Consider the following 278,074-nt stretch of genomic DNA (forward strand, 5'->3'; position numbering starts at 1 on the left):
CATTTCTTATCCCAGGACTGAACATTTGACCTATACTGCAAAGCCAAAACTGCCGATATTTGGGAAGAACTCCAGACCTGGATTTCAATTTCATGACTAACATCTGTCTTTCCAATAAAGTGGATTAAATCAATGCAAACAGTGTAATACATTTTAAATTACTCAAAGTTCAATTCATTTTATATGAGCGTATGCCCCGTATGTTGTGCTGACAAAATAGGTCACTGGGCCAAGAGCTCAAAAATAAATAAATTTAAATAAAGGTTTAAAGAAATTAAAAAGAAAATTACCAAAATTTAGATGAGACCTTGAGACCTTCTTTAATGCTTTGAAGAATAAAACTGCCATGAAGCAATGAGGTCACGAGGAGATTTTGCCACTGGGGATCCCATTTTCAGCAGGGACAGCCAGAGACGATGTTGGCCTGACGCAGCAGAGGGGAGGGATCTGGCAAAGCACAGGAGCAACACAGACAGTGGGGTGGAAGGAAAACACTTTGTAGGCTGCCTTTGCAGATGAAGTGCAACCATGTTTTCAGGCACCCCCAACACCTCAGCAGGCTGCAAAATCTACGTGAGATCAAATATATGGGCAGTATGTCCTCGCTGACCTCTCTCCACCTGTCCCTTTGTCTGACTCACTTTGCTGAAGCTTCAAGAGATGCACTAGAAGTCAGGGAAGCTGGAGATTTTATAGCACCCTGAATAAAAGATGGGCCCTGGCATCCATGCAGATTGCACCCTCTCTTGCCAAGGTCTGACATAAGTCCTAGAAGTCCCCTCTGAGGTGCACAACCCTAATGTCACAGGGAAGCTTTCACCTGGCTGCACATGAGTGTGTCACACTTGGAAAGCCCCAGCTGGAGCAGGTCCCCCACAGCTGAGCCCCGAGCAAGCCCAGCCACAGTCCTGCTCAGCCCCCTGCCTGGGGCTCTGCTTTGGCCACCCAGACCCCCGTGGGACTCACTTGTCACGCTCACAGACAAGCAGTGTGTAGGAAAACCTGCACTAGTCCTCGTAGTGCAGTGGGGGACATGGCTGCCCAGCACAAAGGGCTCTGACAGACCCTGGCCATCCCTCCTGGCACAGGGAATTGCCCTTTCCTCCCACCCACCCTAAGAAGCCCGTGCTGATCAGCAGGCTGAGGTGTCTGCCTTCTATCCACACCCTATAAAAACTTGAAGAGAGGGAAACACGAGGAAGAGAGGGATGGAAGATCTGGAAAAGGGCCTTGGTGTGCAACCCTTTTCCCAGTCAGAGGGGTGGATGTCCACATGGCTTCTGGCAGCATCTGTCCCTGAGCAAGGATGAATTTTTCAGGGGCACTCATATGTTTTCTAATTGTATTTCCCACGAACTCACACTGTCCCATGCTTTCTGAAAGAAGGACAAGCATTTCTGGGGACCTCCTCTGAAGATGATGGAGAGAGGAGCACCCGGTGCTTGTGCTTGGCACGGTGGGATGGGAACGGGGCTTATTTTCCAGTATGGTCATCTGAGATGCCCCCTGGGGACGCAGAGATGCTGCTGCCCAGCCCCACCACCTCACCTGCAGCGTCACCAGACTCCTCGGGGGCAATAAGGTTCTTTCCAACACCCTAAGGGAAGTTTCCCTTGTGGATGCGTGTTCCTTTAGCAATCACATTCCCACAAAAAAAAAACCAAACATCCTGGGCCGAGTGCCCCTGTCCCTGGGCCGGGTTCCTCGGTGCGGCGGGGCAGGGTTCGCTCCCCGGCGGGGAAGCGGCGGAGCCGGGCAGGGCTGCGCGGCCCCCCCCGGCCGCCCATCACCGCTCATTTCCTGGCCGGGGCGATGGCAGGCGGCCGGGCAGCACTTTCCCTTCCTCAGCCAATTGCATCTTCGATCCGTATCGGAGGATCGCGGGGTGTGAGGCGCGGGAGAGCCCGGGGGCCGGTGCGGCGGGGGCTGCCACCAGCGCGGCGGCAGGACGGGGAGGAAGAGGAGGGAGAGGAGCGAGGAAGAGCCCCGGGGCGGGCAGTCCCCGGGGTCGGGCCGCGCTGGCCGACCCAGCCGCTTAAATGCAGCCCCTGGGACACGGGCTCCTCTCTGATGAGACCGCTCCAGGGCTGCCGGGGACGGGGCGTCGTCGTGGGGACCGTCACCCTCTGCCTGGCCGCCGGGTGGGCTCTGCAGAGTAAGTGTCGCTTCCTCCCCCCTGCTTCCTCCCTCGGCCCTTTCCTCTTCCTCCTCTTCATCCTCCTCGGCGCTACCCTCGGTTCAGCCTCCAGCGCCCGGCATCTGCCCGGCCGCTCCCCCGGGGATCCCCACGCTGGGCTGCCAGGCGGGGATGGGGACGGGACCTGGGGGGGGCTCAGGCAGGCTGGCAGTCGCCTGGGAAGGCTCGTCCCCGGTCCTGCTGCTCGGAGGAAGCGGAGGGGCTGAGCGGTGCGAGCCCGGGGCTGCAGCCCGGCCGCCCGGGCGAGGAACCGCGGCCGCGGGGCGACGAGCCCCACGCCCGCTCCCGGAGGGGGCGGCTCCGAGCAAGACGCCTTTACACCCCCGACGCCCCTTCACCCCCCGAATTCCCATCAACGGAGGGGACAAGACAAAGGAGGAGGAAACAATCCCCTGTTACCCAGCCCGACGGGCTTCGGATCAGGCTGGGAAGTGGCGGTGGTGAAGAGGGAAGGTGGATTTCAAGCCAGCACCCCACGGGTGGTGAGTGGGGACGGGGCAGCTCACAGAGACCCCGCCGGTCCCCTCCGAGCGAGAGCTAGAGGAGGCTGCAGCCAGCCCCCACGCCTGGGAAGTGGGGTGGGCAGTGCCACCAGCGGGTTTGGTTTGGACACCTTAGCTGTCTCCTTCATCGTCAAGGTGATGCACAAGCAGGACACTGAAGGGTGGAGGAACTGTCACCGGAGTTTGAGAGCTCTGTTTTAGAGCTCTGTCCCCCCCGTGGAGGCTCCTCGCGGGCAGCCCTTTCCCACCCGCTCCCCGGCACGCTGCAGGCCCAGCTGTGCTGCTACGGCCAGATCTGGGTACACAGAGCCACGCTTCCAGCTTTGACTCTCAGGCAGGCGAATGCTTTGGAGCGCAGCAGCGTGCCAGGGAGAGCAAACTCACCGGAACCCTCTTCTCCTGGGTGCACGTTCTACTGGGCGTGAAGGGTCTGGTTTTGCAGGCAGCAGGGCGCAGTGGCCTTTGACAGGGCGCTGCAGGTGGGTGTGATGTTTGCTCTAAGGGCTGATGCAGCGCTGTTTGGATTAGACCGGTTCGGGTGATCGAGGCGGACTGCATTAAAAATATTTTTGAATGGTTATTGCATTGCCTTTTTTGGCTTTATGTGCTGGGGAGGAAGGGAACAAATATTTTAATGGGAGGTGGTTTTTTTTCTTACATTTACCTTGCATTCACATATTCAAAACAAAGCCATGCCTTTATCAAAACATAAAAGGGTCACCGTGGTGAGACACTCAGCCCCTGTCTAGTCAGAAGCAGAGCAAAAGGCCTTTAAATAAACCCATGGAGCAGAAAACAATTAGAACAATTTGCAGTGATTACCAGAGGTTCCCGTCTGTTCTGTTTCTCTAGCTGGCACAAACCCCTTTTTCACAGCTCTGGTTAGTCTCCCACACACGGGCTGAACGGCAGACCACAGCTTAGCTGAGGATGAGCTGAGCTACCCACAAAGCGTGGTGTCCATGCTGGGACTGGGCAGCACGAGCGTGACAAGATGCCCACGAAGAGGGAATCCCAGGAGCATTATCTTGGAAAAAGCCTAGGTCCTATCTGGTTAAAAAAAAAATAGAGAGTGGCTGGGGCTTTCTCCTGTGCTGGTGCCATAGATGAGGACCTGGGAATCAAACTGGCTTCTCCAGCTTCCCCTGCCTTACCTTGACCTTCTGAATTCTGCTAGAGATCCCAAATAGAGTGAAGTCAGCTTGGAATTCATTTAACCCTCTCTCCCCATTTGTGATTGCTCTGGGGTTTTGCTGGCCATGGCGAGTTCTTATTTTTTGATAGGATTTTTAAGAAGAATTTCTTTCCCTTGGACTTTTTTTTTTTCTTTCTGTTTTTAAACCAGTCTTTTCTCTGACGACTCTGCAGAACCTCCAGGAGCGTCCCCAGGGGTCCTGCTTTGCACTCCTTCAGCGTCGCTGAGGGTCTTGTCCTCCCTCCCTGCTGGGTTACAAACATTTGCAGCTCAGCATTATTTTTTCAGTTCTGCTCTTGCAGCCAGGCTGTTCCCACACTGTGAGAGGAGAATGGGTGAGCTGCTCCAAGCCAAACTAGGAAAAGGCATTCAGCAGCAAGGCTTACCCTGTGCTTCTTTTGCCTTTTGTCTGGTTTGATTTTTTGCAGGTAGATAACAAGATTTCAGTCTCTAGCCAAGTGTCTCAAACATGCCACTAATTATTAAAAAAGTAATGTATGCCAATTGAAACTCAGATATTTGGTGTTTATCCAAATCTTCATGCAGAAATACCCACGCAAGCAGAAATTACTGCAGTTACACATTAAACTAAATGGTCAGTTCAATTTCACAGTGTTATGAGCAGCTCTGTAATCACATCAGTGATGTGATTAAATTAAATATTCTTTCATGTGCATTTTTGCCTGGAAATCATCAAGAACATGAAGTCCCTGACTTCACATGGAACTCTGTACCTTTGATTGCATGCAATTTATCTGCACTGGCATATAACTGGCTGCCTTTACGAAGCTGTTGTCTCAAACGTTGATTACGCATCCTGAAAACACGATGAAGTTCTTGCCAAGTCTTCACATGCTTAAGTTCTTGCTACAATTCTTGCTTTTGGGGGTTGGCAATTAATTAATATAATAGGTTACCTTGGCCACGGCGATTAAACTTTCCATTTAAATGCAAGATTTTAAAGGAAAGCCAGTTACTGATGAATAAAAAACCATTGCTCAGTTTTCAGGAAGCATTATGCTCCCTTACCCAAAAAGACACTCTCCTCTTGGGTATTGAACCACTGAAGCACATGCAATTGCTTGTTCTTTATGGTGGAAACATTTCCCCTGACTATTATTGATTAAAAATGTGTATTTAGTCTTTAATTTAAGTATGGATGTTCCTTTTATGGTCAGCAGAAAGGAAGGGAAACTGCAAAGAATAATCCATCCTCTCTAAAAACAGCCCGCTGTGATGGGTGGGATGAACCACCACCCAGAGGTTCCTTCCTGCCCAGGACAGTTGGTGCAGCATCACCTCCACACTCATCACCCTCCTTTGTCTTTCAGCTCCTGGAGGAGTATCATTAGTTGTCCCACAACCCAACATCAACGCAACAGTGGCACAAAACATCTTGCTCTCCGTTGAATACTCTTGCAGAGGCGTCGCCACCATTGAGTGGAAGCACGTGTCAAGCTGGGGCACCACCAAAATCGCTGAGTGGAAAAGTGGGAATTATGTCAACATATCCACAGTGTACAAGGACAGAGTGACTACTTTTGAAAATGGCTCTATACAGCTTCTGAATGTGGGCATGAGAGATGCCGGCTACTATTTTATCACTGTAACAGAGGAGTATGGAACCAACACCTACGGCACCATCATAGTTAATGTTTACGGTACAAACTAGACAGGAGCTCTTGGCTTTACCCTGCGTTTCAACATTAATCTGCTCATAATCAATTTTATAATATTATTTTTTTTCTGTCCTCCCTGCAGAGATTATCTACGAAGATTTACATTTTGTAGCAGTTGTCTTTGCATTTCTCGCTGCAGTATCTGCCATTTTGATCTGCTTCATGTGGCTGTGTAATAAATCTCTGCATCTATTTCAGAAGAAGACAACAAGCAAACTAACAGGTATCTCTCTCTAAAAATGCAGTCAAAGCATAGGGCTTTCAAGTCTGAATTGTGAACCCAAAATTCACTTGTGATTTGAGCTATATAAGTGCTAAGCAGGGACACTGAGAAACAAGACTGGAGGGGATCAGTTCAGTTAATCTGTTCGACTCTTTACTAGCTGAGGCAACTGAATAATAGGTATTTAGTTGCAGAACAATCCACAGGACACCTACCTTATATATTTTATATCAGAAATCACAAAACACTTCCCAACTTGCTAGCTGCAAAACTTCGGGAGAAAAGGCTAGAGCTGCAATAACCTCCCCATCAGAGGGCATGAGTCAAAGTCATGAGTCAGTCATCAGCAGCAATGTTCTCAGGGTTTGCACCAGAACGTTGCCTCCTGGGGGAAAATACCTAAATGGCCCTTGGGAGTCGCCCCCACCTCACTTCATGGAGGACTGCACCCCTTCCTCTCCCCTCAAACTCCCCTTTCATCTGTCCTCACGTTTGATTCAGTTGTGGACTCCAATGAACACTGAATAATATCAAACCCAGACTCCTAACACGTGCCAAAGACACCAGTCATGACAAGCAGATCAAGGGCTACACTGAAGGGAACATTCACGTATTAGAGAAGACTTCCCAAGCCACAGCCAGGGATATTCAGCCTAGACAGCAAGGCAAGGTGCCACGCTACGGGTCTGGGCTCAAGCTTTGGGCACATCCTTGGAACAGGAGGTTTCTTTTACCACTTCAAAACATCTCAAGCGTTTACCTCCCTTCTTTGGAAGTGCAGATCCACTAGTGGTTTCTTGCCCTGTAGGTAAAAGGTCTGTATTTCTTCTCTAATAAGTGCTGCTTAAGCTGCTACACTACAAAAGACAGTCAAAGTATCAATATTTTACTAGACCAAGGCAGACACTCAAGAACCCTAAGCCTCACAGCCCAGACTTTGTGTCAATTCTGCAAAACCTAGTATGAGAGGAAATTAATTTGGCTCCAGCTATCTCTTCCTTTCTGCTGCTCACCTCCTGCTCTTAGGGCTGCTGCAGTTTCCGTGGTGCACACACCACTCACAAGCTTCTGTAGCTACTGAAAATTTTCCTGTCATGCCAGAATATACAGGCTTTTGTTTGGATAAAGCCTCTCCTTCCTCCAGTTAAAGCCAATCTTCCTACAAAGCCAGAGTTTTTACAAAGTCTGAATCAAATACACGTATTTGGCAGACTTCAGGAAAATCACAGCTCTGGAGACTTGTTCTGTCATCTCCCAGAACATGATCCAAAGCCAGGACCTAACTTCTGCCCCAATTCCACCTTAGAGGAGCCCTCCTTTCAAAAGCCAGGAAGAGAGGTAGAAGGACGGGCCCTGTGGACTTTAAGTTTTCCTAGTGCCTTTAGTCGTGGAAGAAACCAGTGTCACTTTAAAGATTGTGAGGGACTGTCTATGCAATTAAATATTTTGAAAAGATGCATTTAAAACCCAATTGTAGATGAGTAAGGTTGAGCTAATATTAAAAAGTTCAAAATGTCTCGGCTATTCAAAATGTCACAGCGTTGTTAATTTTGGAACGCCGACCTTCCAATCCATTTGCCAATCAATAACAATATCCTTTTATTTGCAGCAAGTACAACTGAAGAGATTGAATTGGAAACCATTGAGTGTTAGCCAAGGACTGTCTCATAACAAAAATAACAATTCTACCTCAGGAGAAAATATTGGCAAGGGAAGCAAGAAGAAACCTAAAAGGTAAACCGTTTGTGACTACTGTAGAAACATCCTGACTGGCAAATTAATCAGACATGAAATCAGCAGTGACTGATGGAGCTGTTTTGACCTGTTAAGAATTTGGCTCTGCGAGCTAAGGTCAAAGTAAAAAAGAATATGCTTTCATGCTGAGCACGAATGCATTTTTGTGGCTAATTAATAAAATCTACAGCCTTTACCGCTCTTAAAAATAACCAACCAACCAAGCCTCTAAGATCAACCCATAAAGGAAATGATCATGGCCTTGAAAGACACCTGTATTTTGGCTATAGCAAGTCTCCTATTACAGACAGAGCAGCCATTAGCATCCTTCAACATAATTAATTTAATGTCTAATTACAGTATTACATTAAAAAATTAATTGCGAGGATTGAATCCTGTTTATTGCACCTACGCTGCTACTTTGGGGCGTAAGGAATTTCCTGAAGCTCTGAAGACAAACTGTAATTCTTTATGAGACAAAACTGAAACAACGCCGAGCTGGTCAAAGTTCCCCCTCTTACGTTTCCAATTGCTTATACTGCCCCAGGATATTAACACACATTTTATGACATTACGAGAGAAGGTTATTAAAACAAGGAACTACACACAGGCACTGAGGAGAACGCTGTCTATAATGATTAGAGTGGTCCAATAAAACACTGGCACATCACGCCAGCAGGGTGGCTAAATACTAAAGAGTTTCATTGTGGAAGACGTCGTGTCCTTTGCAAAATTAGACTATTCGCCAGTGGGCTATCTGGGAAGGAAAAGTTAAAACAGCATTGCTTTGTAATTTAGTATTTACAAGTACAGTTCCAAAATTGCTTGTTGAGAAGCCACCTTTGCTTTCCCACGTTGTAAGGAAACATGAAGAGATCTAACTAGTGTTTCCTTGAATCTCCATATTGCACTTAGATTTTCTACCTACAGATCTGCTGGTGGGAGTAACATTTCCTTTTGTGAGTGAGGAAGCACTGAACTGACCAAGCTTCAAATTATCCTGTTTTGTTTTTGTAAAGAGAAGAATTTTGCAGTGTGAAATAAACTTTGAAAATGTAAGAGACCACGGACTAGTCTGTGTCTGCAGATTGCCACGGGGCTTTTTGAACCGAACTTCTACTGCCTCTCTCACACTTTAGATCACTTGTTGGCAAAAAGCTTTTCCAAGAGAGGCTGCCAGAGCCTCCCCTCTGGTACAATAGGTTAGATTTTGAAAAATAAAGAATTTCTCACCGGGCGCATAAGGATGCAAACAGACTTTCCCCAAGGCATCCTGCCCACAATACCTTTAAAGAGTCATCCCCGGGCTGAACCTGCCATTTCTAGCACAAAGGGCCTCTCCATCACTCTCATATTCGGGTACCAGAATCATCTGGTTGCTCCTTCCTGCATCTAGGACAAGGGGTCAAAAAAGGTGAGAAATTGAAAAAAAATAATCATCCCAGCTACAGCACATCTTGGGAAAGTAACAGTTTTTCCTAATTCTTCACTTTAACTATGATTACCACTCTTCTCATCTTTCAGTGAATTAAACTTTGACGACACAAAAGTTTTAAGTGCATCTTTTAATCACTAAGCTTGAAGTACTCTCTAAAGTATCCATACGGGAGACAGAAAACATCATTAAATGTTTTTTTTCTGTTTATCTATTTCAGATTTGGTGGTGTGTTTTTTTTTTTTTAATCCCTAAATCTTAGAAGTTGAATGAGAAGTTACGCGTTAAGCTGAGCCGAGATAATGGCAGGTGCTCTGCCAGACTTACTTAAAAAGGACAAAAAGCGCCGCTTACATGTAACACCATTATTATCTGCAACCTTGACTTGAATATTGTAATTGGTAAAGTCAGGGAAGGCATGTAGGCGTGAATGACCTTCTGAATGCACTGCTCTAATTGTAGAGCTCACTTACACTTTTAAACTACAATATCTGAAAGCTGGGATGAAAGTAGAAAGTGACCGCTTAAAATTCTTGAATTTAAGATGCACTGTAACAGCAGTAGGAAGTTTCCAACCAACACAGTTGTTCTACCTCAGCTTGGCTAAAGATACAGCAGTTTCAGGCACCCATCCCTGGCTACCGACGCTGGTGCCAGCCTTGCTTTTAGGTAGTAATATCCTAAATTAACAGGGATGCAAAGAATATTCAGTGAGGACCCACAGTACAGTTAGCCTATATACTGCTTTACTTACAGTTCCTTGCCCACCAATTCTATACAGAATTCGATATGCTTACTCTACACTTGTAAAATAGTCACATTTTCTGAAACTGGTGTTTGTCAATACGCATCATTAACGTCAATATCTGATATACAAAAGGTGAGGCTAAGCCGGCTGTAGCAGTTTGCTACACTGGAGGTGACTGAAGCATCTAAAGTCTTCTGGCAAGCTCTTAAAGTGGAAGTTTAGAAATTAATAGCTATTATTACTCCAGTGGTAAACTCCATGCAGAACAGCAGCAAATTTATTATTTAGAGCATTCCAAGCGATCAAAGGAATTAAGGCATTTTCCATTTAAATTTTAATTAAAGAGATGTCCAAGTTCACAAGATCGCTTTGGCAATCAATTGTAAAGGTCTTAATCATCCATTAATGTTGTCATTTCATGTTCAAAGATGCACCACCAAGAATTTCAAGACTGTCCCTGTTAGAAGCCTAATCAATCTGTTTTCCATTATAATTAGGAATCCCCGTGTATTCAACACTAAGAGACAGATTTGCCAGGTCCCTAACCTTTCTTTTTTTTTTAAATTTTTTTTGCAGCTGGGCCTGGAAGTCTTGAGAAACGTCTTCACTGTTAATGGGCAGCGCCTGCACTTCTGCAACACAAGAGAAGTCCTCTTGCATCCGCTGTTTCTTTTCAGGAGGGGACAAACCCTGCAGCTGCGAGACGCTGACACCTCCACGGTGATCCTATTACTTGGTAATGAAGAGCTTATCTGGTGAAAAGGCTGTCACTACACACAGACCTCTAGATTTAGGTTCACAAGAGTGAAGTCTTAAGACACATTCGTTTCACATGCTCATCTTCTAATTACCAGTATGAGAAGACTCATTGTGTGGCCAACACAGTCAAAGCAGCCTCATTATAACAAGATGCAAACAAATGCTGTGCTGTTCAGTAAGGAACAAACCCCCTCTCTGCCTGTAACCGTGGAGTCTCTGCTAGGCCAGCAACAGGCCCTGTCATCACAGGTGTTGCCTAAGATTCAACCATCTTTCAAGAAGATCAAAAGACTATTTTCAACTTCTATTCAGCTTTTTTTTTTTTTTTCATTTTTCTAAGTCGTCTTGGCTAACCCATCAGGAGGTGGAAGGAAAACCCTTTCTCTCTCATAGTTCAGCTGCACAGAAGCAAGTACTTCCAGGGACTGAACTAACAAGATGTTCCACACCGGCAAACACCAAGGGAAGTACAACAGCTGCTGTGGATACACACGGAGCAGCAGCTTCCCACAAGCAGTTGCTTAATATATACTTCCTACAACTATTCTTTATTGCTCAAGAATACAGCAAAATAACAACTGTCACCATACAAGTACGAAGTTAAATTTGAACATGTTCTATGTGCAAGAAGTTCTCATATATATATATATATACACACACACACATTCTCATAACACACAATATGGACAGAAGTCTGAACTAGTTCATACAGACAGCTTTCCAAAAGACCTTTAGCAATTAATCATCAAACAAAAGAAAAGCTTTGTGTGCACCCTGCTAGAAGCTTCAAGAAGGCTACAGTTACAACCAAAAAAGACAAAACCATGACTTTTTTTATTTTAAAAGAACTCAAAAGAGCTGATCTTCAGGAAGATATTATAATTTCCCTGGATGATAATCAGTGCCAGTGAAGGGAAAAAAAAAAAAAAAGAACAGCATAAGCATGTAAGCATGGAGATCCAAGGTCTGCTGCATGAGAGTTACCTGCTCCTAACCAGACGTGAATTTACAGGTCACCCACAAACTCAAATTATCAGGCGAATTTTGCAAGGAGAGTAAGACCCCTTCCTCTACATGCCTGCAAAAAAAAAAAAGACAGAAAACACAAGCAAACGACACCACACAGGCTCCTCTGCAGCCATCAGAGAGAAAAGACGTTTGCCACAAGCTGCAACTTCGTAACACTCTCAAACAAATCACCCAGTGAATACATCTCTCAGAAATGGGTCACCCAGAAGGCATATCAAGCCCCAACTCAAGAACATCACACAGTGAAGGCTGTTGCTTGAAGTTTCGTTTAGCTTTAATTTTTGACAAAGGAGCTCTGCTCCTCCTGTTGTCCCACTTCTAATCAAACAAGTCCATCAGTCTCCACAAGGAGAGCCATTCCCTGGGGTATAAGACACTAAAAGGTGTACCGATAGCACAATTCAATTCCATTCGTTTTCTTCTTTCAGAAATATTTGCAAAGATCTATTGAGAAAAGGTAGGGGCATGGAGGGAAATGCAGTAACTCTGAGCAGACATGTTTCATGCAGGAAAGACTATTGAATTTAGTTTTATCAAAGAAAAATACATTAATTACTCAGCTATGTTACTCTAGATAGAGGAATCTGCAGAGATACGGCTGAAAGGAACTTTTTCAAAAAGTTGTATTTTATGTCATTGAAAAAAGTTTTATTACAAACACTACAATGGACGCATCTGTACAGGAATAAATTTGCTTCTGCCTTCTAGTGTTGCCCCATAGGTTCCATTTTCCTTTGCTGCACGGGCAGGGATGGTTCGCAGCACAGCAACGATTCAAAGCCTCCACGGAGGGGCCGACAGAGTATTAGCACGGAGTCAGGGCGGCCATGAGGAGTTCCATTTTATACACAAAGTTACGTCCTTCCATTTTATTCCACTGAACTTCCTTGAAGGGCCCTCGGAGATGATTCCACTTGTTGTCTTGCAGGACATCGCCTTTGGGGAGATCCTTGCACTGACTCCGTGGAAACTGAACCATAACTTTGCTGCCACTTTCCGGACCGTTACGTACTGCGATGAACAGAGAATTTTATAAGCACTTTTTCACTGTAGGAATTCCTCCTATTAAATATCCTTCCTCACGTATGCTATACATTACTCCTACTCAATTCCAAACACACTGAAAGCAAACAAGGGAAATTACCTAACTATTTTTTTCTCTTTGAATTTTCCCCTCTCTCATCCCCCACTTCTGTATGATTTTATTGCCTTAGCACTGCATGTTCTTGGCTAGAACAAACCAGAGAAACATTTGACAAAAAAACCCCAGGTGTACACTTTACAGATGCATTTCTTTTTCCCTAACGATGCCAGGAAGGGCAAAGGTATTTTTGCCAATTCTTACCCTGGATGTATTCCCCACCATTCTGTTGAAAAAAGCGATTGAAAATCCACTCAAAATGGTATCTTTATCTCAAACAGACAGGAATGAAATCACTCAGGATACCTGTTACTTTTAATCATAAAATTCTGCAAGACTGGTGGAGGGATGGTGGTGTTCCCTTGGCTTGGATGGGAAGTTCTATGTTTTGATGTTAGGGGTGGGGGTGGTGTGTGTTTGTTTTTTAAACATGCAGTTAGGGAGATAACAGCTTTCCCCTCACCTACCAAGCCAGCCTTCTACAAAGAGATGACTATCAGGCTGACCAAACGTAATTTCTCCTTCATAAATTGATGCTGACTATTCCCCATCACCTTCTTGTCATCAACACGTTTGGAAACTTGCTTCTGGGACTGTTTTTTTGCCTTATCTTCCCAATAACTGCAATGAAGCTGAGCAGACAGTAGTTCCCCAGATTCTCCTTCTTGAATGCAGGATGTGACATCTGCCTTCTTCCGGTCCTCAAGAACCCTTCCTGATCACCATGACCTTTCAAAGATGACCAAGAGTGGCCTTACAATGACATCAGCGAGCTCCCTCAGCACTCACGGATGTGTCCCACCTGGTCCTGTGAGCTTCTGTATGTCTGGTTTGTTCAAAGGTTCTCTAACTCAATCCTCCACTACTGAGGGTAAGTCTTCTTTACTCCAAAATTTCCCATGGGTCTCAGGGACCTGGGATTCCTGAAGGCCAATCTTAAGACCAAAGCAGAGAAGGCATTGAGTACCTTAGGTTTCCACATGTCCTGTGCCAACAGGTCCCTTCCCCATTTAAGAGCAGGCCCACATTTTCCCAATTCTTCCTTTTGCTGCTGACATACCTCTTGAAGCTCTTCTTGTTGCCCTGTACATCCCTCACCAGGTACAGCTCCAGATGGGCTGTAGCTATCCTATTCCCATCATGCATGCTTGGACAGTCTCCCTGTCTTCCTCCCAGGTCAACTGATCCTGCTTATAAACCCTTGCAGCTTCATTATGTCGTGAGCTCCCTGTTCATCCACATAGATGATCTGTCACCTTTACACAACTTCCTGCACACAGGAATGACTGTTCTTGAGCTTAAAAGAGGTGATCCTTGAAAAAAAATAATCAGCCAACTCTCTTGGACCCCTCTTCTCTCTGACCCATAGGCCAGTATGCCATAGGATTCTTCCAAGAAGATCCCTGAAGAGACCAAACTGTTCTCATAAGTTCAGAGTTGTGATCCTGTTGTTAGCCTTGTTCCGTTCTCTCAGGATCTTGACGGTTTCTGTAATCTATTTTTTCTGTGCTAATTCTAAAAAATATTTTCAAGCCTCTGTAAATTAAATCGAGTTAATATTAAGTGGTTTACTGGGCAAGGTATTGATTGATTCTATCGAGGTGTCAATTCCATACACAAAAGAGATAGTCTCTAGACTTCTATAGAGTAATGTCAATTTACAGCAAAATATTCTAGAAACAATCTCAGGAAGAGACTTACAAAGCCTGAAGAATTCACTTACGAATTTTAAGGTTTTTTCCATACATTTGCAATAGAAAACACTACCTGAAATGGCATAGTCTCCATTTGGTGATGCTACAGTTATCGCTGAGGCGTTGCCAATACTCTCCACCGGCCCCAGACCAACATGATTACTGAAACTCAGCACATGCCAGCCCATAACCTTCGCAAGCTGCTGAACTGCATGGACTTGGTGCTGTGACATCTGAAAGATAATAAGAAGTTTGTCTTCTGTTTAGTATTTGCACACCACAGAAAGAATTGCATACTGGTTTTAAAAAACCTTTTTCCTTCTGCTGTACAGTAGTTATTTATAAAAGTGACTTTTGTAAGTTCTCGAGTTTCAGAGGAATTTTTTTTTTTAACATATATGCTATATAAGTACCAGGAGATCGTTGTGTTATTTGAATTTAGACTAGTTCCTTTGCAGACAGAGATCACTGCATTAAGCACTCTATGCTGTCAGATGAATTTTTCATAGATATATGGGCTTATGCATTTTATTGTGTTGCTTTCAATTTACCAAAAACCTTTATTTAGGTTTCAAGAACTAAGAGATACAAACAGGATTTTGAAATAATCCTTTCTTTGAATGGAAATAAGACCTCTGCTGTAAAATAAATAAAATCTGTGAGAGTATTATCATAGCAAAGTCAGAAAAAAAAAAAGTCGAGGTTCTCAGATGCATGATTATCTCCATTAATACTCAAGTGTAAGCATCAAGGTTTAACAGCTTAAAAGTTTAAATGCTACTGCTTTTCTGTATCAAGACTTAACACTTGTAACGAGGAAGAATCTAGTACTGTTCAGCAGTTTTCTGTGAACAAGTCTGAAAATACCTGAGCAAAAAGAGATACCATCAGCAGAATCTGTTTCAACTCGTTTTCTGTGTCATGGAGTTTCATGTAACTGCAACAGGCCAACCACTGTTATTAAAGACCTGTATTTTGACTATTTATAATGCATAGTAGGGAGACTGTCACTTCTGACTAAAACCAGCAGCTTGCTCTAAGCAATTAAGAAAACACAGTTCATTCAAATATCAGCCGATTTAGTAATGGCTGATGCAAAGTGAACGTTAACAAGACAATGTTGAAATGACAGTAATTGTGGGCTCATTAAGATCTCTACTCTAGATAGGACTCGGTTACAGTATGTTTCATATATGAAACACCTTGTTGTCTGCTATGACTCTCTCTGACTTGCTCTGAAGTAAGCAAAAATCTTAGCGCTCCTGTAACGAGTAGCATAAAGAAACGTTGTTTTAAATGGAAGGGAAGAAGTTATTATTACTACTACCTTAGTAAAAATTGGCATTATATTTTAGTAACAGGTGCTAAAGCCACTATACAAACACACTGAAAAATTCAGTCATCCACCTTCCTATTTTCACTACCTCTATTTGAAGTTTTCTAACATTTTCTACATAGATAAAGGTGAGATTCTAACTTCTGTTTCCCAAACACTACAAGAAAGGGAAGAATAATGTATACGAGTCTACCTGAGATAAAAGGAAATCCTGCAGTTCTTGCTCTTGATGGGACAACGTAATAACTCTTCCATCTCTATGCACAACTCTGATCTGTTCAACTCCGATGTTCAGCTGTAGCTGAATGGATCTTTGAAGACAAGATGCATATTTATTCACAATGTATTACAACACTTACAGAATCCCTCCCATTCACTTGCAAGATGCAGATGGTGCAAAGCCTATGGGAACACAACAGCAACTCCAAACATTTCAGTTACCACAACAGCTCCCTCCCTACTTCAGGGACATACTCTGTGGCATGTTCCCAGACCTAGTCCACTGCTTGTTCAGGTCAAGGAGCCTCCCGAGGTGCCTCACAGCTCCCTCACTGCCACTGCGCCCAAGCTTCCTTCCAGAGGTGCAGGAGAAAATGTTTGTACTCAGGGCCTGTTCTATCCTACAGCCAAGACTTGGGCAGCGTGTATAACCTGGAACTGAGACTGCAAACGGCACCAGCGACCACCGTTTGCTCCACACTCTGGAGACAGCCAGAGATGACTGCTCAAAATGGAAAAAACAACTGTTTCATCCACTGTCAATACATTTTCTTAGGGTGCCTGTTCCCCCTAGAACTCAGAAAAACACACTCACACGCAAATAACGGGCTCCTACTTGTCTGTCTGAAGAGACTCTAAACCTGTAAAACCCAACTTGAATACAGTTTGCCATTGTTGCATGCTTCTACAACTAGAAAGATACATGTATTTTCACACTTACTTGCATATCTGTTCATATCCTTGAGAAGTTATTAGAACTTTAACACTGGATTCATAAACATCATTTATATTGGACCAGTGGGCCTGAATCTGCGGATCCTCAATGCGACTAGCCAGACTGTCAATGGTTCGAGCGGTTCTAGAAGACAGAGACATATTCCAGCCACAATAATCTAGACAGTTTGTGCTGTTACCTTCTTTAAATGAAATGAGTCAGTTATTAGTTTGGGGTTGGGGATTTTTTTGTGGCACACACAAAAAAATTGCAAGTTTTTACAGAACGATGTAGATCAAAGTTCTGTTTCAGCACCAGTCTGGTGCTAACGAAGCACACTTGTTTACTCTGCGTATTTCACATGCATTCCGCAGAAGTATTAAAGTGACATCACTACTCAGTATCGGCTACTACACAGCAAAGAATAATAAAAAGGATTTACACAGTTTAAGAAAAGTAGGGACAACTATCAGCATCTTACATCACAACTGTCACAGAGATCTCAAAGAAATCTGATTTTTTTTTTACTAGCTGAGTGTTGTTTCCTCATATTTGTGATATGTTATTAGCTCTTAGTACTTAAAAATAAAGACTATTTGAACAATGAAAGAATTAGCTGGTTTTAAGAACGCTGAAAAAAGATCAGTTGTACTCTACATAATGGTACATTTTATTGTAACTTTAACAAGAATAGCCTGTGACCTACCTGCGTCTCAAAAAGATATGTTTTGCCTGCTTTATTATTTTTTCCAGAAGCCCTTCATTCGACTGTAAAGAACTGATATCATTTTTATCAAAAGCCTGGGGTCCTGCAAGTCTCATTCTCTTGTGGCCAAAAGGCGCACTAGCTGGATGCGGCATCACCGTGGAGCTCAGGGTTTGCTTGTGACACTGCAACAAACAACAGATGATATAAAAGGAAGTGACCAAATAATATAGGTGCAAGAAATAATATATATATTACAATATGCTGCTTCACATCAAGTTTTTTAAGTGTACATACTTTCAAAAGTGTAATTTTTTGACTTTATAAACTGGACAGCACTTTAAAGCCAGCTTCACACTCACATATTGCCTTCCCTGTTTACCCAGGTCTTCCAAACCTTATGGAAAGGGACTGTTAAGAAAAGGTGCTACATAACAAAAATTTGGTATGGCAGTAGCTCCTACTAAGAAGTCTGCCTTATATACATCTCTGGAGACAGACAGTGTGGTCAAACAAAAATAACGGAAGCATTTTAGAGATGAAAACTGAGGTACAAAGATTTAGCAACCTGTTTGAAGTCAAGAAAGGAAATTCGTAACAGAGCTGGCACTGAGCCAAAGCTTCACAAAACCCAGTTCAGTGTTTCAAGCACTGGACTATTTCACATGGCTGCATGACTTGCAGAGCCATGCTCTAAGGAGATGAACACTCTCTGGAACACAGTTACAGAATTGCTTTGATGTCTAAAATCATGCTCCTTTCCTGATCAGACACAAGCTCAACCTTCTACCCCAGGTCCTTCTGCTAGATTGTACGAGAATCTAAAAACACTGAAGCAGAAAAGTGCACCTCAAAAGAAGCAAAGTTATTATGGTAACTGGTGGTTCTTTCTTCATGGGAGTACGGTCTGAACAGGTACTCACTTAAAGTATTTGACAAGGACTAATTAGACACAAAGGAAAAAGGGAAACTGATGTGCTCTACTGGAAAAACCTTGCATGGCTTTTCTGGAGTGAGCAGCCGGGCCTGAGGTTAAGCAAAGAACATTCTTTACTCAGTGAGGAACTCCCCAACCACCCACATATACTAAAACTGTGCGGTAGGTTGCCTTACATGAATGAATAGAAATTGCCTGGCCTCTAGTGGCACTCTGTTGTTACAACAGTGCCACGCGCTATGTAGAAGTCTGAACAAAAGCCTCAAAACTCTTCAGTTCTCTACCATAAACACATTACCTCTCTGATAAGTTGATGCAAATTATGTTCCAGAACATAGAGATGATCCTCTGGATTCTGTTTTTCAGAAGCAGACTTTTGTGATTTTTTGTCATTGGAAGAGTGACACAGAGAAATTGACAACTGCAAACCTGTACAAATCAGATTAAATAAAAAATAATAAATGAGGACACTGGCAATTGTCAAGCAGGCTACTGAGCACTTCACTTTTACTTCACATTTTATAGTCAGGAGTTCTACAACCAGTATTCACTCTATCGGAGAAAAATCAAAGAGTGACGTTGAAGAGCACAGCACCAAAGGCAAGTAAGACTTGCTACTCGCTGAAGCGTTGACAGGCCAACCATTCACTCACTAGCTGCATTTCACACCAATTTCTATGACTCAACCCCACACAAAAAGAAGAGTCCCCAGAACCCCATTCCTTCCCAAAAGAAGGAATGATTTACCATCATCCAAAACTTAAGCAATCCAGAAACACAGTTCTTCACAAGATATAATCAGTTGTGTACTCCTTGTAAGAACAGAGGATTCACCAGCCAACTCTGAGCCATCTTTATGCTGTTTAATTATCCTCACTGAAGAGCATTAGCCCTCGTTCCTCTGAAGACCCATTAACTCAAGTCTTAAATTTCACCTGCACGCTATCCAGGAGCAACAAATTATGCACAGCTCCAAACTGCAATGTGCACGTGGCATTACAGTTGACAGCTTTAAGTGCTACTGTCAAAAAACACAAATCACAAACAAAACCAATCCGAAATCCACATAGTAAGAGCAAACTAGAAACTGAAGTGCATTATTTTAATTTTTCTATACTTAGCAAGCAAAATTCAATTTTTTTTTATTTTTTTTTTTTAAGAACAGAGTGTAAGAAAGGCCCTATCAGTCAGAATTTCAGTTCGCGTTCAAGCAAGTAATCGTAGGTTAAGAAGTCTTAAAAAGTTTCCTACCTGGGAAAGGCTGGGAGATTATCTGATTTTTCACAACAATGTGAGGAATTTGTGATTTAATTTGAACGGCTTCCCGTGACAGCTGGGCAAAAATTTCTTTACAGAGAAGAACATTCTGTGCAGCCTCCAACTTTGTCTGCCAGTGTGGAGAACCTGAAAATATAAATCAACGTTTGCAGAAGGAAAGAGCAAAAAGAAGCTACCAAGGTAGCTTCAGATACCAGAAATTGTGCAGTAGCTGTGAGTAATCACTAAGATCAGGTAGGCAGTATCTTCTATCCAAATTGAGCATTTTCAGAACTTTATCTCAGTTAGGCAAGCACTTTAAGATAACACTAGTGCACTTTACTTCAATATTATATATATGCATATTGTGAACTGCAACTCACTCCCTTCTGGAACTGCATACTACGTTCCCAGGCCTTTTGTGAACTCTGCTTATGAACCCCTGCTTCTGAAGGTACAATTTACTTTCAATGACACTTCTAGCTTTATTAAATTCACTCTACAACAAACCTCCAAATAATGTTAAATTCATGTACATGCTTTCACAGGATTTATAGGCCACAAATTCTTGGAAGATTCTGTTCCGAGTAAGAACACGAGCTCCATACTGTACCCTGAATACCCTATGAAATATATACTTACTACAACATCCTGCCTATGATCAAGACAGCACAAGCATCTTGTGTCACAGATCATCGTGAAATAAAATCCTGCCAGTTCTTTTTAATCCTAAGGAGTTAAGGATGAATTTTGAAACCCAAAGGTTTACACTTCCAGACACTGTCACATGTCAAATGAATCAAGCTACTATCTGTCAGGTGAGCTGTTGGTAATAAATGCACATGCTGCCAACACGCTTTCAGATTCAGAGAAAACATACAAGCCACGGAAATAAAGGATGCATTTTGGGCAAAGTTAAGAGTGAATGGATATTTAGTCCAGTTGAGCCACAGTATCTTGGTTTGCTTTTGGTCACGTGCTCAAACTCTTAATGACTAAATAAAAGGTGCTCCAGAATACCAAAAATATAATCCTAGTAATTTTATTTCAGAAATTGATTATACATATGAAAAACTGAAGGACTACACTTTGAAAGCATTACCTTTCCAACACCCAAGCAGCACCTACACAGAAAATTTCAGTTTAAATAAGAATATTCTTGCTCACTCTTCTTTCAGGCTTGAATTTTGAAATAAACATCAGATGCAAACACATTTCTTGAGAATGTTTTCAGAAAACAACATACAGCTAGCTATACCTGGTTTTGATTTTGGCATGGGTCTTTTAAAAAGATTGACTGTCCCAAGGTCACCAATGTCTGGAGCTTGTTTCTGAATAGAAACCTAGGCAAAAAGGGAATATTATTTGATATTTGTTCTCTGTTGAAAGCATACAAATAACAAAACAAACCCCACGCTACATTACTAAAGCTTCTCTGGCAAACCTTTATATAGGCTGATCCTTCTAAATCACTTGGAATTTGAACATCCAAAGGACAGTAATCCTCAGGTATCTTTTTATCCAGGTCAATGTCAGTGTTCTTTATCACCTCAAAAGTGCCATGATGAAGAAACAGGGAACCTAAGAAAGGAAAGGCAAAGACATACATACTATAAAGCATCTTCTGCAGATGATGAAGCTCATTCCTCTATTTTGGAAGAATATGCATTTCTAAGTCTCCAAACCTCCACAGTTGCACTCGACTCAAATGTCTTAATGAATTCTTAAAATAAAACAGGTAAATTCCAAAGCTCATTTCAGCACATCAGCATCTCAGTCCTACAGTCTACCTGTCAAGTGATCAACTACATTGTCAATGCAGAATTGCTTCTGTAAAGGAATCTGTGTTATAATCCCACACAGTCAGCTTTTAAAATCGCTTTCTAGGTTGAGGATGGCAGGATATTTTCCTGATAATCAAACAAGTTTCCTCCTTTTAGAATTATGTCTCATAACTGTAATAACATTTTATTATCTGATATTATTTGTTATTTAAAATATTCCGTTTTCCCAGTCCAAAATGTTATTTGCGAAAGATAAACATCCATTTTTGAGAAAAACAAAAGATCCTACTGTATACCTGCACTTCTGTAGCTCAGATCGCCAAGAATTTTGTCTCCCACTTTCCTCAGCTTCCAGTGCTGTCTCAGTCTTAGCAGTTCAGAGTTGAAGTCTCTTTGTCGCTTATTTTCCTGGTTTTCTGCAACCGATTTGGATAATCTCTCTGCGCCTTTCAACAGAATTTGAGCTGCTCCAGCTAATGACTTCTTTTTGGAAATCAGCTGTAGAAACTGAGGATTCTAGTAACAAAGAGAAAAACTTCTTGTGTCTTAATTCTCCAAATATTATTAGTGCAACTAATTGACAGTCACTGATAACTTAGTTTTGCTGGGTATTCAGTAACTTATTTAGAATAACTTTCATGACATTATTCTATAGCCATAAATAACATTTTGACTTACAGGTTCAGCAAAAAGACTTTTGAAATCAGCTTCACCTCCCATTCTCAGCCTTCCCCCAGCCCATAAAGCACATCACAAGGAACATTTTACTAGATCTTGTATATATGATACACAAAAAATACCAATGAAATAAAACCTTCAGCATCAAGTCTTAAGAACTACACTATTAAGTAGAATATACCTGTTTTGGAGGAAGGGGATCCTGCACAACGGGATCTAGAGTCATGAACTTCTTATCCTTGACAATACTCAGAACATCATACAACACACACATCTCAGTCAGAGCGCTTCTTAAATTGTTCCTCACTGAATCCCAAGGCCAGAGGGATGGCTGAAACTTGACCAACCCTAAACACAAAACAGAAGAAGGGAAAACAAAGGATTGTAAAAAGATACCGTGTGAGGGTCATTCTTAAACCACAAAGTGATCATAACGTCATGAAATACAACATAACAGCACGATATGCGGGTCTATCCTTTTCCACTCTTTCACTGTAACTTGCTGGGACTCGGTCACGAATATCCCGACCGTGGGTACCCACGGGGAAAGGTAGGCCAGGCCCAAGCGCCCGTGGGGCCGCAGGCCGGTCAGCCCACAGCTCGGCAGGCCTCCCTCAGCTGCAGCTCGGGCACAGAGCTCAGGCTTCGGACACACCGCCCCTCACCTTCTTCATCCTCTGCCTCGCTCGGCTCGGCCCAGGCGCGGCCCGCCGAACCCGGCTCGTCCTCCTCGGAGCCGGAGCCCTGGCTGAAGTCGATGCGCTGCGCCAGGCGCGCCAGGTTCTGGGACATGGAGAGGGGCTGGAGGTAGGTCTCGCTGCCATCCAGCCCCACCTCCTGCACCTGCTTCTCGCACGCCGACTCGATGCTGATGCGCACCGCCGGCACGCCCGCCATCTTGGTGCGGCCCCCCCACTGCCGGGCCAGCGCACGACACCCCGCCTCGGCTACGGGCACCGGGAAGGGACAGGGCGAGAGCCGGGCGGGCTCGGCTGTTTCCGGACGACGCTCGGGAGGGGGCGGGGCCAGCGCCGGGCGGGCTCGGCTGTTTCCGGAGGGCGCGAGCGGCGGCCCGGCCTGAGGGGACGGTGGCAGCGGCGGGGCTGCCTCGCGTTGCTGCTGCCACATTTCCACCGCCCATGGCAATACACGGCCGCTTTCCTTCTCCCCCTCACGGCACAGCCAACCCCCAGCCGGGTTCATTCCGTAGGGATGGAAGAGACCGGTTCATAAATTTTGTTTCGGCTATTTTGTATATTTCGGCCAGTATGCGTGTACTGAAAGGGAGCCTCGTGGTAGTAGAGTCTCATAAATTGTACTTACTTACTTAATCTTCAGAAATGTCCTTGTTCTGCAGAATGTTATCTTAAGTAAAGAAAACGTATACTGGAAAGTAACCTTCAAAACAGGAGCTTAAAGGATGGGGGAGTATCGGTGAGGCCGAAGAAACCAGCCTCGGCCGACAAGGCTGTCAAGGGGGCTGTGAAGGCTGCCAAGTGGGCCGGGTTCATCTAGAGGACAACTGATGAAGAGGAGGGGGATACGACCACCTGATGAAGTAAACCACCACCGGAGTGCTTGTAATTACTAACAATGGACAGTAGATGACAGCAAAGACCGTGAAATAACTTGTAGCGCGCTCGACTAATCAAAGGCGTCTTTCGGCTAATGATTTCTTACAGTAGGCGTGCTTGTGGGTCTGTGAAAAGGTGTGAACTGGACCTGCAATAGGTTAGGAGGCCGGGGAGAATGTGAGCTCCAACTTCCCAACCAATGGGAAGAGACACAGAAACCCAGGCGGCCGGGATAGAGTATAAAATACCTAAAAACTGAGAGATTAGCTGTGCCTCTGCTTGGAGGTGCACCCAATTCAGCACTGTTTTGTACGCTTTTTTTAATAAACCTTTTTATACGTTTTTAATCTTTGATTTGATGACTGGGAACTGAGAGCTGGGACTCTTTAGCCTGGAGAAGAGAAGGCTGAGGGGAGACCTTATTAATGCTTACAAGTATCTAAAGGGCAGTCCAGATGGAGCTGGACTCTTTTCAGTGGTTCCCAGTGACAGGACGAGGGGCAACAGGCACAAGCTGGAACATAGGAAGTTCCACTCAAATAGGAGGAAAAACTCCTTTACGGTGAGGGTGAGAGAGCACTGGAACAGGCTGCCCAGGGAGGTCGTGGAGTCCCCTTCTCTGGAGATTTTCAAGACCTGCCTTGATGCAGTCCTGAGTAATGTGCTCTAGGCAATCCTGCTTTGGCAGGGGAGTTGGACTAGATGATCTCTAGAAGGTCCCTTCCAACTCCAACAATTCCATGATTCCGTGACTTTGATCTCTCTTACATTCTACGTGTGAGCTGGCGTTTCTCACAGGGATGTGGCAATTTTTCTTTTACAGCATTATTTTTGACCAGAAGCTGGTTTAATTCCCCATTCTGAATGTAAATTCACTTCTGGTTCCACATCACCAGCTGCGACCACGCAGGGAGCTCAACCAAATGGCAAAAAAAACCCCACAATAATAAATATTGCAATGAAATTGAAATCCAATTCTGGGTTCCCCAGTTCAAGAAAAACAAGGAAATACTGGAGAGAGTCCAGCAGAGGCTACAAAGATGATCAAGGGACTGAAGCACCTCTCTGATGAGGAAAGGCTGAGAGACCTGGGCCTGTTTAGCCTGGAGAAGACTGAGAGGGAACCCCATCAATGCTTATCAATATCTAAAGGGCAGGTGCCAAGGGAATGGGGTCAGGCTCTTCTTGGTGGTGCCCAGTGACAGGACAAGGGGCAATGGGCACAAACTCAAACACAGGAAATTCCATCTCAGCATGTGGAAAAACGTGACAAAGCCCTGGAACAGGCTGCCCAGAGAGGTGGTGGAGTCTCCTTCTCTGGAAATATTCAAAACCCACCTTGAAGCATTCCTGTCCAGCCTGCTCTGGCTGACCCTGCTTTGGCAGGGGGATTGGACTGGACGAAGGTCCCTTCCAGCCTCTACCATTCTGTGACCCTGTGATACTGTTTGACTTCAGCTGTAACAATTTCAATTACATGTACGCTCCGAATTTCTCCCTTTAACACAATTAAGAAGTTGGCAGTTTACTGCTCTCATATTTATTCTTGACTCTGATAAATGTGCATAATTAAAAGCGTTTATAAAAATCAGCATTTGTATTTTAGAAAGATTGAATTGCTGTGCCTGCACCGGAGCCTCCTCCCAGTTTCAGTCTCTCCCGATGAGGTGCGTCTCCTGGGGCCGGTCGATGCGGAAGAGCAGCTCGGCGGGCAGGAGGTACCCCAGGTACTGCACGCTGTCCGGGCTGGTGTCCTGGTGGTAGTGTCCTCCTTCCCCGTGGTGGCTGAAACAGTGGGTGTGCTCCACACGCAGATCGAAGCCCTGTCACCAGAGAAAGGCCCGTGAAAACATGTTCATGTGAGCTGTATTTAAAAGACCTGGGACAATCCCTCCTAGATGAGTATTTCTACACATCTCAGAGCCTGCTGCAACCATTAAGCACTGAAAATTTGCAAGGTGCTTGTGAAACTAATAAGACGAGAAGAGCAGCTCTGCAAGGCTTTACCATAGGATTACAGAGAGAAAGGAATTTAGAAACTCTTGACAGCCCCCAACTTCTGTTGTCAATCTCGCAGAGATTTCCTGGGTTGTTTTTTTCTCCTTTCTTTCCCTTGGGATTAGATAAATCAGTCACACCAAGGAACCCCTACCGGACATCAGAACCTCTTGGCACTGAATGCCTCAGACCCATGCAATAAAGGGACGATCTCTACCTCAATTCTGAGAGCCAGCTTCAACGAAAATGGGAAGAATAGCAAATAAAATGACAACTAGTGCGATCACCCTACCAGCTTTATATGTTACAGAATGATGGAACGGTTTGGGTTGGAAGGGACCATTTAAGATGATCTTGTCCAACCCCCTGCTATGGGTGGGAACATCTTCCACCAGATTAGCTTGCTCAAAACCCCTCCAACCTGGCCTTGAACACTTCCAGGGATGGGGCATCCACAACTTCTCTGGGCAACCTGTTCCAGTGCCTCACCACCCTCATCATTAAAAATATCTTCCTTATGTCCAATCTAAATCTATCCTCTTTCAGTTTAAAACCATTGCCCTTGTCCTGTCACACCTGTTGGTGAAAAGTCTGTCCCCATCTTTCTTACAAGCCTCCTTTGAAGTACTGAAAGGCCACAATAAGTCTTCCTGAAGCCTTCTCTTCTCCAGGCTGAACAAAACCAACTCTCTCAGCCTGTCCTCATAGCAGAGTTGCTCCAGCTCTCTGATCATTTTCACGGCCCTCCTCTGGACCCACTCCAACAGGTCCATGTCTTTCTTGGGGCCCCAGGGCTGCACGCAGCACTCCAATTGGGGGCTCATGAGAAGGTGAATCATCTCCCTCAACCTGCTGGCCACGCTTCTTTTGATGCAGCCCAGGATATGATTTGTTTTCTGGGGTGCAGGAGGATACTGATGAGTAATTCTACAGCATTTGAATGCCATCTTCTACTGCTGTCTCTGTAGCGACACTCAAACGTTTCCAAAAGCAAAGGCTTAGGTAAGTGCTGTTGAGCTGCCAGTGGATACAGATGGGAAAAACCCAGCCGCATCCACTACACAAGTAGCACTGGTTCTGAATGGAGCAGCTGTCCATGGCTGTTTTCCAAGTACTCATCAGTTGGTTCTGAGAAGATGCACGCAATTTAGCCTTAGGCCAAAGGCCGCCACATACCTACAGAATAAAGTCACATCCTTGAACATATCCAAGCCTACAGCATGTCTCATTTTAGTGTGAAAAAAATATTTTTTGCATTACTTATGACTGCATCGTTATTTATAAAACAGTTGTTTTCGTCTATGGTTTCCTGGTTACTTTTAAACAAATAGTCTTCCTAATGATGAACATCTTAATGGCTTTTGAAACCAGATTGGTTTTTATCCTGAATTGTTTGCTGTTGAATTCAGTGCTTGTGAAAGATGCTAGATAACTTCCTAGCATGAGGCTTTGCAGGCTTCAGTTTGCATCAGCCATGAGACACGCGCTTCACATATTTCGACACAGCATTAGCAGAGGCTGTTCTTACGAAAAGGAACTACATGAACATACAGCTGAACAAGCTTCCACGCTCTTGACATTTCTCCTGGTGTGGCCACCAGTGAATGCAATATTGCCGTTGTGTTTGCATCCCAAACACTTGCAATTGGAACTGAACCATTAAGTTCAATCCACTGTGAACAGCCAATAGGTTTCACAACAGATGGATGTAGCCACAACTGAAGCCAGTGACAGAACCGAGAAGCTTCTGTTTTCATTACACCACCTCTGGAAGGGTTAAACACAATATATACACACTCCCGTTCTTAAAAGGAAAATCACATCCAAGACAAAATTCATGACAAGTCTCAGTTTGCACTTAGAAATGAGAAAAAGACTCACAGGATCTCTGGAAACTATTACTGTCTGACAAATCAGTGGAGCCTTCATTTCAAAGAATTTCAGCCAGTTATTCACATCCTCATCGGTGTTCAGAGGACAGGCAGAAAATTCTGGAGGCTACAGCAAAAATAAAAGCTTTATAAGTGAAACGAAGACACTTGTATCAAGACACTTTTCCTCTAGCAACTTTCCTTTGCTTTTCCCCTCCCCACTATTCTGTTCCGTTTCCTTCTTCCCTAAACGCAGCTCACCAGTGCCCGTTACTGTGTTACTGCCGGATAAAGAAGTGACCAGAATATTTCTTCTTTCATTGCACAGGTCGTGGGAGAACTACTGAAGTGAGGATTCTCTTCCTGGTGTATTTTAGAAGCTGTTATTTTTAAAAAGCCTATTGCTTCTTCTAAGTACCATCTCAACTCATGTATTTAATTTCAATTCATTTTACAATAGGTCTACAGTTCTTTGGCTGCCCACAGATTTCAAAAGAAAAGATGAGGGCATTAAGGCCAAGTAATACAGCACCATTAGTTTTGCAATGTCAGTTTTGTAATGTCAGCTCCTTACTTTACTACACTGTTTACCCCAACAGTTTATGCATACATTTAAAAATACAAAGCAAAGTCAAGGCACTTAGATGTTACACCCTGATTTATAGTTGTGTTTTCAGAAGGTTGAAGGAAGTTACATGAATTGAGAAAAACTTACCATAATGTGAATCTTTGCTTTCCCCTTCTGAATGACAAATGTACCACCCATCCCAACTGGCTTTTCTCCATAGTGTTTCTCTAAAATTTGTCTCAGACAAGAAACAAAGTTAAGTTCCCCGGTTCTTCCATTGGCTTTCACTTCAATGACCTAGAGAATAAAGTTAATTTGTCACTGCTGTCTCCTGCTGCAACGGTCCGCAAAGGTCTGTGAAAGCTGCTCTGAAATTCTCCGGAGCTTATAACCCAAGATTACTTTCTGAAAATGTGAGTTTCCCTGTAAGTGCTGCTCCACTTGCCTCCATCCAGTACCTCACCACTCACTTGCATGACTTTCTGATCAGCACTAGTTTTGCCTGTGGAAGGTGCTGGGCAGCAAGTCATTTCACTCACACGAGACAATGGTATAAGCAACCCCTTTCTGCCCACCACCCGGCTTCCACTCCGTTCTAAAGAAACTCTGGGAAACAGAGAATACTGCTCAGTTTCCATGCAGGAGTCAGGTTTTTGACTGCTCTGCCAACACCTCTTTGTGCCAGTTGTGTTGGAGGAAGCACTTCTACAAAAACTAGACAAGTGCCCAGACCTGATTTACACAAGTCAGTCATTGTAAAACCATTATGTTAAATCACTGCTCGTTTGGACTGGATTTGGATGGATGACTTATGATGGAAAATTTTTACTAAACTAATACTTATCCCTCAAAAATTCAAATGCCTGTCTGTCCCCACCAATTCTTCCCCCGCTTACCAGCATCAGTTCCTTATGCTTGGATATTCTTTCATGGAATTACTACTTAAAACTGCTAGGAGAACATCAAAACATGAGTTTCCCTTCAGCCACAAAGCTCTACAAGCAAAGTCACCTTTGATCCAAGTCCGTACCTTACCAGGTTGGCCCTCGCTGGCATAAAGGTTGGCCAACAGCCCAAACTCACAGTCAGTGTATTTGCTGCTGTACTTCTCAAGCAGGCACCCTTTATCTGCAGGATTTATCTGAGCGACGTAGCTCTCGTTTACAGCAGGTTTTTTTTCACTCTTAGTTTGAACAATAGGGATAAGCTGAGAAAACGAACATGTAAGAATAAGCTGAATAAGTTCATAAGAACATGTAAGAGTCAGTCAAATGAACAGAACTCATGTAAATGCAATTTAAGCTTTGGACTGTGATCCCAACAAATAATCTCCTTCATCACACAGCTGTCTCTCTCTGGATGAGGTCTGTACTAGCAAGAAAAGTACACTAATATTGTAATGTAATTGAAAACTGCAGGAAACAGTTTTACTTTCTCTGTTGAGTTAAATTTAATGTTATATGAAGATGAATGCTAGTGTTAAAAAAATAAAGAAGAAAAAAGTCTAACCATTGAGATATGGGGCCTGCATGCAAGTACTGGAATTTCATGTGATACTTTCTCAGCGCACAGTAACACCCACTATTATAGTGGCCCAAATTTAATGCTGAGATGGTCTATCTCATCTGCTAATAAACACATCAAAAGGAATGGTAAGACCAGAGGTTTATGCTTGAAAAGACTCTAACTAACCAAAGCCACCTCAGGCAGTAGTTTTCATCTCCCGCCTCTCCTGCCAGTGATCATTTTATATGTGGCATCTTTAAAATTTACAGTGGTAAAACACAGCCATCCAAGAGGGCAAAAGACAGGGAGTGTTTCAAATGGATTTACCAGTAACTTTGACAAGCCTTTCTAAATCTTGTCTTTAAAACCTCTGGTCAGGTCTTTGTCAATCAGTTTCAAAAAACCGTGTTTCTTGCAGGCTTCAAAGCAATCACATGTTTCCTGGAGAATTACAAGTTAAAAATTAATTTTTATTATCTCAATAGTGTGCACCTCATCGGTGTGGAGGAATGGCTGAGTGAAAAAGGGCATGACTTGATTACAATGAGCAACCCAGTCTTTGATAGGGATGAAAGCCTGGAGGAGGCTGTGAACTCTCCTTGAGAAACAGAAGTATGAAGAAGTAGCTACATGATAAGTAAGTGATAAGCGGTACTGCCTCCGGGAGATAGAGAAACATCTGCTGCGCGTGGACAAGAGGTCTGCACTAATTGTGTGAGCGCTCTAGGCGCGTGAACAGAGACTGTAAGCCAATCGTATAACTGTTGCTAGCGCGTGCTCTGCTTGTCTGTCTTTATATACTCTGTGTGAACTTGAATAAAGTGAGAACGACCATACTCATATTGAGACTCATCGTTACTCCGGGTCCGTCTCCCACTCCGACACATCGGTTGGCCCTCATCTGAATTCCTTCTAATGTGTTTTATGTGCTTTTGGCATGAATGGTGCTTATTAAATGTTTTGTGGTAACTGGGAAATACTCAGCATGATACTGCTCTACTATTATGATACTTCCATGAATTCATTGAAAACCATCATACTTATTTACTGACCTCCGCATTTACTCCAAGAATCTTAGATGAAGCAGCTCCAGCTCCAACAATGAAAGCTCCAGGTAGCTCTATGTCTTTTGCAACTGTATTTAGATCATAAACCTGAAAAAAAGAAAAAATCCTTTGATTTTGGTGTGGTGCTCTGATTTGGAATTGTAATTCTGTTCACTGTAACCTCTGGATGCATTTAATTCACAATGCCCTCATTAGTATTTTGGATAATTAGGTTGGTTTCTGAACACCACAACATTTGGTAGTAACAAATTGGGTACGCGTCCATCTGTTTTATGAAAGGTACAGTCTGCCTGTGTGTTCCCCTGCCATTTTACCCAAAATGAAATTATTGTTCTCATGAAAATTATATTTGTGTAAAATAAAAAATTGAAGGAACTATCATATGGAGACAGATGGGGTGAGGTGTCAGAAAGGAGGCATGATATTCTTGGAAAAGGACAGTAATGTGAATCCAGCATTGGCCTGAAAATACAAATACAGCCAGTTGTCACAAAGAAGCATAGCTGTGACTTGAAATCAGAGGCGTGCAGCAAGCCATATACAAACACACAGACAAGCCCCTTGTTTAGCAGTTCCTTCCATGGCTCCTGTCACAGACGGTTTGTCTCCAAAACCATCCTGTATCTGAGGGCAGGAGAAGATGAACCATCAACCACGATATGCTATTTTTGCTACGATGTGTAAGATTACTTGACGTAGTCTATGTTCAACACACGTCAGAATCAATCTCATAAACCACTGAAAAGTAAGTCTTTTTTACCAGTGGAATCTTACGGTATCCATTAGTCTTTAGTTTTGTGTATATTTCAACAAGATATTGCTTTTCCTTAGACAAATGTATTAAACCTCACAGCTATAGGGAAAGCTCACCTTTTCTTTCTGTACAACGGGTATGAGGTAAGGAACACCTCCCACATCTGCTATTCTAGGCTTTCCGCAGATTCCTGGAAGAATACAGCCAATTAGATTAGTAAAATGTTTTCCTCCTAAAAATCTTAAATGAGCATGCAGTCTAACCCACCACAGAACTGTTTCTTCAAACTTCTAAAACCCTTTGAGAACCCTATTTCCCTAGCATACTTGGATAAAGTGCTGCTCTATTAAGAAGTCCAAGGACAGTAAGCCCTGAAATGATTCACAGTAGGATTTAATGTTGGGCAATCTGTGAAAAATCAATTTTCTCTAAGCACACAAAAATATTACAGTGGGCAACAACTGCCATTTGCCAGTTCCCCAGTAAGATGCCCTCACTACACAGTGGATATCTCCACTGCGACTCCACTTGCAAAATTTCAGCAAAGCTGGATGCCCAAGTCTGAGGACAATTCATCCCACTTATTTGGACATGTATTTTAAGAAGGGATGAATCACCTTCTGGAGGTGATTCTTTCACTACATAGATGACAAAGGGAACTCAGATGAATAGCACAGATTATATGTCTGTCTTCCAGACAGATGATGTCAAAGAAGATGAATCCCACTCAGAATAAGACAAGTTTCACTTCACAAATGGCAGGAATTTAAAAATGAATGGAAGCACAACTCCTTAGGTTCAGAGAGTGATTGGCATGGATCTAAAAAATTTCTCCATCTGGAAGACAACAATTTCATTTCAAAACCTTTTCATTACACTAAATAAAGCTGATGAAATACGTGAGTGCTGCAATCATAGGTTAAGAAAGAAAAATATGACAAGTACTTGGTAATGACTTGTCCTCGTTCATACAGCAACTAGGAAGCAAATCCAGAAATAAAATGTAGCTTTCCTCTCATGCATATTCTTTACCTGAAAAACAATTTAAGCTCTCCCAACATCTTTAGAAGGTCAAAACCAAGCAGGATCAGGTAGAAAGAACCGGACCATTCTTAGTAGAAGACAGGAATGCTAGGTTACCTTTGGCAGGAAAGTTGAAGGGTTCCTGAGTGAGATCAGGACAGTCTACAACAGAGACTTCAGCATCAGCAAAGTTTTCTTTAAGCCCTTTCTGCAAAACTATGAAAAAGAATAATGGCGAAGTTACTGACAATTAAAAAATTACCAAGAGTTTGACAAGTTACTAACAACAATAGATGTATCTGTTTAGGCTTTATTTCAGCAAGATACATTAAAATCCTTGTGCTAAATAACCTAAATAACCCCATTGATTTAAATACTACTGTCTGTAGGCACTTGTTTCCTGAGTCAGAGCTTCAGGGAAGAGCAAAAGCTAGTTCAGATAATTGTTAGCTACCACATTAATTCATTTTAAGAATTTTAAAAACCTTTTAACTGAAATACAATAACTGACTGCTCCTGGTAGCACTAGGAGCAGCCCAACGTGAAGTAATACGGGTAAATTTAAGCCACATTCAGCGGTGGTTTCACTTCCCAAGAGCAGGTGATTGTGATCATGGTCAATATCATACAAGGGCAAAGGAGGAAGAAAGTTTTAGCTGAAGTGACAATCAGTTCTTTAAATATATTAACTATATATCTCAAACTGTCTCTGCTTTCTGGAAACTTCTGCCGTCACAGGATCACAGAATCACAGAATCTTCTTGGTTGGAAGGGACCTTTGAGATCATCGAGTCCAACCACAAAAACCAAAAACCAACAAAAAACAACAACAACAACAAAAACCATAAAAAAAAACCCCAAAAAAACAAAACAAAAAAACCCCACAACACCAAACACCAAAACCAAACCAAAACAAACGCCCACAACCACACCCCACACCCACCCACAACCAGACACAAACCAACAATCTCGGGCACTAGAGCATGCCCTGAAGTGCCATGTCTACACGTTTCTTAAATACCTCCAGGGATGGCGACTCCACCACCTCCCTGGGCAGGCTGTTCCAGTGCCTGACCACTCTCTCAGTAAAGTCATTCTTCCTAATACCTAATCTAATCCTCCCCTGCCACAACTTCAGACCATTTCCTCTGGTCCTGTCATTATTCCCTTGGGAGAAGAGGCCAACACCCACCTCCCTACAACCTCCTTTCAGGTAGTTGTAGAGGGCAATGAGGTCCCCCCTCAGCCTCCTCTTCTCCAAACTAAACATGCCCAGTTCCCTCAGCCTCTCCTCATATGACTTGTTCTCTAGACCCCTCACCAACTTGGTGGCTCTCCTCTGGACACGCTCCAGCAGTTCAATGTGCTTCCTGTAGTGAGGGGCCCAGAACTGAACACAGCACTCGAGGTGAGGCCTCACCAGGGCCGAGTACAGAGGCACCATCACTTCCCTACTCCTGCTGGCCACACTATTCTTGATACAGGCCAGGATGCCATTGGCCTTCTTGGCCACCTGGGCACACTGCTGGCTCATGTTAAGCCGGCTGTCCACCAATACCCCCAGGTCCTTTTCTGCTGGGCAGCTTTCCAGCCACTCTTCCCCAAACCTGTAGCGTTGCCTGGGGTTGTTGTGACCGAAATGCAGGACCCGGCACTTGGCCTTATTAAACCTCATCCTATTGGCCTTGGCCCATTGATCCAACCTGTCCAGATCCCTCTGTAGAGCCTGACGACCCTCAAGCAGATCAACACTCCCACCTAGCTTGGTGTCATCTGCAAACTTACTGAGGGTGCACTCAATCCCCTTATCTAGATCATCAATAAAGATATTAAACAAGACTGGCCCCAAGACTGAGCCCTGAGGGACACCACTGGTGACCGGCCGCCGCCAACTGGATTTCACCCCATTAATTACAACTCTCTGGGCACGGCCATCCAGCCAGTTTTTTACCCAGTGAAGAGTACACTTGTCTATGCCATGATTCGCCAGCTTCTCCAGGAGAACACTGTGGGGGACGGTGTCAAAGGCCTTACCAAAGTCCAGGTAGACAACGTCCACAGCCTTCCCTGCATTGAGAAGGAGGGTCACATGGTCATAGAAAGAGATCAAGTTGGTTAAACAAGGATATTGTCTGTTATGCTTACGTTCATGTGGAGATTTTCTGGCAAGTGCCACTGTCAGTACAGGCCAGATAACGAATGATGCTGATGATAATGAACAGCCCCAAATCTAAGCTTTTGGTTTTGCTTCATATCAATGCTTTTAGGCTCAGAACCTGCAACAGCACTCAAACAACAGGGAGGATTCTGACTTAGACAAATGCACTGTTTGGAAACAACTTCCAAACCTTAATTGAGCATGGGATTGCCTTCACATCCACTGCTTCAAATACCATGATAAAAGGTCTGAGTTCTTTCATGCCTGGGGGTCTGATTTAACAGATGTCTCAAACTAAGGAACAGAAAATCCAGCCTGTGATCTCAAATCAGGCAGTTCCTTATTTACTCAGAAGACTTCCCTGTTCCTTTGTTTCCTCCAATCAGGATTTCAGCTGTACCTTACTTCCTGGGAGCAGTTACCACGCTGTTGACTACCAGAGTCAGTAGAAGGTACTTGGCGGATTTCTAAATACATCTCAGTACCTTTTGGTAAGTGGAAAAGGACAGTAAAAGGGCACTTCTGAAATTAGACTCAAGAGCTGAAAAGCAACAAAATTCACAGCTTACTGAATTTCACTGAATTTTTTTTAGAGTTGGAAGTGACCACATAGATCATCTAGTCCAACTCCCCTGCTGAAGCAGGATTGCTTAGAGAATGCTACTCAGGACTGCATCCAGACGGGTCTTGAAAATCTCCAAAGAAGGGGACTCCACAACCTCCCTGGGCAGCCTGTTCCAGGGCTCTGTCACCCTCACCGTGAAGAAATTCTTCCTCATATTTGAGTGGAACCTCCTATGTTCCAACTTGTGCCTGTTGCCCCTTGTCCTGTCACTGGGAACCACTGAAAAGAGTCTGGCTCCCTCCTCCTTCAACCCACCCTTGAGATACTTATAGGCGTTAATAAGGTCTCCCCTCAGCCTTCTCTTCTCCAGACTAAAGAGTCCCAGCTCTCTTAGCCTCTCCTCATAAGGGAGATGCTCCAATCCCTTAATCATCTTTGTTGCCCTTCACTGGACTCTTTCCAGTAGTTCCCTAAAGAAGTTCCCAGAAGTTCCCAGAAGGTCCTCAGGATGGGGCCGGGAGGGGAGGGGGCGGAAATTCTGCTTCACAATCCATCTTTTTTGCTACTGTTTTAAGCTGTTCTGCTGCAAGTACATGCTGTTCTCTGCTGAGCCCATAGGTCTATGGCAGCCCTGGCCTGTTGCCCCAGCCTGACGGCTACTGAGCGAGAAAAGCACTGAGAACCACATGAGGTGCTGCTGGGACCACACTTCTGAAAGCATGGAAACGTCAAACTGACACGGATTTGGGAGGGTGGCAGACTGAACTTGAAGACCACTCTGAAAAAAAAAAAAACCCTTTAGTACCTCTGCTGTAGGAGACAGACTGCCGGAAGGAATAATGCCTTTCTACGAGGGCAAGGAAAGAAGCTCATGAGCAGGGGGGTTGGAGCAGATCACCTCCAGAGGTCCATTCCAGCCTCAACCATTCTGTTACTCCCAGCACATTTTGTGGGAGCTTTGGAAAAAAAAAGTAAATAAAATGTTTCCTGCAGCCTGGTTCTAAGGCAATCACCAAAGAAGGAGCTAACTAAGCTCAAGCTGCCGTTCTACACTGCATCTTATCAGCTGTGGTTTTAGTAATCTTGAAAAAGAAAGAAATATTGGAGGGTAGAGGAGGACAGATGATCCCATATGTGTAAATAAGTTTGGTCTATCATTGTCAAAATTTCACAATCCCTGCACAAATCTACAAATGCAGCAGGCAGTTTTAACAGATTTGAGAGCCTGTTTGTGTGCTTAAATATCACTCGAGGTTTGGGAGAGGAGTCATTGTTTGTTCTAAAAAAATAATAGCATATAGAAAAATAGTGCTTTTCTTTACACCTCCATGTGCTAAGAGCAGAAACATTCTGCATGTACTAGCTGTAGAAAGGTTTTGATAAGAGATTTAAGAGAAGTTTAAAAAGTACATTATCAGTTTGCAGAAAGTTACACGCTGCATGACTTACCCCCAGCAAGCTCCTCCAGACTTGGGACATGAAAAGCAAACTTTTCGACTTTGGCCATTTCCTAACTGGTGCTGATTTCTTCAGGTAAGAAACTACAATACACCGCGCTGTAGGGGAGACTGATCTGTCAACAAGGATAACAGTTTAACCATTAAAACAGGTTTTTTTCAATATGTTACTTATTTTTCAATTTCACTCAGGAATACATAGACAACAGTAGAACTGTAGTTCCGCCATCAGAGGAAAGACTAACAGCTTTGATATTAATTTTCTTATGCACTTTGGAAGGACATGTGTCTGTCAGCTCCACAGCTGGCTCAGAGCATTACATATTGATGGTCCTCAAGCTTAAAACTGGCTGTAGGCAAAACACATCCCATGCTGAATCCAGTTCAAGGGACAGGTCAGGAGATTTATCTCTCCTTTGTAATCCTGGAGTCACAACTTATTTTCGAAAGAAAACTGGACTTTTCTGAGCACGTGAGCTGCCTCCTCAGGTCTTCCCTACCTTAATGTTTACTTTTCCAGCATTGGCTACGGTGGACTTTCAACTTCAGCAGCGACATGGTCTCTCAATTGATTCTGGGCATGTGTTTCCCCTCCCGGAGGGGAACAGTCTAGAAGCAAAATAGCAAACAACAACAGCGAGTCCTGCAGTATCAGGCTCTGTACAGGTACAGAACCCGCAACAAAAAGTTTTGTTTGAACATCAGTTTAAGAACACCTTTGCAAATGAACTATATTACAGTCAGCCTTGCAACAGCAAAGTCAGCTACTAGGGCAAACCACTAGCTCAGGGCAGAAACAGCTGATTATACACGACCTGTAAATCAGCCACAGCAATCATTAACTCCTTAGGCACATGCCTACTGCACACAGCAGAAAAAGAAAATGGGGCCCAATTATCCAAATCTCAGGCCTTGGAGGAAGCCAAAAACCTAATTACATTCCCAGACCTGACAGAGCTTTTGTTAGGAAGGACTATGATATGAGTTAGCTGTTTAGATATACTTTTAACTTCTATTTTAAAAATACCCTAGCTTTTAAGATTGTTGAAAATCATAACTGTCCTTATACTACAGACCTCTCAAGTCTGCGTAAAGGGAAAAAAAAAGCCAGTGGAAAAAAAGAAATAAAAAGAGTTGGGCGATCGTAGCAGTCACCTAACCGAAGTCTTTGAGCTCAAAGTTCAGCCACCCCAAATTACTGCTGTAGTTTCTTTCTCAACTGCAGTTGAGAAAGGGAGAAAGACAGCTACCTGTGTACAGTAATTCTTAACGTAGCTGGTCTTACCCAACTCCACAGGTGACTCCCTCCCCCCTCTGGCTGTGGAAGAGAAAATAACAGGCTGGATTTGGTGCCTCTAGCAGAAAGCTGCTGTCAGATGGAAAGAATCAGGCTCCAAGACTGTAAGTGTGCACCAAACACAAAAAGGGAGCAATTCAGTCAGAGAAAAAAAGTGAGAAGATGGCTTTGGCAGCATTGTTTTAGATATTTAGGTACTCATCCCCGCAAGAACCCTTTGCCATGTCCAGAAGGAAGCTGTACCAGCAACTCAAGACACCATTTGAAAACAGACTTGAGAAGCCAGGCTAGGACTCCTGTTGAGCAAAAGGCAGCAGCAAGAGACTTGGACACAGTTCAAGTAAGTAGGCTCAGATACAGCACCTAGACCATTGCTTGCTGTTTAAACAGCAATAGTCAGCTCCCCACAATCAAGATAGGAAAAGACTAGGAAAAGCTAGATGTACCATAATAAACCTGGTTGCTAAACAGTAGCACTTACCGGGAAGGACACAGAAGTAGATCCGTCAGTCACCACCGCAAGGAGAGCATTCACAGGGGAGTTTGTCTGGTGTGGGAGAGCCTGAAAGGAGACAACAACACACAATTAGGATCCATCGTGGTGGGGTGGAGTGACATTGAATTACTAACAGAAGACTTTCAAAGAAAGAACACAAGTTCTAAAAGAACAATAAGATTATTAGATCTGGGATGGCGCAACAAGAGTGGAGATAACAAGCATCTAGGAACACTTTAGAAGTCTATCGTTTTGAAGCAGGAAGCAAACATCAGAGACAGTAGTCAAGGGGCAGGAGAATGAAATTAAATGGGAACCACGATATTAATGGGGTGGGGAAAGTTGCCTAGTATCACAAATCTGAATCAAAACTAGTTTGGGGGGTAGAAGCCAGAAAGGAAAGGTTACAGGCAGGCGAGAGATGAGTCAGGGTGAGGGGGGAAAACAAATACATGGGAAAAATTGAAGATGCAGTCAGAGAGAGAAATTTAGCAATGACACCAAGAAGAGGAAAAAAACCCACAACCCAGATGCCTCCTCAGAGACCGTATTCCTCAGCCGGAGCCGTGCAAGGAGCTCCCGTACGCGGCAGAGGAAGGCAGCGGGACAGCAGGGGCGGCGGGGATCTGGGGAAGGGGGGGATCGTGGCAGGGCAGGACCAAGGGGGCCAGCGGAGACTGGGATTCCCAGGGAGAGCACCCAGTCAGCCCAAGGCAGCTGAGCGCGGGAGAAAAGAAACACTAAAGCCGACACTGCGAGGGGAAAGAGGAGGTTATTCAGGCCGGAGCCGCAGCCAGAGGGGAGGAGAGGCAGGACAGCAGCCGCGAGAGCCCGACGGGTCAAGGAGCAGCCCCTCACAGCGAGCGGGAACTGCGCCCTGAGGGGGAGCCGGGACCCCGCGGGCGAGACGGGGAGAGGCCGAAGGCGGGGGGGGACAGCCAGCAGCTGCCCCGCGCTGGCGGGCGATCCCCGGCCCCGCACCCGGTCGCCGTTAGCGCCTTGACCGCACATACCTACCGCACATACCTGCCCCACTCTCCAGGCTGCGCGGCACCGCCCGCTCCCGCCGCCAGCCAGCCAGCCAGCCAGCCAGCCAGCCAGCCAGCCAGCCCCGCGACCGCCCGCCCCGCCACCCCCAGCATGGCGGCGGGAGGAGGCCGGCCGGCCCTTCCCTCCCTCCCGTCAGCCCCCGCACCTCTCGCGATCGCCCGGCGCTATTTAAGCTCTCGGGCGGCCATTTCGCGCCCTTTGGGGCGGCGGTGCGTGAGGCGACGAGGAGGTGGGTGAGCTCGGTATCCGTTGCCATCCGCCGCGCTGGGGCGGCGGGAGCGAGGGAGCCGGGTGAGGGCGGCGGTATCGAGCTGTGCCCTCTCGCCCAGCGCCTCCACCGGGGAGCGCACCCGCGGGGAAGGGCCAGGGGCGAGCTGGAGGGGCGGCCTCGGTTCCCCCCGGGAGCGGGCGGTGCGGCGGCCGCCGGTGAGGCTGTTCTCGGGAGCAGTGCCGGTGGGTGCCCACGTACAAAATGTCCGCCGTGGTGCCGGCTGGGCTGGGGGGTGGGGGCCAGCGAGCGGTGCGTCCCAGCGACTTTCGACCTGAGGTAAATGTTGGCGAATTAATCGATGGCTCCTTTTGGGAGGAGAGAAGATTGTGTGAAGTAATCAGCCGGTTACATGTTGGTTGTTTCTCTTCCTCAAGAGATGTGTCTGGTGTGCCAGCCGTTAGGAGTGGAGCCGCAAGAGAGGCGGTAAATGATGCTGAGCTGTCAACCGTGTAAGTACCAGCCACAGCTCCAGTAGTTAATAGTGCTGTTGTCGTGTGTGTTCGTGCTTTTATTTTAGGTTGTTCCGTTTCTGGGCGCTGTGTTTGTGAAGTCCTGAGTGGACTGACAATAGTGGTTCGTTTGTCCAGGGCACAACACTGCAGGTTTCTGTCAAAAATCACCTTTTCTCACAGCGAAGGGCAGATGTGGGCCCCTGCCCTGCTCTTTTAAGTGTGTTAGAATGAGTTTAAGGTCTAGTGTACATCTAAGCCTGCATTTAATGCAGGTTTGGAATGAAATGTTTTAATTCATTTAAATGAAAAATGCAGTAGGGGAAGTTCTGCCTTGAGCAGTTAAGTGATGCAAAAGTCATCTAAATGTAAACTGCTTGAAATTCGGTCACTGGTCTATGGCTGCAGCAGATCTGTGATGTTATTATCTGCTTTGTTCTGAGAATAAGTTTGAGGTCGCTGTAGCTGTATGGGTTAGAATGGAAATGGAAGTTAATATTGTGAGCAGTCATGGTGGTTCGTGTTCTGTAGCCGTTTGTTCTGGCCTGCTGTTGTTATTCTTTACTGCCAGTCGATTTGTATCTACAGTGCTTTCAGACTTCTCAATTTGCTGGGCAGCCTGCTTCCTGAATCCGTGCAGTAATCTGTAAGCTGAAACATGGAACTGTTATCCAGACAACAGCAGGTTATCTGAGGACGGTATATGAATTTTGCTACAGTGTATTCAGGTGCCAAATTGTGTGTTTGAAATATTAATGGATATGACGTTATGAAGGGGTTATATGAGGTTATAAAGGGTTATTAAGCATTGGAATGGGCTGCCAAGGGAAGTGGTTGAGGCACCATCCCTGGAGGTATTTAAAAGATGGGTTGACATAGTGCTTAGTGACATGGTTTAGTGATGGGTTTTTTTATCAGAGTTAGGTTGATGGTTGGACTAGATGATCATAGAATCATCTGGGCCGGAAGGGACCTTCAAAGGTCATCTAGTGCAACCCCCCCCGCAGTCAGTGGGGACACCCCCAACTAGACCAGGTTGCCCAGGGCCTCGTCGAGCCTTACCTTGAATGTCTCCAGGGAAGGGGCCTCAACCACCTCCCTTGGCAACCTATTCCAGTGCTCCACCACCCTCATGGTAAAGAACTTATTCCTAATGTCTAATCTAAATCTGCTTTTTTCCAGTTTAAAGCCATTACCCCTTGTTCTGTCATTACTGGCCTTTGTAAACAGACTGTCTCCAGCCTTCTTGTAGGTACCATTCAGGTACTGGAAGGTTGCTATTAGGTCTTCCTGGAGCCTCCTCTTCTCCAGGCTGAACAACCCCAGCTCCCTCAGCCTGTCCTCGTAGCAGAGGTGCTCCAACCCCCTGATCATTTTCGTGGCCCTCCTCTGGACCCTCTCTATCAGGTCCATGTCCTTCTTATATTGAGGGCTCCAGACCTGCACACAGTACTCCAGGTGAGGTCTCACCAGAGCAGTGTAAAGTGGCAGAATCACCTCTCTGGATCTGCTGGCAACACTTCTTTTGATGCAGCCCAGGATGTGATTGGCCTTCTGGGCTGCAAGTGCACACTGCCTGCTCATGTCCAGCAATGATCTGGACACTTCATGATCTTAAAGGTCCTTTCCAACCTAGACAATTCTATGATTCTATGATGATGGGTTTGTGAAACTATAAAAAGCACAGTAAAATTACAAAGGTGCATATCTACAGGGCTAGTAGATGACTAACACACAGGTAAAATAACTCGAGGCTGTCACATAGGAAGGGCAGGTTCCTCTGTGGTGTGTTTCAGTCCCTTTTGTATAGACTTGAGGAGCTGAAGGGGTGGATTGGGTTGTTTTGCAGATTCAACTGAAAATGAACATTTTGATTGTGGGGCTAGTCTCCATGTGGATTGATAACCAGCAAACAAAGGGTTGATAGATTGTTAGAGCAGGAGGCTTTAGGTATCACTAGCCAGCAAAACAACAGAGGGAAGATGGCATTGCTTCTGATGATGGTGCTTAGATTAGTTTTAAAAAAGCTGTAAACCCCACAGTAAGTATTTGTGTATGACTTAAAACTACATTATCCTTACAAGTATAAGGCACTGTTGGCTACACGCATGTGTGCTTATATGAGGGAAAACTTATTCTTAGTAAGGAAGGTTAAAACCTTCAGAACTCATCTCTCCAAGTTTCTGATGCAACTCTGAAGTTAGCCTTGCTTTTAGCAGGAGTTGGACCAAAGGAGCTGTAAAAATCCCTTCTGACCTAAATTATGCTATGATTATCTTGAAATAAGTGGTTGCATCTTAACTGTTACTATGAAGGCATTTGCTCGTGGTTCATAGGGAAATCTTTGTTCGCTTGCATATTATTATTGTAAGTTCACCCTGTTAGGTGGAGTGGTGGAAGGCTTGTTACCTAATTAACATAGAATTTTCTTTAATTTCTTGTATTCCCATTGATTTTTAGGGCAAACTGAAACATGACTGATACAGATGAGTCACAGCCTTCTGACTGTGATTACCCTGATGCCCAAGAGCTGATACGCAGTCGGCAGAAAGAACCATATAATAAGGTACATGCGTGTGAAACAAATACACGACTGGAGTGTTCACTTTCAAGGCAGAAGAATGGTGCTCCTGAGGAGTCTTCAGATGAGCTTAACAGTATATGTAGATCTTCAGATGAGATTTTACTGGACAGCAGTGATTCAGAAATGTGAGTTTTTGTCTCTAGTTAATTTTTTTCATGTGAAGAACCTGTGTTGTTTATCATAAAACTATACATTCTTTTGAAAGTAATTATTTTTTCCTCCTTCAGTGATGTCTCTGCTGCTAGTGGCAGTGAGTACCATCCTAGGTGCTCCATTGCACCTTCAAAGCAAAAAAGGAGATCTGAATCTGCAAAGAAACAAGCTGAATCTGTTGGAGTGCCTGACAACGAAAGCTCTTCAGGTTCTTCTCTGTCCCCTCCAAGTCCAGTGAAATCATCTGAAACTTCCACCAAGAAGTCAAAATTCAATTTGAAAGCCATTTTTGCCTATCACTTTAGAGGAAAGAAGTTTAAAGCTGCTGCACACCGAAAATATAAGTGTGGCTCAGGCAAGAAGAAGAAGAGAAAGTATGTGAGCACACAGATGCCTACGGGGAGGCCACCACTGACAGCTTCACCTCAAGAGCAAAAGAGAAGGCTTCTACACAGAGGCTTTCAATTCCCGTTTGTTGAAAAACATTATGGGAAGAAACATATTCCCTTAAAGATGGTTCTTGGCTATGAGGTGAGTCCTCTGTTTGGTGGGATAAATGTAGTAGTATTTTTTTTAGTCTAAAAAGGAAGGGAATTTAAATTGGCTTCTACCTGATAAGCTACAATAAACAGTGAACCAGTTTTAACTTCTGTTAAACAGGATGTTTCATGTTGTCTGTTTAATAACTTTAAGACAAACACAGATAAAATATGGCTGTCAATATAACATTGCAATTCAGTTCATAATATAAATGCTTTATAGTGGTATTTTTAAGATCTTAACCTCATGCATTTTTCTTTAGCAAGCAGCTGCAAAGGGATATTTCCAGTACATTGAAATGCTTAAATACGAAGAACATCTTAGAAAAGCTTTAAAAGCCCTTCAGGCCAGTGAAGACTTAGAAAGAGAATGTCTGGCGGTACGGAAACACAAATACTTAGATGATGAAGGCCCCATTTCCCCTATTCAGGAGATGAAGTAAGTTCATTCTTATATTTTCAGGTGATATAAAACTTGCTCTTCTGTTAACTAAAATATAAGTTTGTGTATACGAATAGATGCATCAAACACACAGACACAACTCTTGGTCACCCCTGGCCTGTTTGCTGGTGTGGGGAGGGCATCAATGCTGCTCTAGTTGCAAACCTAAAACACGGCACCATATGGGCTGCTATGGGGAAAGCTGACTCCATCCCAGACAGACCAGTGCAATCTGCTGCTCTTGCAGTGGAGTTCAGGAGGTAGTACAGTTGCTTGTAGGAGTACGCGAGTTTGTGACAGAGTTGTAGGTATATATCAAGTTGAGTTCCTATGGTGTCCTTTTAGCCTGTATCAGCATTGTGTAACCTAAGTGTGAATATCCACTTATGAAAGCGTTGTTTATTTTTGGGAACAAAGCACTCGGCGGCTTGGGATTCTGTCACTGTAAATGTGACTTGGAACTTCCTTGTAGAATGAGATATTTTTAATCTGAAGACTGATCATTGGTTCAAGTGGTGATTTGTACTGTCTCATTAAAATGACATGGTAGAAATGTTAAAAAAGTATTTCCTGAATTTAGTCCCTCTATAGTTTTCCCAAATAAAGGTGTGGAGTGTGTTATGGCAAAGGTTAAAAGATTTTTTTTTTTATTTTTTACTTAAGTATTGCAGTATCATCTTAGATCTTGCTTTATGGTCAGTTAACTTAAAAATAGTAAAGGGATCAGTAAATCAACGAGGATAATTAATGTTATAAATATACTCAGCACCTAAAACTAACAAGCCTAACAGACAGTATAAAGGTACGAAGCTCTTTGAGCTACTGTTGGCTTTAGTAATGACTTACACTGCTAGTTTATGTGAGTTGAAGTATTAGGGTGAGCCTGTAAAATCAGTAACAATAGTTTGCTTTCTTAAAAAAGCAGAACAAAGAAAGTTCTGTAGAATAAATACAAGCCAGCTCAATTCTTGATATTTTATGAGTACTAGAAGACTTCTGAGGTTTTGGAACCAGTCCTTCTGGTGCCACTTGTTGAAACCATAGTACTAAAATGGCTTCATCTCTTTCTGGGGAGTTCTTTCTATCTTGAGAGAAAAACCTGTGGACAGTAGTGGGATTTGATACTAGTTTTGTGGCAGTCTGGAGATAATAATTCTCAGCTGTGTAGTCTTGTTAGCTGAGGTCTCTTACTTTCTTCATTGTATTATGCTTGTTTTCTGACTTGCTGACTTTCTAGCCTGTTTGCCAGTGTAATCCTAAATATCTCAGTACCACTAATGGTGGCTACTGCTAAGTCTCTGTTCTGCTGCTGAGCACTGCTTCCATCCTGCCAGTATGGCTAGTTGGGATGGAATTCTGCTGTCAGAAACTAGCATTTGAGAACAATGTCATGTAGAAATAGTATTATCTTACACCTACAAGCTGTAGTGCTTCCATATGCATTAAGAGAAATCAGGGCTTGTAGTAGAAAAATAGTTTACACATTGTAGCCTACTGTAAAAATGGAGAGCTTGATCTGAATTTCTGTATTTCAGTGATGATGATGACAGCTTGAATTCTGATAATCCAGAAGACTTTGATGCCAGAGTCGTGGTGAGTAAATGTTCCTTAACTTCAGAAACACTCTAACCTTTTTTCTCTTCTGAGCTTAAAGAATTAGTAAATAATGCTTCCAGTACTTAATTCTTGAGCCTAGTTCCAGAGTTACCTGTATGATACTTGTGAATCTTGATGTGGAATGCAGAAGAATTTTGAGAGTCCACACTCTCGTCTTCGGAAGTAATGCTGGAATGTGTCGGAATTCTAGAGTTCTCTGAAGAGTTCTTAAATCTTCAAAGTTACTACGAAAATTTTACCTCTTAAGTAGCTCAAAACTAGACTTGTGAATACTTCTGTCTTCCGTTTTCGTAGGAGAACAGCTCTTTCATTATAAGCAGCAAAATTCCCAGTAAGAAAAAATCCAAGCCAGAAAGGAAACATGCGAAATCAATTGAAGTGATTGAAATAGAGGAGGAAGACGACTCTGCTTCTGAGAATTCTGTGGTTCTGCAAAGTTCCCCTCAGTGAACAGAAAAACTAACAAATGAGGTGGCAGTGGTCACTCTTCACATTCCTTTCTCATGGCCTACTTGACTTAAACCACTGATCTGAAGGGATTGTTGAGCTGTCAGCCAAGCAACCTAGGCAGATTTGGTTTAAGGTGAGTATATTTGGCTTGTGTCTGAGACAGTTACAAAACAAGTATAATCTGCCTTTTTTGCTAAACTTTTACGTGTCTTCTGTGCTGTCCTGTATCAGGTGTGTAATATCCTTGATTCAGTGGCTGATAGTCTTCCTGAAATGCAGCTTCTGCAACTTGACTTCTGATAATCAATGGATCACAGAATTTATGTAATTAAAAATAGGAAAGAAGTTCCAAATATTGTAACATAGAGGCAGCACAGTATAGAAAAGTGTATGCATTTGCATAATATATATACATGTTCATGTTACAAAGGGCAATTTGGACCCCTTTTCTCTTTCATAGCTGACTTTTTGTGAGTGGTGCTTGAGGGGTTATCTATCTTAAGGAAATGTGGGTTATACTGTGAAATACTTGAAGAGCTGAGTAAGGCTTAAAGACAGAATTGAAACTCAATGCAGATCTTTGCGTCAACAGTAAAAATGCAAAATTGTTAGCTTGGACAAAAGTCTGTAGTGAAACATGGTTAATGCATTCTAATGATGATAAAAGCAATTTGTTTGAGGTTGGCTATTCCATGTGGAATAACTTTCAGAAAACTAATTCTCTGCTCCTGATGCAGTACAATTATCTGAAGTTCTAAGTTATTTAAATAACTGCAGCAGCACAGTGAATCTTAAAGATTCTTTTCCCCCTCCTGCCATCCTCTGTCTGGAAAGGGGCCTGCTGTGAATGTGACTAAGCAGAAGATGAAAGCTCTTTATAAATAAAAGTACTTGACAAGCATTGCCCCAGTTGCAAATGCCTTTCTCAAAGGTGTTTTGGACAGCTGGGAATATGACTTGTGAATGTGCGGAAATGGTCTGAACGTGGCTAACTCCTAGACGACAAGGCTATCTTGGTAGCAGTAGAAATAAAGTGTTTGAGAAGTTGACTTGTGGATCAACAAGATGCATTCACTCAAATACTCGACTCTTTCAGCAACAAACTTAACAGCTGTTCAGCAGCTAAAAGTAGTTTGTGCTGAACAGGGATGTTGTCAGAAGAAGACAGTATCTACTGGCTTAATTTCCTTCAAAATGTAATTGATGGTCTGAGGAAATTTACAGTAGGTGCTCATACTGAGAGCAGGTCAAATTGCATTCCTCATAGGCTGAAATTAAGATCCCAAATCTTCATAAAGGAAGTTTGGGGTTTCCCAATTGCAACTTGGTAGCTCTAGGGAGTAAGGCTGCAAAAATTACTTTTCACTAGTTAAAGATCCCATTTACTATTGGTCCAAAATTAATGGCAAAATGTAACTCTTTCAGGCATCTACCTGAGAAATACTCTGTATGGCTTGAAAGACTCATCCTGGATCTAGGAGTGGGGTTCTTGCTTGGTAAGGCCTAGTGAGGTGGTGTGTGGAGTCTCGCTCATTCTGCAGTTCATGTGATGAATTTTTCTGTTCAACTGCTGAGTGACTCAGAAATGAACTAAATTTCAATTCTGATTAGAACTGGATAAATATACATGAAAATCAAGCTTATTACAACTGTTAAATCAATTGCTGAAACTTAGCTTTTGGCTGTAGGAGTCTTCACTTATTCGACCATATCTGATAGTTCTTATCACTTTGCTTTTTTCCTTCTAGTTTATGTTGCTTTTGGAAGATGAAATACTGCTCAAATTTCTTGGATGTACAAGGTAAGCTCTTACTTGGTTTGCAGTTCCTGTTTTCTTCAGGTAGCTTTTTCGCTTTACTTCATGAAACGTTTTTTAAAAACAGTATTCTGTAGTTCAAGTGAATGCATGCCCGTGTTTCAGAGCAGTGCAGCTTCTGTGTGAAGCTTCTGAGGTCTACAAAATTGAGTTCAGGGTAACATCTCTTTAGTCAGTCTGACCAAAATTAGAGCCTGTAGCCTTTGCTTGAATGAAAACTAAAGCTTCTTGAATACCTGTATATGAAATGCAATTTTGTTAGAAGTTATGTATAGAAATACTTTGGTTTTACCTGATGTTGAATGCTGCAGGGCAGCTTCATCTGTTTTGGTTTGGACAATACCTGGGATCTTATCTGCTTAAGATGTTGGAGAAGTTCTGTAGGTGTAATCTCCTGGTGGTGCCTCACCTACTCTTTCTGTCTTGGGCTGTTGGTACAGCTGCACCTTCTGATTGCTTCTCTCTGGTATAATTTCATCTCAATGTGTGTCACATGCAAGAACAGGAGGGACAGCAGAAAGGAGCTGTTAGTCTTGAAAGTATGTACTGCTAGAGCTGTGGAACTTGTTACCAAGTTTGTGTGGCTTCAGGAGAGTCTAGGATATGGCATGGAAGACAATGCCATGTGAGATTAATGGGCTGGAAAACATCTTTAACATAGAATCATAGAATGGTTTGGGTTGGAAGGGACCTTAAAGATCAAGTTCCAACCCCCCTGCCATGGGCAGGGACACCTCCCACTAGAACAGGTTGCTCAAACATGGGAAGCCATGAGCTAAAGCTGGGCAAGTAATGAAACCTTGCAAGAATGTACTTCAGTAAGAAGATAGGAGCAGGGCATCGTATTTGGCCAGTAAGGCTACTGGCCTAGCTAACATACAGATTTGACACAGCAGAAATTGTTCTTATGACTGTATATCTGATACTGAACTTCTTGCCAGTTACTTTAGTCCAAACTATACCTGTCTTTAAAAACATTAAACATAGTAGCAGAAGGTGACAGTTATTAATGGTAAGTATATAGTAAACTGAGAAATAGCATCAAATGCTGTTTCAAAAATAGTGGGAAAATGAAAATGGATGCATTCAATCTGTTCTAGCACGTGTTCAGTTTTTGTCTGTTGCTGTAGACAAAAACCTGGAACCTAGTGCTTAGAAAAAACCCTTCTTTTGCAACCCACAGCTGATGAACATATTAGTTGTGTTACTTATATGAAGGGACAGTATTTGTATGTATTCAAACAACAATTCATTCAAATACTGGTGAATCTAGGGCATGGGTTTCATGTTGCAGAATTGTAGTGATACCGATTTCTTTCCAGGCTCTGCAGGTGAACACACCAGATCAGCAGCAGTGAGCAGCTGTCACTTTTTTTGCACTGCTTGAATTCTTGACAACTATTTGCTGACCTTCTGATGTACAAACCTGTTACGTTGGATGGACTTCAGTGGAATGTGTTAGTGGAAGAGGTGAGTGAGCTTTGTGTTTCTCCTGAACTTCAGCATAAGAGTGCTAGATTTCTTCAGACAAGTACTATTTCCTGCAGAAAGTAATCAGACTGATTTAATTTGTGCACTGTATGGTATCTGCACCCAGCAGTATCTTCCTGATGGGGTGTTCAAAAAGCAGTGCTACAGTATTTCAGCAGCTGGCATCGTTGGTTTTCATGCAGATGTGCTGGTTAAACTTGGTATTTCTGTTGAAACAAGTAGATTAAAAATTTCTTATTGGGAAGCTTGTCAAATACAACATTGAATAACTGTTACAGGATTTAAGTATAGTTAAATTTATGACCTTGTTCCAAAATATTTCTTCTTAAAGGGGCATTTCTGTGATGCCTGGAACACGGTGGAAAGCCTGTACTTAAGGGTAAGTATCAAGGAAGTAGTTGTTTTTTCCTAGATGGAGGTAGTTGGATGAGAATCATAAAAGCTCAGATCTTAGCTTTTTGGTTGCCTTTTTACAAAAACTATTTTATTTTGAAACAAAAATACCCAGATGGCAGCTAATGGCATGTTTCAAAGTTAACTGTCTAGGCTTTAAAACCAGAAGCTATTCTGCAGACATTGTGAAGAGTTAATTGTTATGCCTCGTTATTCAGCAAATAGACACAATTCACTGTGTGTCTGAATTGAAAAACGTGGCTAGAAAAGTAACAGGTTGTGCTTTCCTCACTGTACAGTTAATTACAGTGGTGACAATGAGACCTGTAACAGGTTTACTTGGTGGGACAATTATGCAAACACAGTTAAAGATGCAGCTATGGTAAAATCCCAAGGATTAGCTTGTTTTGGTGATTTTGAATTCTGCATCCTGCCTACTAAAGGAAGTAGAATTAGCAGATAGAGGAAAAATACTTATTGTAGGTGGCTTATTATGGCATTTTTGTAAGCTGTCTTAAAATAGTATGTTGTTAGTTAAAATAGTATGTTAGTCTTAACATAGTATGTTGTAAGTGTTTTCTTTGCATCACAGAACCAGCTGACTGCTGGGTGACTCCCTTAGTTGTATCTTCTGTGCTGTAGTGCTCCAATTCCTTAAATTGCTGATAAATGTTGTTGATAGTTGTGTGATGAACTGGGCTGTGGTGACAAGAAATGCTTTGTTTTGGCATTAGCATTCAGTGTAACTGGACTGCAGTCTGCCTCTATCCTATTGAGTACAAAAGTATCTAAGTCTTAATGTATTACTTAAAATACTGAAGAAACTTGGAACTGTTACTGACATGCAACAACTTTCTTCTTTTTAGGAAGTCCACACCATGGTCCAGTCTGAACTAGCCTCTTGGTAAGTTAGTGTGACAGATGGTTTTTTAACCCTTGCCTGTTGCAGGTTATCTGCCTTTGGCTTGGTGAGCTGGTTGTATTGCTGGTTTTTTCTTCCTGAGAAGATGCAGTGTTGCTTTAGATAAGAGCTTACCTTCCCCCAAACTTTAGAATGTTGTGAGAAAATTGTTGTGATGATTGGCAAAATGTTCAACTGCTCTGAAAAGAGTGAGTGAGAATAGCCTTTCTGAACAAATTACTACATGAGTGTCCTTTTCATGTTGCTTTATTCTGCGCATCTGAGTAGCATGCAGTGTTTTGTATCACTGAGCAAAGATCGTGACTCTGTGACTTTCTTTTAAAAATAAACAGGAAATAAGAAGACCTGTCAAATTAAAGAGGGTAATATTCAGACATTATAGTAACTTTAGCCTGTATTTGGAATCACACTTTATCAGGAACGCCTATGGAGGTTAAAATCACTTAAGTACTAAGTACTGCTCTAGGTTCTGCTGGTTTGCATGCACATACATGTCAGTTTGTAACCCTGTCCTGCTTTTTCAGGTGATATGTAATTGGGGAAAATGAGAGAAGAAATGGAGGATGCCATTTCACAGAAAACTGAAGCCTCTTCTAGGTTAGTGCAACATCTGAGGTTCTGCATATTCCTTAATGATGAGAGGTCTCTGGTTTTTAGTGGCTGGAAGTCTGTATCGCATGAAGCTTATTGACCTGTGGAGTGTTTCGGGGATTTTTTTCAACGCTGTTTTGATGTATTTTAATGTAGTATTCACTCTGTTAAGTGAAGAATTTCTTTTAACTTTGATTTGTCCAAAGAACACTCATACAAATTTCTCAGTCAAAAAAGGATGTGATCAGCTTAACCACTGGAACTGATAGTTTTACTTCTACAAGTTATGCTTAGCAGGAAAGTTATAAGGAGGGTTCTGTGTGAGTGCAATTTTGTGGTTTGCCTTTCAGTTAACATTAACTTCTAACATTAAAACTGCTGCTAATATGAAGGGGTTACTTCATATTCCCCAAATGTTAGAGTATCATTTACCTTCTTCCTTCCCCCAAATGTCTTGAAACCAGTTAAAAAGACACTTAGTAGGATCTGTGAGATCTTTCCATTTCCAGTCTGCTTGATTTGTATCTATTGTGTTCGTTTATGCTATTGGGAATGCTGAGGTCTATCCCGATAGGATCTCCTCTGTAGGTTCGTGTCGTTGGAAACGCCTCACAGAATAAACTTGTGGTTTCACTTTACCCATTGAACTACCTGTTAGCTCTGTGGGATAAAACTGCAAGACAAATCTCGGCAGAAGCAGCATCCTAGGAACTGTCATAACACATCATGTTCTCCTGTAGGTACTGACGCTTTTGATACAAATGAAAAAGTGATTCAAGTGGAAAAGCTTGGTAAGAGTCAAAAGATGGTGTGTTCTGGAACTTGGAGTGTAACCATGTTGAATTGCACGGGCTGAACTTGCTGTTCAGCCAGGTTTTTTCTGTAGTTACTTGATTTCTAACATTATTTCATGTAGTTTGCGTTTTTTGAATGGCTTGAAAGAATCTGTTCCCCTCTTGATCATGAAGGAGTGATTATTAATTCTTGGTGGCTATAAGTAAGGAGAGACAACACTGTCTGAACTTCATAAACATGCTGCATTCTTGTTCTGTGTTAAGAGATGCTTGATAACTTCATACTGAGCAGCAAATTGGGATTATATCTTTAAGTTTGGGTTTTAAAGAGTTGATTTCTGAGCAGCTCAGCCAGTTTACTACTATACCATTAAAATTCCTGGCTTCTGTTCTATAGAATGCAGGGTTTAAAGTAAAAAAAAGGCAAAATGCCCTGTGGAGGAAGTATAAATCCTTCATGATAGGAATATGTAAAATCTTAAAAGAATTCTGAAGCTGCCCTTCCTGTTAAGAAATTCATGGAGTCTCTTTTCCCTCTTGAGTTGCAGGGCAGCTCTTGTGAAATGAAGAGTCCACCAGTGTAGCTTATCACTAGACACTCACTGGTGCCTACAAAAAGCTGGAGTGTTAAAATGAGCAGTTGTGGATAAAGAGCTGCTGCAGCTCCTGCACTGTGTGGTATCTGCACCCAGCAGCCTTCTCCTGGTGGGATGTTCAAAGAACAGTGCCACAGTAGTTCAGCGTTTGGCATCGTTGGTTTTCGTTCTGCTGTGTCTGTGAAACCTGGTATTTGTGCTGATACACCCTTTGATTTGGGTGTACTTGCTATGTTCCTGTTTCAGTGTGAGAACTGGATACTGGCCACTATCAAGAACTGGAACTCTGCAAGTGCATTCAGTTTGTTTATTTTTTATTTTTTTTTTAAGCAGGTGCTTTAAGATACAGAACAATGTGAATTTTGCTGCGTTAAAAGGATGAGCTGTGGAAGATGGTAACAACCTGTTTGCCGGGTAAGCGCTGAGTTACTTGTCAGTTCAGAAGGTTTCATGCAACTTTACACACAAGTTTGTGTGTTAAGTTGGTGTGACTCGGGAACGTTGAAGCTCCAGTGAACTGTTGTAGGGCTGGTTGTCTGGTAGCAGAGATTGCTGGGCAGTGATGACCCCGGATCTTGGCAGGATCTGAGGAGGTTGTTTGTACACACACAAGAATGACTCGGAGATACACACTTTAAATGGATGTCACCGTTGCGTGGTGATCTGTAGTACTGGTTTCTGCACTAGACTGCTGCTGGGTGTGAGGAATTCCTCTGTACGGAGCTTTTAACGGATTTTTAGGCTTGTTGGTGTACACAGCTTGGCTCATGTATAGGCATGATTGATTGGTCCTTAATGAGAGAGGCTGGGAAACTCAAATATTGATCTAAGCTGGTGGTAACAGCAGTGAGAGGAGAGTACCTGGTCATTACCAAGGCTGCTGGGATGTTGCTGTTTCTGGTGAGCTGTGGACATGACCGTAAAGCAAGTCCATCAGACTCTTGAATTTGCCACATGATGTGGCACCGGGTCTGCTGGGAATAAAGCTTTAGTGCAGGTCCCAGACAGTGCTCCCTCCTGCTGTGAAGGTAAGAGCAAGTTCTTGGTGAGGGGTAGGTGTGTGGCCAAATCCTTGGGCACCTCCAACACTTAAGCTACTGAGGAACCAAAGTTCTAGCTGGAACCTCTGTAACTTGGACTCCAGAAGCTGCTGCTAAGAGGAGGGTTGTCACACAGGCTGAAGCAAAAAGGGGAGACAAAAGGCTGCTCTGTGCAATTTATGTCCAAGTTGAGTTTGTTGTAACTCTTTACTGACACTAAAACCACATCTCTTTAAGCCATAGTGTCTGCTGCTGAGTCACTGCACATCAGAGGAGTGAGAGACACCATCCAGTGCCACCAAGGCAAGTCTGAAGGTAAGAGTGCACAGCAGAATTGCTGGTACTGAAAAGAAATTGAAGGTCACTTCAAAGAGGGTTTGCGTGGCTGAAAAACCAGCAGCTCTTAACGCGGTGACCGCACAGTGAAATCCTCTGCAGGATGCCGTGGACACCCAGTGTGTGCTATGGTCTATTTATGAGGAGATAACACCTCTTGAGGCCTCTTGGAGTGACAAAGGATGTTTATTTTGAGATGCTGATGTAGGGAAGAGGCTGCTCGCTTCCCCTTTGAAACCAGTTGACTTTTGCAGCATGTGCAGTTGGAGAACAACAGGTTGATCCAGTTGTGGTGTGAGCAGGCTTGTAACATAATTGCTGCTTCCTTTTCCCTTGGCAATGATAAATTCCTAGGGCTGCGTGCAAGCCTTACAGAGTGGATAATCCTGGAACAACTAGAACTATGTGAGGGAGAAGTGTGGGGTGGGAATGCTGTGGGCACTGGGAGTAGTTATAGGAAACAGAAAATGATGACACTTGAGGAGCTGACATGGAAATCATGCATTTGCCCCTTAACGTTTTAGTAAGGGGTGTATGTACACATTCCCTGTGTCACTGCTTTTATACCAGCACCACCATGTCCTGAAATTAAATTGCTTCAGGCTAGAGGAAGACATGTTATGCTAAACGTGAAGACAACAGTTCAAATGGCTTTTCTTTGGTGTAAAAGTGCTAATAGATCCTTTTTCTCTCTCAGGTCCTGGTGATGTTGCTGTGAGTCTTCTGCAAAGAACTGCACAGCTCTTCCAAATAGAGAAGGGATCTTGTCCAGAGTGTTTAAACATTCATTTTCCCTTTCCTTACTGCTTTGTAAATTGAAATAGCTCACGTTGTTTGGAACCCAGTTCGGACGCATGAGGGGCCTTTGCCCTTACCCTGGGTTTGCCCCTCTGGGAGATGTGGCAGAGCTGCCTGCCTGGTGGTGCAGAAGAGCTACCTCAACTGAGGTCACTGGAAAAGGTAGTGTCAGCTGTTTTCCCTCACTTCTCTGTTACTGAACTTGACTGTACTACAGCTCTGGAGAGGGGTTTATTCTCTTCAGAATGTCACAGCATTTAAATAAAACTGATGTCTGAAAGCTGCAGCCTGGGATTATTTCCTGTTGCTACACTGTGTGCAGACAAAGATGTAGTGAGTAAATCCTGGCTGATGAGCACCTGAGGCTTGTGGTTTTGGTCTCTTCCCTTCTGACCATAAGACTATTTGTGCAGAAGAGCCAGGAGGGTGGAGATGAGAGGGACCACACCTGCATCTCTTATCTTTGCTGGTTTTGGCTTATGCTCCTCACTTTGTAGGGGGTTAACAAATTGCTTCAGCTACTGCAGTACATGGACCGGAAAAAATGAGTGAAAACAAGCCTAATTTACAGATATTTTGATGAGCAATTAAGTTTCTAAGGCTTTTCTTTGCTGCATTTTAAACAGGACCAGATTTGATAAAACTGCCCTGGTATTCCACCTGCTGACACCACTGCTCAACTTGAGCTTTGGATTTGTCTTAATGATGTAATGACTCAGCTCTTCCATCCATGTTTCCTGAGCTCCAAGTCGGCTACAGTCAGAAGCAGTGACAGTCCTGCCCTCAGCTGCTTAAAGATGTACCTTAAGTTAAATCACATAGTGCAAAGAACAGATGCAAATTTCAGCTTTGTAGGAGAAATTAACATCTTGCATCCTGAGGATTCAGGTCATCTTAAAAAAAACCAACTTTATTTAAAAATGGTTTATACATGTATATCACAAAAATTAAGGCACATCAAGAAAGGCTTTTCACAATATCAGTCTGCTCGGAGACAAGCCAAGCCAAGCAGTCAATCTGCTGCTGGAGCCATCTCGGTAATCAAAGCTGCGTAGTACTCATGTTTTATTAATGGTTCCACAATTAACTTGATGAAGTTAATTTGCATTATTCCAGGGGTCTCTTGGATTGTACCAGCACAGTAGTGTTCCTTATTGCTCCAAGTCTTCAGCCAGTCATGATACTTTCCAAGTCTTCTTGGCTCGTAGTTTTTCCAGCATTTTCTGCAAATAAAACAAACCATGAGACTGCAGCAACAGGATTGGGGCCTGGCCCAGCCCACCAGGATTATGGAGTCTTTTCTTCCTTCCACTTCTCTGGGGCTGGGGAGAACGAACAACTGGAGTGCCCTTGTTCAAGCCCCTACTCTAGAGCCACCACAGGCAAACCCAGAGAGGGTTCCTGTAACCTTAAGCTCAGGTGTGCTCAGCTAGACACAAATTCTGCAAAATACCCCCAAACTGTCTTATAATGGCAATTCAGTCACATTCAAACTAATAAAAGCCCTGCCAGTCTTCTGCCAAGTAGAGTTTCCAGCAGCCGGAGACCCCAACAGCATTTCTGCTCAACCTCAAGTCACCAGGGAAATTCAGCCTGAGGCAGAGACCCTTTTTAGAGAAAATTTCAGCTCAGTCCTAGTGTTGGCAAGGACGTTCTTAAGAGGGATAGGCCAGTTAGCAACAGCATCACTTAAAATCCAGACTGGTTCGATGGTCTCTCTTTCAGCTGCACTCACATCACAGAATTATGTCTCAATTAGTCTGATGAGAAGCTCAACGAATCAGGAGAACTAAGCAGGCAGGACAACGCTGTAGAGCAGACTCACCTTCTGAAACTCTTTAGCCTTTTCTCTGTTTTTAGCATAAGTTTCTTGCCTTGTTTTTTCTTCCTTTCTGCTTTTTACTTCTGCAAGTTGATTATAAAGTCTGTTGAAACAGTAGGGAAAAAAAAAAAAACCACAAATGTGTCTTGTCAGGAAGAAAGTGGCAAAGCTTAAGGGTTTATACAGTCTCAGTTGCTAGAAATTAAGAAATGAAAATCTGGACTCAGCTCTCCGTTGATCTCCAATCACTTCAAATTCCTCTTTGGCTGCATCTAACACACACACCCCCGCACACACACACCCCCATTCAGGAGCTGCATTTGCTGCACATTACGGTTAATGGTGCCCAAGTGCAGTTGTGAACTTTGCTTCGAACTCGGTCTCGTTCCCTGCACCCTCTGGCAGAGCCGCCGTGGCAGGATGAGCCGAGGGGGCGGCCACCAGCCCTGCTTCTCGCTGCAGCTCTGCCGGGAACATCCCAGCAGGTGCCTGTGTCACACACACTTGGCTTCTCCCTCCAAGCCGCTCCCTGTTGAGTGCCGCTGGGTCCAACTGGAAACCACAGACTGACCGGTAGCTTTCACAAGACACAGACTGTGGAATAATTCCTAAAATGAAATTATATTGGAAATATAGCATTGTTCACACATTTAGGAAAAGTATGAAATCGAAACGTTTCCAGGGTATAACACGGCAGCAGCTGGTATGTGAGGAACCCACTCCATCTGCGATTCCCTGAACAATATTGCTTGCGAAGCAACACGGAGGATGGAGTGGAGTGAACATTCCACGGCCAAGTTCTGTGATCCTACAGCAGATACGGGAACAAGATGGTCCTACGGAACCGATAAGCTGCGTATTTGCTACCCTGAGCCAACAGTCTGTCAAATTTTGACAAAACGCTGTCCTTTGTGCAAACTTTGCTTGTTATAATGTCATTATAATACCAAAACACACCTCCAGCCCGAAGGCTACCCGCCTCCAAGGTGCCACCGCTTCTTGAGTCTGCGCCCTGAATTTTTTGTAAACTTTATATGCAAGGCAAGAGAATTTTGCACCAATCATAACAAAGGCATTTATGACTGGAGTCACTCAAATTCCACCTTGAAGGTAAAAAACAGTATAAAAATAGCCCAAAGAAAGGGGGGATGCTAGGGAAGGCACCATCCTGAACAAGTCAAGCAGGACCCCCATCATGGACCGCCTTTGACTCCCGGGACCAGTCGAGGGGCTGAGCCTTTCTTCCCCCCCATAGGGATGCCTGTGGGTAAGACTTAGGCTGTGCCGAGTGCTTCCTCGGGGAACTCGGAAATCTCTCTAGAGGGTTACTTTTCTACATTTATCGCCAGGCTGTATTGTCTCTAACTTTGTCACGCGTTTTGTACCATTAACAATATTTTTACTTGCACGTGCTTTGCAGGACAGTGTATTTATCAGCGGCAAACCATAAGAACCTTTCTATCTGTTGCTTGAATAAACTGCAGTACTTAAGTAGCTAGCCGTTTCGGTTTCTCGTTGAACGCGACCAAACACTTGAGAGAGGCTGTGCTGGTTCATGAGCACGACTAGAGTAGAGGCGCCGTCCGCTAGTAGTGTAGCCGGAATCGTCATAGTTTAATACATGAAACGCGACTGGGCAGATAGCGGTGAATTGGGCATCACTCAGAATTTAAACCCAGCCGCCCCCAGCCTCCCACCTCGGGGAGGAGTGTTAGAACGCAAGGGGGTTTATTTTCTGCCAGAACTACTTTGCCTCTTCACGCAACACAGACGAACCTACTGTATTTTTAAATCCAGACTTCTCCTACTTGTGTTCATGCGATACCTTGAAGTACGTTGGTGCATTTCCATTTCTCCAGACTTCCTGTCCTCTGCAGAAGACACCTTCACTTCTCCCACTTTCTTCAACTGATTGGCAACTGCACCTTGTTTTTCTTTACAAAGAACAAAAAAAAAAAGCCAAGTGTATCTTAAACCACTAGTCCAGCCACCTCAAAAGCACAAGTCACATGAGGAGAGGCTGAGGGAACTGGGCATGTTTAGTTTGGAGAAGAGGAGGCTGAGGGGGGACCTCATTGCCCTCTACAACCACCTGAAAGGAGGTTGTAGAGAGGTGGGTGTTGGCCTCTTCTCCCAAGGGAATAATGACAGGACCAGAGGAAATGGTCTGAAGTTGCGGCAGGGGAGGTTTAGATTAGATATTAGGAAGAATTTCTTTACTGAGAGAGTGGTCAGGCACTGGAACAGCCTGCCCAGGGAGGTGGTGGAGTCGCCATCCCTGGAGGTATTTAAGAAACATGTAGACATGGCACTTCAGGGCATGCTCTAGTGCCCGAGATTGTTGGTTTGTGTCTGTTTGTGGGTGGGGTGGGGTGTGATTGTGGGTGTTTGTTTTGGTTTTGGTGTTTGGTTGTTTTTTGGTTTTGTGGGTTTTTTTGTTGGTTGGACTCGATGATCTCAAAGGTCCCTTCCAACCAAGTAGATTCTGCGATTCTGTGATTTTTAAATGACCCTACAAAAAAAAGAAACGGGCAGAACAGACTCAATGGTGGTGACGTCTCACGTTGAAAAGAAACCTTCACGCTGCTGCCTGAACTTCAGCCAGCCCTGCTTCTTGACAGCCAACTTCCAACGCCCCAGTAGCAGACATTAGAGAGGCATCGGTTCAGTTTGCTTAACGTGGTTGTTTGATAAACAACTATTATTTGCAGAGACCCCTCACGACTACAAACGTGTGGGCGGATTGTCAAGATACAACAGGGACCCATAAGGGCCTTTGTAACACTAAAAAGGAAAAGCCAGCCAGCGGGAAAAACCCTCCCCACATCCCTGAGAAAACAAATGAAACAATTTCCCGAGCTGCAATAGAAAAATAAGCAACAAATGTGAAATCTCTTCTTCAATGTAAAACAGCAACTAAAAGGGTACCTAACGCTATGTCTTTCCCCAGATAAACCTACCAGAGGTAAAAAAAGACCCCTTTTGCCTGCTCAACTTCTCAGATGTTCTTCTTTGAAACTGCCTGGCTTCTGGCTTTTCTTTCTCTCTCTCTTTGCTTTTTATTTCTTCTACTCTTTTCAGAGATTTCTGGATGAAGTCCTTCTTTCTTTTTAAAAAGGATTCTTGCAAACTTCCTGGCGTAGCCACAAACTCCAGCAGCATCACTGTGGAAGAAAGTGAGAAGCCTGAACGTGTCTCACTTTTAGCAACGAGCAATATCGCCTCTAATGAGCCGCACATTTCAATGGATTTCTCCCAAAATGCTGAGCTTGATTATTTCTGTAAATCGCAGGAGGAGAATGACTTTGGGAATGAGGAGAAATCCCGCAAAACAAGCAGCTGTTCCGACCTATGGAATCTAATAACGGTGAGCAGGTCTGCCAAGACAAACTCTGTGATAAATACTGCATTGAGAGCATCTTGATGCCTCGAAACACGTCGAGGACCTGAGAAGTCCCTACCACGTTTGAGTTCTGTCAATTCCTGTCTTTCACGTTTACTCTGTTCGTTTTGGACAAAAGATATCTCCATATTGTACTGCTGTTCCACACTATCAGCAGAACAGGAAAAAAAAAAAAAAAAAAAAATCAACATTCCTTGGCTACGGAGCTTGGGGGACTAACAGGAAATAAGAACCAAGTGAAGGTGCACGAATTATGTGACACCAAACCACAGAATTTTTCAAAATTAAGTAGTTACAACACAAAGAACCCGCAGTGTACTGCAGACATCAGCAACTTCCATGAAAGACAGCCTGGCATAGGAAGAGACGAGCCAATACTTCCTTGTCAGTAAGACACACATTAAACCTGGGTCAAACATACTACAAACCATGCCTGAAGGGCAAGATGCACTTCCCTAAGAGAAGCTCTATGTTTTCTGAAGGAGAGGTGTATTTTATTAATGATTTTAACACTATAAACAAAGACCTTTCTCCATCTCAACTGCAGCATATTGCGGTTACACATAATTACCTGCCGTCTGATGTGATGGAACGTGACTATCATCAGGACTCTGGGCTTCAGAAGAACCATCAGGCCTCCCACACACTGAATAATCTGCATCTGGAGCCAGCAATAAAAATTCTGTCTCCTGTTTCAAAAGGAATTGATGATTGGAAATGCTTAAAATATCCCACAAATTTGAGGGCAGTGGTAACACTGTCCCACTAGCATAGACCCTATGCAAATAAAAGACGATACTCTTTTGCCTTCATAGCAGATGGAAGAAAAACATCAGAAATGGATCTTGGTAATAAGTATTAAAAGCTACTTTCTAAAAAACACTTTAAAACTTAAAAAAAAAAATCCATTAAAGACCCTTTGCCCACCAGACTTCAACTGTTTCTTCTTAATGCAGGGCTGCATAATTTCATCACAACTAACGTGTTTTTCTTTCCCTCTGTTCTCTCTGGTTCTCCCCCATTGCTCTCTCGCTGCTCTGGCTCTTTTCCCCGTTCTCAGCAGGAAGGTGACACCCGCTGCAGAAGTACAGCCTCCTGCTGCTGACCTCCACCTCACCCACATTTCAATTACTGTATAAAGACCCATCCTTAGGCACTTTTAGGATCTTCTCTAGTTACCTCCTGCTATTGAAACATGATTTCATCATCTAATCTGTTCATCTAACAGACACACATTACTTGGTTTTATGTTATTGCTTCAGCACCCAAAACACACTTTCATGACAAACCAGTCCCTCTACAATTTGCGGCCTTTGCTGTATATAAGTAAACAGCAAAAAGCAAAAAGCAAAAATCACACCACAGGCAAATTAAGCACGGCAGTAGGACGAGCCGATCATATTTTCCCCATAAACCTCAAAGGGCTGCGTGGGCCTGGAGCTCCATCCATCAGATGGGGGATTCTTCCTTTTTTCCTGTTTAGTTTGTAGCTTCTGTTTTGTCCCACCTTCTCCTCTCGTTCAAGTCTTCAATTAATGGGATACAACTTAGTCTTGTAAAACCAGCAAGATGGTTCTGTTTCTCAGCAAGTCTTCCCAAACTCTATCTACACTGATATGACAAGGTACTGATTTTAAGGAATAGCACAAATTTAAGATCCATTAGATCTGCCAGAAAACATAACATCAAACCAAGATGATCCAAGCAGTTACTAAGCTCGGATAACCCTAACATTCTCTCATTTTGCAACAGGGGATTAACTGCTACAGTGGGGCCTCTCCTTATTATGATTAAGACTAAGTTAAAATCAGGATTAGATAATAAAGACCCACCACATTTAACTCTGACTGATCCACACACGCTGGGTTATTGATTTTATCATCCTCCATTTTCTCTCGGTTCGGATGTTCAGTGTCTGACTCTGCAATACTGATGTCATTTGAGCTTATCAGAGTGAGCTCAGGTTCTTCCATAATACCACAGCCTGACTCAGTCTCCTACAAAATAAATTATACAAGACATCAGTGCAAAACAGGCAAAATTTAAAAAAAAAATAAAAATAAAAAAAAAATCACTATTTCCAGCACTAGGAAGAGCTGTTATCCTGTCAGAAAGAGGAGGCTCATTCAACACGTACAAGAAAGAAAATCTGCCCCCAAGCAATAAATGAAATACAGAGAGACCGCTTTGCCTGAGGATTTGATGTCTGCAAACCCTGGAACCTAAATTCAATGCAAAGTCTTTTATATAGCAGTGTTTTAAGAAAACAACAAATAACCCAAAGCAACCGAGCAACAACAAAATCTCCACCTCTGCTCCACTCACCTCAAGTTTAAACTACTCAGTTCCAGGACAAACTTTTTTTGTTGAAGCTACAACAAAGCTATTTCCTTAAGTTTGCTTATGCTTTGGTTAAATTATTTACCTCCTTCAGGCTTCTAACCAGGGCCAGAGGCTCCTCAGTTCAGTAGCCATGCCCTGTAACGCAGAGGCAGGTGCTACACCAGCTGGTGCTGAGAGAGGGAGACGCTATAGCTCCTCCAACCACCACGGGAACTCCAGCTCGTTTTAGCTACTGACAGTTATTTCAGTGCTATGATCTGAAAGTAGTAGCAAGGCAGAAGTCCAGGAAACATGCAAGTCAAACTAGAACTGTAAAATCAACACTTGCCAAGCTTTCAGATATTAAAGATCTAAAATAACTCGGTGCGACAACAGAAACCCCAAACGAAAAGCCTGCCCAAATCACTGCTTTTGGAAATCTGTTGTACTCACCCAGACCGGGATATGAAATGAGCTGCTGGGCACAGAATCAGAGTGTTTTTCACGTCTTTCCAGGGAAGAATCGTTCTGTTGTACAACAGCCTGTAAATGGATGTCTGAGTCTTCCAAGATGGTTTCTCTGGGAACCCTGGAAGGTTTCTGTACTTCTGGAAAGCCTTGGCCTGGCTCCTTTATATTTGTATTGCACTGAGAATCCAGCTCCACAGCTTTATCTGCTTCATGTACGTGAACTGTTTTTTCAGGAAGCTTCATATGCTTCTTATCAAATGCCTCCACAGGTGATTTTTCAGAGGATAGTGCCTCTTTTAGTAAGTGTGGAGAGAAAGGTTCATCCACTGTAACTGGTCTGGTATTTAGTGGATAAAATGCTTTTTGCTCTTCCAGTGGATTCAGACTTCTGCTTCTCAGATCTCCCATTGAACACTGGAGATTAATACATTCCAGATTTCTTGCCAGGTCTTCATATTCTCTGGCAGATGAAATGCAGTTCTCATTGCTCCATTTTTTAATTCCAGGCGTTTCTTCAAAAGATCTCTGTAACACAGCACTGAGGTTCTCTGGCTGATCAGCATTCTGACAGTGATCACTCAGAGTAGACTCTAATTGCAGTGGGTGAAAAGATTCTTCAGATCCTGTTTCAAAAATTATCAAGAGTCAAAATTCTAGTTAACACAACAGAATTTCAACTTTAAGTCCCTCCATAATGAGAGTTTTCAGTAACGTATAATAAGTAGTCTAGTAAATAGGAAGAAACATTGTTTAAAAAATGTCCACTTAAGTTTCTTCAAACATTACATAAAATGATTCCTTCACTGCACTGAAAACAACTTCAAGAAACAACACTTTGTGTTGCTTCTTTTAGAACGTGTTTAGGAACAGAGTCCGTGATGGTGCTGACATAACTACATGGAAAGTCAATGGATTTTACAATTCATACTCTGTAAATGGAAGTTCTTTGAGTCCCTTTTAGGCAGCCAACAAAGCCTCTAGAACAGGAAGAAAACAATCCAAGCCAGAATTACTTGGGCAGAAACTCTTCAAAGTAGAAGAAAACATCCAAATTAGAACAATGGTTGCTCTTCCTACAAGTTACAAGATTGCACCCTAAATTACCTTTCCCTTCAGATCCACGCATACAAATCAACATTTTTTTTTATTTTTTCCAAGAGGCTTGGAAAAGAGAAAGCTCAGGTGTCAATATTTTAATTAGTGGGGAGGCATTTCAGCAGTACTGCACTACACAGCATACGCTGTAGAGAAAGAGAAATAAATTATATACAGAATAGTCACTTGCAGCTTTAAATGTGTTTCCAAAAATTGTATGTATAAATATGCAAATAAGAAAGATAATTGACTAGGAACATTTACATTATAAATACAAATATTACTCAAAATCTTGAGCTGAATTTCTGTTGCTGTTCAGCTTTCTGTTGGAGCACCTTAAAATGCTGCAACACCTGGTTCCTGGTAAATAAGAGCTTCCGGAATATTTAGATTACTACTAGTTGCATTTGGAATTTCAGATTGGTCCTTTCCTTTAGAATACATGAAATATCAAGTTAATTTGAATTCAACTGCAAAACATTAAAAAATACTTCTCCTGCTATGAGCTGCAGTTAACTTAATGCCGCTATAGAAGCATAAACTTTTATTCTACTAAATTAATCACTACATTGTAATTTAAAAGTTTATTCCTTCCTCTCTCTTCCCTCCCCTTTCATTTTGTAGGCAGATAAAGCAATTCCATAATCAGTCCAAATCTCACAGCGTGCAGTGCATAATGACTGTCGGTGTGACTTCACAGAGGGAGAGGAAAATTCAATGGTTTCTTGAAGGATACATTGTATTAAAAAAATAAATAAGTAGAGAGATTCTAACACATACACCACAAAAAGTTTTAATCAACTTATGGAACTTGCTTAATTTCCTCAAACTTACAAAATGATGGATTTGCACGAAAAAATATTTGGAAAAGTCATTAAACTGACAGTCTCGGCCAGAGTTCATATTTCTTCACTAACGTCATAATTACTGCACAACTAACGAGTAAAACAATATCCATTCCAGTGACTTGAATATGCAAGTCTGCTTTTGTATTAAGGTTATAATCGCTGAGAAAACAAAGACCTTCACAAAACGAAATTACCATTAAAGGTAGTGAAGAAGAGCATGTGAGAGAGGAGCAGCAGCAGCAGAATTAAGACATTTCAAAGCAGAGCTGACAGAGCAGTGAAGAGTTCCTGCCCAGTTTCTGCGCAGCAAACCCAGCGCAAGGGCTGGTATTCAGACTGGCAATGGATCGATTTTGAAAGCATCGATCTGACTGCGTTGTACATACCCAGAGTAACGTTTTCATTAACAGACTCTTCTGCTGCTGCAAGGTTGTTTGCCCCGTTTCTTTCAAGACTAGAAGGCAGATTTCTTCCTTGTATATTCAAACTGGAGTTTCCCACTTCTAGAAACATGGACACATCTTGACTTTTTGTTGAAAATTTTGAAGTCTAGTGGTAGAAAAAGAAATAATCTTATTTAAGATTCATTTTCTCAGAAATATGAAGAGTAAAAAGCTAAAGGTACTATTTGATTTTTGGATCACATTGCTGCTACAACCAGCAAAAACACTTCCAGTTCTAAGTATATCAAGGATTATTATTGTGTCTCTTCTAAACAGAAAACAAATAGAGCTTATACATTTAAACCTTCAGAAACCTTAAGCCAAAGTACTTCCTCCATCAGAATTTTTCTGTAGTACCTTGCTAAATTCTCTACTGCCTTGTGAAGTTCTGTATTGAGAAGAGGATGATGAAGTATCATGGTCAAGACTCGGTTCCAAAGGCTGAAAGAGCTGGTGATGGAAGTTTGGAAAATCTATGTCTGTTTCAGGAAAATCAGGTTCAGCTGCTGGAGCTGTAAGAAAAGAGGTTATTTAAAAACAAACACACCCCCCCCTAAAAGAAAACCCCAATGGATATCTCACACCCTCCTTCTATATGCAGTAAATACAGCGTATAGAAATCTGCAAGTATACAAATACTAGCTTTTAAAAAGAAATAAATTAAATCTTTACAGCACCTAATTGTGCTGTTCTGATACAATGCAGGTACAAAAAGCAGCAAGGAAGTGCTACACTCATGCAATATTATTTTTTTTGAATGAAAAGATGACATCCATAAGGTCTCTGTTCAGCACTTGTGGGACTGCATCAGAAGCAGTGTGGGCTTCCCAGTACAAAACACACAGTGGAGCAAGTCCAGTGAAGAACCACAAGGGTGATCAAAGGAAGCACATGATGTTCAAAGAGAAGCTAAAAAACTGAGTTTGTTCAATCTTAAGAAAAGGCTTGGGGGTGTGGGGGAAGAGGCACAAAATCTCTGCTGTCTTCTACATCCTGAGAGCACAGAGAAGATGCAGTCAGTGTTCTTGAACATGCTCAGTGAAAGAAAAAGAGAACCGACACAAGAGGGAACGCAGGAAATTCTCGTTGGATACAATGTTAAAATGTTGCTCAGGGGAGTGTGGAATCTCTGACCTTGGAGATACTCAGAACCTGTCTGGACAAGGCCTGGAGCAACCTGGTCTAAGCTGGTTCTGCTGTGAGCAGTAAGGAGAATTTCGACCACGTAACTAGAAGTCCTTCCTGGTCTAGATTCATCTATAATTCCATGATTCTAGCTTTTCAAACATTCCAGGAGGAAGTGGTTCAAATTAAAATACTGGCACTATCTTCACGACAGCTAATAAAGATGTTCTTATTTTCATGAATCGTTACATTTTTCTAGAGAGCACAGAACTCCCACCAGCCTGTTAATCAGCGTTTCACCAGCTATGTGACCCTACGCGAGTAATGAAGTATTATATATTATTGTCTCTACCTTCCTGAAGGGAAAGCTGTGCGTAAACAAGTGATAAAATTGGCACAGATAACAAACACAGTACCCTAGCCATGGTAGCACGGAGCTGTGCAGAACTAGACTATGATCAGGCAGACAGCTTCTCGTTCTTGTGGATTAGAAGCTTGACATGAGCTGGCAGTGCACGCTGGCAGCCCAGAAAGCCAACTGCATCCTGGGCTGCACCAAAAGCAGTGTGGCCAGGAGGTCGCAGGAGGTGATTCTACCCCTCTGCTCTGCTCATGTGAGACCCCACCCTGGAGTACTGTGTCCAGCTTTGGAGTCCTCAACACAGGAAGGACCATGGACCTGTTGGAACGGGTCCAGCAGAGGGCCATGAAAATGATCAGAGAGGGCTGGAGCACCTCTGCTATGAAGACAAGCTGAGAGAGTTGGGGTTGTTCAGCCTGGAGAAGAGAAGTCTCCGAGGAGACCTTATAATGGCCTTCCAGTACCTGAAGAGAGCCTACAGGAGAGATGAGGAGGAACTCTTTATCAGGAAGTATAGTGACAGGACAAGGGGTAATGGTTTTAAACTGGAAGAGGGGAGATTTAGATTAGATACCAGAAAGAAATTCTTTACTCTGAGGGTGGTGAGGCACTGGAACAGGTTGCCCAGGGAAGCTATGGATGCCCCATCCCTGGAAGTGTTCAAGGCCAGGCTGGATGGGGCTCTGAGCAACCTTGTTTAGTGGGAGGTGTCCCTGCCCATGGCCAGGGAGGTTGGAACTTGATGATCTTTAAGGTCCCTTCCAACCTGAACCATTCTATATCTGATCAGACAATTATTTTTTTTTTTTGCACTACATGAAGAACATCAAACCATCAAAGCTCTCGCATGTACAGTCCTGAGTGCCTTTAAAATGTAGGCTGAATATAAATAATACAGACTAAAACATAACACTGAGTAAACTCCTCCTCATTCCGTATGAGGAGAGTGCAGCACAAAAATGCTTTAACGTGGCAAATACCTTGGAAATGTGTATTGTCCTCCAAGTAAGAGTTCAAGTCTCCAGAACATTTCCTCAGGATCCGCTGTATCTGACTTCCTTTATAAAGGTACCTCTCTCCTTTAGGCCACTGAGTTTCAGAAGCTCCAGACAAATTCTCTTGCCTCTGCTTCAAGGTAAGAGGCAGCGAGGATTTCCAAGGGCAACTTGCTGTTTCTCTCAAAATTCGATCTTCTGTACTATCAGAAGACAATCCTGAAACGGGAAGCTGGATGTTCACAGTTTTGCATATAAACCACTTATATGAAGTCATAAGTCATCTGAAAAGACACTGCTTAATATCCTGAAATATTTGTATAGAGCTTGGGGGGGTTGTTTCTTTAATTGTCTCCTGTCAACACTCCTGCAAACCTTACCACAAATTCAAGTTGATAATATCTAATTAGGTAGTGGTCAGTACAGCTTAGCACTTATAGACTATGTAGACTTAAGAAACACTGAAAAAAAAAAAAGCAGAAAAGAAAAGCTACAAACAAATGATCTTAGGATTTGCTACAGCTTTCTGATGTCAATAAATCCCAGATTTGTCACATGAGTTATGAAGTTTATTAGTCAAAATAACACTTACCAGTTTAGAACATTAGGGTTAAAATGAGCCACTGATACCTCAAGGCTGCAAAAACTGTAGTTTTCAAAAATTGCTTTGGAACCATGGAATAACTCATATACACGTTGTTTATGAGATCAGATGTGCCAGATTAACACAATATTAAGACTTAAATAAATCCATAGGTCACTATGCAATAACTTTCAAACTCACTTTCCATATTCACAAGTGATAATGTCAATATACAGAGGAGAAAATATATGTATATAATAAATGAATTATTTTTCATTTTATGAAAAGCTAACAGGAACAAGAGGCAGACTGCAGGCAAAAAAGGATATGAACACATATTTCCCAGGAAACTATTAAAAGTCAACATGGCATTCAAACAACATTTTCACAAATAAGTTATTAAGAATTGCTACGTTGACAAGCAGATATTGGAACAATTCTCTTAACAGCAAGACAACAATCATGGCTCTGTAAAAACCCATGATTGATTAGAAAACTTTAATCGCTCTATCATTTGGGCATCAGTTTTTTAAAAAAATTTGCCACTTGAAATCTGCTGGTGTGACAGTTGCTTAATAAAATATCCTTTGCCAAAAGTAGACCCATTGTAAGGTTAAATTATTATAAAAGTTAAAAAATCATGAACACATAATGAAACCTTCTAGTTATACTCAACTTTGTAAGACATATGAATCATTCTTAAGTGAAGTTCCACATTAGCCTACTTCAGAAGACCTCATGCCCAGATGCCCAGTGAGTTAGACCCATTCTGCTATAAAATAAAGAGAAGACACAATTTTTCTTTTGCAAGAACATCAACAAAACCCAACACTTACCAGTGTCCGCAGGGCTTGCATCCAACGTTTCACTGGTCAAAAAGCTTCCAGTGGAAATTGTTGAAGATATGTCACAGGGTGTTCTTTGAACGAAAGCCTCTGAACCTACGTTCGTGGATACGACTTTAGAAAGTACTTCCTAGGATGAAATCACACCTATTACCATGTATTCCGATGGCCATAACGGAAGCTTTAAAACCACACTTCTAATTCTGAGCTCAGTTCAAGTGTAGAAGCCTTCATGCTCCGCGCAGTCAGGCAAATACAGACTCATCATTGCTCAGTACAAAACATTCACACCCAATGTCCCAGACACATCACTCCCCAACAGCCCCCTCCCCTCAACACACACACACGTGCAAACACACACACACACACAAAATTATAAAGCCTCTCAGAACTGCATACAAATCATGACACCTGGAAGATAAAATTATCTTCTGGTGGTCAGATTTGGCTATTTCTCATCACAGACCTACTCCAGTAGAATTGTAGATCTCAGAGGGACATATATGCAATACACGAAAAACTCAGGAATTTTACAAGTACTTGCAATATTCAGCCTTTTGCAGACAGGAGACCGACTTAAAAATGTAATTCCATTAAATTAAACTAAAAATATACAAAATATTCTAAAATATCTTCTTAATTTGAGGTAAGCTCTACAAAGTCAGGAAACAATGAGGATTCTTGTACTTCCAAATTTTGAAGAATTAGATGTAAACATTTCTTCCCAAACTCTGAGTTAAAATGAGCACTAAGAAAATCCAAGAAACCCCTTCCCTACGTTTTTCATTATATACTACCTTATATAAATATATTTAACATATACATATAAAACATGTGCATTTGAAAGCAATGTTATATACATGTTATATACAGGATTTTTTTAAATAATGTTTTTAATCGCCTGACAAAATGATAGGACATTTGGGGAAAAGCAGGAGATATCATTGGTGTTGATTTTGGCAAGGCTTTTGACACCATCTCTCACAGTATTCTTATATCCCAGTTTGCATGTCAAAACCTGGATGGATGGATGGATAACAAGATGGGTAAAAAAAACCCGCTGGATAATCAGGCTCAGAGGACAGTGATTAGGTGGGGAACAAGTGGAGTGTCATGGGGCTCCTTCCTAGGACCTGTCCTCTATAACACCTTTGACAATGACCCAGGGGAGGCAAAAATCATGCTTTTATCAAGTCTGCAGATAACACAAAGTTGGGAGGACCATGCGATACACTAAACGGCAGGGCTGACATCTAGAAGGACCCCATGAGGTTGGCCCTACAGGACTGTTATGAAACTCAGCAAGAACAAACGCAAAGTCCAGCACCCAGGAAAGAAGAACCCCATGCATCACTGGGGAGCAGCCCTGTGACAAAGGACACAAGAGTCTCAGCAGAGAGTGAGCTGAGCATCAGCACAAGGTGTGCCCGGGCAGCAAAGAGGGACAGCAGAGTCCTGTGCTGTATGAAGAGGAATACAGCCAGTAGGTCCACCCCAGCGACTAGCTCTCTTTACTTGGTGCTTGTTATACTGCTGCATCTAGAACACTGCACCCAGTCTTAGCCCCCCCAATACGAGAGAGAAAGAATTCATCACAAAATAAAGATTAAGTTATGTTACATAGCTATTTTGATATGACTAACCGTATTATCAAGTCTGAATGACGGTCCAGAACGTGTTGTAACTCCCTCTCCAACTTCAGCAGCAAGAACCGGTGAATCTTGAGCCACTTGAGAATCCTGGGACTGTGCTAAACATAAATGTAACAGAAGCACTAAGGAACAGAAAGCAATTTTTGAGTTCTGTTAGCAATATTTTTTGAACACCAGATGGCAGTAATACTCCGCTGCCGCTGTCTTCAACTATTAGGGCACTGATTTTGTCCATCCTTACCGCTTTCTTCTCACCACAACAGACTTTCTGCTCCAGTGTACCACCAGTTTAATTGGCAATCAGCGGTTCTCCTCGACCAGCCTTCCTAAAACTTCTAACTAGCACGACTGCTCTCTGCAGAGCACACAGGAAGAGCTACAAATTCATACTCTGGTTTTGCAGAATGAAACATGGCTTTGCTGGTGTTACTACAATCGTTTCACTGGGGTGGGGGGAAATCTTTTGCCCTCTACCATTACAATGATTACAAAGAAAAGCAGACATTCTAAGTAGATCAGAGAAACCAGAAACACAGAATTACTTAATTATAGCATGACTACTACCATTGAACAGAATCACCTTCTCCAAAATGCCCTTACACATAAAAATATGTAAGATCAGTAGCTGTGTAAAAGAAGTACCATAGCAGCACCAGAAAAATGCACTTTCTGTATTCAGTGCTGACAAGGACCTTCAAAGTTTGACAGTTCTTCTAAGACTGTAAATTAATTGCCAACAAACAACTCTAAAATAAATATTCTTATTTCCAGTAACAATTTTCAAGTAAGAAGTGCTAAATATCAAACTGAAATTAAACAGTAGAAATTAAGCCGGTATGTTTTCTCTCAATCCTACCAGGGCTGCTGGTGACAGAGACGTTTCAAATCCCCAGCATTTGTAAGGTCTATACTTAGGTAAAAGTCATAACATTTTGTGAATCCTAACACTGGTTTGTACCTTGTACAAACTGAAACTCGATTTTTTACGGGAAGGTGGAGTCCAGTTATTCCGTTCTTCCAACTACACAAAAAAAAAGGGGGATTCCTCTGTGAGGCAACACCAGTGAAGTATCTATCTACATGATGTGATAATTATGCATCTCAATCAATATGAAGTATTTTGAAACTTATTTCAGGTAGGGAAAAAAAATAAATAATCTATGTTTCCTGTCTCCTTGGTTGGATGAGGCAGTGGCGTGGCTGAGTCTGGATACACTGCACATGTGTGATCATCTTCTTTGGAGCAGAATACAGGAGCCAGAGGATCCTAAAAATGAGCAAGGCCTGGAAGAAAATTCCTTCGCCGAGCATGAAAACTGCAATCATATCATCTCTCGGTATTTAAGTATCTCCATAGGAGGAAAAAAGCGCAGCATAAAAAACTTCTGAACTCAAAAGAAAGTCGTAGCAAGAAGCAGTGGCTACAAATGGCTGTAAGATTCAAATAGACTATTTACTTTATAATTGGATAAAAAATTAATGCTGGAACAAGCTACCAAAGAACTCTCCATTTCCCAAAACCTCTACATCAAGATTATATATTTTTCTGAAAGAAATGATTGTATTTTCTAAAGGACGTCAGAGTGACAAGTAGTAATTTAGGATACATTGAAACGAAAATAGAAGGATTAATCATGCCAGGGACGTATATCTCAACCTTGGAAGGGAGGAAAGAAACAAAGGAATTGCTCAATTAGCGGACATGGGCCCCAGCCTTGAAAGAACACTCCGTAGGCAAACAGGAACATCCTGATCGATTACAGGAAGATAGCAAGAAGCTTTATGGCCCCTGTCAGCAAAACAATCGGTGGGAACAGATTCAGGGACTGTGAGACTTCCTGACTTCCTCCCTGAAGACCTCCCCAAAGAAGACCACCAGAAGAAAATACACATGTGCCTGGAGGAGACTTATTATTATGAGGCCCCGGAAATAATTAACATAGTACCACCTATTCTTAGAACTAATTGTATTAGTCCATCCCATAGTTTACGTATGTATGATTTCTATTATAAATAACTACGGGTTCAGCATAAGGGTGTGCAAGTTAGGAGGAGAAATCCCCCTTGCACCCGGCACCGCAATAAACATACCTGCTTTATAACTCTATTCGAGTTGTGAGGTTTGTTTCCATGCATCACATATGAGATGAGATTCAAGCATTTAATACTCCCTTGTATATAAATTCTATGGAGAGTTACGCTACAAATGTTTCATTACTATACTGTAATAACCTGCATTGTTCTTGTGATATTAATACAAGGGATGAACAGCAGCAATTTCATGCTATAAACCAAATTATTTAATCAAAAATGCAACATGCTCATATCTCATTACTTTAGTACATTAGTATCCTTAAAAAAAACCCGGTATTTGGTGACTCATAAAGGCGGGTTTTTGTACTCTTCTCTCTCCCCCCTTCAATAATAGTGCAAGATTCTCGTTCCTCACAACTTCCTGACATTGACATGGGTCTGTCATGTTTTAAGCTCCCGGCCACCACACTGTCACAAAGAATTTGTATTTAAAAATTGAGTCTGTATATCCAGAATGTGTTTTTTTTTTTTTTTCCTCAACAGAAATTTCAGTAAAATAGCAGCAATTACTTTAGGGTGCAATTTGAAAGACAGAAGACTGAACAATAAACCACTCAGTAAAGACAACACAAAAACAGGGATTAGTCCAAATCCAACAAAGTAGAAAAAAAAAGGCATACTCCATAGTTTGCTAGTTGGTGACAGATAAGACAATCTGTCACAATAATGAATTATGAAAAAAATATTCGGGATTACTAAAAATAAATTGCAATCTTAGGTTAGTTGGATCACACAAAAACCATACATGCTTGAAATAACATCCTTGTATAGGGGAGCAATACAGAAAGACAATCACATCTGGAACACTGCTCAAGGGGACCACTGAAGATGGATAAAGAGAGAAAAGCCCGCTGATATCTAATGAAGGAGAACTGTGAAAGAGATGCATGTATCAAATTTAGTTCCTATTTTAAGGCTGACTTCTTAAGGAAATTAGGTTTATGCCATCAAACTGCCTGTCTCATCTGTAGGGTTACTCTGCAATTCCGTATTAACACTTTGCATTTTATTACCCCACTTTAACCAAATTGGATTGGGAAGAAGTATCAAGTGTTCAAAATTCCAAACTCATCCTGTCATACATCAGTACATGGTAAGAGAGAGCAATCCAGATCTGAGCCTCACTGGTGGCACTTACTGCCACATCACTTGAACAGCTACCTGTCCTCTCAGCTAATTGTAGAAATTAAAAATTGCCTGTTACCCAGGAACAAGTGATGTATCAAAGGAAACTCACCTTTGTTGATAAAGCATCCAAGCAGATTTACCAAGTTTATCTTTTTAAGAACCTGTGTAACTTCTACATTTTTATCTTTAATGGTTTATTTTGAAAAAGCACATGAGCAGTGATTAATAGGATTTGTGCACATCTAGTGGTTCCGTAATCATGAAAGCAGTACAACTCATAAGTGTAAAGCTTCACATTATTTGAGTGAAGGCAGAAACCACCAAGAACATAACTTCAAAGAATAAGGTCAAAGATCAAATATACAAAGCACTCATTTGTTATCACCTTTAGAGATACAATTATGTCTTGAAAACATGGGAAAATTGCAAACATGTTCTGGTTAGACTCAAGTGACAAAAAAAAATAAAAAATATATATATATATATATATATATATATAAAAATCCCAGAAATATAAAATAACCAAAGCTACTCTTATAAGTAACAGCTTAAAATCCACCTTAAATTTCTCCTTCAGAAACTTTCTATTAAACACGGACTGCAGATTTCCTTTTGCTGAAGATACCGCTCCAGTTACCAAAAGTACCATAGAGGGCTTCACAGCCTTTAAATTACAAAGATACTGTTGACAGTTTTGGTTGTTGAACTGAGGACAATCCTCTTAAATGCATAATCACAAAAAGCTTAGCTTTTTTTTTTTTAATAAATAGAGATGTTCACATGAAGTTTCCTAATCTTCTTACATAAGCCATTGCACTGCTCATATATAATACTGGCTGATGTAAGAAGACACTACATGAAGATTTTTCATATTAATTTGGTAACGGCTGATCTAACAACGCTTCTACGACTTAGAAAAATACAAGCTGCCTTCTTCAAGTATTGTTAAAAAAAGACAAAATTCCTTAGTTATAATTTAAGTTTAAATATAGGTATATTTCAAAATGAGTATTCTGAGCATTAAAGAAAGCAGTTGAAAGAAAATGAGCTTATATGTACTTATTCACAAACAACTTCAATCCCTAGTAAATACTGATTGAATTGAAAAGGATGTCTCAACCCAAACTAAATGAGAAATTATCTTAAGATTTGGGACAGCAGTGAAATTTCTAGCAAAACCAGGAGGTGCACACTACATTGCTGTATTGCTTGTAAAGATGTACATATAAGGTAGCAAAATTGCTGAAAACTCCTTTGTGGCTCTAGTAATATAGAATCACAGAATGGTTAGAGTTGGAAGGGACCTTAAAGATCATCGAGTTCCAACCCCCCTGCCATGGGCAGGGACATCTCCCATTAGAGCAGGTTGCTCAAAGCCCCATCCAGCCTGGCCTTAAACACTTCCAGGGATGGGGCATCCATAACTTCCCTGGGCAACCTGTTCCAGTGCCTCACCACCCTCACAGTAAAGAATTTCCTCCTAAAATCTAATCTAAATCTCCCCTCTTCCAATTTAAAACCATTACCCCTTGTCCTGTCACTACATTTCCTGACAAAGAGTCCCTCGCCAGCTCTCCTGTAGGCTCCCTTCAGATATTGGAATGTATTTATTTATAAATAAATATATTTATTTTAGATAGACACTGAAAGCTGTACTGGACCACGAGATGTTTCCATCTTGTAATAAGCTTCAAATTGCTTTAGTCCATGTTTTGCAAACTCTGCGTAACAGTCTCCTGGGATGCATTAAAAAGAGCATGGCCAGCAGGTCAAGGGAGGTTATCTTCCCCCTCTACTCTGCCCTGCTGAGGCCCCATCTGGAGTATTGTGTCCAATTCTGGGCTCCTCAGTTCAAGAAGGACAGGGATCTACTGGAAAGAGCTCAGTAGAGGGCTACAAAGATGATCAGGGGACTGGAGCACCTCTCTGATGAGGAAAGGCTAAGAGACCTGGGTTTGTTTGGCTTGGAGAAGACCGAGAGGGGATCTCATCTCATTGGGGGTTGGACTAGATGATCTCCAGAGGTCCCTTTCAACCCCACAGCATTCTGTGATTCTGTGATTCATCAATGCTTATAAATATCTAAAGGACGGGTGTTAAAAGGATGGGGTCAGGCTCTTTTCAGTGGTGCCCAGCGACAGGACAAGGGACAATGGGCACAAACTTGAACACAGGACATTCCATCTCAACGGGCTCCTGCCTGATGAAGCTGCAAAGCTGAACACTCTGCAGTCTGGGAAGAAGACACCCTCCTTGGGAGGAAGACACACATGAGGTTTTCTACAGCAGTTTGCTGCCAATGCAGGCGTAGGATTGTGCTGGTAAGGGCTGGGCAATCAGGTAATACAAAAGAAGTTTCTTCACAGACAATTCTACAAGTACAGACACAAAGCACGTGTCTTGGGTGAGAAACTGTTGGCTCCAATGAAGTTTACTGCAGCGTGGGGCTTCTGTTACTAGAGTGGTAATAGATCACACCAAAAAAAAAGGGATAAGAACTCAGTCATTCTGAGACATACAGTTATTGAAACATTCTACTTTTACTCTTAAAATTAAGCAGTATTTAAATAGCACTGCACGTCCTCTAACAAGTCAGGTCATATGCTACAAATAAATCGCAGCAAAATCAGCAGTGCTGAATGGTGTTCATGTAATTCCTAGAAAGACGATCTCCTCACCTGAATCACCCGAATTTTCAGCAGTCATCATCAGCACCTCTTGTAATAATCTACTTGACTGTTTACTTTGCCTTGGACTTCCATTAGAGATCTGTTCTTCATAGTTTGTTATGCTCAGAGGAAACCTGCCTTCCTCATGAAAAGCACGACTGTAACGTTTCACAGATGCAAACTTCCCAGTGGTCGAAATTGGAGAAAATTCTCCACCAACAGAATCCGTTTTATCTGAATTTAAAACATTTGAATCAGTTTAAATATAGAAACAGTGTTTTGCACTTCATTAAAAACATTAAGATGCACATTCTATTCTACAGAAGTAACCTGCTGAATTTGTACAGTGCCACATCAGGTCACTAAAAACCTTTGTATTACACAGTTTATGGATTATACAGGTTAGAAGATTATACAGGTCACAGACTTCTCAAACAATAACTTCTAACTCAACCAAAATATTTCTTCCAAAAAAATTAAAACAAATTGTTGGATTTGCTATGTGGAAAAAACACCTTTCAGTAATTTTTCCAAATCCAGAGACAATGTAACTTCTCTGCCCTGGCTTAAGACTTCTTTTCTTCCCAACCTGCCCCACAAAACAGCCCTTTTTGGTCACACAATCCAATAAAAACCTCAAGTTCAACTTTTTACTACCTACCATGCCCCATGGTTAGATAATATAGGAATAAATCACCTGTGGATCATAATGGGATTATACAGCAAATGAGTATTCTTTACTCTAGAATTCCACTGCATAATATTTCAGAAAACTTTTTTGCTGTGTATTTTGATTTTTAATATTTTTTTAAAATTAAGATGTGTAACACTAAGTCAAGTACTTTTGAGACTACAAATATATTCTTCAATAAAAACTTTCACCAACAAAATTTGTCATCTAATCAAGATACCAAATTAGCCCAACAAGAATAACCTGCATAAACTGACACTGACTGGCATTAATTACTTTAATTAAAAAATATACATATCAGCTGTGTCATTTTGCTCAAGATGAATGCCAGCCTGACAGGCCTACTCAGATTGTTGTGCTTAGCCCTTTTAAAAATCACTGCTACGATATGAAAACTTTTGTAAAATATGCATTAAATTCTAGCTATGGAGAGAGTTAAATAAATCGAAATGTTTACATTGAGAAAACATCTGTTTGTTGTATCTGTTACTGAATGTTCCTTACAGAGAATTACAAAGCATTGCATGCAGACTGGAACAAAGAGATTTAGAAAATACTTGCTTTGTGTAGTTGCTCTCCAAGATTTTTACAAAAAGAGTGTTTTGTAATAGAAATTTTTTTTTTTTTAAATGGTCTAAAAATTTCTGTAGAAACTTGATACTAACTCCTTATTTAAAAGATTTCACACTCACTTTCTTGGTACGCTCTAAAGGTAAGCCTTTAAAACACCTTCCATCAACTCTGATGCTTCTCTTTACAGTTATTGTACAATTGTCTGCTAACACCAACCTGCCCAGCAGGAAAATCAACAAAGAACTTAAGTCACAGAATTATTGTGAATCTTCTTTTCTTGGTGAATTTTTGTTTCGATTATGTTTTTCTAGACCAACACTGACAGGATAAGCTTTCTCAACTATAACTCACTTTGCTCGTATATGAATTATACCTTAAAATAAGGCAACAGCATCAGCTATTATTTCACGATCAATCATCTCAAAATCTTTTCAGAAAAGACGAATTTCATCCAATCTGTATTTCTCACGAACAGCAGCATTTATTATATATTTTATATCCATACATACATTACCTGCATAAGAAACATTGCAACTCTTCGGTGTGTCTACCTCTGGTATAACACTAAGTTCATGTTGTTCCAAGTCAAGCCCTAACTTAACTTTTGTCACAGGTGGTTTAGAAGACCTCCATTTCTGTTCTTCACACAGAACTTTCTTGGACTGTTCTGTAAAATAAAGTTTTGCAGTTTAAATTCCTCTAGCATGTTACAAAAATACATATATAAAATTAACTTGGGGAGATGGAAGAGAACTCCAGCTTAGCTGCAAAATGAGAAAAATTACAATGAAAAGTACTATAGAGACTTACCAGTTTGCTCAGCTGAACCGATGCGCTGTGAAATCATTTCACTTCCATGACATTTATTCCTGCCACAATTCTCTTGCCAGTACTTTCCTGAGTCTTGTAAAAATTCAGTCCTATTAATCCAGTCAGGCTTTTGTGCCTCTGTCATTTCTTCATTTGTGCGGATATGTCTCACCTTAGTGGAGGGGGGAGTGAAGGGGAGCAACTGTATATAACATTATATTTATACTCATGTATCAAACCAGCATTTTCTTGGGTGTGTATTCCATGCAAGACAGCATTGGGCCCTTTGAGAAAGTAGTTCAAGTACACAAGATACTGGACAGACTTGCTTAGCTTACAAAAACACTTGGACATACAGATATTCTATTTAGCTCTACAAGCCTAATGTGCTAAAACTTAATCATTTACATTTTCAGGGCTTTTGTTAGATTAGATCAGAATACTCAGCATATTGAACAGGAACAACCCTCAAAGTCTGTCCTTAGTTTTTCAACTCCTGAATTCAGGAATTTTAGCTGGACTCTAGGCAGCACCCATTTTTCTAAGATGACTTCTGTTTATATTAAAAAAAAAAAAAAAAAAGGGCAAAAGGAGCTTCTTTAGAAACTCAAAAATAAACTTGGATTTTTCTTCTGTTGCCCAGAAAAAAGCAAAATTACAAGTCAAGAGTGCAGCTGCCAAACCAACTGCTTAACACATACACATGAAAAAACAAACTTTAAAAAATAAATCTATTCAAAATGCTTACGATATCCTTTGAGGTATTGCTTAAATATTTTTAACACAAGAGCCATTTTACATAGAACTGCATTTCTAGAGCTGAAGAAAACCATACCCAGAGATATTTCAGACAACATAACTATTGCAATCAGCATTATGTTCAGAGACCAAGCACAGAAGTTCAGACTATTTCTGTTAGACTGAACAAAACTGCGCTCTTGGGGCTTACAGAAAAGAACTACTCCTTACAAATCACAAGTCCTAATTAAAATTTTCATTATGGCAAATCACCTAAAACTATCAGTACTCCATGGGATACTTTGCTAATTGGTAGGATTCACTCTTAAGTTTGATCACCTACTAGATAGCTCACCATGCAAAGCATTTATAAAGCTTACCTTCTTCTTCAGAAATTCTTTCAAAGCCTCGTGGTGCCTCTGCATCTGTTCCTTCAATTTATCTTGCTTCTCTAACAGTAGTTGTTCTTGTATTTTCTGTCTAGAAAGAAGAGCTTCTCTTTGTGCATCCAGCTGCTCTTGCAGTTCTTTCAAATACTTTTGCTGAGCTTGGATGGTTTCTGATGAGGCCAACACTCTGTCCCTTAAATTCAGTATACCAGAATAATTTAACAAAGATGCATTTCCCGTTTTTGATATCAAGCATTCCTCAATGCCCTGGGCTTTAGATTCTTCATGAGATGAAGTCACAGGTTCGGAGAGTTTGAGAGGTTGTTCAAAGCTTGTTTTGCTGGTGCTCTCTGCAGATCCATGCCGATATGCCAGAGAATCAACCGAGGCTGCCTGAACTATATGAGATCCCTTTGTTGCTGGCACGAGGGGCATCTTATGTGGAGGCTCTTCTCCAGCTTCTGTGTCTCTTTGCTGGTTAGACATCTTCTGAGATGCCTCTTTAAAGCGCACTGTTTCTGAAGGCTCAGAGGAATCTTCTGCAGGCAAAACAAACTTAACGTGTTGTACGTGTGTTTCCGGTTGTGTTCTTACTGCAGTGACATCTTTCATGACTAACCCTGATGGTAACTGGAACTGAGATGGTTCTCTGACATGATTATTGGCGGTTTCCAACATTCCCGTTTGTTCCTGTGAAGGACAGCCACACAGCAAGCAAAACTCTTGATGCTTCACCTTCGACGTTTCTAAAAATCGCACATGTTTGCCAGGACAAATGTGATGCATTTGCTCTTCATGTTTCTGTGAAGATGTTTTTTCCAACATACATGATGTTCCTGAAAACACAGGCACCGACCGTGCATACTCTTGTGCATGAACATGTTCAGATGGCTGGTGGCGTGTTGGTTGCAATCCTTGCCTCTGCATAAGTGGTTCTGAGACAGGCTTTAAATGAATTGATTTTCTTTCCACAAAGCCTGGCAGCGTTGCAGAACTAGACAAGTATCTTTGCTTCAATTTATTCTGATACTCCTGTAGACGGTTTCTAGCTTCTTCAAGGGTCTGTTTGTGCAGCCTGAACAGAACGAAAACATGAATCATTCCAGAGTGGTGCAAAGACAAACACCAACTTCAATAATCAAAGAAATTAAAATTATTTTAAAACAAGCAACTCAGACTTCCTTTTCATAAAGGAATTTACCTGTTTTGCTGTAGAAGGCGCTGTTGATAATTACGAATCATCTGTAAATGGCTGTCTTCTCTAGGACTCTTGGTTTCTGATACGGTAGTATTTCCAGTCTAATCAAAACATAATAAGTTTAAGTGCACATATACAAATAACTCACAGAAAATTATTAAATTATACAACCTTAAGCTCTATGTTCTTTCTCCTAAGTTTACAGCATTTGAAGTCTGAGATTTCAGCCCGAGGCAATGAAGCAGTTTCTCGACCAGATGGCCTTCAGCTACAGTCTCCCTTGGCAAGTGGAGCACACACCCTCAGAGTCAACGGTGCTTACAGCAGCTTCGCTCAGAGGTAAGTGTAACCCAGCAGCAAACTGAGGGAGCAGTGATCCAAGAGAGCTGCATTTTCAAGGCAATCAGATTCTGCGAAGAGCACAGGTTGTGCAAATGATTCCAGATTTTAAGAAAAGATTACTTCCCTTCAACACCCTCAAGAAGTTCCTCTCCTTTAAGTAGCTGTTTGAAATTTAGACAGATAGAGGTGGGTTTTTTGTCTTTTTTTCTCCCCCTGAAGATTATTTTTTCTTTCTTGAAAAAGGATACGTGTATGTGCATAATTCATTATATCACTCTAATCTGATTTCACTAACAGGTATTCTAAACAGGCATGCTGTCTCTGAGACTATGCAATATTCAAAGTCCAGTGATATTATGTGAAATAAAAGGTTCTACATTAGACAAAAGGAAGTTTTTATATGTATGAACATCTGATTCGTCGCCTAAGAAATAAAAACTGATTGTCTTGACTGATATAATTTAAAATTGGCAAAGAGTGCTCTTGATTTTTATAAGGATAATTAAAAAACTGCACACAATTTTCTACAATTCTTCACCTTATGTTCCAGTTTGTTCTGCTGATCTGCAGAAGGAACACTGTGACTTTGTACCAGCTGACCTTGCTCTTCCTCCTCTTTTTTTTTCTTGGCCTCCTCCAAACAGGTTTGCATTTGGATCTTCAGAAAATCAGCCTCCAAGCGTGCTCTCTCTTCTTCAAGTTGTTTAAGCAAGGCCAGCTGTTCCTGTTTCTGTTGCTCTATTTGCTCATTCTATTGAGAAGAAAAATGAGGGTGATTCTCCAGAACTGAGCAACAAAGAAATCAAAGACCCCTCACGCACATGACCACACGCAAAACTGTGTTCCAACTTACAGCAGAAATTTTATTGCTTGTGACAGGCATTTCCGAATTGTAAGAGGCCTTTAAAAATAGTTCCAAAGTTTACAATAATAATTTTGTTTTACTAGCTAGATCCTTCTAATATCCCTGAGTCCGTTTGCTATTGCACTATTATCTGTTCTCAAATTAATAGAATGGATAAAACCAGAATCTAACCATTCAAGATACATTCTCCTTTTCCAGAGACTGCAAAAGAAGTCCTTTTCTTAAATCGAATTCAGACGTCTACTTTGCATTTTATAGAGCTTTTCATTGAGAGTTCAACACATTTAAATGTTAATTCAAGCCTTACAAAACTTCTGAAATAGCTAACATATAACCACTTAAAGAGCACTCCATAAATCACTGAAGTGGTTTGTTTATTTTTTTTTTCTCTTTCCGTGTACCTATCAGCTACAAATCACTTAGATCCACGTGTAGCAACAGCATATATACTTTTAGAATGGAAGCAAAGAAAAATTTCGAAGTATTGGCAACGATGAAGTCAACAACAGTCTTTAATGAGACGGTCTGAATGGGGCTGTCAGGAAGAGCAAGCCAAGAAAAAGCCAGAGCCGAGAACAGTTAATGTGGACATGGCAATATGTACACCTGGGCGCGTGCAAAGTGGGAGAAAAAGAATGTTAAAGAAAGTAACCACGTTTTCACAGAGGACCTGCTGCTCCTTCCCCACCCCCCAAAACAATACCATTTTGTCAAATTTTTGTTTCCTGAATTTCTGAACTTTAACTCTACAATTTAAGGCTGCACCAAGACCCGAATTTCAACTTTTTTTTTTTTAAATTATAAACCACCACATAATAGCTAGTAGGTCTCTAAGGATACAATAAAAATTGAAAATATAATGTAGCATACACACAATACATATAATGAAATAACACACAAAGTTATTATTGTCTGAGTATAATAAATGTAGCATTCCCATAGACACAAAAGACTTCCTGCATTTGTTTCGTTGTTAATTTAAAACAAAAAAACACAAAGCAAAAAACCAAAACACTCAAGGTTTGCAAGTTTTCCCTGTCACTCTAAACACAATCCCACAGACCCTCCTATGTGATTACACAGTTCGCAAAGTTTTCAGTTGTGTATTGTTGTCAACATCCTCCCTAAAGCAAAGGTATTAATCCACAGTTGGGATTCTCATTTAGTCATAGGGTGGCATCCCTCGCCTATAACAGTTGTTAGATTTCAAGAAACTGGGGGTTTTGACTCTATTCTAATTTCCAGCTAGAGCTCAGTCATTTTTAAGAAGTTAATACACAGAGGCTAGGTATAGAAAATGTTACAGGAAAAGTTGAAATGTTACAAGTATGTTAAAAGGGTCTATGTTGCTGCATAACTTGAAACATTTTAGTCTTCTGCAAATTACTTTTTTTTTTTTAACCATAACTGGATAGGAGTAAGTAAACACACACTTACCCACTTTTGTCTCTCCTCTTCCAATCTAATTTTAGCTGCTTGTTCTTGAGGATGGATTAGAACTGAATTTTCAGCTGCAACATTTTCCAACATTTTCACAGAGTCTAAAATACACATTATTTAACTGTAATTGCAGTCAGAAAGAGCCTTGAATCTTCTTTACACCTTGCTTTACAGCTTCCCAACCTCTCTAAACAAAATGCATAAGCTGCTCTTGAAAAGATTACCATCTCCACCCCACTACTCTGCCTGTCTCCATAAGCTGAAAAATAAGTTTCTGTATTATTTAAGCCTTTATCACGTGTCTTTCTTGAATATACAGTAAGGGCCCAGCTCCACCGGGACTGCAAATTGCTTCTACCAAGATTACTTGGTAGCCTAATAGCAAGATCATCCTGAGGAATCAAGAGACACACACATTAACCTCCTGGAACAAAGAGGGTCTAGAACTGGCACTTGCTGGACAAATGATCTAACACTTGGCTATTGCACAAAAAGTAAGTCTTTGTCCTGTACTATCAGCTTCAAAACGCAGCAAGTTTTCCCCAGAGGCATGTTTTCACTCATGCTGCAGTCTCCAATCCCCAGGCATTATGCTGGTGTATCCATGTACACCACTGAATTAAATCACTTAATCTTCAGCACTAGCATAACCAAAAGAGCATGAAGGATAGAAATGGGAAGCAACACCAAAATTATTTGGCTACCAAACAAAATGGAACATGTAATGGCTCTAAATTCCAGTCCTACACAGGGGCTTTTCAGAATGGTGACTAGAAGCAGAAAAAACCCCCCGTGATTTCAGACACATCAGCTCATGCCTGTCTTGTGCATTTCTAGCTGTGAATCTCTGAAACATCTGGCTTTTCCAGTTCAACAGGTACAGAACTTCAATGCCCAATTTTGCACTGAGGATTCTACTCCTGGAGGGAAACACCTATTAAAGCATGGCAACACAAAGTGTGACAACAACTTGGGCAAGATTTAAAAGATACAAAAGTACTTTGGACCTCTTTCCTCCACCAGATCTTAATGGGCAAGTTGGGCATAAGAGCAAAAACCTCTCCTATTTGCCCACAGTGTATTGTGAATTTCTTGAAACCACAAAGATAAGGGAATTGTACTTTCTGGCAACGTGACAAACCACCACCGCTAAAAATCCATTAAACAGTTTTGTTACAGTCCACCCTTACAAGTCTTTTTGTTCCTACACAACAAATTTTGATGCAAGTATGTATTACGTACCTTTGGCTTCACATGCCATATTTTTCTGTTGCTCACAGTTCAGTTCTAAATCACAGAATGGTCTCTCTTCGCTAGCAATTGTGCCTGATTCAATAGTCTCAATTTCACTTTGAATCTCCTTCTCACTTTTTGATGTCCACTCCTCTTTCTGGCTTCTAATCTTGTTCAGCAATTTCTTTAAGGCAAGTTTTGACTGAGGTTGTTGAGTTTTTGCTTCTCCATGATCTATAAAGAATATATACTGTTAAGAGTTTTGAGTAATGAATATCTTCACATCACAAAACAAAAAAAAAAACCAAACCTCCTTTTTTTCTTACTTGCCTACAGTTAGACAGATCTCAGGTATATTACCAAGTTTTAAAAGCTTAACAATATTTTCTCTTATCTGCAAGAGAGAAGCAGTAATTTGTCTCTACGTGCTAAAAAGGAGGGCTAGGCTAGTTGTAGTGTTTCATAGTCAAGACTACTTCTAGACTGCACTGTTGCAAAAATAAGCAGTGCTATCCCCCTGCCTGCCTGCTTTGTATCAGCGCTGGCAACATAATGCATCACAGACTATAAAACAGATTGTGCCAGCAAAGGGATGCAGCAGAAATGCGTGGCCAAGCAGCAAAGTTCACTAACACACTTCTTGTTCACGTCACATTACTTTGTACATGCCGCAAGCAGAGAGTACACACACACACACAACTGTTGCAGCGTGAAGGAAATATAAGTTGACTTTCATACCAAGACAAGCTTTAACTTTCAAATATTTCAAAACACAACATGAAAGATATTTAAGTTCACATACCAGCACCACCCCATAATTTACACTAATTATATATGAATAATTATGGCAACTAACAGTGTAGTTCTTAACTGAAAATTATTCTGAGTATACTACTGAACCGAAGTATATTAGAAATAGAAGTCACATTTTCATATTTAAATTCTTAATCATTAGACTATGATCATCCATGATAAACATCATAAATCACTTGATAATGAAATACTTCATAGGCATTAGGGAATTTTAGTACTTCAGATATTTTAGTTAATACTGAAGTTAATTTGACATATTAAACTAAATCTCATCTCTTCTACTGTAAAACCAAAAAGTTTAAGATAAATGTAAAGTTTAAAAGCTTTACTTTCTGATCCATTGGGGATCTCCTCTTCTGTCATCTGTCTCCACTCTTGCTGAGTATCACAAGCAGATTCTGGTTGAGTGTCACAAGCAGATTCTTGCTCCAAAGAGATATCAAGATCATTATCTCGAGATCTCTCAGAAGGGGCTGGCAAAGGCTGTGGCTCAAAGTGCACAATCAGGTCTTTTTTCATTTCTAATTAAAAGAACACAACCACATAAAATGACCAATTGGAATGAAAATTAAACAACATTGCAAGACTACACTCATTATACAAATCCCTAAGAAGTACAAATATCAATAGCTTGTTTCACAACAGATTTAATCCAACTATTTTTTTTCCCAAAATAGAAGATTCAGGATTGTTTAGATCATTAGCCATCTATTAATTCAGAAATTCTACAGGGTTTCCCACTAGAATATGCTGTGTCTTTCAAAATAAAAGTTTATGTGATAAAAAGGCTCATCTTTACACAAAAATCACAGACAGTGATCCATCACATGGTCCAGGTGTGAAATCCTAGATGAGTCAACCGTTCTCCCAGGATCACCATTACCGACTGAGAGGGTTACTGCCTACAAGGGGTGTGGGACATATGGGAAGATCATATTGGGATTCTATGCTTGTTAAAGATATTTAGGGGAGGAACCAAAGATAGGGAAAGGAAAGGATCAAGTTAGCCTGGGGAGGAACAAGTGTGAGGAAAAATATATGAGTAAGGGGATAAAAGGGGCCAGTCAGTACACTTGTCTGGCTGTGCCTGATAATCTGTCTTGTCTTCTAACCAAATTCCATTTCTAGCTGTTCTCCTGGGTGAGGAACCCTCTATTTTGTATGCATGTGTGCGCATGAATACATAAGGGCCAGCAATCGGAGTGGGGACCAAAAGCCACAAGGGCACCTGTGTCCAGAGTGCTGCTAAAGGCAGAGACCAGAATGAGCACATATTATGTGGCTATGAGGATCAGCATGCAGTGGCTAGCAAATTGCAAGCCAGACTAGACAGCAAGAATGATAGAGGCTTAGGAGGTAGGTATCAAGCAGCCCTTGGGCTGGGCTGGATACTGGAGAGGCCAGGGGATCTGCGAGTTGGCTAGTGGGGGGATCAGGAGATCCAAGCATCCAAGCCAGCTACAGGGGTTGCCATGGGGTCTCAGGGTCAACGCAGAAACCTGCCAGCACACGTGCGCACATCTCAGACACAACTGGAGACCAGAGCATCCAGGATCAGCTACTTGGGTAGACTGAGTATTTAAGGTCAGTGGCCACAGCAATCCATAGCATGTGCATATTTGTGCATACATTCACACACCCAACTGGGTATGTAGCAACAACTGGAGTAGAATCCTGGGGGTTTACATGCCCAGGAGCCAGCAACTGGGGAGACTAAGGATCCAGGGCCAGCTGCTAGGAAGAGTGAGCGTCTAAAGCCACTTACTCAGTGGTAAGCCACTTACTCAGTGGTCCATAGCGCATATTTGAGCATAGCAGTGTGCATGAGGACATGCGAGGTAACTGGAAGGCTACAGGGCCCAGGATGAATTACTGGGCAGACTGGGTGTCTAAGACCTGTTACTGGGGGATCCATGGTGTGACAGGTGGAGACCTGAGATGCAGGGGATGACTACTGGGTAGATGGAGTATCTACCAGTCCCTCCAGCTGCTGGAGGGATCCATACTATCTATACAGATATATATATCCCACTAACAGGCCTTATCCGGATCAGCCAGAGCAGTGAACGGGATGAGGCCATTTGTGCTGTTTGTGTTTAATGCAAGTGCTCTGTGTGTGTGCTGAAAGCCTGCTCCTGTGTGTGCCTACTGTGAACACACACACACCCTGCCACCAGTTGGACCCAGGAACAGGCAGCTGCAGCAGCCTCTCCTCTACTGGGCTACCAGATTCAGCAATCTCCAACAAATTACTTACTCCTGTCTTCACTGTACATATCTTCAAATGCAAACTCCAGTTCTCTCTGCCATTCTTCTTTTATTTCCACGCGTTTGTACGAGGGCACAAAAATTTGAGGTGGCATCTGCGCTACAATCTGTCTTCTGCGCATCCGATCCATATTCTGCATTTGCTCAAGTTCTTTCAGTAGCCTTTCCCTGTCCTTCAAGTATAAAGAAGGGATAACATAAACATTTAGTGTTCACATTCAGACAGCCATATGTCAGGACTTATAAAATACTCCCAGTTAGTTACCAGGAAGTTTGCTTAATCCTTACCGTTTAAAGTTTATTCTAGGAAGAAGGTGCTTCCTTGGGAGAGGGCACTTCCTCAGGAAAAGGCTGCATCTGACCTATCTCAATAGTTCAGTTTTTACTTCTTAAAGGGAACAGTTTCAATATTTCCAGACTCATACACTGACAGAACCTCAGTCTTTAAGGTAAAAACTTTTAAAAGTTTTCCAAAAATAAAAAATGAACTGTTGCCTTCTTAGTAATAAAGTAATCTGACACAAAATAATCAACACCAATTAAAGCTGATGTGAAAAAGTATAGGTCATCAACTATTAAAAAAGTTTATCTTGATTATTACCACTTGGTTAATAGCTGGCCAAACATTAAGATAACAAAAATTAAAGGATGTTCTTCTGAAGGTTGGTCTTAATCTGTGTGCTTTCATTCTCCTTCCTTCCAGATAGCCAAAAAGAAGCAAACGAAGTTTGATGTTTTCTAAACACATTCTGAAAACTCCATTTAGTCCATCAATTTTCCTATTGTAACTATAATTGCTTTACTAATCAGCTACCTACAACTTACTTAACACTGGTCATTTTGACATTAAAACCAGGCCCAGCTGCTTTGCCTACCTGAGCCAAATGGACCTTCTTCAAGGCATGACTTCCCCTGAGATGCGCCTTCTCAAGCTGCTCTCTTCTCTCCCTCTCTGCCTCTCTCTGCAGTTCCTTCAAACGCTTTCCTTCTTCTGCAGCAGCCAACCGAGCATCTGGCTGGTAGTCAATCAACAGTTTAGTCCATGAAGTTCTTTGTGGTAGTTTAAAGCATATGTAACAATAAATAAATGAGTAATTCTGTAGCAAAAGCACTTCAAAAAAAAAAGCATACAATGCCACATGAGCACCCCTGAAGGTTTATAATTCTCGGTTGCAAGCGGGACCAAACTAGATTTTACCTTTGAAAAAACTGTATATTTACACGTTCCGTAAGTGTAGGTGTCAAAGTGTTCTAGTTTCAAGCTGTACTAAGGTCAATCATTTGTATGATTTGTTATAGCAGAGAGGTTATTTTTCCTACAATATAAGGTAAAGTGAATAATACTGTCATATTATAGATTGACTACTTTTATCCTCATGGTTTTCTTTTAAACAAGAGGGAGAAAAAAAAAAAACAGTCCAGAAGCGTTTTCATTCTCATTTGGGAAACCAGGAAAAAAAAAGTCTGCAATTTTTAAATAAGAAAAACCTTATTAACACACGAAAATTAAAAAATACTTAAGTAAAAAAAATTAATATTATTACACATAAACAAGCCTACAAATATTAACATTTTGGAATTTTCCAAGACAAAGCTGAGCAAACCATAGCATCTCCTCTTATTGTTTAGGCCTAGTCCTTCAAATGTTAAGAAAACCTAAAACTTCATGAATTCACTGAAAAAAATATTCACAAAACCAAATGTATTTAGAATGCTTTTCTGGTCTAAAAGAGGCTGATCCAGAACAGGATCTTAGATTGTGGTCTCACATCGTCGATAAACCAAACTATTCTTTGGTTCACTTTTCAACAGCATTACCTTAGTTCAAAAATCACCTCTAAAAGCTCTTGCTCGAACTGACACTTTTCCAGGTCCTCCCATTCTTCTGATCTGATTTTGCCCTTTGTCTGAGCATACTGTAAATGTGAGTAAGCTTTCCCATCTGGCAAAAATCTATTCACCATTCTTTTTCCTCAAAATTAAACTTCTGCCATTTTGGCAAACTGAAGCCATTGACTGCACGAACTGATGAACACAAATATGAGGTAAAGACTGGGAGTACACAACTAAAACAGGGGAAGACAAAAAAAGCAGGGCAACTGCAACTATTAAGCCACAAAGCAGAAGATTTGTCTGTCCTAACATTGTGCCAGTCTTGTGAACTCACCCCTTACAGAGGTCTGTTCACATGGGAAGGACTGTCAGGTGCGATCCCTCAAGTGACTGAGCACGTAACAGGCCTTGCAGGTTTCCCCCAACTCAGAGTCTGATTAGTAAGTTGTGCAATGGCAGCTTTATACAAGTTCATGTTTTTAAACAAGTTCTAGAAAAATGAACTGCTGTTATGCCGACACTGTATGCAATATAAAGAAAGATCTATGGAAGCATGTATCACTAACACTTGGATTTAAATCACCTGCTCTCCATCCAATTCTCTGTCCACATAAGGTTCTGAAATATGGTAACGTGTAACAGAAAAGTTGTCAGCACCATAGGGCTTCACAGCAGGAGTCTTCTTCATTTCAAAATTCTAGGACAAAAATGTACAAGTACAGCTGTATCAGATAACAGTATCTCCAGCAAAGCAACTAAACAGAACATTAAGTGACCTGTACACTTAAATTAGTATTAAAAGAAAGGCAGCCCTCCAAATTATCTCCTGAAAATATTGTTTAAAACTTTACATGCGTTTAATAATTAATAAATCCCAACAGCACAAGGCAGTTCTAGAAGACTTATCAACTGAGAGCATCAAACAGCCTAAGGCAAACTCCTCCACACAAACTGACATTGATCAGAGAACTCATGTTTCAAAAGTATTACCTTAAAAGCACTTGAGGTTAATGTACTAATACAAATCCCACTTAAAACAGCTGTCACGCTCACCTCAAAGCGGGACAACCACAGAACCACAATATAATTATACATAACAGCAAAGTAACACTTCTCAAGTACAGACTTTCTTTACGAAACTCAGAACCCATTATGTCCAATTTATTAGTTGACCAGATTAAAAAGCATTTTCTATAACTTCAATGAAAACTGTCTATTCATATATATTCATATATTCATCCCTGGAAGTGTTCAAGCCCAGGCTGGATGGGGCTTTGAGCAACCTGGTCTAGTGGGAGGTGTCTCTGCCCATGCCAGGGGAGTTGGAACTCGATCTTTAAGGTCCCTTCCAACTCTAACCATTCTGTGATTCTATGAAATAATACACAGGGGTTTGTGGTTTGTTTTGTTTTGTTTTTTTAAAGTTTTGGGTGCACGACCACGTTTCAACTTCTGTCTGAAAGAGTTTGAACACTGAGTAACCAGACCCTCCCTCTTCTTTGGCTCAGGCTGATGTTGTCAGTAGGGAGGTAGGCACATCAGGTAACCAAGTGCTCTGTAGGACCTGCCTTTGTACTTCTAACATCTCCTCCATTAAATTTCTCTCAGCTTCCTTTTCCCTAGACTCTCTCCTAAAAAAGGATTCTTACCCACATTAACTAAAACATCAAGTTTCATAGCCCGAGTGGTTTAAAAATAACATGACCGTAAACAAATGCACGTACACAAAGAGCAGCATTAAGTCTCAGGAATATCTTAAACTTATTTCTATTAATATCTAAGATTTAAGATATCTAAGACGAGGCATACAAAATTTCAGTATTGATTATCTCTTGCTATTTTATCAGGTTTGTAGAAAGTTTAGTCTTTAAATTAAAATCTCATGATATGCAACTAGTTTTTACCTTACCAACAGAACTTCAGTAACTTATTCTTAAGCAAGTGCATGTTATTCTAGTAGGAAGGAAAAAAAAGATACACACAAATAAAAGCACACCATCAAGAATTTCACATTTATTTGTACATAACACTGTTTTAAAACTTTCTTAATCAAAATAATAGTAACCAATCAACATTAACCAAAACACTTGCAGATACTGATTATAGCTCTGATAACAGTCCCATGCCTAAACATCATTAGCCAGATCACCGACTGCTTGACCTATACTGTGTTACTTTGAGAATGTATAATTAAACCTCAGTCTTCTGAATTATTAAAAAAAAAAGTAAATGCAACAAATCAGTAATTAATAATTTTATTTAATCAATCAAATCTCCAGAATTCTACTCAAAAGCTACGAAGATACGAAGCTACGAAGGGCAACGAAGCTGGTGAGGGGTCTGGAGCACAAGTCTTACGAGGAGAGGCTGAGGGAGCTGGGGTTGTTCAGTCTGGGGAAGAGGAGACTGAGGGGAGACCTTATTGTTCTGTACAAGTACCTGAAAGGAGGCTGTAGAGAGACGGGGGTCGGTCTCTTCTCCCAAGTCACAGATGATAGGACAAGGGGTAATGGCTTCAAGTTGCGCCAGGGGAAGTTCAGGTTGGATATTAGGAAACATTTCTTTACTGAAAGGGTTATCAGGCATTGGAATGGGCTGCCCAGGGAGGTGGTGGAGTCACCATCCCTGGAGGTATTTAAGAAACGTGTAGACATGGTTCTTCAGGGCATGCTCTAGTGTCCAAGATTACTGGTTTGTGGTGGGGTACTGTGTGGGTGGGTGATGGTTTTTGGTTTGGTTGTTGTTGTTGTGTGTTCAGGTGGTGGTTTTGTTTGTGGTGTGTTTTTTTGTTGTTGGTTTTTTTTTTTTTTTTTTTTTTTTTTTTTACTGTTGGTTGGACTCGATGATCTCTGAGGTCCCTTCCAACCACTACGATTCTGATTCTGAAGATGTGAGAATTATGTTGGAGGCTACAGTTTTCCAACTAATGTCAACAGCGTTTTAGGTTGAAATAAAATAATACTTGTAACATTATTACACCTCATGGTGTAACCACTGCAGGTAAGAATCTGTCCATATTTCCATCTAAAGGTTTGTAACTCCCCCTTCCTTTTTTTCCCCTAAAAAAGTAAATAATTCTACACTGAAATCTGGCAAAACTCAAGCAGCAATCTATCATGAAATGGGAAAAAAAACATAAGACAACCCAACTCTAAAAACGTTATGAATACTCAGGAAGAGTACAGTAACATTTTTAGGTTGTATTTCCATTACATAAAAATCTTACAGATCATATAAAAAAAAAAGTTCACAAGAACTCTCTCAAGATACCTGTCAACAAAATGGTGTTTACAGTTTAACTTCAATTAAGTAACTTAACAGTTGGTCTAACTTAATGAGACCTCAATTCCTAAAAGCCGTCCTTCTGAGAATTAAACTTGATTATGATGATATATCTAGAATAAAACCACTTCTTTTGTAACTGGGTAAAGTAACAATAATGCGAGTGTCTTCAGAAAATGTTTCTTATATTCTAAGTAACCCTGCAAAGAACAACACTGCCCTAGCTCCATTTTATGAAATTTTATTCAATTGTTATTGCAACAGAGCATCAGATTATGATTATAGTTATGTTTAATAAGCTCTTTATGTAAATTGAGTCAAGAAAATACGCTTATGCAGATGACCTTGTAATTTGCTGCAATTCAAAGGATTTAGAGTTAAGCAGTTCAAATTCACTGCCTTTTAAGTAATGCATTTGCAAGACAAAGCCCCAGATTTCCTCCCCGCCCTTGAAATTGACAGTTAACATCTTTTGTTTTCTCCCTCTACACAGATGTAGGAATAAACCACAGCTCTAACCATGTCTGATCTGTCAATTAGAATCATAGAATCACAGCATGGTTAGAGTTGGAAGGGACCTTAAAGATCATCGAGTTCCAACCTCCCTGGCCATGGGCAGGGACACCTCCTACCAGACCAGGTTGCTCAAAGCCCCATCCAGCCTGGCCTTAAACACTTCCAGGGATGGGGCAGCCACAGCTTCCCTGGGCATTTATTTGGCATTTACCTCATGCAGTACATGGCACCCAGTCACTCTTCCAATAAAATAACTTTATTCTTCACCCTGTGCCCTCCCAGCAACATAGGCCTATGACAAAAGGCTTAAAACTCATACAGATATGAAAACTAGGAAAAAGGTTCAAAGTCAGCTAGTCTTTACATGGATCAAACTGACACACTTTGCTATATTTTAAACAATGCAATGAAATCTCTTTCATCAACAAAAATCCAACATGTTCGCAGTACTGTTGATTCAATTCGCCATTATCGGAGCATGAATTTATTAAAAAAAATAAACCCCACTTTACTGTAGAAAATCCAGATGTTTGAAAACTCTGCTAAAAACAGCTAAAATCATGTTTGCTGAAAAGGTAAGTAAAGGGCATCTGCATTTTTTGATGGGTGAAAATGCATTAAATTGTATGATTTCAGGAAAGGAAGTTATGATTCTGCAATACTTAAACAGGGCACTGACCCAGACCTGTCATCCAACGCAATCGCAAATGCAATTGTACCAGAACCTGGGGAAACCTGAACAAAGTTTTCTTGCTTGCTCGGGTGAAAGAAGGCTACAGAATATGAAGAAAATTCTGCATTTGTAAAATTGAAAGAGAGATGCATTATTGAGGCTTAGATGAAAATTATTATATAGTACTGTGTCTTTTTAGATGTTATATCATCTCCAAATCATCAAGTTAACTGCAGCTGACTTACGGTCACCAATTAGAAACTAGTTTGGATTTTCAGTTGGGTTTTTTTGTTTGGTTGGTTGGTTTTTTTTTATAGAAAACATAAAACATATCCATAAAACAAAATGCTACTACTGCATCATTATGACAGAAGACTGAGGTTGTGTGTACATGCTGAGAAAGATCATTGTAGAGTTTAATACCACTGTGGCTATTAAATGGAAAAGAGATCATGATAACTTTAGAAGACACATTTACCACCAAAAAAAAAATAATCTCAGATGACAAGAAATAAAATCCACACATAAGAGACCAGAAATAATCAAATACCAAAGCTCAGTAGTAAGAAGTCTGTTAATACATAATTCATTCATTTTCTTGATTTTTGATGAAGCACTATCCTTACTGTATGCAAATAGCAATTTTGGATATCCTGCTGTGAGGAGTCAGACCAATAAATAAATCATTACATTACATGGTACCCTGAAATTGTGACCGCAACAGCATCAGGGATATGTACCTCAAGAGGATGTGGCGGAGGAGGCGGCAGGCTCGCAACTTTGGCTGCTCTTTGTCTTTCCACTTCCAAAGCGTGTTTACGTGCATTTGTTCGTCTTAGCAAAAAAAAAAAAAAAAACCACAACAAAAACAAACACAAAAAAGAAGAAGGAAAATTATTGAAGCAGCAATGACAACACTGTGCAAAATAAAAGGCAGACTTAAAAATAAACAGCTTCAGTGGTACCTGAATTGAATGCTTGGGAGATGGGGATAGACAAGCACACTGAAAAGTCAACAGAACTTATGCTGGAAGGCAGCACTGGAAAATTAATTTCTTGAAGTAATGCAAAAATATTAATATACACAAGCTTCTAAAGAACAATGCAAAATCCCTGCTTTTCACTTAAGCTTTCATAAAAGCGCTGCATCACTTCAACACATTGTAATTGCTCAAGTGTGGACAAAACTAAGTATTTAATCAATTGGTCTCTCAGATCTACTCAAGCACAACTATCTCCAAGAGTACACCGTTCATTTTTCATGCCACCTCAAGTTTGGCCCGATCTACTTAAAAAAAAAACAAACAACCAACCAAACACAAAACCCAAAAAGCCAAACAAAAAAAACCCAGCCCAAAACAGAACAACCACCAAAACCAAAAGCCACTAAGAAGGAAGACCATGGCTGTTGAGGGACATTGTTTAGCATAAATAAGTAAATTTTAAGTAAATTACTTAAATTTTTAAGTAAATTACTGCAGATAATAATTTGGTGTGATTTGTGCTGCTTGCTTAGTGCTACTTAGCCTGAATAGGTAGATTTGCTGAAACCTTTAGGCCATAAGAAAGATCTTCTTTCTTAGTACTTTTCCTAGCAGATGGTACAGTGTTGTTTAATCTTTTAGCATGGGAAAGTACTGGATATCACACTGATGTTTTGGCAGTGTTTTTCTCAAGTCCAGGACCTTTCAGTTCTCCATGCTCTGCCAACAAGGACAGGTGCACAAGGAACATAAACCAGAAGATACAGAGGCTCCAGTCCTTGATGTAAACTGCAAATCTACAAGGTAAGAGTCTGCCTGCCTGGACACAGAAAAAGAATCCAATTAGATATTAGAGGACCCCAGACCAAAAATCACCATTGGACTAAAAGACACGTGGACAGCGCATGAAGGGTGTGTGAGGGGTAGGTGTAGAGATCACAAGGGTATAATTGCCCAGGGACTCCTTTGTTCAGGGTCCTTCTCTTTGGAGGCACCCAACCCGGGCTGTTCTTGCTGCTATACCTTCCAATTAAATTATTTTAATTAAATCTGACGCCTGAGACTCTGCTGCAAGAAACCTAGGGTAGAGCCCGAAGAAGGAGGGAGCGACACCATGAACGGTGTGTGACTGCTCAGGCAGCAGCTTCTCCTTTAATAACAGCTTTTCATGTAGGTAACTCTCCCTCAGGAACTGGCCTGAGCACGTCATTTCCTGCATCACTGAATAGCTGTCAGTCAACAATCAAGACTCAAAATAGCAATACAGAGGTGAATGGCTCCCCGCTCACTGAGAGTCTGTAAGGCCAGCTCGTATAGTTAACATTTTTGTCTTGGCTTTAAAACTACAATTCTTATCAAAATCCACAAGATCTGTCCACAAGCAGTAATTCTTTAACCCATAAAATTTCAAAGATTAAAAAAGTTCCAAGCAAGAAGCATCAAGATTTTTGCCTTTCACCTTGTGACGTTGTAAAATGCATTCTGTGCTTAATAAAACTAGATAACTATTGCATACCGGGCTTGCTCACGAAGCAATTTTTCTTTTTGGTACTTCTGCTCTTTCAGGGCTTTCCTATGTCTCTTCTCTGCTCTTTGTTTCCTTTCCTCTGCTTGCTTTGCCAGAGCTTCTAAATCAGGTTCCTTAACAACAAAATATTGCAAGCACTTAATACAGGGTCATTTACTCACTTCTTATACTATTAGTGGGATATTTCAAATTAAGTACTGCTGGTAACAATCACAAGCTCAAAATTACTTTCTACTATAACAGAGCAAAAATACTCTAAAGAATAATTTTTCCTTTTCTGCTGTCTTCTTAACTCTCTTCTCTATCACCAACAACAGCACATTCTTTGGCCTGTGTAACCAAATATCGATGTGGAAACCTTAGATTCTTTCTGCATCTCTCTGATAAAGAGTAATATAAATACACTTAAACATTTTAGCAAACACTGATTAGACAGTACAGAGAAAGCAAGTTACTACCTTTCAGTAATTAATTACAACAATCACGTATCCACAGAAACATTTCTTTATAATTAGTTCACTGCTCCTATGGCACTGGTAACACAGTTTTCCACAAATTCATCCATCCTAGCATCATAAAGGACTTTACAAAGAAGTTAATTTAGAGACACTGAAATATGGAAAAGTATAACTCTACAAAAGGTTAAAAAGCCTGACTGATTCAGGAAGTAAGCTACTCTGCAAAACTCATGCAAGAAATCTGTGGCATCACTGATTTCTATAAACTTGTTTCAGAATCAAATCTACGGAAAATTTTCACCCAACAACTGCAATGATCTCTCAAGAGAGCCTAGACAAGTTATAGGCTTTTACAGAAAGTGAAAATAGTTTATAGGTGCAGAATTAAGAAGTGACACCAGCCTGCAATCCAGGCAAAGGCCTCTGAAGCCCTTACCAAGACTTTCAATGTCACTTGAGCACTGAAGAAAAAAAAAAGTGCATTTTCTTAATGACAGAAAAGCTACTGTTACATGCTAGAGAAAAAAAAGTTACTATATTACTGGCATACTTGAGACAATAATTCACCATGTATAATTCAGTCAGGTACAAACATACACCATCACACATGCGTACAATCTAAAATAAACAATATAACTTTAAGAATTTGCACAGCAAAAATCTTAGCATATGGTCTAGCTTGCTAGACTTTTTAATCCTGGTTTTGTGGAAAGATACCCACAAAAAGTACATAAACATTTCTAAGAAGTTACTGTTCTTAAAAAAACCTGTCATTTTGGATATTAGGACTAAAAGATCAAGAATATAAAAGAACCAAACAGCAATCTTGGTATTTCTAGAACATCGAGAATTTCCCTGACAATAATATTCAGCTGTTTCACTTACATTCTCCTTGGCTTGTCGGTGACCCTCACCGATTGCTCTTAAGCTTGACAAATACAGTTCTTCTAAGGCTTTCATCTTTTGATCCTGTGCTTTCTGCCATTCAGCTCTCAGCGCCTCCTCTAACTTATGTAGTTGTTCTTCTCTCCTCTGCTTTACTTTCTGTCTTATCTGCAAGGCGATATACTTCTGTTGCTCTCTAACCTGCAAAAGTAGCATTTACGTTTTGTCAGCAACTTAAAAAAAGCACAGTATTTTTTGCAGCAAGTCTTCCCACAACATACTCTACCCTCCTTTCAGCTTTCCATCTCATCTACTATTCCATTAATAATCTGTCCAGAAAATACTTTGAAGTTGCAATTCCTTTTTTTTTCAAAATTAATATATTAAATAATCAATTTAATCTTACTTAAATGCTTCAGGTAAAGTCCAAAGAGCAACATACAAAACAAAATGCAAAAACTGCTTGGAATATCCTTCCCTCAAAAAATACAACACAATAATTTATTAAAGACTCCTATTACAATGCAACACAGTTTAAAGAAAGTCAGCAACTGTACTGATAAATTAAAGGCTGTTTAATAAATAAAGTCTGTTTAATAAATAAAAAATAAATAAAAAATAAACTTTATTTTCCACTTTGTCAGTAAAATTCTCTTCACTAAAGAGAAAAATGTATCAAGAAGCCCAAGAGGGGTGAAAGATTAGTACACAGCAGATGTCTTGAAGACATACGTTTTTGGAAGATGTGAAAGACCTGAACAATTTGTGTAGGACGAAGCAGAGGAAGGCTAAGAAAAGAGTATGAAAAAAAATGGAGAAATAACCCTGTGTCCTAGCAGCAGGTCAGGAGAAGAGAAACAGACAAAAGATGAGACAATCAACTGACATGTTCTGAAGGACATGGAGGTTCTCTGCTCAGACACTCTAAAAGGAGCAGTACTTAATGCACTTAGAGCTACGACACACTGGAGCAATTCAGTTCGTCTAGTGGAAAGCTGTGAAGTTCTGTGTTAGCAACAGATGTCTTATTTCTTCTGCATGATCACTATGAAAACACCTGGAACAGTCTAAGAGGTTTCGATCCTTACACACGGGACACATCAGTAGTAGACAGACAACTGCATGTTCACGGCCAGATAAGAATGGTAGATACTGCGAAGCTGGCAGGTAGGAAGAGATTCTGGAACAGATGCCAAAGTGAATCTAACAGAGAAGGTATCACAAGCAAAACATGCACTTAGTAGTAAATAAACATGAGAAAAGGAAAATAATTCACAAAATAGAAGCCTAACATACAGTATTACGAGCCTGAAATTTAGTTTACATTAAATAAATTTTTCAGTTAGTTTTCCTAAATTAGTTGTTACATCGTGCAAAAATAGAGGCATACTTGCTGTAGCCTCAGTTTTCTTCTTCTTTCATATTCTTCTTTCAGAAGCATGGTTTCTTCATTAGGACTAAGCCTCAATTTCCCAACTTTTGCAACTTTCCTCTTCATCTTTGGAAACGCTGAATAATCAACTTCTATAAGAAAAATATGAAAAACAGGAATTGTGCATAAATTATATAGGTAAATCAGCTATGAAAAAAAAAGAGATACTGCCATAATCTTACAAATCTATCATGGTATCTAGGAGTGTGAGCTACAACTGTTCATGTGTGTTCAAACTGTACTCAACAACATTGGCACTGCCTTTGTCACAGTCACAAAGTGTTGTGCTTTTGAATTACTATGATATCTAGCAAACTCTGCAACAGTATTACATTTGTCTTTTACACTGTGGACCAGACAGGCACATCTGCAAAGGGAATAGCGAACAACATTCCACTCCTGGGAAGATAAAAAAACCAAACACAACACACTACTGGTCACTTAGGTGATTTGTACTGAAATATTCTCATAATAGTTATAAGATATTGAGTTTGTTAACATTTTTGACTGCAGTCCAAGGTTTTGTGCCTTGAAGCCTGTGAAACTCTGGCAACAGTCTGCATGCCAAGCATTTCACTAGAACATCAAAATTGCTCACTGACAATTTTTAATTCGAGTTTTTTTAAGCAGCCATTTCAAATGAGGCTTCCCTGTAGATTTTACTGTGGAACCAGGATCTGCTGGTTCTGCAGATCACTTCCCAGTTTGCTTGCAATTATAATTCTCACCTGCACAGCAAACAGACTTTTTCAGCATGATTTGCAGCCTAATCCAAAACTTCCCCCTCTAAATATTTATTTGATCTTTGAACATTTATATTCCTGAAAATACTGTCCCAAAACAAATCAACAAAGATTTTAAAGAGCCACTATTTAGTTCTAAAAACCTAAAGCTTATTACTAGTGAACAATCCATGTAGCACTAACAATTTAAAGAACACGTTACACCTGGAAAGATTTCAGTATCATAAATTAAAAAAAAAAAAAAAGGAACTAAAGAAAACATGGGAGGTGTAAAACCAAAATAATTATCCATAAGATACTTTTGATACAGGGTGATTAAGCCAATGAATCCCAGGTTCATTACAGGATAAATAGGGACAGAATATGTTCCTGCTAGGCTTCCCTTACTCAGCTCATGAGGCACAAAACAAGTTTATCGACACACATAATTACGGAGCAAATAACTACATTCCTCTCTCTCCCCCTAGGAAGGAAAATTTAGAGGATGAACAACAGAAAACCAAAAAAACTAACACTTAAAACGGTAACAGCAAAAGCAGATAATGCAAACACAACCGTAAAGTAGTCAACGTTTGCACAGATTTCAGTAAATACACGAGAGTTAAAAACCTAAGCCAGCCTTCCTCGGGAACACTGCACTAGAGGCTCCTCTAAGGAACATTAACACCTTTTACCACCGTGCCCGGGAGAGCTAAGCCAAAAGCACCTCTCCAGAGCCGGGAAGGGGAGCAGCAGTTCAAACGTAAAGACGAGCGCAGCGCACCGGCCGGGGGCTGAGGCCTGAGGCGGGCGGCGCGGCTGCTGCGGGGGCGGTGAGGAGGATGGGGCAGGCCGGAGCAGCCCCACCGCCAGCCAGCTCAGCCTAGGAGGCCCTAAGCCCGCTCAGGCTGCATCGGTAGCCACCACCGGGGCCGCGGCAACCCGACCAGCCCGAGCTGAGCGGAGAAGGGAAGGGAAAGTGCACCCTAGCCCTGTCCCAGGAGCCTGAAGGCGGGAAAGGAACGACCCCGCGGCGGGGCTGCCCGCACCTACCTGCCGCCAACCGGACCCGCCCGCCTCCAACGGCTGCCGCCTCCTGCGTCACCCCCACGCTCGCCCCGAGCAGCCAATCGCTGCAGACGCAGCGGGAAACCGAGAGCCGCAGCGGGCCTGACCCTCTGCACAAGCGGAGCGCTCCCCCCACTCCACCACAGCGCACATGCGCCAGCCGGCAACCCTGCCCCGCCCTCGCCTCCTGGTGACCAATGGAAGGCGCGGAAAGCTGTGACTGGCCGGTGAGGCCGCACGCGGCCAGTACAAAAAGGGCGCTGGGGAGGGGTTTGCCTTCCCGTCTCTCAGGCTCCGTGTTCTCGGTCAAGCCCTTTTAGAGGACTCGTTTAAACAGTTTATTGTTTTGCCCGCTCAATCAGGCGATCCCGGTATGTATCTGAATGGGTTTATTACCACGGCTTTCTCACAGCACTGCATTAGCAGGCCTCAGTCAGGGTTTCCAAGCCCCAAAGCTACTTTTACCTCACTAGTTTTACCTCAGTGTAACTTCGTTGTTTAACACTCTCTTTAGATTCACTGTATGAGCAAAAGGAGTAAATTTGGACTCAGAGTAGCTCTGGACCGGTCGTGCTGCTCTGCCTGTCTCCTAGCCTTGCATGCAGCTGGCTGGGTGGCTTCTACAAGGAGCAGGTCTGTGGTGCTGCCTCAACCTCATAACTTTTATAAACCTTTTTTTAACTCATGTCTGCTCCTTGTAAGTCTGATGTAATGCTTGCTTCTTTGCTTTCATCCTCATGTTTTAGTCATCTTTCTAAAAGGGACCGTTTATCAGATCTGTGAGACTTGCAGCAGTTGGGATCTGAAAGGGGAGTCCTCTGATAGCCTTGGTTTATGAGGAACATAAAACTGAGAAAAAAACTTGTTATTCATGTTGAGAGAAACAGTTCAGCTGTGCACAGGGACGAAGCAAGAGAGGCTGTGCCAGGCTGTTTCTTTTCTTTGCACTGAGTATGTTCCCAGGGCCTGAGCTGCTGCTGTGCAAATGGGAGAAGTGCTTGGGACTTACAACTGGTCAGGGCACAAAGGAGACAGTCGGTTGTCTCGCGCTGAAAGGTGACTGCACAATATTGCTACTTTCTGTGCCAGTTCCTTCTAGAAAATGGAAAAAAACAACCAATTTTGTACCAGGAGCTAACTGCCATAGTAATCTACCACATTGTGCCCTACAGGACTGAAAGTTTTACTTGGTAAAACTTCGTGGTTTGGTGCATGCAGATGCACGGCCACACAGGAAATACGGGGTTGTATTTCCTAAAAAAAAATACAGGATTGCAAAACAAAAGACATGAGCATAGGAAGAAGAGGTAACAGAGCAGCTGAAGGCATTTTCTTCCCTGTCTTCTGCGTTGTACAGCTAAACTGCCCTCTTATTCACAGACTTCTGTGTTATGGGAGATAATTTGCTTTCTGTCAAGTGCTTGCAACTTGCTGCAAACTGCTGACTGTAATAGCTGGTACCAAGTTAATACCTGATTGTACGTTAAAGACACCCAGATGCTTCGCGGTATGCATACTGAATAAATTAAATGTGAGCACTGTGCTTCCAAATGTGTTTTCCAGTCTCCTTATTGGATTCTTTTTGTCCTTCAGCATTTTCATTATGGCAGTGCTCTCCACAATAACATCTCTTCTAAATAGCTTTATCCCACAGGTCAACAAGTAAAAAAAAAAATTGAAGGCAGTCTATTAAGAGAGTAATTGAGATTATAGATTTTAGAATCCTCTACTTATAAAATGTGAAAGAGGTCAAATATATGCTCCTCAATTATACTACTGGGAAAAAGGGATATTATGAAACCTACATGTGCTGGGTAAGAATTTTGTTTCAAGGGTATTTCCTATTCAATGTATTGCAGAATTATTTCTGCTACCACTTAATTTACATACATGTACTGAAAAACAGGGATGTAGCAGTCATTTTAATACTGTAATGTGTTCTACTTTTTACTATGCCTGTTAGAATCACAGTATTACAGGCCCGCATTAATTCTTTCCCCTTGTGAAGTAGATGGTGTTCTTTTTATAAAAGGTGAACAGTCATGCAGCAATATCGGTACATCTAGCCAGGCATATATAAAACTGGAGATAACGGCTCCCCTGTGCTTCAATTACTGGTCACATTTCTCCTGGGGGAAAAGAATGATACTTGGAGGAGTTATCTACAAATTCCCAAGATAGTTGGGGGAAAAATCTGAATTATTTATTTTCAGGAACAGAATGCTTTCCATACATAAAAAATATCTAGCAGTGTGATCTACATGAAAACACAGATTTAAAAGAAACCATTTTTATTTCATGTGTTTGGAGAGGGGCTGTTTGACCATGAAGTCTGCTGCTGAGGTGGCCTGCAGCGCATGGTGAGAAGCTCAAATCACAATGTGGGCCTTCTACTGTCCCAGAAAATAGCTTCTGAGAGTGGGACTGTCCGTACTCCCCTGTCACAGAGGATGTGGATTCCATCAGCAGATGAACCACTGCAAGAGCTGCTGGTGCAGGCAGGGTGCCATGGTGTGCTCTGTGGGACTGTGAAATCTGGACAGACAATTAGTGAGACCAGAGTTGCCTTTGTGTGCCCTGAGAGAACAGATTCCCTGCCTCGTAGGCAGGTCGAGTAGACCAGCGTACGCAACCTATACCTCTTACTGCCACACAGGAGCACTTGCTTCTTTCTTCATTAGAAATTCTTATCTGGTTGCTTCTTTCTCTCCCTCTCACAGGGGAAGGATGACCTTGCAGGCTTTTCTGCATCTTCAGCAGGGAAGCACTGGTTTTATAGGTTTTCTCAGATCCAGTAATGGAACTGTACAACCACCTGACAGCTCACCCTTGTGCAGAACTTGGCACCCTGCAAGAATTAAGTATTCTCCTTGAAAACCTCTGAAGGAAGAGCTTTAAAGAAAGCATCATATTCAGACACTAAAGCTCCAGTCCTCTAGCACCTCATTAGACAGTAATGCAGTTTCCTGTTTCTTGTCTCCTCCTTGCTGATTACTGAAGTACCTGACTGAAATGAGAACTTCTCTCAGGTTGAATTGGCCTTTCTCCTCGTTCAGTATTCCTCAATGTCACCTATCACATTATCAGATGGTCTTAAATGTTTCCCTGTGGTTCTTTTTGTTTTGATCTGTGATTACACCTGACACCAGATCCTGACCACCAGGAACTAACAGGATGTCGTTTTACAAAGGTTTGTAATCCTCCAGTTCATACAGCCTGAAAACTGCAAAGTAATTTTGTTAAATAGTTTGCGTTAATTGTGTTTTTTACACGTAAGCTTTGCAAACATAGATGAAGTTTCCTAACAAGGAGAAAGGGCTAATCTTTATTTTTGAGACTGACTCATCTATTGTGGTCAGCCCATGCAAGCACAGCCTGTAATAGTCTCTGCCTGAGCCTGCTTTGGAGATAAATTTTCTTGACGGATGTGGAAGGGTAGCTTTTGTTATTATACTCCATCAGACATAATAGAAGGCTGCAAAGCTACACTTTCCAGTACCAAGGCAACTGTATCCAGAGCTGTGCCTGTATAAATACTCAACTTGCAGATTCTAGTCCTAAAAAAGATGCTACAGTAAAAAAAAATGGAGCAAAATACAAGGCATAAAAAGCTAAGTAGCTGGTAAAAGGATAATTACATGTAATTAAATGAAATACAAAGTATATCCTAAAATTATTGTCATGGAAAGACAAAGAAATGGCTGTAAATTCAGATCTGGTTTTAGATATAAATGGTGCTGTCTTACTGGAAAAAAAAAAAGTATGTTTTTTTATGATATTACTCCAGAAGCTCTTATTACGGAACCAACAGCAACCTTAAGGAATGCCCATTCTCTGTTACGAATGTCCCTGGGACTTCACCCAGTGTCCTCAGCCCAGCTTAATGGTTTGGGTCTCCGGAAAACAACCGGCCTCGGGATGGTAAGAGCAGCACCATGTTCTTAAGAGCTTATTATTCATGTATGAACCATGATGCTGGACAAGGTCATTTTAAAATGGGCTCTCAAGCTCTCTCCCAAAGGTTGAAGCCAACAGAAGTGAGTCAGATTCAGGTTTTTACAGACTAAAAGGAGCCTTGTGCAGCTACACTGCTGCGTGTCCTCAGACCTGATCCACCCAACTACTCAGTGATGCCAGCGCATGCAGAATTCCACAGGACAAACTTGGTACGTGCGCAGCCATTTACTAAAATTCTTGTAACATGTGTTCAGCCTTCTAAAATAAATTGGAACCATACATAGAATTTTCTCCAGTTGTTCTAATACTCATAGTAACTATGCGCACAAATAGGCCAATTATGCTCAGTCCAGTAATTTTACAGCTGGTCTTTGCCAGCTTTTCTCAATTACTGTGCCATATCTTGTTTGGCTAACCTTCCTTTGTTTCTTCTTGTAAGATCTACTTTTATTGAATTTCAGAAACTACACTGAACATTACTTGCTTTATTGCAGGTAGTTTCAAGCAGAAAATAGAATGGTGCTGAGTTGTCTGGTGTTTCCTTTAAATAATGGATTCAACTCCAGCAAGATCTCTTAAATGGCTTAAAATTTTACCTTGTAGAAAACCACCACCTTATGTGATTAAAAATACTTTTTTAGTTTAGTCTAATTAGTAGTAAGCACCACATTTTCAGCACGTAGTACAGATGAAAATATTTTTTTTCCTAATTTTAAAATGATTACTTTTTCTCCAACCTAAGTTGGCTTGTTTCATATTGTTTGCCTCCTTTTGATTGCTTATGTTTATTACATTGCATACAGGAGGCGTTGGAGTTTTCACAAGCTTCAGTTTCTCTCAGATGTGCATCCAAATGCTGTGCTGTAAGAAATAAAGTTACTATAAGAACATCTTGAAGAATAGCTTAAGGCTTTAAGGCTACAAATCACCAAAGAAGAGGTTAAAGGTTCTGGATGAAATAATAAAGACCAAATAAATGGTCAGGTCCTACCAATTTAATGACTAAGTCAATCAGAAACCCTTTTGATATCTTAATAGTCATTTATACATAAAGCAACCAAAAATGTATACGAGATACTCCCTTTCCTTACTGCTGGCTTCTACCGCCTCTGCCAACTTCTACAGTGAGTGACATAAAGGATAAGATAGAGAATGCAGGTCTCCTCCCAGGAAAGTACATGTCATTATCCTTGGGTATCTGTTATAATATCTTAATATTGCTTATGAAATACGAGCAAAATATTCACAGTGTAAAAGAATGGATCCTGGTTTAAACAGGACCTTCACAGTCTAAATCAAACAGACTATATGATCAGACAGACCTGTGATATACCAGATTACATTTCTACAGCAAATTAGCTTTGATGTTTCTTTAGTAGAAAGAAAATGATTGTATAGATGGAGTCATTAAAAGACTTTATGGAGGAAATATGTTTCAAAGGAACGGATGGTGAAGAAAAATTTACAAGGAGTGAGAATGAATTTGCATCAAGAGGAGGAATGTGGAAAAAGCTGCAGAGTGAAAAAACTTGTGTTTAGAAGAAAGCAGTGAACATGGGCAGTGATATATTGGTTCTTATTACTCCCATTTTACTGTTTTTAACAGAAACCAATCTCTCTACAGACATGGAGACGTTTTCTGTCACAGTTTTGCTAAATTTTACAGAAACCAAGGAGGGATGAAAGAACAAAGAGTCTTTAGTGATTGGAAAGAGGTAAATTTAAAGTCAAGTCTGAGAAAAGAAAATGTGGAAGGGAAGCTGATTGATGAGTTAGATACTAGGTTGGTAAACTGGAGTCTAAGCTTCATTTTTCTGCAAGACCATAGGTTTTTGTGTGTGTGATCTTGGCTTAGTTTTTTGGGGATTGATCTGATAAATGGAGCTAAGTCCCAGACTCCTGATCCTGAAAAGCCTTGCTAAATCTAGGAGAAGTTAGCGTTTTTTAATCCTAAAGATCCCTGAGCTTTCAGGTTTGCTGACCTCTACATGCACAAGTTCTTCTAACGTTGACAGGACTAAGTAGCTTAGAATCTAAATCTGAACAAGATTCAGCAATTATACTTTTTTTATATATATATGTCAACATCTAGTGTACTCAAAGTACGTGCAACACAACAACTGCACAGGGTTCTGCACAAAACACTACCATTTTCTTTTGTGATCGGAAAGAAGAGGCAATTGGAGACCAAGTCTCCAGTTTTCCATGGTTTTGTCTGAACAGCCTGATTAGAATCATCTGCTCACTCTCTCTATGGCCAAATTACTAGTCAACAACATTTTGCACATCAGCGTGGCTTCACTGGAATAGGCAGATGATCCCGTCTTCCTAGAAAGAGCTATGCCTGGTGGTTAGAACATCTCTGTGGGAGGTGACTCTGACTTGTATGAAAAAAATTGAATCTTTCCCACTTCCTCCACAAGTGCCGTGACCACCAAACTGCTGTTAAGTCGATGCAGCTCCTACCACCTGCTCCTGTTGGGGGAAAAAAAAAGAAAAGCTTTGCCCAGCTTTTTTTGGAAAATGTGAGTTCCTATATTTAGTAGTGGTTTAAGCCTAAAGATACATTTTCTGAAAAGCATATCCCTACAGGTCTGAGAGGTAGAATTTAAGATATATTTCTTTTCTCAGTATTTCCTACAAGCTAGTGCTAGATAGCTGCACCTTTGGCTTTAAGTGGTTCCCTACGGGTGTGCTCACATCCTTAGATCGCACCTCGAGGTTCCAGTAATACCCAGGTGATGTACCCAGCAGTATGAGCCTACAGCAGCCCTAAAATCAGAGACACCTATTGAATCTGGCCCTTCGTTTCAGATATTAAAGTAAAACTGAAGTCAATAAAGGGGTCAGCAGTGGCAGAGGAGAAAGACATGGACAGCAGTATCCTTTGCCCCAATAACGTCCTTGGTAAAGCAAAAACATTTTTTCCCACTGGCCCAATAAAATTGCCTCAATCTGCTTCCTTGGGTGATCAATGCTCATCTGGAATTTTATCACTGTCCTTTTTAAAGGATAATTTAATTGTTTTATATTTATAGAGGCAAGGTAATAACCTTAGATTTACATAGAGCTAATTTCTTTCTTTGTGAGTGGGTTCTGTGAGATGTGAGCAATTAAGCTTCTGTGGGAGGATACAGGAAACATGATTAATGGATCAAAGAGACACCATCTAAGGGAAATGGGTATAATACCAAGGGAGATAATGCTCCATTTTGTAATAGTTATGCAAATATGCCAAATGTTAGAGAATTCAATTAATATTTGACAAATGGATTTTCTGTGATGCAGAGTAAACACATACTGGGGAAAAAATAAAGCTCTATTGCACTTTTTCTGTTCCCTTCCTCTTACGCAGGCTGGGTTGGCTGGTCAGGCACCTCATTCCACTGCAGGTGGCAAAGAACAGCTAGGCACGGATCAGTGCCAGACAGCAATATTGTTTGGATGAAAACGATTGACCAAGGTTAAATTTCATGCACACAAGGCCAATCGGTGCTTGTTAGCGTGCTTAGGTCTATTGCTCAGTCCTCTGCTAAAAGTTACATTTTATTGCACGTGAATGAAAAGTGGTTTAAGAAGGAGACAGACTTAGACAACGTTTATGCTCTTGATTTTCTTTTTGCACTTCTCTTTTCTTATCTGTAAAAGCAACATTAGTAGAAAAAAAACATAATCAAGTAAGAACGGAATGCCTGAACTAGCGGAAGACACTGGGCTGGTACTCAAAAAATCTGAGACTCAGTTACTGAAGTACAAAATGAGGTTAATACTAATGATATATATAAAGGCGATGACTCATTCTGATATTGTAATGATATGAGATGCACAAGTATCTAGATTTACTGAAAACATACGTTTCTTGTTTGTTTGCTAGCTTCCATACTGGATATGCTATTCTAATCTCTGTTCTAAAATACTCTGTTCCCTTACTAAAGATGTAATATGAAGTTTTGTTCTGAGAAATCCTGATCCAGAGAAGGAAGCCGTTTGAGAAGCATATTGAAGCAACTGAAGAGTTTCTGACCGTATAGACTGGGCCCTGAGGTAATGAAACATGGCAAGAGTTATGGAACTGAAGCTGTAACTACAAAACCCAAGTTTGTCCTTTAGTTGCAGCTGTGCTATAGGGCTATCAGGGCTATGCGCACCCAGAGCCCCTAAGTCATGAATCCCCTGGATGGTCTAGGAGCTCCCCGGCTACCCACCTGCATTGATGATTTAGATTGATTTGAAACAATGGACGGACATGAGACAAAGCGATTGACTGGACTTCCAACCACCTTCACAATTAAAAATTATAACTTTCACAGAAGCTCTCTGGGTAGGAATTTTGGACAGTTCTAGAGATTTCGCCAAACAGCCCCTGCTGTCCCTATATCAATTTATATGCTTAAGTGTGTTGATTAACATTCTGGGTGGATAATCTCCCTTACGTGGTTCTTGCTGCAGAATTGACCAAACTTTATACAGACATTTGTAAATAGGCAGTAGAAACTGTTCCTACATATGCAAAACCAGTCACATAGGACCTTTGTATGTACTTCTGACAGTCAGGAGATGTTTTGTATGGAGTTCAAAACAATCTCTAGGGATGGATCATATACGTGCTGGAGTGGCTGCAGAGCACCACAGGCCACTTAGATCTAAGAATTGAGCAAAACGGTGGTTTAAGAGGCTGGATCACATGATCCAGTTAAGATACCAGTGCAAGGACCCCTTGCAAAGGTGACTCCCATTGCCGTCTCGATAACAACCAACTATCCTGTTTGAGAGATATAACTTGCCATGCGAGCATTCCCTGTGCCAAGACCTCAAGAAGCTGTTTCTTTTTAGCCAACACTCTTGAGTGTCTGCAAAACAAATCCTGGGCTGTTAGGACATCCCATGCCTTGCAGTCAGGAGGAGTTCTAGGGACGTTCCTTCGGTGCCTAGAGACAAGAAGTTAGGAAAAACTTAAGAAATTAATCTTCAAGATCCTGTGTTCCTCAGAAAACCTACTCTTGGAGATGGCATGCTCCTACGTGAATTGGAAGCTCTCAATGTCCCAAATGAGGCTTCTGTTTATTGCTTTTTTCTGTGAAAGTAGGTGACTGTGAAAAAAGAAGTCTACCATGATGCAACAAGGAATGACTGGGTGAGCTATAAACTTAGATATCTATCACACAAGGATTGTGTCTTCTTCAGGGGGGGGCATGACAGCCAAGTTACCCTACTTAAAAGTGATACTACTGTTGTATTTTCAGTGGGGTTGCTTAGTGGTCAAAGCAGTTATCCCGGGCAGTGGAGATTTGGGGTTGATCCTTAGCCTGCAAATGACCTATCTCAGGCTAGGAAGGTCTCTTTGGAGCATGCCCTGTGCCAACTGGGCTGCTGTGCATCCAGGAATGAGACTGGAAAGAAAGCAGATAGGGCGGTACCAGGCTCTGGAGGCATGGAGAGAAAGATGAGGGGACCTGGAAACCAGGCAAAGATTGAATTCTTCTCTGCTGTGGTCTGAACTATCAATGCATTTTACTTTAGGTAATCACGAGATGAACGTTCAAAGCTAATGAAGGAGTTGAGAGACCAGGTTCGTCTTGTCCTTCAGCCATTGCATTCCTCTAGAAAGAATGAGCCATGCTCAGTTGGCCACTACGGTGAGGGGAAGGCTCTGTGCTGTGTATCCTGAGCGGGCAGAAGATCCAAAGTCCAGGAAAAGAGAAGTGCTCAAGACACGTGTTATCCTCAGGATTTTATACTGGCTGGCCACCAAGGCCTTGTGTGGCATTCTGGGCTACCCTGGAAAGTGTATAATTCTCTTCTTTGAGAATATGGACCTTACACGTGTAATTTCACTTCTTTGATTCACCCTGCTGAGACCAGACTTTGTGGTGCCTGTAAATAGTACATAAAAAGGCACTTTGGATCTCATCCTTGCATCATTTAAGTGTGCATTTTCCCTTTGCTTTTGACTGCAGGGGAGGATATGAGCCCTATTTTCTACTCGCAAGGCAGGCGTTCATTCATTTTGATTCACTACGGTCAAGTTACAAGAGCTTAAGAAAATCCTCATATCTTCTACTAAGCCATCAATTTAAATCAGAGATAATATATTTTAATAAACATTGATATTTTCCTGAGTTTATTATTTCTTTTAACAAGCAATTTTACTGTGATTTTTGAGTTATTGCCGCTAATAGATGACTTCCCTGTTGTCAGGGCTGATTCTATCTCAAAACGTATTAATCTAACCCACGTGTACGCTTTAGTTAAATGTATTTTGGCAGACATCCACCACTGTGGATGAACATCACCGAGTATTTTTCAAATTGGAAATAAAATTCCTAGTTTTATCATATGATTCTTTGCTATACAGTGTGCCCAATTAGATTTAATGAGCTCATTTTCAGGACAAGTTGACCAAACCAGTGCTATTGCTAATTTATAGAGGTTATAGTAAAAGTTACTTGATTCATTTCTTTCCTAAATTAAAACTTTCTAGGACATATTGTTGCTTCTTTTCCTTTTAGCATGTGAACATACAAAAGCCTGACTTTGGAAATGAAATATTTTCCCAGTGTGTAATATCCCGTGATTGTTGTAATATCTTCGTTTTTCCTTGCAAGTGTTTTGGCAACAAAGATAGGTCTAGCATATTCTTCTATCATGTTGATAAAACTAAGCTAAGGAGCATGACGACTGGGAACCAGTAGCAATGCAGCTATCATAGCATGCACTGAACAAGCCAGCTGGCAATCCTGTGTAAATACTTGGTAGCTGGTGCCCAAGCTCCTCCAGCTACGCTGCCAGCTGAAGAGTTCAGCGCAAAAACAGTCTTGGTTAATACAGAACTGGTTTAACAACGTTTTTCTGTGGAAAAATTATCTTACTGGACACAATCACGCTGGCTAGGGCAGAAAGAAGCTTCAGCCATTACTGTCTGAATTCCCTCGACCTTGTGAGGTGCACAAACCTGAGCTGGTCCACGCTGGAAAGCTGTGTACTGCAGACCTCATTCAAGAGATCATAATGGAACCCCCGGAAAGCTTAGAGCATGGAAAACAACACAGAGGAAGGACTTCCTTTGGCCTGCTTGTCACGGCAGCACTAGCGGAGTGGGTAACAAAGCAGAGTGGTAAGTTGTTAGTTGAAGATACAATGCAAAACGTCAGTGTTAACACACAGCCGAAGAGTGGTATTTGGAAAAAAAAAAGGAGTTCCAAACACACAAGACATTCATTCACAAGGAAGGGTTCTCTAACAAGCTGATGTTATTTTATGTGGTACTCTTCTGCCTTCCACCTTCCATCTAATGCCAGTGGAGAGATGATGGGAGCTGGTAGGCCAAAGTTCTCTTTCCAGTTGCGAGAGCAGGATGGGAGCAGCTCCGTGGGATGGATGCTGCTGGAAATGGCAGCCCCACTCCCGCCCTTCTCTTCCCTGCGCTCAGCCGCGTGGCTTCCTCCCACCTCATTCACCAGCCCATTTGTTTAGACAAGGCACTTGTCCGAGTGGGATCACTTTCCACAGCTGCAAAATGGGAATAATATACCCATTTTTGAAAAATGCATTGAGAACTAACAGCATGAACCTCAGAACAGGAGTGGAAATTACTGTTATTGCAGTTTTACTGGCCCCGACTTGCTTTGTGACAGTGTCCCAGGCCATGATTGCTTCATAAATTGCTAGTTCTGGGTTATTAAGAATTAAACAGCTACATTCCTGGTTACATTGGATAGACATATACTAAGGCTTTCATGCCTGGTATCCTTGCTACTTCTTGCAAAGACATTTCTCATTTATATACAGAAATAATGAGACAGACAAATATTAAAAGGATTGCCTGAAAGCTGCAGATCACTTCTGGCAATAACTATTTATCTGTCCACCATTTTGTTTGTGCATATTTTATTGTCTCTCAGTGTATGTATAACAACATATTACCTAACACAATCAAAGGTGCTTATTTTAAACTTGCAGCGCTCTCTGCACGAAACCAAGCAGCACAGTGGAGGACATATGCACATTTTACACTTAGTGATCTTTTGGTGTTAATTTATTTACATGCACCTGGTTGCTTTCCTAATAGAACAGACCACTCTTCCTTCCCTAATGAAAGCAGTCATGGGAAAAGTGCTTGAGGTGCTCTAATGAAAGTCAATATATTACAATGTGTCTTCAGCAGAGTGGGTTAAGCATGAATACCTTGTGTATTAACTGTTTCTTTCACCTGTACAGTACAAATTTTGCTCTAACAATGACAATGTGTTAGCATTTTACACAGTGAAGAGTCAACATTAACTAAATATCCTTGCCGTATCCCCTGAGAGAGGAGAATGTCATTAACCTCTTTTACAGATGAGGAAACAACATGGGATTAGCATTGTAACTCCATTGACTTCTGTGTCGTTATTCCAGATTTACCCCCGTAGAAGTAAGACTAACATTAGTCCTCAAAAGAATAAGCCATTTGCTCGTGGTTATCTAGTCACAAAGCTGCACACTCAGGATTAGAAACTGAAGACATCCACATTTCCTTTGCTGCTATAATAAGACTTCCTACTGAAACAGCATCTATAAACGTTTAGCTAGGATAATTTAAAAAAAAAATCCCACACCACCACAGAATCTTACATCGCTCTCCGATTTGTGTCTAGAAATAATTGCCCAGTGTCTAGAAAGGTCTGCATCCTATGGAAATAAATGAACAAGAATAAATTATTTTTGATGAACTTCCACTTGCCCAGAAATGTGGATGTTTTTCTGGGTAGATTTAATAGCAGCAAAGAATAATGGGCTTCCAAAGATTGCCAATGAGCAAAGAATGTAAGTTAAAAGCCTTTTTATATGCAAATACTTCATTATGTTTTGGGTTTTTCATCTTTCTTTTTTTTTATCTCTTTTTTTTTTTTTTTTTTTGAAAGCAAAAGCACAATGGGACATCAGTTATTTCAATTTACATATGAATACCCAGAATTCACTTTCCACTTGCAGTTATTCCAGAGTCCTGGTGGTACCTGTCAGCCTTTGAGGACTGGAGTAAAGTGGGAGTCTGCTGACTTCTCTAGACAGAGAACTCTGCGGAAATTAGGGGTCTACGCTATTTCTGCAAAAACAGAAAATCTTTTTGCAAGGTATGTGTTCCCTCCCAAGTAAGTGGTGGCAACAGCATTATTTCTGAGGAAATATGACTTGAAAACACAAATACAACTGTCATGTCTCCTAGTTAAACTATTTCTAATGTACCCGTTACAAAAATGCTTAGCTGTCGGTTATTCGCGCCGCAAGTCTGGGAACTAGAGCTGGAATTCAACCTTGCACAGAGGATTAGCACTGAGCTTCATGCGTGAACCCCACTCAGAACAAGGTTAAGTCCCACTCATTAGTCTCCATGCTCTGAGTGCCCCTTATGGGTTGAATAAATTCTTTACTGTGAGGGTGGTGAGGCACTGGAACAGGTTGCCCAGGGAAGTTGTGGATGCCCCATCCCTGGAAGTGTTCAAGACCAGGCTGGATGGGGCTTTGAGCAACCTGCTCTAGTGGGAGGTGTCCCTGCCCATGGCAGGGGGGTTGGAACTCGACGATCTTTGAGGTTCTTTCCATTCTAGGATTCTATGAAATATTTAAATACTTAAAATCTGAAAATCTAAATAGGAAATAAAACATTTGTTTCTTCCAAAATTGTTTTTCACACTGAAGTCATTCTGAAGGTAAGTGTATAAGAAAAACAATTATGTAAAATTCTGTGCAAGACCAATTTTGAGCCAGAAAATTAAATCCATTCAGATTTTAGCAGAACTCCAGAGACTGTAGTCCATTCCTAAAAATTTGCAGAGACAAGAATCAGAGGTTGAGAAAACCCTACTAATCTCAAAAATCAAAGGCAGCATTTTAAAAAGTATGGATTAATTACTTATAGTATTGTGTAAGTAACCATCACCGTTAAGATGCTAAAATATTCATTAATAATTGATATTCAAAATGGCAGGTCAATTTGCAAAGGGAATTTGGAAAATATTTATCACTGTTTTGTTACTTCCATTATCCATGAGTGCTGCTTTCTTTCTCAGAGATGCCTTTTTCTAATACAGCTTATCATCAGGTGCGATTTTCATCTGTCTCACACGGCAGCACTCGAATGCAGGAGAGATGCTGGCAAGTCCAACAGATTTTGTGTGGAAAACTTTTCCTTTGTAAACAGTAATAACAACCTTCCTGAACAATAAATTAGAAAGCCCGTGGATTTCACAGTTCTTGGACTGTATTAGCAAATAGTTGTGAAGGTTAATTCTATTTCATTGGCTGATGTTTCCTTATTTAAGGTAAGACATATTCACCTTTATTTTTAATTAACTGCACTAGTAAAACACATTGGGGTTTAGATGCTAAAAGCTGAGATACAGATAATGAGATACATTCCCCTTAGGGAAAATCTATGATTTACATATGGATCTGCAGTCTTATGTGGTGAGGATGTGTCCCCATCCCACTCTGTCCCTTCTCTGCCTTCTCCCCAACACTGGTCACAGAGCCACAGGGTGAAAGACTATTCTTTCTTAGGGTCGGTTTATCACTAGATCTGCAGTGTGAATAACTTACCCCGGAGTTACGTTCACCCACATTTCAAGCACTCAGCCTCCTGCTCAGCTTGCTTCCTTGCACAGGCTTGTCATAACATAAAACGGCAAGTCAGTCTGGGATATGACAGGATCAGACCAGTGCTTAACCAAGAGTACAGGCTTTTGATTCCTTCAGAATTGCACTCCCTTTGTTGTCCCTGTGGCTTTCAAAAGCACGGAGCAGGAACAGGGGAAAGTGCGTGCTGCCAAGGTGAGCTTACAAGATACACCTTACGGGTTCCTCACAAAACACAATGTAAAAGAGCACTTTACTTTGTAAAACGGCCACAAAAGTAGTTTGCACAACTACTACAGTAGCGGCCACATGAAAGCGCACAGTTATATGACTGCAAATGTGGTCCCAATCTCCTATCCCTCACCATTTATGCAAAATTTATTTGAGGACAAAAGATGGCTAGGAGTCTGAAACACTTCTAGGAATAAAGTAACGCTCCCAGTTCAGAAACAAGGATTTTCATGTTCCCTCTCTTCAGAGAGTTTTGTGGCCGCTGTGCCTCAAACCTTTGTGTCTCTGCCAGAAACCTTTTTTTCTGGGGACTTGAACCAACCAAACAAGGACTGCTCCAACTCCTTCTGCAGTCAATAGGAACAGCTCCAGTTGACTTCCGTCAGATTGGCTCAGGCCCTTAATCTCCTGGAACGTATTTCCATTCGAACAAGCAGCAGAAAAAGAGGGTGACATGAATCTATTTCCAAACAAAAGAGATTTACGGGCCAGTTGGAATTACAGCACATTTATTTTCTTTAAAGTTAATGAGCGGCATGATCCAATAATAATTGTATCTTATGCTTTTCATAAAGCTCTTAAGGCATTTCATAATCAATTAACAGCTCAAGCACGTCATCATTACAGAACATTTTGCAATAATCCATTAGGAATTAATGTAGAGTGAGCTTTCCATCATCACTGAACAAACCGCTACACAGCTAGGATCCACGCCAAGCAGACAGGCTTTGAATTTTCTAATGAAGATTATACATTCCCTGCAAGCATATTGCCAGGACTTTCTATCCGCCTCCTCCTCACCACCTGCGAATTTTTTTATGTTTAGCCATTTCTCTGTACCCTGGTAAGATTAATAAAACCCAGTGCCTCTGTGCTGCACTACCGTTAATTCAGACATTTAGGATAAGATGGATCACAGAAAGTGCAACATGGAGTAGTTATACTCCTGGATTGAGAACCAGTCCCTAGAGTGACTTCATGTATTTCTGAAGTTCTTCTTACTCTGATGTGAGTAAGACTGCCAAATAAACTTCTGCTGCCTCTTCTTAAATCTTGCTACTCCTCTATTTTTTCCAGTTAATAGTTCCGGACGTATCCCTTCCTCCTCAGATCAAACACAGCAAAGGGGGAGAAAGGGCCTCTGTAGGTTTCTCCCAGCAGCTGTCAGACCCAGCAATGAAGTGCCTGGTTCTCACAGGTGTTTTAGGGCAGCAGTAATTCAATCAGCCTCCTTAAAATTCCAGAGATAATGTCTGGGTCTGAAATCCAAGCTTGCACCTAAACAGCTCCCTCGCCTGGCAATAGCAGGCTATTCCCTCTCCACCGAAGGTGTTTGTGGCTTTCCACGATCATCATCTGCCCAGCAACAGTTCGTCCCTTCCCATCTGCAGCAACACTCTCATGTAAGCATCTTGCCCTGAGATCAGCAGCAGGAACTTACAGTACGATTTGCAAAGCAAAAAAAAAAAAAAAAAGAAAAAAAAAAGAAAAGAAAAAAAGCAAGCTGCTTCTTCAAAGCTTAAAACTCCTTTAGATGTCTGACATTGGGGCCCCCACACTGACAGCATCACACAGGATGTAACTTTTAAGCCGTTTAAGCCAGCCGTGGTTTTGCTTTACAAAGACAGCGCACAGTCTATTATTAATCTTTTGCATGAGAGACATGGCAGTTTCCCCACTGTTATGCCAGACAATATGGTTTGATTGCTTCTGCCTCCTGTCACGTCTCCAACTGGAAATGTGTAATACTAAATGAAGTGCGGCAAAACAGATAGGGACGTGCTGAGGTAGTTAAAACAATACTGGGGTAATTAAGGGTCAGTATCTACACTAGAAATAAAATAAGCCCACTGTTTGGATGGTTGGATTAACACTGCAGGATTGTAAGGCTACCCATGACACATACTCTCTACAAAGCAGAAGGAGAAAAATCATCTTAAAACTGGAAAGTTTGACACTAAATGTTGCTTACTGGGAACATTTAATTTATTTAAAGGTTTTCAGGAAAGATCTCCTCCAAGCGGAAAGAGGAATAGGAAATGGTTCTTGCAGCAGCCATAGCAGCAAGTTATATAGTGAGAGGCCACTCTGATTTTTTGCTAACATGTACTGCATCATTATTATGCGCTTAGACCTGTGGCAAACATAGCAATAACAAAGGAGACTGAATGCCAGTGGCAGGAAAAAACTAGAAAAAACTGACTACATAAAACATGAGGAATTCCTCCTGTGCGTGCCACATTTTTTTTTTTAAAGCCAAAAGCTCCTTCTTTCCCTGCACCAAAAAACGATGAAGTGCTGCCTAGAAGAGCGGTGCTGAGCCGGGAATTGCTCTTATTAATGCTATATCATGCAACTTCAAAAAACAACCTGCTTTGCTCCAGAAGGCACCAGAATCCAAGCAATGGAGAGAAGCTTACTGCTGGGTGTCTGATCCATAAGTCCCCCTCTTTTGCATCTCTTTTAGAGATTACATTTGCCCTCGGTACCCTGTAACCTTACAAGGATCCTTCCCCTCTGTGTCCAGCTGCACTTCTTTGACTATCAAAGAGAGTCATTAATTCCTGTCTTTAATTCTATATTTACAAAGTAACGATCCCTCTCCTTTCAGGAAGAAATACAGTCCATGCACAACTGTTAAGTTACACCCATAGCTGTGCAGTCTATGCAGTGAATGTGGGAAAAGGACAGAACCATAGAATCATAGAATCATCCAGGTTGGAAGAGACCCTTGGGATCATCGAGTCCAGCCATCTACCCTACACTACAAAGTTCTCCCCTATATCATATCCCCCAACACCACATCTAAACGTCTCTTAAACACATCCAGGGATGGTGACTCAACCACCTCCCTGGGCAGCCTATTCCAATGCCCGACCACTCTTTCTGTGAAAAATTCTTTCCTAATGTTCAGTCTAAACCTACCCTGCTGGAAGCCATTCCCTCTCGTTCTGTCATTAGTTACCTGTGCGAAGAGACCAGCATCAACCTCTCTACAGTGTCCTTTCAAGTAGTTGTAGAGAGTGATGAGGTCTCCCCTCAGCCTCCTCTTCCTCATACTAAACAGTCCCAGCTCCTTCAACCGCTCTTCATAAGATTTATTCTCCAGGCCCTTCACCAGCTCCATTGCCCTCCTCTGCACTCGCTCCAGCACCTCGGTATCTCTCTTGTATTGAGGTGCCCAAAACTGGACACAATACTCGAAGTGTGGCCTCACCAGTGCTGAGTACAGGGGCACAATCACCTCCCTACTTCTGCTGGGAAACATACATTCCCATTGGCTTCAGATGGGATATATAACCAATAAGGAAACAAAATCTCCTTCAAAAAGATCATGGAAAAATGAATTAAACAATTCCAAAAGATACATTGCCTCCTTTCTTTTCCTTCCTGCTAATCATGCCTTGTCTTGTATGCAGTTATCATCTCTTTTCAACGAGGGAGATATTCTCGCAGTGCAGCCTCACTCAAACTGAGAAACTTTATTTCCCAAAGTGAATGTATCAATTGAACCAACTCGTCAGCTGGAAATTACTGTGCATGAGCCAACCCCAGCTTTCAGTGTTGTCAACTGAATGATGCACATTGCTGACAAGCTCGACAAAACAGGCCATTTCACAGTTGTGAGCTGCAAAGTGATTGAGCCGATACAGATTTCCAGCAGTATCCTTCCCTAAGGAGCTACTGCTTCCCATTCCCCCCGTGACACAGCAAGTGTTAGGGATGCTCGACCCTCATTCCTTCTGCACGAAAGAAAAAATAATACAAAAAATACTGCAGTGATTATCTCTAAATAATGATTAACAACAGAGGAAGGCATATTAATATCAGCAGTGGTCTTGTGACTAGTGTACTACTCGGAGGCTGCTGAGATCAGGTTCAAGGCTCAGCTCCGCTGGGCCTGCTGGATGCTCCTGATAAGTATATAACCTAACAGCTCGCTGATAAGGATGCGAGTTTGAATGCAGCCCAGGACACAAGTGGCCCAGTTGCTTCTTTTGCCTTAAAGGTTTAAGCTTGTTTTCCCATTAAAGTGCTAGAATATCCAAGTTACAGAGCACTCGGAATGTCTCTCTGGGCCACCTCTGCTGAAGCTGTTCCACTCTGTGTAGAATAATTAATATTTCACAGGGTCCTGAGAAAGTATGGCCTGTAACTGAGTGATTAAGGTAGGAATCTGGAAAGGGGATGGGGTTACTTGTCTGTTTTCCAGTGAGTAGATGAGTTTTAATTTACTAAGTATGTGATTGAAAATTAAAGATGAATGCCAGGCAGGCAATGCACAAAGACTTAAATTTGGTCCTGACAGTGCTCAGAGACGAACTGCTGTGGTAACGGAGCATCTTTACCACTCACTTCTCCAAAGTCTATCACAATTGGATTCTGGTACCCTCTGAAGTGACTTCAAACTGTGACCAAGTGCATTACTCCAGGGTAATCCATATTTTTGTAGGATTAAATGCAAGCACACAGGTGTAGTGCAGTGGAGTGACTTCTAACTACAACTAAAGGAGAAGAGCCAGGCTACACGCTCCTTGGACGCAGAGGGTTGTGCAATCATTTAAATCAGCTCCCACTACATTGCTGGGCAACCAAGTCAGGATATGCCAAGTTTCAGTAGGTCCCTAAGATGAAGTGAAGCCTAATTCCAGTTGTTGTGTGGGTTTTTTTTAATGATCTTGACACATAACAGCAAAAATGATTCAATCTTCAGAAATTAGTAGAAGATTCCCATTGATTTCAGAGGGTCACAGAAATTACTCACTCCAAAGCAGCAGTCTTCACCTTTAAGAATCAGTGACAAACTAGACCAGTCACACTTTGCAATCTAAATAATTTTCTTTGGAAAGCTCCATTTCTACAGAAGTAGGGATTTGATGTGAAACTATGCATTTCAAAACAATTTCTATTAGGAAATAGTGAAAATCTTCCTCTTTCAGTATTCCCCAAATAAGAAATTATTAACTTCAAAAACTGTTTGCCATTTAGTGATGAAGGTCACATAAAAGAAATTTAAACTGAAAGAAAATATTTGGAACAGATTAAGGTAAAACATGAGAACTCATCTAAAATTAATTTATTTTTATTTAACAATTTAACAGAGACAATTCTCATCCCACTCATCTCCCTGCCCCTCAAAAAAAAAGGTGAAGAAGCTTTTCTCCCACTTGGAATAAGGAAAACTTCTTCCCACTGGGAATAAGAAGAGCTTATTTCAAGATTTTCACAGACTGAAAAAAACATTTCCCAGCCACCTCCACCAAATAGACTACTGTGTCTCAGAGCTGTAAATACAGTTTGCAGATCTTGTATCTGTTTTTTGTTTACAATGATGGTAAGATATCTGTATAGGTAAGTCAGGTTTTCCATGACAACAGTGTGTACTTCCACATTTCTAGCTAGTGGTGGTTCTTGAAAACACAAGAATAAGAGAATACAGAAAAAGAACCTTAGAGAAAAAAACAGCAAGAATCTAAAGAGGCAGAATTAGGTAATGCATAGAGTAGCTGAGCTTGTTCAAGGAGGTAATTTTATTAGTATTGACTCAGTGTAACCATCTCTCTTTCATAAATGAATGCTTTGCATGACTGGTTTTCTGTGAGTACAAATGCATTGGATTTTTTCTTGTTATTGAATTTTGTAGGAAAAAAACCCAACTACATAGATGGAGGTGAAGAGAACTAATCCCTAATATTTTATATGAGAGGAAGCATGAAACATACACAGCAGTAAATCCAAATGTAACTAGAGATTACTCGAACTACCAGAGTGCATAATCATGCTTATCTCCACTGGAAAAAGATCTGAAACCAGAACTCCCAATCTGAAGCCATCGGGAACGTACTATTTTCAACACCCCCACCCCTGACGGTGAGCTTCCACGTGGGTCCAGTTTCACAACAGAATTTCATGCCCACTTCACCTTTGTGAGATTGCTCCTGTAGTTCCCGCTTGTGCTGAGTGGCACCTGCTCATGCAGGTTATTAGACTGAAGGAGAAGGGGGTAAGAGGATCTCCCCCCTTCACTTCTCGCAAGAAAAGTACAATATGTATCTTTGCATTATAAATATAAAACCCTTGGGGAAAAAAAAAAGAAAGGTTATGAACTTGGCCTCTGGGATACACAGGAATGAAGTGATGAGAACTTCCACAGATATTAGATATTATATACACAGATACAATGTGGAGAAAGACTTTGGAATTGAGCCCAGAAAGAACTGCTGATACAAGACAGAGTTCCTTATGCTTCCCTTAAAATCTCAAAGTCTGATATTAATAAATAAAAAGGTTTTCAGGCTGGAATTAAACTTGCATAGTTTTATGAGGGACAGGTCTTTACTGCCTAGTTCAATTTGCATGAGAATATAACCCTCAGACTCTGTCCAAGCTTTTGAGAAATGTGCTAGTTGGAAAAGTCTTTATGGTCAAATGACAAACTCCTTTTCAGCAGCAGGTAAACAGGAACTGAGAATTCTCTTTTTTATCATGTTATATATGAAGATGTCGTACAGGGATATCATTAGTGATATTATTGCAACCACCTGATCCACAGCCAGAATCTACTCCACTCCTCCACCCAACTGTAAGCACAATCCCGCACAGAATCACAGAATGGTATGGGGTTGGAAGGGACCTCTGGAGATCACCTAGTCCAACCCCCCTGCCAAAGCAGGTCCAGCTAGAGCAGGTTGTGCAGGAACTTGTCCAGGCAGGTTTTGAATGTCTCCAGAGGTGAAGATGCCACCACCTCTCTGGGCTGCCTGTTCCACTGCTCTGTCACCCTCAAAGTAAAGAAGTTCCTCCTCATATTTAGATGGAACTTCCCATGTTCAAGTTTGTGCCCATTTCCTCTTGTCCTGTCACTGGGCACCACTGAAAAAAGACCGGCCCCATCCTCTTGACACCCACCCTTTAAGTATTTATAGGCATTGATCAGATCCCGCCTCAGTCTTCTCTTCTCTAGACTAAAAACACCCAAGTCCCTCAGCCTTTCCTCATTAAGAGTGATGCTCCAGGCCTCTAATCATCTTTGTAGTCCTCTCTAGTCCTCGACCCCTCCCATCTGACACAAACACGTATGTCCACTTTACGGTCCAAGCCTGACTGATCTCTCTTCCTAGGCCCAAAGCTGGCTTGGGAACCAGACAGCCAGTCTGGCATCTTCATCCTCTCTAGCCACCACTCCATGCAATCCAGCATCTCACATGTAATGGTTTTGGTGGAGGAAAAGATAAATAAAAGTACATATGTCCAGTACTGCCCAGGCAAGTGAGGGGGCAAGGAAGAGAAAACTTCCTAAGCAAGGCCACCAACATAACTCTGCTCACTATGCCATGACCCAAGAAGTGAGGAAATGCTTCACAGATTCATAGTTCCTGAGACCAAAAGGAACTGCAATGTCTCCAGCCCATAACCTCAGCACATGGGCTGTAAATTTCTTCCAGATTAATGCATATTTTGTAAAAAAAGATATTAACTCCTACTTTTAAAAAAACCTGTTCTAAGGATCTACCACCTCCTTGTTAAGGCACCCTACTGTTGAATTATTCTCACAGATCGCATTTTTATTTCAAGGTTGAATCTATCCCACTCTGACTTAAAGCTTTTGGATTTTGCAATGTCATCAAATGTGAAGGCCCATTACAAAGAATTATAGTGACATCTATGTCAAAAAAGCACAGGACCCATCTCTTTGCTAAACATGCTAAGCAAAAAGCTGGACAATACTGCTATGTGATCTTCTAATGTTATCTGGAGATAGCTACACTCCCTTTAATGACGTTATTTTACTTCCCCAGTCACTGTAAGGTGACCATCAGGGAAGCAGGAGAAAGCAGAAGGCTCCGTTATGTGCCAGAAAAAATTAAAGGACATGCTGTAAACAATATCTATGTGCCAAATGCCACTGGATCTTTCAACAGATCATTGAGCAGCCAACAGCTCCGGTCTGGAATTAGGATGATTGTTTAGAGAAAAAGCCCTCAACTGAATCAGCTGTTTGGGTATCTGGCTGCTGTGATTTAGGAAAAATAGAAAAGAGCTCACAGCCTTACTATGTTTATATACATAAGGGAGGCACTTGATCTGCTGAAAGTCATGGAACTGCACATTAACCTTTAAAACTAAAAGCTTTTTACACTTAAGTTTCTCCAAAACATTTTGTCCTCTAACACTGAAGATAACAGCAACAGAAGTAGTTGATGGTTGGTGTGAGAATCCCAAAGGAAGTGACAGTAGGTGTTTGCCAGTTAAGTATATCTTTATGTCAAAAAGAAAAAATAGAAAATGTCAAACTATACCTAAAAGTAACTACAAATGTGTAAACTAATAGAATTAATTTCACTTGATTCTTTAAAAGTCTCCACTCTTCCTGTAAATAGTCAGCTTCCTTCAATTCCTAAAAGATCAATAGGAGTCAAAAGCATTTAGTAACTTGCAGGAAGTTGCTCAGCACTACACCGTGGTGTTTGTAGTGCAGATTTTGAAAGTCTGGCTGGTATGACAGCTTCTTCAGAAAGGAAGACATCTTGAAGCAAGGAAAATCTTTTCTCGAGCGCACGTCTTCAGGGATTCACCATCAGTCATGTAACTGTTAATATATTTATGATGATTGAATGTGAAAATCTCATAGGTAGACATCAACTTTCAAAACAGTTGTGATTTAGAGAGCTGCAGGTGCTGCTTTTGTAAATTTCCTATAGTTCAGTGCCAAAAGAGGAGACAGCGTGAAAAATTATAAGCAGATCTACTAAAGCATTTATAGTCTGTACTGAAGAAAGCTTTGTCAATGTCCGTGACTTATCTTTCCACTTCTGTAAAACACGGTACAGATGTAACTGTCTAATCTGATTTTTAGTCACAATATTTAGCTACCTGAATGATAAAGTATAATGTAACACTATACATTTCTCCTCGTTCAGTCTTTTTCAGCTTTGGAACCGTGAGCCTTTGAAAGCAGATGACACGCTCAATTATTTTCAAGTAAATTTTTTATCTGTCATTTGATCACTTGTGACAGCGAATGAAATGTAAAAAGACTAAATGTGCACTACAGAATTAGCCTGCAAAATATAATAGTTATTGTAGTGTACCCAACATACAAAATGTAAATTATCTGTCAGAAGTTTCTGAATAGTATTTTTATGCTTTTCAGATAAGATCAGCCAAAGTTCTGGTGACATCACATTTCTACAATATCTTTCAGAATATTACACAACCTGTCCTGCTGAAAAAGGAAATGTGAAGTCCAAGAATCCTGCTGTAAACTCGAGTTCTAGGGAAACGGGATAGTGTCTGAGTGTGTTTTAGTCTTCGCTTCAAATGTTCATAGATCAGAATTTCTGCTTTTGCAAATCAATATAATTTCACTGACTTTAACGGAGCTGTGCCAAGTCAATAGCAGCAGATGAACCCAGTTCTTTGTTTTCTATCCCAATTCATATTTTCTTCTAAAGTTATTTTAGGCTCTACACCAAGCAAATGGTTGTGATTGTGAAACTGTTATCCAGGGTTCAGAAGAAAAGAATTGTGCAGGATGGTGACCGTCCAAACCCCCTCTTTTACCTTTACAATATGGACCATCTTTCTGTCTGAAAAACTTATCCCATAGTTTGTAAAGTCAGAAGAAAGCACTGTGATGATTTGCTCTGACTTTCTGTATGTACAGATGTCATCCCAATTTCTGGGCTCAATTCTTGTGTGAACTATAGCAATTTTTTTAGAAAAGCATCTTGTTTCAATTTAGACTTTACCAGTATTGACACTTCTTAACTCATACCAGATGTATATTACTCTATTTGCTTGCATGTTTTTTAATCTCATTCTTAGCGCGAATATGTTGAGCTCTAACTTTCACCTGGAATGCTGAAGAGCCTGTTCCCAAAGTCTTGTCCCCCACACAGGTACCTCCAGTTCACAGCCAATGCGCTCCTTAAAGCATTTCTTTGATACACTCATTCTCCCGCAGTTAGCTTGAGCTCCAAAGGTCTCCTCTCCAGAGGAGAAAGATACAACAGTCTCTGGGACAGCTCAGTGAGTGACATCTATCATGAAGTCATCTCTGAGAACACAGATTCAGAAACAGGTGGATTTCTCATTTTTCAGAGACTACCAAACTTCTTTCAGACAGTAATAACTAATGGTCACGTGTTCTGAGGTAGCTGCTGAGCTAGAAGAGGTGGCATTCATTATCCATCACCTCAGGTACCATTGTTACCAGGAGAAAAAAATTCTGGGCCTTATCTTTCAGTACTGAAATTACTCAGAGCTTGTCTTTGACTTCACTGGCAATGGAGAAGTCTCATAAGGTGGAATTCATCTCACCCAGCTTTAAATGCTTAAATTTTATCTACTTCTTAAGTACTTTTTTTAGTCTGTGAACATAAATAGGTACTTCCATGGCACATCCCTCCCATTCAAAACTTGACAGACAAATATCAGCTAGCTTGAGTGTTTCAGGTAACTGTAAGGGAGATTTCCATGTTAAATCTCTTTATTTGACATGAGAGAAAGAATACTCTGTGTCTGGGTTTGAGGTAGAACAAAACCAATTTTCTTCTTGGTAATTTTACTTTGCAGTTAAGTCTCTTCTAACTAACTGCACGCTCTGAAATGAACCTTAACCACACTCTGATGACACGATTCAGGGGACGTCCCACAGGAGTATGGCATCAACAGAGAATAAGGGAAAAAAGAGCCCAGAGTAAATCTGGAGAAAGTGTGGAACCAAAAAGAAATCAGAGAAAGGAAAAGGAGTTCTTGAAAGGTAAAGTCACCCGCAAAACCCAGACGTGGAACTGCACAGCGGTGGGAAAGATTTGCTGTAAGAGCCCTGTGGCTCTGGCACCCTTTGGAGAAGTTCAGAACTGCTGGAGTCTGTGCAAATCACAAATCCTGAGAGCCTTGGAAAGCAACATTTGTTTCTTATTATCAGGAAATATTTTGCCAGTTGGGCAAGATATCGTCTGGAAGGTTTTGCCACAGTAAGTCCTCAGAGAAGGAAAAAATCCTCCAGGGAAAGGCCCTTGTAGCGTATCCATATATGCATCCATACAATTACATTTTGTATTTGAACTTGTAACTACTACCACAGTTACTGCACTTCCATTACTTTTTCTCTTTCTCTCTGTACACACACGTATGTAAAAACATACGTATTTATTAGAAGACTAAGCTGCTACTGTCACAGAAGTAGGATACAACAAAAGGAAAAAATACTAAATTCAGTCATAGCTTTTCCCATCCTTTTTACTACATAAAAAAAATCTATAAATTCTGAGCAGGTTTAAGGGGAGATTACTGCACACTCATAGCTCAACCTGAAAATAATTTTTTCCTAGATTAAAAATAAAATAATAAAGATTATATTATAATCCTGGCAGATTTTTTACATCTACATCCAAAGGACATGCAGGTTTATTGAGGAACTGTGCAATGTCTTAAAATGTGAACCGAACCTTTTTCTGAGTTGCACTGCGGACTCCACTGCTGCAATCAATACTCCAAACAGCCCTATTTTTCTTGGACAACAAAACATACATATATCTGACATCTGAGGAAGCCAGGTGAATAAATCAATAGCTAAACAAAAATGCACTTAATCATATCTATTCTGGACAGAGGAAGACTGGAAAATCCTATATGGTCCAGGTATTGCCTTCTGCTTAAAGCTTAGAAATGAATCTGTGTTTCCTAAATGGCAATGTCCTGTTGCTAGAGCCTAGCTGAAGCTGGAGTGATTACAGCAGCAATTAACTGTGTGCCAGCCAGCATTAGATAGACCTACTGCTCAAACTTAAGTTCAGGTATAGTTTGTTGTTACAGTACTTTACCATAAATACATAAATTAATAACGAACAAATTACGTACTTTATAAGTGTAACAGCTTTACTGGAATATGTAGCAAAGATTCACACATTCACTTTAACCTTAAATCTACTGGGCTGCATTTTCTTACCTAGAATCAGCCCAAGGAGGAATTCAATATAGACACATACTTTATCTTTCCTTAATGGTTTTAAGCAGTGGCCATTATTGCACATCTCTCATGGCGTTGCAGGTGATCATTAAACACACATAATAGCCCTACTAAATGAGTATAGATAACTCTAATGCCAAAAAATTGTATGTTCAAAGGTACTTGTGCACAGAAGAGCTGCTACGCTTAAAGGTGCTCCTTTACTTGACATGACTTCATAAAGCCCTTTGAGATAACCACAGTGCGAGAGATGTTTTAGAAAAACACAATTTTATTTCTTCTCTGCTTTAGCCCTAAGCAGTTCAGCGTTATTTGAACATCAGCAACAGCACTTCTTTACAACTTCAAAGTCAGATTCTAATCTCAAATTGGCAGTGCACCTCGAGATTAAAAATCTGCCCGGCACTGCAAGAAATGAATGTTTTCAGCAGCAAGAAGAGCAATAGGAGGTAACAACACAACAGCCTAATATCACTCAATTAGAAGGTACACTAAGGTTACACTAAGGTGCCTGACATGAATGCTCTTACAGGAAACACTTTAAGAAAGGCACGAGGAAAAGGATGACACAATTAAGCCTGGGAAGAGTTTTGTAGCTGTTATTAACCTGGAAGAAAGGTGAGATTCCTCCCAACTGACCTTTTCAGTGAAAACCTCTGTCAGCCGCTCTGCAACCGTGAAGCCCAGGTGATGTCTTTTATTTTCAAAATGTGTAATCCTGAAAAGAAGAAAATGCAAATAGATGTCTGAGGTCTTTTATTTTTATCAGCTACAGCTATTGAGTGTTGAGGAACATGGTGAGAGGTCTCTTCTCCTCAGTAAGAAAGAAGAGTATCTCTGCGGTAGAGCCAGCCCACACCATGGAGACTGGGAAGCAGATACGGGTGTTTTGGGGTCCTGCTGGTACAGAGGAAACAGCAGTTCAGGCTGGCTGTGATGGGGTTCCTCAGCAAAGTTGGTCCTCCTGCTGTCCCCACTCAGCCCCTGTTCCTGGAGGATGTGGGGACCTCTCTCCACTTTGATTTTAGGCCCATTATTGCAGCACTCCCATCCTGCTGATACACGAGAAGGCAGCTGTTGTTGTGATTCTACCTACTTTGGCATTCTCCTTTTTGACTCACTGATAAAGGCAACATCGCATGGCTGGTGAGTAACGCCTTCTGTGTGGCACCACCTGAGATTTCCACACTCCCTTCTTGTCCTGGTTTGAGCGATACAGGACTAACTTCTGTTCTAATCCTTGGGAAAACTGTACTTTTAGGAGATTCTAGTGTCTGAATTTGTGAAAATATTTACTTGATAGCCAGCTATGGTATGCAGGTTTCAAGGTCTCAGTGCTCCTAAGTTAGCCAGGTGGAGGAACGAGGAAGAGAAAGACCTGGGCCCTTGACCCAAGGTGGCCAACAGGGTTATTTCATACCATGAACGTCACATTCAATATAAATTAGAAAGTTTGCTGAGGATTTATATGCTGGAGCCCTCAATATAGAAAGGACATGGACCTGATGGAGCGGGTCCAGAGGAGGGCCACCAAAATGATCAGGGGGCTGGAGCACCTCTCCTATGAGGACAGACTGAGGGAGCTGGGGTTGTTTAGCTTGGAGAAAAGGAGGCTCCAGGGAGACCTCATAGCGGCCTTCCAGTACCTGAGGGGGGCCTACAGGAAGGCTGGGGAGGGTCTGTTTACAAAGGCCTGCGGTGACAGGACGAGGGGCAATGGTTTTAAGTTGGAGAAGGGGAGATTTAGATTGGATATTAGGAAAAAATTCTTTACCATGAGGGTGGTGGAACACTGGAACAGGTTGCCCAGGGAGGTGGTTGAGGCCCCTTCCCTTGAGATATTCAAGGTGAAGCTCGACGAGGCCCTGGGCAACCTGGTCTAGTTGGGGATGTCCCTGCTGACTGCGGGGAGGTCGGACTAGATGACCTTTGGAGGTCCCTTCCAGCCTGGACCAATCTATGAATCTATGAATCTATGATTTGGACTCTTTTCAGTGGTTTCCAGTGATAGGATGAGGGGCAACGGGCACAAGCTGGAACATAGGAAGTTCCATTTAAATACGAGGCGGAACCTCTTTATGGTGAGGGTGACAGAGCCCTGGAAGAGGCTGCCCAGGGAGGTTGTGGAGTCCCCTTCTCTGGAGGTTTCCAAGACCCGCCTTGATGCAGTCCTGAGTAATGTGCTCTGGGCAATCCTGCTTCAGCAGGGGCATTGGACTAGATGATCTGTAGAGGTCCCTTCCAACTCTGACAATTCCGTGATTTCTCTCTCTTCTGTGATGGCTGCGATCCCGAGAACTCCTTGTCCCGGTGCCAGACCCCTGAGCCCTTCCCTTCCTCCCGAATCCCCAGCGCTGGCAGCGTCCCATTTGCTGTCCCCTCTGGGAGTGCAGCTTCCTGCTGAGAGAATGGGCTGGGCTCGTCTATTTTATACTGGTATCGAGATCAATATTGGCTCTTTAGTATTATTAATGTTAATTATGTAGTCGTATTCTATTAAATCTGTTTATATTTCAACCCTCATGTTTCTTTATGTTTTTCCGATTCCTCTTCCCGGCTGGGGAGGGGTCATCGAGTGACAGAATAACCGTCTGAATGACAATAAATTGTTGCGGGTTTTTCAAACCGCAACACCGCTCTGACCCCCTCCGTCGCACCTGCTCCACACGGCCGGCGGGAGGGCACCCGAGGGGGGGGGATCGGGTGTAACTCACCCACCTTCACGCCCAGACGGGGCTTCCTTTCAGACGGCCGTCGCCCGACCACCCGCCCGCCGGCGCGGGGCTGAGGGGCGGCGGCGACGACTCACTCCTGGCGCCTCGTCCCTCAGCTCCCCGTCCTGGCCGCGGGGGTCCCCTCAGCTCCCCGCCCTCACTGCGGAGCTCCACTCAGCTCCCCGCGCCTCGTCCCTCACGGCGAAGCTCCCCTCAGCTTCCCGCCCTCACGGCGAAGTTCCCCTCAGCGCCCCGCTCTTCCTCCCTCACGGCGAAGCTCCCCTCAGCGCCCCGCTCTTCCTCCCTCACGGCGAAGCTCCCCTCAGCGCCCCGCTCTTCCTCCCTCACGGCGAAGCTCCCCTCAGCGCCCCGCTCCTCCTCCCTCACGGCGGAGCTCCCCTCAGTTTCCCGCCCTCACGGCGAAGCTCCCCTCAGCGTCCCTCGCCACCACGGCAGCGGAGCGGGCCGCGTCCCCTCGGCGGCGGCAGCGCAGCCGCGGCCGGGGGGGGGGGGGAACGGTGGCGAGGCTCGGGGGCAGCGGGTCCCTCGGCGTGCGGCAGAGGGCGCCCCGCGTTCCGCCAGAGCGGGGCCGGGAGGAGCCTCCGGCGCGGCGCGGCGGGGCCGGGGAGAGAGAGAGAGAGAGAGGGAGAGGGAGGGACGGAGCTGCCACGTCCGCCGCGCCGAGCGAAGCCAGCCCGCGCCTCAGCCCCACGTGTGGCGGAGCGGGGAAGTTGCCGGCGGCCGGCTCGGACTCTGCCCCTCTCTCGCCGCCGCCCGTCTTTTACCGGGTGAGCGCAACTCGAAGTCGGGGCATGCGGCGGCCCGCTCCCGCCCGCCGTCCCGGGGGAGGCCGGTGGGGCGGTGGGTGCGGGCGGCTGGGGGCGGCGGGGAGCGCGGAGGGTCGAGCCCGCCGTATCCCCGGGGGAGCCGGGCGGGCCAACTTCCTGCGGACTTTGGCTCCGAGCGCTCCTTCCCGGGGCAGCGGGAGCGGGCCCGGGGCGGGGTGTGTGTGGGGGGGTGTCCGGCGGCCGCGGTTAAAACCGGAAAGTTTTAAAAGCGGGCTGGGTGCCGTGGCGGAGCGCCGGGAAGCGAGCGGGGCCGGGCGGCGGAGAGCCGCCGCCTCAACCTGTGTGGCGAAGGGGAGGGCGGCTCGGGTCGCCCTCCCGGCCTCTCCCGGCGGGGCGGCCCGGTGGCGGTTGGCTCCGAGCCCCGAGAGGAAACCGCCTGGGTCAGGACCCCGCGGTGAGAGGGGGCCGGGGGCGGCGGGGAGCCCAGGTGTGCCGGCGGCTGAGCCGGGCCGCGCCGCCGGGGTGGGATCGCGGCCCCCGAGAAGCACCGCGGAGAGATTCATGAGGAGAATAACTCTTAAAAAGACTAGCTGAAGACCTTCTGGGTTTGTGGGTTTGCTTTTTTTTTTTTATTTCCCCTCCTTTCTTAATTTCGATTCCCCAGTCACTAGTACCGAGAAACGACCGAGACCTGTGTTTAAGCAGCCTGTTGAAAAATATCTCAGGAAAGAGTTAAAAGATGACCCAGGGAAAAAAATCAGGATAATCCGTTCTGAATGTAAAAATGTGCCTTTTGTCTTTTCTTTTCTTTTTTTTTTTTCTTTTTTTTTTTAAGCACCGTGCCTTCATTTGTGCGGTTTCTGTCCCTGCAGTGTGCTGACCTGAGTTCGGTTCATAGCTTTTTGGTTCTCCTTATCGTTGGTTACCTAAAAAAACCTCACCAAACCAAAACCATTATTTTCTCTTATGTTTCTAAACTGGTTACGGTTCAAGCCTTCTTTTAAAGCAGTAGAGAAAATAAATATTCTCGTGCCACAGAGATTTCCATTCCGGGGTCCCAATCCTGCCAGAAAATTGTGTGAGCTTTTTTATCAGTGTGCGTGGTACCACCCTGGGCTGGGACCTCCTGAGGTTTCCATGTTTCTCTCAATTTTGAAAATGTGATTGTCAGTTATTTTTAGCTTTGTTAAAAATTTCCTCCTTTAAATGAACCAGAAGTCTGGTAGGAATTCCCTGATGCCCTGTTAAAAAAAAAGGTGAAATGAGTTTCTCATTAGTACATTTTTAATAACTTTTGCTCTCTCTCTCTTAACTGCCTTTTAGTGACCTATTTATAACGTACAGACCTCCTAGACTGAAGTTAAGAACAAAGCTGATTTCTATACTGTTCTCAACCTTAGTAGGTAGAAATTTCACTGATCTTTGTCAGATAAATGAGCTGTTCCTTGTCACAGCAGTTTTAGCTGCTGCTTTCCCCTTGTGCTCTATGGGAAACTGAGAAGGGACATCTGCCAACAGCAATTTTGGGTTCAGCTGTCAAATACCCCTTATCACATGGGAAACTCTAGGAACTACCTGTTTCTGTAGTGCTTTTTTCCAGCATGGGCTTGCACAGGTCTCTTAATTCTGCTTCTCGAGAGAGTTTTGGCGGAGCTGTTGACCACAAATGCAGGGTGATACAGAAGAGCATGGACAGCACTGGCAGACATACAGAGATAAAGACAAGCCATTTACAGAGCCGGACATCTTCAGATGCTGCCAGGGTGGACATCGGAAAGCCCTCCTTCTAGGGAGTCCTTAGCACGCTTAGCACCCTTTTGGATGTGATTGGTGTTCATAGACCGATGGGACCGCTTTGTGTGAGGCGTAAGATACATAGCAGTGGCCACACACCCATACCTCCTGTCTGGGGAACACCACCGAAGCTTTGAAGCTACCCCAGAGTGTCAGACACACGTGGAAGTTGCCATGTGTGAGGTGACAGCCCTCAGTCACATTCTGTAGCTGACCACTGGTTCGTTGCTGCTTGTTTGGAGGTGTGTACAGCAACAGTGAGAGAGTGGACTGCTTCCTCGTTGGTTGCTGCTATATCCATATGCTAGCAAAATAATCTCCTTTTTTTTTTTTTGTTAATTCTAATCATGTTTTTCCATGCATTAAATAGATAGTGAAATGCTTTTGCATATATATAAGATATACATGCTGATGGGGTGATATGAGCTGGCTTGTGGGACTATAGACAGACTATACGCTAAATCTTTTGGCCGTGGCACTTAGTGTGTAATATTACGCAATTTCCGTGTTCGTTTTTGTTACAAATTTTCCTCCTCCGTGGTTTTTCTCCCTTGCCTGTTACTTTGAAGCACGACAAGGCTTGTCCCAATGGTGTGTGCACTACCAAGAAGCAGTGGTGTAGAGGAGCTGAAACTCAGAAGAGATCTGGCATCTCTTGATTCAACTACTTTGGTCCAGGTGCTCCACAATAAAATGATCTTTGTCTCCATATTAGTCTCTCCATCATGCACTACAAGAAGTGTCAATGGGTGGATTGATGGCCATAATAGAATCATAGAATGGGTAGAGTTGGAAGGGACCTTAAAGATCATCAAGTTCTAGCCTCCCCGCGGTGGCCAGGGACACCTCCCACTAGAGCAGGTTGCACAAAGCCCCATCCAGCCTGGCCTTGAACACTTCCAGGGATGGGGCATCCACAGCTTCTCTGGGCAACCTGTTCCAGTGCCTCACCACCCTCACAGTAAAGAATTTCCTTCTCATATCTAATCTAAATCTCCCCTCTTTCATTTTGAAACGGTTACACCTCATCCTATTGCTACACTCCCTGATAAAGAGTCCCTCCCCATGTTTCCTCTAGGCCCCCTTTAGGTACTGGAAGGCCACTGTAAGCTCTTCCCGGAACCTTCTCTTCTGCAGGCTGAACAATCCCAACTCTCTCAGCCTGTCTTTGTAGGAGAGGTTTTACACTGTCCAATAACAATGTCTGTTGCATGCTAAACTGAATCTCTCTGTTTTTTGACTGATTATGGAAATCCTGTTATGCTTGGATAAGTGTCCAGCAAAGTGATGTTGGCTGTTGTCTTCTCTGGAGACCCCCTAAGGCTGATTATTGTACACGGCCACTGGAGCTACAGGAGGGCGGCTCTGTAAGACCACAAGTTCTGTAACAGGTGGCATTTTTTTCACAAGGTAAGAGATCCTGAGGGGATCTCCACGATTTTTTACTTTTCTGTGTTTGTTTTTGGTTGCTTTTTTTTTTCCCCCTAATTGTTGCAGTATCAGCTTTCCAGTAAATGCTCTATGAAGCTGAGAAGTTACCTTCCTTTTCTGCCCGTAATGGAAGAGAGTTATGTTGACAGATGTGGGCTCTGTGAGGATTTGCTGAGCTCTTAATCCTGTTTGTGGCTAATAGGCCATGCTAATGTGGAAGAGCATCTCTTTCAGTATATAAAGGTCTTAACTGATTGTTACCTTAGGGAAATGTGCTGTTAAAATGCTGTAATTGTCTCAGCAGTAGTGGCAGGCCATGAGGTTGTCGATGTAAAACTCTGCAACAGTGCAGGCCTCCTCCCTCTGCTTTTTTTGTTTGTTGTTTGGGGGGTATTGGTGTTGGTGTTTTGTTTTTTTTTTAAGAGATTTTTACTTGTTAAGACAAACACTAAAATGATTGCCATAGGCAATCAGGAAAGCTGGCTTTGTATGTTGAATGTGGCAAACAGCCAGAGATCAGGTATTTGTGAGCCCTTTAGGCACACGGGTATCTTAAAGGGATGAGAATGTGTGATAATATTATCTTTGTTGTCTTTTGCCCTACCACTAGTGTAGTTTCAGGTTGTTTGTGGGGTTTTTTTGTCTTCTCCATCCTGTTTCTTTTTTTTTTTTCTTGTACGCTGTTTTTAGTAGCGAGTAAGTTAGTCACTTTTTTCTCTTTTAAAAACGTGAGCTCTGTGCTTTTAGGTGTCCGTGTGACTAGATGTTTCTGACCACTTTAGTCATTTCAAGTCTCATTGAATTTCTTGAAGCACAGGGCATGCCCCAATTGAATTAATCCGTATTCAAGTTCTGAAAGTATAAGCATAATTTTAAGTATAAGCATAATATTAGCAGCTTGGCAGAGACTTCTCTGTGTAGTCCATCAGCATGCTGGTCAAAACTTAAGCTAAATAAATAGTGTGCAGTGATAGGACTTTGCCCCGTGGTTTTATATGAGTGTAGAAAACACCACTTTCCACCCCGTACAATTAATGTATGCTAAGCAGCTACTTTATTAAAGATGGGGGCTACGTTCTTGGGATCAAAGGAGTTACGTTGTGTAGTTTGCTACACAACGATTGGTGGGATTCTTTGGGGCTGAAAAGCTTCTGAGCAAAGTAACTGCTTGCATTCCTGTTTGCTAATATGCAACACTAAAGGCATGTGCAAGATACGGACCTTAGTTCCATGTTAACCAAGCATTTGGTGGAGGATGTTTATAAAGCCAGAAACTAGAGCTGGGTTTGCAGATGCAAGACGGAGGGTAAGTGGTTTGTGACACTGAGTCGCCATGTGCGAGACGCTTGATTTTTACGTTTCTCTTGGGGAGAGGTTGCTAACAGCACCAAAATACTTGTATTTTCCCCTTTCACTGAATTTCACTGAATTTTTTTAGAGTTGGAAGGGACCATAGAGATCATCTAGTCCAACTCCCCTGCTGAAGCAGGATTGCCCAGAGCATGTCAGAGCATGTTACTCAGGACTGCATCCAGGCAGGTCTTGAAAATCTCCAAAGAAGGGGACTCCACAACCTCCCTGGGCAGCCTGTTCCAGGGCTCTGTCACCCTCACCATAAAGAAGTTTCTTTATATCACATCCTATCTATAACAGCTGCAGGGGAAGGCTTCTTCTGTGACCATATTATCTAATCGACTTAGAAAAATTAGACACAGTAATGGGGAGATTCAGTGAAAGTGTCAATCTTGAGGAATTCTCTTTTTTCTTTAAACAGGTGGTAACAATAATGCTGGGCTTTTCTCAGTCCTTTACAGGACTGCGGACTTCCTGAGGTGAGGGGACATAGAAAAGGAGCCTGACTGCATGCAGAGTCGGTGGGTTCTGGCCCGCTCAGGTGTGTGTTAACTTTCTGCATTATGGCAGAAGGTCAGAGGAGATGCGTGTACAAGTTTTTGTGAAATGGCCAGATGCGCGGTCGCTGGAATGCTGAAACTCATTATCAGACTTGCCAACGCCTGGTAACCAGGCTAGAACCTGAACTCATCACTGGTGCCTTAAGCCTTAGCGCCAGTTGGCCTCTTATCTGCTCCCTTTCATGATTTTTATTTTATCTTGTTTGTATTGCACATTTTCCATTTTTCTAATGATCCTTTTTTTTGCACTATAGTTATCTGTATTTTTCTTTCCTTTTTACCCCCAGCTGTTGTCAGTTTGATTTTTTTTTTAATTGCATCGTTAGATTTTTCTCCTTCTGTGCACCCCCCTCATGTTGTTTACATTTGTTCTTCCTTTATTCATCTTCTTATATTTTTCCTCTTTTAACTTTTATCCTTAGAGGAACCGGTTTTTACTCTTGGAGACCAGCCCTTTCTTATTGATTGCCAGCTGCTTTTATTGAAACTAATTTGCATTCTCTGCTCTTATTGTGCTAGACAGAGGACTAGTGATTTTGAGTAAAGCTCTTTCCCCAAAGGCTTTGCTCAGAAATTGTCTCTGTATTTCACAAAAAGAGTGGAAAATACAGAGCAGCATCAGTGCAAAAGCTGCTTCTGCCTAAACCAATGTGTTTGTGTCTTTGTCACATGAAGAGTAGAAATGTGGCCTGCCCTGCTGCAGCCACAAAGGACTTCTCCAGGCTGAAATGAGCTGGTGGGGTGGGGGGAGTGCAGAATGCTGGGACCTTATATTTGCTTATATGAGCACCCCTTAGACTCTGGCAGTAACAAACCCAGTCCATTCTGATTGGGACTGTGTATTGCCTTGGTACTTTTGTTTATAAGCAGTTGTGTAGCTGTGATTTTTTGTTTGTTTGTTTGGCCATAGGCAGCTCTAAAAAAATTCATTAAGAGTAAAGATATACTGTGGTTAAAGAGTTGAAGAGCTGTGGCTGCATGATGGTAAACTTGGAAAAAAAATAAATCGGAGCAGGTGGCTGGGGGTGGCTTTAATGCTCGAAGTACTATTTGCCTTTGGATAGGCTCATTGATAAAAGTATTTAATAAGGCTCCTTGAGCCTCATTAATTGCTAAATATAAAAACCTTGTGTTCAGGCCATGTTGATTTTGGGCTTTGTATCATGCTAGAGGTATGGATAATCATGATTTGGATGTCCCAACTCTCAGGGTGTATATCTGTCTCCTTCTCAGACAGCTTTCTGTTTATAAATTGGTCTCACTGCTTTTTCACCCAGTGTCAGTTTGGTTTTGTTTGACACCTTGGCTTTGTTTGTATATTTGGAAAAGAGTTCTCTGACCGTGGTACAGTGCTTAGTATCGGGTCTGGAAAGGAGGTGTGCTGGATAAATCTGTCATTAAACCTCATTGGAGTGCTTTCCCTCTAAAATGTTTGTTCCTAGCATGGCTGCTTACTGGTAGTCAGATGTCAATAGCATTTTACGCTTTATATAGCGTCATTGCATCATCAAAGATCACAGAATCACAGAATATTTTTGGTTGGATGGGACCTTTGAGATCATTGAGTCCAACCAACAACAAAGAAAAAACAACCCCACACCAAAAAAACCCAAAAAACAAACAAACAAACAAAAAACCAAAAAATCCCAGAACACCAACACCAAAACCAAACCAAAACAAACACCCACAACCACACACCACACCCACCCACAAATAGACACAAACCAACAATCTCGGGCACTAGAGCATGCCCTGAAGTGCCATGTCTACACGTTTCTTAAATACCTCCAGGGATGGCGACTCCACCAGCTCCCTGGGCAGGCTGTTCCAGTGCCTGACCGCTCTCTCAGTAAAGTAATTCTTCCTAATATCTAATCTAAACCTCCCCTGCCACAACTTCAGACCATTTCCTCTGGTCCTATCATTATTCCCTTGGGAGAAGAGGCCAACACCCACCTCTCTACAACCTCCTTTCAGGTAGTTGTAGAGGGCAATGAGGTCTCCCCTCAGCCTCCTCTTCTCCAAACTATCCAAACAATCTTGTGCTTGACTTTGACACCCAACTAGATTGGTAAGAAAAATAAGCAATTGTTCAGGTGAAGCTGCAGGATGCAGCTTTTAGTTACAAACGTGCACCCTCAAACATAGCTTAGGTACATGGCTGTCATGATACCAGTAAGATCCCGGGGCCTTTTATTAGACCTTACTGGTGCCAGTATTAAAAAATGGCTCTGAACCTGAAATGCTCAGGGAATTCACCTGTAGTTGTTTGGTTTTGCAAGATTAGATCTGCTTAGAAACCAATACACACACTGTCAACCCACCGCACTCAACATCACGGTGCAGGCCACTGCATACAGGTGAACTCTAGCATAGTTTAGCACTTCACAGAATCACAGAATGGTATGGGGTTGGAAGGGACCTCTGGAGATCATCTAGCCCAACCCCCTGCCAAAGGAGGTCCACCAGAGCAGGTTGCACAGGAACATGTCCAGGCAGTTTTTGAAAGTCTCCAGAGATGGAGACTCCACTGCCTCTCTGGCCAGCCTGTTCCAGTGCTCTGCCACCCTCAAAGTAAAGAAGTTCCTCCTCATGTTTAGGTGGAACTTCCTATGTTCAAGTTTGTGCCCATTTCCTCTTGTCCTGTCCCTGGGCACCACTGAAAAAGGACCGGCCCCATCCTCTTGACACCCACCCTTTAAGTATTTATAGGCACTGATCAGATCCCGCCTCAGTCTTTTCTTCTCCAGACTAAAAAGACCCAAGTCCCTCAGCCTCTCCTTGTAGGAGAGATGTTCCAGGCCCCTAATCATCTTCGTAGCCCTCTGCTGTGCCCTCTCCAGCAGTTGCCTGTCCTTCTTGGACTGGGGAGCCCAGAACTGGACACAGTACGACAGATGGGGCCTCACCAGGGCAGAGTACGAGGGGAGGATGACCTCCCTTGACTTGCTGGCCACGCTCTTCCTGATGCACCCCAGGATGCCATTGGCCTTCTTGGCCACAAGGGCACATTGCTGGCTCATGGTCATCCTATTGTCCACCAGGACTCCTAGGTCTTTCTCCTCAGAGGTGTTCTCCAGCAGGTCAGCCCCCAACCTGTACTGGTGCAGGGGGTTATTTCTCCCCAGGTGCAGCACCCTACACTTGCCTTTGTTGAAGTTCATGAGGTTCCTCTCTGCCCAGCTCTCCAGCCTGTCCAGGTCTCACTGAATGGGCGGCACAGCCTTTTGGTGTGTCAGCCACCCCTCCCAGTTTTGTGTCATCAGTGAACTTGCTGAGGGTACATTCCATCCTTTCATCCAGGTCCTTGATGAATATATTGAAGAGGACTGGACCCAGTACTGACCCCTGGGAAACCCCACTAGTTACGGACCTCCAATTAGATTCTGTGCCACTGATCATGACCCTCTGAGCTCTGTCTTTCAGCCAGTTTTCAATCGACCTCGCTGTCCATTCATTTAACCCACACTTCCTAAGCTTACCTATGAGGAAGCTGTGGGAGACTGTGTCAGAAGCCTTGCTGAAGTCAAGGTAGACAACATCCACCCCCCTCCCCTCATCTGTCCATCCACTCATGCGTCGTACAAACTAAAGGATAAACATCTGTCTTAAATGGCTTTAGGGGTTTAGGTGGCGATGCTGCATAGTATCAGAAAAATTCAAGTTTACTGTATTGATACCATTTAAAGGAGTGTTTGAAGGCTTGGAGACTTGGAGTTACTTGTGGTGAAGGACTTTAGCAGGGAGGAAAGGGGTGCATTTCAGCTTCTTACCTAAATGTTTGGGTTTGATACTCACAGGTCTTGCTGCTGGTTCTTGCTGCTGAATTGAGATTATTTCAGCCTGCAGAGCAAGCTTTGGCCAGCTTCCTTCCGTTGTTTAAGTCTTTCCCACGCTGGTAGAAATATTTACCAGGGTAGAAAACAGTGTCTGTAAAAGTAAGATTTGCTCTGAAATCTGATTGTCTGAACTATTTCTTAAAGTTTTACTTTTCTAAAAGTTGAAGCTGACTGATTTTTCTGTTCCTAATTTATTTAGCATGTTAGCTTATTGCACAGTAATTTCCAGCAAGCAAAATTTTACTTTTCTTTAAATGACATTATAAATTGGGGAAGAGAAACGGAAATATTTGCATACAATCATTTTATTGTTTTTTCCACGTCTTCCAGCTATAGCACTGCTTTCCTGAGCAAGAGAAAGTGAGACTTCTCTGTTCTGTGTCCAAACAGAACAAAATGCAGAAGCCAATAGTAGAAGTAGGAGTGAGATTCAATTTCACTTTTCAAATCCTTGCCTTTGTTAATAACAGGATGGGTTATTACTATTGAACATGATGATTTTTTTTTAAAGAGAAAGTTATTAAATTTAGTGTGTGCTTAAGGGGGAGCAAGGGGAGTTCCAAACACCCAAAGAAACCCATAGGAATAAATCTTTAGAGCAAGTTCAGTAACAAGTAGAAATATTCAAGTTGGTCTGTATGTCTTAACATTGATTTCCTCCTGGACTAATTATGCCCCTCCTAACACAGATAGGGTGTAGCTATACAATGCCTGGCAGACTGACCTACACCCCTCTGCCCACACTCAGGTAATTAGACAGGAGTTGGATCTTCTCTGTAAGCCTCTAGCTTTGTTATTTCAGTGCTGTGCTTGATTTAAAATCCAGTGCTGAGTGGTTGGGATTTTTTAGCTTAGACACAGTACCCATCTAACAAATTGCTGCAGCTTTTCAACTGGAGCTGGTTGGCATCTGATCCTCTCTGAACAGGAGTGGGGAAGGTTGGCTCTGCCTGTGGTGAACCACCCTGTCATGCCCCATAACTATTCTGGTAAATCAAAGCTATTGACAGCTGGCTTAGCCATTTTTTCGTATTCCCTTCCTCGTTCTCTGTGTATGCTCCTGAGATGCCCAACTGCCACTGGGACGTTAGTCTCAGCTGTTCTTTGTGACTGAAAAACTTATGTGGGATTATTTTTTTTTTGGGGGGGGGGGAGGGGGTTGTTGGTGGTTATTTGGGTTTTTTTTTGAGTTTTGTTGTTGTTGTTTTGGTTTGGGGTTTTGAGGATTTTTGGAAGAAGGTACCAGTGCACTTGTTGCTTAAATTTTTAATATCTGGCTGTGTTTTCTTGGCAAATACTGGTTTTCCAGTGCCTCTTGCAACAGTGAAAAGAACCCACTGGCCCCTGAAGCTTTTCTACTTAATGTACTTCTTTGACCTTTTCAACCGCTTTGTGCTTTTGCAAGGATATAATGCTGGATATTTTACATATCCCATGTTGCTGAGCTAAATCACAATTTTAGGGTTTTGAGAGGTATGAGCTTTGATGATAAATGCATATTTTTTTTCTCTGTATAACTTTATCTATATACTCTGTGCTGGGCACTCCTGGAGGAGAAATTCAGTGTGAAGAGAGGTCTTCTGACAGTTTTGGCCTTAGCAACCCTTAGAAGCACAGGAGAGGAAGAATTAAAGAGCTGCAGTGTGCAGAGTCTGAAGAATTAACATCAGGATTTTCAGTCCCTTTATTCGTATAATGTAAGGAAAGGGGTGACTGGAGGCAGAAATCTTTCCCGTGGTACTAGCAGAAAAGCACAGACAGTATTTGAGAGCCAGGTAAGGCCCCACAAGCAGCAGAAGCACATTACACTGCAGAGGCTTTCTGGGCTGTGATCAGCGTTCTAAAATATGGTTTAAGAAACAGTCAACAAAATGTTTTCCAGGGGTTGAAAAGACTTCCAGGTAGTGATGCCTCTTCATCTATAAGCTTCAAATGTATCTGATAATCCCCATATAATGCAATTCAAAAGTATTTTTAAGCTTAACTTTATTTTCATTAAAAAGAGGCATCATGGCGGGATATTCCGCATTGCTTGTTTGCTGAACAACATATAACATCTGGATAAATGACTGAAAAGTTTGCTATATGATGTTTATTTGCCGCAGTCTTCTGTGCTAAATTTTAGTTGTTGCTAGTTTTCTTCTTTTTTGTGAAATGAATGGGTATGAATTTTTCTCTGGATATTTTCTTTCTGTGAATGTTTTTATTCATTGTGTGAAAATAATATGATGCTGTGTTACTAAAAATAAAGAAAATTTAGGTTGTAGGCATATATTGTAATGTTGTCTGCTCTTTTTATTTTCCTTTAAGAATTGCAATAAATGCTGAAGGTTTGTTAAGCTTGGGGAGGGATATGGTTGCTTTCCAAAATAAATATTATTTATGAAAGTTTATTTCAAGTTACCTACAGGAGAGTGGGTATATAATGTTTTCTTTAGAACATACCTTTGCTAAATATATTTCTAAAGGTTTCTAATCTGTTTCCTGCCTAGGAAACCAAGGAAGTCAAAGAGAGAAGGAGTTTATGGACATATCTGTTCCTTCAGTGCTGTGGTGTTTCTATGACTTCCATCTCCTACGCAGTTACAAGCTCTGAAGGAAAGGGATATGCCACTTGTGTTGAAAACTTTCAGGTTTCCTGTTTCTCTGAGCAAGCAGGTTTCTGGCTGAGCCAGTTAACTTTTACTTCTAGGCCACCTCTCCGTATTTTCCATTGCCCTGGAAAATTTGTGGTCTCCCTGTTCCTGACCACCCTGGGTAGGAGGTGATCTCTTCCCTCCAGACTCAATGCCAACACTGTTGCGGCATCAGCTATGTCCAAGTCCCTTTGAATTCTGCTGTCAATTGTATTTCTTGTGAATAAAGTGTTGCTGTTACAGAATTCCAGGGAGCCCTGAATATAAACGTATCAATTATGTGTCAACACAACAGCATCTGTCGTTGAAATTGGGTATCATTTATTTGGCATTGGCATAGCAAAGATTTGGCTGACAGCCAGAGTAAAATATTCCAGCAGAAACTGCTGCAACAGGAGCCATCTCTGGAGTAATTCTCTGAATTCAGGTGCTCTAACATCTTTTAATAAATTCTTAAGACATTAGGGACCTTAAGCAGAAAACCTTTCAGGTTCCATATTCTTGTTAACTTTTATTTCTTTTTCATGTCCAATTTTCTTTTTTTTTTTTTTTTTTTTTTGGTGATGTTCCTGCTCTCCAAAGAGATACATGCAAGGTTTGGGGATGTATATATCCTGTGATTTAATATCCTTTTTTGGCTTTCAATTTCATATTCCAACACTTGTTTACATAAAAATTCAGATGAGTGCAATCAGTGATGGCTTCTTTGGGGAAACTTTGCTTAACTGTGAAAGAGGCAAGGCTTTCAAAATGGGATAGTAATAAGTTATATCCCTTTTCTCATAAAAGATATGTTATTGTTTGTTTGGGGTTTTTCTATTTTTCTTTTTTTTTTTTTTTTTTTTCCCTTCTGATTAACTTAATCTCTCTAATCTTCCTTGCTTTTTCTTAGACCTTATCTAGGTAAGTTTCACATTCCCCGAGATGTGAGTGAGTCAAAACAGTGATTTCAGAAAGTTAGGAAAGCCCTGAGTCTGTAAGACACCCCCTTTGTCGTGGGCATAACTGTGGTTCAATAAATATTTTAGAGCACCTGTGGGAAATTGGAGACTCGGATCACTTTGCTTGTATGGATGATCCTTCTCATACTTGAAGGAAGTAAAGAAGTAACTCTTCTGTTTAATGGTATAGCTAGTAATAGTCAGCTGGTTAATTCTGATGTAAATAACTTTTAAAAAATTAACATGGCAAGATCAGAGTTGGAAAGCAGAAAATACAGCACAAAGACATGGGGTCATGTAATGTATCCAAAATGTTTACCTTGTGTCTTTTCACTGATTAGGCTCCCAGCAGTCCCTGGCCCTTCATCAAATTAAAGTTTTTCACTTGGTTGCTGAAGAAACTCCTTTCTAGGAAAGTGTTAAGAAAAATAGATAGAAGTAGTTGTGAGAAAATATGCATTGGATTGTCAGTGCTAGAAGGAAAGCTTGTAGAATAAAGATGAGCTGGGTTTTTTTTTAAGGTTTTTGGTTTTGTTGGTTTTTTAGGTTTGTGGGGGTTTTTTTCCCTTGGGGTTTGAAGTCCTGTGAAGTTCAGTTTCTCTCAGAGGGGAGAGAACAATGAAAGGGAGGGAGGTCTGTCATATTCTCTGCATTTTAAATGGGTTGGATTCTGTTTGGGTAGAAAAGAAATAGTAAATTTGGATTAACTTCATACTCTCAAAAGAAATCACAAATCTAGAGTTAAGTAATGAAACCTCTTTAGGAAAATCAATAGTACCTTTATCCAAGCTCAATTTATTCAAGAGGTCAGCTTTGCTGCTGCCCTGGCATAGCTTGAATTTAATGATTAACCTCTTTGTGACTGTTCGTGTAACTTCTGGCTTTCCATCTGGTACTTTATATAAGCATAAGCCAAGATGATAACACAATGCTGTAGCAGAGTGGTATGTGCTATTTGAGGAAAAATCTCTTTCTAAATCCTCTATGCAGTATGCATCAGCCCTGGTGAAACTGAGAGAAGCCCATTAAGAAATCCGATTAGCTGTCTGCTCTCTAGATGAGTTAAAATCTCTGTCCAGTGTGGTAATCAGTGATGTCTAACTGGTAGCTTATCTGGTTAATAGTGCTGTCGCCTCTTATAGAGGCACCTTCTCTTGCAGTTCTGCCAGGCGTGTGTATTCATTTCAGCCACGTATAACATTGAGCATTGAAGTGATACCCTGTAATAAATTTTAAAATCCTCTTCAGTGCTGAACCTGGCACTGTCTTGTTCTGCTGTGTCGCCCTTCCATTCAGCAGATTTCCTTGTGAGATCTAAAAGTGTCATGTAAGCAGTAGCGCACAAGAGGAGGGAGAGTATGCGTTGTGTGAAAGCAGCACTGAGAAGTGTGGCATTAGGCTCAAGGTTCAAAGCAAAGTCTTGTCAAGTACTAGACAGTGTGCTTGCTCTAGCAGTAATCATCTCTAATTTTCTGCAGGTTAAAAAAAATGTCCATATAATTCTGGGAAGTAAATATGAAAAAGATTTCAAAAGTAGCTTTAGTTAAATAGCCTGCAAAGTCTAAAGTTTTTTTTCTGTTAAAATGGAGAATGCGAGGAAGAGCAGTTCTAATGCCAGCAGTCTTTGATGTATTTATTTCCATAAAGCACAGATCTACTGTCCATTCCGTATCCATAAATGCTCATGTCCATGGAGAGACGTGGCTGAAACCTGTGGAGCACTGTAGTAGCAACTGAGACAAGGTGCCAGATGGAAACTGAACTTCTCATCAGCTCTTGCTGCATGTACATAGTCCTGTAGCTTTTGAAGGTGTCTTCTGTTGGTTATTATTCCTTCCCATCAGTTCATCTTCCATCTTTCCTTTCACTTGAAGGAGGTGAATTTTGACTGCAGCTGTCCTTATGGTTGTTTTCTTTAAGTGCTGTACACTTTTTGCTCTTGGGTTCCAATAAGTTACTGTGATGTTAGTGCTTTCTACTTTATTTTGTATTTCATTCTAAACTTGCTATTCTGAAATACATTAATATTGTGTCATTTCTGTCTAGAGGTTTATGAACAATTTTGACCTGTTGCTATCATCCCCAGTTGATTGAAACTTTAGCCTGCCCTCAAGGAAAGTGAGATGATACCTAATGGTACAGTACAATAGATAAAAGGCTCTGCTTCTCCTTTTCCCAAAATTCTGCTTTGTGGTTGTAGTTTTAGTTTCAAGGCTTGGTCAATTCACTTAAAAAAACCCCTCACTTCTCTGTTGGACAGAGGGGTAAGCAATGGTTGATGGGGTGTATCATAGGAGGAGTAAGTAGATCTAAATATTTCCTGATACCTCTAGCCCTTTGTAGGAAAGAAATGGTTCTTAGATTCCTGCTGGAGGTGGTGCGTGCTGTCCTCGCCTCCAAATGCACAGAATGTGCTTGTTGAATCTCTTGGGTTTTGGAGAGCACGTGCCTAAGAGTATGGGTTCATTACACTTGGTTTTATTTAGAATAATATTCAGGTTCTGGACTGGTTAGCAAGAGGCTCTGTTAAGCCATTGCCTGGTTTTCTGTCCAGATACTTAGTTTATTTGCCTCTCTGTGGTGAACCTCCATCCCTTTTGTTAGTCTCTTCTTTTCCTCCCAGTTCAAATTAGTGGCAGTTTTTGAGGAAAATAACATTTTCCTTTTCTTTATGCTTGCACTAGAAATTCAAAGGACAAAATGCCCCTTCTTTGCTCTTAAGAGAGAAGTGCTAATTTACAGTATCCTCAGATTAAACATTGGGGTCACTGAATCTACTTCTGGCACCGCAGCTCGTGTGTTGAGGAACAGCCTGTTTGGAGCGGTGTTTGCAAAACCATTTCAGTACATCTTGCCGTTACCAAGTCCGTACTGCAACCTTACATAAACCAGTCTCCCTCCACTTAACTCCAGGACAACTTCGATGATTAATATTTATGTAAAAGCTTTCATGTTTCCACAGTGAAATTATCTCCCTCTCAAAAGAAAAGGTGGCTTTTTCCCTGTTGACTCGGTGTGAAAAAGCTTGCAAAGGCTTTCAGCAGCACCGCATCTGAGACAGGCATCAGCAGAAAAACTAGGGTCGTCTTTAACTCGGTATTTCATTTTGTGAAATTGCCTACTCTGAGAGAAATAAAACATTTACATGTATATTAACCAATGTTTGCCAGCTCTTGGAATAAAGCCAGTTCTCTCAGGGCCAAACAAACGCTCTGAGTGAATGGGTAATAATCTGCTATTGTCACTCCTAATTTATGGATGGGTAGATAGAGCAATGTTTGCCATTTTAAGTTGTCCTATTTGCTTGAAAGACTAAAAATCACGATTAGGTACCGGCTTGGAGTATCTATAGCATATCTGTTTATAGCTGATTTACTCAATATAGCTGTTGCAAAAGTTTGAAACCTCCCCACATGATAAGAAGTAATTGTGGAAGAGGATGAGAACACATGAAGGTTACAGATGTTTTGGGACAGTAATTTGGAAGCTGCAGCCAGAGGCTGAAAAGATATATGGCATCTCATCTTTTTAAATTACATGCAAGGTCCCTGTGCCTTGTTTATTTTCTGAGGAATCTCGTTCATATTAATACCAAGTTAAAAATCTGTGAATTCCAAAAATAATGTCTGTATTGAGCTTTTGCTGTTGGTAGATAAGTAAGAGGAGGGTGTTATACTGCATGCCTTACAATGGTGTTTCCCTGTGTCTCTGAGCCTTTTCATTTGCTTAATTTTTCAACAGATTCAATTAAAAACAGTTTTTAAAACTTCATTTAATGAATTTATGAGCATGCTTTTCTCATGAAGATAACAGGAATCTTGGCAAGAGCGGGCTGAATTAAAACAGCAATGAGACTTTCTTTTGTTGAGAAAAATGTGTGTTTTTAATGGGAGCGCTTAAAATCCCATATTAATTGTTGCAGAGAGGCAAATAGCACAGCATCCATCTGGAGGAGGAGCTTGAGGCATCGAGAGCCACTCTTGAGATGAAATTGTCCTCAGAATGTCCTGTGAGATCTCCTGGCATGTTGTGGAGGAGTGTGCTATATCACACCTAAATACATAGGTAGGGGATGGAGGAGAAGTACAAACCTCGCTTGTCAGCCACTAAGAGTAAATGAACACAGTGCAGTGATGAGAACGATAATTGGTGTCAGTCTTCTCCGATGGACTGACTCTTCCATCGCTTCTTTTAGTCTTTATTTCACTTCCCTGCAGCTTGTCTTCCATGCACTGGTTTCGTTTAGTTTCACTGCTTTTCTTGCACACTAAGGGAGATTTCCTGCTCTTTCTGTCTGGGCTTCACTATCTCACTCACCTACTTGTGCTGCATCACAATCCTCCTCCCCCCCCCCCCCCCCCCCCTTAAACTTGCTATCTGCTCTTGTTAAGTGAAATAATGGCAAAAGCAGCTGGTGTTGATGTTGCAGATACCGGGATGTCCAAAGCCCAGGGTGCAGCCATTAATATTCTGTCCGTAAGCTGTGGAAGGCAGACTCTGAAGAGATGCCTAAGGACATGATTCCTCAGCCCCTCTGAAAGGTCAGACACGGGACTTAACTTCAGTACTGTGCCGCCGTAGCTGTCACTCGGTGTTCACAGGCACTCAGATAAGATTAAAAATATATCCCCGATTTGAGAGAAGGTCGAATAACACATGATCCACACCCTACATCTACTGGATCATGAGCAGGTGCCTTTAAACACCCCCTCCTTTCCCACCCACAGTTCCCAAACCATCCGTGGGCCCCAACGCTGACTTTTCTTCCGTTGTCACGGGTTCAGAGTGCGGCTTGAAGTGGTTTGGTTGTTGAGTGCCTGCTGTTGCGTTGACAAGAGGCACCTACTGAATACTGCAGAAGACCTGCTGCTCAATGTGGCTGATGTGAACAATGAAGCAAATGAGTTGTATTTTTAAGAGCTGGTCAGCAGCATCTTAATAAAAATGGGGAGTGGGGAGAGAACCAACCGCACCACAAAATCAACAGCAAAATCCCTAAAGACCAAAAACCCACCTGAGACCAAAAAACCCCCAAGCAAATCACACAACAGCTTGGAGCAATGTTTCTTGAAATTGCTCTACAATATGAATCTGTTAAAACTAATCTGAATTAATCTACCCAAAGTAAGAAAGATACCTGCTCAGATCTCAGCAGCAGCAGGTGCTTGCAGTATTATAAATAGAAAGCAATACAAATCGAGGTGCTTATTAAATTTGCTTTTATGATGCTTTGAAGAATTGTCGTGGAACAGAAAAGAAAAATTACCAGTGGCTCTGGCTTAGAAGGGCGACTTAAATAGCTGTGCTGCCAAAGGAAATGAAACATAAACTAGAATAAGTGATAACCTTTTCTGAACAAGTCTATCTAACAGTGATTTGTCCCTAGCATGGAGAGATTGGCCAAGAGCTTTGGAGGGATGTGATTGAGCAGGGGAGGGCTTAACTTCTTTGGGCAGTTTTAATATAGTATTGAATTTTAATATATTTACCAGGAGATTACGCTGTAATCCTTTCTAGCACTTACGTTTCTCAAGTTTTTCCTTGTTTCCCTTTTCCCCGACTGACAAAAACTAATTCTGCTGGAAACGTTCATGTTTGGGAAATGGGCTCATTCCGAATTTTAGCTGCCATTTTGGATAAGGCTCTGGTGAGGGTGAGGATCCTGTGTGTCATTCAGCATTTTCTAAAATTCTTGAAACACTGTAGGGCCTCCGCGGAGAAGTGGCTGAGCAGAACACTAACATATCATCGAGTAAATCAGATCAGAGCAGCAGGCTCAACTGGCAGAGAGACTATTAAAAATGAATCAAAATCTGCAATGTTTTTTTTTTCTTTAATGAGATACTCAAATTGATTTCATTTGGCAGGGAACATGCTAGGAAATGGTAGCGTGGGAAAATCGGAGCTTTGGGGAGCAGTGAATTGCTCTGTGTGAGATCCGAGATCCTGCTTTTTAATGTAGTGACACACAGGCTGGTGGAGAGGAGCTCTGCGGTGGCACGGTGTCGCTCCTGCTCCCTTCTCCTCTCAGTTACCCTCTTGGAAAACGCCTGGTGTACAAACAGTGAAGGCATCTAGGTGAGAAATGGTGTTAACCGTGGTCGTTATCGCAGAGTGAAGGGGGAAGGGGAAAGGGAACGCGTGCGGACAACAGGACCCTGGCGTCCGTGCCCAGATCCCCCCGGCACTGCCTGTGTGGGCTTACACAAGCTGAAGTGGCTGGTGTGCCATACCGACTGTTTAATGTATTTCACCAGTGGTTAGGAACTCAGCGGCATCCACGTGCTTAGGAGTTGCATGAAAAAGACGATTCGGTGCACGAGCGTGACTACCCTTGGAAAAGTTTGCGTCTGTTCATCAGGGAATGAAGCTGGTGTCTTGTGCTGAGCTTATTGGGGTTGATGCAGGCTCGTGTGTGATCGGTGGCTCTCTGAGAGCACTCTGAATATAGTGGATTGCTTTAAAAACAAGCCGAGTGGAAAGGGAGGCTGTACAGCAACAAAAGAAGGGAAAATATGAATACTGTTATGTAGGGGGATGAATGGTTTGGTCTTGGTAAGTGCTTGGAAAGAAAGTCACTTGTACTTTATGGCGGTTGAACTGTGGTACTGATCGATAGCTGTTTGCCAAACCTGGGCTTGCTCATAATGGACGTGGTTTCACACATGGCTCCAGAGCGTTTGCTTTTGCTTCTGAGTTTCTGAGCTGGTGGAAAGTCCTGGCAGTAGGACTGTGAATAGGAGTGCATAAGTAAGTGGTGCAAGAACCAGCGTTGCAGAACTGATCAGGCAAAACCAGGCTTGTGTTTAGAGGGTGGCTTTGCTGGGAAGCTCCCTGTGGTTAGACTGTGCAAAACTTTTTTCTTTCAGTCCCTGTAATTTTATTAAGTCTTAATTAAACTTTCTGCATTTAAATTAGTTTACATTAATGTCACACTGTCTTATTATGTGTATATTGACAGACACTAACAGGGATTTGATCAGCCTAATCCAGCTGTATGTAATTATGTGCCTTCTCCTTAAATAATTGCAAACAGAGACTATCAATCATGGCAGGAAAGCCTGCTGCTTTATTATAACGTGGGATTGTTTAGTGAAATGTAATAAGACTTCAGGTTTAAGCTGGGGAGTAAACAGAATGAGATTTTAATGAGACCAGTGATAGGAAGAAAAAACTCTCCCCACCCATCCTGTGTCGCAAATCTCAGTTCTTATCTTCCCTTTCCCCCTCCAAGAAAGGTGCCCTGATTGCATTGTTGTCACGCTGATGTTGAGAACATTTCAGTAATTTGAAAGGAATCTGGGAAAGGCGCAGGTTTCTGGCTGCTGGAGGAAGAACTGTAGCCTAAACCTGTGGTGCTGTTCCAATGTAGGGTGGAGGTTTTTATTTCTTTCATTGATAACTTGATTACCTGGATCAAATGGGAGCGTGCGGAAGGCAACGGAGGTGGGAATGAAATCTGCCAAACGGCAGCGCTGCACAAGCTCTAAAACACCTGTCCTGCTTGGAAAGAAGTCAGTAAGGGAGTAACACAGGCACCCAATTCACCGATTGTGTTTGGGTTGATTTCTATGTGATTTAGTTACTCTCCAGCGTCACGTGGCACGTGTACAAGCAAGGAGAGACAGGCGTGGTGCCAGCAGCCTTTCCTCAGCCTCCTACTGGAAAACCATGCATGCCAAGAAAAGCTTGAAAAACCAGAACTTCAGACAAGCCCTGAAGGGAGTGAGTTTGAGATCCGAACCCCTCGTTCAGCCTGCTCTGCCGTTGCGTCCAGCTCGCTTTAAATCTGTGAATACCTCCAGGTTACTTCATGAAATACAATGGTAAGTGCCACCATCGGTGCAGTGCAGGCTGTTTTCCCCTCCAGGACTGTCTCAGGAGGGTTTCAGGAGACCAGGTACGTGTCCGTCTTGCTTTCTCATGTGGCAGATAGTTCTGTATAGAAGAGGGAAATTTCCCTTAGCGCCTGCTGAAGAAACAAACTGTTTCACAAATAGTTGGAGTCCGGCGTACACAGATTGTCGTGTGGTCAGGAAGTGCAGATGGTGTTTGTCGATGCTGTCCTGTACCTTGGGAGCTGTTCTTCCAGCTTTTCTCTTCTGTTGGTCCGGCTCCATCATTCCCCTCCCCAGTGCACACATGCACCCTCCTGCCCCAAGGCTCAGCCCTTGCCTTTGTGGTTTTTCTGCGTTTAGATTTAACAGTCCGTTCTTGCTGTGGGCATGGATTTTTTTGCCTGCCAAGTTTCAGCCTGGACTGGATTTTCTGTGCCAAACTTTTAATGACAGTAGAATGATAATGAAAAGCGGTGACAGTCCCTCAGCTCTCCTGTTTGCATTACGAAACTGTAACATTGGGCTTCGGCCTCGCTGGCATTCTGCTTACCAGGGATCCCTTTCAAGCACATTTATAGCGATGCTGTCTCATGGAGTGACTGGGTTGGGAACCCGATAGTTTGAGCGGGAGAAGTGCTGGATTGTAGGAAAAGTGTGTTTCCCATCTAGGTCATCATCAGCTCCAAGGATGAGCGCTGCTACCCGCTGGTGACAGTTCCGCTCGCAGTGTGACTCGGCAGGGAGAGTCCAGCTCTTGGTGGGCTTGTGACCCTGATGCAGCTGTACTGGAAACCAGAAATGATATTTTCACACCGGATTCCCGTTGCCGCACGTTCTTACAGATGCCAAACCCTTGGGGTTGGTTTGGGAGAGCAGCACATAAATTTTGAGGAGCTCTGACACCAATGACTCATTTATTTCTATTTATTTATTTAGCGTTGCTATTTAGAAACTGACTGAATTTCTGTAGATACACTGGAAAGATAAATGTTTTGTATCTGAAGGAGCCTTGTCAGGAACAGCTGGGAAAATTACTTTTTAAGAAAACAGCTGAGCAAACACATAATATCAAGTCATATGCTAGGTGTTGTGGTTTTCTGCATTTATGTGCAACATCATCTGTAGCTCTATAGATGGAGAATGGCAAGCTCTTCTCCTACAGCCTCCCCTAGGAATTGAATTCATGGAGTGACAGAAATTACGTGTTTGTTTTTCTCATGTTTTCAGTAAACAATGGTATTTCTTCATTGGACTTGCCTGTTGCAAAAGTTGTCTCAATGCTGGTTCTTTATCTACAAAGGAAAATACGGGTTATTTATCCACCTGTTCATGGAGCAAAAGGACTTGCCTTTTCATTTATTTATTTTTTAATTGAATTCCATTCTGTTTCTTTGCTGCATTCAGGGCGGAGAGGATTGCACTGCGACACCGTATGCGCCAAAAATACCGTCACCTCGTCTGCGTTTAACAATGCCTTCCCAGATGCAGAGATCTGCGGCTTTTTGTTTCTGATACAGATTACTCGCTATTTCCAAGTCTTCAGAATTGTGAAAATCGTATTGAAATAGCTTTCTGCTTTGGTGGCCTTGCTCTCTCTGACTTTCTGGCAGCGTTCAGTGCTGGCTTTCATTTTCCAAGTGCTGCGAGTCGTTTGGAGACTCTCAAAGCTACATTTACAATAAATGTGATGTTGCAGTAATGATGGGTCAATTCAGATTTAGGTCTGTAATTTGGAAAAAAAGCCACCACCCTTCACTAAAAAATAATGTTAAACTGACTTCAAACAGCATCTTAATAGTTCCATATTGTTATGCGTGTAATTAAAGCTTTTACCCTTGAAAACAGGGTTGTTTGGATTTGCTAATCATGTTTCCTTGCTACAGTCAAATAGACTGAGGTAAATTTTTTTATGATATTAATTTTATGATATTATGGTATTTCATGCTGTAACATGAAAACCCGTTTTTCACAGAACAAAAAAAAATTTCTCTTAATGCTTTTCCTCATTCTTAGCACACTCTGAAATCATGAGGGATAGTGTCACCAAAACATGAAGATCACAAATTCAGCGTTGCGAGCATTATCTTCAGCTGTGCATCAGTTCCGCTGGGCAACCTCTGTTTAAACGGAATGAGCTGGGTGGCCCAGAGCGTCTGACAGGGCAGAAGCCAGAGCCGTTTGTGTGGCTGTTCCCTGCAGAGCCCTTGCTCGCTTGGGTTGCTCTTCTTTCATTAGGGGGATGGCTTGTACAAATGAAAAGTTTCTTTTTTTTAAGCAAGTCATAATCATTTCCCCTTGTTAGTGCTCGCACAGAGCTGTGTTTTGGTACCAAAAGGAAAAGGCCAAAAAAGCCAGCAGCATCCTGGCCTGTATCAGGAGCAGCGTAGCCAGCAGGACTAGGGAAGTGATTGTCCCCCTGTACTCGGCACTGGTGAGGCCCCACCTCGAGTACTGTGACCAGTTTGGGGCCCCTTACCACAAAAAAGACATTGAGGTGCTGGAGCGGGTCCAGAGAAGGGCAACGAAGCTGGTGAGGGGTCTGGAGAACAAGTCTTATGAGGAGAGGCTGGGGGAGCTGGGATTGTTCAGCCAGGAGAAAAGGAGGCTGAGGGGAGACCTTATGGCTCTCTACAACTACCTGGAAGAGAGGCGGAGGTCGGTCTCTTCTCCCAAGTCACAGGCAACAGGACAAGAGGAAATGGCCTCAGGTTGCACCAGAGGAGGTTCAGGTTGGATATTAGGAAAAATTTTTTCACTGAAAGGGTTATCAGACATTGGAATGGGCTGCCCAGGGAAGTGGTTGAGGCACCATCCCTGGAGGTATTTAAAAGACGGGTTGACATAGTGCTTAGTGACATGGTTTAGTGATGGTTTTTGTCAGTGTTCAGTTAATGGTTGGACTCAATGATCTTAAAGGTCCCTTCCAACCTAGACAATTCTATGATTCTGTGAACTCTCCTGCAACTGGGATGTTAACTTCATCATGGGGCTGCTGTTGTGTTGCTGAAAGTGGGTTAGCTGGGGAGGTTTGGGGGAAAGAGGGAGGATGTAACTGGGATTAAAGCGTTCGGTTAATCCTCCAGGCTGGCTTGCTCTTTAGGGTTCAGCTCTCCCAGTCAAATTGGCAAATCTCTGCTCTATCCATCTTTGTCACTCACACAAGTGATTACCCGGAACATTTTGCTCCTTTAGAGCCTGTCAAATAATGGAAGATTTTTTTAAACTATTATTTTACATTTAGTGTTTAAAATGGAGAGTAATAATTGTGCTTGAATGTGATGGAAATAGTGCTGGACAATCACTACTGCAGTTGCATAAAAACTGTTACAATCAGGCTTTTTTCTTTTTTAAAAAAAAAAGCCCCCTCCTCAGAGCCAGGCTCTCCAGGCATTAGGTGCCTAACGCTCCTGACACACGCAGAAGCGGATTTAGCTTCTGTCTTGGTGTGGGAGTTGGGAGTGAATTGGTCTAAGTGCTCGTGTAAATCCTACCCTGGTAGCAGCCATCCAAAGGGATGAAGATGTTCTTCATAAAAGATGTGAGGATTGATGTTTTTCTGTCTTTGCACCTGCAAAAAGTGAAACACAAGGAAAAAAAAAGTGTCAGAGTTGGACCTGTGTGGATGGAAAGGCTGCGTGCAGGACGGAGGGAACACAGGTCTCTGGAGACCCCATCTAGAGCTCCAAGCACAAGTATTACTCTTTGTAACTCTTTCCCAAGCTCCTACTGAAATACGTTATAAATTCCCATTTAGCTGCATCTCTAAGCTGGCCAGGTGACCTTGCTGATGCTCCTCTAGCAGTGGCCAGACCTTACACTGCAGGAAAGAAAATTCTCCATCCAAAATCACCTCGAGCTAAAATCAGTTGTGGAGTAATGATAAAAAAAAAAAATCTGTATTGCATGGGGTAGGCTGAAACAAGTCTCGGCCTTTATTAAAAAGTACCCAGGGTTTGTGTGATAGCATTACATGCAGTTCAGTCATCTATTAAAAAAGACCCAAAACATTTGCATGGTTTCAAAGGTAGGAAATAACGTTTATCTGTTCCTTAGGCTCCGCTCTAATTAAGGTTAGCAGCGAGAACAGTATTACTTCAGCCAACTTGTTAGTCCCAGGCTGGGGCAGCAGGTCAAGTTACCTTCTGCTGTGCCAGGAGCTGCCACCTCCTTGCAGTGGCCACCAGCTCTACCACAGTGAAGCTGAGATTGCACAAGGTGAAGGGAGATTAAAGCCTCGTGTGCAGGAGACCCTGCAGAGCCTCTGTGTCTTGTCTGCTGGCACCATGGAAGCAGAGCGCTCCGTGGCCGGGGGCTTTGGCAGCACTGTGAGGGGCAATCCTCTTTCACCGGTGGGGAGAAGGATGGTCTTTATCACGAGGCCAGCAGTGCTCCTGTTTTAATGACCCCTCCGCGCTGAGACCCGGTTCCCTGCTGCCCAGGCTTCCCCTTGCCCCTCGGGTCCTCACCCCCTCCTTGTTCCATCTCTTTGGCTCGACTCTTCTTCCAGCCTCCGTACAGCAGCTCTGGCTGCAGTACCCTAAAGTTATCAGCCCGGTAGCAGAAATAAGTAAGAAGCTGATAAGATTTTTGGGTTTAGTTCTTCTTGACTGATGCTGGTGTGTCCCAGTGTTTGGGAGCTGCTGGCAGTTTGAGTACAGTGTGTCCTGACTGACTGCTGGTCTGTTGCCTGTTTTTCGTTTGGGTATTCTTTTTTTAATGTATGAGTAACATCCATGGCCCTAGGGGAAAATTTAAATGATAAAAATTAATTCTGGTCAGATTGTTTGAATTTCAAGATGATGTGCTGTTCCAGAAGTGTTACAGTATCACTAGCAGGTTAGACCAGGTTAATCCAAATTGGTTTGCAAACACTTGTAATTTGGGATTTGGAGAAAAAATTACTCAGCTTAACATGGCTAATACATTCGTGCTGTAAGGTTGGTGATAGGAAGTTCTTTAGACGTCTAGACGTGCGATTACACTAAATGCAGATAAACGAAATCTTTTGTGCATGTGTTGCATGTAGGAGGAGAGGCAGAACTCAGTACTCAGCAAGCGCTGGTATAGCCGGAGTCAGGGCTGCCGTTCCCGGCTCCCAGGAATAGCCCTGACTAGTGTGAGTAGCTCTTAATTGCTGATTACTAATTGTCAGCGTTAATTTTATAAAACAAAAAAGGAGGTGTCTGGTTGCCATACATTCTGGTTGGAAGATTGTCTTAAGGGATACCAGTCCCCACAAGTTTCCCGACGGCCTTCTGGTACAAAATCACCCCTGCTTAACCGTAGCTGGCTTACTTTAAGAAGCCAGCAAATGCTTCAGCGCTGGTGTGAGGGACTTCAGCAAGCGCACGGATTTATCCTCTGAGGGTTTGAGCTTGGCTTCTCAAAACGGTTCAGAGTAGCTTAACCCAGGAGGTAGAATGAAAAGCACCTTTATATATAAAAAGCAGTTTGGGTGATGGGCAAGAAGGAATGTAATTGCTCTAGACGTCAAGCCAGGGTACTAAATTTGTGAATTTTTATGAGTTGAAGAGTGATGTCTTTAGGTTTGTCTTCAGTAGCTTGAACTTTTTAATGTTTTGTTCTGCTCGAAACCTTAGCTCTCCAGTGTCAGGTTGGAGCACCGCAGTGTCAGAGAGAAGAGTTTTTCTCTGTGAAATGGATGTTCCCAACAACCATACCAAGCCAATGCTCATTTTCTTGACTTGGCAACCGAGGTGGTTTCCTCCTAGCCAGCAGATTCCTGCTCTGGGGAGAAACTGTGCTGTAGTGAATTTAAAAATAATCTCACGACCTCATGCAATTTTATTACCAAATTTTAAATTGTGAAATTCATACAAGGAAGGTGAAGCTACAGCCTCTGGATAGTGCCAGGCTCCTGTCACGCTGTTGTGGACTACGGATATTCCACTTTTGCTAGAGTCTGTTAATCCTTTCTGTGCTGCTACTCTAAATGTCCCAGTGGAGGGAGTCTCTGACTTTCCAGTAAAAGCAGGAGCCGATCTAGTTTGGTGATTGTAGGAGGATGCCGTAGGATGGATGCCGTAGGAGGATGTGTATGGTCTGTGGCAGTAAGCCCTCTCCTGTTCCGGGGAGACTGGGAAAGGAAAGGAGGCTCTCAACTTCCGTTTGAGGAGAAAAAGTGAGTTTCCAGTTGTTCTGCACTGTGAGGTTAGCTGATCGCTGCTGTTGTAGTTCCCAGGAGATTAAAGTGCCCATGGGACATCACTTTTTCATTGCCCTTCTGATAGCTACTCGCTCTGAGGCATTTTAAATGGACAGTGCTAATAGACTGTTAATTGCACCCATCCCAATGCTAAATCATAGCATTGTCTATGGGTTCGAAGGGACCTTTCAGATCATCGGGTCCAACCATCAACCTAACGGGTCCAACCATCAACCTAACGCTCCCAAAGCTACTACTAAACCATGTCCCTCAGCACCACAGCTGCTCGTCTTTTAAATACCTCCAGGCATGGCAACTCAACCACTTCCCTGGGCAGCCCATTCCAATGTCTGATAACCCTTTCCGTGTAAAAATTTTTCCTAATGTTCAATCTAAATCTCCCCTGGTGCAACTTGAGGCCATTTTCTCTTGTCCTGTCGCCTGTGACTTGGGAGAAAAGACCAACTTTCAGGTAGTTGTAGAGAGCAATAAGGTCTCCCCTCAGCCTCCTTTTCTCCTGGCTGAACAATCCCAGCTCCCCCAGCCTCTCCTCATAAGACTTGTTCTCCAGACCCCTCACCAGCTTCGTTGCCCTTCTCTGGACCCGCTCCAGCACCTCAATGTCTTTCTTGTAGTGAGGGGCCCCAAACTGGACACGGTACTCAAGGTGGGGCCTCACCAGTGCCGAGTACAGGGGGTCATATGATTTCCTTCCTCTCTTTGCTTGTGTTTTGCCTTCCCAGTGCCCAGGCAGGGTGATTACTGGCTGGAGGAGGACGCAGCTCAGTAACGTGAGAAAATTTGTTCTCGTGGGCCGTGCACACCACAGGGAACGAGACCCGAACCTTGTAATCCCGGCCTTGGCCCTGACTCGCTGCAGTTTCTGTATCATTTTCTTCCTTCCATGGTGATCAGTAGGCACCAGCTGCCTTCCAGTGAAGCCCATGGGTGGCCGGTAAGAGGCTTGGCTGTGGAAGTGGGTGGCTGTGGCTCTCTTACTCCGCTTGCACAACGTGGGCTGCAGAATTTCATCTCATGCAGCTGAGCACTGGTTTTTAAGTGCTGTTTCGTACCAACATGAGCACAGCGGCACGTGCAACACCCCGGACCTCTCCTGTGGGGGAGCCTTGTCTCTCGCAACAACTGTCTAATACTGGCAGCAGCGTCCGGGCTCCTGGCGGCAGCGGGGGCCTGGCAGCAGCTTCCATTTTCTGGTTCAGTTAAGATGAACCCTAAGGCTCGTCTCTCTGAAAACAGGGGGCCGGTTTCTGTGCAAGTCCATCTCTGCCAGTTGCAAAGCCAAGTAACCCAATCTACTGGAAACGTGTTCGGAGGTGGATGCCAGATTCCCAAACTGGAGAGCATCCGCTCGCAATTCAAGTGGTGCTGACATTTGCGGGAAGGCTTTCTGTTCTAAGCCGTCAGATGTTAGCTAGTGTATGTAATTAACGTGGTATAATTTTGCTTCAGAATGAAATATTCATTCAAAAGAGACTTTGGAAAAAAACATCCTGTTGTTTTTAATGTCTGGGTAGCAAGTGATGCTGCATAGAGCAAGGCATACATTTATTGTTCGAGAGATTGGTTTCATGGCAACTCCTCTTTGTTACTATGGTACACAGAAAGTCCCAAAGGCTTTTACTGTCCATCACTTCTTGGGTCTTGTGAGTAATGGGGATACAAAACCCACTGACGTACGTTAACAGTGGAGACGGAAAACAATAGGAAAATACTGGAGCCTGAAATGCTCTGGTTTGAGCTCAGTAACGCCTCTTTACACCCTTCTTTCAGGTAGTTGTAGAGAGCAACAAGGTCTCCCCTCAGCCTTCTCTTCTCCAGGCTGAATAACCCTAGTTCCCTCAGCCTCTCCTCATAAGACTTGTTCTCCAGACCCCTCACCAGCCTTGTTGCTCTTCTCTGGACCCGCTCCAGCACCTTGATGTCTTTTTTTGTGGTAGGGGGCCCCAAACTGGACACAGTACTCGAGGTGGGAAAAATTGAAATTTGAAAATGAAATGAAATTTGAAATGAAGTTTTGATCTTTATTGAAATGAAGTTTGATGAAGAGACTGGAACTGGGCTCCATCCAGTTCCTATTTACCTCCCTGCTGTGAAGTTCATTGAGCACTTCTGGTTTCTCTACATCTCTTCTAATGCCTCAGCTTTCAGAAGGAATTGGTTCTCTCTAAGACTTGAACTTTATTGTCTGCTCTTTTGAAAGTCATTCCAGTCACCAACAGTTCCCTTTTATGCTTTATCAAAACTGAAATGAAGTGTTTGCCTCAGAGTCCAGGTTGAACTGGCAAAGTTTATGATCAGAAGAAACGACTGCTTGAAAGGTGTGTGCACGTGAGATGCAGAACAGGTGAATCCAGCTGAACCCTGAGATCCTGTCACACTCGGTGGGTTTTGTTGGTGTTGGGTATTTTTTTAGATTGTATCCAGGAAGGACCATGTGAAGACAGAAATACTGACCCGTTGATTTGCTCTTGGTTTCCCAGTATCACATGGTGGCTCTGATGGTCTGGTCACTTCCATAAGTTTGAGTTAGTAGAGTTATTCAACGTTTTGCCCTGAGTGATGCAGTATCTCACCAACTGACTGGGCTGGGGTAGATTGGCAGCAGGTTGGTGCTGTTACGGGAAAGGATGAAAACTCCTCTGTAGTCACATGTAACCTCTAGGTGGGGATTCTTGTTTTGTACGTGAGCATTTTAGTTCAGTTTCACTTCTGTGGCCAGGCTGACAAAGAGGGTTGAGTGCTAGCACCGAGAGAAAGCATCCTACTTTCAGTGAAAACCACTTCTCTCTTTTTTTTTTTTTTTTTTTTTTAAAAAGTAGTCATAAGACAGCGTGTAACATGGACCAGAGGTGACACATCCAGAGGAAATCGTGTCTGTGGTGACCTGAATGAGCTTTGCAGCTTTGCTGGTTGACGCATGCCGCTCACCCACAGCAGCGCGCTAAAATCATCTTATGGTTTGATATCAACACGGAGGAAAGAAAAGAGGCAGTTACATTAACCCACTGATTTCTTCATATGTTTCCTTCCGAGCACATATGGGAAAAACATCCCTTCATGGTTTACTTTCAGTTCAGCTCAGTATCGGGCACCGGTAATTGTTACTCTCCCGGTTTGGGTGTAGGTACATCTGGCCTGTATCCCGCTATTGCGCCGTGGCAGAAATGGGGAATATGGCAAAGAGGAAAACAGCCAGAGAGTCGGCATCCTCCCTTCTGTCCCGCACGGTCGGGGAATTACACAGCGGTGGGCAGCTTGGGGGCAAAAAACTTCAAAGTATGGAAATATTAAGCAGCTGCTGTTGTAAGGATCTCCTTATTTTAGAGTGACTTGCACATCGCGCGGTGTTTTTGTTAATCCGCTGTATAGATACTTCTGCTTTTAAAAATTGGTTTAGTAGGTGCTTCAGAGCAACGACCCCATTAATGACGGCTTGTCTACCCCGCTGCTGTGTCCGCAGGCTGCTTGTCGCTTGGCATCGTTTTGTTACAAAAATGAGAGCTGCGATGAGTGACAGCACTGAGCCCCGGTACCATTTAGAGTTTGTTCGATGGCAGCAGAGCCAGGAGTGTAAATTAAGCAGCTCTTTCCCCACGTTTCTTCCTGTTGGAATTCCCTTTATTCCAATAAATATCCGGTGAGGATGATAAACTCTTGATGCTTCTCCTTATGGCAGGGTGTGTGTTTGCCCGTCCTCAGTCCGTAGGTTTGTGGGGAGCCACAGACCTTTAGCTGGGAGCTGCTGGGGCGGCTGGTGCTCTCTGCTGACACAAGGCCAGGCTAGATGGGGCTTTGGGCAACCTGCTCTAGTGGGAGGTGTCCCTGCCCATGGCAGGGGGGTTGGAAATAGATGATCTTTAAGGCCCCTTCCAACTCTAACCTTCCAGCACTCTAACCAAGGAGGCTGAGGGGAGACCTTCTCACTCTCTACAACTACCTGGAAGGAGGGTGTGGAGAGGCAGGGATCGGTCTCTTCTCCCAAGTCACAGGCAACAGGACAAGAGGAAATGGCCTCAAGTTGTGCCAGGGGAGGTTCAGGTTGGATATTAGGAAGAATTTTTACACTGAAAGGGTTACTAAGCATTGGAATGGGCTGCCCAGGGAAGTGGCTGAGGCACCATCCCTGGAAGTGTTCAAAAGACAGGTTGACATGGAGCTTAGAGACATGGTTTGGTAATGTGGAGGGTTTTTTTTTGTATGGTTTTCTTTTGTTTTTTTATCAGAGTTAGGTTGATGGTTGGACTAGATGATCTTAAAGGTCCCTTCCAACCTAGACGATTCTATGATTCTATTCTGTGATTCTGTGAAGACTCATTCATATTATGTTCATTAAGCCGTTAGCCATGTTGTCTTGGTGGCCTCAGAGGATGAAGTGTGTGGTGCTGGGCTTTGTTTCTGGCTTAGCAGAGTGCAGGATCGGTCTCTCGGGCAAACACACGCACCCTGTTGAACTGCTGGAGTTTTTAGGGGGAAAGCGTTACTGATGAGCCGGACGAGCTCCCTGCCATTCCGTTGCCTTGAAAGAAGCTGCACAGATACTGGTGCCAGCTGGATAAAAAACTTGCCAAGTGGAACTGCAAATGGTTTTAATAACGAGAATACCTGTAGCTCTTGCTCAAAAGAATTGTTTTTTCCCCTTGTCTTGCAGTTCCTTGCACAGCCCACCACTTGAAGGAGAGGGAATTCTTCAACCTTTTGTTTCCAAAGATCTTGAACTGGTTTCCGCTGCTCCACTCCCTTCGCTCCCCTATTTTGGTGAACACAAGATCCGAAGAGGAGGATGAGGCAGCTGAGAGGAAAACCCAAAAAAGAGACCTCTAAAGATAAAAAGGAGAGAAAACAGGCGATGCAAGAGGCCCGGCAACAAATCACCACCGTGGTGCTTCCCACGCTGGCTGTGGTGGTGCTGCTGATCGTCGTGTTCGTTTATGTCGCGACTCGTCCAAATACAACCGAATGATGCAGCTTTTCAGACTTTCTAGCTTTGGGGTATTAATAATTTTATCCCGAGCCAAAAGGAACTCTCTGCCACTCTTTCAGTACTTCACCAAGGAACTTGCTGGTATTTTCAGTCTTTCTCTTGGTTGGGGTCCCGCAGATTCTCGTTAGGAATGTAACATAAAGCCTATTGGTGGACGTGCCAATACGTTTTATGGTCCGGTTCATGTGCCTTTCAGAATTTTCAAATGGTGTTTTTTCTTAAATCTGTTCGAAGCTCTATATTGTAAAAGGAAATGGCGTTCTGCTATAAATTTGTAAAAAAAAAAAATAAAAAAATCAGCTTTCAGCTTTTATCCCTGTTACGGATAATGTTGCTCCCGTGAGCTCTTGTCTGTCTGTTTCAGAACTTCCAAAGAAGTACAGTTCTTCTTTGTACTTAATGTCATATGCAGTGCTTTGATTCAGAAAGGATATATTTATTTTTTGAATAAGAGAGAGAAGTCTTACTTGGAATCTTCAAATTATTTTGCAAAAAATGTGACTTATTGTGAAAGCCTACGTTGTGTAATATTTTTTTTTTCATTAAACACTATCTCGTTCGCTCAAAAGGAGTTGCTTTTTGCGGGGTGATGCCAACATGCAAAGGGAACGCTTCAGGATCCGCCAGAAGGAATCCCACAGAGTTGGAAAGGGAGATTCTACCAGTTTACGGTGAAGTAATAACAAACTGCATAAACACAGGTAGTTGTTTATCTGAATGTTAAATATTTAAATCTGTATAAGTGACAATAAAAAGGTGATTTTGGATACAGCCCTTGATTTTTTTTTTTTGTTTGGTTTTTTTTTGTTCTGTTTTAAAGGCAGGAGAAGTACCATTAGTATAACTTGGGTCTCTGGGCTGTTTGCTGCAGGGAGCTGCTGTCCTCTGACGTCCCCTCTGCTCCCCTCGCTTAACCAAGCTGCGAGCACACCTTAGACAGTTTTGTTCTAGGAAATCAAGCTTATAAATTCTGATCAAAATGCTTCAATAACCCTGTATTCTTCTACAGCCCTTTCTCATCCAAGTATTTTAAGGCACTCAGTAAGCACTAACCTTCAGGAGACCGGGGAGGGAATTGGAGCGCTCGTGGCTGCTGCTTGAACACAGGCCGAGCGAGGGAGCACGTGATGCTGCAGCGCCCTGAAGCGCAGCAGGAAATACCTCTGTGCCGGCAAAGACCCCTGGAATCTTTACTCCCCGTGCTTTTTGGGCACAGGCATCGTCCCAGTGAAGCCAGTGGGACTGTTCTTAACGTGTGCCAGTGAAAGGCCGTGCCTTGCTTCCTGCGTGGACCTGTGCATTGCTGCTGTGCAGAACCCCACTGCCCACCCGAGTCGTGTGTCACAGAACACAACAGCCCCCTGCAGCGCTCCAGGCTTGGGGCAGAGTGGCTGGGGAGCTGCCCGGCAGAAAAGGACCTGGGGGTGTTGGTCGACTGTCAGCTGAACATGAGCCAGCAGTGTGCCCAGGTGGCCAAGAAGGCCAACGGCATCCTGGCCTGTATCAGGAATAGTGTGGTGAGTAGGACTCGGGAGGTGATGGTCCCGCTGTACTCGGCACTGGTGAGGCCCCACCTCGAGTACTGTGACCAGTTTGGGCCCCTTACCACAAAAAAGACATTGAGGTGCTGGAGTGGGTCCAGAGAAGGGCAATGAAGCTGGTGAGGGGTCTGGAGAACAAGTCTTATGAGGAGAGGCTGGGGGAGCTGGGATTGTTCAGCCAGGAGAAAAGGAGGCTGAGGGGAGACCTTATGGCTCTCTACAACTACCTGGAAGGAGGGTGTAGAGAGGTGGGGGTCAGTCTCTTCTCCCAAGTCACAGGCAACAGGACAAGAGGAAATGGCCTCAGGTTGCACCAGAGGAGGTTCAGACTGGATATTAGGAAAAATTTTTATACGGAAAGGGTTATCAAGCGTTGGAATGGGCTGCCCAGGGAGGTGGTTGAGGCACCATCCCTGGAGGTATTTAAAAGACGGGTTGCCATAGTGCTTAGTGACATGGTTTAGTGATGGTTTTTGTCAGTGTTCAGTTAATGGTTGGACTCAATGATCTTAAAGGTCCCTTCCAACGTAAATGGTTGTATGATTCTATGAAAAATACCATAGACGAGCAAATGCAGTTCCCTGCAGTAGCCTTCGCCCTAAGGCACGTGTTCCTGAACGTGTCCTATGGCCAGCTATTGCCTAACCCTGTTCGGAACGGGACGGACGCCCAGTGACGCCGGGAGGATCAGCGGTGCCTCTGCTGTGGGTAGTGCCTAGAATCAAGTTGGCCCGACTGAAAATGAGCTGTGCTTTGGTACGGGGAACCGCTTCCTTCAGCCAGAGAGATCTGAAATGATGCATCTGGAGCAGTAATTGCTCGGTCTGTGTCATCTCCCAGCTGTTTCTCTTCTCCCGGGCACCAAACCCTTTTTGTCCTATTTTTATTTTACCCTGGGTGGGGGATGGCTGTGACGGAGCCCTGATTGCCTTTCTTGGAGAGGAGGTGTTCAGCTTGAATAAAATCTGTGCCTGGGGAAGTGAATAAAATTGTGTGTGTAAATATGTGCGTTCCGCAGGGTGCTTGGCGTCTGGAGTGTCTAGAGTAGAAGCAAACTTCCCCCTAATCTCTTCCACAGATTCCTCTTCCTCGTCTTCCTCTTCCATAGATTCCTGACCAAGGTTTTCCTGCCCCTGTTCGTTCTGTGATCTTTTTGGGTGGCCCTGACAAAGTCCCTGTCACTTTCCCATCATAGCAGGTTTCTTTCCGTCTGTCCCAGCGGCAGCGCTTCTTTATCAGTTTATAAAATTACAATTTTATAATTTGGAAACACATCCCTGAAACTGTTCAGAGTCCTGATGTGATTTTTTTTTTTTTTTCTCCCCCTTTTTTTTTTCTGCAAGGGTTGAGCCAGTGACACGTAAGAGCAATTAAGTGGCTGATGACAACTAAATAGGTAGGAGGCCGGTTGGGTTAGATAATATTGCAGATTACTTCTCTAATGAGATGTTCCATTTCTGCTGCTTTTTCTTACGCTCTCCCCTTGTCTCTTGTCAGCTGCAAATTCTGCAGGTCACAATAATGATCTTTACAGAGCCAAATGTTTATTAATATGAACCTATAGCTTAGTGCTAATAGGAGACGCTCTGTAATTCACTTCCCTGAAATGTGCAATTTTATTGAGCGCTAATTGAGAGGAAAATAGCGCGACACGTTCTGAATTGTTCCTTACGCAGAAGCTACGATTGATTTCACAGTTCGACTCAAAAAAATAAAAAAAGAAGAGAATATATTTTTCTCTAGTAAACAATGACGTTGGATTCTGACATCTTTCTACCAAATTCCCTTTCACTCGTATTCGGATGTGAGAATGCGCAGTTGGAAAGACGGCACGAAGCCTCTGTGGACAGAAACTGTCAAAAATCACTGGGAAATAATCGGGAAGTAAATTAATGGCGGTTGCCCAAATGTCAGCTCCCGTGAAGTTCTCAGCCGAAGGTGTAACGGTGTCTCTGGTTTTTTAACTGTATTACTCCAACTGTCAGTCGCCTTCAAAAATGTTTTAGAAATAGGGTTTCGAATCTTTTCCCAGCACACAGTAGCTTGTGGGCAAAACTGAATGATTTATTACAAGCATTTTACCAGAAAACTCATGCTGAGATCCTTCTTCAGCAGTGTCCGATGGTAGGCTTTCCGAGAGTGCTCGTTATCGGGTGAAGTCATTAAAAACCTGCCATTGCCTTCTGAGAAATCAAGTTATAGAAGCAATTTTTTAAAACCAATTTTTCAAAGCATAAATCAAGACAGAGCCACAGAATCACAGAATGAAATGGGGTTGGAAGGGACCTCTGGAGATCATCTAGTCCAACCCCCTGCCAAAGCAGGTCCACCTAGAGCAGGTTGCGCAGGAATGTGTCCAGGCAGGTTTTGAATGTCTCCAGAGAAGGAGACTCCACCACCTCTCTGGGCAGCCTGTTCCAGTGCTCTGCCACCCTCAAAGTAAAGAAGTTCCTCCTCATGTTTAGGTGGAACTTCCTATGTTCAAGTTTGTGCCCATTTCCTCTTGTCCTGTCCCTGGGCACCACTGAAAAAAGACCGGCCCCATCCTCTTGACACCCACCCTTTAAGTATTTATAAGCATTGATCAGATCCCCCCTCAGCCTTCTCTTCTCCAGACTAAAAAGACCCAAGTCCCTCAGCCTCTCCTCCTAAGGGAGATGCTCCAGGCCCCTAATCATCTATGTAGCCCTCTGCCCCTGCTGTACCTGTCAAATACTTAAAGATCAAGGTTTGAATGGAGTGTTATAAATGTCCTTGAAGTGCTGAGAAAATAAAGGGATGGTGTCGAGCGTTCTCGCGATGGCTAAATAAATGCCCGTCTCTGTTATAAATGTCCCTGGCCCCACAGAACCACGGGTGAGAAGCAGCGGCGCTGCCCGTGCTCTGAAGGAAGAACTACACCTATTTTCAGGACTCGGAGAAACTGGCTCTCGGTCTTCTGTTTCAATCCATCCACAAGAAAATGTTTCCTTATTCACAGCCTGATGTTCAGAAAACAGCAGTTTTAAATACGTGCGGCAGAGAAACCGCACCGTTCTTTTTTCAGACTATTTATGTTCAGTGCCCGGGGGGGCGTCTCCCGGCTTTAACCACAACAAGTCTTGTCACGGTGCTGGGGAGACCTTATAGCGGCCTTCCAGTACCTGAAGGGGACTCGGGAGAGATGGGGAGGGACTCTTCATCAGGGAGTGGAGCGATAGGACGAAGGGTAATGGTTTTAAACTGAAAGCTGGGGGATTTAGATTAGATATTGGGAAGAAATTCTTTCCTGTGAGGGTGGTGAGACACTGGAACAGGTTGCCCAGAGAAGTTGTGGATGCCCCATCCCTGGAAGTGTTCAAGGCCAGGCTGGATGGGGCTTTGAGCAACCTGGTCTGGTGGGAGATGTCCCTGCCCATGGCAGGGGGATTGGAACTCGATGATCTTTAAGGTCCCTTCCAACCCGAACCATTCTATGATTCTAAATAATCCCTACGTCTGTCACAGAAGCGCAGTGAGGGGGTGGCTTAGGGCTGTTCTTTGCAGGCGGACGTGTTCTCACAAGGTTCCTGGGCACACTCGCTCCTGCTCAGTCTGTTCCGAAGCCCGTAGTGGTTTGGGTCAGAGCAGATCAGAGGAACAAGCCCATCGGTGTGTTGGTTTAGGCAGGGCGGCAGGAGCGCAGTGTGTCACTGTCTGGGGACGTTGCTCAATCCACTAGTGAAAATTTAGGTGCAGCACGTTAAATTACAGCCTATTTATGGCTTTGAGGGTGTCTCTGTGATTAAATAGTAACTTGGACACAGTGAACTTTGAGATCTGAACCCTACGGTGAGGGAAAAAGAACACACGGTTCCCACATTGGTTTGGCCAATTCACGCGAGCTCTGCTATGGACAACCTTTAACCAGGTGTTTTCCCAGTAGACTGATGTGTCTGAGGAGAAAACAAACTTCCCTGGCACAAGGCAGATGGTGTAAAATCTAGTGGATAGCTCTTTGCATAGAAAGAAATTTAAAAAAAAGCTGGAAAAAAAGTGACCTTATCGCTCTCTTACAACTACCTGAAAGGAGGGTGTAGCGACGTGGGGGTTGGTCTCTTCTCCCAAGCCACAGGCAACAGGACTAGAGGAAACGGCCTCAAGTTGCACCAGAGGAGGTTTAGATTAGATATGAAGAAAAATTTCTTCACCAAAAGGGTTGTCAAGCATTGGACCAGGCTGCCCAGGGAAGTGGTTGAGTCACCATCCCTGGAGGTATTTAGAAGATGAGTAGATGTGGTGCTTAGAGACATGGCTTAGTGATGGCTTTTCTCAGTGTTAGGTTGATGGACTCGATGATCTGAAAGGTCCCTTCCAGCCTAGACAGTTCTATGATTCTCTGAAAGTGAATGCTCTAACTGGCTGCTGCAGGCTGTAAAGCCAGGCAGGAACATAATCCCACTGTCTGTATGATGCAGGGTAAGGACCTTCCCCCGCTGCCCTTTGCCTCCTTCCAGCCGGCTGGTCTCTGGGAGAGACACGGGCAGGAAGCAGCAGGAGGGACTGGAGTCCAGCACGTACATGAGCTGGCCGTGTAAATAAAACTGCTGACTGCCCTGACATACCGTGGGTGTCCAGTCACCCGGGGCTCATCTCATTAGACAGTCTCTGATGATGACTACAGGAGAGATGGGGAGGGACTCTTTATCGGGGAGTGGAGCGATAGGACGAGAGGTAACAGTTTTCAACTGGAAGAGGGGACATTTAGATGAAATATCAGGAAGAAATTCTTTACTGTGAGGGTGGTGAGACACTGGAACAGGTTGCCCAGGGAAGTTATGGATGCCCCATCCCTGGAAGTGTTCAAGACCAGGCTGGATGGGGCTTTGAGCAACCTGCTCTAGTGGAGGTGTCCCTGCCCATGGCAGGGGGGTTGGAACTCGATGATCTTTAAGGTCCCTTCCAACCTGAACCTTTCTATGACTCTATGACTTCTCATCCCCACTGGTGGTCCTTAGTCTGGTTTTGAATCATTAAGTGGTGGCGGGCTTGATTCTGATGCTATTGGATCACTGCTAAATGAGGAATTATCACCAGTTACACTACGATAAACCCAGAACAGTGAGACTGCAGGGTTGTCTCTGACCAGAGCAGAGACTTATTAGCCTTTGTCTGGGTAAGCTAAAGTCATTGTTTGAGTTAACACATTGGAAACGCAAGAAAGCCCTGCCTGGGATTTTTCATGTTTATCCATTTTTGTGTTCATTTGGCACTGGGTTTTGCTGCTGCTGTTTGCATTCCTCTGGGCATGGATCAGCGTACCCACCGTCCCACACCCTCCCACTCCTGCACTCCTAAATTTCCCATACAAAACAGAAGAGAGAAAGAAATGGTAGGAAGAAAACTGGCTAAACACCCAACTTCCACGGGAGCCACCTTTAAAGATTTCTCTCCAGTTACCGTCGTTTCACCGACATCCCCATCAGAGGAGGTTTGGGCAGTGATTGGTCAGCGATGGTCTGGCACCTCTTTTACCACCAACTATTTCAAAATTATATCTCGATGAAGTGTGTTGGCAGCTGCGTGTACGTGACCTCTGCTTGTCCTTCAGTGAGAAAAGCTGGCTGGTTGTGCTTTTTATTTAAAACAAGTCTTTCAACTGGGAGCCAAAAAAATGCTTTTTGGTAAAGCTTTGAAAAATCATAGAAGTCCAGCAGCTCACACAAATTTTCCATTGCCCGGTTATTCACAAAGTAGAAGAGAATTTTTTTGTATGTTTTGGATAATCCGTAGTTCCCGAACATCGCACCTTGTCCCGTCAAATGAACTTACGATTAGTAATTCTTTTTTTTTTTTTCTTCATTTTCATTGATGCTTTCAGACATTTATAGCCTTGGACCCTCCTGATTATTCCTTTTTTGACAATATACATACATCTCCAATCTCTGTTCATAAGGTGTATCATTCCTCAGTCTTTATTATTTCTGTGTCCATCATTCTTTAAGAAGTTTTCAAAATAACTTGAAACGTGGTACATGTTGTACGCACTATTTTTGGCATGATAACACCAGCAATATCTATTTTCCTTCAGAAACTCTCACCAGTTCAATCAAGTTTCTACCTTTTAGTACAGTTCAAGTGCTGAGACCCAGCAGCTCTGCCCGTACCCTGGCAGCGACGGGCTCTTGTTTAAATCGGGGATCATCAGATGAGGAACCTTTGCGGGTTTGGGCTGGCAGAGAGGAGGCTGACCTTCCAGGGAAGGATGTCTTACAAAACCACCACTTTGATCCATGCTGTCTCAGCACATTTGGGGCATAATTTTCTCGGAGCAGGAAATACCAGTAAACAAGGAGGCTGTTCAGATACAGGTACTTTGCAGTTTTCGGTGCTTTTCACAGGGAGTTTATTACATGGCATCACACAAAAGCCAGGCTGAAAGCCACTCTGTTATTTCATTAGCCAAAGTTAGGAGCTTGGCCAGATCTTCAAAAGCTTTAGAAAAAAACCTCATTAATTTTTTGATAATTTCATTCATTCGTTGTGTATCATCACCCAGATCTGTATCATGACAGGGATCCTCAGGCCTGGACTGGACTTAGACACAACATTTCTTTGAAGAACTGGTGCACACTGTCTTGTATGTTTAAATCTCACCGTGGCAGAAGAACCTGGCTAACTGGCTAATAGCCCGCTTTTTTTTTTTTCTCTTGCCTTCTGAAAGACAATATTTTGCTTTCTGCTTCTACAGATCTTTCCCAGCTTAAAATCTAGCTTCATTTCCAGAGGTTCCTCAATTTCTTCATTACTGCTTTTAAAACTCCCAGATGCATCTCCCCTTAAGCTGAGGATGGTATATTTTTAGTTTGTTCAGATGTCCTTCCATCATCTTCTCATTCAGTGCTCGTCCCTCCAGCTGAGTCTAGTAATTTTCCTGAATTTTCCTGTAAAAGGTTCTTTGATTTCCTCATTTTCATTACTCATTTTATTGCAAACCAAGCCAAACTGGTATTTAAAATCTCGGTATTTTGTGTAAGTGTGATGTAGTGTATTTTGTCTTAATGGCAATATAGCTTCCGAAAACAATTTACATTTTTGCTGTGGTCTTGAATATTAATGAGACTTCATTTACTCACAAACTGGAGCTGTTTTGACAGTCTGGTATTATTTTTATCCAGATTTTTCCAGGAAGTTGGCAGCAGTACATGCTGGAAAGCAGTTCTTCAGTATCTCTTTCACTGAAATTGGTGGTTCATCAACACTGTCTGTAATTTCTGTTTCCCTTGCACAGCAACAGAATTCAGTATGAATTGCAAATAAAAGGAATCTCAACATTATGCAGTTTTTTGGCACATGGAGTTGAATTACCTCTGCTCGGTTTTATAATGTTTTCATATGCTGTAGCAAAAAATAAAGAATTCAGGCCCTTACCTAAAACAAATTGTCTGAAGTTAAAGGTTTTTTTCCCTATTCCAATGTAGTTAAGCAATGAGCCAGCAGAGTATCTAAACATGGGTACCAAAACAGGTGCTTTCGAAGACCGAATTTAGAAGTTGTAAAGTATTAATGTAAAGGATGTAAAGCACCTGAGATCAGGCTCTGCCCCAGGTGAAGTCTATAGGTTTGGCAAAAGAGGCAACACGGGTGGCTTCAAAATCTGTGCTTTGTCTATTTATGTTCCCCTCACGGACCTGCAGGGCTTAAAGCGTAAGAAAGAGCGAACTCAAACTTCTCATTTCAGGAATCCCAAGGGCTATTTCTATAGCCAAGAATAACCAGAGCATAGATAAGCTCTTTATGCTGGGAGCTATGACATGGCTAAAGGCTCCTATTATTCTTGTTCTGTGCAATCTAGAGAATTTCTCTTGGCTGATTATATTTTCAAGGGAATAATTCCAGTTATTAGCCCTCCGTACATCACAGAATTGAAAGTATCTTACTTAATTCACAGTGCTGTTACAGAGTCTCTGCTGCACACTAGTTAACTATGAAAAAACCAACCTGTATATTTTAGAATATGTTTAGAGTACGATCTTTTCTAATATAGTCAATTTACAATATAACAAAATATGTAGGATAGCGATTACCTTACTGAAATCTTGGTGTTAAAAATACACGCGATTGGCAATGTGCCTGAACACATGAAGCAACCATTGCAGATTTCAGTTCTAAGAAACTCATGGGTGATTACTTGGTTTTATTTCCTTAATTGGGGGACTGGCTTTCCTGTACCCTGGCATATCTTTCTAGAGTGTTTTCAGAATGTCTTTGCAGTTCCTCAAGGTGCAAATTTAAACGTTCTTCAAGCTCTCTTGTATGTTTCTCCTCCTCTTGAAGGAACTTCTCTGTTGTTGCAAGGAAGGACATCTCAGGGGGATACTAAGCAATGAACAGAAAATCATAGTTAGTAAAAACCAGCAAGTACTGTGACATGTTTGCATTATCAAATTTTAGGTTTGAAAAACTTCTTAACCTATAGCAGCTGATAGTGCTGTAACACTTTATATCTCTCCAAGAGAACATGAATTTGAGCATACATTTTTAAAGGCATTCAGAAGCCTAAATGACATAATGTGAACATGATGTTTGAATACCTGTGATAGTCGCAACATTAGGATGTAGATTTGCCATTAAAAATTTAAATATCCCATTAGACAGAATTAAGCTGCTTCACAATCTCCAAAGTCTTTGGATCGGCAAAAGGTTATGTTCATCACTTGTATAATTTAGACCAGCACACAGGACAATAATGTGTTTTTTGGCATTACGGAATATAACTAGTTGAGTACTGCTGATTGCCTCCTGTAATTTTAGCTCTCTGCTTCTGTGATGTGATGCTTTCTGAGAAGAAGAAGAAAACCTATGCTCATTTCAGTACTATCAACTTCAAGCCCTGATATTCTGGAAAATATACTAAATTCTATTCTTTGCAAGTAGTTCACCGAAAAATCTTCTTTCCATTTAATGAGCATTTAATAGATTGAGACATAAACCATACCAAAATCGGGCCTAAAATGGTTGTCATGGGATGCAGAGTTGTATAAAGCAAAGGATATGAGTGAGTCTTTGCTGGAACAAGTTCTAAATTTTTAAGCAGCAATTTTTGTTCATTTCTTTTGCTAATACTTAAGATGCATTCACTGTCTTTATCAAAAGAAATATGAAATATTTTTTTTTTGCCTAAAGATATTATGCTTGTTTAAGTAAATTCAATGTTTATTTGTGTAGCTAAATACAATTTTATGACATGAATTTTTAACAGTCGATTGAGAAAAAAATTAGTATAGGAGCTGTAATACTGAAAAAAAGATAATTTTCTCTCTTTATATGACCATGTATTGAGAAAGATGATCGACATTTATTATCTTAATTAAAACATGTTAAATAGTTTTAATAACTGGTTATTAGTCTAGAATCTCTGATTTTGTTTTTCCTAGAATGTAAAAAGGAGAGTTCATCTATCAGCACATCAAATAGGAATGGATTTAAATATTCAAATGTTTTGTGGAAAAGGCCAATTCTATTACACCTGTAAATTTTTATTCTAGGCTCCATTGTATCAGAATGGGGTATTCCCCTTTCCACGGCAACTAGTGGCAGATTTGGTCTTTGCTTGCAGCCTTGTTTAAAACTGCCCTTTGGCAGCTTTTCAGCCCAAAAGATAGTAACTAGAGAAATGTTTTAAAGCACTATTCTATTCAAACTCTTTGCAGCAGACCTTGAGATGAAATTTAGAGAATTCCTATAGGAAACCCCTTTTCTTTTCAAAGTACAGCAAGTAAGCGATAGCTGGAAATAAATTCTGCATGTAATACCATCCTTCTAGAATGAGACAGACTTTCTAGGACAGGGCTCCTAACATGAAATTCACAGATAAAGCAGAATCTTCCTTTTCTCAGTCCCTCCAAATCAGTGTTTTAACAGGGCAGGGAAGAAAAAGTGATGTAATTGGCCATGTAGGAGTAAGGAACCCAAAGGTATTGGATCACTTTGTGGATCACAACACTCTTCTATCAATCACTGCACTAGCAGGGATGAGAAAGAATGTTAATCTTCCAAAGTTTGAGAAACTCTGGAGGGATAGAGATCTATGATCTCTGGAAAAGGGAGTTGATTACTTATGAGCAATATCAAGGTGTAGTGAAGATATGCAGGGGGAAAATTAGAAGGGCAAAAGCCCTAGCAGAACTTAACTTGGCTACCACAGTTAAAGATAACAAGAAGAGTTTTCTTCAGTATATCAATAAAAAAAGGAAGGCTAGGGAAAATGTAGGCCCACCGAAGAATGAGGTGGGTGCCTTGGTGGTGGAAGACACAGAGAAGGCGGAGTTGCTGAATGCCTTCTTTGCTTCGGTCTTCACTGCCAAAGCTGTCCCTCATGAATCCCAGCCCCTGGAGACAAGGGGGAAGGTCTGGAGAGAGGAAGACTTTTCCTCTCTTGGGGAGGACTGGGTTAGAGACCACTTGGCCAAACTAGACATACACAAATCCATGGGCCCTGATGGGATGCACCCACGAGTGCTGAGAGAACTGGCAGATGTTATTGCTGAGCCACTCTCCATCATTTTTGAGAGGTCTTGGAGAACAGGTGAAGTGCCTGAGGACTGGAGGAAGGCAAATATCACACCAGTCTACAAAAAGGGCAAGAAGGAGGACCCAGGGAACTACAGGCCAATTAGTCTCACCTCTGTCCCTGGGAAAATAATGGAGTGACTCCTTCTAGATGTCATCTCCAAACACATTGAAGATCAAGAAGTTATTGGAAGTGGTCAACATGGATTTGCCAAGGGTAAGTCATGCTTGACCACCCTGATAGCCTTCTATGACGTTATAACTGGATGGCTGGATGAGGGCAGAGCAGCAGATGTCATCTACCTTGACTTCAGCAAGGCTTTTGACACTCTCTCCCATAACATCCTCATTAGAAAATTAAGGAAGTATGGGCTAGATGAGAGGGCAGTGAGGTGGACTGAGAGCTGGCTGTGTGACAGAACTCAGAGGGTTGTAATTAATGGAGCAGGGTCAAGTTGGAGGCCTGTAACCAGCGGTGTCCCCCAGGGGTCAATACTCGGCCCAGTCCTGTTCAACATATTCACCAATGACCTGGATGAGGGGACAGAGTGTATCCTCAGCAAGTTCGCTGATGATACCAAACTGGGAGGGCTGGCCGACACTCCAGAGGGCTGTGCCACCATCCAGCATGACCTGAACAGGCTGGAGAGCCGGGCAAAGAACCTAATGAGGTTCAACAAGGGCAAATGTAGGGTCCTGCACCTGGGGAGGAAGAACCCCAGGCACCAATATAGGTTAGGGATGCATCTTCTGGAAAGCACTTCTGAGGAGAAGGATCTGGGAGTCCTGGTGGACAGCAAACTGTCCATGAGCCAGCAATGTGCCCTTGTTGCCAAGAGGGCCAATGGGATCCTGGGCTGCATAGGGAAGAGTGTGGCCGGTAGGTCGAGGGAGGTCATTCTCCCCCTCCACTCTGCACTGGTGAGGCCACAACTGGAATACTGCATCCAGTTCTGGGCTCCCCAGTTCAAGAGAGACAGGGAACTACTGGAAAGAGTCCAGCGAAGGGCAACAAAGATGATTAAGGGATTGGAGCATCTCCCTTATGAGGAAAGGCTGAGAGAGCTGGGATTCTTTAGCCTGGAGAAGAGAAGGCTGAGGGGAGAGAGACCTTATCTATGTTTACAAGTACCTAAAGGGTGCGTTAAAGGATGATGGAGCTGGACTCTTTTCAGTGGTTTCCAGTGACAGGATGAGGGGCAATGGGCACAAGCTGGAACATAGGAAGTTCCATTTAAATACGAGGCGAAACTTCTTTATGGTGAGGGTGAGAGAGCACGGGAACAGGCTGCCCAGGGAGGTTGTGGAGTCCCCTTCTCTGGAGATTTTCAAGACCCGCCTGGATGCAGTCCTGAGTGATGTGCTCTAGGCAATCCTGCTTCAGCAGGGGCGTTGGACTAGATGATCTCTAGAGGTCCCTTCCAACTCTGAGAATTCCGTGATTACATGATCGTTATCCTCATAAACACAGGCATGATTTTCCATCCACAAATCAGCAATTGTTTTCCAATGAATTATAGAATTGTTTGGGTTGGAAGGGACCTTAAAGATCATCTAGTTCCAACCCCTTGCCATGGGCAGGGACACCTCCCACTAGACCAGGTTGCTCAAAGCTCCATCCAACCTGGTCTTGCTGAAAAGTTGTTCCTGAGATTTTGAATGCCATGGTGACAGGCCCATTTATTCCTTCATGGGCCAGGTCACAAAAATAGCACAAAAAAATAGTTTGGATTCAGTGATGGAGTTGGCAGTAGTATTTTGAAGAATTTGAAGATGTCTTTTGTATTATGAAAAAGACATTGGATTTGCAGGCTTTACTTAAAGCATCACCATGTGTTTCACTTACTGAATACCAGCTCCGAAATCACTGATTCAATACTGAGTAAATAAAATACTTCCAGTGAGAAGCATAAGAAAGTGGCAAAATGTGAATCTGAAATATTAATTGAATAGGTGTCATCACCTAGAGAAAAGTCCTGTCAGGCTTTTCCATACAGACAGCAGATTGACATGAGTGCGAGTCTTTGGAAATGTTCTATCAAGTTATGAGAGATTCTCAGAGATTCATTATGACAACGTTTGCAATTGATGACTTCTTACCATTAGAAACATACTGGCCTCATGATCAAGCTATCTTCCTAAAATGCTAGTGTCCTTTGCTTCAGCTGGTACTTACTTTGATGTATTTTTTCTTGAAATACACTGTAAACTGCAAATGAGACATTTCTGAATTTCCTCAGAGTTGAGAGAAGAATGTTTATCGCTTAGAATAAGCAGATCATGGTTCCCTACAGCTCCTTACCCGAGGGTCAGGCATCAGTATCATTTTAGATAGGTCCCTAATGCACTGTTTTTTATGCACTTTGAGAGAAAGTCGTATCTAAACAGGTCTACAAGGCAACATTTCTTGTTAGCAACTAAGCTTTGCTTTCAAGCCTCTGGTCTGTTCTTTGTCTTTACTTTCAGTGCCTGAGGAAGAAAAAACATAAAGAAACTGCTTTAATCCATGTCTCAGATGAGATTCATGGTCCCTAGTTTTGAATTTGTTTTCCTCAGATAACACTTTTATGTCTTTTGGTTTTCTAAGTGGAGCTGGATAGAAATGGGTTCATTGGCAAGCAAACTTTTTTGAGTAGTTAGGCAACAAGAATTCTCCTTCTTAATTTCTACAGTGTCAGCTGATCCTGTATCTCTTCAGGGTAGACCAGTAATGAGAATCACCTTTTTGCCTCATCATTTGCTGGAAATGAAGGAGCACACCTGATAGAGATGCCTATTTCCACATATGAAATCTGTGCTAAATATGTCTTCTCCTTAAGCAAGAACTACCCAAAGTGCTTATGAATTAACTGGGTTGTTGGGGAGAAGCACTTCAGGAAGCTACGTCTGTTCTCTCTAGCAGAGAGCCTAATTAATTTGCCTAGAATTAATCTCTTTCTTGCCCCATGAGTTTTCCCAGCATTCTTGGATGCACCTTCAGCAGGGCAGCAAGAAAGCTTTAACACGTGGGAGATGCTAACATTTAGTGGTCAAATCATGAGTGTTCAAATCCCAGAGTGTTAAAGTCTTCTCATGTTTATCCCTTTCTGCTTTCCAGGAAAGGTCTTGTTAGACCAAGATTAGAAATTGGCCTGGCTAATTTTAGTCTCTCTGTCATTAAATCTGGGGGCTTTTGGGGAGATTTTCCTCTAACCTTACACTGCAATGCATCTCAGGCAGCAGGTACAGAGGCCTGTCTTCAACATGCTTCTGCTCATGTATGACAACCAAAATTGAGAAGCCTAGGAAATTGCCAAACCATGCAGGAAGGGTTTTTAGAGGGCCTAAGCTCCCAACCAGCTAGGAACTCACCTAAGAGTAAGGGGCGTGGACCACAGCATGCCTCAGGGTAGGCTCGAGACTCTCAAAATCATTCCTAATAATGTCCAGTGGTAGAATTCCCACAACTTTCCATTGCAATCTATTTATTAAGCAATTTCCCTTCCTTAGCTTTAGAAAGTTCCCTGATGCTTAATTTAAATCTTCCTTGCTACAGATGAAGTTTTTCTTGTCTTTCCAAGTCTTGAAAGCATGAACAGACAATGTCTGTCCATCACCTGGGGAGAAACCTGAGAAGGTATTTGTGACTACAAGTTAAAGATCCAGATGGGGAAGCACAACATACATAACTGCTTGCTCCAGCTGAAATGGAGAAGTTGTGTAGAAATGTACTATTCTGAAGGGGCAAATCATTATTGCCTGTTTATTTATTTATTTACTTTCTGTGGGAAAGATTAAACTTGAAGCTGGACATTGGGCTGTTCTACAGAATATTCTTCCCAGAGACTGGGAATGGATCAGGCAACTATTTTCTGAAGTTGTTCATTGCAGAAAGAGAGCACATCCCAAAGCACTGTTCAGAGATAAAGTATTTCCCCAGCTTTGGGGAGTCTTGAAACAAGAATTTTTGGGGTTATGGGACTTTCCAGTGAATCCCAGCTGAGCTTTCTAGTTTACTCAAAGGCAGGAGTGATTTCCTCTACACTTGTAGCCTCTAAGTAGGAATGTGAAAGGAACATTTACTAAGGTTGTCTGAAGACTCTCTACTGGCAGAAGAAATGTTAAGTCCTTGTCTAAAGCCCTAGAGACTATTTTCTCTCTTCCCTAAAGAACAACAGAGTTACTTTGGTATGTATCGGGACATCACCTGCAATTCCAATGTTTTCAACTAGTGCTACAAATATTCTTCAGAAAAATGGTCCCTTATAACATCTTCAGAAATTTTGAACTTAATGGAGATTCAACTTAGGTGAAACATATCAGTCCTGAAAACTCTGTCAAAGAACTCTGTCTTACAAGATATCGCATGTTTTTTCCTCTTTCTCCTTGATGGAATGGTTTTCCATTTGAACACGGAGCTCTAGAGCAACAGACTGTTGAATCATCTCTGCATTAAAGTTGTGGTACCCAATGTCAGTCCGAGTGATGATTTAATTTTAGCGATCTTCTGAACTTGTACCTGCTTCAGTGCCACTGATTTGGACTTCGACACTGTATGAGAAATATCCCTTGCTTAATAATTTCATTATGTACTTTGCCCACACACCAGCTGGAAAGTGTTTTCCTTATAATCTAGTCAACTGCCTTGGCATCAACCCTGTCCTGAATGCCAGCTGGGAAATAGTTTCCCTGCAGCTTGCAAGAGTGTCTCAGAATGGACATTTTCCTTGGGCTGGTTGGAAACAGAAGCTTTGTGGTCTGGTGTCTCTGTCTGACACTTCTGACAGAAAAGAGGAGGAGAACTGGTGTTTATCAGACTCTCCTGAAAAAGTCCAAACATTTCTTTTCACAATTAGCAGTTTAAAGAGGAAAACTCTCAAGTCATGAGAACTCCAAAGCCATCTACTTAACATTCCTGTGAAGCCTAAGAATAGAAAAATGTAAGTGAGGTCAAACACCCAGGACTATGTGGTTCTCGCTGTTCTCTGACTCCTGGGGCACAGCTGGTGAAGGTCATGGTCAGTGAAGGGCTGCACTGCAATCCCAGCTTCCCAGACATCAGCACTATGGCACTCCCTTATCAAGAGTGAGATTCTGGACTATGGAGACAGTCTTCCAGCTGCTGTGTTCCCAGCAGGAAAGGATGTGTGCCCATTTCTGAAGCAGACAGCAGAACTGGAGACCACCCCAAACTCCTTGAAGATGATTGTTGGTGTCACGATGCCTCTTCACTTCTACTTAAGGTGACGAATGGCAAGAAAATTCCCTATTGGTTCCCCCCAGTAAATGCTGAAGTCTTCCCTCTTCTTGCTCTACAGGCTCAGGCACACCCTTGCAGTTCAGGGTCTCCTGGGCACAAAGATGCATGGATCACAGCTGGATCACAGCTGGACAGAGGGATGGCTACAGTCCATTCCTCACTATTCTCTTAGTCCCATTATTTAATGATGGCATTGTTGCATGGTTTGAGGTCTGGAAAATAAGTGCTAAGTTTTCAAGTGTAGTGGAGGCCTAAGGAAGAATAGAAGATGCTAAGAAAGAGGGTAAAGCTCAAATTTAAAGGGAGATCTAAAGTCAAAGAAGTATGGAAAGTTTTTCCTAAGAAGTTGCCCGAGGCAAAGTGGGATTTATCCCACTTGTCGTGGAGGTTGGTAATCTCCAGCCTACAAAGACTGAAAGAAAGAATGCTGCACTATTACTCTTTCATTTCAAGAAAAATAAGGATTACAGCAGTTATCGTGTGTTCCTTTTCAAATACAATAGCTCACACGTAGAAAATAGTTGCTGCAATTCCTCTAATTTCACCCATCAAACGAATGCTGTAGAAACTTGATTTGTCTAAGAGCACTTAAGGTAGTAAGTTTGCAGGCATTATAGAAATACATTTAAAGCAGAGTGCCCTTACAGCAGGTAATATGAAGCGGAGTGCCCCAATATAGAAAGTAATGAGCTAAAATGTAGAAATCTCTCTCACAATCACATAATGGCAGGTAATTATCACCATCGTTATTAGAACAGAGGTATGGCCCAGTAGGGGATGTTTAATCTCCAGAAAAACTGCATTTATGTTAGGATAAGGCATTTCCATTTTTGCTGGGCTGGGACTATATAAATAATAATGACAACAGGTGTGATTTAATTTTTGGCTCCTCCAAGGCAGCAGTTGGTCCACAGATGGATCTTTGAGAATATATGTTATAAGGAAATAGTTACTTACTGATAATTTGATTTCTTCTGCACTGTAAGCAGAGCTCAAAAAGCTGCCTCTTCTGCCCTTTTCAGGAAACGGCCCACCAAAGCCCAAAGGATACCCCACTGGGGCTGACTGAGATTTATCATCTATTTTCTTCTCATGACCTCTGTGAAGTGTATAAGAAGGTAAAGTGCTATCACTTTTTGAAAGAGTGGTATTGCCTTGGCCATATAAAACAGGACGACAGTTTCTGTGGTAGCCACTGGCTGGGAACACAGCAGTCTGTTGACATTCAATTTCCCATGCTTCTTTCTTTTGAAAAGTTCTAAGAGAGAAAAAAAAAAACAAAGTATGAAAAACAGCTAAAACTCTAAGCTATCACAGCAAAGCCAAGGGTTTTTTTATCTTACTTGTTTGTGCAATTTTGATTACTTAACAATTTTTTTTAAAATACAATTTTATTAAATTTAAATTTTTAAAATACACGTTTTAAAAAATGGTACAGGAACATGCTTTTGTAACAATAAGTGAACTCTTCAAGCTTACAAAAGAATTTTAAAGTATTTTATTATGATGTTCCGTAGCTCTTGTATCCCACTTACTGTGATCACAATGAATGTGAAAGCATATATTTGTAGTTCTGTAAAGCAAAACCTATAATGGTTAACAGCAACTTAAAAAAAACACAGCTATTTTCTTCCCATTCAAAATATCTTCTTTTCCTGACAGTTAACTGAACAGTTCTGAAACCATATTGATAACAGCAGAGAATTTTGAAATTAGCTTGCCCAGATGTCTGCTGAATTAGACTAATTTTCCAATGCATCTTTACTTGTATTATATACTAAAACATGCAAAAAAATTAAATTATTTCAGATTTTATCCCATTTCTGTTACAATATTTCTGACTGAGGTAAAAATTCCCATTGTACTGAGGTCTGTGCTTATCACAAAATTGAAATTTTAGTCTTGGGAGGTAACTACTGCGCTTAACCATGATAGCTGTTTGAAAAGATCTTACCATTGCAAATATCCTAAAACACTTTACTAATTTGAAATGCAGCTATAAAAGAGCTTTTGAAGATCAAGTTCTCTGCCACTAAAATACAATTACCATAAATATCCAAGAGTATGTGCTGGTAAGATCCAAGGAAAACTGCTGTTTTTTTTTTTCTTTTAAATAAAAAAGAATTTGCCAAGCACAGGGAATGGACAGTGTTTTCTGCAGAAAGATCACACCATTATTTTCAAATCTTAATTTAAATATTTGGTGTTGGGAGAGTGTGGCTGTGCGGTCTTAATGCATCCTGCTTGTACATAAGCCCTGAAACATGAAACTGAGACTCCATAAATGGACTGTGCAGAACAACACAGAGAACTAATGAAGAACATATTTCTCTCTGATTATAAAAGAAGTAGTGATTAAGATACTCTTGAATGCTACAGGAAAGCAAATTATAAGCACGATGCTATAATATTATTATTACTATAATATTGTTATTATACATTCTAACATAAAACTCTCTGAGAATATTCACAAAACCTTCCAGTTTTCTAAATCACCTAAAATGTTTACATTTATGGGGGCAGAGTTTCCTCCTTTCTTTCATGCTTTCCTTTAAATAAATATACTCTGCTCTTTGGGCACAGCAGAATACCTTTTCTCCCCCCCATTTAAAGTCCATTCTATCTATTGTTTGGATGAAGGGCACAGTGAAAAAAACTGCCACAACTGAAGATAGATGGCATGAATAATAAAATCACAGATATTTTTTTTCATCTTGTGTTCTGACCTTTTTGGAAGTAATTTCCTCCATAAACCCACAGTAAAGTCTATGTGATCTGTTTTCTTTTTTTTTTTTTTCCCCAGAACTGCTTCTCTGTGCATTTACTAACAGTTATTACTGTTATGTTATAGCTTACTTCACTAAAACAAGAATTTTCAGACTTGGGTGCCTACAGTTATGGTGGCTTTTAGACAGTAAAAACAGATACACACACCCCCTCTCTCCCCAAAAGGACTGATTTTTTTAAAGGAACTCCAGTTCCTGCTGTAATCCATAGGATTGCTGGGGCTGTTTGCTATCTTGGAAAAACATGACACCTACATTTAGGTGCTTTGATATGGATCCTATGCCTTCACTTCAGACAGATTTCACAGCTGGGGTTTAAATTTCTGCCAGTTCAGTGCAAAATAATATTTAAGAACAGAGTTCTACTTTGAATACAAATGTAAAAGTAGGCAAATATCTGCAAATTTGTAAAAAACTGCCCATTTGTTAACACTGGCAACCCAAATACACAATAACTGCAGTTGAACTTAGGCTTTCAGTGTTTACTGTTCTAGGGTTTCAGGGTTTACTGTCATAGAGTATTTAATATACACACATACTTCAAAAAAATAATATCACTGTTGACATGATGACATCTGGGCCGAGAAATGAAAGTCCTCGCAAAGGGAATTTATATAGACAGGATCGATTTTTCCAGACTGATATGAAATCAGCCTCGTCCTATGCAATCAATGACTTCAGTGGCGCAAAACAACCTCCTTCCCCAGCTTGTGCTGGCTGACATGCCTAGTCCTGAGAAAGAAAACAACAGGTCTTCAATGAACAGAATGTCTTCAGAATTCCTGTTGCTTTTACCTTGCAAGCGTAACTTCCAGCTTGATTTTAAAAATAGTTAAAAAGTGTTTTCCTGATAAGATTTTTTTTTTTCATGCTTCCAGTTTTTCTATTGCAATAAGCGATGCAGTGGTGAGTATGAACAAGAGTGTGTGACCTCCAAAGGGTAATGAAAAACTCCTTAAAACAGATAACGCCACTGTCAGCACAGATCCTTTAAGAGATCCCCAGCCACCTGAAGAGGCATTCAGTCCTAGCCTTTACCCCTCGCTTTTGCCACATGATAAAAGTGCACTTTGGCTTGACCAGTTAACCTATTTTGTGAATATTTTTATGGTAAGTAAGTAGCCTTTCGTTTAGGAACTCACATGACTGTTTTAAATTTTGGAAGAAAGAGGCTAAATACATCAGCTTCATCAGAGAAAGCCCTTTTCAACCATGCCAAAATTAATAACAGCTGTATGTGGCCAAGGCCTAAATAAAGGATTGAAATCTTGAGGGTGGGGAAAGCTTCTGTAAATGGCAATTAGAAGTAAATTATCATATTTGAAAACAGCAACTAATTAAAGTGGTTACAGGTAGGATGTGGCCACAGTCTTTTTCAGCAAAAAGATGCCGCTCCTGCATATCTTACTTTGTAATATTTAGAAATTCACCGTATACTGCAAAAAAGAAGAAATCATGTCTCTTTCTAAATCGCCAATGCAATTTCCTGCAATTTCCTGTATTTTCTCTAGAGGTCTCCCATCTAACTAATGACTGTGCCCATGCTTAGGATTCTAGTACTTATTGTGAGACACGCCTGAAAAATATTATAGAATATACTTGGTTGAAGACATATTTTTTTGCATTGTGCAAACCTGTCCAGGTTTCTGAACGCAAATAGGAGAAACAAAAAGTACAGCTTCTGAAAATTGCTATTTAAAACACAAACACACATCCCTTGTACAAACACTATGTTTTCTATTTTTTTACAACGTAAAAAAAGTCTTTTTGCCCTTTCTCTGGTGCTATAATTACCATGGAAACAGAACTGAAAATTAAAACAGAAATAACATGGTTTATGCTCACAATAAAATAAAACATACCCCAGAGTTTAACTCAACCAACATCAACTGTCTGGTTTATCCGCATACATTTGGTGAGTGAAAATTAAATTTTAGTTTTCTGAGAAAATCTTGAGGTAGTTCCCTGTTTGGGAGCAGAGAACTGACAGCACAGAGAAGGCCCAGGCTTCAAAAGACTGCCTGGCTGATGTGTATATATAGGACACATGGAATTTGCACATTTTTTTGAAATCTGTGTATGTATTTATTTAGCTAAATAGCTTTTCATTTAGGAAATCAAATTTATGTTTTAGATCCTGAAAATCAGGCTCAATGTATCTGTTTGATCAGATTAATTAGAATCATAATTTAAATTGTGTTTGGTAGCGTGGGTGAGATTTGTGTGGTGAGGAAAGTTAGCTCTCCCAGGTTTCTCTCTCCCAGGTTTTTTGGTTTAACATTGGTCTTCAACAGCTGTGAAATCAAAGCCCTGCGTAGTTCTACTGTCTCTTACACTTAAATTCTCATGAATGAAATTTCACAGTTCCTCATGTACAGCAAGTATAATTCCTAAGAAAATGGGGGAAAACACGCTTACTTTTTCTCACTTTTGCAAGAGCAAAAATTGCGCTGACCAATTTTTGGTGAAATTATGAGACCTACAGGCGCAGAACAGTCTGTATCCTGGTTTCTAAATATTTGTTTCAGCAAAACCTTCAACATCATTTGAAACTCCATATCTCTGTGTGTGTGTGTATATATATAAAAATATGTATGTACAACATATAATATTTATATTTACATACACATGAATACTACCTTCAACCCTAAATATCATATCTAAAAGGAAATTTTAGGTGAGAATATAGCTACATACTATAGGACACCTTTCTATTTCACAGAACAAAAAAAATATCTTTAAGTTTTGCCAAAGACTGAATGTATGAGTTTGAAATCTTAACCTGTACAACTTTGGCTCCAATTATTTAAAGTTTACTTCACAGAACTGTTTTACATTAGCGCTATCATGTAAGTTCTTTATTAATTACAAATGATCAAAATATTTAGCTCCCCATTAATTTTTACTCTCCCATACTGTGAAATATTCTTTAGCAGGGAGTTTAATTTTCCTTTTATTACTGCAATGCCATGATTATAACATGTTTCAAGGTAATTCAGTGCTTCACTGAATACAGGGAATGAAGAAGGAAGTCATCACTACAATACATTCTCTAGGAGCCTGAATATTCTTAAGTCTCATTATTTTTCCCTAACAAGGAGTTTATTGTAGTAATGATTTATTCAGGGCATCCGAAATTACGTTTCTTTTAAAAATCAGGTCACCCAAGAACACCAAAACTAGACAAGGCATTAAAATACATTTAATGAAACTTCCAACAAATGAAATTGGCAGGACACAAAGCTTTTCAGCGGGAGTTGTAGTTCAAACTGCTTATTAAGATAACCTCCTGTGGAGAAGTTTACCTCTCATGTTGGTTTTTATGTCCTTTCCTTGTCTTGTTTTTATTTGGCAGTAAAAATACATTCTGTCCTGTTTTGCAAAAACTGGAACTAAGAATAACTTAAGCAGCACATAAAAAGTTTTTTAAGTTGTTCCATGTGACAAATATTAAAATAATGATCAAACATTTCTGGGACTTCATTTATTGCCAAATTCAGTTAGCCACCCAGAAAAATGTAGGAAATTCTTACAAATATACTAGCTAGGTCTGATATTTGTGTTGGTTGGAGTTCTGAATGAACAGAGACAGAAAAAAAAGCTTAACAGCTTGGCCTAGTTAAATGCTTCCAAAGAAATTACAGGTAGTTTCATATATGTGTACAATCTAAATATTACCTCTCTTCCTTTTCTTGCATCTTTGAATGGGTTTGGTAGCTGTGCTCTGTTTCTCCATACGTATCCATGTGACCCAGTATTGATGTTTCGGTGTCATTGTTTAGTTTAACAAGACTATTTTGTAATTTTACATTCTCATGTTCCAGTTTCTTAATGGAAGCTCTGAAATTTCCATGTTCTTTGTTAGATAAATCTATACTCTGTGAAAGCAGATAAAAATATCATTAAATAGTAATTTTTTTCCTCAATAAATGGATGTTAGTGTTTCTAACAAGCAAACACAAAACAATGTTCTACGCTAAAGAAAGACCTAGCCACCATATATAATCATGCAGCACTTAGAGTAAACCAAGAGAATTGCCTCCAGAAAAAACCCCACTAGATAAATGGGAAAGAAGGGATAGCAGCCTCTGTAACACAATAAAACAAATTAAAATTTCTCAACAAACATACATTCAAAATATTATTGTTGTAAATTCATTGCTTGCTTTGTAAAACTTATGACATAAAAGCAGCCATAACAGCTATAGCTGCAGACTGTATTGCTCCCTCCAGTAACAATTCCACCAAAAATAACAAGAAAAATTATATTAGTTCATTACTATACTACATACAGGGTATGTCTACAGGCACAATTTAATATCGTGCCTGTAAGAAGGCTTGTCTATTCCTTGCACTAACTGGTCTGATGTCATCTCTTCCTGTAAACCTTGCCTTGCTTACCTAGTTTTAAGGGAAATTTATGAACCAAGCTGGCACAGAAGTGCCAGAAAGTATAAGAAAATTTAATATTTTGTGCAAGGATAGGGAGAAGAGAGGAAGGAGTGTGCTATGTCACCCTGCCACTAATAGCTCTAGAATGAGCAGTACAGTTATAATGGCATGAACCCCAAAACTGAGCTGGCACAGCTACATTGCTTTTAAAATCTAAAGGGGTAACCCTGCCTGATGATGCCTTACACCACACTGACTTAGCCTGGCACTAGTTTGAGGGCTCTACTGTACTGTACAAACACATCCGTAAAAATCTCTTCAGCCCCTGCAATTTTAATATCCAAATACCTCCCAATCTTTAATGTTTAGATCCTCACAATACACTAGCCAAGCAGGAAATAATTATTAAATCCCCAAAGGCATTGACACGTGTAGTGACCTTGATATATCTAGTATCTGGATTTTACTGTTAAAATTTAACAAACAGGTGATATCTGCAAGGACTCTTGTCATACAGCTCTTCTCAAATTTCATGAAGAATATCACTGTAGAGCTAGATATGGATCCACACATCCATGGATGTTTCCACAATAATATATCATATCTACACATACTTATGGACGAGAGGCAATGGGCACAAGCTGGAACATAGGAGGTTCCACTCAAATATGAGAAAAAAACTTCTTTACAGTGAGGGTGACAGAGCACTGGAACAGGCTGCCCAGGGAGGTTGTGGAGTCCCCTTCTTTGGAGATTTTCAAGACCCGCCTGGATGCAGTCCTGAGTAACATGCTCTAACATGCTCTGGGCAATCCTGCTTCGGCAGGGAGGTGGACTAGATGATCTTTATGGTCCCTTCCAACTCTAAAAAATTCAGTGAAATTCAGTGAAATTCAGTATATCCATAATATTGTATATGTATATATAGGTAATACATCACTTGATAGACATACATGCAATTCTAAGGGTGTGGAAAATGTGACATTCTTTCATGCATTTGTCAGTCTACAGTAAGACAATTAACATGCTACAAATCCCCCGAAGATGTATTTACAGCAGTATTTACAAGTAACATCCCAGTATTTTTTCTAGTGATAGATACAATAACTGCAGATGTTCTGTAAGCACGGGACGTTTTGAAGCTTTTTGTGGAAAGCACCTTATATAATATTTATTATATCCATCTAAACTATAGTTCTACCTGATATTATGGCACACTTTTTATGAATTAAACTTTAAATATCTCCTGTTTGGAGAGAATTAAATACTAAACTCTGAAAATACACTGCGTGGGGACAAAATGTGTCATTTTTTTACACTGTTATGTAAATATCATATGAACAAAGGCGTAAAATAGTAAAAAAGGGACATATTTTTGTATCTGTGAGAATGATGACTGTTTAAAAATAAATATTTTCTGAAAGAAGTGGCATCACTTACAAAAAATAGGTGCCCAGAAACTGTTTAGTGTCTAGACAGTTACTAAAAAATTTAGCTTATTTCTACTTTACTACTATTAAGGTCAAAATTATTCTCAGCTATACCCACCTCCAAGCTGTGTGTGAACACCACTTGCTTTTGATTATGTCATACACCTTCTTTTTATTTATTTTTTTAATGCAAGCCAGAAATATCTAAATCTGCCATGATCTCAGTCTACATTTACAATAAATATAAGTAACTGTTCTGCATATTGCATAGATTAAAAAAAATTACCGTGCAACTTTTACACTCCTGGTTTTCCACCATCTCTTTTAGATGTGTGTTTTCAGATTTGATAACTCTGTACTGGAAATCCAACAACTAGGAAAAGATTAATTTCTTAGTTAAATACAAGAATATTACTGTTAACTGGAAATAACACTGAGTATAGATACATATAAGTTCAATTTTACAAGATATACATAAAAAATTATGAAACTAACTAATAATTTTTTTAAATACAGCAATACTAAAGCAGAAAGAAGACTCAAAACATCTATAAAAGCTATACAAATGTAATGCCTCTGATTTTATTTACCTTTTTGAAAGATGTAATCACTTAGGAAAATAAGGGAGGTCACATGCAGTTATGAGATACAAAGAGGGACAGATTTTGCAGGCCACTGAAACTGGACTCCTAGACATGAAGCCTAGCAATGACATCCCCTCTTTCAGTGACACAACAGGGAACATGGCCTGGCAAAGAGTGCCACAAAGTAGGAGGTGTCTCTCATTTTCCCAAACACTAACTTTCCTATTGTCAAAAGTAAAGTAGTACATTAATTACAATTAATTACATATGCAGTGACCCTCTCGGAAAACCCAGAGACACCCAGAAACTCTAAATAAGAAGGTTCTTTTGGTTTACAGAACTAAGTAATGAAGGTAACATATTTCTTTCTAAAACTGAAATTTGCCATTAAAACACTGGTATCTTACAGTTTTCAGCTTTAAAATTACCAGACTTTTCTACGTAGATTTGTAACGCTCTTCAAAAAGCATTAAAAGAACTTGAAAAATTAGGAAACATTCTAGTAAATGGTTCTAATGATAAAGTTTTCAAGATCTTTTGCATGTTGAAATGATAACTAAGTTTGATGGTCTGAAGGAACAGCAATTTTGATGTACAGTTGACATTTACTGATGTTTTCTTGTTCCAGTATCAATTTGGCTGCTTTAATAATACTTCACAGATATTACAGCACTGCTGATGGAAACTACAGCACGAAATGTAATGTCTTCTTTCACAGATAATGTATGTCATTATCAATAGTGTGGAGTAAAACAATCTAGGCTGGTTTTGCCTGCTTGCATACCTGTTGTTTTGCTAACAATTTGTCTTTTATCTCTAACTCCATTTTTAACTGTCTTTCCAGAAGACTAGCTTTCTCCATGATAGTTGCTATAGTGATCTCCTTCTGATGAAGCTCTTCTGTCAGGTCAGAGATTTCTGTCTTCATTCTTTCCTGCTCAGAGCGATGGGACTGCTCCTCTCGATAAAGATGGTTTCTTATCTGTAGCAAATATGTTTCAAAAAGAAAAAAGGTTGTGCAGTAAATATGACTGCATCGCTTACTACCTACTAGTGGCTTTTTTTGCTGTTGCTTCCAAGATACCAACTCTTCTAACCAAATCAGAGACTTCTGAGATTTTATAGTAAAATGTCTTCATGAGTCAGTGCACACGGCTTTGTGTTCACATCTTTTTTCAATCCTTCTCTTGTGTTTTCATTTGCCTATTTAGTATTAGAACAGTATTTGTCAATTTTAGAACATAATACAAGGCATTTAAATTAAGATTTAAAAAGAATGTAATAAAAATGATGTTAATTTTAAGAATTGGAATTTATGGCAAAGAATATCCAAGGAAATATCCATTCAATAAACCTAAGTATGATTTATTTATATTGCTCCTAAGTTAATTTCGGTTTAAAATAAGTTTAATGCGGCCTAAATTAACTTGGGAGCAATATAAATAAATCAACCTAGAGACTCTTTAATGAGAAACTATGTTAGAAATAAAGAATGTATATGGTAAATTACTTTATGAGGATCTTTCCTGCCATTATATATAAAATTTAAGGTCAAACTTTCTGCACTATCTCCTGTGCAGAGTTCTCCAAAGAATCAACACAAAGGTTGTTCTCATAATCTTCCTACCATAACCAACAATTTAGTACTGATAGATTTTTGTATTATGTAAGAAACAAAACTACAAAAGGCAGCATAACAACCTTTGAACCCATTTTAATAATTCCTCGCAGTACTGTGCACAATTGGTAGCAGATGGCATTTCATTTTTATTTATGCAAACTACACAGAAATTCTAGAATTGTCAACAAATAGACGTAGATGTGAAAAACTTAAGAGCTAGATCATGACCATCATGCCAAAATCGCTGCATCCAAGTCAGCTGCATGCAATTAGAGATATTCCTGCTTACATTGCTACTCAGCAAAACCACAACATGCCTGTGAGATGAGTCCTGAGAATCCTCTACTCCTGAATTGTTTTGGCCTTCCAAGACATAATCCATCCCACAGTGCCATGCCACTACTGGTCACACGCAGCACTTCAGAAATGTGCAATGCAACGGGATGAACAGTTCAAACAAAAGAGCAGTGCCCTAGACCGTGCAGCAGGTGACTGGTTAAGCTCAGCCTTGTGGGGTACCTGCCCCAGTGAGTTGTATCAGTTGATCTGTTGACGTATCTTACATCTGAGACCATGTACAAACTACTACCTACCTCCTATAGCCTACGAACTACTCATAGCCTTGGAGGGTTTACGTCTTGCAAGGTATTATCTGAGTATGCGTAGGCATGGTCTCTTCCATTATTCCAGTGAAGTAGATGGCTGTGCACACAATCAGAATGTCAGCTGTACGGCGATACAACTACCTCCAGAAATGCAACTATATATGAAAACTTTTTCATATAAGAAAACTTCATACTCTCCTGAAGCCACAATTTATCCACCTGATCTCTTCTGTGTATGGACATAGCCAAGGTCAGTAGTCTGCTCTCTTTTTAAAATCACACATTGAACTTAAGATCTGGAAATACTTAACAATATGAAATACCTTGTTTAGCTCTTCTCGTTGGTGTTCTTGACTTTGTGCCAATAGTAATAACTCAGTGTTTTTATTTTCTAGTTGCTCAGCAAGTTGCAAGCAAGATGATTGATGCCTTTAAATAAGAAATAAACAAAACATGAAACAAGCAGAACATTCAATAACCTTTACCTTACAGTATCCTCTCCTCAGTGTAAAACTCTGGAAGACCTGCTCACTGATGGAAAAAAAAACATTGAAAAGATTTGACCTAAATCAGGTTCGATCTTGGAAGATATCTAGAGATTAAGGACAATGCGAGTGCGTGCAGAAAGAATCCTGAAATGTCTTGTAGATTAGTATTTCATATAATCTCAAATAGCTATGGTAGATTAGATAAATCATAAGAAGATGAACATTTTACTCCAAGGAGGTTAGGGAGAATTTTAATCGCAATACTTCCAAAGTGTTTTAATGCCGAGAAAATGAAAGGAGCTGTAAATATATAAATAGAAATAAATGAAATGCACCGATTTGTAAAGATCTAGGCAGCATTAAAGCCTTTTAACAGAGCCTGCATCTATTGCCTGCAATCTTGTCATATATAATTGCTAATGAAAATGTTTATTCCAAAATTGTTTAGAATCTAACATTTGAATCCAGAGTATCTTTTTAAACAGACTTAATTTAAATCAAACGTAAGAAAAGTTATTAGCTCAGAAGTACTTGTTGATTTAAATAGTCTTCAACATACATACTGTATTTGACTTTCCTGCATATCTTTATACTCTCTGATTTTCAATAATTCTGTATGCAGCTGTTGGCATTCCAGTTGTATCCTTCCCCAGTGAGCATCCCGTGACCGCAGCTCATTTCTCATTTCTGAAAAGTCTGCCTCCATGTTCTAAAGAAACAAGCAAATACACAAAGAGTTAAATAAAATGAGACAGTAGTAGCTCAAAATGCTGCATTTTAACACATAATTTTCAATACCTGGATAATTTGTGTGAAAGTACATACATGCTTTTATTTTGAGTTTCATTTCTGAAAAAGGCATTGCTTTCATGTCAGTTCCTTTCTCCAGAAATGTCATCTAAAAAAATATGATGCTGAATATTCTTTAGCTCTTGCAATGTTCCAATGCATCTATCTCTGAAACTATCATAGGAAACATCATTCAGAAGTTCTTTATTGTACTAAATGCATCTAAAATAATATATAGTCTCCTTGTTTCAGCAGGTTCTTCTCTCTAGAACATGCTTCACGTGCAGGAATTAGTGCCGTAAGTAACTTGCATTTTCTGTTTTCCTAACAGCATTTCCAAATTTATAAGCTTGAAAACTACAAGGCTATAGAAAGGCAGGATTAGGTGTATGTCTTCATTAACCATTGCCTGGAAGCTTGGAGCAGACACATCTAGACTTAAGTACTTAGATAAGATGTGTGCTCAATCATCTCCAAAACTAGTTCTATCTACACGGAGCTAATTGCTTATTTAAATGAGCACTACAAAATTTAAAGCAATCACAAAAGGATTTTTCTTAGGGACTCCAAAAATCTTGTCTCTATTTTACCTTTAATTTCTGATTGATAATGTGATAGACAACCTGAAGATACATGTTATATTTGGCATCACAAAATCCTAATTCCCCAAAAAATCAGAATTCCCCCAGCATATACCAAAACCAAAGATAATAACTTGGACATCTAAGCCACAAATAACAAAATTAGCAATAATAATAAAATTATTACAATAATAATATCCAGAGAATACTTATTTCCTCTCACCCAAGATCCAAAAGCAGACAAAAAAAAAAGATTTTCCAAGGATGTTGATCCTTTGCCTTTAAAACTACTGCAATAAAAACAGTAGTATTTTTCATCACTTCTTCATTTTATTTTAATATAGTTTCCATGTTTAAAAGCAAAAATAAAGCCTTTAAACTTTCAAAAGACAACTGGAATCCAAAAATGACACCGCATGCAAGGAACTTCAAAGCTCTATTTCCCTTAGAGCCTCATATGAGAATGACCTTCCTTCCAAGAAGCCTGTGGTTTTCCTCTGGCTGAAAGGGCTGCCGAAGACAGATATGAAGCGCTTTTACGTTTTTTATAGGGACTGCATATACAGATTCATTCATCTTATCCTTTGTTAAATTAAGGCTGAGAGCGCTTTTTTAAACTCAGAAATGCAAGTCAGGGCATATTCAAGTGAAATAAAGCTTAATGAATCGTTAAAATTGTCTGCAAGACTTGCTTGTGATCATCTTCATGATTTCAACATTCAAGAAATAGCCACAACTATTTCATAATATATGAATTTGGGGGTTACCCCTCTGATTTCGTTCTGGGGTAGATAAGGGGAATGAATGCTGCACAATTGCATAGTGAAACTCATATCATCTGTGGCAGACTGCAGTCATCATACATATTTACATAAATTGTATTTTCTTCTGTGAATTATAATAACAGCATGAGCAACAGCAGCCACAGCAGCAGTCACAATAATAATTGAAACAGAACTTCAGGTCAAGAGCTTCACACATCACTTCAAAAAATAATTTAGAGATGTACCACTTATTATTTTAGGAAATATCTATTGCATTTAATTAAAACACCAAAATGAAAACTAATTTTGAACCAGAAAACTTTAGGTTTTGTTTAGAAAATAGCTAATGAAAAACTTTTAAAAATCTTTTTCAAGTTGAAAAATTTACCAAGCCCTCTCTTTTCTTCTGTGAAAAGTTTTGCTTTAACTAGCTTGCTGTGTTTGATACCAAAAGGAAGTTTTGGTATCAAAAAGTTCCTGATCAGCTCATGTTTTACTTCTAGTCAAAGCTGTTCAACCTTTTAAATATAATTATATGCTCTATTTCTATGTAAATTAGTGTCCAGCAGCTGACTTAATGCAGACTTCCAAGAACCAAGCCTCCTGTGTGATGTTTTCAGGCTGCCTCTCATATATGGCTGCAATTAAGTTTGTCCGACCATTCATAAGGTAGAGAAATAGTCTGCAGTCTCAGCTTGGATCTTCTAACGTTCATATTTTCTTTACAGCCAACAAACTGGTCTTCCATACATTTCACTTTATCACTGTTTCCTTGCTAATTAATAGTATAAGAGAAATATTTAGAAGCAGATGGAAAATGGTCATAGGCATAGAAGATATATGAGGCACAATACCAGGCTTGCTGCCATTGCCATCAGCCTTCTCCCCACCAAGATTTCCATTTACTCCTCCCTCCTTTACCCACATCAGCTCCATCTATTCCCATCCTCCACCCAGCACTCCTTCGCACAAACCTCTTACTCCTTCTGGCTGACAACAGGCCTTGCACTTCCTTGTTTCTCATACAGACATTCCGGAAAAATACTTTCTCTGAGCTACACGTTTTCAACATACATTGACTTTACTTCGGTGTTTCCCTTCTGCATTTATTTGCAAATGTGGCCCTTCTAACTAACCCAGTGGTATTCCACACCACCAGCACAGCTACTCTGCAACTTCCTGCCCTTTAGCTGATAATGTTATGCACATCTACCTCCACTTCTACTTAAAATGTCTTCAGTGCTTCCTACAGCTCCTTTATTCTATTGACACGATTCCAAAAGGCCTCTCCCTTGAAGATTTTCTTAAAGGCTACAGCAGAATGACATCTACTCTCTCCATTGTACAGCATCTATCCACCCGCTCCAGCTGCCATGATTTGTTTCACTCCCTATTCTAGTCCCAGTACTTTTGATGTCAGCCCTTTAGCAGGCCCCAAAACGGAGGTTTTTCCTTTCATACCCACAGCTTGTATACATGCACATGATTCTGTGAGCTAATGTGCAAATGATATGTATAAACATCACACACGCTAAACTTGGCAGTTCTGACAACACCTGAAATTAACCTCCACTATATATATGTTAATTCCTGTAAAGTAGATTGCATATGAAATTATAACTCTGCAAGGTTGCCTATAAACAGAAATAGATTATTTTTTTCCAGAAAGAGCTGAAGTTACTATAGGCCACTCAATATATTACTGAACCTTGAAGTGCTTAAATAAATAAACAAAAGCATAATTTATATATGCTACCAGCAAAAAATAGCAACAAGAATCTCATTCCTGATCTGTTTCAAGCATAGCTAGTAAAAAATGCTGTAAAGATCTTGTATTGTCTTAATCTTGTCAGAACTCATATACCACGACCCAAAGAAGTGGCCCAAATGGCTGTCTTCACAGTTCAGTGCTATGTTGAGAAACGGTAAACTAGGGATAAGATAAAAACTGATGGTTCTTCACATGGCTGGCAACTTAAAAATTCATTGACTGCAAAATCTCTCAATAATAAAGTATACCACACACTTTTCCATACACTTATTTATTAGCTATATGGCACAGTGTACAACAAGGTGTAAATCAGATAAAGAGATGTCATAGAAGTCATTTATATTCAAGGAACCAAGTGAACTAGGCTAAATTCCTGTAGATTCTACGGATATGGGAAAGTTATAAACCCCTAGATAAACAGACAAGAATAAAATATACCACTCCATATCAAACATGCTTCTGCTTTCTCTTCAAGCATTACTCAACAAATTGTACTGTTCACAGCTCATTCTGTGTTCCTGCAAAGAATGTACCTAATGTACAGATCTTTTATATAGGCATCTCAGTACAACTTTTTAAAGTATACTCCTAAGTAATTAATTCTCCAACATTAATTCCACAGTCGTCATGAGAAAGAAAAACTATTACTACCTTGCATTGGTTTTGGCACATTTTTAGATCCTCCCGGAGTTTCACATTTTCCTCTTCTAGTTTATTCTTGTTTATTGCTATTTCATTCACAGTTGCCTTTAGCTTTTCAATAATCAACTCTTCCTTTTCACTTTGGGGCTGTCCATAGGTAATTACCTCTTCTTGGTTTTGTCTCTTATTGCTTATCTGGAATTGATAATTCTGGGTCTGCTTCTATAAAACAAGAAAATCTTTTAAATTAAATTCAATAATTATATGCAAATTGTTAGGACCAAACCATTACTACTAAAATCATAAAGCTACTTCCATTTCACCAGTATTTGCTTAGAAAAGTATTTGCTTGGAAGAGTTTGCATTGCTTTCTCTAAAGGATACTTCCTTGTTTTAGTCTGAAGTTCTTTGGCCTCAGTAAGAAAAATGCCTCAGAAACTTTCAAGGGCACAGAATTTTTTCAAGGATTTTTCTCCTCTGCTGTGTATTTCCCTAGCACTCGATGTTAATTAGCCCCAAATGTGAAAAAGGCGATTATGATGACCTTCTCAAAGCAGTTACCTATAAAAAATAATTTGAGCGAAATGTTCCTCTGTGATTCACTGAACTCAGTAGGAGCTGTGTGTGTGAGCGCCTCAGGATAGATATTAACCTTTGACTGGAGGAACAGCGTTACAGAGTTCATGTATAAACAGCTCAGTTACTACAGTAACTGTATTTCTTTGATATCATTATCCTTAAACTTGGGGAAGAATCATTTGCACATCCTGCAGAGTCCCACCGTCCGTTCAGTTTCTTGTACTAATTAAAATCCTAAATCCAATACTTCAGAAAATTGGTATTGCCAGTATTTGTGAATTCACAGGCATCGTGAAGAAGCATAATTACTATGGTAACTGGTTTTACTGTTTAAAAAATTATCCACATGCATCCCTCTACTGGGAGATTAACAAGCAGCAATAATCTTTCAGAAGACTGAGAATTAGCTGAAAAATGACAACAAAATATAACCTGGAAACCGTATTTCATGTGCAGAGATCAAGTTGAGCAAGAAAATGTATATTAAAAATACATAGGGTTCCAGATATCATATTTCATGGATAAGGACTGCAAAAAGGCGTGCGTTAGACAGCTTTTGATGTCATTGACCATGTTCCCATAATTTGTGTTGGATGAACACCTAAGTAGAACTGACCACTGGTATCAAATAAAAAGCCAAAAGAAATTTGCAGGTATGTTACATTTCTATAGATAATAAATTAAGGTCCCCCTGACATCTAAGTTATGTAGTCTGGCATATCATAATGTCAAAGCATCCTGTGAAAAATATAGCGCACGACTCCAGCTGGAAATCAAAGACCTCACAAAAGAGGAATTTGAGCCAAAGACACAGGACCAATCAAAGCTTTTTGATACAGTTAAGGGCTAACAGTTCTTCAGATTTCTGTTTAATAAACCGGTTGGTGGTATGGCACAGTCTTGAAGAAAATTGTCTTCAAAGGAAGTTCACTGATGGCAGCAATGTCAGCCTCAACAGAAAAATGTGGATGATCACCTTGAGTAGTCTATTTTGACTTGTCTAACTTTATCATCAACATGCATCAGTCAGTAGTTTTGTCTAGTCAAAACCTTGCTTTTTAAACACATTTATATAGAAGTTCAATAGTTGCAAACCCAAACCCCAAAACTTAACTGTCACCCTTGGAAACTCTGGATATGGGTAGAGTCTCATAGGAATTGCTAAGAAAGCATTTCACTAGATTAAGATCCAATGAGCTTAGTAACAGTGGAAAAGGGGATTTACCAGTTAGCTACATAATTGGCTTCCCCTTACTTAATTTTCGAGCTGTCTTGTGGCCCAGTTAACTTGTAAGTTATTTTCTAATTTTTTTTTAGAGCAGGATAGGTCATCAAGACATCATTAAATCTATTTTGTTCTGAATTGGAAGGAATTAAAAAAAGAAAAATATGCTAGATCAATAGGCATAAAAAATAGGCAATAAAAAAAGTAGTAAGCAAACTGGTTAGTAAAAAAGAATCACAAAGTCAACCAAGGACTGAATTGTAAATTGAAACTGAAAAATATGATAAAAAAAGGGTTAAGTGATCCGATAAACAACTCCAAGTCTCATTTTGGAGCAGCACATAGAAATTCATTTTTCTGCATAAATAACATTAATGTGTATTTATGATCTTCAAAAAAATGAAGGCTATCTTAGATTTGAGGGAACTTTATATTTGAGTCAACATAGTAATGGCATGTACTACTTACTTGGTAAGATATTTTTCAATAACTTGTCATCACAATTAATTGCCTATTAGTAAAGCATAAAAGTATAGCATACAATATAAAAGTATCTCAACAGTATACTTAAAAAAGTAAAAAGGAACATGTACCACTTTTTGCAGGTTCTTTAACATCAGAAATATTGTAATTTTCATCATGATACTTACTCATTTTCTCACTTTCATGAGAAAAATTAAATTTATATATATATAAATATATATATTAATTAATATATATTATATATATTAATATAATACTGTATGTATCATTAGATCTTTCAGTATGGGTCTGCCTTACCTAAAGCAACGTATTCACTACCAATGTATCCATTTGTTGTCAGATTCACTGTAAGCTCAGTGGTGTTCAGATTTTTAAAATTAAGTTAAAATAACTCTAGCTGAGCTAACAGCTCCTTGTCTCCCTAAAGTAGAAAGGTAAGAATTTTACCTGAAATAAATTACATTTCTTGGACAATGATTTTTGTTGAGCATCTAAATAAACAAGATAATTTTGGCAGATTGTCCCCTTCTTATCCCATTCTCTTAATTTTGCCTTAAATTCCTGAAAGACAGCAAAACAAGGCTAGTAAACACAGGGAAATAACTTTTTTCTTTAATGTAAATAGCTTTGTAATTTGCATAGTTCTAAGAAAAATCTAGTTTTTTAATTAATAAATAGTCTTTGCACAGTTTTTGGAGGAAGAAAAAAAGACCGATGGTATAAACCAGCCATTCAGCCATCCCCACCAGAAAAAATCCAGTCGTAATGGCTGTTCATCTGAAAAAAACAGGTAGTAAACATAATCATTGAATAAAAATGATAAAATATTTAAAATCACTTCCATTGCTGCAGATCCTAGAGTTATGACTATAATACACTCATTTATTTGGAGGGTAGTTCCTGTGACTTTAAAGCTGTATCAATGTCAAGTAGAGTAACCAGCAGAGAATCAAACTCTTGATATTCAGGCAAATGTTTTGAGTGCTTGCTTTTCTTTTTTTTTTTTTTTTTTTTTTAAGAAATGGGACAGCAGCTATTATGGATAAATTTTACTTCTTGCTGTCTTTACAATTGCTGCTTCTGGTTCTGAGTTCACCTAGTTTAAACAAAAACTTGTTAAGCAAATTCTATTATATCAGATTTATCTAATACTATTTTTGTAGTTGCACTTCTATTTCTATTTATAGTGTATTTGAATTTGCTCTTAAATCTTACTAGATCTTTTATGTTCACAACTAGACTTTAAAGGCAGTATCCTACAAAATAAGTAGAACTCCAGTTACTAGAGCTGTTGCTCTTTTAGTTTGAAGAATTAGCAAAATAACAGTATACTATTTTACACAGTGAAAAATATAATACTTATAAGCTGTTATGAGACCTTCCTTTTTCACAATGGAAATGTTTCCAAAAGGACATATGATTTTTTATAATCATCCTAAACTGGTGTATTCCCCATATTTAAAAAAATAAGATTTTATTTGCTACTGAAACAAAATTGAATGCCTTCCAACATAGATTATTAATACAAATCTTCTCTGTTATAGCTTTGCTAATATCTGCTTTGGCATTTTAAACCAATAAACATCTTCCCATTTTACAAAATGTGATACAAATGGAGCTTCAGACTACTTAATGAAGACTGCAGGTTCAAGGCCTAACTAAAGCACTGCTGAGCTCAGTAGATTTTCAACACAGTCATTATTTCCTGAATACTAGAATTTGCTGAATATATTCCAAGCACTCATTTTCCATACTGCATAATTAATCAAATTATTCTTGTGTTACATTATTTTCACATTTTAATCTTGAATAAGGTCATTCTCAAATTAGCTGGATCAGACAGTTTCACAGTAGTGATATATTTAGTCAAGGATAGATGTATAACCCATTTATTATTCTTGTAGCAGCAAATGTTGGCAGCTATGCTGCCAACCAAAGCACAGTAGCTTCTCTGATGGTGAGGACTCTTCCTTGTGAAGAGACAGTAACATTATATAGAGCTAGTGTGCGTCTAGGATGTGTCCTGTTACGTAGATATAGTCACCTGAAGGTCACAGAAGTTATTCCTATATCTTATAGAATAACATAGAAGATAGGCAAGTTCAAAAAGATCTTAAACCCCTGCTTAATTGCAGCTTAAGTATTAAAGTACTTAAAATCTATTAGTTCTCAAATTGTTGATTGTAAAGTTCTCAAAGTCTCTAAATAATCTATATCATAAGTATACATAAATCTACATCATAAGCCTGTACATCTTCACAAGGCTTAGCATCTAGGCAACCAGCTCACACTCTCAACTGGTATTCCTCTGCTTACTTTCCCTACAGGACCCAGATTAGTAAATGCTTGAAGCACACACTACTTTATCATGCTCTTTACAAAGAGTGGTGAGGGAAAAATGTAAATTATTTTTTGTGATCCTCCTATGCTTCATCAGACTAGTGGTTAGACTGTTCTCCCCACATTTGGAAGACAGTTTGATAATCTTCTCTCCAAGCAGAACCTGAACCAGAATCTTTCCATGTTAATTTTCTACCTAACAAACAAATGTTATTTTTCAACAGGTTCTGGAATTCTTCCTTTTGAAGCTGTTTAACTTTGCACAGGATACCAGCAAATTTATTGGGTAAGTGAGAACGAAGAAGCAAAAATTATCACAGCCAGAGATTACATCGCTCAGTTATAAGAAATGAGAGTGGATATCAGTTTCTGCACCAGTGAATGTAGCCAGAAGAGTATTTGGGGAGAAGCCACCACTTGGAGGCACACTCTCGATATGCCAGTTCTCTGTGCTGGCTGACTCTACTGTTGGCCCGATAAATATTTGATTATTCCACAGATCATAAAGTAACTCCTAACTCTGAGAAGTCAAGGCCAGGAATTATGATGGGTCTGGGGCTTTGAGCAACCTGCTCTACTGGGAGGTGTCCCTGCCCACAACAAGGGGTTTGGAACTTGATGATCTTTAAGGTCCCTTCCAACCCAAACCATTCTATGATTCTATGATCAGAACTTAGTGTCTTCCAGTATCCAAGAATGTCGGCTAAAATCCATCCTGCTCCCAGAGGGACAGGGAATATGACGGAATCCTGTCCTCAGCATCTCATATTGTCTAGTCCCCCCCTTAGTATGCTGGATTCTGTGGGATGCATTTTTAAGTGACGAATCCTTTCTAATGCGTTTCCTAGGGAAACTAAGCACGGAGGTCACAGATTGCCTCAGGCACAAGACTGCTGACAAGATATGTGTGTAACAAGCAGTTTTCTAGTCCTAAATCCTTTTTCTATCTAGCCCTACGTGGTCAAAGTTGTCCTGAGGTCTATAAAACTTGAATTAATGGTAGGTATTATGTGACAGTATCCTGTGTACGTAAAAGGTCTCATGCCTCAAGAGATTATATTATCCATATAAATATAAATATCCATGCCCATATAAATCAGGAAAAAAGTCAAATTTATTTATAGTTATAGTTATGAAGAAAATTATCTATATTAACTCATAGAACTACTAAAAACACTGATAAAACTTGCATAAAAGAACAAAACCTGAATATTAAACTATGCACCTTTTCTTGCCAGAGCAAGAAAATTATATAATTTCTGTAGAATTATCAGAAAATTAATGTTTACAACTGTAAACCACAAATTAGTTCTAAAGGCATATTAAAATCAGAATATAGTAACAAAGTATTCTTACCTCCAGTTTCCTGTATAAATTGTTCAGTTCAGATGGTGTCTCTAGGCTTTCTGCATATTCTTCTCTACTTTCAACCTTTTTTTGTTTTAACTGATGTGACTGTAGCTTTTCATAACTATGTGTCAACTTTGAAAACTAAAAATGAAAGCAGAGTTGAACATGCAGAATCCATCAAGGATGATCATATGGACAAAGCTTTCCTTAAACTAGAATCACCAACTGCAGCTTCAGCACTGTAAATATTTAATCGACGTAAGAAAGAATCAATTAATAAAGATAATTTATTAGAGATGAACAAGACTAAACCCCTATAAATGTTAGCTAACTGTTCAAACTGGTTCCTTTGACAGCTACTTAATTTTGCTGAAGTGACGAGATGATCTTTAAAAGTCCCTTCCAACCCAAACTATTCTATGGTTCTATGATTCTTTATGGCACTCTTACCACAGTGTCATTTCCCCTACAATATTTACATGAAATGTTCTATACTTGTTTACTGCCATCTTGTGTTGACATTTTTAAAGGGTATTTCAATAGCCGGAATGAAGGATTATCATTAACATATTTTACACTCGCATGTTTTTTTTTTATCACAAAAATTCTTGAAATGTTATGTGTGTGATGATTGCATTCTTCTGGAATCATTAAGTACCAAAGAATGTCTGTGAGAATTAGACACTAAATACAGTTCTGCCTCTTGATCTTACCAAGAAAGCATGGTCAGAGGCAAAGCAGTCAGAGGCAGAGAAGGGAAGGTACCAGTAGAAGTACCAGCCTCTTCAGAAGATACCAGACTCTTCTGAAAAACGGCTGATCAACATTTTGCTGTACTATACAAGCAAAGGGACTAGCGGCCATTAACAGGCCCGATAAGTAGTGATACTTCACAGATACAAAGTGAAATTGTCTGGTAGAGATACGTACACCTGGTCTGGAACAAAAAAAACAAAAAACAAACCAAGGATATTGGCAAAGGAAACACTAAAAATACTGTCTTGAGAGAAGCTGAGTGAAAGAACTTTGAGAAGAAAGTTGAGTAGAAAAGAAGCTTACAACTATGAACACTGATCCTGTCTCTTGGTTTTTTGTTCCTTTAAATTCCGATATATATGACTTAAAAAATTCTGAATCTAACATAAAGTTCTTTGTTTAGCCAAACAAAATCCATAAAATCTCATATTTTTGTTAACTGCTCAAGTGAACTACTGTTTGGAAAAGAAATTACTTCCAAGGAAGAAATTGGAAATGGAATGGAATCCTATTGAACCAACCTGGAGTGAGCAACTGAGGTCTGTGCAGATAGCAAAGATGGCCAAAGAAGTCCAGAAGTCCAGAAAAGACACAGAACAGAAAGTGGAGTTAAAGAATCATCTGGAAACTTCCTAGAGACATTTGAGATGATTTTGGGAACTCATAATATGGAACAGCAAGAAAGAATTGAAAAGATGACCAGAGAGAGATTGTCCTAGACTTGAAAGTTTCATGAAATTGGGAGGTCCAGGGATAGATTTGACCAACTTGGAATTTCTGAATAGAAATCCTGTAACATGGACTTACAGAGCTGAGATATCACCTTTAAAACAAAATCAAGTGTCTTGCAGAGAAGCTGCTTATGTTTGAAATTGATCTTGCCAGAAAACACAGTTAAGATAAAATATTTAAAATGCGTCAGAGTATCCAGGCTCAAACAACACAGAACTCATTGCCTTTGGAAGAAAGATATCCTTTTATAAATAACAGGAGTTTTGCTCTTGAATATATTATGGCATACATGAACTGCCTGGAAGAGTAAACTCAGATGAAGACAGGTATTAGAGTGTTCTTGCTAAAAAGGCCAGGAGGTACAGGATCCAACACTTCGGCAAATCAGTCTAAAAGGGAACAGAATGGCCAAAATGAGAAAATTTAGTTTGCATATTAGATTTATTTTATGAAAGTAAGATATTTCAGACAGATTATAGACTGGATGTTATCATGACCGGAAACTAGATAAAAGCCAAGAATCTTTCCATTTAATGCTAGATATTTGCTTTAAAAATAAGATCTAAGTTGTTATATTTGCATGTTGTACAAGTGGGAAAAAAAAAAGATGAAGCATTTTCATGAGTTCTGGGGTAGAATCCATCTAAGATTAGATTTCTAAAAGTTAGACATCCAAGCTTGAGCTACTCTGTGTTAGAAAAAGCTGCCTCCAAATGCTTAGTCTTTTCAGCTATCTTAAATTCTCATCATACACTGACATGAATTATATTCCGGGGGTGTCCATTTCCCTGCATTGATTCTAAAGGGAGCCCGAGGTAGCTCAGATGTAGCCATCTAGCTTTTAAATGTCTATGATAGGCAATTAGTTGCTAAAGTGCTTAGAGCAAGAATGGATTCTTGCTCTTTCACTGAGGGATTTCTGTAATTTTCAAAATGAGAATAACTACTAAACATATATATAGGAAAAAAAATGAAGGAAGAAAGTAATGAAGATGAACCCCTAACATTTTTGCTACTTAATTATGGCAAAATGTTGTACATTTGAATGAGAGCAACAGCGTGGCCTAAGAGTTTCAGGTTACACATCAGGAATTATTTTCCTAATACAAGAAAAATACAGGTTTTACAGCATTGGACAGGCACACAATCAATTCAGTGGGAAAGCTGCTCATTAAACAGCTGCTTTTATCAATAGTAAGGGTAAAAAGCACCGAGGACTACAGAGGCAGTATATCAGAGAGAAATTTGACCTGAACAGCCTAGCACTCTCAGAGCTGGAAAAAGTGATCCTTTATATGTCTACCGAGATTAAGAAGGAACAAAACCTGGGAGGGATTTTAAGAATACCTCTGCAGAGAAAGACACAATGCTACTGGCAAATAGTAACACTCACACCATTTGTGCAAAACTAAATTGTAGCTCTTAAGATTATACAGTGTAGAAAGAGGTATAACTTCCAAGTGAGGATAAGAACCAAAAGAAGGGAGACAAAGGAGACAAGGCAAAGATTAATATTGCCAGGGAAGCTCTATATTTGAGATATGAGTCTGTGCAGCTGGGAATTTGGAACATTAAAGTCATTCTATTGTAGACACTGCAGCACTGTAATTTAAGAAAAACTCAATAAGGAGACATAGTAAAAGCCTGAGGAGCAGAGTGGGATAATCCTACCATCTAGCAAAGGTGCTTGGAATTGTTCTGACAGGCAAACTTTCTGTTTATCACCTAGAAAACCCAGGTAAGCCTCCTAACTCAGGCACTTCACAGTTTCCTTCTGAGGTCAACGTGTACTGGATGGGCATTTCATGAAGACATACAGTTTGGTGAAAGGGAAGGAATGGGAATCAGAAAATAAAATGCAAACGGCATCAGTGCTGGAACCTTTGGTAAAATAAACAGGATGGCTAAGAGAGAAGGAAACGCTTGGAGGCATAAAATGGGAAAGTGATGTATATTCTTAAGAGCTAGAAATCAAAACTTCTTGCATAAAGATAAAAGAAGAAGCAATCAGGACACTCAAAGAAAGGTTAGGTGGTCTAAGTGGTAACTAAAAAGGAGAATCTTGGCATGAAGCATAATCAGGTTTACAGAGGGAAGCTTGTAGGTTAGGAATTGTCAGATTCTTTAAAAAAACACAAAGAGAAAACATATGATATTTGCCCCTGCAAAGGACTTTTAGGGTAAATAACAACTTCAAAAGCTTCATGCAAAATGTCGTGGAGTTTCAATTTCAGGAAGTCGAATTTCAGTGAAGATCTTAGCAACAACATGTAACATAATCCCAGTCATTTTTAGCATATGATAAAAAAAAAAAAAAAAAGCGAAAAATATGGCAGGAAATGTGAAAAAGGATGAGAAAAGAGAGATCTGCTGTATTTGGGGGAATAGTTCTGCATTGCTAGAGGTACCTTACAACTTAGAGGCAAAAAGTCATACCTTTTTTCATTGTCTGGTGCTTATCTTCTCAATAATCATGCTAAGATGTTGTTTCTTTTTCTGTAATTAGTGTAAATTATAAAACAGCTTTTGTTTCTAGCTACTTTCCCAAATGTTTAAAAGTGTTAATTACAAAACCAACCAAAACATTATCTGCTTACTCACAGAACTGTTTGCCAAATCAATTTCCATATATAAAAGAAAGAAATAAATTAAAGACAACATAACCTTAAAAATAAGTTATATGTTTATTGGTTTGGGTGATGGATTTGGATGATGTTATCACCTCTAAATGAAATTAATAATATCCAATTTATGCAATCCGATATGATTCTATGATAAGTGTGATGATTGGAAATCTTTAATTATAACACTAAATCTCTGGTAGGACAATCCAATGAAGGAAACAGTACAATAGCAGGAAAAAACTATGTAGGTTTGTGTATGTTAACTTGTTAAAATCTGAGAAACAGAATAGACTGAATTTTGCTAAGAATTTAGATTCATGATTGAAGTGGAAAATAATGAAGAAAGAAAAATACAGGGAGAGCAAACACAACAAAATAGAATCATAGAACCATAGAATGGTTTGGGTTGGAAGGGACCTTAAAAGATCACTTATTCCAACACCCCTGCCATGGGCAGGAACACCTCCGACTAGAGCAGGTTGCTCAAAGCCCCATCCAGCCTGGCCTTGAACACTTCCAGGGATGGGGCATCTCCCACCTCTCTGGGGAACCCGTGCCAGTGTTCCACCACCCTCCCCGTAAAAAAATTTCTTCCTAATATCCAATCTAAATCTACCCTCTTTCAGTTCAAAATCTCTATGGGCCCTGGTAAAAAATCTCTCTTTATCTTTCTTATAAATCCCTTTTAGGTACTGGAAGGCCTATAAGGTCTCCCAGGAGCCTTCTCCTCTTCAGGCTGAACAACCCCAACTCTCTCAGCCTGTCCTCATAGGAGAGGTGCTCCAGCTCTCTGACCATATTTGTGGCCCTCCTCTGGACTCGCTCAAACGGGTCCATGTCTTTCTTGTGCTGGGGACCCCACAGGTGGATGCAGTCGTGCAGGTGGGGTCTCATGAGAACAAAGCAGAGGGCGAAAACACCTCCCCTGAACTGCTGGCCATGTTCCTTTTGATACAGCCCAGGATATGGTTGGCTTTCTGGGCTGTGAGCACACACTGAAATAAATAAAGCCAAAACAAATTCCCAGTGTCAATAATCCAGGTTACTCTAGTTTTGATATTATATTCTCTTACAGAAAGCTATCAGACCACTGTCAATCAGGCACACTGAAACCAGAAAAAATTATAGCAAAAACATGATGAGCAGTTTAAGTCTTAAAATTCCTAATGTGCATCAGTCTTATTAGCATGAATCTAACTATCTATTTTATTCATTCACCAAGGTATTAGTCCAAAGTTAGGAAATCAAATATCTGTCTTCATAACAGATGTCACAATCACATTAAAATCCATCCAAAGAATTTGGACATATCAGTACAGAAATGATAATGGAGCCTGGTAGGAAGCTGTAGTCATCATCATTTATATGACACAATTCATCCTTCCCATATCCACAAAGGTACATCTATATCATTAGCATGTATAAGGTCTTTATACTGCAATCATAAAATAATGAAACAGACATTTTTCTTACTTGAGATTTCAGTGCTTTAAGCTGAGCTTCATAATTCTGAGCCATTTCGTATTTAGTTTTATGCAAGTCTTCCAGTTTCTGTTGAAGTAGTCCTACCTAGAGTTAGAATAAGCATTCAAATTTATCTTTTCTGAAATGTTCCAAAAATATGTCATTTTTGGAATAGTCGTTTGAAACTTTGAAAAAAGACCATTGCTTAAAAGATAGATATTAAAAATATATATTCATTCAGTAACTTAATAATAAAACTGGATACCGCAAACTCATATTATGTCAGCATCGAGGCAGGGATTTTATAGTCAAAAAACTCCTTGTATGCTTATGTTATGATTTAATGATAAAGCTGTATGAGTCTGCCATGAAAGAGCATTTAATGAAAGCATTGCTGACCCAACTACACGAGCGATCTGCTGTGGCCCATTCTGAAAATTTTGCTTAAATGGCTTATATAATCATATAAATGACTTTCAACTACATACGGAAAATTATCGGGAGACACTGTAGACTCATTTCAGCTCCCTAAGCACAGTGCCATTTGAGCTATCTTGAATTACCTGAGAGTTTCCCAGAGGTCTGAGAAATATGACAAAGAGCACACGACACCTACGTTTTTCTGGAGGCGCAGCTGGAAGTTAGGCAGAATATGCTAAAATATTTCAGATAACATCTTTGTACAGGCAAATAAATTGATGCTTTAAGGACTGGCTAGCTGAATTACTCTCTTGGCTCCTCTGACTGCAATGACTAAGGGCAAGTTTCTAATTGCTCATTAGGGAGAGTTATTTCACCTTCAAAACTCCCACTGGCAGTTTGGAGACTCAGCTCACAGAAGGATGCCCACATGTAAACACCTAAATTCAGATGTCTTGAACTGGAACTGAATGCTGTGCTAGGATTTACTGATGCTTCTGAATGAATATTCATCAGACAAGAATGTGAAGTATGGACAACATCACTGGGGCTTTCAGTTTGATACACAAGTCTAAGTGGTAATACAATGCTAATCTTCACTATTAATACTAAAATTATGATACAAAGACAGTATATGATGTAAAATGATAAAAATCAGGTATAAACAGGAATTACAAAGACATAATTTTGTGAAACTTTTGGAACTGTACATTTCCATTTAAAATTTCTGATGAAACGAGAAGTGCTGGCATTTAGAAAAAACATCAAATTATCTTTTTACAGCTAAACTGAGGATATTTGATTTAAACTTTAGGGAAATAGAAGAAATATGAGACTTCCAATGACATTTTTACAATCACTTCAGAACAGAAGCACACTTTAAAACAAAACACTAAGGATAATTAGTGACCTTTAAAGGGTGTTTGGTATTTTTACATGATAGAACAAACAGGTCTCCTTACAGAGCACTTAGAGCATACTATTAACTAACTCCCAGAATAAATACTTTCTTTATAGAATGTGATATTCTTAAATACCTCTTGACCTTTTTGATCCAGTTTGCTTTGGGTACTCGCTAATTCTTGATCCTGGATATCCATCTTTGTTTCTAAAGCTTTCATCTTCTTTTCCCATTCCACTTTCTTGCTGTTTACCATGATGTCAATTTGATGCACTAATTCCTGAAGTTCAGCTTCACATGGAGAACCTCTAATAATACAAAAAAAAGAAAAAGTTATTTTTTTCAAATAAAGAATAAGGGAGAAAACAATTTTTTATTTACATTGCTAAGATTTTATTTTAATTCTGATGGAAAGAACCACTTTCCAACATCAGAAAGAAAGAAACTGGAAAGCTAAATAATGCCTTCAAATATAAGTGGAATCAAAATCAGAGTATTTAGCATGGACTTTTTGCTGAGCTTGAATGTTGGTTTATATCCTCTCACTCTTTCAGGGATCAACTGTCAAATGAGCATAAGCTGAGCTGAAATTATCCAGGCCCAAACCTCAATGGGCAAGAGCAGGAGAAGCTGAATATTAAGTTGCTTATGGGCACAGAATTTCCCACTAATGATGGAAACAGTGCTTATTGGTGGAAGCTATTAAACAGCTGGCTTGAAAGCGAGCCACAATTCTTAATTGCTAGTTCTACTTTTACATTCTGTTTTCCCATTCCGTTTGTGGAAAATGGACTAAAATAACAAAGCAACCTGTATAATAATAGTAAGTTTTTATGCCACTAGGAAGCACAGAAGTGCATTTGAAAAAGAACTTGTCTTTTTGGGGGGACTGTGAGCTTAATTATTTTTATCAACTTCATTTTTTTTTTTTTAAATACCACAACTTCTGTAAAAGAATGGGGCATGTATCCCACTGGAGTGAAGGAAAATCTTTCACTGACCGTTTTTAGCCAGTAGAATAACGTGTTGAATTTTTAAACTTTTGAGGAGTAGCATCTCTTTCATTTCACTTTCCCTAAACATTTACTTTTCACACAATTTTTAGTGGCATCTGTTATCTGCATATCCTGTTCTCATATGAGTTAACTGTTGATAAAATTTTCTACATCTTTCCCACTTCTTTTTCAGAGCTTCTTTTATACCTATATTGTTTCCTCTTCTAATTTTAATTGCTTTACATTTTTTTCTAAATAAGAGATTCTATTTATAACCTAGTACCCAGCTTTATTGCTTTCTTTAGAAGACATACTTTTATCTTATCTTCATCACATATTGGAATATATTGAAATGTGTCTTCTTTAGTCGTTGCAACCTTATCTTGGCATGAAAAAAAATCTCATTTAAAATCTTCAAATTACTCTTTTCAATGGAATGACCTGATAATTGTGAAAACTTCTGCATTTTTCCTTCTGCAATGATTTAGAGATTACTGTATCCAATTACTGCCATATCTAAATGAAGGTACCAATAAAATCAATGTTTCTTCTCCACTGTCAAGCAGTTACACTATTAGTAAACTTTAAGTGGTACAACTCCTTTCTCTTCACTTTTTTCATCTGTCATAGTGACTATTCATTGTACAACAGAAATTTAATCTGCATTTAATTTCCATTTCCTCATACTGTTGCATAGTTTTCAAGTCTCTTCTTTCTTATCATGGTTTTGGTTAGAGGCCTGCATCGAATTTCCTGTTGATAAAACCAGCAATTGTATTCTTTCATAGATTTGTTAATTATCCCTGCTGAAATCTAAATTGATGCAAAAAAGTGTATTGTAATCTGGTACTTTTCATAATAATAAGTTTAGCCTTCTGATAAACAAGTTTCTTCACTTAAAATAATCTAAGAATGCTGTGACATTGTTTTGAGTCATGACATGTTCTATTTTCCTTTAAATAATATTACTTATCTCACTGACATTTTCCCCAAAAGTAAAAGTGATAGCCACTGGTTATAATTTAATTGGTTCTTCAATTTATAAAAATTTAAAAGCTGTGTATTCTCTTGGCTGCTGGTGGTACACACCTCTGTGTGCACATGAAGTGCCTTTAAGATTGCTAATCAGTGTGCAGTCATTTTAATATCTCTATGGCATGATGGTTTGTTAAAATGAGCATAGCTATTTCCTTAAAATCAGCACAGCTATTATTTTATGAAATAATTGCCATAGAGACAGTCACACAGAGACAAAAGACGGTGCAGCATCTGAATAATGTAGCAGCAACCTACAAAAGGGTTAATGATTCCATCCTAGGAAGTAGTGGAGAGGATTTCAATACTAAAATTAGCAGAGAATGTCATTTTGTATCACAAACATTACAATCTGGCATATGTTTTTGGGGGACATTGCAGCCGAGAATGTGCCAAGCAATTAGGAACTCTACTTCAGCAGAACTGCACTTAACCAAACACAAACTGAGCCATGCGCCTTATAAGAGGTAACATCCCTATTGCCAGTGAGCCTTCAACTGCTGAGCGTGCTGCCAGCACATCGCTGAAAAGCAGTAACTAACATGGTCCTCTGCTGCAAGTGGCTGCGCAAACCAAGCCTTAATGTACGCAGATGCTTCTACTGCTGGTCGTTGATACCACCACCTGGTGTGAACGCCAGCATTAAAATGTTTCCTCTCTTTTCTGGTTATCCTTCACATCCCAGCTCTTCAGCCAACTCTTCAATGTCTGCCCTCCCAGTGCCCACGCAGACACACTGAATTCCCCATCTGTAGGTTGTGCTCTGGGTCAAGTGCTGGTCCCACACACCCTGCATTTCATATCTTTCACGCTCAGCTTCTGACTGCACTGCACTAAAAAAAGAGTTCCTTAATGTGGATATAGAATCATAGAATCATGGAATGGTTAGAGTTGGAAGGGACCTTAAAGATCATCGAGTTCCAACCCCCCTGCCATGGGCAGGGACACCTCCCACCAGACCAGGTTGCTCAAAGCCCCATCCAGCTTGGCCTTAAACACTTCCAGGGATGGGGCATCCACAACTTCCCTGGGCAACCTGTTCCAGTGCTTCACCACCCTGACAGTAAAATTTCTTCCTAATATCTAATCTAAATCTCCCCTCTTCCAATTTAAAACCATTACCCCTTGCCCTGTCACTACATCTCCTGACAAAGAGTCCCTCTCCGGCTCTCCTGTAGGCTCCCTTCAGATATTGGAAGGCTGCTATGAGGTCTCCCCAGAGCCTTCTCTTCTCCAGGCTGAACAACCCCAGCTCTCTCAACCTGTCTTCATAGGGGAGGTGCTCCATCCCTCTGATCATCTTTGTGGCCCTCCGTTGGACCCATTACAACAGGTCCATGTCCTTCCTGTGTTGAGGACTCCAAAGCTGGACACAGTATTCCAGGTGGGGTCTCACGAGCGCAGAGTAGAGGGGTAGAATCACCTCCCGCCACCTGCTGGCCACACTTCTCTTGGTGCAGCCCAGGATGCGGTTGGCTTTCTGGGCTGCCAGTGCGCACTGCCGGCTCATGTTGAGCTTCTCATCCACCAACACCCCCAAGTCCTTCTCCTCAGGGCTGCTCTCTAGCCATTCTCCGCCCAACCTGTATTTGTGCCTGGGATTGCCACGTCCCAGGTACAGGACCCTGCACTTGGCCTGGTTGAACTTCATGCGATTTGCACGAGCCCATCTCTCAAGCCTGTCCAGGTCCCTCTGGATGGCATCCCTTCCCTCCAGCATGTCAACCAAGACACCGAGCTTGGTGTCATCAGCAAATTTGCTGAGGGTGCACTCTATCCCACTGTCCATGTCTCCGACAAAGATGTTGAACAGCACTGGTCCCAGTGCCGACCCCTGAGGAACACCACTCGTCAATTGGACATTGAACCATTGACCACAACCCTTTGAGTGCGGCCATTCAGCCAGTTCCTTACCCACTGAGTGGTCCATCCATTGAACTCATGACTTTCCAATTTTGAGACCAATATGTGTTTATTGAATATCTTTTTTTTGATGCTTAAATAGTGCATATCCTTTGTTTTGATAATTATTAAAAGAAATTGGAACAAATTTGTTAGATTTATAATATCATAATTAAAACTTACCATGATTTTTTAAAGTTAAAATTCTTTAAAACTTTTTAATATCAACAAATGCTTGAAACTTTATCAATGTTAAGCTTGGAATGGCTTTTTAAATAAACATATAAATCTTAATGACTTTTTGATGTTAAAACTGTTAGCAATGGCATTTTAGAATTCAATATGAGTCATAGAATGATAACCAAAGTGCAAGCAAATAGTACACTGTGATGTACATATCACAAAACAAAAATGCCCCCTTCCCCAAGTGCCTGAAACTCATCTCAAAATAGCATTAATGATGCAGCAAGCTTGGATTCCCTCTGGGTGGAATTTAAAATGGGATTTTAAAAACAGAAGATGAAGCATTACTGCATCACAGCTACCTTTTCTTTGATGCTGCTGTAAGGAGCTGTGCCCTTCCAGCCTCATGTATTGTCAGGTGGCAACACTTTGGTTAATCTCCAGCAATGACTCAGCTATCTGCTTTTAGCCTTCAGAAATAGGTACTTTCTTTATTGTGTCACATGGATTATCTAAATATTGTTACACAAGTGCAAATGCAACCTCCAGCCTGGATCACTAGGTTACCCCTTCAGACCCACCATGGCTGACATCTTCGCTCTCTTAAGTCTCATCTGTCTCTTTCAGATCATCCCACACAAGCCAAGTTCTGCAGCTGTTCCTAGAAAATTTTGCCTCAAGAGTTTCTCCATGTTTCTTGAACCTAGAATCACCAATATATAAAAGGGAGCTGTTGAGGGAAAAATTCCTTCTGAAACAGCTTCTCAGTCTATCTTCACCTTCTCTGTCTGCTTCCTTACCCAGATCCTCTAGGTACCCCTGCAGCTGAAGAAGGAAAGCTCTACCTGTAGCTGTAGGTTACTGCTGCTGTTCCACTACCAGAACTACTCTGTATCTACTCTGTATGTAATGCTGTGGCATTACAAACGGATCTGCAAAACGATGTGTTTGGCAGTTAACCGTGCCTACCAGCACAGAGGTACTACTAGCCATCAAAACTACTATTTAGTCCCTTTAGTGTTTTGAAGAGTGCTAACTATCCCCCTCAAAATATGGCATCACAATCATGAGAATTTATTTCGATCACTGGATGTGGAATGTGGAAAACTCTGATATCTTTTGTTTAATATGCCATCAAGTAAACAAACACACAAAGAACACGTTTTCCCGTAAAACAAAGTATACATATTGTAGTGACAGGACAAGGGGTAATGGTTTTAAATTGGAAAAGGGGAGATTTAGATTAGATATTAGGAGGAAATTCTTTACTGTGAGGGTGGTGAGGCACTGGAGCAGGTTGCCCAGGGAAGTTGTGGATGCCCCATCCCTGGAAGTGTTTAAGGCCAGGCTGGATGGGGCTTTGAGCAACCTGGCCTAGTGGTCTTTGAGCAACCCCCCATGGCAGGGGGGGTGGAACTCGATGATCTTTAAGGTCCCTTCCAACTCTAACCATTCTATGATTCTGTGGTATGTTTTTTACCCATGTGCATTGAACATTCCCACTTTGCTGAATGCATGCATAAGATGGATTCTTCATACGTGGAAATAATGACTTGTACTTAAGCAAGTGGCAGCTATGTTTTTTTGTTGCATTTACTTTGAAACAGCTCAAAACGCTTAAAGGTATTTAATTTTTAAAGTGATGCAAGCAAGGTCTTAGTCTTCTTTTATTCTGTTTCCATATTGGTGAAAATAGAGATGATTCATATTCTGCTGTCATTAGTAACTATTTATCTTCATATAAAATCTAGATGTTTCCAAATTTAGACAAACCAAAATCCAGATAATAACTTTTACCAACTCCAGGCCTTTATCAGAAATGATTTTTGATGAGTATTCTAAACTACTCTTCCAGATTCTGTGTATAGTTAATGGAAATACATAGCGACCGAGAATACCTGGTTTATGATGGGACAAATCACTCTCTAGGTTCATCTGCAATGGCCTGAAACTTCACATATGTTGATTACAACAAAGGCCAGGCAGGATCTGAACTCCTGAAATAGGCTTCTGATTTGTTAAAATAGTATTCAAAGAAGAGCAATATTTTGATTTTTTTTTAAAATTCAAGTTTTGATATGACTATATTTACCCATCACATCAGTAACAGAAAGAATCCCTCTCAAAGCCAAAAAAACCAGCCACATTGTTCAGAATACAATAATTTACTGCAGCGATTTTTTTCTACCATGAAAAGAGCTCACGCTATCCTTCAGTTTAACAGAGTCCACTTTGAAATCTTATTACAACTTTCTTGGCTCAGAATAAGTTGTGATAGAATGTGCGTGTTTCTGTTACTTTAAGAAATACTTTCAAACTTAATATGCATCATATTACCTTAGATTGCTTCTTGGTGATAATGACAGAAGAAATTGTTTTATATGAAAAAAATATAATAAGTTTAATTACAAATTCTGAGAGAAATATTATTTAGCTCATTATATGGGGAAGTAGTTTTTATATTGCTGCGTTCCTTGAACAGCCTGGATGGGGTGAGGCCCTACATCAAACCTCACCCATGTCTAAGCTTCTTTAGAAAGATTTTGTGCTGTACTAATATTTTTTTTTTATTAACACTAAAAGAACTAAACTTGGCTCATGTCCAAAAAAGATTATAGTGTTGTGTTGAAAGGTGCACTTACTACTTGGGAAGAACAATTGTGGTTATTACCTGTGCAAAATAAGACTAGAGCTTTAGCAATTAATAGCCCCGTTTTTAAGATTTTTGAATGTTTTAAGAGCTGTGATATGTAAGTTTATACTGCTGTAGCCTAGCAACTTCAACTAGTTTTTAAAACAGTTCAAAATAACATTTCTTAACATCTTAACAAAACCCCACGTAGCTTTCCTTTTTTCCTCTTTTGTTCAGATATGAAGATTTTAAAAATTTAAATAACAGAAACAGTCAGTAGATTAGCTAGAGCAACGTGTTGCCTTAATTATCAGTAACCTCTCCAGTTTGCATAGAAAGCAGCAGAAGAAACTAAAAAAGAATCATGTTTGCTTGTAAAATCATCAATATTTTGTTTCACATTTTTAATAAACCCACATAATTCAATACCATTATATATTCAACTCCCAGACAGTAAGTTATTACTTACTTAGCGACAGCTTGTTCCTGAAACACCTCTAAGTCCTGCTCCATATTACTGATCATCTTTTTAACCTGTTGAAACAACAAAAACCAAGTAATTCATATTCTCAAATGCGTGCATTTACACAGCCACGTAGCTCATACTGGATAGTTCTGGCTTTCCTTTCCATTTCTGCAGTTCTCCCATTGCAAATGACAGGGGCAGGGGCATGTTGCTCTAATTACAGGCTGGAATGGGCAAGATGAAAACTCCTGGAGTGAGCTCAGCAGCTCTCACACGGTGCAGCACTGAGGTACTAGAGGTGGAAAGATCAGAACGAGACTGTTGCTGGTACCAGTCCGGTTCTGTGGCTCCAGCAGGACACAAGGACATGGGGCAAGTCTGGCTGCATGCAAGAACAGGAACCAGGCATATTATCTGTGAGAGGGTGTCATGAAACAACCCTAGTCCCTCATGAGGGTGCGCACTGGGGCTCTCTACATACTGATGTGTGGACACCGCCACATGGCACTGCAGCCTTGGCTCCCCAGAGACCAGGTAGCTAAGGTGACACCGCCACAGGACCACCACCCTTGGCTCCACAGAGACCAGGCACCTCAAGTGACACTGCCAGAGCAGCACTGCCTCCACATCGGACCAGCACCTGAGGTGACACTGCCCCAGGACCAGGCACCTGAAGTGACACTGCCACAGGACCACCACCTGTGGCTTCACAGGGACCAGGCACCTGAGGTGACAAAGACACCGGGGCAGCCTTAGCTGTGCCGGACACCTGAGGAGACCGGGGCACCCCCTCGCCCCCCGCGGCCGGTCAGGCGGCGAGTGCGGCGGTGCCGCGGCCGCCCCCTCCCCGACCGTTACCTGCCGCGCTCCCCCCGTGGCTCCATTCGCACCCGATGTCGCCGTGGCCGGGGCGTGAGCTCCGCAGCCCCGGTCACCCCCGTTCTCCCATCCCGCCCCAGCTCCCGCCCGCCGCCTCCAGCGGCCGTTGCGGGCCGTCGCCGCGGTAACGCCAAGGGCGGCATGGCGAGGCGGGAAGGCGGGGGAGCCGGCTGGGTGGGCCAGGGCGGTGGCCCGACGGGCGGACACCGGGTGCTGGAGGGAGTGGCGGGGCACTGCCGGAGGGCTGTGGGGCTAGGGCAGGGCCCGGGCCCGGCGGACTATAGCGTGAAGGGGCTGTGGCGTGAGGGGGCTGTGGCTGCTTCCCGCCAAGGGTCCCGCCGGGCCCTCAGGGAGCCGCCACGGTGCGGGGGGAGCGGCGCGGCCACCCCGGTGTCACCCGTGGGTTTTGCAGGGCCCTGTGTCCCTCTGGTACCCGCCCATCTGTTTGAAGGAAGCTGGGGTGAATTTCACCTCAGAAAATGTCACCCGGGATAAAGAACATTTACTTTTGCTTTAACATAATATAAGAAATCAGTAGGCAGGATGGTTTTCCTTTTTTTTTTTTTTTTTTTTTTCCTTTAAAACGCAACCATTCCTAGATAATGAGAAGACTGAACGTTACCCTTTTCTTTCTGAATGACTAGCTCTGCTTTTGGAAAACGGCTTCAAACAATTTTCAGAATATTGTGCAAACGACCTAGGTTTGGATGACACTTCACATTTTTTGTGGACTTCAGTCTGTCTTATTCAACAACAAAACGCTCTTTAAGAATCACAGCTATTTCGACTTTTCACAGTCATAATTTGTGCTTCCAAACTTAGGGTTTATAGATCTCTTCAAACACCAGGGAATTTTTCTACCCAGGACAGTACAATTCACTTTGTATTTATTGTCCTGAAATTGCATGGCACATTTTCAGGAGCTGCTAGTCTATTTACGAACACTACATTTTAAGCTTTTGGTTTGTTTTGCTTAGACTGTTTACTTAAATTAGCCAAGTGACCTGCATTTTTAATGTAAGGAATGATTCCTACCTACAGTGCTAAGGCAGATGGTAAGGATGTCAGCAGAAATACTGTTTCAAGCTATGAATTATGAAAAATATTTTTAAAATGAAAGATTAAAATAAAATTAGATGCAGAGTTTCAGGGAAGTTGCTAATAAAGTTTGCTTACTCACTCTAGAAAATAACTGACAATTTTCCTTTGTAGTTTTCTTAAAGATTACTAAAAATGTAACTTCTCAGCCTGAAGAAGAGAAGGCTCCCGGGAGACCTTATAGTGGCCTTCCAGTACCCAAAGGGGGCTACAGGAGAGATGGGGAGGGACTCTTTATCAGGGAGTGTAGCGATAGGATGAGGGGTAACAGTTTTAAACTGAAAAAGGGGAGATTTAGATTAGATATCAGGAAGAAATTCTTTCCTCTGAGGGTGGTGAGACACTGGAACAGGTTGCCCAGGGAAGTTGTGGATGCCCCATCCCTGGAAATGTTCAAGACCAGGCTGGATGGGGCTTTGAGCAACCTGGTCTGGTGGGAGGTGTCCCTGCCCATGGCAGGGGGGTTGGAACTCGATGATCTTTAAGGCCCCTTCCAACCTGAACCATTCTAGGATTCTATAGTTCTATGGTTTTATTTTTGCTCTAAGCTTTTTTTCATGGCTGTATTTAATTTCAGGGATATTCCAGGAACACTTTAGATCTTTATTTGTCAGCCAGCAGCAGGCGCAGCCATGGGGTGATGGCAGGAGAGCCCAGAGCCGAGGGTGATCACCAGGGGCCGGGCAGTGCTCTCCACAACACAGCGCAGTCCCGCACCACCCAGCCAGAAGAGCAGAGGGGACAAGGATGGTGACTGGGGTCCACCACTGCCAAGGGATGGGCAGCCATGGGCAAATCTGAGGTGACTCTGGAAGGCAAAATTAGGAGCAGCGAGAAGCGGTGCTGAGCTCAGACAGCAACATGGCCCCAAGCTGAAATGCTGCTTCTGAGCTGAGGGCACGGGCCACCAACATAACATCTGACAGCTCTGCCTCATAGCGTCCATCACCCCAGGCTGTGGCTGCACCATGTCAGAGCTGGCCTTGAGGACAGGCAGCCCAACCCTTACGAAAGAGGAGAGGAGGTTGCAGCACCAGTTGCTGCACTCAGAGCCCTGAAAACATTTTCTTCATGACACTTTTGTAATTACAATTTTCTTTGTTATTTACTTACTGTAATAGAATTATTGTGAAGAAATCGCACTGAAACATTTGATTTTTGATACCTGAAATGTTTCAAATGTAATTTCTCCTAATTGGAATACTGTTTTAAGAATTTTTTTAAAAAAATAGTGAAATTTAGGATGATTTATTTTGAATACTTGAATTTAGGATGATTTAAAGTATTATGTACTAGAAAGAATTTTTAGTGTAACTGCCAGCAAATTTCCATTTGTTCATCCAGAGCAATATTCATCAGGCATATTCCCAGTGCATATATTTTAATTTCCTCCCTGTCTTATCCTCTCTCAGTGGTAATCAGTTATTCAGAAATTTAACTTCCATCTGTCATGCCCAATCAGAATTGGAGGGGCAACTTAAAAAAATACAGAAAAATAATTTTAAAATTACATATCAACATTTTCAAAGCTTTTTAGAAGGACAATTCCCACTGCCATTATCCAGAGATGTGTGTCTAACTCTCTGATGTGCCTTTAAATATCTCATTCACTATATTAAAAAAAACCTGTATCAAATTGTTGACATTTTCTATTTGCTTTTCCTCACTCACATCATCTCTTGACTGGAGCTTGCCTTATGAGACCCAAAACATTTACTTGTTGACTTTAAAGAACACTATGCATGCTTTACAAATTATGATAGCCAGCAAATAATGGAAACTACTTTCAAATTAATTTATAGATTAAAATTAATGGAAAGCTATAAGCACATTTCTGCAGAAAAATAAAAGAGGAGGTAGGTCAGGGCAGGGACACAACAGGGTATGACCAGAAGTCAAACAAGGCAAGGTACAATGTTGATATTTGTATGAAAACAAGGGAAATTAGCTAGGAAGATACCCACTGTCACAACTGGCAGGTAACAAGAGAGTAAAGGGAAAGCCAAGCAGTGATCCAGGGTGTGTAATGCTCTATACCTTCGATAGCATATGCCTTGCTCAGCCTGGTCCAGGGGTGCATGCACCAAGGTGAGATTCACAGCTGCGGTAGAAAACCTGGAAGCAGTAGTGTAAAGAGAAATGCTGATCTTTCAATATCTGCAACTCTGAATTTACTTTCTGCTTTTTCTCTTTTATGATGTCACATTGCAACACATTATTGACAGGTATCCTGTCACCAACAGAGTGTATACCACAAACGTTTTTTGGAGAGAACCGTGGAAAGTGAGCCTTGTTGTACAAGACGTCTTCTGTCACTGGTGTGGGCTTTACATGAGGTTGTCAAACTCTTGTCGATAATATTTGTGAAGCACACAGATATTTTAACAGACTTTGCTGAAGGAGAGGAAACATTAATTTTGTTAACAAGTCCGTTCCACCACCAAATTGCAATAGATTTTAAAGAAGTCCTAAGTAAAGCAAAATGCTTTTAGTTTAATAATCATTCTGAGAATTTGGTACATTTCTAATAATAAATCAATAATATACAATTCAATATAGCATATTTCCAGAGCAGAATAAAAGAGATAATGTTAAGGAAGTAACATAATTGAGTGTAATTTAAGTGATAATGATTATATACCTACTGGTTATCCTTCCTAGATACTTGTCACTTGAATTCTTCAAGGTGTGTTATTTTTATAGTGTAATTTGTAATGGTAGGTAAAAGCTAAGTGCATTTGTGTATTTAACTTTAAATACAGTTTTTATTTACAGGATTTATTCCCACCTTATCTTGCAATCTCAGATGACAAATTTGATTGAACACTTTGTTGCATGAGGCTCAGTGTAGCTCTTATAAGAACTGCGCTCATTTCTTCAGCATAGAAATCACATGGGTTTAGTGATATTTATGTGGTGGATTCATAGCAGCTCTATAATAGTTTAATAATTACATTCTGTATGTTAGTTTTGATGTTTATGAACATACCAACTTAATTTACAGAAGCTTTGTAGAAGTGACAGGCAGAAAGGAAAAGAAACGGCTGAGTATAAGCCATCCATCAACAAATATGCAGAAGTCACTGAGAGACAATAAAACTTCCAAAAAAATCCCTAAGACATAAGCAATAAGTGAAGAATGACATTTAAAAAAAGAACCTTTGCAAGAGGGATTTCTGTTTGTGAAAATTAGACAGGCATAAAATCTGCCTGAGGATTCTGAGGGTGCCTAACTGATTTACTGGCAGGAGGTGATAAATCCTGACATAATACAGGCATAGAAGCAGAGTGCTGTTGCTAAATATTTTGTTTCTAGTTTAAACAGAAAACTACTCTTTTCTTAAGCAGTTTGTGAGATCACTAAAGGGAAGAACAGAGGAGCTTGGATTTGGTTGGATTTGCCAGGTAAACTGATTGATAAGTCATACCATAGGCAGGGACCTAGTATGAAAGTGGAGAACTGTAAGAATTCATCCTGTAATAGGAAACCTGAAAATTAAGGAGAGTTCTCTGAGAGAATGCAAAAAGGAGATAAAGATGCCATTAGGCCTGTTGCTGTGACAATTACAAGTTAATCTTTCTGTCTCATTCTTTAACGATGACAAAAATTAATCACAGAATCATTGTGATTGGAAAATACCTTTAAGACCATTGAGTCCAACCATTAACCTAACACTGCAAAACCACCACTAAATCACATCCCTAAATGTCACATCTACCCATCTTTTAAATACCTTCAGGGATGGCAACTCAACCACTTCCCTGGGCAGCCTGTTCCAATGCTTTATAACTCTTTTAGTGAAGAAATTTTTCCTAATATCCAATCTAAACCCCCCTGGCACAACTTGAGGCCATTTCCTCGTCCTATTGTCTGCTACATGGGAGAAGAGACTGACCCCCACCTTTCTACACCCTCCTTTCAGGTAGTTGTAGAGAGGGATAAGGTCCTCCCTCAGCCTTCTTTTCTCTAGGCTGAACAACCCCAGCTCCCTCAGCTGCTCCTCATAAGACTTGTTCTCCAGACCCCTCACCAGCTTCGTTGCCCTTCTCTGGACCCGCTCCAGCACCTCAATGTCTTTCTTGTAGTGAGGGGCCCAAAACTGAACACAGTACTCAAGGTGGGGCCTCATCAGTGCCGAGCACAGGGGGACTATCACTTCCCTAGTCCTGCTGGTCATGCTGTTCCTGATACAGGCCAGGATGCTGTTGGCCTTCTTGGCCACCTGGGCACACTGCTGGCTCATGTTCAGCTGACAGTCGACCAACACCCCAGGTCCTTTTCTGCCAGGCAGCTCTCCAGCCACTCTGCCCCAAGCCTGGAGCGCTGCATGGGGTTGTTGTGACCCAAGTGCAGGACCCAGCACTTAGCCACGTTGAATCTTGTCTATCTAATGCTAGATAATACGTACATAAAAGAAAAATCTCTTTTTTAATGCTTTATGTTTTCCTGGAAACTCCTAATCCTGTTTAGCATTACTGCAACATCTTTTAGCATAGCATAGTCTTCCTTTGTAGCTATTGTTACTGCAGCATAAAAATAATACTTTATGGTTTAGCAGCATGAGGATGGTTTCTAGTTCTCTGTAGACAAGAATATTTCTTGGTCAACTTCTTTTTACTTATCAAACAAAGTAGTCTGTGATCTTGTCTGCAATTAAAAAAGAGAAAAGACTGTTAAACTTCATATCGTGCATTTCATCTGTTGCTATATATTGTACCACAGTTACTTCAGTTGCTATACTGTGCTACACGGACCTAAGAACTTATCAAAAATTATTCTAGTTAAAATAGAGAAGTTATAGAAAAATATAAGCTCTCTAAAGCATAAATTTGAGTTTGTACTGTCTGAAGGGATTACAGGAAACAAATTGTGCATTTTGTTTCATCTTAAATTTAAATTAGTTTATGATATCTCTACAATTTTAGTTTTCAGTGGCACAAAATGTGATAAGGATTGTAAAAGCTGCTTTTGGTCACATTTAAGTTTGACAACTGAAGGGTGGATAATTGGCACTTTTGCAGTCTTGCATAGATTTAAGATTTACTTTTTTGACTCAAGCACATTAAGTGAATGTTCTGTTGAAATAACTTGTAGAGAAATAATTAACAATGCTGACATTTAAGTTGTCGTTCAGGGTTTCAGACTTAGCAATTGCGAAGATGACATGGGAGTTCACATTACTCACTTGCATAAGAATGTGTTCATATAGACTTCAACGCTATATCGGTTATATTAAGATGGTATTTCCAGGTTATGTTTGGATGATCATGTACTTGGGGAGGGACTCTTTGTCGGGGAGTGTAGCAATAGGATGAGGGGTAACGGTTTTCAACTGAAAAAGGGGAGATTTAGAGTAGATATCAGGAAGAAATTTTTCACTGTGATCGTGGTGAGACACTGGAACAAGTTGCCCAGGGAAGTTATGGATGCCCCATCCCTGGAGGTGTTCAAGACCAGGCTGGATGGGGCTTTGAGCAACCTGGTCTAGTGGGAGGTGTCCCTGCCCACGGCAGGGGGGTTGGAACTCGATCTTTGAGGAACTTTCCAACTCTATGATTCTATGTACTCTGCCCTAACTAATTTTATATCTATTATCTTTATGTTCACCATTTAGTTTTCTAATGATCTGAATGTCATTATTTTTAGAATTAATATTGGGGTACAGTGATAGAGCAAATGAAATGTATTGCTATGTTGCCTTCTACACAAGTTGACTATGAGGCCTGAGCTATTTTGCTTGTCTGGCAAAGTTAAGCCCCATTTGACTTGACTGTAAAGAGGTATTTGGTCAGGTGAGGGACTCAGAGGCAGGCAGATATGATACTGACTGTGTCACTCTCTTCCTTTTCTCTAGAAACAGAAAATAGTGCTTTTTAACATCTAAACTCAACCTTCTGACCTTGAGAGTTGTCATTCTATTTAGAGTGCTAATAACAGTAACACAACATTTGCTTACTTTCTTTGCTTTTTGCAGGCGTTTGATCGTTTACATGCTCAAGGCTGAGTTTGGGCTGAGCAAATACAAACATAGATACAAACAAGTCTATGGGACCAGATGGGATCCACCCAAGGGTACTGAGGGAGCTGGCAGAAGTGCTTGCAGAGCCACTTTCCATCATTTACCAACAGTCCTGGCAAACTGGGGTGGTCCCAGCTGACTGGCGTCTAGCAAATGTGACGCCCATCCACAGGAAGGGCCAGAAGGATGATCCAGGGAACTACAGGCCTGTCAGTCTGACCTTGGTGCCTGGGAAGGTCATGGAACAGATCATCCTGCGTGCCATTATGCAGCGCATGAAGGACACCCAGGCGATCAGGCCCAGCCAGCACGGGTTCATGAGGGGCAGGTCCTGCTTGACAAACCTGATCTCCTTCTATGATAAAGTGACCCGCTTGGTGGATGAGGGAAAGGCTGTGGATGTTGTTTACCTGGACTTTAGCAAGGCCTTTGATACAGTCTCCCACAGTATCCTCCTGGAGAAACTGGCTGCCCGTGGCTTGGATGGGAGTACTCTTCACTGGGTAAAAAGCTGTCTGGAGGGCCAGGCCCAGAGAGTGGTGGTGAATGGAGTTAAATCCATTTGGCAGCCAGTCACGAGTGGTGTCCCACAGGGCTTGGTACTGGGGCCGGTTCTCTTTAAGATCTTTATCAACAACCTGGACGAGGGGACAAGGAGATTGAGTGCACCCTCAGTAAGTTCGCAGATGACACCAAGTTGGGTGGGAGTGTCGACCTGCTGGAGGGTAGAAAGGCTTTGCAGAGGGATCTGGACAGGCTGGATCGATGGGCTGAGACCAACGGGATGAGGTTCAATAAGGCCAAGTGCTTGGTCCTGCACTTGGGTCACAACAACCCCATGCAGCGCTCCAGGCTTGGGGCAGAGTGGCTGGAGAGCTGCCTGGCAGAAAAGGACTTGGGGGTGTTGGTCGACTGTCAGCTGAATATGAGCCAGCAGTGTGCCCAGGTGGCCAAGAAGGCCAACAACATCCTAGCCTGTATCAGGAACAGCATGACCAGCAGGACTAGGGAAGTGATAGTCCCCCTGTACTCGGCACTGATGAGGCCCCACCTTGAGTACTGTGTTCAGTTTTGGGCCCCTCACTACAAGAAAGACATTGAGGTGCTGGAGTGGGTCCAGAGAAGGGCAATGAAGCTGGTGAGGGGTCTGGAGAACAAGTCTTATGAGGAGCAGCTGAGGGAGCTGGGGTTGTTCAGCCTAGAGAAAAGGAGGCTGAGGGAGCACCTTATCCCTCTCTACAACTACCTGAAAGGAGGTTGTAGAGTCTCAGTCTCAGTCTCAGTCTCAGTCTCTTCTCCCAAGTCACAGGCGATAGGACTAGAGGAAACAGCCTCGAGTTGTGCCAGAGGAGGTTCAGGTTGGATATTAGGAAGAATTTTTACACTGAAAGGGTTATCAAGCATTGGAATGAGCTGCCTAGGGAAGTGGTTGAGGCACCATCCCTGGAGGTGTTCAAAAGACGGGTTGACGTGATGCTGGGAGACGTGGTTTAGTGATGTTTTTTTTTGTCAGAGTTAGGTTGATGGTTGGACTAGATGATCTTGAAGGTCCCTTCCAACCTACATGATTCTATGATTCTATGATAAATACTGCACCTACTTTAACACCGAGTTCTCCTTAACAGTTGACAGTTGACAGTGATGAAACTTGGGTTAGTATGAGTGCTCCTTGCAGGGCCAACTGCATTCAGATACAGAACAGCAACAGCAGCAATGAAAACTTTCAGCTTGCTGGAAAAAGCAAAAGCAAGCAAGGCTTTCCTGTAGAATTTGAGTTAACAGAAATACTCTACATTTTCTAAAAGCTGAAAATGAGGGTTGAAGTGCTCTCCCACTCTCCAGCAGAGGAACTTCAGCAGATGACTTCTAAGGGGGAAAACTTAATCCTTGACTTTCCCTCCCAAGCTGGACACCAGCACCTCATAAGACCACATTACAACTTTATCTTAGACATCAGTAATTATTATATTGTAAGCATTACGCTGTTACCCAAAAGAATAGCTGGTCAGATATAAGCCACAGTCAATTTACTTTTTATTGAGAGTAGCTGATCAAATTAGAGGGGGAAAATGTGCAGAATCCATGGGGAAACACACACACACATGTATGCACACACTCAAACATAAATGTGCGCTCTGACTCTTACACCAGGACCGGGTCAGGGCAAGACATCCTTGGAGAGACGTGGCTCTTGAGCAACTGATCTCCCAACTCTGCAGGTGCGGCAAGAAAAACCTTACAGCTGGCTCTGGCCTCTGCCCTTTCATTGCTTTGGGGCTGCTTGGCCAAGTTGCTGCTGGACATTCCTGGGGCGTGAGGGCTCTCCTCAAAGCAGCTGCTCTTGCTGACCTCTTGGCTGAACTTGGCTGAGCCCTCTTGGGCCGAGAGCTGTGTTTTTCCTCACTGGTACAAAAGGTATCAAAGGCTGATTTTACCTGGACATTGTCAAATTTTATGTTTTTCTCATTAATAACTGGCCAGGGTTTGAGCCAGTTTTTCAATAGCATGAGAAGGAGCATCGCTGTTGAATTTCAAGAACTTCCACCTCTGATTAGTTGCATTTTCCATTGTCCTTCCTAGGAAACAGCAATTAGATCTGTTTTTCTCTTGTGTGCACCCTTTACAAACCCATAGTGTTATTGTAAAGTGGTGACAAGAAAGTAGGAAAGAAGTTTTATTTCTGTCTTTGAGCAAAGGGATTTATTTTCTGCTTCTTTGTTCCTATCTGAAACACAAGTTTTGAGGAAGAAGATGGTCCTATAGCAGCCCTTGCAGACATCAGTGTGGTGTGTGAAAAACACCAGGATTAAGGGAAGAGCTGAGAAAGGCTGAGGAAGGACTAGGGAGGTGAAAGAAGAAGGGGAATGGGAACAGCGCTGCTGCAGACAGGGTAGATACGGGGCACATGTGAAGGGAGTTGGGAGAACAGTAGTTTGCTGTAAAGTGAAGAGGAATGAGATTCTGCCAGTACGGACAAAAATCACCTTTGTATATTTGGGGCTGTCTGGAATGCTAGTTATTAGCTATACATGCACTGGTGCTGGGTGAAGGAGCATTCAAAAGACAAATTATATCCATAATACAACCTTGATGCTTTTTGGTCCGATTTTATGATGTACCTATATTAAGTAATTGTTGAGTCCATAGTGCATTCAGGCACACTGCCCTTCATGGCTCCATCGCTGCTGGAGCAGGAAAGGATTCCAGGTCAGCTGAAACAGAGGACTGCACAAATACGTAATGGAGAAAAAAGTCCTCCTTTCAAACTTGTGCAACAGGTATGAAAAAGAAAGTTTGAATGGTGAATATTGTTTAATTTCCAGAACTTCATTAGCTACTCTCATAGCGTTCTATTAAAACCAGATGTACTGTGGACATAGGTCTCCAGAGAGCATCTTGCTTCAGTAAGAACTTAATTGTTTTTTAAATAACTAACTAACATGGTTATTTAGTAACAAGAGAGCCATCATGGAATTGTTCTATGGTGATACTTTCACAATCTTGAATATTCTTCCTTTGCCTTCAAACAGTTTCACTTCCATCTCTTTAAAATCTTCCATATCAGTATCAGTCCCTCACAGCTATCTGGCACATTTTTGTTTTAGGAACATTCAGATAAAAAATTACTTTTGACTAGAAATGCTATATTCTTCATCCTCTACTATCTCAGGACAGACTTCACTTTTGTTCCCTTTCTGGCCCCACTGACTTCCCAAATCCAACTATAGAATAATTAAGTTATTGACTTTAAGGGTTGTCTAATCATACTCTGTAGGCACAGGGGTTTGCATATGAGGTCAGTGTCCAAAATGTCCTTGTTTACTCCCTTGTGCTAACTGGTTTTGTATTCCTGACTTATATCTGATTGCTGCAGTCTATGATTGAGTGAATATACTTTTCTTTATGAATAGCTTGTCGATGTCCTAGGATCCTCTGGGACAAAGGCAGCTGCATACATATAAGGTGATATTAGTATTTTCCATCTTATCAGAAAAAGTCCACAGCTGGGGAGATATTAAAGCAATATTTTCAGCTCTCCACATTCCCAGTCGTTTAAATTGAAAAACCAAATATAAAATTGCTGGCTAAAAATAGCTTCCCCCCCTCGATTCACAGTATTATAAAGAACTTCCTACATTACCTACTTTTCTCAAGGCCATAATGATCTTTAAAGGCCAATTCTAATGATCTTTATATCCAGGCTAGATATTATTGACTGAAACAGTGGCACACTTCTGGAGATTTTCTTCAACAGGCAGATAGAGCTCACTGGTATAAGTATTTTTGGGGTCTTTGTCCAACATTTTCTTTTACATAGTTTCACTTCTCCCACCCCAAAAATTCCTCTTCCTACGTAATGTATAGACCAGTGAGAAGGCGTCAGCCATACCTACATTTCAGCAATATTCCTGAAGCATTTCATAGAATCATAGAATCATAGAATGGTTTGGGTTGGAAGGGACCTTAGAGATCATCGAGTTCCAACCCCCCTGCCATGGGCAGGGACACCTCCCACCAGACCAGATTGCTCAAAGCCCCATCCAGCCTGGTCTTGAACACCTCCAGGGATTGGGCACCCGCAGCTTCTCTGGGCAGCCTGTTCCAGTGCTTCACCACCCTCACAGTAAAGAATTTCCTCCTAATAGCTCATCTAAGTCTCCCCTCTTTCAGTTGAAAACTATTACCCCTCATCCTGTCACTACACTCCCTGATAAAGAGTCCTTCCCCATCTCTCCTGTAGGCCCCCTTCAGGTACTGGGAATGTACCTGGAAGCCAAAGCCGTACACTTATGTCAATGGAACTATTCAGTAGGGTAACTGATCACCTGAAGTATCAGAGGATGCTTGAAAGCAGTCAGTCTGTGTGGATTTTAAGACTTATATATAGCTGTTGCAAAAAAAGAAACTATGAAGGCCATTATCTATGCTGTCATAACCCTTACCAAATTGAGAAGGAGGGTGGTTCTGTGAACTCATGAGTTCTGGACTCAACTCTGAACTTTGTCATACGCTTCATATGCTTTTCAGCAAACCATTTGGATTAATTTCCAGATATGGAAAATTGATATCATATTAATTATATTCTTATTTGTCTGTCTATCCTTTATCTTTGGCTGTTGTAGCAATGACCGTTTCCTATTTATTTTGCATGCAATATCTGGGAAACAGAGCCTTGGCTTGGTTAGCAAGTCCTCCCATTACATCCAATAATTCTCTTGGCTGGGATTCAATAACTCAGTGGCCATGACATTAATTATTCACATACATTCTTCATTCACAGATTGTTCTTCTTACTCACTTCAGCAAAAGTAGTATAATGAAATTTCATCTTGCCTGATAGAGAAAGATAAATCTAAGCCAAACTAACACTTCTGTTAATACGCTGTGATGAAAAGGCGTTCTGCATTCTCATCCTGGTTCCCAGTGTGGTTCAACACATTTCATTGATCATTTTACAAACTCACTGTTAGAGGTGTATTGAAATCAGAGGGATTGCATTCAGGTTACCAGAATCAATGGGATATTAGAAATTTTTCTATGGCCTTTAAGCATTACCACATCTGGAAATTAGGGTTTTAATATGTTTTTCAATTTCTTTATTTAAATAATAGTTTATTGGTGTAGAAACATTGTATTTAGGTCTTTTGTTGCAGTGTAACATCTTTGTGCTAAAAAGCAGACGTATTCAACCATTTAAGATTAAGCTGCTTTGATGGTTCTTGTTACAGAGTATAAAGGGTTTTTCCCACAGTGTTTTCTGCTAGAAAAATTCCACAGATCAAAGCATCAACTGACACACTGATAAAGATTTTTTTTGTGTTCTCCTTGCATTTCTTCAAACCTTGGGAAAAAAAAAACTTGTGTTCTTTTGAGGCATTGAATTCTTTATCAGTGCATAGAGAGTAACCATATTTGCAAATTTACAGTGTGCTTTCCGAAAAGATTCACAACATTGCTCTCCTTTCCTTAAGCTTTGGGAAGTGAATGTTACTCTTTTTTTTAAGAGCACTCCCAAGCCACATGGCTAGTCATCTGTTACTGCCACATGGAGCCAAATCTGCAAACATTTCTGTTTCTGCCTCCTGCATCTTTTCAGGGTCTAGTAGGGTTTTTTTTTTTCCTAGTTATAAAACTTGCCATGTGTTGTTGTACAAATGGTAGATTTGGAAATATCTTCTATCACTTTTAGTGTGTACTCAGGCTTATAATTCTGCATCCTTCTCACTGTCTGGAAAGCCACTTATTGCTGGTATATATTTGGTATGTGCATAGTTAGCTTAGGGTATAGTGTGCGTAGTTGGCCTAACACAGAGTGAAGTGGCCTAAAGTGAAATCTTTGAATCGAGAAGAGGATTTTACTGAACTGTATTTGAAAAAATGCCTAAAGGAATCAATGGTCAATTGATAATACATTATTTCCTTATTAAGTGGTTCCCTTTTACAACTCCCTCTTTGTTATCTTTCATTTTGCACATATAACCCCTATACTATTAGCTTCACTGAAGACAGATTGCCTGTTGCTACTAAGGATTTTTCCCAGGTCATATCATCCTTTGTACCTCAATAATACCTTGCCATTAGATACGTGAAAAATTAATTTTGTAGCTGTTTAACTTACACAAGGCCAAGCACAGATTTCAAAACTATTTTATAGTTCCTTGGAGGCAATTGTGTGAGCATTTTTTATTTCAGTCGTCAGCTTCAATTACATTATGTTTATGTCATTAAATATCTTTTCTAGAGCAGTAGGTTCTGGGTGCCAAGTTATGATCTAGACATTTCAACAAGTTACTGTCTAGCAGCTGGTTCGTAGTAGTTTCACATTTTTGTGTTCTTGATATGCAACAAATGGGAAGTAAATTGAGCTGATTTAACCCTCAATTGAGGAAGCTTCTGGTAAGACATTCGTACCATAGAAATTTTATAATTTAATAAGACCAAGAACAGACAAAGGAGGGAAAAAAGAGATTGCAGAGATAATAGGCTTGCTGTTGATTCTGATATTTCCACTGTGTTTTGGAACCCAAGATAAATGATATATAGGAAGTAAAGAAGAATACAGACAAACTATGTACATTTTTTCACTTATATCAATTTTATAATATATGTATTGCATAAAAATATATTTGGTATCTTATACCTTTAAAACTACAATTAACATAAATAACTAGATGTCATTTAGGTATGCAAGCGATTCTTCAAAATCTGGTTAAAAAGAATGCTTCTTTTCTATTAGTCTAGCTCAAATGAAGTTAATCAAAGTCTCAAGACCATTAAGGTCTGCAGCAAATAGTGCACAGGCAGTTTGAATATATAGTCCTATTACTTAATGTGACATTCCTTTCCTTAAAAATGCTGCTGCTAGTGAAATGAGAGAGGGAAACTTGTCAAAACAATGTCTTGGGAAGTGAAAAATGTGATTTGATAGAATTTTGATTCCTTGACTTGCTGTTTTTTGGGTTTTTTTAAAGACTGCTTTTTTTGAGTACAGTTTTGAATGCAGGGGAACAGGAAGTGATAAGTACTTAATCCCAGCTTGAAAAGTTACTTTGTGATATTTCTAAGAGTAAGTTATTCAAGTATTGGTTAGTTGATTTAACTGTAGAGGACTGTAACATCTCAGAGGACCCCAAAGCCAGATTATTATTGACATTTTGTTTCTATACTTTTCCTTTTGACACCCTAGACTTTATATTGGGCTGTTTCTAAACAGCATATAATAAAGGTGAAGGTTTCCCCACTTATAAGTTATTTTTTAAAGGCATTACGCATAACTAATTCTGATTAAGAAGATAGTACTGCAGTTAAGGGTTGTGTGACTTTTTGGGATATTTTTACATTCTGTCATTTTCGCACTCGTTTCTGATACTTTCAGAAGGTGTTGCTACTTAGATGTGGAGTGTTTGGCAAAGTTGGTATTGGTTGCTTTGGATACTATGGATCATATTCAGACATCAGTGTTTCTAGAACACCATTTATCCTCCAGGAACAGTCACTTGTGAGTGGGACAGTGACCTCTATCTGTTGAAATACTTTGTTCACTCTGAGGCATGCATTGTCTTTAAGTAAAAATAACTTTTAGCTTTTTTATCCATTATACTTCACTTTGGAAGCTGAAGGTTTTATTCTTATTTTATAATTTTGGAATACTTTTTAATGAAAGGAAATGTTGAAACAAACCCATCAGAGAGTTCTACAGTTCATTTCTCTGTGTATGTCTTCACTTGTGAATTTTCAATAATAACTTTGCTGGTAGGGTCACTAAGCCACTCTCTTTCCATTGTATTATTGGCAGATCTTTTGCCAAGGTTGCAGTCATACAAATAATCAGTGGTTTAAATAATTCTATCCTAATCCATAGGTTCTTTTTCAAAAATCCATATATTACATGTGAATATTTTTCTAACATCTTGAACAATCATTGTCTTCTACAATATTATGGATTAGCTTTTACTTGTGGCACAAAGTTAATGTGAGGATATGCTGCTTTCTCGGATTATTATTCCTCTGTGACTGCCCTGCTTATTGAACTCTAAGGAGCTTTGTGTTATTTTTTGAAGCTCTGTAACTACCAATAGTGGAATGGTATGTGCCACTAAACTATTTCTTTCTCATCTGGACATCTGATTATTTTCTTCTATGTTTCATATATGCTAGCAGATATCTCAGTTACCTTACAGTGTCTACTGTGGTACCAGATATCAGCGTTTAGGCACCCAAGCCCTGTGTTCAGCAAACAGAACAACTGATTTTTGCCCTTTTGGAAATGGGATAAAAAGAACACTTTGGTTTTCTGGTCTCTGGCCTCTACAGCTCCATGGTTTACCTGGATGTTCCAGCAAGCTATGGGTCCCTTGAAGCTCACACACCAGCCTTCCATTCCTTTTCCTTTTCCATCCAGAAAGACTGACTATGCTTTATAACACACTTTCCTTGAGGCAAGGACGTTATAAAGAGAAGAGAAAAGAGAAGAGAAGAGAAGAGAAGAGAAGAGAAGAGAAGAGAAGAGAAGAGAAGAGAAGAGAAGAGAAGAGAAGAGAAGAGCTATTTATCTTCCATACAGTAAGTCTTAGATATGTAATACGTTTTAGAAATTTTTTCCTGAAATTTATTTTCACCCAGAAAGTCTGTGATTAACTTACATCAATTTTATTTCTATTATTTCTTTTTTCTGTCTCTTTTTTCACCTTCGTCCTCTCCATGCTATACTTACTTATTTGCATTGTAGTGACTCCTACAGGATACACACAGGATCTGAAGCCTCATTTATTAGACATTATACAGAGATCCTTGCTTTAAAACTTTCAATCAAGAAACAGTGAAAACAGAATCAGAAGGCATGGACTTTATTCCTAGGTCAAAATTCAGGTTTTTTTTTACTTTGCTTATCTGTGACACACATCATAGGCGGTATGATATATTAAAAATTTATACTTTTTTAGCAGACTGTTCAACCTGACCATCTTCATTTGGCAGTTACTGTTAGATATCTTTTGCTTTAATAATAATACTTTCTGTAAGCTTTGAATTTTCTTAAGACTTTCTTTAATGAGAAAGCAAAGCTTTTAAAAGAGAGTAGAATTTGTGTTTCCTTTGATTTAATAGTCTGTTATCTTTCCTCACAATAACATGTTCTAATGTGATTCAAGATGACTGATGTTCATAATTCTACAGAGGATTTTGGTTTCCAGAGCTACATAGTGTTTCTGTAGAAACATTGTGCTTTTATTTCAGTCCTTTGTGATACTAGGTTTCCTGTGAGACCAAATTGCTATTTTTTTTCCAGAGAATGAGGCATTCAGCATGTTTTACTATGTTCGAATTCATGAGTGCGGTCACTTCTGGAGAAATTAGTTGATTAATTTGACATTAGTTGACTAATATGACATAGCTGTTTTGCCATAGAATCACAGAATTGTTTAGGTTGGAAAGGATCTCTTTAGATCATCAGGTCCAATCCCCCTGCTCAAGCAGGGTGAGCAAGAGCTGATGGAATTTCATGGTTTTTAATTTGTGCCCATTACCTCTTGTCCTCTCATTGGGCACTACTGTGAGAAGTCTGGCCGCCTCTTCTTTATTCCCTCCCAACGGGTATTTATACACATTGATGAGATCTTCCTGAGCCATCTCTTCTCCAGGCTGAACAGCCCCATCTTTCTCAGCCTTCCCTCTGGTCTCAGACTTTCCCTCTGGTCTCAGAGGCCTGGGATTCCTGAAGGCCAGGCTTACCAGTAAAGACCAAGGCAAAGAAGGCTTTGAGAACCTTGTCCTTTCCCATGTCATTTGTCAGTAGTTTCCCTGCCCCATTCAGCAGTAGGATTGTGTTTTGCCTGATTTTCCTTTTGCTGCCAATGTACTTGTAGAAACCTTTGTTGCTGTCCTTCGCATTTCTCACCACATTCAGCTCCAGGTTGCTCTTGGCTTTTCTAACCCACCCCTGCTTCCACCTCTTGTACACTTATGTCCAAGTTCAGTTAGGAACTCCTTCCTCACCTATGCGGGCCTCCTGCCACCTTTGCTTGGTTTCCAACTTGTTGAGATGGATCTTTCTTGAACTTGGAGGTGGCAATCCTTGAATATCAACTGCTGGACCCTTCTTCTTCCCATGGGATATGGCCCATTTCCACATCTTTGCGTTCAATGGCTGCCACATTTTTACTACATTTTGAAGCTTTTGGTTATAATTTATTGTCTCCTATTTCTGATGAAGAAATTCTATGTACAAAAAGACTGACTGATACAATGATTAGAGGATTTTAGAAGTATTTTAAAATGATCACAGTTTATTTAATATAGCTATTATTTTCCTGTCTTCACTGCCAGAAGTATTGACAAGAAAATTTGCTAATACTGCTCCTTTACATTGCACTGACAGTCTTCTGACTTTACGTATCACATTGAAGGGCCCAACTGGAGAAAGCAATAGGAAACACAAGGTGCAGAATTGTATTTGAGCTGGGACTTGGCTTTACCAGAGTGTGTGTCTGTTTTATGTCCCATTCCTATGTCCCATATGTTTTTAGAAATTAGAGAACCAAATGTTGGAGTTTGACAGTAATGGTGGAAGATATTTCTTGCACCACAACCTTGTGGTTAGCAAATTTTAGAAAAAAATCCAAATTTGCAAAACTGATCTTGGCCTTCCAAAGTCTAGAGGATCTCTGGTAGGGTGTACTTCCTATCACTTTTATTGGAGCCATGTTTTTGTGGCTTCTACACACGGTAGCTTATGCATCAAGCTACCGTGTGTAGAAGAATTCAAGATTAATGAAACCAGAGAAGAAAACTAAAAAGATCTGGATTCTGCAGACTGGTGAGAAGAAGACATGCTCTGATGAGAGGAAAGGAGTCTTGCATCCTGATCCTTGTTGCCTGTCTTCATGTATTTTATATGACTTAAAGGCTTAATGACTTCCAAAAACCTTCTTATCATCGGATTACAGAGCCTGGAATATTAGTATACCCATAGACAGAAGAGGCAGTCTAATGGTACAGTGCAATCTAATAGGTGGCTTAGATAAAGGCTTGAAAGAAAACAACAGCTAATTAGTATCATAGTTACCTGGTGCCTGCTGGTTTTATCTCCTGTTTCATCCACTTTTGTATAAACTTTTTTTCTAACAAGGCTGTTTGGATTTCTTCATGTTATTTGGGGAAGGTGGAAAAATGATAGGTAAAATGTGTTTGAATGTGTGGGGAATATTTCTTCATTACAAGTCATTAGTCTCTCTAGTCTATATTGCCACCCAGCTGTGATCAAAGAAACTAAGATATTACAAAGCTTGAATATTTTGCTTTTTCTTCTGTTCAAGAAACAGATTACAGGGTATTCTTTATTTGCAGTAGGAAAGAGTAGGAACAGACTACAACACGAAGGATGGAAACGGCGTTTGTAGCATTAGTAATCACCATCTGAACTTGTAAAGAAAGAATTCCTTCAAAGGACCCAGGGGCTGTGGGAATCCTTATCCTGTAGGATGTTGTACTTGAACATGACAGCTGTCTGTTGCTGCCTATGATAGCTCCTCTTTTCTCCCCTTTCCTTTGACACATCTAAGCTCAAGCCCATAACTTTAGTATGCATTTACAATTTAATTTCACTGAGTCCTAAAAGCGTCAAAATAGCCAAGTGCTTTGTTTACTGTGGTTTACAGTGGACCAAACTGCGTATCAGTACATCTGATTCTGTGTTCAGCACCAAAGTAGGACTGGAAGGAAAAAATAAACGTATATATGTGATGAAATGCATACTAATCACTATATACAAATATAATCACTATATAAAAGTAACAATATTGTAAAACTTGCATCCAGTGTCTAGGTTTATGAACATACAGGCTTAGAGGGCATAGAGAAAAAAATCTTTGCCCATATTTGATGAGTAGATAAAGTAAGGAATACAAAATAAAAATAATTATGCGTCTATGTTTTACTCACTTTTTTTTCTTTCAGTTTTTTAGTTTTGTTGTGGTTACAGAGAAAAAATAAGAGTTTGCTGTAGATTTGTCTTGCCACACAGCTATGTAAAATGTAGTACCTATGTAACAGCAGCCACATTACAGAAATGCATTATTTTGTCATGTGTTGAACCAACTTTCTTGTATTATAACTTAAAAAATAATGATTTCCTTGTGACACCAAATCCCATGAATACAAACTCCAGCGTTAGTGGCTGTTTTGCACAGCTTCTTTCAGATCACCTGCACTCTCCAATCAAGTGCTTTTTCTATTTGTCCTTTCAGTCTCTCTTCAGAATTTATTCACACCTCATGTTAAGTTTGTTGTATGACAAGCTGATTTCCTTTTCCAAATTAACTGTATATTGACTCTGAGACCAGCAGCTCTTTGGTTGTGATATGCCAGGATCTCCAGCACAGGAAAATGAGTCACACTTGTTCAGAATGTGTCCAATGTGATATAAAGAGTAATTCATCAAGGAGCTGCGAGATTTGAAAGTGGATGCAAATGGTAACCATGAGCTGAGTTTTTCCAGAGGAACATTGACTCTTTTTATTCACATTTGTGACAATTTCATTTGAAAAATCACTTAAATGTTGCAGGAAATATGTGCAGGTGGATTTCTAGATCACATGATTTTGATTCTTCCTTGAGTTTAATTTCTTAAAAGCAGAATATAAGTTTATAATTAACAAAGGATTGAAACTAACCTCTCTGTTTCTGGTGATCTGATTTTCAATGTAAACATTAGAGCATTGTGTCCTTAGCAGGCTGAACTCATCTGTGTCAAGGACTACTCTGAAAGTACAATGAAAGTCAGAAAAGTGGACAAACCAGAATGGTTACAGTTGTGTGAATTCAGAAGTACAACGTATAGGAACCATGCTGAGTGTTTCATAGCACTTTCTGGACATGTAACATTGATGAAGTTCTTTCACTTGTACTTCTGCGAGCACTGCTCAGCAAGAGGCATTCCATTCGTTTACTGCCACTGATAAATGAGTTGAGTTATTAGGACTGAAGACATCAGAAACAGAAAGAACTTGGCATGATTATCAAATCAATCTGCAGCAAGTTTTAGGGCAAATAACGGTATGGTCTTTCAAATATGCCAGAGTAAACAGCTTGCATTAGAGGTACCAAGGAGATGATAAAAGGTGCATCCATGCAGTGCCATTTGAGGTTTCTTTTCAGAATATTAGCTTTCAGAATATTACTGCCCTTCAGACACTATAGCCATACTCACAATTCAGAGATGAATTGTGAAGGCACCAGAGGGCACATGATATTGGATATGGAAAGAAATGCGTATTCCTGAAAAGAAGTAAAGCCAGTGAATTTCCATTTCAACAGGGACTTTTAGGGATTCAAGGGTCTGTTCATGCCCTTAAGGAGATCACAGAATCCAAATACCAAGCTGGTTATGAAGAACTGGGAATGCATGGACATCTGGTAATTAAATCACAATATAGGGTAGAAGGAGTCTACAAATGCATTGAAAGCTCTGTGTCTGCTATTAGCCCTCCAGCCTGCAGAAGATAGAGAGGATTCACACTTTCCCTTCACTCCAGGATACACTGCCTTTTCCAGATTGGCCTGTTCATATTTTGGAGTACAGAGCATCTTTTTTGTAATTGCATAAGAGCATCTTTTTTGTAATTGCATATACTGAGTAGCTCACCTACCCATCACCAGAATTACATTCATTGTCTCTGTTTCCCCCTCTGTAATTAATTTGGCATAAAATATTTCCTATGATTGGTTTGCATTTTCTCTCATTTATTTGTTGTATCATTTTTCCCCCCCTTTTTTTTGAGAATAGGTTCAATATTTTGCTGCGTGTTGCTGGAGTACCTAACAAGATGAAGCTGCGGCACTGCAGTATTCCTGCAGTAAAACTAATAAGTAATAATAGTAATAGAAGGACTGGTTCGTTTAATAAATTTTGAAGGGTACTGGTACAGCTGACTTAGAGTGGAGTGAATGCTGCCTGACATTTTCCAGGGAGACGTCAATCATATTGTCTTCCTAGAAAAAGTAAGCAAAATAAGAGAAAAAAAGAACTACAGACTAGTTAGTGCCCTTGGGGCAGGGAGAATATATAGCTCCCATCGTGAAAAGATGCAGGAGAAAGAGTGCACAGAGATGTTAAATGGCTGTTAGATATTAGAAGCTGTCACAACAATGAACTGTTCTGGGCACCTCAATATCAAAAAGAGATCGTGAAGAATTAAAAAATGAAATAACAAACACCATTATGTGCTTAAAGATACACTTTTTTTGAAAAATATCACAGAGCTAACTCACTTCTCTTGTTTGATTTGTTACATTTTCTTTTGCAAAGTAATATATGGATCCAATTTAATAATAATGGTTCTCTGTTGAAAACTTTTCAGTGGAGCAAGTTTAAGACATTTGAGATCTATTTGCTTAACTACCTTAAGTGGACCTCTGAGGAGCAGTGCAGAGATGCCCAGGTGAGCACTCAATGAAAGCCACTGATCTAATAATATAACTTTAAACAACTACTTTGCATGTTAATTAATGTCAGCAGAGGCAAAGCAGAGGTGGATGAAACCTACTGCATGTATTCTGCTAGGTGGACAAAAAGCATTTGTTTGAGGAACCCGGGTCCGTTCCCATCTGCTGTAGATCTGTTTTCATCTGCAGTTATCTGAAGGGCTTAATACGTAGGATGAAGTGTAATGGTTCAGTGTCAGCAAGACACATAAAGCACATGGAGGGCATGGAGGTGATCTGAAACAGCCAGCAGGGCTTCACCAGGGGCAAGTCCTGCCTGACCAACCTGTTGGCCTTCTGTGATTGAGAGACTACAACAGTGGACAAGTGAAGAGCTATGGATGTTGTTTATCTGGATTTCTGTAAGGCCTTTGACATGGTCACCTACAACATCCTTCTTTTTAAATCACAGAGATATGGATTTGATGGGTGGACTATTCAGTGGATAAGGAATTGGCTGGGTGATCTCAGCCAGAGAGTAGTGGTCAACATTTCAATGTCCAGATGGAGATTGGTGACAAGTGGTGTGCTTAAGGGGTCTGTACTGGGACCAGTACTTTTCAATATCTTCATCAATGACATAGACCGTGGCATCGAGTGCACCCTTGGCAGGTTTGCTGATGACACCAAGCTGAGTCGTGCTGTTGACACACCTGAAGGACAGGATGTCATCCAGAGGGACCTGGACAAGTTCGAGAAGTGGGCCCTTGTGAACCTCATAAGGTTCAACAAGGTCAAGTGCAGGGTCCTGCACCTGGGGTCAGGGCAACCCCCAGTATCAATACAGGCTGGGGGATGAAGGAATTGAGAGCAGCCCTGCTGAGAAGGACTTGGGGCTACTGGTGGACAAAAAGCTCAATATGAGCCAGCAATGTGTGCTTGCAGCCCAGAAAGCCAACCATGTCCGGGGCTGCATCAAGAGAAGCATGGCCAGCAGGTCGAGGGAGGTGATTCTGCCCCTCTACTCCGTTCTGGTGAGACCCCACCTGGAGTACTGCGTCCAGCTCTGGGGCCCCCAACACAAGAAGGACATGGACCTGTTGGAGAGGGTCCAGAGGAGGGCCACAAAAATAATCAGAAGGCTGGAGGACCTCTCCTATGAAGACAGGCTAAGAGAGCTGGGGTTGTTCAGCCTGGAGAAAAGAAGGCTCCGGGGAGACCTCATAGCAGCCTTCCAGTACTTAAAGGGGACCGATAAGAAAGATGGGGACAGACTTTTTAGCAGGGCCTGTTGCGATAGGAAAAGGGGTAATGGTTTTAAACTACAAGATGGGAGATTTAACTAGATATAAGGAAGAAATTTTTTTTTGCTGAGGGTGGTGAAACACTGGCACAGGTTAACCAGAGAGGTGGGAGATACCCCATCCCTGGAAACATTCAAGGTCAGGTTGGATGGGGCTCTGAGCAACCTGATCTAGTTGAAGATGTCCCTGCCTATTGCAGGGGGGTTGGACTGGATGACCTTTAAAGGTTCCTTTGAACCCAAACGATTCTACAATTCTATGCTAAGACAGGGGACAGGACAGGATTGGCTGAATCTGAAGAACCTCAGATATAGTTTATAGGATATATCTTAAACTACCAGCAAAAACATTAAAAATTATATCTCCTTTAGTGAAATGTTGGTCAAAGAGTTGGTATACACTCATTGTTGGGGTAATTTGGATCTGGAGTTGCCAAAGCATTCATAAACATCCCCTAAGAATCACTCCAGAATGAAAAGGAAAAATTAGACTTATTGAAGGACAAATAGAAGTGTTAGGCTTTTTTTTGAACCTTTGATTTCTCTTCTGTAATAGGTATGGATGAGGTCTAGCAACAGTAATTCAGGAACCTAATAGAGTTTTAAAACACTTCAAGAGACGAAAAGATAGTGAAGTCAGGTAAATGTAAACTTGGCAAAGACTGATTCACTGTGATTCACCAAAATGAAACTGTGGCTGATATGGTTTCATTTCTATAACCCTGTTTGAGAGCAACCCTGAAAACTGTTTTGAGAGAACTATTTTGTACACTGTCATTCAGAAAGCTTTGTATGTATAGACTGACGGTGTAACATCCCACTAGTAACTGAGCACAGTAATAAAAATATTCAACATGGTGTTTTCTCTTTAGTGGGGAATCTAATGAGACAGCAGCCAAAGGAGTCAAACTTGCAAATCACTGTCTCTGAAAAGACTCTTTGCCGTAATGAGTTTTCTATTCAACCTGTAGATAATCCATTGTTATTTTTCCAAATACATGCAGGTGGACAGCAATTGAATAATTTCAAAATCCTTTCTATTCCGTAATTTTAATTAAAGTATCAGGTACCTCATTTAATTAAGTAATTGCATTATTGAAAGACGGTATTAGCACAACGAGGTTTCTGTATTGTTACCTTGTCAAATGGAGATCCATCCTATTATGGTACAGCACAAATAATATCATTTCCACATGCAGTTTAGAAAGCAAAATATCTTGCAGCTAGCTGACCTTTTACCACTTCTACTGAGCCTGGTTCTCCCTGGTGAGGAATTCTACTTTCAGGTTCAGTAAATTGGATGCTCTGGAAGCTCGATCTGATCAGACACTATTATGAAACACCAAATTTGTGTGTTAAAATTGAGACAAAGGGCAAATGACAACAGAAGTAGAAATGCCACACATGATGGACCAGATTCTCATTTTATTTCCATCAGTTATGGCAATGTAGTAGAATTACTTCAGCACAATTCTGCCATAAATAAACAATCACGATGTTATCACGGTTAAAGAGGAAGCGCTATCTAGTGAATAGAAAAGAAGAATTATTTAATCTGCTGTAATGATAGCCACTTATTTTCTGCATGATCTCAAGAAAATGATTTAGTTTTTGTCATTCTATTTTCTGGTGGTTTAAACAGGTCACACTAATGCTTTGCTAACTTGTTAGATTGTTGTGAGGATAATTGTAGTTTTTCGAGCACTTTGATAGCTCCAGCTGAAAGGAGTAAATAAATGTAACTACACATTTTTTCTAGGTTGTATTGAAAAGAGAAGTTGCAATTGGCAGAAATTTATAATTTTGGTGGTTGGTATAACCCCTTTACATCAAAGTCTTGTAATACAGCTGGTTATATGAAACTTACGATTGAGTGTATGTCTTAATGTATTAGAGGGGGACTGGATTAGTGTGGTTCAAAAAGAGACTGATTCTTTTTTTTTTTTTAATTGAACAGGAATGATGGGATAATTTCTCTAGGATGTGGGAAATTCTGCCTTATGGATTCATTATGATAAAATATACACTTGAAGGGTACGGCAAAAGCAGCTGTAGGTCACCACTTTCCACTTTTCTGTCTTCTTGATCTTTTCACTTTCCACAAATCAAAGAATCTAGCTAATTAAGCAGGTTTACACTTGAATGCCTTAGTCTTTTTTTCTGTTACCAAGAATATAAAGACTAGACTATATACAAATGCCCTTTTTCCCTAATGCATATTCAGGGTTGGGGATTGTGAGGGACAGGTCAAAGGGCTATTATAAAACCATATCAAATTACATTTACTAATACCTAACCTAAATGATACTTCCTGCAGCTTAATCCTGTGACTTCTCATCCTGTCCATCACAGGAATGCAGAACAAATTAGTCTTTTCCTCTTTTTGGCAACATTTTATATAAAATCATTCAAACATGCTCTGTTTTCTTTCAACTTCTCATAGCAGGCCATATTCTCTCAATCCCTTACCATTGCTTCTGCTCTCTTTTTGAGTGATTCTGCTTAACTGACTCCTTCTGGGGACTGCCTGGGGTTCCAGTCTTTTTTGAGACCAGGAAGGGGATAAAGGGTCTGCCAATAAGAAAGAAAAGAAAGAAAGAGAAAAATTGCCTCACAAACCAAATTTTACTTTCAGCCCCCAAATTACATTGATTAACATAGCATAAACGAGAATATAATCATATAATGATATAATGAGAATATAATAAGACCCCAAGTGGTGCAAGCATAACTTTTTTGTATCCCTAGTAGTAGTTCAGCACTGCTAAATCCTCATAGTTCCAATAACTATGATTAGGGATAAAAAACCCTACAGCTTTAATTGATCCTTTTGTTAGCTGTTTGGTTTTTGTCCCTTGGCATGCTGCTTTTGCTTCAGCTCTAGGGATTAGAAACTTAATTTGGCTTCCAATGAAGCCTGGGATTACTACATTATTACTGTATTCAAAGAATCTGGAACTACAAGAAAAGCACTAAGTATCACAAAAATTATGATTAAATTTAGAAAATTGGTGGCATTAGTCATGTTCCTAAAGAATATCAATCTGACAGCCATTGATGTGTTAAATAAGTCTATTTGTATATAATTGTTGGTAATCTACAAAAACATTTTAAACTCAACTAAAAATCGCTTTCTGACATACAGTTTCAGACAGCAATGATTTCTTTGTCTTTTCTGTTTATTTCAGAATGTTGAAACTATAAGGTACATTTTTTACCAAATTTCCTACATGCTTTCAAGCTGGTGTGTTTCAAGTTGAAATAGCCTATATATAAAATGCAGAAAACAAAAGATAAAACATGAAGGATGTTTATTTCTGTATGCAGATTTGCCTGCATATGCAGTTTCACACATCAGAAATATGTTTATAACTTCCATAGGGTAGTTTTCCAACTGTAGGAGATATAAAGCAATGAAGGATGATCGAGATTGCTTTTTGTAGTATTTTCTATTTACTATTAATCTGTTTATGATTCTGACAGACTTGATCCAAAGTCTATTAAAATAAGTGGCAGACTTCCACAAGCTTTGGATCCATCCTTAAATAAATAATAACATTGATGACGTATTTTCACTTGAAAGCATAAGATTGGCATAGTATTTTTTGTGTCTCATATAGGCAAAGCAATTGAGTGAGAACTGCAGTTTGTCTAAGCCATCTCAATTTTAATAGAAAAATTAAATTTGTGACTTATAGCTCCTCCAGCACTGGTATGTTTCTGTTGCTCAGCACTGGCCAAAATCTGTCTTGATTTACAGTCTATGAATTCTCAGTAAAATACTGAGATTTTACTGTGTTTATGTCAAGGCAGAATTTGGCCCAATATCCTAAAATTTATTTTTGTGTATTCTTAAAGACCAGTTTCCATTCATGCATGGAAATCCACACATGCAATTTTTCAGAAAACAGTGATAATTTGACAATAATTTTGCATTTTATGGACCTTCTAGGTTCTAAATCACAACCTTAGAATATCAATAATTCTCAGAGACTATAAAAAAACTCTAACCTAGGGAGTGTTGTCCTCCGTTGCAGAGTATTTGCCATAGAGGCAATAATACTAACTTCACAAATGGTTGTTTTCAATATACAGAAGGCAAAAGCACATTTGAAATCGGTGGAATTGTATGCCTATAGTCCTTTTTTGAAAATCCCATACGTATCTAGCTGAAATTTTGCACATCTAAAAACCCTGAAAATCTTGCAGCACGGCATCAAACAAATATAAAAACTCCAGTGAGCTGTGAGATGCCTACTGAGATGCACAGTAACATCTGTTAGTGCAAGGGGTTTAGTTCACAGCTTGCTGAAATCCATGAAAAATAGCTTTGAGAACTGGGATGAGAAGTTAATACCCCAGAAATTTTAATGGAGCCCAAATTCCTCAATATTTAGCTGCAGACACACTCCAGGGATCTGGAGGGCTGCTGTTCCACAATACCCTGCTTGGTTTCGTGTGAGAGTCTGAGAGCTTTGGAGTTGGAGCCTGAACAAGCTTTCTTGTTTGGGACAGGATGGAGCTCTTAAGAACCTGAACGTAGAGGTAACTACTCAAGTGCATGCTCTTTCATTAGTCAGCCTGCAGTTTTCTGAAGAAATAGTGAATTTAGCTGTCACATTTAATCCACTGTAGTCACAGAGGTAAAAAGCTGGGGAATCTGAAGGTTTTTTTGGGTCTCTTGGTGGCTGCTGATGAAGCAGGCAAGCTGGCATAAAACCAGGTGAGTATCCATCATAAAAGTAATGTCAATGAAAGACTCCAGTACAACAATTTGTTGCAGAAAATTTCTGACCAGATCAGGTGTCATTTACAGATTCTTGGTATGAATGAAAACACAATCAAAAATAGTCTGCCTGTACTGATGTATAAAACTATTAGGCGCTAGAAATTCAGTTGCTCCAATTTGGTCATGAAGAAGAAGAAAGATTACACAGAAATGCATTTCTGGTCCCTCTCATCTTGCTGTCTGAGGTGTTATGTGACAATGAAGAAAATCATCTGCTGCTCTCTCCAAGCACAGTGTGGTAATTCTGAAAGCTGAAATGGAAGAACAGGAAAAACCAAGACTCTCCCAAGTAAACTTCTTCAAGGTGTTTGGTGGTATTTCAAGCTGCTCGTATTATTTTCATGGTGTTCAAACAGTCTGTAATTGAAATTACTTGCATTTATGGTTAAACACTTTGAAAAGTCCAGACATCAGTAAGAGTTTCTTCATAATATGTGATAGTACAATCAACTGGTAGGTGGAAGCTGGGGCAAGGAGCTTGTGAAAAAAATTGGGGCAAACAGATGAATGAATCATTTAATCTGAGCAAGCCATGATAATTCCTAACCTTAATGTTTGGAACAGTCTTGGGGTTGATATTAAATTTTGGCACATACTACAAAGAATGTCTTCTGCACTTACTTAAAAGGTAGTCATCTTTGACATGTATCTTTAAGACAGGAGGAATTGCCCTTCATTGTCTGTAGGGCCACAAGAGACACATTTATATTAGATTGGTAAGGTTAGGTGAAATTCATCCTATCTTTAAGAAAGAACAACTTAAAAACAAGATTGCAGTTGCTTTGAATTCATCAGGTTATGAATATATTTCATTACTGGTTCTTGAACAAGTAGTTTTCTCTAAACTGAATATATATATAAAATCAGTTCTTTCAAAATCACTTTTAGATTGAAGAGCAAACAACAAACTATTGGAAAAGGTCTTTTCTTGTCTGTACTCTAAAGCTATGTATTGATCTTCATTTCTCCAGTGCGGACAAATGTTTTAAATGAATGTCACGTCATGTATGACAAGTTGAACCAGCAGATGTTAAGCATTGCCCCAGTTACCAAAGAAACATGCAGGTGTTGGTGAGTAACCAGTATCCAGGTGTGTTTCTCAAAAGAACTGTCCATCAGAGAGCTCTGATATTACCAGGAAATAACCTCTCAAGTTTGTGACACTGCTACATTTCCATCTGTCCCCAAAACTGATTGTGGCACTTGTGTCTATCCATGTGCCATTTCGTAACGAGCTGAAGTTTAGAACCATAAATCATTCTGTTGCCGCAGTAGTGACAGGTGCAGGATAACAGATGCAGTCTCCAATGCACTAAGAGAGTGCCATGATTTATTTGCATTAAGGCGGTCTGGGGTTAGCAATCTGCTTGAAACTGGATAACCATATGGTGCATGGCTGCTAGATGAGAATATCTGCCTGTAATAATGGACTGTATTAAAATGCAAGCTCCAATATTTAGCCTTGGAAAGTGTCTCTCGACACCTGTGTCAGCTCTTTGAGATGCCTGAAGACTACATTTTGTGAGCTGAAGTGCAGAATGTCACTAATCTTGTGACAGCAACCTTGGCATCTAGGTGCAAGTGTCCAATGGAGTGAAGTGCTTAAACATGCAAATTTTCCCACTGGCCTCTAAGTTAGGCATGTATCCAACAACCTCACTGAAGGAGGATCTACAGAAAGAAGTTTTCTGATGAAGCATTAATTGTTGTTGTGCTTCTTAGTTTTTAGTAAAGGTGATGACTCTGAACATATGGGCAAAGGCAGGACAGCTCTGTGATTAAGAGTATAGAAATAAAAATTACCAGAAGCGAGGTGCACACAAAAACCATCAGAGATCGATGAGTTCAGGTCAGGAGGAGAGTGTCATCTCCATTACAGATTTCTCTGTAAAGAGACCTGAGAATACACGAAGCAATTGGTCTAATAACAGTACTTCCAACAGAGATCTCAAGCCAGGGAAAGCATGAAAATGCAGTGATGTTATTTAAGGATGGTTAAAAGTGGTATTTATGTAACTACAGGCCCATTATTCTGATCTCAAAAGCATGTGAAGTTTGAGAACATATTGTCAGGGAACAGCCAGGGCTGGCGATTCCAGTGGAGCTGGAAGGGGTGGGTGGAAGCCTCAGGCAAGGCTGGTCAGGGCAATTAAGGCTTATTAGTGCCCTCAGGGCCCTGACACATATTTTGACAGAAAAAGAAACCGGAGACAGTGAAAAAATGGAGGATGAGATAAATTGCAGCTTGGGTTTACTGAATGTGAATCGCATTTGAATAGCCTGACATCCTTCTCTGCTAACTCATTTTCTAGACAAAAGAAATGCCATCAATGTCATCTGTCTGGCCTACCACACCATATGGGAAATGGGAGAAAATGCAAATTAGCGGAAGAAATTTCAGGTGAATAAGGAATTAGTTAGAGGAGAGACAGCAGCAGGTGCTTTTGAAAGGTAATGTACTGAGTGGAAGAAAGTCAGGAGTGGAGTTCCTCAAGGAGTAGCCTAGTGACTGATTTCTTAAAATATTTTCACATCATTTTAATGTGGAAAAGTGCTGCCAAAACTTGCTTATGACACTGTATTATGGGAAGTGATCCTACTTTCTAGATGGGTAAAACGCGTGAAATAAGTCACTCCTAATAATTATCTGGGAATCAGGATTCTTTCATTTGCACTGATTATGCAAAAGAACAGTAGCAGAACCCGACTGGGCGCCCCTCCACGCAGCACCCCTCCTCTGCTGTCACCAAGGTCCTAGATTTGGTGATGTCATGGTTTAGGCCGAATTGGCCTATGACGGCCACAGGGGAAAAAGGGGGAGAGAGAAAGAGATTTACAAGTTTAGAATGAACTAAACTACTTTAATGAAATATTAATATTAAAATTAAAAATGAAATAATGAAATAGATACAGTAAATACAAAACTGTATCAAACTGTATCCCAGGATGACATCTCCGGCAGGCACTGGGGAAGTCCCAGACTGGACTCAGCGACAGATGGGAACTGAATTCCAGCTCTGGAGTCAGGAACACACGGATCGGGATCAAAGGCAGACGAACAGGCAGGGTCCTCTTCGGACATCGGCCATTGAACAGAGGGCTGACCCTTTGATCCCTCAGCTTTTATACTGAGCGTGATGCAGATGGGATGAAATACCTTGTTGGTCAGGTTTGGGTCACCTGTCCTGTCCGCTCCTCCCTGCAGGTGGGACCCCTCTATGATTATCCGTTTCTGACCCTCCAATGGGGCAAATGACGAAATTAGTTGACCTTGGTTGTTATAACAATAAGTATAAGCAAGAGCCTCTCTGCATACCATTCCTTGGCATGGAGCACAAACATTGGTCTTATCACTCTGAGAATGAATAATTTTCTCCACAATATGCCGTTAATTTCAGACAATTAGAAGAGGCCTAGCTAAGAAGTAAAATTACTGAACAGAAAGTTGGTTCTGTTTTACCTCAAACCAGGACAGTTGAAATAAAATAACATGGTCTAATTTTAGGACCTATTTGTTCATAAAGATTTAATTGTTAATAATTTGAATCTAACAAATAGCACCCATGCTTATCTAAATCCCTTCTCATCTCTAGAGTCAAAGTACATTGCAGAGAACAGTGAGAACCTGGTATCAGATAAAGAAATTAAGGCACAGAGGTGGAATAACTTGCCAAAAAACACAAAAATGGGAGTCATGCAGACAGGATGTGGGATCTGAAGCTGCTGTAAGGAAGTATTCTGAAATTTTATACTTAAAGGGTTACATGTAATAAAACAGTTTGCAGAGATGACCAGTAGTGCTTCTGGCCCAGTAACTATCCAGTAGGTATTCTTCCAGGCTGTTAGGTGAACACAAGAGAGGCAGAGAAGACAGCTTTTTGAAAGAAGAAATGTTTGGCTCAGAGACAAAGATACAGCATTTTGTGGATGAGAGTTTTTAAATGCAAAAAGAACAGACAAGAAGAAGCAAGACCTTTTAGACTCGTTAGGCATTAATTCAGAGGAAATCGTTACAAACCTAAAAGTGGAAACCCTAGGCACCAGCAATAAATCACTGAAGTGACTGATTACCCAGCTGTTCTATCCAACAACATCCACATGGATGATTTACAGAGAGTGTGTCTGGATATGACTGATGATATAAAGAGCAGAGGGACATCGACTCCGGTGGGAATGGCTGTTTTCAAGGAAAGAGTAAAAAATTCACAAATTTAAGAAAAAGGTAAAGAGAAAAGGGAAAGGAAAAATGAAATGGGAAAGAAAAAAAAGGAAGCAGAAAAGGGATATGAGAAAGAGGGAAAGGGAAAGAGAAGAGGGAATTTTCCATGGCAGCTAGCTGGGAGGTGAAGCACTGGTGCTGGTGGTATTGGTGGGCATTCCCAGACAGTCTTCCTCTTGACCTCTGCTGGTGATCCCTCCCAGATATTCTTCCTACAGTAACTGTATGGTTTCACCCTGTATGGTCACCCCTGTATGGTGCTCCACCTCTTTATTAGTCACCCTTACTCTTTACAATAATCGTACCACTCAGAGAACGTTTTACAAAACGTGTATTGCTCATGCTATCTGGCTCCACAACTTTTTGCAAATGTATTACTGAGCAATGCTTGTTGACTACCTAAAATGCTGCTATCTCCTATCCGCAGATCCTAGGCACTGCATTTTCCATAACAATGTTTTGCACTAAAGGCCACAAAACCCAAAAAGGGTGAAGAGGGAGAGAAAGCCAAAAAGGGTGGTTCACAGAGTGATAGCAATTGCTTCTCATGAGAAATCCAATGCAACGTCCATGGCCGTGGTCCAGAACTGGGAGTGCAAAGCTGGGAGGATGCCAGCATTTTGGATAGAGGGGTACAAAACTCTGCCCCGGCATCCTCGGGGTATGAAGGTGCAGAGCTGCACAGAAGAGTGACCGGCAGACTGCAGTGTTGGGGGGGAAAAGCAGCAGAGGTGCAAATGGAAAGCCCTTGGCATCGCACAAGTTGCAGACTCCTCTGATCGGGGCTGTAGTCGGGGTGGTGAGGGACTGCAACAGGTTGCCCAGAGAAGTTGTGGATGCCCCATCCTTGGCCAGTTCAAGACCAGGCTGGATGAGGTTTTGGGCAACCTGGTCTAGTGGGAGGTGTCCCTGCCCATGGCAGGGGGGTTGGAACTCGATGTTCTTCAAGGTCCTTTCCAACCCAACCATTCTATGATTCTATGAATAAACCCCCTCTGACCCTCCAGGCAAGCAGCTGATTTCTGCAGGCAAAGAGGGACCTGGGGTGCTCTCCCTAATGCTGATACCTGAGCACTGAGAGAGGACTTCCCAACAACCTCCCCTCTCTCTGCCTGTCACCCTTCCCATCCCTCTTGGCTTTTGGAAAAACATTCCTTCTCCTACATCCTCCCTAAGAGACACTTGCATTTTGCTCCCTACCTCGTGAAATGTGCTCAAAACTTTGTGATGCAGGAATTGTTTCATTCAAAGATGCCCTTGCCGCCTTCTGTGTCTTGTGATGGGAATAAAGCATTCTCCACTTACATTCTGCAGTCACCGTTGCTGTTTATGTCCTGACAGAGCTGTGAGAACTACAGGATTTATGTGAAATCCATAGTTTGGAAAGAAGGATTTGGTAAAAATAAATGAACAGGGCCTAGTTGTATTCCCACTTTTATCATGTGCTGGTAGCAGCATAGCTGCAATTCTGTGCACATATCCCAGGTTCACAGCTTCCGAGTAGGTCATCCAGAGGGTAGCAACAACTCACAAAGTCTCTGGTATATGATCACAAACTCTTTTAAGATGTGCAAGTGGGCAGATAGAGAAGAAGAACATTGTCCTTTTAATACTTCAGGAAACATAAAGAAGATCATGGCATGAATGACAAGCAGTTGGCTTTGCACAGGTGTCGTCTGGTATTCATAGATTCACAGAGTTTAAGGCCAGAAAGAAGTCTTAAGTCATTTTTATTGACTCACTGTCTGTTAGAGGTTAATACGTTTCACCCAGAGAAGTGAGCAATTTCTTCTTTCAGGCTACAATGAATGCCATTGAAATACCTTTGCCCACTATAGTTTCAGGTGCTACTAAAGCTATTTTTCTTGCACCAAGTTTCTCGGAGATCCTTCTGTTTATAATTCCTACAGGAAACTAAAAGCAATAGTGAAATAATGTTTGACCTTTTGATCCTTTGGCTGGCTGGGCTTGTTTCAGCTCTCACAAACGCCCCGTCTTCTCTTGTTAGGACAATTTTTTTAATACAAATTTCTGCCATTGCACTAACAGAGTGTTCATTAAATTTCCGTTATTGTTTTTAATTAGACCACAGAAATGTGTTACTGGCTCTGACTTCACATACCACGGGATTCTACTTAATGTGTGAATCTCAGTGGCATCCCATTAGTCATCATCATTTTGGTTTGGCTTAATTGTGGTCACCTTCAGGGACAGAATATAAAAGTGATCATCAAATATTCTTCTGTCTCCAATCAAGCTGAGTAATGAGGGACTCCTTTGCTGTCCATTTATTTTACAGTTACTGCCGACCCCAGATGGGTCTTTCATTGCTGCATAGCAATGCACAAAGTGTCTGGCTTTGGAAAGTGTCCAGTTTCCCTGAAATAATGATGGGCAGCAGAGAATTAGCATTTACTGTCTTTTTTCTAAGTCATCTTCTTTTCTTTCAACGTCTCTGCTAATGACTGTCATCCTCTTGTGTTCCTGTGCCATGTGAACCTGGATTTTTTTCTGTCTTGCAGCATTCTCACAATCATCACATTAATAATACAACTTACTGTTATTGTAAGGACATTTTTCAGGATGCAACTTACTTTGTCTCCTAGAAGAACACAAATTCCTATTTACATCTATATGCACCTCTGTTGCACAAGTCTTTTGATATTGGTTACATAGCACTGGGTACAGGAAAATGAATAAAACAAGTATGATTCAAGGTAGGGCACTATGATCTGGATGGGGGTAAAACTAAATGGGTAAAAACTGGTTGCACGTTTGGGCTCGAAGGGCCACATTTAATGGGTCAGACTCTACCTTGGAGGCCATTAGCAAGTAGGACACTGCAGGGGTCTCTCCTGGGATTTGTCCCATCTAGCATCTCTACCAGCAATCTGGAGGAGGTGACAGTGTGCCCTCTCGACAAATTTGAAAAGGCCACTGAACTGGGGGGAAATGGCAAAAGAAAACATTTTAAAAGAGAAATACAGTGCAGGAAAACATCATTGAGGCTTTTGAAATTCTAAAGTACCCTCAATGAGAGACACTCAGGCAGAGAGAGAGTTACAATGATGGGGTGGGTGGGTGTGTGTGCAAGTGCATGCACATGTGTGTGTCTGTTTGTATATGACTATGCACAGATGAGAAAAATTTGGCTGGATTCATCAACCCTACCGTCGTACTTGTGAGCTACCTGGTGCACAAAGCTACAATGAAGCAACCGGTAATTTCACTGCCCAATATGCTGAGACACAAATCTCTGAAGTATTTGAAAGTACCTTAACAAAAAGGTATTTTCAAAAAAGTGCATCTTTCCAAACGCAAAGACCTACTGCGTATTTTAGATCAATCAAGAAGTGAATGTTCTGTCATTTAGTGATCCAAGATCTCTCTAACATGTGTTACACAGTCAGAAGTAAATGAATGTTATTAAAATTGCAAGACTAGCACTAAAAAATGAAATGCTGCACAATCTTAAGTCGGACTTCTTGACCAGTTGCATTATTACATCGTTTTAAATTACCACACACATTACCAAATACTTTTTCTTTCTCTGCGGGACCTTTTTCATCAGCAGCTATACAATGTCTTGCTTTTCCCTCATTCATTGCATGACCCCCATTCCTTATTGCTGTAAAACTTTAAAAACCTGCTCTGAAAACAAAAATTATTAATTTCCTTTGGGGATTTTCCACGTGGCTTTTTATACTGCTTCATTTCACGCAGTCGTTTCAGAATATCCAGGCATTTATCTACTGCCACAAAATTCTTAAGGGTGAAGGGGAGCTATTCTCATTTTACGGAATGAGAATTGAGGACCAGAGATGAGACATGGGTGAAACAAGGAACCCGGGTGGGACTTTCTGAACACCCACCTAGAAGCCACTGCTGCATCAGTACGACCCTCCACTTCAGAGTAAACCACCAGGATCAGCTTCCCAGTTGCTGCCTCAACACCTGACTTATTTCAGACCTCTACTTTAGGACGAAAGCAAATCCCAGCCTTACTGGGGAATGTCCAGTCTAAGTGGCTGGCACTGCGTGGGAGCACTAGAGTAGAGGCAAGGGGAGACTACTGCAGTGCAGGGCAGTGGTGGGCTTCCTTCATCTTGAGCCCACCCTTTGTCTTGGCTTCCCCCTTCCCTGGCACCTTCCCTACTAACAGTGGCCACCTCTCTTCTTTCTCCACACCTACCTGCCTCTCGCTATTCCTCTAACAGCTGCATCTTTCTGGGGCATAAATGCTTATGGCTCTATGTCATTCTCCACCGGTTTTCTCCGCCCTGATTTTTCTTCCTCATTTTCCCTCCCTTCAGGCAGTGTCATGCGTTGAGTTGAAGAACTTCAGCAGTGTGCTTTGTGTCTCACTGGGCACATTTCCAAGTGTTTTGCAGCTGTAATTTGGGCTTCAAATTTAAGCAAGCTCAGTAGCTCTCAATATGACACTTCAGGCGCTGATTAATATTTAATTAACATAGTCCTTAAGAAATGAGTCATTGCATAGTGTTTCTTTTGCAACCTTACCCTGCTTTTCGGTGTGTAATTCATGTAATCTCTTGTGAACTCTGTCACCCCCTTTCCCATCATGAACAATAAACTCCCAGTTACAGTATTGCACCATTCCAGTAACAAAATCAGCAGCTGCTGTCAGAGAAAATAATACTTTTACAATATTGAATATTTACGGTTTTCAATGCAGCTGGGAAGCAGAAGAAGGTACCAACTGTATTTTACTTCTACAAACTTCTAGCAAGTGATCCATGAACCAAGGCTTGAGAACCCCTTTCACTTTTATACTTAGAGCATTATCATCTTTTTCTTTGGGAAGACACTTAATATGCTTCTGAAAGTGGCAAAAATAATTATTCTTTTGAATAATAATTAATGAAAAAGCTGTTACAGGTGTTACAAAACCAGGGTTTTCCCCCGCTTAAGCTGACTCTCCTTGCAGAGCTCCACGCACTGGCTCTTTGATTCCACTGACAGTGATTTCCACGTGGTGCTTATGTATCACAGAGCAGATTTTCAAGTACTTTTTCAAGGCTACGAATTCAAGCGAGACCAACAGCTGTCACCATGATGCTTAAGAACCCAACTAAAGGACTGAGGCTTCAAAAAAAGTTTAATCAGTCTAATTTTCTCTCTGCTCATTTTAGGAGAGAAAGCAGAATAATGCTGCCAGCCCGTTCTGTAAAGGATGCAATGAAATCAGCATTGAGTGGGGAGAGCTGGGTTTGAGGAGCAGCTTCACCCCACGCTGTGCTAAAAGTTTATGCAGAATGAAGGGAAATATAAAGTATTGGTGTCTGATGGTCTTAAAGTTATTCAGTTAACGTCTAAATTAAGTTATGTTGTTTTTTCCTCTATCCACTTCTTTTGCTTTAAGATCTTAGCAGGTTGCCCTCTGTGTATTTATTGACACTGCTGGTTTCAACAGATCTGAATCCCTACATAAGACAAGAAGAAATAAAGTAGACTAGTAGGGGACAGTAAACAGTTTGATAGGACAAGCTATCATAAGCTTACCAATGGGGAAATAAAACAGATAATGTCTGGGTTGTTAAAGCCTCCCGGAAGGGCAGCTGCTCACTTTTCAGTAGGAACTCAGAAGAGCATTGCAGACATCAAATGTGACATTTTTAATAGGGTTTGTACCATTGAAACACAGCTGTGCTCAACTGGCAGAGTGGCCAAGCTTCGTTCTTTCATCAATTCTGTTTCTTTGCGTTACTTGCACTAATGCGCTTCAGAACAGAAGAGTGGGTCAGATCAAAGGTCTGTCTAGCTCAGTGTCCTTCCTCAGAAAATTGCCAGAAGTACATCCACGGGGAGCAGAGAAAGCACACAACAATCGTTCGCCCAAATATTATTCTAGCCTTCAATAGTTCGCAGCTTGGGGACTTCCTGAGCCAGAGGTGATGTCCATGGCTTTAGTCACCCTCTAAGGTTTCTTTTCCATAAATTTATCCCTCTAGCCCATGTGAACTTTTTAGTTTCCATAATATACTGCACAAAGGAATTCTACAGTGAAACTAATTTTTTTTTTTTAACCTTTCATCTTCTACCTACATTTGGTATTTCTTCACTTTTGTATTCGGAGAATCAGATAACAATTAAATCCTGTTCACCATCTCCATTTTACTCATCATTTTGCTGATACCGCTGTCAACCACCTTTTTTCCCAGGATGAAGAGTAAGATGAGGCAGATCCAGTAGGTAGATATGGATCATTTTCTTTTCTGAGGATTAGTAACTTTTCCAAAACCGGACATTTCAGTTAAGCAAACTGTGAGGTCACATTGAATCTGATAAATAGTTAAGACTGCAAAAGAGGAGGATAAATTGTGAAAATGTCAAAACATTTCATTTTGACATTTTCAGAATGAAATATTCTGTATTGCTGAAATGCTTGTTTTGACATTATCTATCTGAAACCTACCACGTTCTGAATTCTTAAATAGCACCCAAAAAGACCTCTTTTCTAAACAAGAAAGTGGAGCGCAAGGCCTACAAAAAGACCGAATAATCAAAAAGACAACCAAATTAAATGCTTCATTTAGAATTGAATAAGAGATTTCCAGTTAAACCAAAACTATTTGTCCTAGTTTACTTTGTAGAAACATTTGAATAGAAGTGTTGTTACATTTTGATTCAGACCGAATTAGTACTGTGATATTTCAGTACGGCTGTGGAACAGAGACATCCGTCATGTTCCCATCCCTGTTTACAGGCCTCTGAGTTGCTTCCCCCTTTTCCCAATATTTTTGGTCCTTATTTTCAATTGCCATTCTTTTCCTTGGTTGCACACATTTGTGCAATGGAAGGCAAGGACATTTGATGCTACTAATGCAGAAAGGTCTGGCAAGACTTTGGCTTGTTTAACCTTCCAAACCAAAGGTTAGCAAGAAACATATCTGCTCCATATAAATACATCAGGACAGCCATGCCAGGAAAAGGAGAAAATATTCACTGAGTGAAGGTGATTTAAACTGAAAGACAAAATTGACAAAAAATCCCAAACAACCTCAAGTGGAAGAATTTAGTTAGGAAATTATAAAATTTTTATCTATCTGAGAAGCAAATTTATGGAGATTGAAGAGAATAGAAAAGAGTAAGTTTAGGATGGAACCTGATCAGTTTATGAAAGACTTATAGTAGCCTGGGAGAAAAAGCAGAACTTTGTGACTGTTTTGTGCCGTATACACACTTTACAGAAGTATAAGGGTTCAGTTCTCTCAGTGCTGAACATTTCCTACAAATCCAGCACTAATTGTGTCAAAGGATCACAGCACTAGTGCCACGCATCACGTCACTACTGGCACAGATGAATGTTTTGCTGAAATGTATCAGTGTGCCGGACTGAATCCTGGAGGACCCAATCCTGGGTCAATGTGAACCAAAAAAGCTGATACGTAGTCTCATTCCTAAAAAAGTTAAGCTTTGCAATAGAAATTGTCTACACTAACCTGAAAACAAACTACCTCTCAGTGGGCAACATTAATCCTAAACTTTTAGAACTGTAGTTTGGTCTGCAGATATGGTTTCCATAAATTGGCTGAGGAAAAAAATCCTAGAAGCTGCCTTTGCCTCCCAGGAAAACCCTGCTGTCAGAGAAACGGGCTGTCCATCCGAATTATCCCTGTGCGAGGTAACAGCTGAACAGTGATTTTACGTTTTAGGGTGTGTGGATGGTCGGTGTTGGTGATGGTGTGATTTGTGCTGGAGCGTCGGACTGTTGGCCACCTTTGTGCCTGGTGTCAAAGAGAAATGGGGTCACGCCTGCCAGAGAAGCAGTTAAATGCTTGCTGTTTGCTGCTCTCCTTGTGCTCATCAGATGTTGTCTAGAAAAGATTTCTACACCATTTTCAGTCTTTGAAAACGTGTCTCATCCTCAGTAGTGGCTATATGCAATGCATACTAGCACCAAAAGTCTACAAGGCAGAAATTATTTTAATAGTTTGTATTTTAGCACATTTTCTTATTCACATCTATGGGGTGAATGTAACTCTCAAGGTTGCAGCACACAGAAGCTAGCCAGGTAAGTCTCCATGTGCTGTGAATGGTGCAAGCAGAGAAGTCACTCTCTGCACCAAAAAGATGACGTATAAGAAACGTGTGTGCCCAGAGGGGGAGGAAGCAAAGGGGAGCACATCATCCTGCTGGCCCGAGCGCTTGGGCAGACTGTGCTGCAGAGCAGCCCAGCTTCAACAGCGGCGATGGGGAGGCATCACTGGGACCAGCCCAGAGGTGCACTCTTCTCTCAGGCTGGTGGGAAATGTGAACTTAATTCCCACCAGGCTGAGACCTGCCCATCACCGTAGCCAGGTCTGGCCATCCCTGGGCTGTGGCAGACCCTGGTTCCCATCCCTGTCCCTGCTCTGCTCTTCTGGCTGGGCACTGTGGGACATCGCCAGGTTGTGGAGGGCACTGCCCTTGCCCTCACCGTCACCCTCAGCCCACATCTCACCTGCCCTCGCCCCCACCACTGCCTGACGCTCTGGAGGGACATCTCAATCTGCAGGAGATTTTAGATGTATGTACATGTATAAGAAATGACCCTGCTGACTTGAACACTTCAATGAGGGTGAGTGATGCTCATTTCTCCCAGAGATCGGACTTGCACAACTGCTCACCGGTTGCCCTGTGGCACAACCCTCAGCACAGCATTTTGGAGGAGCCGGCTTTGCCATCAGCGACCCTCTGCTGCCGGTTGTCCATCCCCAGGGCCTCTGGGCAACACCCGGAGGCGTTACTACACCAGCCCCCCAGTTTTTTTATGAGACAGGGTCCTTAGTGTTTGTGCTCATTTCCACTTGATGGCAGCAGAGCCCACAGCAACGGGGCTGAGGCAGATCCATGAGCCGTTTTCTGTTTATTATTGACGGGGGAACAGAAGGGACGCCAGCAAAAAGCTGGCCTTTTAGAAGTATATTCAATATATTTTGGATTGTGAATGAAGCGGCGATGAGGCTGGCTCTGACAAGCACGTCCTGCCTGTTTCCCAAACTGAGAGGCACAATTACAGTGTCTTTTGCAAGAGGTGAAGTCTCCACCACAGAATCAATGTATGAGACCAGATTTACTCAAGTCCATGTTCTTAAAAAAGTTAAATGGCTTGGGGAAATATTTCAGATTTCAGGTTTGTTTTGGCTGTTTTCAATATAAACAGTTCTGAATTTCTGTGTGCTGTGGTAAACAGAAAGCAGCCAGAAGTTTGTAATTTCTGAGGCTGAGCCAGTTTTTGGTGTCAACTTTATAGTTGTTTTCAGGCAAGTGTCCACAGAAGAAACTCAAAAAGAATTTCAGAGAATAAACAGAGAAACACAGAAATGACATGTAGTTATAGAAAGAATATTTTCTGCAAGAAAAAAGATCAGTGTTCTAACTAGGTTTATATTTGCAGCTGTTTCCTAAGAGCCTGATCAGCTTTTGGGTGAAAGCATTATTCGGTGTAAACTCGAGGAGCTTGAACTTTTCTCAGCTCTATCTGCAGCTCAGGAGCCACATGTCACCTGGCAGCTGCATCAGTTACTGTGGTGTTGGTTGAACTCTTCTGGCACATTGCAAGGTCTGGAATGAAGGCTGCTCTTCTCATCTTTGTCTTTGTTCCAAGATTGCGTTAACAGAAATAGTGTATGTATATATTTCAAAATACATCAGACACCAGTATAAAAATGAGACTGAAACATTATTCTCATTTTCTTGGAAGCCTTTGCTGTTGCTATTTAATTGCTTTCCATTTTCCTGCCAGGATGAATAATAGTTTTTAAACGATTCCTCATTGTAAAGATATGCACTTTGCAAACTGAAAGAAGGAGCCAAAATGTCATCTGCGTTGGACGTCTCTGTTTAACGGATTCTGGTGGAATTGCAGCTGGCCGGTTCAGCCTGGTGCTTGGAAAGCAGGGCAGAAAAGTTCTGATGGACAATATCAGAAGTTCCCAGAAAGCCCATCTACCGTTTTCCCTGACAAGTCAGTTTTTGAAAATGTTTGCTCTTTGTGAAGCTAGACACAATATGCCACTCCACCATCTTGTGTCCCTTCGAAAGCACAGAAACCCTAGAAAAACAAAGCCATAATAAAAAGGAATTTGTTACGAGAATTAAAGAGGTAAACAGATGGGCATATAATCTCTATTCCAGTCTTACCTCTATTTATTGCAGGTCTCTGGACTGGAAATCTGGTGTTCCGTGTACTGCACGGGCCATAGGAGGAGTTAGCAGGAAGAGCAGTGACATTCAAGGCTGTGAATTACTTTCTTTCAGGTTCTGTTTTTCATGGGAAAGGCTCAGGGAAATGAAGTAAGACCCTCTAGAATGGACATCTCACTCCATCTTCTCCTTTTGTTTGGATTTCTTCAAGTTCTCCACATGATTAACTTCAAGGAGACTTTGAGAGCTTATGGGATGTGGGGTGGGAGAGTGGTCAAGGATGCTGCCAGAAGCACTGGACTGAGGCACAGAGAATGATTCTTGCTTTCATCCTCTGAACCTTTTTAAAATTACTCTCTCCAAAGATGTTTCCCTACTTTTTTTTTAACTTACTGAAGCATATATTTGTGGTTTAGTAACTTCTGCACTCTACAGGTATCTGTTGCACTGGTCAGCATTAACTCTGAATTGCTTACTCGCTACTTTGAGACAGGGTTATGAATAGTGGCGTCTGTGAGAAAATCTGTCCACCATCTACACTGACATGCACTGCTTTTGACCTAAAATTATTCTATGACTGCAGTGCATGATGCATTTTTAAAATTCCATGAATTCCATGAATCGCAATTTCTTTTAGTCTTTGGTGAATGTGGGAAGTATGTTACAAGCCTCTGACACAACTATCACAAAGAAGAACGTCAGAGTTGTAACTTGTCTAGGTCTTTGGATTCTGTTCGTGGAGGGTTTATTAAAGGGTTAATACATTATTAATTGTTACAAATTTATTACAGCTGTAAATCAAGCACAGTCACATCAAAAGTGTTTATAACTGTAGTCGTGGACAAGCTGTTCACCTACTGGAGTCACAAAAACCCCAATCTATATTGGCTGAAACGACCATAAATTAGGATATTTATTACCCATGCAGTAATGTTTACAGCCCTCCTTTGCAGGCAACTTTGATCCAGATTTAGTTTTTAAAGTCTGAACTTTCTTGGTAACAATTTCTGTGAAAATTCTCATGAGGCAACATTCAGTGTCAGCACCAGATCGCAAAATACGGTGTCTATCAGGCAGCTGTGTTGGTTGTACAGCAACTGAGTTTTCTGACAAACACACAACACTATTGCCAGTGAGACAAGATCAAATCTAAAGCAAAGTTGGTGGCGTGTTCCAAAGGGTAACAACTGGAAAAGGCATGTTTTTCTCCTTTGCTCTATTGCCAGATTAATTTGTTATGTATAAATAATTATTTAATGCTGCTGGCTATATTAAAGCGTTGCTTTCACCCGAATACTTATTGCTTCTTGGTGAATATCAATCTGTTTTTGTATGCTTAATTATGCATTAAGGCATTTAGCATTTTCATGGGTATCATTTGATTGGTGTTCAAATCAAAAGAATGATATAATAAAACTTTCCTTTGTCATAGTCTGCTTTAAACGTAATTATTTCTCCTTATGTAACATTGTAATCTTTAATTTAATTAGACCCTTCCATGTGTTCATTAGGCATCTATTTGATCTTTGATATTATTTATAGGGTAACAGCCAGTGGCATGGGCAGATTTCAATTACTCTTACTCACAAAGGTTTGAAATTGTGGCATGAATTGGAAAGTGATCTGCAAAGGCATTTAGGTTAGATCCTACTTTTCTAATAGATAAAGAAAGATAATATTAAAAAATAAACAAACAAACAGCTTTTTTTTCCATGCTAAATGCTCAGGTCTTTTGAACCCCATATGGTTCATTATGTGTTCAATATTTGTGAAGATACATAAAGAGATTTGGAGAGGTTTTTTTCAATTCAGAGGAGAAATAAAGAAGTTCAGGAACTGTGAAAGGCTTTTCTGGATCAGTGAGTCCAGGTTCCCATCGTACAGAAAGCCATTGTACATTACCCTCTCTGTTACTGGCAAAATTTAGAGCTAGATTTCCTTCCCTTCCCTTATTAATCCCTTTTGAAGCTTCTTCCACTGTCAGTCAGAGTTTAAAAACATTCTTCCAATCTGAAGACTAAAAACTCACTCATAACCAGTTATAGCTACCTGCTCTTTCTTTACCTTAAGTATCTCTTCTGCTCGCTGTTTATCTTCTGACCCAGCTATGTCTCAGCTCTTGTTTTGTTAGACTAGGCAAGCCCAGCTCCAAGCCTTCCTCCCAAAATAGGTTTTCTCTTCCTCCAACTGAAATAACCACCCTTCAAAGCACCTGTTTCAGCTGATTTTATCCTTCTTGGCCCAGGGTACAGGGGTTTGGATGAGAACTCGTGATTTCTGCGGTGTCGTTCCCACCTTTCTCTCCTTGCCGCCTGCTTCACCTAATGCTAAAGCTGAACGATGTTGGGAGAACAAAACCTGCCAAGCTGAGTTTGCCTGTCACAAGGTGAAGGCGAGAACTCTCGACAGGAGTTTTTCATGAATCCGCGTGAGATGGATGTAGGTTCTTCCACGGGAGGTAGGACAAATTCTGCTCACAGAGACCCCTTCCTAATGATAAGTCATCTTTTGGAGATAGATTTTCCTACCTTGTTTTCTGAAACAAATAATGCCAAGTGCCACAATTGGGACATTTTACCTGATCGGATACTAAGGCGCAGCTTATTTTGAGACCTGCGATGGGTACTGGGCCACCTGCGTTTCACTTTCTCTGCTTCTGGTTTGGCAGGAGGTGTCCCAGGTATTCCCCAGGGAAGGACACAGCCTTGCCCACAGAGAAGCATCAGGCGGGAGTGGGCAATGATGGCGCTTCAGCATCACTTCTCACCATCTTCTGTCATCTCCTTGTGCCAAATGCAGAAATAAAGACTCTCCAGGTACTTGTTTGGTGAGTCAGCAGAGCTGCTCTTACAACTCATTGCAACCACCCCCACAAACCAGGATATGCCCTGATGCTTGACGCTCCACACGTCACCTAACATCAGTATAAAACGGCATGAAACTAAGAATTTACCTCTAGTGTTTTGTGCGGTTTGGTCACTTAATTAGAAAGGATTTGAAGGAACTGCTCTTGGGGAGTTATGAGTAATAAACAGTGTATGAAAAGATGCAATCTTAAACTACCAGTCAGATGTGGGCGCTGAGCTTTGCTGCTAGACTGGCTCTAGAAGTAAAATCAGAAGAGACTTTCTACCTCCTCGGTTGCTCAGTGTGACCTGTAAATGGGTGGTAAAGACAGCAAGAGAAACACCACTGCCTAATGCACAGCAAAATCCAGGCTCTGTATCCCTAGTAGCTCAGGGAGCAAGCACTGCAATAGAACAAGGCAAATTGAGGGTTATTCTGAATAATGGCAACTGCTAGTTCTTAAGCCAGGGCTTTGTTAGGCTGTTTTCTCAAAGATGGGCAAGATCTAGGCTCCGGTATCTTACAAAATTACATATTTCAAACCTTTCAAAACATTACACATGACAATCAGCCATTCAGAACCACCCAGCTAGGCAAGCCTTATATTTTTAAGTCTTTCTTTGCCAAGTATGTAATTTTCTTGTCAGACTGGAGTCTTCCTCATACACGTACACACACGCACACACACACACACAGAGAAATCTCTTGCTGTAGACTTTTTTTTTCTTGAAAGAATTAATTTTCCTTTCTTTTTAGGAATAGCATAAGTAGCTTATGCACTTATTTTATCAATTACTCACTGCTATGTGGGAGCTATTAATTATCTACCAATTCCAGTTTACAGGGATGAAAAGTTTTTGAAGGTGCTTTATAGTGACAGAGATATGAGAAACACCTAAGTTACAGCTAGGAAATTTTGGAGACTACATTTCTTTCATTCAGCTATTATAGGATTTTTATGCCCGATGCTTTGAATCATTTCTGGGTAGTTTAAATATTTTCTGCTCATGCAAAGTCCTGTACAGAGTAACGGAGTAAGAGAAATCATAGGAATTATTCTTGTCAGAGAAAAAAAACATTACTGCAAAGAATCTCTGTATCAGCCTAATTTCTTATGGAAATTCATTTCTCAGCTGGATTCCTTTCACTGAGGATGCTTTATCTCTGCTCATTCACACAACTATTGATCTTTAAAATGAAGCAAACAAACTCTCGCTCTTTCAACTTTAAAAAAAATGTTAGAAGTTTTCATAGTTTGGATACCATTTTCTTTCTCCTTTTCTCCTCTTCTGGCATTAGATGTAATAGAATGAACAATCTTAACAGTTCTCAGTTTTATTTTTTGCACTTTTTAAATTGAGAAAAACAAAAAGAGCTTGGCAAGAGGGAAAAGAAACTTTTCCAAGTGCAGAGAACATAAAGTCACAGAAAAGAAGAAGAAAAAAAAAAGCAGAAAAAGAATGATGAAAACTTCCTGGGCAGCTTTATTCCACTGAAACGTTTGGCCAACAAACCAAAAATCTTCTATTTCCACACCTTCCCATGAGTTAAGAGAGAAGAGGGTATGGGGAAAAAATCAAAACGCTGATGAATTAAACAGATACGTTTGGAAACCAAACATCAAATATAAATAATGTATTTCCAAGAATATCTAGATTTCACATGTCCCTGTAAGTCAGAAGTTGTTTACCTGAATTAATTTATATTGGAACAAACTTTTTGTAGCACAGTTAAATTTGGCTTCCTTTGTAGATATTTGTCCTGTCCTCGTTATCTGGATTTTCTGTTAGGAATTTAACTGTATTAGTCTGCTAGATGTAGAAGATTAAAATCTCAGTGTGCATCTCTGTGTCTCCTTTCTACCTTTTCTACCTGATCCAAATTCTAGATTTTTTTTACATGCAGGAGTGATGTAAGTTGTCTCCAATCAACAAGCATGGCTGAGAAGGAATCTTTGTCCTACTTTTAGTTAGAGAACAAGGATCCCTCTGCCGGTCCCTCCCACTTTAAAAACAGGAATTTCCTCCTGATCTCCAGCTGCACTTGTGGAGAGCAAGAGAACCACAAGCTAAGATCATTTGCTGCTAGATTAAAAGACCTACATGTGTCTAAAGATGCTCTGAGAAAATTATTCTCAGGTAATTTCAATCATCTATATTTTTAGACCATTATTAACTTTTTAGTCTTAATTGGTGCTGGATGTGTCCATCATGTTACCTGTTATATCATATGGCTGACAATTTAAAAGTAATATAATGGGGCATAAAAGCCTAAAATTAAAGAATACTTAATGGTACTTACTGTATAGATCTAAAAATAAGAAGTTACAAGGAAGAAATAGTACCAGCTGGGCTAGCTCATAAAAGAACTGTACCATTGGCCATGGATGTGTCTAACAAATTGCTGTACTTTTACACACGGACCAAAGCAGCAGCTGGTATAAATTCACAGAATCATAGAATGGTTCAGGTTGGAAGGGACCTTAAAGATCATTGAGTTCCAACCCCCCTGCCATGGGCAGGGACACCTCCACTAGAGCAGGGTGCTCAAAGCCCCATCCAGCCTGGCCTTAAACTCTTCCAGGGATGGGGCATCCACAACTTCCCTGGGCAACCTGTTCCAGTGTTAGTAGAGGTCCAGTTATTAAATTACCTGTACTAATTAAATTAGTACAGGTCCAGTTACTTCAGCAGAATGAATGTAGCATTGGCACAGAATATGACCCTTTGAACTCCACCGAAAGCAAGATGAGAGGTGAGCTAGATGAGCTGACTTTCTACTGAAACTTTGATTCATGAATGATGCATTAAATCAGTAAAAAGAAAGGGTGCTACTATAAATGTTTTATTTATATCATGTAGCATTACTTCTGGGCTTACAGCCTGGTAAGGCTGTCACTCTGCAGGCATAACTAAGACAATTCTCTTTGCTCTAGAGAGCTTCACCATCTAAACGAGGAGTAAGTTTGAAAATAAAAGTAGTTAAACTGCACAAAACTCCAGAACTGAAGATGCAACATTAACTTAGCAGCTTTATCATGCTTTATGGTTCAATTGCTGTAGATCTTGCTCCTGCAGTTTTTTCCCAAGTTTTGGTACTAACTAGCGAGTACATCTCACATGTGTCCTCAGGCTGTGAATACAGCTGAAGTCCTGAGACCTGTATCTCATTACCATCCAGACTGTATGGTGAGGTCATGTCTACATGATTAAACAAGTGTGATTCTTGACTCCCGGGGCAAGTCCACATGGCTGAAGGCAAATTGCCCATCTGCATCCACACTGCCTTGCAATTGGGCATGGATCTCCCCTGGAGGCTGTTTGGTGCCCCTGTAACCCTGCAACGAGGTTACTCTTCTGTGTATTCACATTTTGGGGTGTCTGTAATGTTGTAAGAGCTGATTCTGAGCCTACTGACATGTGGTCTTCATAGCATGAAACTGCAGGTTACGTGTTGCCAGGCCGAATGCATGGCATGAGGGCACTTGGGAGGTATTTGGTCTTTCTGCAACTGCACTGGAGGACCAAGGCAAAACCTGAGATTGAGGTCTCCACCCATATCTGTGTTTTGAGAACTGTCCCAGGGATGAGCTCTCCTCAGGTCACACTTGGGCATTGCCTTGCAGAGAGGTATCTGGGATTTTTCCAAATGTTTTTGGCAGACCAGAATTAATCCCATAATTAGAACCATGTCTTTGAAAGCTTCACGCTCCAAGAAAGGCATAAAAAGAAGGTTTTAAAAAAACCTCAGCACTTGAAATGCACCCAAAAATATCTGACCATGTATTTTGGGCCTAAATGGAAGCTAAGCTGTTTTGAAAGTCTGGTCTTGCATAAGTGACATACAAGTACGGAGCTTTGAAAATGCTGGTTGTCTATATGTACCCAGTGTGACCACTCTGACATCCAAATACATGTTTTATGGAATTCCAAACCTCCAGTCCTCAAATCATGTCAGTATCTGTTTAATTCCTCTGCCTTTTCTTATTCCAGACACTGGTTACTGAAAACCGGAAAGTGGTTATTGACCCTGTGAGAGTCAGGTCCCACCATATTCTAGTAGGAACTGATTTTAAAATTGCCATTAATTATATTAACTAATTGGGTGACTTTAGATTGAAGTTGATATTTCTAATTGTATTTGTTTCAGTCTTAAAATGAAGTTTCTTCATCAGTTTTGTTAGGATAATAAATGAGGGAAAGCTAACTGTGATAATTAAAAAGACATAGTCACTATATATCAGATGAGTCTTGTTACTATTATTCTTAGTACTAACTGAACACATTTTCATCTGGAAATATTGCAGCTATCTTTGTTGCATTTATCTTCTACTAATTACTTGGTCCAGTAAATTTTGCCTGGTCCAGGCAAATTTTTGCAGAAAAATATTACTTCATCTATTTGCTTTCATATTGCCAAATCCACGGTTAAACAGACAGGCAATGCCTTTCACCACAAATCTGCAACATAACCCTGTTTCAGAACTAATATCAGAAGATTTTTTAACAGAAAAGGGAACATAGAAAACAATCTATTTGCCAGGTAACTAGGAGAATTAGTAGGCTAAAAATTTTAAAGAAAAGGTGTAAAGAATAAAATCTTGCCAGTGAACTGAAATACTTCAATTTTTAAAACTTTGATGAATTTTTAAAACTTGGAACCTTAACTTAGGAATGCTCTTTGTTGTCGGCCTGGCCCAAATACTTCAAGACTTCAAATAACCTGCCAAAATCCAGTCTCTGGGTGAGAAATGTCCCCTCATTAGGTACTGTCAAATTACTGATATCTGCTCGTGGCTGTCCACTCCTGGATGACATCCTGCTGAAGCAGCGGCAGTTGACCCACCTAGCCCAGCCCAAGTGAAAAAATAAACTACTGCAAAACTTCCTTCGCTTTTTGTGCTATGCAGAGTTTCACTGCTGTAGAACCTATAATAATTCAAGGTTTAAACAGGCTTTACATGTTCAGAAGCCTAAGTCTCGGTGCACGTTTTAAAGGATTATTCTTACATGCCTGAAAACACAAATAAAATTTAACATTTTTATCAAAGACATAGACAGAGGGATTGAGAGCACCATCAGCAAGTTTGCAGATGACACCAAGATGTGTGGTGTTGTCGATACACCAGAGGGACGGGATGTCATTCAGAGGGACCTGGACAGGCTGGAGAGGTGGGCCCAGATGAACCTCATGAGGTTCAACAAAAGCAAGTGCAGGGTCCTGCACCTGGGAAGAAACAATCCTCAGTATAAATACAGACTGGGGGATGAGGTATTAGAAAGCAGCTCTGAGGAAAGGGACTTGCGGGTGCTGATGGACGAGAAGCTGGACATGAGCAGGCAATGTGCTCTCGCAGCCCAAAAGGCCAATCACATCCTGGGCTGCATCAAAAAAAGTGTTGCCAGCAGATCCAGAGAGGTGCTTCTGCCACTTTGCTCTGGTGAGACCTCACCTGGAGTATTGTGTGCAGGTCTGGAGCCCTCAATATAGAAAGGACATGGACCTGATGGAGCGGGTCCAGAGGAGAGCCACCAAAATGATCAGGGGCCTGGAGCACTTCTCCTATGAGGACAGACTGAGGGAGCTGGGGTTGTTCAGCTTGGAGAAAAGGAGGCTCCGGGGAGACCTCATAGCGGCCTTCCAGTACCTGAGGGGGGCCTACAGGAAGGCTGGGGAGGGTCTGTTTACAAAGGCCTGCAGTGACAGGACGAGGGGCAATGGTTTTAAGCTGGAGAAGGGGAGATTTAGATTGGATATTAGGAAAAAGTTCTTTACCATGAGGGTGGTGGAACACTGGAACAGGTTGCCCAGGGAGGTGGTTGAGGCCCCTTCCCTTGAGATATTCAAGGTGAAGCTCGACGAGGCCCTGGGCAACCTCGTCTAGTTGGGGATGTCCCTGCTGACTGCGGGGAGGTTGGACTAGATGACCTTTGGAGGTCCCTTCCGGCCTGGACCAATCTATGAATCTATGAAAATATTTGGATTTTCAGCTGCTCTTAGATGCCTCATACCTGTTCATTGCCATGATAGCTGCAAATAGCAAGATGATACATAAATACATCTGTAGTATGTAGTAGATATATATTATGTACAATATAGTATATAATATACAGCACACACGTACTATATATATACAAATACATATTATATATGTGCATGCCATATATAAAAATACACTTTTAATACATAGTATAAATAATATGGTTGCTAGGACAAGAAACAATAAACTTGCATTTGAGCACAGAAGATTCAGACTGAAGACTGAAAGAAACATTCTAGTGGTCAGGATGGGGAAGCACTGGAATATACTGGGCTGGCAAATTGCGTTCACTCAAAGTCCCTAAGAACAAGTTAGGAGAACCCCAGGACCATCTAACAACTGGATGATTCTGTGTTACTGTAATTGGATGCTTTTGATTTTGCTTTTGTGATGCTAAATTGCATACAAATAATTTTCAATCAATTTACTGGAAAATATACTTCTAAATGACAGTGTATTGAAATAGAAAAATTGCAAAAAATATTCAGGTAAGCAAAAAAAATGTCTAAAATAACCCAGCAGTCTCTGATTCAAAATTAAGTTTGCTGTGCTCTGAGAATTTTTGAATACCTGATAAAAATCATCTGTTTTCTTGGAGGGGTGGTCGATGCCCCGAGCCTGTCAGTGTTTAGGAGGCATTTGGACAATGCCCTTAATAACATGCTCTAACTTTTGGCCAGCCCTGAAGTGGTCAGGCAGTTGGACTGGATGATCGTTGTAGTTCTCTTCCAACTAAAATATATTCTATTCTATTCTATTCTATTCTATTCTATTCTATTCTATTCTATTCTATTCATGTTTATTACTGAGGGAATATGTTATCTATACCTTTCTTTGTTATAGACGGGGTTTCAACATAATATGGGGAATAATTACACCATTACTAACTATTTTAGAAATATTAGGTATTTCAGTTTCTTTTTGGCATATTTGTGACATGGTTAACCTCGGGTAAGGCTGGACTATTCCAAGATTTGCTCAAACAAATTCAATTTTTGTTTTTTTTAACAAATCTAAAGCTGACCAGGATAGCCATATTGGTGCTTTTCCTCAATGTAATCCATACTTTGCTCATGATGATTTCTTACATCTCTTTTTAGCTCACTACATAAATTTCGGTATTATTTATCTGCTTGCAGAAATGTTTGCAGTGCTATTTTGAGGTCTCTGGCACCGTGTTGATAATGAAGAGAGGGCTGTGAGCCAGCAGTGAGTGAAAGGGGCTGTGGGAAGCAATACCATGGTGAGCAGGGTGGAGGAACAACTCCCTGACATTTCACAGCTACAGGTAAGCGGGATAACGCGACTGCTGGCAATCACCTATGGTGTAGGAGGCTACAGGCTAAAATAAGCTGTGACGTTCAAAGGATCTGAACAAAAGAACTGATGTCAATGTTGATGAGCTAAGGGACTTCTACTGATAGGACTTTGGTTCTGCCATGAGAAACTGAACTGCCTTAGTGGAGAGGCTGGGAACTGATCACAGTTTTGACTGCGATCCCTCCTGGTCTCCTCACCCATCTACCCAGGTGGCAGGAGTAAAAAACGTGACAGGCCAGAATGGTACGGGCCTTCAGGATCTGTGTTATGGATCCTGATCTTCCTTTTCTTCACCTGCAGAGGAGCAGCATGGGAGCCAGGCAGTGCCCTCACATCAGAGGTGCAGCTAATGCGACACCAGCTGGTGCTGTTACGCACGAGGGAGAGAGCAGGCAGAAGAAGCAGGGTAAGTCACCAACGTTCCTGACCACTCGCTACCTTGTCCATGGGTGCCTCTGTGGTATCACAGTGGGTCCCAGGTCCCCCAGGCTAGAGCCAGGGGCTGGAAGTGGCCAGCGTGTGCATGGAGGGATTGGCAGCATTTCTTCCCCAGGAGGGCTGGGGCATCATACTGTCCTCTCCTGCCTGTGCTGCTGACCATCCTGCCTCTCCTTAGAGCCTCCAGCACACAGTCAGAGATGACCATGTCCAGCACCACGCACTGGGTAGCCATATCCTTCAGCTCCTGGCTCCCGGGAACAGCAGCCAGTTGGACTAGATGAAGTCCAGGCTGCTCACGGCCACCAAGAAATGACGAGCCAGTGCTGCCCCAGCTCAGCCAGGTGGGACAGAGCTTGCAGCTCTTCCCTGCAGAATTCATAAAATCATAGAATCATAGAGTCATAGAATGGTTTGGGTTGGAAGGGACCTTAAAGATCATCAAGTTCCAATCCCCCTGCCATGGGCAGGGACACCTCCCACTAGAGCAGGTTGCTCAAAGCCCCATCCAGCCTGGCCTTAAACACTTCCAGAGATGGGGCATCCACAGCTTCTCTGGGCAACCTGTTCAGTGCTTCACCACCCTCACAGTAAAGAATTTCTTTCTGGTATCTAATCTAAATCTCCCCTCTTTCAATTTAAAACCATTACGCTTCATCCTATCACTACACTCCCTGACAAAGACTCCCTCCCCATCTCTCCTGTAGGCTCTCTTTAGGTACTGGAAGGCCGTTATAAGGTCTTCCTGGAGCCTTCTCTTCTCCAGGCTGAACCCCAGCTCTCTCAGCCTGTCTTCATAGGAGAGGTGCTCCAGCCCTCCGATCGTTTTCATGATCAGCATTTGGACTCTCCTCTCGGCTTTGGTTCTACCAGCTCATGCCATGTGAAAGGAGCTATGCCTTCTGGGCATCAGACTTCTCAGCTGTGTTAATTAAACCCTACAGGCTAACCTATGTCAATATAATTTCTTTATATCCCATTCTAAAAACAGTCAATAAATAGCTGCCAGGAAAAGATGATTCTTTTTTTTCTGAAGAAGATCAATTAGAGAAATAATTTGAGCATTGCCCCCAAGAATAGCTGGAAAGAAAATTATTGGCAGATTTCCACCATTCATCTGTATTAGCCATGTGTTGGCTTTTGTCAATAAGATTTTATTTTTGTCCAGTTTTTTCTTATAGATATCAGAATTCTTTACAGCCTGTTACGCTGCTATGAGATATATTTAGAAGCACAATTAGTGATCCTAACGCTTCATTCCTCTGTCCCCAGGGGAACTCCATTAAAATGGTTTCAGGTTTAGGCCTGTGCAGCAAAATAATGTGGCTTATCACAGCAGGGAAAACATTTTGTGCAAATAAACAGAAATTAAAATATAGTCAGTGAAAACTGCATTCTTCCCGGGCACAAGTCTTATGAGGAGAGGCTGGGGGAGCTGGGGTTGTTCAGCCTGGAGAAAAGGAGGCTGAGGAGAGACCTTATTGCTCTCTACAACTCCCTGAAAGGAGGGTGTAGAGAGGCGGGGGTCGGTCTCTTCTCTCAAGTAACAAGTGATAGGACAAGAGGAAATGGCCTCAAGTTGTGCCAGGGGAGGTTTAGATTGGATATTAGTCAAAAATTATTCACTGAAGAGGTTATCAAGCATTAGAACAGACTGCCCAGGAAAGTGGTTGAGTCGTCATCTCTGGAGATATTTAAAACATGTGTAGATGTGTTGCTGAGGGACATGGTTTAGTGGTAGACTTGGCAGTGTTAGGCTGATGGTTGGACTCGATCTGAAAGGTGTCTTCCAACCAAAACAATTCTATGATTCTATAAGTGCTTAGATGTCATATATTTGAGAAGTTGAGGCTTTCTATTGAAAATTACTCTTTAACCATTTTTTTAATGATCTGTTCCAGTGACAATGCAAAAGGAACAAAGTTAGGATAAACTAAACCTCTGTTTAAAGATTAGACAAGAGACAGGAACTACACAAACACTCAGTGATGAGATGAATTTGCATTCCTTACTAGCCCTAAATATTAGATTGATAGTTTTGGTATTCCAAGTGTAAGCCAATGAGAAGCACTTTGCAGGTGGAATTTGAAGAGAGGGAATAGCCTGTATAAATTCTTGCCCAATAGACCTGTGCATGTGAAAGGCACGCGTAGAGATACAAACATTGCTATGAGTATGTGAGAAAAAAAAATGTGCAGAGTTACTGGAATTAAAGCAGAATAAAACATCCCTGGAAATTGGCCAGGAATAATTCTTTCCACACTGCATGCTAAATGCACTGTCTTCACATTTCTGGAGGAGATATTTTGAATTAAAAATAGATTCTTTAACTTTTTTTTTTTTGCTTTAAAACCCCCAGTTTTTCTTAATGGAGAAAAGGCATTTTTTCAGCACACTAAGTTTGGAATTGAAGAGATGTTGTTACATTACTGTGGATAATGTTGCTTTATCTATTGCTGCTTATTTCTCTGATTCAAGGGATCAGCTCCTTTCAATGATTTATTTGATTTATGGGGCCAGATCCTCAGAAAAGCTGAGGATCCTCTTACATTCTTTTAACTGAAGATCCTTAAATTATTGTGCAATGCTTTCATGCCCTCCCACACGGAGTAAGATTTTCTTGGTATCTGAAGTTTTGTAAAGCATTTTTTTTTTATGAGAAGAGAATGCATTACCCTGAAAAGTGTTGTCTAATAGTCACAACTCAATGTTTTTCTCTCCCCTTTCCCAGCAGTTTAGTGAAACGCTACTGTATGAGCTGGAGTGCGCCACACAACCTGCCAAGGTCTGACATTCTTTATCTGTAAAAAGTCCCTATCGAAATATCTCAACAGACTGTTGTGGGGCTCAGCCTTTCAAACTCTGGTAATGTCCCGGTTTGAAGTAAAACTGAACCAATTTTCTGTTCTGTAACTTTACATCCTAGCTCGGCCTCCTCTAATTGTCTGAAATTAACGGCATATTGTGGAGAAAACTGCTCGTTCTCAGAGTGATAGGACCCATGTTTCTGCTCCATGTCAAGGAATGGTACGCAGGGAGGCCCTTGCTTATACTTATTGTCGTAACAACCAAGGTCAGTTAATTTCGTTATTTGCCCCCTTAGAGGGTTGGAAACGGAAAAACGTAGAGGGGTCACATCGGTGGGGAGGAGCGGACAGGACAGGTGACCCAAACCTGACCAACTTGGGTATTCCATCCCATCTGCCCCATGCTCAGTATAAAAGCTGAGGGATCAAAGGGTCAGCCCCCTTCCTGCGATGGCCAACATCCAGAGAGGACTCTGTCTGTTCATCTGCCTTTGATCCCGATCCGTGTGTTCCTGACTCCAGAGCTGGAATCCAGTTCCCATCCGTCCCTGAGTCCAGTCTGGGACTTCCCCAGTGCCTGCCGGTGATGTGACTGTCATCCTGGGAGCTTGATACGGTTTTGTATATATTGTATCTATTTCATTATTTTCTTCTTTATTTTTATTTTAATATTAATTCTTCATTAAAGTAGTTTAGTTCATTCTAAACTTCTAAATCTCCTTATCTCTTTCTCCTCCTCTCTCCTCCTTTCGGGGGGGAGGGGGAGGAAAGGGCCATCTGTCGGTCTGGTTTTGGTAAATTCGGCCGAAACCATGACAGGCGAATTGCCTGGGGGCTGTTGCTGAGTGTTCTGTACCCGCCTGCTGTTCCCCAAGTTCTGTGCTTCAGGAGCGGCAATAAAAAGCTAATCTGAGAAATACAGTCTCAGATGTAGATTTTCAATTTCTTTGACTCTTCCCGCTTAGCAGAGTGGGGCAGTCCTCCAGGAGCAATCGGCAGGAGAGGAAATCTCACTAGTTTATGACCAAACTTGCTGAGTTTGTAAAAGGCATAAAATAAGTCCATCCCATGACTGCAGGCAGCCCAAACGTCCCGCTGAGTCCCCTGTCCTCTAGTCTGTAAAAAAAAAAAAAAAGAATCAGGGGAAAAAAAGGAACATCTTTTACTGACTTGGGAACAGTTTTGCTAGGGTTCACCACCTGCACCACATTAGCACTTCGAGATAAACCTCTCTCGATGCTTATGATGCCCTTACAATCTCCCAGGCCAACCGATGACAGAATCGGGCCCTCAGCCCTCCCCTTCCTGCTGTCACGGCACGGTACCGCAGAGCAATACTGTGAGCAGCTGTTTTCCTCCACATGGGACATTTGCCATTTTGCTCTAATTTGTACTGTTTAATTCCTGTAATGGGAGCCACTGCAGTATTTCATTAGGACTATTCCTTAACTACGAGCCCCTCAAGGAGCAGCACGTTACCAAGCAGCCGTAGCAGCTAAGACCAAACAGCTCGCTTTATTGTTCAGTTATGTCTTCATCCTGTCGGGATTAAAACCACTAGGATACCATTAAAGAAACTGGCCTAGCCATGACTGACCATTAATACAAGCAATTGGTAACCACAAAATAAACCTCTATCTTTATATAAATGCAAACATTTTTCTTTAAGCAGACATGACTCACTCAAATGCCATTGGAACCTCCAACTAATTTTCTTCCAGAAAAGTATCCAAACCCATGCTTTGGAAGCACTATTGGCTTGCATTAAAACATGTGCTGTTACTATCCTGTCCTGCTGTATCTAACCAGTGTTTAGGCATGTGCTCTCTATCTAGGCTTTTTTCTCTCTGCTTAGAAGTGCCCCCATATTTTGTGGCCAACAATGCACTGGCACAGATAAAGACACTTTTATTGATTATTAAGCGGTAAACCAACCAAGTGTAACAAGCCCAAGAATAGCTCTAACTACTGGCACATTTATATGTATTACTGACAACTCATTGCTGAATGGAAACTAATTCCAAGATCAGGCAAAGCCTGAAAATTTTGGTTTATTTTTCAGGATTCCTTAAAATGGCCTGGATGGATATGCCTGGATGTTGTAAAGGGATCTTTCTGTACGATGGGAGAGAATATTTTAGAAGGGATACAGCTAATCAGGGCAGTTACTTACCTACCCATATCTACTGCTCTGACTGTCCCAAGTTTGGGATGGAGCAGCTCAAGACAGAAAGTGTACAGTTCCTATACACTGATGTTCTTTGCAGAATATGTGTATATCTGAAGAAGGCTTTTTCAGGCAGAAGGAAGACACCAAGAAAGGCACGTACATAGTTCTTCACACACTGCTTATCAGCCCTATGCTGGCCACAACGTACCTGCAAGCAGCACAGATGAGAGCTGTGTTTTGACACAAAGTCCTGTCTATTATGGATAAAGTCTAAATCTCTATAACAGCAAAGGCAGCTGGCTCAGCTCTACAGAGGATTTAATAATTGTTCCGCAGCAGAAATCAGAATGGTGTTTGATGGCTTTTCCTTCTCCCTGGGTTGCTTACACAGGCTTGCGCTTTCGCACATCTGGTATCTATGTAGAAATCTTGAGCTCGCTTAAACTCGATTTCCAGAGCTTGGCTTCAGGCTGTGAAGATGTTGGGCTCAGGAACAGAGATATGGTTTCCTGCTTAATGCCACATGAATATGAAAAATAGCTGATGCTCAGCTTCTGAGCAGAAACAGCAGTTAATGATGTGGAGTTCATATAAAAATCAGTTCTGGAGACCATGCTTCTGTAAGGAATATATTTCACTATATTACCCCAACTCTGGATCACTTGAAACGCCACCAAGTCTCAGCTTCTAGAAGTTTCAAAGATTTCTGCTTTCTTGTCAGTCTGCTAATCTCTAGCTTTAACATCTAATGGTACTTTGTTGGGGTTTCTATTGCTTACTTATTCAAAGTGGAACTTAATAACATGAAAGTGTATCTATCTTCTTCCCAAACTACCATCAACGGACCTATCAGCATCTCACTATTTATGCCAGAAAAACACAGTCTCCTGTGTCAACACCACCAGTGATGCCCAAGAATGCAATGTGAATTAATGAAAAATGCAGCCAAGACAAAGACAAAAGAAAGAATACCTTTATAGAGATAAAAGGAGTTTAAAAGTCATTGGTGTTAATTGCTTAGAGGTAGTTAGAAAGGTTAATAGAATATAACATAGCAATATATTTCCTTCTTCTCACTGAAAATAGCATTGCTTATCTGCAGTTACGTACAGTTCACATCAGCACAAAACCATTATCATCACTAGAAAATCATGTACCATTTAGATGGACTTCACCACGTAACAAGCTGTATGGTTTGGATATAAACTCAATGGGCTTGACGTGAAAATGAGCTCGATGGCTATATGCTGTCCTTGGGTAGACACTAACTAAAGACTCTCATTTGCTGAAATCTGCAAAGATCACCTTTATTTTCAAATCAATCTCAACACAAAACACCTACCAGAGATAAACCGGGGCTTTGCTGCCAGTAGTGCTTCAAACTCTACGTCAAGCATAGCACCAGTCACACCATGGCCACCACAGCAGCACAGTGTCTAGAGAAACGCGGTTTCTAGAACACCTGATTTCACTGGGAAAAAGAAAGTATACCATGGTTTCACATGCTTTTAATTTTTTTTCCCCACAACACCTTGCCTTGAGACCTAGATCTGGCCTTTGACTACTACAAAGGTTACAGATTCGAACATACATCGTTCATTAGTGGAAACTGGATTGAAGGATCTTTGGGCTCTGAGGATATTTTGTTTGGGGATTCTGCCTGGAGTATCATTTATTAAACAAATCTGGTTGGCATTTATGATGATAGTATGTTATTTTCCCAAACTTGCTTGATGGCACTTCTGCTTTGGATCAGCTATGGTAATATTTATTCCAATGGGATCTCATTAGTTGCAATGCAGGAAATTACTGCTAAATTAACTGGCTCAAAATATTAGTTCTACATATATTTACTCATAGAGCTATTTATAAAAATTGTTGGGCTCAAGCAAGTATAAGATTCTTCATTAATGAATTGATAACATTCACATTAGTACTTTAGTCTTTTGGATCTGTCACCATTTAGGGGCTAACACTAAACTCACTGAAGTTGTAGGAACGTTCCCGTTACGACTGAGGGACTTTGCATCAGACTGCTCATGGTGACGCTCCTTTACATCATGGTAGATGTAAAAGAGAATGCGGGTTGTAAAAGAGACTAAGGGTCAGTTTTATCTGTTTGCAAAGCTGCCATTTAACTTTCAAAGCCGAAAT

At 41.2% G+C, this 278,074-nt stretch overlaps 6 protein-coding genes and 9 non-coding genes across 19 annotated transcripts; 10 read left to right on the forward strand and 5 right to left on the reverse strand.

Moving 5' to 3' along the window:
- The first annotated feature begins 1,812 nt into the window (after positions 1-1,812).
- On the forward strand, positions 1,813-7,450 carry VSTM5 (V-set and transmembrane domain containing 5). The gene is made up of 4 exons (XM_074157811.1): positions 1,813-2,155; positions 5,227-5,556; positions 5,657-5,797; positions 7,407-7,450. The coding sequence occupies exons 1-4, from the start codon at positions 1,813-1,815 to the stop codon at positions 7,448-7,450; spliced, it is 858 nt and encodes a 285-aa protein (XP_074013912.1).
- A 3,358-nt stretch (positions 7,451-10,808) lies between these two features.
- On the reverse strand, positions 10,809-22,880 carry MED17 (mediator complex subunit 17). The gene is made up of 12 exons (XM_074150695.1): positions 22,635-22,880; positions 22,151-22,317; positions 21,588-21,807; positions 20,952-21,088; positions 20,766-20,850; positions 19,502-19,654; positions 18,549-18,679; positions 17,314-17,498; positions 16,614-16,751; positions 15,867-15,984; positions 14,411-14,570; positions 10,809-12,513 (listed from the first exon to the last, which is right to left on the reverse strand). The coding sequence occupies exons 1-12, from the start codon at positions 22,864-22,866 to the stop codon at positions 12,308-12,310; spliced, it is 1,932 nt and encodes a 643-aa protein (XP_074006796.1). The 5' UTR covers positions 22,867-22,880; the 3' UTR covers positions 10,809-12,307.
- Positions 22,881-25,062: 2,182 nt separating this feature from the next.
- C1H11orf54 (chromosome 1 C11orf54 homolog) lies at positions 25,063-39,445 on the reverse strand. Of its 4 annotated transcripts, none has more exons than XM_074147192.1 (11): positions 39,330-39,440; positions 38,289-38,369; positions 37,011-37,119; positions 36,503-36,626; positions 32,448-32,546; positions 31,424-31,497; positions 30,539-30,640; positions 29,011-29,187; positions 28,128-28,277; positions 27,423-27,539; positions 25,064-25,366 (listed from the first exon to the last, which is right to left on the reverse strand). In XM_074147192.1, the coding sequence occupies exons 4-11, from the start codon at positions 36,558-36,560 to the stop codon at positions 25,193-25,195; spliced, it is 951 nt and encodes a 316-aa protein (XP_074003293.1). In that variant the 5' UTR covers positions 36,561-36,626; positions 37,011-37,119; positions 38,289-38,369; positions 39,330-39,440; the 3' UTR covers positions 25,064-25,192. The 4 variants fall into 4 exon arrangements, with proteins under 4 accessions (XP_074003301.1, XP_074003320.1, XP_074003293.1 ...); XM_074147209.1 differs by having other exon boundaries at positions 39,317-39,440; XM_074147200.1 differs by lacking the exon at positions 37,011-37,119 and having other exon boundaries at positions 25,063-25,366; positions 39,330-39,445.
- A 101-nt stretch (positions 39,446-39,546) lies between these two features.
- On the forward strand, positions 39,547-54,920 carry TAF1D (TATA-box binding protein associated factor, RNA polymerase I subunit D). Of its 2 annotated transcripts, XM_074153866.1 has the most exons (16): positions 39,554-39,582; positions 39,999-40,073; positions 42,534-42,782; positions 42,885-43,341; positions 43,613-43,788; positions 45,327-45,384; positions 45,703-45,991; positions 47,284-47,354; positions 47,607-47,659; positions 48,997-49,144; positions 49,497-49,544; positions 50,425-50,462; positions 51,005-51,077; positions 52,795-52,875; positions 53,739-53,816; positions 54,535-54,920. In XM_074153866.1, the coding sequence occupies exons 3-7, from the start codon at positions 42,547-42,549 to the stop codon at positions 45,856-45,858; spliced, it is 1,083 nt and encodes a 360-aa protein (XP_074009967.1). In that variant the 5' UTR covers positions 39,554-39,582; positions 39,999-40,073; positions 42,534-42,546; the 3' UTR covers positions 45,859-45,991; positions 47,284-47,354; positions 47,607-47,659; positions 48,997-49,144; positions 49,497-49,544; positions 50,425-50,462; positions 51,005-51,077; positions 52,795-52,875; positions 53,739-53,816; positions 54,535-54,920. The 2 variants fall into 2 exon arrangements, with proteins under 2 accessions (XP_074009959.1, XP_074009967.1); XM_074153858.1 differs by lacking the exon at positions 47,284-47,354 and having other exon boundaries at positions 39,547-39,582.
- Positions 47,399-47,470, forward strand: LOC141473671 (small nucleolar RNA SNORD5). Its single transcript, XR_012463595.1, has one exon. It is a non-coding gene; the product is annotated as a small nucleolar RNA SNORD5 (small nucleolar RNA).
- On the forward strand, positions 48,773-48,899 carry LOC141473644 (small nucleolar RNA SNORA40). Its single transcript, XR_012463591.1, has one exon. It is a non-coding gene; the product is annotated as a small nucleolar RNA SNORA40 (small nucleolar RNA).
- Positions 49,247-49,385, forward strand: LOC141473591 (small nucleolar RNA SNORA8). The gene has a single exon (XR_012463583.1). It is a non-coding gene; the product is annotated as a small nucleolar RNA SNORA8 (small nucleolar RNA).
- LOC141473612 (small nucleolar RNA SNORA1) lies at positions 49,762-49,893 on the forward strand. Its single transcript, XR_012463586.1, has one exon. It is a non-coding gene; the product is annotated as a small nucleolar RNA SNORA1 (small nucleolar RNA).
- On the forward strand, positions 50,625-50,697 carry LOC141473587 (small nucleolar RNA Z40). The gene has a single exon (XR_012463582.1). It is a non-coding gene; the product is annotated as a small nucleolar RNA Z40 (small nucleolar RNA).
- On the forward strand, positions 51,626-51,757 carry LOC141473626 (small nucleolar RNA SNORA18). Its single transcript, XR_012463588.1, has one exon. It is a non-coding gene; the product is annotated as a small nucleolar RNA SNORA18 (small nucleolar RNA).
- Positions 52,533-52,671, forward strand: LOC141473598 (small nucleolar RNA SNORA8). Its single transcript, XR_012463584.1, has one exon. It is a non-coding gene; the product is annotated as a small nucleolar RNA SNORA8 (small nucleolar RNA).
- Positions 53,860-53,989, forward strand: LOC141473604 (small nucleolar RNA SNORA25). Its single transcript, XR_012463585.1, has one exon. It is a non-coding gene; the product is annotated as a small nucleolar RNA SNORA25 (small nucleolar RNA).
- A 600-nt stretch (positions 54,921-55,520) lies between the features above and the next one.
- CEP295 (centrosomal protein 295) lies at positions 55,521-125,990 on the reverse strand. Its single transcript, XM_074150197.1, has 30 exons — positions 125,940-125,990; positions 101,217-101,544; positions 99,400-99,533; positions 98,010-98,210; positions 96,655-96,779; positions 94,896-94,989; positions 90,268-90,381; positions 88,727-88,867; positions 87,841-88,024; positions 85,913-86,104; positions 84,780-85,004; positions 83,535-83,638; positions 81,771-81,983; positions 80,894-80,991; positions 79,684-80,767; positions 78,566-78,737; positions 78,270-78,422; positions 76,501-76,725; positions 70,592-70,698; positions 68,940-69,078; positions 67,506-67,739; positions 65,397-65,551; positions 64,983-65,145; positions 62,636-63,276; positions 61,693-61,857; positions 60,432-60,549; positions 59,418-59,621; positions 58,283-58,391; positions 56,461-56,560; positions 55,521-55,858 (listed from the first exon to the last, which is right to left on the reverse strand). The coding sequence occupies exons 1-30, from the start codon at positions 125,988-125,990 to the stop codon at positions 55,811-55,813; spliced, it is 6,021 nt and encodes a 2,006-aa protein (XP_074006298.1). The 3' UTR covers positions 55,521-55,810.
- Positions 69,332-69,415, reverse strand: LOC141473639 (small nucleolar RNA U2-19). The gene has a single exon (XR_012463590.1). It is a non-coding gene; the product is annotated as a small nucleolar RNA U2-19 (small nucleolar RNA).
- Positions 125,991-172,776: 46,786 nt separating the features above from the next.
- Positions 172,777-216,969, reverse strand: DEUP1 (deuterosome assembly protein 1). The gene is made up of 13 exons (XM_074150210.1): positions 216,926-216,969; positions 209,846-210,017; positions 208,398-208,493; positions 202,819-202,953; positions 199,570-199,683; positions 196,845-197,057; positions 192,852-192,997; positions 192,124-192,229; positions 190,359-190,556; positions 189,277-189,363; positions 186,847-187,046; positions 181,340-181,640; positions 172,777-172,950 (listed from the first exon to the last, which is right to left on the reverse strand). The coding sequence occupies exons 1-13, from the start codon at positions 216,967-216,969 to the stop codon at positions 172,777-172,779; spliced, it is 1,986 nt and encodes a 661-aa protein (XP_074006311.1).
- Positions 216,970-278,074: the final 61,105 nt, after the last annotated feature.

The sequence above is a fragment of the Numenius arquata genome, chromosome 1, assembly GCF_964106895.1.
Source record: "Numenius arquata chromosome 1, bNumArq3.hap1.1, whole genome shotgun sequence".
NCBI lineage: Eukaryota > Metazoa > Chordata > Aves > Charadriiformes > Scolopacidae > Numenius > Numenius arquata.

Coding starts and splice junctions, on each gene's coding strand:
- VSTM5 (XM_074157811.1), top strand. CDS start 1,813: ATGGCAGGCGGCCGGGCAGCACTTTCCCTTCCTCAGCCAATTGCATCT. Junction 5,557..5,656: donor CATCATAGTTAATGTTTACG/GTACAAACTAGA, acceptor TCCTCCCTGCAG/AGATTATCTACGAAGATTTA. Junction 5,798..7,406: donor GACAACAAGCAAACTAACAG/GTATCTCTCTCT, acceptor TTTTATTTGCAG/CAAGTACAACTGAAGAGATT.
- MED17 (XM_074150695.1), bottom strand. CDS start 22,866: ATGGCGGGCGTGCCGGCGGTGCGCATCAGCATCGAGTCGGCGTGCGAG. Junction 21,808..22,150: donor ATCCCCTTCCTCCAAAACAG/GTATATTCTACT, acceptor CTTTGTTACTAG/AATCCTCAGTTTCTACAGCT. Junction 14,571..15,866: donor AGGATTTCCTTTTATCTCAG/GTAGACTCGTAT, acceptor ATTATCTTTCAG/ATGTCACAGCACCAAGTCCA.
- C1H11orf54 (XM_074147200.1), bottom strand. CDS start 36,560: ATGGCCAAAGTCGAAAAGTTTGCTTTTCATGTCCCAAGTCTGGAGGAG. Junction 30,641..31,423: donor CCGTTGTACAGAAAGAAAAG/GTGAGCTTTCCC, acceptor TCTTTTTTTCAG/GTTTATGATCTAAATACAGT. Junction 29,188..30,538: donor TTCTTGGAGTAAATGCGGAG/GTCAGTAAATAA, acceptor TCGTTTTCTCAG/CTTATCCCTATTGTTCAAAC.
- TAF1D (XM_074153858.1), top strand. CDS start 42,547: ATGACTGATACAGATGAGTCACAGCCTTCTGACTGTGATTACCCTGAT. Junction 42,783..42,884: donor GACAGCAGTGATTCAGAAAT/GTGAGTTTTTGT, acceptor TTCCTCCTTCAG/TGATGTCTCTGCTGCTAGTG. Junction 45,385..45,702: donor ACTTTGATGCCAGAGTCGTG/GTGAGTAAATGT, acceptor CCGTTTTCGTAG/GAGAACAGCTCTTTCATTAT.
- CEP295 (XM_074150197.1), bottom strand. CDS start 125,990: ATGAGTGTATCAAAGAAATGCTTTAAGGAGCGCATTGGCTGTGAACTG. Junction 101,545..125,939: donor GCATTGGCTGTGAACTGGAG/GTACCTGTGTGG, acceptor GTCCTCTAAAAG/GGCTTGACCGAGAACACGGA. Junction 86,105..87,840: donor TATGTACAGTGAAGACAGGA/GTAAGTAATTTG, acceptor TCTTTTAATTAG/AAATGAAAAAAGACCTGATT.
- DEUP1 (XM_074150210.1), bottom strand. CDS start 216,969: ATGGAGCAGGACTTAGAGGTGTTTCAGGAACAAGCTGTCGCTAA. Junction 210,018..216,925: donor CAGGAACAAGCTGTCGCTAA/GTAAGTAATAAC, acceptor TTGTATTATTAG/AGGTTCTCCATGTGAAGCTG. Junction 172,951..181,339: donor CAGAAGAAATCAAATTATCA/GTAAGTAACTAT, acceptor TTCATTGCTTAG/TATCCCCCTGAGATGTCCTT.